Source organism: Acomys minous (assembly GCF_964271855.1).
Source record: "Acomys minous genome assembly, chromosome: 4".
NCBI classification, from domain to species: domain Eukaryota; kingdom Metazoa; phylum Chordata; class Mammalia; order Rodentia; family Muridae; genus Acomys; species Acomys minous.
This window is the reverse complement of record NC_140486.1, coordinates 66,777,227-67,065,584: the sequence shown is the minus strand read 5'-3', so window position 1 is coordinate 67,065,584 and position 288,358 is coordinate 66,777,227. Positions and strand designations below refer to the sequence as shown.

Here is a 288,358-nt window from a genome sequence, read left to right as displayed (position 1 = left end):
GACTTAGAATATGAGTGTGCTGAGCTTCAGGCTCCTGCTGCCCTTCAACATTCACCTGTTCATGGTGCACGTTGCAGAAACAGAGTCTCATTCATTGAAGTTAGGGTGTGTTCACAGAGGTTCTAGGATGAAGGGTGGAAACACGGGGGTAGAGCAGGGTGGCATTGCTGGCTTAACTTTGCTGCTGTATGGTCTTTCACAGCTGCATCCACCCTGTTTCTTGGCATGTAAGGTCTCCTTGTGATTTCTGAGGAAGAATCCACCGTTTTTTTTTTTATCACTGGCTGTTGGGAAAATAATAGAACATTACTTTCTGCGGGGTGCAAAGTCAAGGTTAAGAGCCCATGGGTCTGGACACTGTAAAATGTCCCCTCCAGATGATGATGAGGTGTCAGCTGTTCACAAGCTTTCCATTTCTAAAGATTGCATGAGGGCTGCAGTCAGTTCCAGCAAAAGCTGTATATCAGGGACATCGAATTGACCCTGGACTGAGACTATGTCTCCCTCAGCCCTAGCTGGTCTTCATGCTGCTTTAAATTTTTCTCTTTCACGTTGCTGACAGATGGAGTGTTCCTCATGCTTTTGGATGGCAGGGCAGATGGGTGGAAGAATCCAGAAAACCAAAGCTTGAACTATACTATCCAGGCTTCTCTAAAGTAACAGGCAAGGACCAGCTGTGTTGTTCCCTGGGGATGACTAGACTTGTCTGTAATGATGATGCACCTGTCTGTGTGCATGCTCCCTGAGAACCTACGGGGCATGGGAACAGCTCAAGTGGAGGCACAGCATTAAAGGCAGAGTATTAGGCAATACTAAGTTTTGCTGCCTGAATCATAACTAGTTCAAAGTAAAAGGTTTTAAACCATAAGATACTAAAGTACAATACTGAAATTTCTGCTAATATTCAGGTGTTACCTTTCTCTATTTATTTAAAGGAAAAAACTGTCTCTGCAATACAATGGGTAAAGAAATTTGTGATGGTTTTGTTTTTGGAGGATGTGTAAAGATGTTACCAAGTCTTCCATAAAAGAGAGACTATTGAACAATGACTAAAAGCATTCATTGTTTGCTGCTTGCTCTAATTTTCATTCACTACTGGTTTAGGATTATAGGGAGCAATTGTGTTTGTAATTAAAGTGGTATCCATAAAAAGGCTGGTGTAGAGAACAAAGCATGCTTGAATATGGCCAATATCTGCTTATTTGAAAATTACTATTTAGAAAGTTATTGTCTCTAGTATTTTCCCAAAATATTTAATGTCAAAAATTGAATTAAAACAGTCTTCATGGAGCACAAGCTATGAGCACTATAGTAATCAAGATATATTGACTTTATATTAAAATTTAAAATATAGCAAAAGAAACTGAATTAAAACACATCTTAGTATTGTATGTCCTATGATAGCAATATAAATGTGTGAATATGTCTGTATTTTATACAAGCATTTACAAACACACACATATATGCATCTATATTTAGATGCCTGAAGAATATATTCATAGATATGTGAATCCTCTAATGTTCCTACATGATCTACCCTAAAAAAAGAAAACAAACCATTTGGTGTGCAAGCCACACCCTCTGAGTTCTAGAAGACGCCCATTTCATCTTAGGTTGTTCAAACATTTCCATTATCTTTATGAAAGGAGAACTAACCTACACATAGTTTCTAAAGACAGCTAGTTTTCCTTACCTTCCTTTATGACCATTGGTTTTATTTCCTTAGCTATGTATTTCCTAAACAATAGAGCCCCATGTGAGTCACGTTGACCATTTGAGCTTCTACATGGATCCAAATCCTGACATCTACTTGGAATCTGTAAATATTTGTAAAGTAGACTGACCTAACGATTTGTTTTCCATAAGACCTTGTAAGCAGAATCCACTCCTGCTCTTCAAAGCTCTCACAGAATTTTCTTTCCGCTAAATCATTACTAGGTTATTATCATTCTTTTCTTCTTTCAATCATAGAACTATGAAAAATAACGTCAAATTCTCTTTCTAGTCTTCCTTCTTTCACTAGCTCCTTGCACAGTGCTCAACAGATCCTGATGTCACATATCAACTTAACTGACTATATATACACTAACTTAGTTAGCTATATGTAGTACTATGGAAAGAAAATATTTTATTAACTTTTCTTAATTAACATTTTTTCATTGCTTTCAGGGGTTCAGACGCTGTATTCAATATACTGGTAATGTCAAGGGCTAAGGATTTTTCAGAAATAATCTAGTAAAAAATCAATAGTAATGATCAAATATCTAAGCAAACTAACAAAATGAAACTATATAGTAAATGGCCAAAGAAAACATGCAGCAGAGAGATTTTTTTCACAGATGACACCCATCAAGATCTTATTTTCTACAACTTGCTACCATATGATTCCCGGTGGTCCTCTCTTCAATCCAGCACCTTGTCCTTGTGTGCCGGCCCTGCTACCAGAGCAGCTAAAGGCTGGAGCACAGCATGGGCTTCATGAGTGTCTGCCCACTAGCAAGGATGGCAGGCTGATGTCTCCCTGCTATGGAAATCTGTCCCCGACCCCCTGAAATCAGATCAGCTGTGATTACCCGAGTCAAACCCTACAAACCCTACAAGGCGAGGCTCACTGACATTCCTTGTGGAAGGAGGCGTGGCTCGGGAAGTAAGTGCACGCATGAAGGGTTCACTGGGCCGTACATAGTGAGAACCCAAAGAGGGCAGAGCCCTCCCCTTATCAAAGGATGCATAAGCAGCCAAAAAGTACTGAGGTAGGGATATTGAGGACAGGCATAGCTGTCTCTAAGTCTGCCACACTCTCAGATGCAGCCTTCACCCACACTTCTGTAAGTAACCCTAACTAAACCCATTTGTTCATCAAGTTAGACTTGAGTGAGACAATTTCTTTAGTCGGTTTTTGCTATCTTATCTGGGGTAAACATTCATTGAGTTTGCATTTCGTTGGTTGGAATGTGAATTTTTACAGCCATATGGAAATAAGCGTGCAGATTCCATAAAAGTGTTACAACTAGAACCATCATTTGGCCTAGCAAGTCCACTGCTGGATGTAGGCAAGGAACAGAAGCTGGCGCACTGCACACAGACCCCTACAGAGACATCTGCACTGTCAGAGCAGCAGCCAAAACAAATAACCTGCTGTTTGTTAATGAGCAGTAAAAGAAATTATTAGTGCCTGAAACATGCACACATACTTCAAAAAAGGGTGGTCTTGGTGTTTGAAATTTATGAAACTCTGGGTGAATGTGTAGGAAATTCTCAGTGAAGCAAACCAGATTCATAAACATTTTGTGTGATCTCCTTTGCGTGTTAAGAAAGAAAGACCAGTCCTAAACACACATACAGGAATAATACTGGAGTGGCCAACTAGGTTTTACAAAAATCAGGACTATGAGAGGGATTCAGGGGGAAAAAAGAGTTGGGGGGGCTGGTAGTAGTGATGTAAATGCAGTGCATAAAATTATTTTAAAATATTTTAAAAAGTTGAATACAGAAGATAAAAATAGACAGCAGTTATGAGGGGTGGGGTATGGAGAGGAAATAGTGACTAGTAAATTAAAGGGCACAAAGTTGCAGATTATAGGGTGAAGAAATAGAGAGCCAGTATACAAGACAAAGACTATAGTTAGGTTTTATTATGTTCCAGAAATTACTATAAAAAATTTAAGACTTCTACACACACACACACACACACACACACACACATACACACACTGGCACACAATGGTAGCACAATGGATGTTTGCATTTGTAGGTGCATAACTAATCATTTCACAAACATTTCAAAACACGCACATACATGTACATATGTATGCATACATACATACACACATATATACATACATATACACATGCGTATATATAGAGAGAGAGGGGGGAGGAAGAGGGAGAGAGAGAGGTAAAGATAAATGTAGAAGTCTGTAAATCAATGAGTTTTGGCTAAGACTTTTAAAGTGTGTGTGTGTGTGTGTGTGTGTGTGTTGTGAGTGGAGTGGAATGTATAACATGTGAGTACAGGTGTTTTCACCTGGAAGTGCATATGTGGAATCTAAAGCTAAAGATTAGATGTTCCTCTACAGCTCTCTACATTTTTGAGACAGGGGTCTCTCAGTGATCCTGGATCTCATCACTTCAACTAGGGGGGCTGACTAGTAAATCCAAGTCATCTACTTTATCTCTGCCTGCCAGTGTTGGTGTCACAAATGTGTACCACCGCACCCAGTCTTTTTGTGTTTGTTGTTGGTCCAAACTCAGGTCATCAAATCCTCATAGTAAACACTTGACCACTGGGCCACTTCTCAAGTCCCTGAATTGTCACTGTTTTCTCTTTGAGATTTAAATGATAATTACAAACTATCTGTTACAAATTATACTTAGCTGGGTTTTCATCTAGTATCTAAATGATAGGTAATACTAGAAATTTTGCTGATGGGTGTGTGCTCGGGGATGCATGTATCCTTCCAAGTTCTAAACTGGCTTTTTTCTTTTAAATTACCTTAAAACTGTTATTTATTTCTGTGTTTATTTAGTATGTTTTTACACTCATTCATACCATAGCTCATGGGTGGTGGTCAAAGGATAACTTGTGGGAGTCAATTATTTCCCTCTGTTCTGTGAGCCTTGGAGATCAGAATTCGGTCATCAGACTTGGAGACAAGCAACTCTATTCCTGAGCCGTCTTGGTGATCCCTAGCCTTGGCTCTTTATTCCAGTGATTCCAGCCCTTTTATTTTATTTTATTTTTTTAACATTTACCCAGAATCAGGTTTCAAACTTTAATTTAAAAAAACACCAAACATAGAGAAGCAGTTATCAATATACTGAACAATTAAAAATAGCTTTTTTCTTTTGGCCTTAAACTCCTAGCTTTTACAAATATTAATTCAGAGTCACTCATCTCCTCCAAGAAGCCTCCATCTCCTTCAACTCAAGGTGACCAGCAGTGCTCCAGTGAAGGGCCCAAAATCAGGGAAGAAAAAGATCTGCAATGTAAACACACAACCAAAAGTGACAGAAGAGTGTAAAGAAACAATTCCACAACTGGTACCAATAGGAGAAACTCTAGATAAAGAAGATGTCCAGCTCCTTTTAAAGGAACCAAACAGTTGCAAAGAATCGCCAGAGTCCCCTTTTGGAACTGATGATGGGGATGGAAAGATGGATGTGACTAGTTGTTTGTTTCTGCGTGTGATTTTTCTACTTGTCTCACAGTATAGCAGAGACTTGGGTGCCCAACTTAAATTCTTTTTCTTACTAACTCTCAAGCTATCTGACACAGTAGCCAAAATTATGATTCTGTTACAGTGTTCTTTAGATGTTCCTTCTTTCTTCTTTGGGAGCATCCACGCTGGACTAGAGGCCTGACAATTGTCACATTGTCCTCTTCAGTTCCGTACTTGGGGCCTCTGTGTTGAACACACAGTGATTAAGGGGATGAGGAAGCATGCATATTCACCTATTTCTTGATGTAGAGGGTGTCATTCCATGTTTTCCATATCATGCTTGAGGAGCAGTGCAGTAGCCCGGAAAGGCTGTTACGATTTCATTAGGCATTCATCATTGTCCACACTGGAAGGGCTACACAAAGCAGACATCCGAAACACAACTTGATGCCCACACCATCCTGGCAGCACTCATGGAGTCACATGCACTTTGTCATGCAAAGGGCATTAAACTGACCACAGCAGTGGAACTTACAACACCCAGAATATCACTAGAGTTAGTCTCTCTCAAATTCACCTTTGTGTCCAGAGTACATAAAATAAATTATACAGCTGGAGGTATTTTTTTCTGCGAAAACTAGGAGGAGAAAAGTTGAAAAAAGGATTTTAGCCTCTTCCCATGGCCCCAGCTACTGGAGAAGCTTTGTGGTTATCCCTCAAGTTAGGTTGTAACACACACTGTGTGTTGCGGAAGAGTGGAAAGCGTAGGCGAAGATCAGCTCAGCTCAGCTTACGTCACGGTTCTGTTCTGATTCTGGGAAGAAAGGGTTTGGGCCACAAATGATAGTAAACAGTAGGATAATGTGTGAGTCCTAGGCTTGAATCTATATCATATCCTATTTTAGTTAGAAGTCAATTAACATATCACGGGAGGTTCCTGGAGTTTTAGGAATCATGTGGGAAAAAATTCACCTAGGTAACTATTAAAACACAGGAACCTCACAACCTTTATCCCCACTACATACCAGTTCTCTTTGCTCTTACATGTGTGATTTTTAAATGGGGGTAGGGAGACAAAGATTTCATTCTTTCTGTGAGGCCACTCTGTGATATCATGGTCACCTCGATAGTTGAACTGCATTTTATGCTGCAAAACTTGGGTCTGAAGTGCAGATAAGTCTTTTTCTCTATCAAAACATTAAATAAAGTTTGCAAATAAGAATGGAAATCCTTTGGCTCTAGACTATAGAAACAAAAATCAGGACATGGGATAGAGGGAGTGTTTGTGTCCTAGAATTGGTGTTTGTTGGCCATGACAAAATCCATGCCCTGGTCTGGAGGTAGATACGCCTTCAAACAGAGAGGTAGTTCTTGTTTCTCACGGATTCCAATCTTCTCTGAAATGCCATCAAAGAAAACTGACACCAGAAACACTCCCATCTACAAAGCTCTTCATTACAGCATCACTTGCCACATAATAATGAAGGATGTTTTGAAAGATATGTTGCTAGTCAGTTTCCACGTTATGTAAGCATTATAATATAGATTTATACAAACCTCAGTAGAACAGGTCGAGTGCCTGGTGTGGTGCCGTGATGGTCAGGTATCCCACTGAAGGTGAGATGGTGAGGCTGCGGGAGGGTCCTGGTGCATTGTATCAAGGAAAGAGAGGAAACACACGAGAAGGAAATGATTTAAAATACAGTATAGTATTGATGCGAACCCAAAACTGTTTGAACTGTCTTATGTAGTATGAAGATTGAACAACACACTACGGAATAATAAAGGATCATTGAAGAGATAAGGAGATCTTAATGTTCTAAACCTATATAAAGATGAAAACACCACATACCTGTATCAAACACTTAAAATTATCTTCAATAAAAACTTAGAAGAAAAGTTCCCAAACCTAGACAAGGAACATGACTATCCATGTGTAAGAGGCCTGGGAAGCCCCAAATAGACAGGACCAGAAAACACATTCTGCCCAGGACATAATGATCTGCAATGCGCTTTATAGGGATTATGAAAAGACACACAGAGAGGGAAGGAGAGAGAGGGGGGGAGGAGATAAAGGGAAGGAGAGAGAGAGAGAGAGAGATGGAGGGAGAGAGGGAGGGAGGGAGGGAGGGAGGGAGGGAGGGAGGGAGGGAGGGAGGGAGAACGCCTGCCCCAGTTTGAACCTCAAAGAAGCCTTGCACACTATATTTAGAAAAAGACATGCCCTTGATACCTAATGAACCAGAACCCCTTGTTTTACCTGGCATTCCTATTCTAAAGACTGGTGACATTTTTGAAATTTTATACAATAAAATTAATTTATTTTTGTTATATTTGTGGTTATGGGAAAATAATATCACGTCTGTCTATTTCCTGGAGTCTGACCTTTCTAGCATTCTGATATCTGCAGGCTAGACACTTAGCACAGAAAACACTTATTTGTTTGTTTGTTTGATTGTTTTGTAACTAAGGGAAGCTTGAGGTTTAGATTTTTGTGCACATCTTTCTAATTGTTGAAAACAGACATGTAATTTATAAGAAAAGCAAGGTTGCATTGTCTCACAGTTAAGGATATGGTCTCTGATTCACTTGATGTTTTCATAAAGCCTCTATGTTTCAGGCACTGAGTCTCTCACAGTTGAATAAAAGTTAGAGAAACAAAGAAAACAGAAAATGTTAGTTAGTCCTATGTTCATGCCCCGTCCACATGAATGATATATTTTATACACCATGTAATGCAACATTTTTCTTTGTTTTGTGAAATAAATTTGCTTTCTGGGTTTGTTTAGAAAAACTTGTCATTGATTTTCTCTTTGGCCTTTGCTGACCTCATCAACTTCTGCCTACTGCCCGTTGTGGGACTCATTTAGCAAGCCAGCCTCTCCTAATTAGTGCTGCCTCTCACGGGTCTCAGTCACAGTGAAGCTTACAAGAATCTGGACTCCTCTCCATCACCAGAGATCACTGACTACAACAGATAATTTCCTAAGACTTGATCATCACAGGCTAGATGGATGACTCTAACAGTTACAGAGCAGGTAATGAGGCAGCCAGAGAGATAATGGGCATGTGTGTAGGAACAGGCTCATCAGCAAGTCCATGATAAAAACAAATCTAGAGTCCATGGTTACGAGACAGAAACAGAACTGTACAAATAACCCACTAATTCTTTCCCAGGAAGCAAAAACTGGAGTTAGTAACGTCTGTAACAAAGACTCATTTTCTCAGTTTATGATATGTGCATAGAGAGGCATCATTCTGTGAATACTAAATACTATTTGATTGTTTGGAACCTCCTTGATTAATGATAGGACAAAAATACCTAACAATTGATTTTCTTGGAGTTCAAAGACCACACACACACACACACACACACACACACACACACACACACACACACACACAATTCACACAATAATAAATAATAGATTAAATGTAACGGAAACTCACAATCTTTCAACTTTGCTAGTGTCTTTGACATTGCACCATTTGGTGAACAAATTAAACCAGGACTATAAAATATAATCACCTTGAAAAACCAGAGCAGGACCCTAGAGTAGAATCAAAGTGGAGAACTCAAAGTGTGAGCTAGAACTAGAAACTCGCCATGTGTTGTAGCTTCTCGGCCTGCAGATGAGGTAAATACACTGGCCCAAGATTTCCTGACATAATGGTCCAGATTCATGGGCCTGAACTCCTGGGCTCTCCCCAGGCTGAGGTACCACTAACCTCACAGACTGTGAGTGGTCTGCTACTGCACACAGGGTCCTGACCTGATTGTCTGCATACCATCTCGTTATTCACCCATGCCTCTGTCTCCCAATAATTCTAAAGCAGTTCCAGTTTCTCAGTAAATTGAAATACAAAACACAGGTGCAGACTGCAATTTATATGCCAGACATTGTTCTTTATATCTAATATTCCCATCAACAAAACAAGCTAGAAATTATTAAGGGCACAGGAAAGATGCAGAAACTTAGTCTCCAAGGAATCTAGGTGATTTGCCTTGAAGTAACACAGTTAGAAATCACACTCTCGTGAGGTTGGTCTGTGCAATTGTCTTTGCACTGTAACCAGAGCTATGTTTTGTGTTCTCATTGGTGTGTTGATAATGGCCATAATTTTGTGTGGCTTCAATTTCATCCTAGGATATTTACGCACATGATATGTTTTAGCAATGCTCCCCCTGAGCTCTCTGACTACAAAACCCTATGGGAGCAATCTAGGGATTCTATCAGAAATCCACTTGCTCTTTGAGAAAGCAATAGAGTTAGACACTGTGGTGAAAGGCCAATATTTTGGCCTTGCAATTGCAGGTCCAGAGACATTTCTAGAAGCTTTAGCCTTAAGTCCTCATTGGAAAGGGACATGAGACAACTCTGAGTAGGGGATGCAAAAGAAAAACAAGTTGCTCCCAATCTGAGAACATAATTTTCAACCTGTCTGCATCAACGAGTCCTTGAGGGTGCTTCTAGCTCTTTTACTCAGAGTAGAAACTTGTGTGTTAAAAAAGTGTACACCGATGTCGGCCAGTACTCTAACCATTGCACTTCTTTACTTCTCTGTTAAAAGAAGAGAGCTGTTGGGAATGGTGGCACACACCTGTAATCGCAGCACTTGGGAAGGCAGAGGTAAGTGTTTCTCTGTGAGGTCGAGGCCAGCCTAGTGTACAAAGAGAGTCCACGACAGCTGAGGCTACACAGAGAAACCCTGTCTCAAAAAAAAAAAAAAAAAACAGGAAAAAAACAGAAGAAAAACAAAAATAAGAGAAGGATGAGAAAGGAAGGAAGGAAGAAAAGGAAGAGGAGGAGGGGAAGAGGAGGAGAAGAAGAAGAAGGGGGAGAAGGAGAAGAAAGCCTTTCTTTCCATATTCCTGGTGAATTGGGGTTACTCTGCACGAAGCCTCAGGCTAGCAGTCTATGGATCAGCTATATAAAGAATACTCTCCTGGGAGGAGTTATTGGCTGACTTCCTGGGTCTCTCTCTGCCCTTTCTTTTGTGTCTGATTTGGGTAAGTCAATTTCTGTGGAATCGTCACTGCACATCCTCCCTGCATAGATTGGGTTCAGGGTTTTCTGCGCTCCATAGGAAACTGCCTGGTGTTTCTCACACACCAGTCGGTGCTCAACCCTGCAGTGGATTGTTTTCATTCCTAAAGCAATATGCTATTCCTTCACACCGCCTCTTGTCTTTCATTAATAAAATTGTAGCTAATTATCAGCTGTGGGAACATGGAGCCTCCCTAATGGCAGAAGAGGTTAAAGCCATAAGAGGAAGGAGGCATTTTGTGTGCAGAGCACCAGTGGACGACAAAAGTCTATTGGAAAATCACGTTCTTTCCAAGCAATGCGCCCTTATAATAGATCCCCATCCTTGGAGATTAAAAAGCTCCAGGGCTGTACAAATAACAATAATCAGATCAGAAACTGTTAAAAGCATAAGGCAGATAAACCCAATGAGAAACCTTTGGAGGGAGGCAGATAAGCTGTGTGGCTAAGTTAAAATGTCAGGGAAGCTATTTCACTCTGGAGGCGATGGACTTTTTATTTTTATTTTTTTTATTTTTCTCTTGGAGGGATGCAAAAACAGTGGCTAGAAAGAGAAAATATGTGTGTGCATTTTAAACAGGATGACCAGTCTCATCGCAGGGCCATCTGTCTGAGATGTCTGGAATTCCTTGGCATGTAATGCCACACCATCAAAAGACAGTTTATCTTTCTTTATATTAGCCCCCCAAATATGTATGTCAGGTAGAAAAATCAAATGTTAAACACAAGAATGCATTTAAAATGAGGGGGAAACAAAGATTGGAATGCACTTGATTTTAAAGTTGGGCTCCCAGACACCAACAGATAAAACACTGATTGATTACACATTACTTTTTCCAGGTCAAAGAGGATAAGATATCTCTGCTTGGGATGCTGCCTGTCACAGAGCCCCGCCCTGGCTCATGGTCTGTACTGACTTCACCTCCTGAGAGTCTTTGCAGCTTAGGAAAAATATGAAATGAATCCCTGATGTAGATAAATGTTGTTTTTCTACCTTGACACCAGCACTTGCTTTTAATAATTCTCAGAGTCCCCGAGTCATTTTTTAAACAGCTTTACTGAGGTGTAATTTACATATGAGACTCACCCAATTCAATTGGACAATTTGAAGATAATAGAATCCTACAACCATCACCATATTTCCTTCCATCCTTGACTCTCCGCAGTTCGAATATACATGTGTCTCCATGTGTTTTATTTGGTATTAATCCTGCGTGATGTCCTCTGGCGTGCCCGTAATTGTGGTTGCCAGTCTGCCGTTAATTTTGGAAATTTCTCTTCCGTTATTATTCTATATATTTCCTTCCTCTGACACACCAGTTGTTTGCATATTAACAGCACTCCTTCTGCCATTGATCCGTAGTTTTGAGCTTCCTGCTCTGGTCTTTTTCTTCACTTGTAAAATTGGTGAGTTTCCACTGAAACCAGAGTTCACAGGTACTCTCCTTGGCTTGAACTGTTGAGCCCATTAAAAATATACTCCATTCTGTCACTTTTTAAAATTCTTCCTCTTCCTCTTCTCTTTTCCCTCTTCCCTTCCCGTCCCTCCGCTGCCCTCCTCTCCTCCTTTACCTCACTTCCTCCTCCTTTCTTTCTCTCTGTTTTCTTCCTCCTGTCTGTCTGTTTGTCCGTCTGTCAATCTGTCTTTAGAGACAGTGCTTACGGGTCCTCGAGATCCCTGCATTGCTAAGGATGAGCTTGAGTTTCTGATCCTCCTGCCTCCACCTCCCCGAGGCTAGGATTGCAGGAATGCTACACTGGGGACCAAAACCAGGGTTTCACAAATGCAAGGCAAACAGCTTTCCTATTGAGCTACACACCCAGCCCTGCTTTTAACACCTGAAATGCCTTTTTAGCTTTTCTCCTAGGCATTTAGGTCTAACATTATCACATTTTTATTTCCATGATTTTCTTCTTTTCCCATTAAAGACTGCAATATGTTCATCACAGCTGTCTTAAATTCCTTAGTGGTTCTAGGAGCTATGTCCCAGACAATGGGATTCTGGATTCTGATTACTGCCTCTGGTCTTCATTTTCCGTCTGTGGCATGCTTTGTGATTTGTCTGTTAAAAGTAGCTCAGTCTGTACTGCATTAGCAGGAATTTAGGTGAGTAGCTGGGACTGTGAGGGTTCATGGGAGTCTGGCTAAGGTGCTGGGCCTGCTTAATACTTACTGTTCTTGTACATGCCAGAGACTTTGCATTCTCTTGGAGCCTTCATTTTTGTCACACTTCCTGACTTTGGGTGTCCCTGAAGTACTTCTCCTTAGAAGAGTATGTCCAGCTGCTCTGCCATCTATCACCCACTGCTACTAGGCCAGAGCCCTGCTACGAGGACAAGGTGTGAGAAAGAGGGGTGTTCTGAGATCTTGTGATTACATGTCAGGTTTTTAGCAGGTCTGTGTCTTGGGGCTGTGCCCTCGCCAGGAGCTTCTTCAGTAGGGAACTTGGCTTTTCCACCCTCTTCTTCCTTCTTTAGCCAATTCATCCCCAACATAATTTTTAAAGCCCTAATCTCTGTTGCCTCTGTATTTTGTGCTGAGAAATGACAAAAATGCCAGAGGGAGCTAAAAGATGAGTGTGAGTGACCTTAACTCAACTGAGATAAGACCGTTCTCTTCTGGGGCATACTGGTCCTGTGCCATGTGTACACCAGTGTATGTTTCATTTCTCTGGGGAACACCAGATAATTCAGCTCAAGCAGCTCCTCAGAATTATGACATCAGTGTCTTTTAGCTGGAGTTTTTGAATTATTTACATGTAACATAATTATATGGGTGTTTGATTTTGGTTTACCATTTATTATCTTTTCTTTTATAACCTATTCCTGATTTTTTTCTGCGGGTTCACTTTTTCCTGACTTATTTGTTGTTGTTTTTTGAAATTTCATATTATTATTCTTTAACTAGCTTGTAGGTTTAAATATACCCCTCCATAATTTTTTGTGGTTGTCTCAATATTATACAAGACACACTTTCACACTCTATTTAGAATCAATATGTTTAACTTAAAAAGGCAGGTTTCTTTACTCTCTTTTCTTTATGTTATAAATATCATAGCTAATGCTTTATATGATCATGCATTTATTTGTATATATTTTGAGATTATCGAGGCAAATTTTTATTTTTACTTTTAATTTGAAGTTTATGAATATCATTGTGTTTTTGAAAATCTACTTTACATTTGTCTTAACTAATATAAGAAAACATAAAATTCTACATCTTAATGATATATTGTATACTTTGAGTTGTGTTTAAATTGAAGAAAGTGACTATCTAACAACTATAATTTTTGTTTTGGGTGGCAAAAGCATTAAAATTCTTTTCCTCCAACATTTTGAAATGTGCACTACATAGCTGAAGTCCATGGTCATCCTGCTGTGCAATAGCATTCTGGAACCTTCTAACCCTGTTTACCATTTAGTGATCCTAAGCATGGATCAGTGATGCTCTTAATCCTATTTCCCTACATTCTGGAAACTTCCATTCTACTCCCAATTTCAATGAGATCAGCTACATGCCTCAGAAAAAAAAAGTCAACCACTCGTTGTTCATTTTGATTTCAAACACTGAATAAAATTGGAAGAACCTAAGAAAGAAGCCCGTTGAGTCTACACAGCTCCTCATTATATGTAAAGTTCTTTGTTCCTGATGTTCCACTTTCTGCATGAAAAATTCTTTCAGACAGGCAAAATAGTAATTATCTTAATTTTTCTTTGTCTAAAAATGTCTTTATTTAGCAACAATTTCCAAGAGATATTTGGACTGGAAAAAATTCTAAAATGAACATTCTACTTTCTTCAGAACTTACAAATCTCTGTGGAGTCTTCTCTTGGTTATGCTGGTTATGCAGACCTGGTGAAAAAGGGTTAGAGATCCCATTTGTTGTTCCCAGTATCATGGATGCATTTCTCAATGGGTAACCTCTTGGGGTTTGATTGTTTTGTTCTCTTGGGGTTTACTCAGCATTTTCAATCTGTGTTTATGCCATTAGCCAAGTTCCAGAAAAGGACTAATATTGCTTCAAACACTTTCTTCTGGCTAGACATCCATTCTTTCTTTGTTTTGTACTTCTGATAACAAATCCACTAGACTTCTTGTTAGTCCTTAAATGCCCCCTCCCCCTTTTCTCTACTTGGCAATTAGATAATTTCTATTCCTCTGTCCTCAAGATGGCTGAGTCCTTTATCACTTTTATTTTTTAAAATTTGGTAATTCTTTATTTTTCACTTCAGAAATTGAATTGTTTTTATTTTGAAATTTTCTATTGGGCCTTTTTTCAATTTTTAAAAACTTTTTCTATGACCTTTGTTTTAAGGATATTAGTCCTTGGAGTGGCTTTAAGTGGCTGCCTTAAAATCTTGCCAAATGCTGGCAACCCTCGTACTAACTCATAATTTGTAGTCAGGTGATGGTCTTTTCTCATAAAAGTAAGAATTTTATAATTCTTCATATTTTGGGCTGTATCTTGGACAATCGCAATATGATGTTATAAGATGCAGGCCTAGTTTAAGTCCCACAGAGAGTACTGAATTTTGTTTTAATTGGCACCCAACCTCACTGGGTTCTGTCTTCAGGTTGCAACCTACTCTTCGGCTCTGTTTGCTTTTCCAGACCTTGGCAGCCTTACTCAGACCCATCCACCACAGTGTCACTTTAGGTCCCAGTTGGCAGGCTTCTTTGGTCTTCTCTACATTATCCTTAAAGTCATGAGGTGCCATTAGCTCAAAATTGAGGCATTTGAATATGGAAACATGTCCAGGTATTCATAAGTAGACTTTCTTTCTCTGGCTTCCAATCCAAAGCACTGTATCGATACTATGTGACCCTCTGTAGTTTGGGGCATGCCCTAGCCAGAAACCTGAAATTCCATTATTTCACGGTTGCAGTGGGAAGCCAAACATGGAGAAGAAAGCCACAGAGTTTGGACCTTTCGAGCCCGCAGCTGCAGCTGCGGCTCATTCAGCAAGGGCCTTCTGATCTCCACTTTACTGGTGGTTTTCACTGCTGCCTTTGGAGGATTATTAGGGTCTGAGGACTGGCGCAAAAGGGGAGCAAACCTGACAGGATTTCAGCCACTTTGTCAGCCTTAGTCCACTTTCTGCTCCTTAGATCAGAACTAGAAAGGCTTTTGCTCCAGTGCCTCTGAAGCTCAGCTAACTTCCTAGTTCAGGCTCCGAGAGCAGAGAGAGTAAAGGCAGTAAAGAAAACCACTACAAAGATTCAATTCTACGTAACTAGAATAAAACTTATACATGTCAAGAAACACGGCCTGTATCATGCATATACACTAAAATCAGCACTACCCGTGGAAATCCAGAAGGCAATGCTTTCAGAAAGAAGTATTTTTAAATAACATTGTAGTAGAGTATATATTAAACTGTAAGACCTCATTCTGGTGATAAGCGTCAAAAGCTACAATAGCAAGAAATCTAGAGTTTTGGGTTTTTTGTTTTGTTTTGTTTTGTTTGTTTGTTTAAATATAGGCAAGCGTCACCATAATGTCAGGCACAAGAACTTGCTTTTTGCCAAATGTGTTGATTCCACCTGTGGCCGGAAGCCCCTTCTTGGGACCTTCATCGCTAGTTTCTTCAGTGCCTCTCTTCATCTCTGCTTGGAATTGTCCCATCCACCCCCTTGGCCTGCCTCTAAGGGCGCATCAGAAAAACATGTGCCCCTTTAAAGACCATGTCAAGGTCGGCCGTGGTGGCGCACGCCTTTAATCCCAGCACTTGGGAGGCAGAGGCAGATGGATTCCTGTGAGTTCGAGGCCAGCCTGGCCTACAAAGTGAGTCTAGGACAGCCAAGGCTACACAGAGAAACCCTGTCTCAAAAAAAAAAGAAAAAAAAGAAAAAAAGACCATGTCAAATATTTGGAAAAATTACACACATGATCATAAATCAATTATGGTTTAATTCCAAAGCACAAACAATCTGCAATTCACTAACTAATAAGGTAGCGTCGTCTGTCTATCACCTATTTAGAGCTCTGACCTCAATGAACAAAATAACATAATGAAATACTTTTCAAACTGCCGTAAATATAATGGTTACAAAATTCTATGTAGCTAAACAATGATAAGCATGTTTTTTAAAATTGGAGCTATTAGCTACAATGAATCCTTTGGAAAAGAAATTGGCAGAGCCTAGTGAAATTGAAATAAACTATATCAATGATCCCAATGGGCCCACTTATACACAGATATTCTACAGTAAATATTGTATCTGTGCAAAGAAGATACAGTCAAGATGGTTTGCAGCAGTGGAAGAAATTGTTTTTTAAATAAAAAAAGCAGACTCAGGAATCCAAATATCCATCAACAGTGGGAGATGTGATGAATAATACATGTTATAATGTGGTAATACATAAGAGTCACACATAAGTCAATTTTGTTTATGCAAAACAAAACAAATTATAAAAGGTAGTATAGCGTAGATAAGGTCATGTAGACAAATAAGCCAGTGGAAGCAGCCATAGGACATAAGTTCTAGAAGAAGCAATATTCCACCAGACACTGAAAATACATTTCCAAGGCTCTGCGAATAAATTAGTGCAGTCCTCATGCATGCCTACGCAGCAGACTAGTCCAACAAAACACAAAACCACAGGAAAGACTCACGTACATGCAAACTATATCCATACGTTAAATATTTGATAGAGATGGCATCTCAAACCACTAAGATGAAGATTGACTTCATAATAAAAATAGTACTGAGATAAATACTGTCACAACAAAATACAACAGCAGCAGGACTCAATGAGCAGAGCACTTGCTGCACAAGCATGCGAACCTGAATTCAAATTCCCGGAACCTAAATGGAAGCCACATGTTACAGCACACATCTGTCACCCAGTGATCCTAGGGTGAAGTGGAGTGCAGAGACAGAAATTGAGAAATATCTCCATCCAAGTAGCCTGGCATATGCACCAAATAACAGACCTTATCTCCAAAATTCAAGGTTGGCAAGAACATTTCCATATTTTCATTATCATGCACATCCACAAAAATATGTTTAAAAACAAAGAAATTGATTTGTATTTCATACTGCACTCTCAGATAAGTTCATATAATTTAGGAAACTCCATGTAAAATAAATCAAGTAAATCATGGGTTAGTTTATAATTCAGTATAGATATATAACTATTCAAAATCCATAAGAGGTAAAAGGGAAAGTAAGTAAGTTTGTACACACGCAAATGAAAATGTTGCCTCAGCTGACAATCTGAGGCAAACAATGCTTCTCTCTGTTGTTCCCTCTGGTGGTGCTGATAACCCAGAGCCTCATACCCAGTCACAGTGATCGAGATTTCCCCAGCCAGGGCAGATGGAGTGAAATTGTCTCAATGCATCCTATAAACAAAATGCTAAATATTGATAGTTAAATAGCTTAAAGTTGGAGAACAAAGCGTCTAAGTTCTATTAGGACTTTGAAAAGGCAAGCACGATACATGCACAGAAGAATATTAAAAGGTCCTGAAGCAAGTGGAAAATGTTCCTATCCAATGATAATGAACTCATGGATTACATGGATTATAGTGACTTGGGGACTTTATTTACCACACAGACCCTAATTCTAAGTCTCATTGCACATTCTGTTCATTGGCTGTGGTAAGCAAGCACTGCCATACATTACTGCTGAAAACACATATGGCCACAGGTCTTCTGAAGTATTTAGCAAATTATATATCCACTTGTTTCTGACCCATCAATGACCTGGAAAGCTACGCAGAAGATGCATTTCCAGCCACACAACACATATGCACAAGATTATTAACTGCGCTATTTCAAACAACCTAATTGTATCAAAAGAAGAATAAATAATTATTAACAGAGAGGATACACAGAATTGATAAGCCGTGATTTTCAGGATATATGTCTGATAAAAACAGTCTAAGTATGAAAGAGTTCCTATAGCTTACTGTCACTAGTATTTAAGAGAAGACACTATTAAAAAAAAATGTTTGTTTTCTCATTCTTATAAAAGGAAACCACCTGAGGGAAATGAACTTGAAAGTTGTTATTAAATTTATTTATTTACTTACTTATTTAGGTGTGTATGTGTGTGTGGTGTGGTGTGTTATATGTGTCTGCTTCAATATATATGGGGGCTGGTATATATCACAATATATATGTGATACTGCACATGCGTGGAGGTCAGAAGACACCTGCTGAGAGCTGGTTTGTTCCATGCAAGTACTGGGGCTCAAAGTCACGTCCTTGGGCTTGGTGGCTAGCACCTTTTACCATGGTGCCATCTTGCAAGCTCAAGAAGGTGATTTTTGAGCTTGTTTGGAGGTTCTAGCAGGGAAGCACAGCTGCTCTTGACTGAAGACCAGTCCTCCTCTATGCCAGGAAGGTTGTGCTCTCCGACCCAACACGCAGCTTCGGGAGGGACGCACATAGGGAGATGAGGGAGGAAGGGGACACCTGCCTAGCCAGTCAGATCAGCCGAATCAACCCTGGCAACCAATGGGGTGACATCTGGGGTGGCAGATGTCGCAGCCAGATAGCCCTCACATCCAAGAAGGTAATTCTTTAAGTCCTGTTTTGGGTAGCTTTGCCTCTGAGAGGCACACATGTTTCTTGTGCTTCAAAAATAAGCAATGGAAATCATACAACATGTAGGAAACTTGAACGGCATAGGACAAAAGTTCAAGTAGACAGACACATGCTTACACACACACACACAGATACATACATGTATGTATGCATATGTATATACACATACATGCTTACATATCCCTACTCTGAAGTTGTCAAGGAAGAAGAAAACCTATTTGAAAAAAACTATAGACTGTATTCTATCAGCCTAAAACTAAACAGAACTCTACACAAATATTTCTCTCTTGCTAACATTTTCAAACAGAGGTGGAGGCTAGCAATGTGTAAATTGCTTTCTATGCAGATGAGAGCTGAACAAGTAGGCAAACATACTTTAAGTAAACAAGAGCCAGGGCACTAATTTATTAGAGAATTGAACTATGAATAAGGATGGAGACCAACCAAAATTAATCCTGTGATATTCAATTAAATAGATGTGTTGGTATGGATGTGTATGCATATGTTTTTCCTAGGTTTTTGAAGAGTAGCCAGGAAGAACATCAGTCAAAGCAGTGAAAATAAACCATATCTGGATTTAAGCTTCTAAATATAATTTATTTTTGATTAATTAATTAATTTATTTTTTTCACTTCACACCCCGGTGACAACCCCATCCCTCCTTACCTCCGAGTCCCACCTCTCTCCCTCTCCCCGTCCCCTCCCCCACTCCTCAGAAGACGGGAACACACCCCCTCAGTGACCCACCCCAGCTGATCAAGTTGCACAAAGACTGAGCATGTCCTCTTCCCCTGTGCCGTGGAAAGGCAGCCCCACCAGAGGGAAGTAATCGAAAAGCTGGCAACGAAGTCCATCCCAGAGAGAAGCTACATTCCCCTCAGTCGAGGACCCACATGAAATCTGAGCTACCAATCGACCACATCTGTGCAGAGGGCCTGGGCCCAGTCCATGCAAGGTCCTTGGTTGGTGCTTCAGTTTCAGCAAGCCCCTCTGGTCCCTGGTCAGCTGGTTGTTGACCAATAGAGTCTTCTTGTGGAGCTCCTGTCACTTCAAGGTTCTTTTCTCCTTCCCCTCCCCCCACACCCCCCCATCCCCGCTTTTCCACTAGTCTCCCTATACTTTGCCCAGTGTTTGGCTGTGAGTCTCAGCATCAGTTTCAAACAACTGCTGGGTGGGGCATCTCAGAGGAAAACTGCTAAGCTCCTGTCTGCCAGCATAGCAGAGTATTGTTAACAGTGGCAGGGATTGGCTCTCTCCCATGGTGTGGGTCTTGGGTTGGGCCAGGCATTGGTTGGTCATTCCCTCCATCTCTGCTCTATCTGCCCTCTCTTTATCCCTTATTTCAAAAGTTTGTGTTCCACAAAATTCGAAACTCTAAAAGAAATGGATGATTTTCTTGATAGATTTCACTTATCAAATTTAAATCAAGATCAGGCTAACAGTTTAAATATCATTTTTAAATAACATGGAATCGTAGCTCCTTGAAAAAAAATAAAACACTAATTGTTTCCAGGAATTGGTAGTATCAAGTAAGAGAAGAATCTTGACTAGTTTTCAGTGCTCAAATGTAAAGAATTGCCTAGAGTATCCTGGGAACGTATTACAGAACACAGAAGGCATCCCCATGAAAGCTGTAAGAACAACGTGCTGAAACAAGATGAGCACTAGATTGGAATACATTCTGGGCAATAAATATTTAGACTTTGTACTCAGAGCATTTCTCATATACAGAAGATGTGGAAAGGACTCCTGAGTATTGTTCAAAAAGATCACCACCAAAGCCCCAAGGAACCATCACAGACAGTAAGGTCAATGGAGATACAGAGCTAATGCTTATAATACACTCATGTCTCTATAGGAGGGGGGGGGGGAAAGTACTAGCAAAAACAGTGGTAAAATCTGAAATGTTTTATACTTCAGCTACTGAATGTTTCCAGGGTTAGCTTCCTGGCTTTGATAATTGAATTATGTACGATGTTGGCTTTTGCAGACGTTGGGTTAAGAATACACCGTAGAGAAGCACTCTGAAGTCATTCTATGAGTCTAAAATCATTTCTTAATAAAAATGGTTGAATAAAGGATACCAGTCAGGTCACAGCATTTTCGGTTACACTATTTAAAAAAAAAAAAATCCTGAGAGAATGGTAAGTAGAAAGGTCTTGTAGAGGTGACATTTGAGAGTGACAGAAGGAGAAATGGACTAGGGAGGGAGGGACTCTGGGGTTGTGTAAAGGTAACTTCAATGTTTTTAAAATGAGAGTGAAAACATGAACGTTCATTGTAATGTGATTGCTTTGAACTTTAATATAAGGATATGCTTGAATCCTGCAATACATTAATAAATACCAATGCATGAGATTCTAGCAAGCACGGAGAAGAATTATGTGAGGCAGACACACATCGGCAGCAATCTGAGTGCATGCCACTGAAGGAGAATACGCACAAAGGCTTTGGATGTTACTACAAGAAGCACTGGGTTGGCTCTTCCGTCTGCAGCTCTCTCATGTGAACGGGCTTATCTTTGAAGATAGAATAATATTGCCAATAGTGCAGCCTTGTCATGGGTGAGGAGCCAATGGAGAAAGAAGAGTAAGAGGAGTGTTTGCCTGAGAATACAGTCAGAAGAAGAAGAAATGGAAGAGAGTCCTTACTGGCACAAGCCAGGAGGGGAAGCAAAGACAGAAAATCCTGCACTGACTATCAAGACATGCAATCAAGATAAAATTAAATCAAGCCAATATTGATCAAGTTAAATTTGGCAAGGGTGAGTTGGATTGTCAGTCAAAGTATTTTGTTGTCTAATAGAAAAGAATTACAGAAAAGACAAAAACTAGACCTCTAAGTCAGCAGAATGGTAATAAATGAGAAAGCATATTTTGTCTCACATAATTGCTTGCATTAACTATTAATTTGCAATTTTGATTCTTATGATTGATGATACTAAGTCTCAGACTCCTTCCCAGGTGTCTAATACTATCATGAATAATGATTTACTCTCAAGGAGCTAGTATTTTGTTTAAATAGGATGAACATGGCTTTAGTTTCACAGAACTCCATTTGTAAATCATACCACAGAACGCCCATGAGTGTGTCAATGTCATGTGGGCTCTGGCATTCCCTAGAGAATGACTATCTGTGATTTCCTGTGCCTGAGTTGACACTTTCATCACTGATAGGGAGTTCATAGGGCAACTATATCCCAACTGATGTGGGAAAATATGGTTAATCCTACAGGGACATGCATTTGAATCTTTTAAATAAGATTTTTCCCTCCCTTAGTGACAGACTTTTAAGAAGTAAACTTCTGTATGAAAAGATTTACATTAAAATAGTGACAAAAAGACACAATTATGCCCCAACTTGCTTGATACTGCCTTCATTGGTCACTGTTCCAAGGTGTTGGCCATAAACTAAACAGTGTCCCTGATAAAGCAGTTGTCCTCTGTGGTGTCTAGCAAATCCTGCATGGAGTGGTGCAGACCACATCCAAGCACCCACTTGCAGAGCTACCTTTCCCACTGAAATTGACCCTTGATGGAAAAGTATGTTGATATTTCATTTCTGGAATTGCTCCTGCTGCTGTCCACCCATTCAGGAACATAATTCTCAGGAGAGAATCTTAGTCCGTTCACAGTGGATTTGATTTCTGAACAGACAGTACTGCAAAGTGCAGTCGAATGAACAAAGTGCGTGACAAGTGCTTAATACAGTTCTGGGCTTCAATATGCCATTATTTCAAATGACCGTGGTGGCTCCACAGACCTTTTCCAGTGGATTTGACTCAACTGGCACCTTTGTTTAAAACAAGCATTTAAGCTTCCAAGGGACTCACTTTGAAGGATGGTATTCATTTGTTGTTCTTGCAGGAATGGCATTTAAGCAACAACACCTTCACTCCTTACAACAGGCTTTAAGTAAGTTTGGCACACTCTGCTCTCTGACTAGTCAGGGCACTTTCCAAGTAGTCAGCCCTGCCACAGGGGGCACTCTGCTGGGCCACTCTCTTTTGCCCTAGATCAATGCCAACTTTTCTCCATAGTGTGCTTCATCTCCATCCTGCCCTCTGCAGCTTAGCGTGGCACGCCTGAGACACCATGTCCTGAGGTAGTGCATAGCTCTGACTGACTGTGCCTCCTCTAATGTTCTGCCTCTGCCCACTATGGTCCCAAGACCACAGATATGGCCAGTTTATCTCCTCTAGCTGCACACATTGCTTCTCCACGGCCCTTTAGCCATTAGAGCAAGGATAGGGCACAAATTGGAATCCCAGCCTAACTTCTTAATAGCCCATTGATCTACTTCCCAGAAGTGTGATGAGCACTGAATGAATGTGTGCACATAAAACATGGAGCTGGATGGTTGTCTCAGAACAGTCCCTCGGTGAACTCTACCGCCCTCCCCAATTCTGCATTTAGGCCATGCTCAGCAAACACAACCTCTCTCTGCCTTTCTTGCACAGCTGCTCACTGTCTGTACTTCTAGGCTTCTCGTTTCATATTTTCACCTGGTCTGGGTGAGGAGATGCGCAGGAGAATGCTGCCACCGTGCAGGATTTCCACTTCAATCTGGAACAGGCTTTCTGTCCATTGTGGGGATTTCCCCCCAGGCCTTTTGTTCCCTATTGCCTGGCTTACTTTCCTTTCCTTTTGTGTTGCTTTTGCTTCTATAGGGGGGATAGAGTTGCCCTATTTACAAGAGTCGCTGTCACCATGGCAACTTGGTATTTTGATACAGGCACGAAACAATTCTCAGAGAGAAATAGGTCCTTTATTTTCAACTGTGGCATGTAGATGTATGGGAATCAAACACTTGTCTGACATTATATAGCTGGTTCAAATGTCAAAGCAAAGACACAAGTTTTGTTGATATTTTAAATAAGTATTGAGCAGCCCCAGAACGCCATCAACATTCTCACAATTAATTTCTGCTTCCAAGATGCTCATGCCTGAAGGCAACGTGGCGTACACTTCAGTGAACTTGTTCTGTGAATGAAAAAATGGGTGCTCATGGTCGGACAAAGAATTGTTGTATTCACTCACACTGCTAAAAGCACTGTGAACAATGCCATTTAGACTTTCCATGAATTCTTGAGAGTTTCTTGAGAGGGAACAAGACGGAAAATTGGGAAATGGTCCTGTTAATGATCAGAGGAATGTGTTTAGTGTACCCATGCTCTCTTATTCACTTTGAATGTAGCAAAGAGCCAGTTGGTTTAGAATACTGGATGCCTATTGTGTGCCACATTCCTTACTATGAGCTGCCAAGACAGATAAGTGGGCCTTCACTTCCATTTGTGGTGCTTTCATTTGGCACAGAAGAAAATAATTACAATACAATTTGATATACCTCCTTTGACTCTAATGAGGTGCACAAAGTTCCAGATGCTGTGATCCTTTCCTATGGTTCCTAGTGGCGTGGTGACCCCACTAAACATTAAAATTATTTTGTTGCTACTTCATGACTGTAATTTTTCTATGGTTCTGAATCATGATGTTTCTGATAATCAGGATCTCTGATATGCAACCCCTGTGAAAGGGTTGTTGGACTTTACAGTGGTGTGGCGCCTCACAGGTTGAGAACTGCTGCCCTAAAGAACAGCTGCAGTAAAGAACACTGAGAGGAAAGGTGAGCAGATGATATGTGGGGATGAGGAGGCCACTTCTTTAGGCCCTGCTGAGACCACTGTGCATTTCTTCAGAACAAGAACTTCCGTGCCCTCTGTTAAGCAAGGGTGAGCCCATGTTGGTTTTGGATGCCAGCCTGTCTACTGCTGGGACTGTACGTCCTATGCAGTGCACCTGTCCCTCCCGATAGAGATGCCTGTTTTCTAATGCTCTCTGGTCTTGTTATTTCATCCTTCTACTTGGAGCCTCAGTTCCTGTTCATCTGCACACAAGAGTCCATTCAACAAATGCGTACATCATTCTTTTTATTTTAAATATTTATTTATTTATTTATTTATTTATTTATTAAGAACACAGTGTTCTGCCTGCATGTGAGCCAGCAGGCCAGAAGAGGGCACAAGATCTCATTATAGATAGTTGTGAGCCACCATGTGGTTGCTGGGAATTGAACTCAGGACCTTTGGAAGAGCAGCCAGTGCTCTTAAACTCTGAGCCATCTCTCCGGCCGGTGTCCGTCATTCTTGATGCTTCCTTGGGGTAGCCTTTGGTGAAGGCCAGAATGTCAGCTTCGTGCACCTCTTGTCAGGCTCCTGCATTACTGGCTTCATTGTCACTTTTCTTTCCTGGCTCATTCAGTCACTTCTTTCACTGGGAAGCAATGGGTATTATTTGATTTTGTAGTCCCAAGACTTCACTTGACGCCTACTAAACAGACGTCTTGGTGAACGAGAGAGGATATGGTGTATTCCACCTGCTCAAGAATGAAAAGACCGACCTTGCCTCCGAATGCCCTCATGGAGTTATTAGGGAGGGTTGTCTTGAAAGTTGCACTAGATAGGAGATAAAGAATCCGATTTACTCAATTTGAGGGATGTTTTTGAACTTTTACATATTTTCAAGCTTGCAGAAAGTTGTAAGATTTTAGGAGACAGCATAAAGTTAGTGCTGAACCAGACTTTTAATTCATATTTTGCTACAAGTGCTTACCATGGTCTTTCTCTACCATACACAGTCATTCCTCTGTGTGATGGAGGATTGGTTCAGGGACTGTCATGGATACTATAATAATTAACGCTAACTCCCATGTTAGCCGAGTCTAGACTTACCTGGAAGGCCATGTTGGTTTGCCTGTGGGATATTATGTTGATTGTGTTCATTGGGCTTAGTTATATAGTTCAGTCACAAACACCAAGAACCCACAGACAGAGGGCAGCCAGCACATGTGAACATGTGGAACGAACACATACACGAGTCTCTTTCTGAACCACGTGTAAATGGAAACATCACGCCCTTTCAGTTTTACTGTAATTACAGCATAATAGTAAAATAAACATAATACTGATACAAATTGACATAAAATCAGCAATGATGTTCAAATTTCATCATTTGTAGCAGTGATGCTATTTACAGTTATTTTTCTTCTGGCTAGGATCCAATCAGGCATCAGTGGGTATGTGTATACTTACCATGTCTCGTTAGTGTGTTTTATTCTGGCACCATTCCCCAGCCTGTGTTTGCCCTTGTTCATCCTGATGAACAGAGAGCAGGAATGCCCTTTTGAGTGAGCCCGATGCCTCTTCATAATTCTATACTGGTTGTAGTTGGGTACTGTTGGCTAGGAATCTTACAGAAATGAGGGTACATCTCCTATATCAAGAGAGATATGTGAGATGTACATTTGAGATGCACATGAGTTCAGTTGGTTGCCATGTTGGGGATGCTCACTTCGCTTGCTTTGTTAAGGTGATCTTTGCAGGGTTTTCCACTAAAGGCCCCAATTTCCCCTTTGTGACTAATAAGCCTGTAAACACACCTAAATATTCATTTTTACAATTAAAGAATTAGGTAAATATAGGTTAAAAGATAGATAGCTATAGCTAGGTCGGCAACAGATTTTAGACAGGGTATGCTGAAAAGATGAACTATTTGAAAGTATTGTTTACCAAAATTAATACATGATGAAACAAAAATGAAATCTAAACATGCTAGATTTATTCAGAAAATCAAATTCATAGTAAAAAACTTCTTCATAGACAACAGCACATACAAACATGTGTAATATGAATGTGCACATATGGTTTCTTGGTCTTGGCTGATGCTAAGAACAGAGTTTTAACTTTATCAATTGCCCATATATATTATTAATTTCTTTTTTATAATTTAATTAATTTATTCAGATTACAATTCCATTGTTATCCCATGACTTGTATCCTCCTGTTCTTCCCTCCCTCCCGCTTTCACCCTATTCCCCTCCCCTAGGTCTAAGACCGAGGGGGACCTCCTCCCCCACTGTATGGTCATAGGCTATCAAGTCTCATCTTGGCAGCCTGCTTATTCTTTCTCTGAGTGCCACCAGGCCTCCTCATCAAGGGGAAGTGGTCAAATATGGAACACCAGAGTTCAAGTCCAAGTCTCAGCCATTAAAGGCTAGGCTCACAACCCAAAATATTATTAATTTCTAAAGTTGAACCTGTGCTTGATTTATTCAATTTATTTTACCTTATAATGTCTTTTAAATTATATTATATGATATATTATTTTATAATACATAGTATAATTTTTAATATATTAACTCTTTGGAAACTTCATACAATATATCTTGATCACATTTGCCCCACCCCCATCCCACCCATATCTACCCTAATCTTCTGACGTAACAAACTTCTTGTTCTCCCTGTGCCCTACCCTGTGTATTCTGATATGTACTGTTCCACATACTCAGGATTTGTGTCTGCCCTGGTAGGTTTGACTGACCAGAGGTCACACCCTAGAGAAAGCTGACTCTACCTCTCTCAGTAGCTCCCAAATGCCAATAGCTCCTTAGCTACTAGTTCACCTCCACACCCCAGAGTGAGTTTTTGTCTGGTTTGGATCTGCTCAGGTCTTGGACATGCTGCTCCAATTGATATGAATGCATACATGCCCTGCTGTGTCTGGAGAGTATTGCTTCTTATTCCGTGTGTGTTGATAGCAGTGGGCCTTAGCCTTAATCACAGTCCATTGCAAAAAGAAGTTCCTCTGACGAGAATTGAAATTCAAGTTATCTTTACTTGGGTGCAAAACTTAAATAATAGATTTCCAGTCATTTTTCTGACTTGGAAACATTTAAATCTATACACAATCTTTGTTTTAATTTATATATTCACTTTATATCTCAATCATAAACCCTTCCCTATACATATTCTTATAAACTGTTTTATAGGATTCTCCCAGATTTTGATATTTCAAATGTGATGTATGATTTCTTTGTCTTGTGATTTCTTTGACCAAGGGGCTTCTTAGAAATTAGATGTTTTCTAACCATTTGGAATTTTAAAATATTTTATCATTGTTTAGTTCACTATAATTTGATTATAATGGGAAATAGTAATCAAGAATATTTTTATGTCTTAAAATTTGCTAAGATTTGTTCTATGATGTATCATATGCTTTGCCTGGCTAAATATTCCTTGCAAATTTACAAGGAATATATACTTGAAAATTTTGATGTTCTATAAATGTCATTTCATCTGTGCTTTTCAAGTGTTAAGCAATTCTTCTACATAGCTATTGATGTTTCCTTAACTTGTCCTGCCCATGACAAAAAATGATGCCCAAATCAACTTTGCTGCCTAGTATTTATCTCTTTATTTTCATTAATGCTCGATTCATATGGTGAAGTTTATATTCTCTTGGTGAGTTAATTAATCATCACAGTGAAATTCTCCTTTTTTTTCTGGTAAACTTGCTTGCTTTGAATGTGATTATTCATTTGTTTATGCGTTTATTATTTTTGAGATATAGCCTTGGCTGGCCTAAAACTAACTATGCCGTTCAAGCTCACCATGAACTCAGACAAGTAATGCTGTCTTTGCCTCCCATGTGTTGGGGTAAAGGTGTAGGCATAAGGTGATTGTATCTGTGAAACTCTGATTTCTGTCTCAATGTTGCTTTGTAAACACTGCTCCCCAGTTGTCCCGTGATGTGCCAAGAAAGGAACTTACAACCAGTTGATGAGCAGGAGAGAGAACAGGGCTGGACTTCCTGCCAGCCACGGGAGGAGGAGCTAGAGAAGAATCAGTCAGGGTATTCAGCCAGGGCTAGAGGTCCAAGGAAAACCAGAAGGAGCTGGAGTGGAGGAAAGCTATAAAGTCTAAGTATCACTGGGATGTTTGCTGGGAGTAAGACAAAATAACATAGAGGGTTAAGAATAGACAGACATAAACTGCTCAAGATTGTGTTGTGAAGATGAATTTTAAATAAATATAAAGAGTCTCAATTATTTATGTGATAGCTGGGTTAAGAAATAAGCTAAGAGAAACAAACAACTGGTTTATAAAAATAACTTTAAAGGCCAGGCGTGGCAGCTCACACCTTTATTTTTTTTCTTTTTTTTTAATTAATTTATTCTTGTTACATCTCAATGGTTATCCCATCCCTTGTATCCTCCCATTCTTCCCTCCCTCCCATTTTCCCCTTATTCCCCTCCCCTATGACTGTTCCTGAGGGGGATTACCTCCCCCTGTACATGCTCATAGGGTATCAAATCTCTTCTTGGTAACCTGCTGTCCTTCCTCTGAGTGCCACCAGGTCTCCTTATGTTCAAAGTGCTCTATTCAGCTACATGAATGTTAATATTGACATGGCTTTGTTTGTCCACTATTATGAAATATGTCTATTGTTCATGTATTTTAATTTTACTAATCTCTCTCTGGTATCCCTTTCAAGACAGTCATATAATTTTCAGTTTGTAAGTTTAGTTTTTCTTTGGTACTTTTAGTGGGAACTGCTAGGATTGGAGTATGAATCTTTAACTTATCACAGTATACATTGAGTCAACCTTCAATTAATTCAAAACATAAATCATTTCAACAATACAGCTTTGCACACCAACCTTGTCTTTTGTCCTAATGCATATAGTTTGCATATAGTATGAGCCCTGTTAGTTTGTTTTAATTTTTAATTAATTATTTGAGTTAGACTACAGTCATGGGTTTGATTTTAGCATTTTTATGTGTTTAATTATCTAATAGACATGTAGTAGTTTCAATAATGATATTTTTCAGACTTACTTTTATTTATTTGGATATGTGTTTGTGTGAGTGTTTCTGCTTGTGTGCAGGTGCCTATGGGGGTCATAAAGGGAATCTGACCTCTTGGATTAGGAGCTTCAGGTGCCTATGAGCCACCCAGTGCTGTCATGTGATAAGGAGTCAGACTCTGGTCCTTCGGAAAATCAGCAAGGGTAAACCACTGAGCTGTATCTCCAGCTCTAAATTGGTTTTTGAAGACACAAATGAAGAAAAAAATACAATTTGTGTCTTATTTTAGCTAAATGATTCATTCCTAGTTGCTCTTGGGTTTGAGTTGCCCTCCATTGCCCTCAGCCCGAAGACCTCCCTTGAGGCTACTCTCGTGGTAAAGGGTATTTCCATTTTTATTAATCTTAAATGGAAGCTTCCATTTTTGGAGAATATTTTAGCTAGACATTGAATTCTGGGTTGCTACTAAGGAGGAGAGAGGGAGCATTAACTTTAGCAGTCTGGCCACTGATTAGATGCCCAAGGTCCAGGAAATAGTCCCTCACTCATGTTCATGCAAGCAACCTCTACTCTGAATAATGCTGAAAAATCTGTGATTATCACTATTGTCTTAGGTTCCTCAGCTGAGAAAACCAAGATTAGGCTAAAGGTATTTTCTGATCTGTGATTTTTGTGCATGAACTTACCTATAGGGTAACTTCCCCTTTGTAATTAGTTTGGATAATTTTCTTCCAGTGACTCTTTGATTAGTCAATACCCAGTGTTTGCATCTTATATAACAATATCTACTGATGATCTACCCACATTTTCTGTTTTTCTCTTTGCTTAAAGAATGACCAACCCTAAAATCATATACATACACACAAACAAGAGAATGGACGTACCAGGTTTTATATTTAAATATTTGTGCGTACACATACAGATTTTTTTCAAATTTGCTTTCTCTTAGACAATAAGGCCTTGTTTTAAGGCAAGGTTTCCCTGTGTAGCCTTGTCTGTCCCGGACTCATTTTGTATACCAGGCTGGCCTCAAAGCCACAGAGATTCACCTGCCTCTTCCTCCCTGAGTTGAGTCCTGGGATTACAGGCATGAACCACTGTGCCCAGCTTATAACAATAATAATTAAAATAAGAAAGCTGTCAATTTGAGAGTGGGGAGACATGGCCGGCATGGAGGAAAGACCCCTAGGAGTAAGTCAGGAGGGAGACTAGTGAAGCTAACAGGTGTTAAAATTCTATTTTAATTTAAAATGTATAAAATTTAAAATAGTTCTTAAAAAGCAAAATCTAAAGGAATGTTTTCTGATAGAGGCCAATATCACTTTCTTTCCACTATTGTCGTAATCTTACATTCAGTTCTTTGAACCTTTATGTCCACCTGTCACTAATCCAAATTTGATTCAAGGAAATAATCTTCTGACATGTTGATGCCAGAAAATCTTTCATAGCTACAAATCACAACCTGCCTTATGTTGGCCACCCCCATGCTGAATTTTCTGTGATGGTGTTTGATGCAATTTGGTGTCCAAGAGAACTGACTGAACACCATCAATCTCAGGTCTTCTAGACTTCGGGGTCTTAAGACCTCACAAGGGAGGATGCTAGCTCCTTTTTTTTTCTGGCTTACATGTCAGGAGGTGGAAACACTGAAGTTAAATTTTTAAAAAAGATATGACTTCTTCCCGGCTTTACAGGACGTTCATGCAAAAGTAGTAAGCCTCATAAATTCACAAACATTTCACTAATGGCATCCTCTTGTTCTAGTGTCATGAGTAATAATTTATCTTAAGGGGGGGTCACTGCTTTGTCTGAATCATATTAAAATTAAAGAAGTTCAGTTATCTTTAAACAATTCATGCTCTTCAATTTATAAATGCTTCCGATCACTCAGCATCACCTTTCTATAAGAGACCTGAATGAGCCAACACCATGGACCGTACCGGGAGTCAGTTGTTGACTCTGAGAAAGCACGATGCCCCCAGCTCTCTCAAAGGAACATGGTCAACTTGCCTATTACTAACATTTTCATTTATGTGCGTCTTACTCACCCTGTAATGATATCAGTCCCTTTGCATTTTTTTTTTACAAAAAGCAAAACAAAACAAAACAAAAAACAAACAGTGAAAAGCAAAGACTTTGAAGCTTAAGAACTGATTGTAAAGGGTCAACATTTAGCTACAGAATAGCATATTGCATTTCTTGAAATCTTTTTGCTAAGATGCATTTGATTCCTTTGTGTTCACTTACCACATCTCCTCGAGTTACTTTGTTTGGCAGACATTATCAATCAGCCTCATGTCTTCATATCAGAAATCAAAATACCACTTGCATGTTCAATATTCTTTGAAAATTTCTCATAGAAAATAAAATTAAAACGGTCTACCAAATCCTGTAGGTAGAAGAGAGTAAAATCTCTGCAAAATAATTGTTTTTGCTGCTTTGAATGTAATTTTTGATTCAAAATTTGATGCAGAAAAGTTTTGGGAAACAACTAGATAAGTGAGAATTCATGTGATCTTGTTTAAGGAGGTAATGATGAAAATGCAAATGTAGAATTGCCTCTAGCCTCTCTTGGCTAACAGAATAAATCTTAGCTAAATCATTTATCCTCACTTATACATATTCATACTCTTACTGTAGCTGGAAAACTCAGCGATAAAAGGGAAGGCCTTTGGAGATAGCTGGGATGTTATTGGTAAACAGAGTCAAACTCATATTATCTGGCAAGAGGCCGTGTCTGAATCTCCTCTTATGCCTGTTTGTCTCCACATGGTGCCTCTGTCTCAGGCTAGACATTGTTCTTCTTCAAATGAACCAGAATTGAACTCATATTTCATTTTAATCTCTTTATGCTAAGAATTTAATGCCACCTGCCCTACAAGGAGAATGGTGTGTCTCTGTTTGGGCAAATTTGTTAACATGCTGTCTGGCTTTTTCCCTTTCAAATGTCATATCTACTATTTGGTCTTATTGTCCAAGAGAAAACAAGTATGTGAAAAAAAATGCTACCACATTTTAATGATAATTAATTAATGTTATACACATAACTAAAATATTTCAATGAAATTTCTTTTTCCTTTGGTAAGAAAGCATTTGTTTTGTTTTGGTTTTCAAATGTTTTTAGGGCTGTGAGATGGCTCAGCAGGTGACAATGCTTGCCATCCAACCTGATGACCTGAGTTCAATCTTGCGGGCACACATGGTTGCTGGTGAAAGCCAGCTTCCTCCCTTGACTTCTGCATGTTCAGTCACATGACCTAAAATTAAGGTTTAGAAATACATGTATACGTAAATATTTATTTCTAAACCTTTATTACATATTATATATTATATTATATATGTTATATGATACATAATATAGAATATATTTATATCATATTCATTTTATTATATATGATATAGTATGTGACATAACATATTACACATTATATGTATATTATACATTATATGTATTTCATATATAGGAATAGAATTATATCACTTTCTCCCTTAATTTTATTCCTCCAGCCCTTCCAGGTAACCTTTCCTTGAATCCCTCCAACATCTTCCACCTTCACCTTTTTCTCTGATTATATTTACTATATACATATGTATGTATACAAACCAATATATGTGCATAGTACCCGCTGAGCCCATTTTTTGTCGTTTGTGTGTATGTGGTTTCAGGACTGAGCAGTGTTTACAAGCAAAAAGGGTTTCATCCCTGGCAGAGGCTGACTCTCCTTCTACCAGTCGGTGGTTGCCTGTGGCTCTGGGCTGGGAGGGAGACCTGTCTCCCACTCCCCCGTTCTCATGTCTGTTGATATTGGCATTGTTCCAGTCTTGTTTATTCTTCAGTCTTCTCTATCTCAAGGAGAGACTGTTTCACAGCAGACTTCATGGTACTCTGGCTCTTACAATATTTCTACCACTTTTCTGTGGATGTTTTCTGAGCCATAGATATAGGAGCTGTGATGCTGATGGGGCTAGTGAGGCTATACATATCAGGGGGAAAAAAAAAGATCTACCATAGCCACTTTGCCAAACCAGCATAACACATTCCAAATCTTATCCTTATACCCACAGATCAGTGTAGCTAAGTCCACCATTGAAGAAGATCACAACTGGACAAAAGGCAGAGCTCTGCAGATCCTGGAAAGCCCAGCCCCATCACAGCATCTGTAAGAAATCTTTAAGCTACACTCTGGAATGGTGAAAAAAATTAGCCTCTCTCTTTGAAATTACCTGGTTCTCAGTTCTAGTCCTTAGGACTGCCTTTGTGTTAAATAAAATTAAATCTTACCTGAATTATTTTATGTGTCAAATGTAGTGTTCATGCCCTGGGATGCCTTTTGTAACCCACGAGAAGTGATTAGCTGGCACTGGAGGTTTTGTGGAAGAGGCTCTGGCTGCTTCCTTCTACCATCCTGCTATCAGCTCTTGTTTCTGTGTCTCAGTTATTAATGAACTGGCCTCTGGCCGCTGAACAGTTCTCTGGGTTCTTTCCCTAAGTGGCTGTTTAATAATTCTATATTTCCTTCACTGAGAATTGAGTGTGGTGACTCTCCAGTCTGCAGTAACTGGTTTCAGGGACAAACTAAGATGAGCCAGGTAGCTTTCTGCTTGAGGATTGAACCTGAGCATATAATATAGCTGCCCTTGTTATAAAATGTGTAATGTGAGTCACCCCAGTCGGAACCCGGGCCTTCTGCATGCTTGGCAAGAGCCCTACCATGTAAATTGTGCATGTACATGGTGAAAGAAGACCCTGAAGGTTCACAGACAGCTTCATTTAACTCTCAAATTACTCACAGGAAGCATCAACTTGCAAAGAGATGTACAAGTGAAAGATGGACAAAGTCGAGCCGTTCCAGGAACCTATTGTGAGTCTTTGTCAATGACCAATCAAGAATCATTAGACACACCTAGGGAAAATTAGAATTGGCTCTTGTAGGTAAGGAGGCCTGGGGGATCCCTTCTTTTTACTGTAGAGATGCAAGCAAGTTTTGCCCATTTGAAATATTTGGCAACAAACCTCTCACTACATTTGCTTCTCTTCATATTTTAGAAATAAATAATACCATACTGTAACATTACTGAAAATATGAGTGCATAGATTCATATGTCACTATAATTCTAGAATATTAATTGCTGACCCTGGCTCTTTTCTCTGATGTAATGTGGCTCATACTCATTAGGTCAAAAGGCAGCGATGATATATGCATTGCTGAGATCATGATGCCAATGAAGGCAAGGTCATAAGAAAGCTCTGTGTGGTCCAGAGAAAAAAATGAGAAACCAGAATATCTAAACTTCATCCTTCCTTATTAGTGCATACCAGCAGACATGAGGAAATGTGCCAATTATCATGGTATATAGATATATAGTGTAAATTATATCACCTGAAAATATGCATATTTAAATTTATAACATACACAAGTACTATTTATAAATATTCGATTAAGGTATTTTATGTAAAAATTATAAATGTATAGATAAAAATCAAATTTATTAAATTTAAAGAATATCTTGACTTGCAAGAAAATTCAGGGTTGGCAATGTTGACGTATTCCTATAATTCTATCACTGAGAGGCTGAGCTCCGAGGAGCATGAGTTTGGGGTCGGCTGGGCTACATGATGAGCTTTGTAGTTACTGTCTACACAGTGAGAGCTTGTAGTGAAAATTAACAAGTGATTCAAATAAAATAGGGGAGGAGAGAGCAGCCAGGAAGTCCACGAGCTTCATTTTGACAGAGGTAGAGGCACTCTACTCTCGCCATTTCCTTTAGGAAATGAGCAGCTATGCGACAAACTGTCTCTGAAATAAGTCCCAGCATATGTCGTTCCTGGGCGTCTGGTAGCTTTTCTCCATTGTTGATGTTTCTTACAATAAGATAGCTGCTGTGGGAGGCTGTGGAACAGTTAGCTGATGGGACATTCCTAGAGGAAAGGCTCAGTGAGGGGGAAGTCTCTCTGAGTCTCTCGGGGGTTAGGACCCTGCTTCCAGGCTGCATTTTCATTCACCCTCCCCCGCCTCTTCTATCTTGTCACAGAGATATAAGGCATAGCTGTCATATGTCCCTGCCACCATTAACTCTATTATACCTTCTCCACCAGAGAGGACTGTACCCTTAATTAAGCCTTGCCTTCAGTTGTCTCTTCTTGTCATTGAGGAGACAACGAGAAAAAGGTGACTGACACAAGGCTCAGTACAGGATCTTTTACTCTGAGAGGTTAAATCATCTTTTAGCTGGTGGGACATAGTATGTCATGCTTACCATGGTAGCTACTCAAGAAGCTGGGGAGGAGGGGTTGCTTGAGACGAGGAAACATGGTGAGATCTTTTCCTGAAGCAACAAAATAAATAATTAATAGCTCACTACTCTATCTATTCTACACACCAGAAGTCACCAAGTTTTATACTAATGGACAAGTCAATTAATGCTTCAGGCAAAACAAACTTCAAGGGCTAGAGGTTTGAGCACAATAGCATGATAGCTCAAGATGGATTTTCTGGAAGATTGGAAACTATTCTTAACGAAGGTTAGTCCACTTTCTGATGCTGAGCAGATATCCCAAAGAGAACAGGGGCCTCTCCGTTTCAGAGTCTCCAGTTCACAATCCACCCATCCGTTTGACTTGGGCCTGTGAGAACACTTCAAGGCAGGGGTGCATGGAGGAGAACACCCACACATCTCATAGTCAGAAACTGAAGCCACCTCTCCCTGCTTGTACCGAGAGTTCCTCCTTAGCTGGGGTGGGTCCCATTATCCCTGGCAAGGGCACAAGCCCAGTCACCTGAAGACTTCCCACTAGATTCTAAATCTTAAAGTGTCTACTTCCTCCTATAGTGCAAACTTGGATCAAGGTTTTTAGTGTGGCATGAGGCTTTGTTAACCCAGTGAAAATGAGCTACAACTTCTGAGCTTGATGTAATGGCATAGCAGCAGGTGAGAGTAATTTGGGGTTGATTCGCTTGATATTCTTAACCTTTGGGGATCCACAGAACATAATGGAAATATTCCTGAAATAATGTAAACTAGAGAAAGAAATGGTATAAGTGAATAAACACTATAATTCTCATACAGCTATGAAAATCTAAGACAGTGGGCTGCCTATGAATAAGGGAATTAAACACCATACAACAAAGAGTGGACCATTGATACTCAGGATACACACACACACACACACACACACACACACACACACAGTGGGATTGATGCTCATGTCACATGTGTTTCTCTTCCCAGTTCTATCTACTTCCATTTATGTCTGGTCTGTGCTGCCACCTGCATAGATGTCTATCAGGCAAGCCTGTGGGTTTTCAGTTAACTCCACATTGCCTCCTGACACAATTCTGAGAGCAGGCTGAGTGCCATTTGTGCTTTGATGTGCAGGTTTCCTTTCAAGCCAGTGAAGGTCTGTTCCATTACTGCAACTAGGGAAAAAAAAAGAGAGAGAGAGATTTCTTTTTCTACAGGAATCAGAGTGGCCTATTGTCACTTTGATACTGTTGGAGTTTTCTTTCAGGGAACTTTCTGATTTTAGCACCATATTCTTTTCCTGACCAAAGATTAGCTATTTTTGAAGCCAGTACTTTTCTTAAAAAGGCACACTACAAGTCTAGCACATTAAATGAAATACAATCACATTAAGTGTTGAGCCATCCTACTAACATCAGAACACATAGTCGGTTTTCTTCAGCAAGTCACACCCTGCAGTTTATGTAAACCTCACATTTAATTGGTGCACGCCTCTGGAATTGAACTGGAATCTTCTTTTTTAAAATTTTATTTTATTATAATTTATACACATTACATCCTGGTGGTAATCCCCTTGCTCTTATCTTCCTGTTCCCAGCCTCCCTCCCTCCTCTGCCCTACCTTAGACCTCTGAAAGGAGGGGTCCTCATCCTGCACAGAATGACCACAGCCTATCAGGTCTCATCTGGATAGTCTGCATCCTCTTCCTCTGTGTGCCCTCAAGGCCTCTCCGAGAAGGGGCAGTGATCAAATCGCAGGCACCAGAGTTCATGTCAGAGGCAGTCCCCAGCTTCCCTCCCCCTTCCCCACGTGGAGAGCGAGCTGTCCGTTGGCTGCATTTGAGCATGGGGTCTAGGGTGTCTGCTTGCATGCCCTTGGTTGGTGCATCAGTTTGTGCAGAGCCCCCTGGGTCCACAATTTCTTTGTGAGCTTCATTCTAGTCCTGGAAACTCCTCATTACTGACTTGATGGCTGCCCTCCAACTGCCGCTCACTCCTGATTACAATATTGGTACAGGCTGTAGGATTTCATTGTTCTCGAACTTGCAATAAAGATTCCAACACTCTTCTGGTTTTCTTTTGTTTCTGTGTGGATTCCCCCCTCCCCCTTTCTCTCTCTCATTGTCTGTCCCTCTCTTTTCCAACACACACACACACACACACACACATACACACACACACACACACACACACACACACACACACCACACATCAGGAAGAGACTAACCATTGTTGCATGATGTAATACACACATCTACTAATTCCAGAAGCCGAGGAAGACCAAAGTTCGGATACTGCCGAAGTCCGAGTTGCTGAACCAATGAGTTTTATTGGGGCTACTGACAGGAATGAGCCTAAATGACCCAGAGACAGATGCATCTCAAAGTCTACTCCCAGAATGGCTGACAGCTCACAAAAGCTAGGAACCTGAAGCACACTGCACAACCAGCCTAGAGCAGCTCAATAGGTGGGGGAGTGTCCTATCCAAGTGCCTCAGTTGGTCTAAACCTCTTCCAGGCAACTTGGTTACTGTCTGCTTCTTTCAGGCAGATGGTCTGAATCAGTCTTCCTTGCTTGCATCTTGCTTCCTCCACAGCATGACTTGCTTACTTTTAGAGAGAAAGGGCCAGGGAACTGGTCAGTTGTGGTGACTTCCTGAGGCTATTTTGAGATATTTACCACCTTCCTGTTTAATGAGCTTCTCTGAGGAGTGGAATGTTTCAATCCCCTAGGAAGTTGTTACAGAACAGCCACCTGTTTAATATGGCTGTGTGCTAAGTTTTCAGTCTAGTCTCTTGACTCTCTGCTACTCTGAAATATGCATATAGACTTTGGCTCTATTACTTAACTCTGTAGCAACCACCAGTCTTTCAACTGCCAACAGGAGAACCTGGCAAATCTGGGGGCTAACTGATCTCTGTCAACTATCCCTAACCCTCATTTGGGAATAATCTTCCTGGTTCTATTTATCCTAATTTACTCATGGATTCACATATTCAAAATATATCTGGGAACCTTCCCAATATCTCTTTTAACCCCAGGACCTAACTCAGGAGCCCACGATTGCATCATCTTATCTGTCATCCTTCATAGGACTCCTTACACCTGCTTTCTTCTCAAATTATTGCCACCCACTCTTTCTGGACAACTTGGCCATTGGCACATTTGTAGGGGATACCTGATTGATTTCCTAGGCAACATTTCACAAGAAATAATCAGTATGACAAACACTGGAAAATTCAATGAGAAACATTGAAACAGTACGATTTTCTCAGTGTCTTGACCATCTGAATATTTCAGTTAAGCACTCTAGATGCCTAAGAGTTAAGTGACTGTTGAAGAAAATTAGTCTGATATCTTTATTTCATTCTAGATTCTTCCTCCACCCTCTGTAACAAAATGCAGGGTTTGGTCCTTTCATGAGCTGGAGTGACCCTCACTCCTTGCTGCTCTGCCCTAGAGTCCTGGCTAATAGCTTTACCTTTCCTACAGTGTGTCTAGGTCAGTGGGCAAGGGCACGTAGTGCTCTTGCAGAGGACTGGAGTTCCCAACACCCACATGGCAACTTACGATTACAATCACCCATGACTAGTCCTAGGAGATCCAATGTGCTTTTCTGAACTCCATAGGCTCCTGCATTCAAATGTGCACATAGACATACACATATAAATCTAATTAAGAATAATAAAAATAAATCTTAATGTGCTTGGAAATCACATTTTGGCTGTTTTTTTTTTTTAACAATCTTTTTCTGTCCCTTAAATTTGGAAAAAGTTCCCTTTTGCAGTCCTATAATCATATGAAGTATTTCTATGAGAAGAAGGAAGATCGAAAAGAACCCACATATTCTTGTCATAAAAGCGTCAGTGGAGCTGGGACCATTTATGTCAGGGCACTTATTACTTCATGGAGTAACTGGTCATGTGGCTCATCTCCATTCTGGGCCAGAAAGTCCTTGAAGACAGACCACAAATCTTATTTATCTCCATGGTGTCAAGTTTGGCATGGCTCTTGGCACAGAAGAGAGGGTCAATCAGTGTCTATTGTCAGCAACTACCTGTCTTTCCAGGGTGATAAAAAGAAAAAAAAAAGAAAAGAATTTCTTTTATTCACAAAAATTACCTCTTAAAGAGTAAAAGATTTTCCCCCTTAATTCACATTTAAAGCACTAAAACTCAAAAATCCTTTTTAAGAAGGCTTACTGAACCCTGAACTAAATGCATGTGAATGACTCTATTATTCTGTAGTAGTAGTATAAACACACCAATAGTGTTTGGCAGATAATAGATCATTCAGGGAAACCTAGATATTTTCAATTCTGTACTTTTAGTTTTATTTCTTTTTGACTATTATAAACTAAATTGAAGTTAAATTTTTACTTTGTCAGCTTGTATATAATGAACAACTGCTGTGATAATCACCAGCAAAGTTTAGGAAGTCAAAATTAATATTTATATATAATATTTGTATGTATTATACTTTACAAGGGTATTTTCTGTGCTTTTAAAAAACACCTTACAATGTCTTTTAAGCTAGTCATGAAGCAGGCACTTTATCAGGCCACCTTGAAGATGACACTGTTTTGTTGCCTACATGTGGTCACTTCATTACCAACAAAGGGCTCCTGGCTCCAAGAAGCATGGCGTTCCAATCCACCATTCTCCCTTTAAATAAGCAGAATATATTTTTCATTAATCTGCTCTGGTTTCCTTCTGCTGCTGTGATAAAATACTCTATCCAAGACAACAATACAGTAAGAGAGAGTGTACTGTACTTGACACTCCAGGTTGAAGAAAGATGTGTCACTATCACTGTGACGAAATACCATGACCAAAATCAACTTGTAGAAGAAAGTTTATTTGGGCTCTTGGTTTCAGAGAAAGAGTCCGTAAGGCGGAGAAGCATGGCAGCCAAGTGTCAGGCGTGGCAGCAGGAGCGTGGTGCTGATAGATCACATGTGAACAGCACCAAGAAGCAGATGACATGCGCCCCATGCGGGGAGGGGCTACAAGCTTTTCAAAGCCCACCTCCGGCAATGTCCTTCCTCCAGCAAGGCCACACCTCCCCCAGATTCCATAGGATTCCCACAAAGCTACCACCTGGGGACCACGTGCTCAAGTATGTGAGCCCATAGGACCGTTTCTCATTCTAAACACTACAGAGGGTAAGGTCGAGACTCAAGGCAGGAAGCTGGAGGCAGGAACCACAAGGGAACCCTGATTGCTGCCTTGCAATTGGGGTCATGCTAATTGTATCATTTTATACAACCCAGGGGCACGCATCTGGGTAGAGTGCTTCTCGCCTGGGCTAGCCTCTCCTTCATCAATTAGAAGTCACTGAGATTCTACAAATAGTACATGCAAAATAAAAGTTTGTTACTGTGATTATGACATCCAGCTGGGTTCTCTGTCTTCTTTTAGTCTCTCTTTAATAGAATCTCTATATGACGTCCAAGCTGCCTTCAAGCCTGTGGTCCTTCTGCCTCAGCCTCACAGATGCTAAGATTATAGGCATGGACCACCATACTTCATGTTATTTTTGATATATTGTTTAAGCATCTTAGTCATCACTGATCTGCATCTCCAATAGCATGAAGGTAATATGAATATACAAAGCCATCTCAATTAACTTGCTATGAGAATTCTTCTCTCTCCATATGACATGGCCTATTAGTACACCATGCAGTGAGAGGATTGGAAAGGAGCTAAAGAGGCAGAAATTAAAATGTAAGCTTCTTGACATGAACTGAAATAGAGATCATTACTTCGGTAAATGAAGGGGAAAATTTTTTTTTTCTGTTTACACTTTATTTATTTTTTTTGCATTTTTGTTTTTTTATTTTTTTCCTTTATTAATTTATTCTTGTTACATCTCAATGGTTATCCCATCCCTTGTATCCTCCCATTCTTCCTTCCCTCCCATTTTCCCCTTATTCCCCTCCCCTATGACTGTTCCTGAGGGGGATTACCTCCCCCTGTATATGTTCATTCTATTGGGACTCTAGATGAGAGAAGCATGGGAGAATGGCAAAGTAGAAGGATCCAGAGGGTCCTAGAAACCTACAAGTAGAACATTATGATAGGCAGATTTGGGCCCAGGGGTCCTGCTCAAACTAAGGCACCAGCCAAGGACAATACAGGCAGTAAACCTTAAACCCCTACCCAGATCTAGACAATGGACAGAACACTCTCCACAGTAGAGTGGAGAGTGGGATATTACTTTCTCACATACTTTGGTGCCTCACCTTTGACCATGTCCCCTGGAGGGGGAGACCTGGTGGCACTCAGAAGAAGGACAGCAGGTTACCAATTTTTTTTTTTTTTTTTTTTTTTTTTTTTTTTTTGCTCCAGGATGAATTTTTGTATCTCCACTCAGGAAATCAGACTGCAAGTGGTGACCCGAAGCTTGCCTTTCATTTTGGAGACATCACTAAATATTTAATCTTCTTTAAACACCTAGATGTATCTTTTGCACAAGTCAGATGAGTTTCCCTTCTCAAGTCTTGGGTTTCCCACTTCCTTTATTGCTTAGACTTCTTCACTTCCCAGTGATTCTGTATGCGAAAGCCCAGTGAAGAGTTTTCCTGTTATCTTCCTTGCAGCCAGTAGAGCCAGCACACAGTGGTCCCATGCCTGAACTTACTGGGGACAGTGCTAAGAATCATAACAATAACTGCCACTGTGACCACCTTCCTGATAGTCTCCAGAAATGTCTTACTCCTGTGTCTTTCTGTAACCTCACCACAGCCTTTATAATAATTCCATACCTGATTTCTACAAAGTACCCACAACATATGAAATGATAAAAAAAAGAAAAAAAGAATCTGTGCCCTTCCCAGACTCCTTCATGTTATCTTTCTAATGGAAATGGGCAGGTGGGTTATTAGTAACACCACAAAATGTTAGCATTGAGTGTTCCATGTCCCCCACTGTGACATATTTCTCATGCTACTCAAGTATGTTTCTTCTCTCATGTATATCACACTCCTTTCTTCAAAATCTCAAACATTGCCCTACGATGCCATCTTTTTCTGCAATGACCAAGTCCCAAAGTTTCTGAAAAAACAACAACAAAAGCAAAAACCCACTTCCTCTTCTAAAGAGAAATTTTTAATGGTTTGAGATTATGATACTGCTCCTCATGATAAAATGGCTAAGTTACTAAGATGAAACACAAACTAAGATGCATTCATGATGTCGTGACTCTCAGAACCTTCTAGAAAACTGAAAAAAAAAATTACTTTTCTAGTTTTGAGACTATTGGTGGAAGATAGCCTTCAGTTGCCAGTGTTTTCAGGCTTTCCTCCAAATGTTAAAAACAATCCTAGAAACTGTATATGTCCAGTGGTGGGTGACAATGAAGCTGTCAGGCCTGGCCACTCTTGACTTCCTTTTGCTGTAACTGTATCTTTATAGCCACCTGACATGTCAATTTGGGAGCATTTGATGACATTCAATGACAAGACTTCCTCTAGTTCTGGCCAACCCAGCTCCTTTCTGCTTTGATATACTTTCTGCAGACTGGTCCACCACCTGTTTTCTTTGGAACTCACCTTGGCTGGGCTCTTAATTAATATCCTTCTAGATGGTGACAAGATAAACCAGACAAGAACCTCTCAACACGTTTAGGACAATTCCAAATACTTCTCTTGAAGAATTATGCATTGCAGGTTGCCTTGCTCAGAAAGTGCACTTAGCATGGAAGTCAGGTGTCAGCACCTTTAACATAGCTGCAGAAGTGCTAATGCACAGTAAGACTGACCCAGTGGTTGAGCAACTTGGGTGTTCGTCGCATGTCTTTCTACCTTTGCGCTACCTCTATCTTTGCCAGCTCTTTGGAGTTGTTTCTGTATTGGTCCCTTCATTGCTCATGTCAGGAGGCAAGGTTTTCCATTTTGAGTCTATTAGCTGAGTTTAGATTTCCTGGGAGTGGTCACTACTCACCCGTCTTTGAGGCAGCTGTGATGGAGGATAAGTTAAATGGGAATGCGGCAAGGAGATAGAAGAATCAAGTTAACAAGCACAGAGAGCAAAGCATGGTATCCTACAAAGGATAAAAAGATCAGCTGGCCAAGCTGTTGAATCGTTCTCACTCTTGATTGTTAAGTCACTATTACAACAAATCATTCACGCTTATCTCATTGATTACTATTATTGTGTATGGAGGGTGTGGGTAGCATGCACATGCCTCAACACACATGTGGAGGTCAGAACACAACCTTGGAAGTGGGCTTCCTCCTTCTACCACTGGTGCTCAGATCAGCAGAGCTGTACAGTGGACACCTTCACCCCTGGGCCAGGTTGACACAGTTAAAATAAACTATGTGAGGAAATAAAGTGAACATGTAAAGACAAATGGACAAAAGAAAACTTGTGTCCCTGTCCTATCTTAGGTTGTGTCAATTCTATACTCAGAGATAGAGAAATAGGAGCTTTCAAAACAAGAGCACACCTAGTTGAGCTTTCAATCTCTAGCGCACCATTTTATTGAAACACCTACCAAATTTCTCTGAATTATTACTGCTCAGACCCTCCCATTTATATAACACTTCTGAGTTTGTAAAATATCTTTATAGCAGTTATTTCATCTCATTGTCTTTACTTGTGGTGGATGATTTAATAAAGTGGGTGGTACTGGTGTTACATTCTTATTAAAAATATGGTCATGATTAACAAAGGCACAATTTGATATATTTGTTCTATGGTCAGTATATCAAGTTTTTAAAGTTTAATGCTGTATGATGACCTAATTTTCAAAAGAGTCTTATATACACAGCCAAAGGGTTTAAGAGTAATGGAGCTATTAAAAATGGAAATATTAGAAAGTGGATACAGAATCAGGTGAGCCCTGTTAAAATGGATGATTCTCTGAACATAGTGGAGTTATTAAATCTGAATTTTGAACATCCAAGTACATATGGAAAATCTTCAAAGTAATAAAATTTGATTTCTTTAGGATCTATCATTTCCAGGCAATTTAATCAATTTTTAGCATTTTTATGTTTCCAGGTTTCCTGAATATACTTGGACTTTCTTCCAGAACTGGCAATTAAGGAAGTGAAGATGATAAGTATGGGAGCTTTCTGGCCACCAGTGCCTGGTAGCATGCATAGCTTTACTCTAATTAGCTTCACTATGAGGGCCAAATTCTTTAGAGAACATTAATGCTGTTCTTAATAATATCAATGTGTTTGAAACGGAATGTAGACAACTAAGTTTTTTTCTTGCAATGTTTGTTTTTAAAGATTTATTTCTCTGTGTGTGAACATATATATACATTAGTTTGAACCTGTGTGTGTGTGTGTGTGTGTGTGTGTGTGTGTGTGTGTGTATGTGTGTGTAGTTATGTGTGCATGAGAACAATTGCCCTGGATGCCAGAAGAGGGCACTAGATCTGGAGCTGCAGTTATAAAAGGTCATGACTCTACATTCAAGGGTGCTGGGAACCAAACACAGCTCTCCCCCAAGCATTCTTAACTTCTGAGCCATCTCTCCAGTCTCTGGACTCTTTCTTTAATGTATTTTTAAAGTTCATTTATTTAAAATTTTTATTATCTTAGAAGAGTTAGGTTTCATTCTAACTTCTTTTCAAACACATGGCATTTTTCTCTCTCTCCTTTCTTCCCTGTCTTTTCCATCTTCCCTTCCTCTCTTATGTGATCCTGTCCCCCCACCCACAACCATTCCCTGTAGCCTCCTTTCTACTTTCAAGTCACACATGACCTTTGGCCCATTGCCTTTTCAACATTTTGTCACATTTGTGGTAGCCTATGTGTAAGTAACACTGTCTACCCACTCTCACAATTCCTTATTGAAATACACACAGTCAAAAAAGATGAGATCTACATATGAGGGAAAATATACATTTGTCTTCACAAGACTGACTTTGTTCTTTTCATACTTTCTTAATGCATCCAGTTGACAGAAAATAAGTGGAAGATGGTGCATGAGCTTTAGTTGCTAACTGCCTAGAATGCTGGTGGCCTGATGGTGCAGGCCTGTAATCCTGGCTGCTGTGAAGGCTGAGGTGATAGCATTCCAATTTCAAGGCCTTTTGTGGTGGATAGAAAGAGATCTGAAGTTAATTTAAGGTCAGCAGAGACAACTTAATGAGACTCTATCTAACAAAATAAATAGATAACTAGTAAATAAGAATAAATAAAAAAATAGTTAAATAAGAAAAGGTTAAATGGTGTGTGAATGGATGGGGATGAATCTCAGTGGTAACTTGATGGAATGCCCAAGGCCTTAGTTTAATCCCCATCACCATATATAAAGAAGAAGTAGGATGAAGAGAAGAAGAAGAAGAAGAAGAGGAGGAGGAGGAGGAGGAGGAGGAGGAGGAGGAGCAGAGAAGGGCGAAAGGGAGAAAGAAAAGAATAAGAAAAATGAGCTGGGTCTCTGTGAATTCGAGGCCAGCCTGGTCTACAGAGGTTATAGGACAGCCAGAGAAACAGTCTTCACTGCTTCCCTTCTAATTCCATTTTCTCTTTCTTTCTTCCTCTTTTCTTTCCTCCCTTCCATTTTATTATTTGAGAGTCTTTCTCACAGTGTAGCCCAGATTGGGTTCAAAGTCAGTACTTTTGCCTTAGACTTCCGAGAGCTAAGTCTCACTGTATGGCTCTTACTGGCCTGGAACTCAGAGATCCCTTTGCCTCTGCCTCCCGAGTGCTGGGATTAAAGGCCGCTCACTGAATTCCTGTTTCTCCAAGGAGGGTTTGTTGACTCATGTGTTTGTTGAGATTGTATCAGAAATCTATTGTCTGGCATTCTATATTTGCATTTTAGCAAACTTATCTCCTGTCAGTAAAAAAATGGAACAGCTCAGGACACAGTATGAATCTCTTAGGGCTTCCAGTTTTCCTTCCAGTGTTTCTGTAAAATATGAAAATGACACTTTGGCCCCAATAGGGAAGAAACATCAGCAAATTCCACAGGAAGCATCAGGGAGGCAGAGAGGATGAAGGCCCGGCACCTATAAATGCCTTTTAGTTTTGCAGCATTAAGGTCAGTTCACATGTTGATGGCCTGGTGACACCTGGGCAAGGTGAGGCCACAATCTAAACACAAGACTGGAAGGTCCCTGATTTTCAAGACTGTCAAGGCTTGGGCTGTTGCCCATCTGCTGTGATACTGCACGCTGGAAAAAAAATGTCATTTAAATAGTTTTGCTTGGCTACAAAGATGGAAAATAAAATTGCCAGAACTTTGATTTTGTTGTTGGTTTCTGTTGTTGATACAGGGTTTTACTATGTAGCCCTGGAACTCGTTATGTAGACTGCAGTGACTATACTTTCGGCAGTTCTCCTCCATTTCTGCTTTTCCACATCCCACCTTCAGTTCTTCCATCTGAAGAGATGTGCCCAGTTTAATCAGACTAGAGTCAATATGCCTTTGGTTAAAACAAAGCAACAACAGTGGACTGAACACTCAGAGAAAGGAAACAGGTGTACTTACAATGATACCAAACAAAATGAAATTCAAAGTTAAAAACCCTGAATGTCACCCAGAAAGGCACCTTCCACGGGTAAAAATGATAAAGCTATGGTTTTAAGTATATTTCCCTCCACCCTGGAAATATACAGATCTAAAGCAGTTTGTGAGCCACTAACAAAACCTTAGGAGCCAATAAACCAAAGTCAAGTTAAATATTAGTCATTGTGAAACAAAGTAGTAGGCTGAGACAAGTTATATACATATATTCAAATGAGAACATCTCCATACTGTTTAATAATAATTTAAAAAAAGACAACCGTCTAACACAATCTATTGTTGATGGAGTTGTTTTTGAGACAGGGTCTCACTTGGTACTCCATATTGGCTGGGATCACATCCTGTAACCAGGGTAGCAACAAACTCACAGCAATCTTCCTGTTGTAGCCTCCCAAGATTTGGGATTACAGGCATAAGTAACCATGACTAGCCTAATAAAATAAACTTTGGACTACTAGGTTGAAGAGATCCTGAGGAGAGAAATGACAAAACAAAACAAAACAAAACCAAGCAAATGAAAACATAGACCTTAAGGAATGAGAAAAACTGTTAAAAGATAATACACAGTGCAATTTTCTGTCAGTTTTTTAAAAGATAGGCAAAACAGGTATGTTCAGAAAAAATGAAAATTGTTAAAATTGGTCAAAAAGAATTTTGAGAATTATTGAGAAATCTCATTATTAAGAAAACCTGATTCAACAAGGGTCAATTTATAGATTAGCAAAATTCTTAATGAACAGATAAAAATGATTTATATAAAACATTATGGGGCACAGGAGAAAAAAGTGTTCCAAATTATTTATTTTAGGCTAGCATGATTCTGTGACTAAAACTTAGCAAGAATTATGAGAATCAGAGAGCTAGAGAAAAGTGTATATTAAGGTTCTCAAGTAAAATAACAGCAAACACATTAGCCTACTAAAGGAAGGACATTATGACAGGCTGAGTTCATGCCAGAAAAAGTTAGACTCAATACTAGGACATCTAAGAGTAATAACATAAATCACCAAGTTAATGCATTAATAATCACCTGTGTAACATGGAGATAGTTTATAAAATTCAACATGTACATTTGGAATCTGTTACTATCTATAATTTGTTTTATATAACATGAAATATAATGTCCCAACTACAGACAAGAACAATAAAAGAATTCTTATTATCATAACAATAAAGGGGAAAGCCCAATTATTAGTCTTGGAAATGAGAAAAAAAAAACCCTGCCATTATTCTCAGTTAGGACTACTGAAAATGTTTAGACACTAGTGGAAAGGTAAACTGAGGCATAAATATGAGAGATCAAAGTCAATCAGCCTGAAAGAGACCAGTTAGAGAATCATCACACACAAAGTCTTTCCTAGGGATGATGAAAAGCACCAATGCAACACAAAAGAAAGATGTCTAGTATAGTTCTATGGTATGAAAATATGTAGAATTGGATGGGAAATAAGTAACATTATTAATTTTCTACAATTCAGTAAAACATGAAATATAATATTTTATAGTACTTGAAAAAATACTTATGAAACTCTTGCACAGGAAAAATGCATGAAAAAAATAGAGAAAAGATTTATTGACAAGAACAGCATGAGAAAGGCTTATCAGAATGACAAGTTAGCATCATCCAGCATGGTGCAGAAAAATCAGGGAACTAATGAGACAGAATAAAATACCAAGAATACACACACACACACAGACACACACACAGACACACACACAGACACACAGACACACACACACACACACACACACACGAGAAATGTATAGCATAAAGGTTTCGTTTCCATGCTACATGACTGGGTCAAGGTTGAAATTTTTAACAAATGATGTCTGAAATTCAGACTTTACATTTAGGCATTTTATTCAAAAGCTGACTTTTGATATCTTGGTTCTAGATGAATAAAAATGATAAATGTCACTAAAAGAAAACTCTCAGAAACCTACCTTTGAAATATAGAAACCCTAAAAAGTTATGAAAATTTTCTGTCCTATAAAAACACTGTAGTGAATTCAAAAGATTAGCAAAACAGTGGGAAACGAGTGTTTGAAGGACTCTTTCTCAGTAATTGGGAGAAAAAAGGCAAGAAAGTCCATAGTGGAATGAAAACAGACTTGAAGGAGCACGGATGGCTTGTATATGCAGAGAAAGAATAGATACCCCCCTTTGTTCGGCTTCAGGGATGCCAAACTTTTGAATTTTTTTTATGTTATTATCATTACTCTGTACGTGCATGTGTGTGAGCATCTGTCTGTGCATGCATGTGTGTGTGCATGCATGCTGTGTGTGTAGAGGTCAGAGGTTGATTTTGTGCAGTAAGTTCTCTCCTTCCCTGGAGGCGTTCTAGTGATTTGACTCAAGGTGCCTTGGCAGCAAAGGCAGTTTCCTGCTGAGCTACCTCACTACGTCTCATGGCTGAAGTTCAGTGTGCATAGCCTCCAGCTTGCTGCAAGTAAGGGGTAGTGGAATCCTGTGACCAATGATGATGGTTTAAATTAGTGATGTCTTCTCTAGGCATTCCATTGGTCTTGTAGAAATGTACAGCATGCATTCTTCTATCTCAGAATGTGACCTTTGTCATGGGAACTCCCCCTCCATTTCTAGACTTGTTGCTCATACTGCAGCCAGACTCAAGTTCTCAAGACGGACCAGGGTAAGAGTGCTTATGGATGGGGTCCGAATACAATACTCACAAACAGAATTCATTGTGTTACACATGTACAGAACATTTGCAGAACATTTGAAACTACGATCAGGACTTGATTCTGTGGCTAATTTCCACTGAAAAGACAATATAATAAGGCCATGCTTAGATCATCTTGATTCTGTTGCTGGCTTCCAGAAAGCTGCTTCTTTTAGCTATAAGGCTCACTGAAGGAACACTAAGCATTTTTAATTTTAGCCACGCTTAATTAACTTCCCTCTGGTTTAACTCCATCTTCAAGCTTCTAATTTGGAAAAATTCTCCCACATGTAGCGGCTTGCGCAAGAGTGTTTACTGTGGAATCATGTTTAATCATGAAAATAAGGAAACAAATTAAGAAATGATTCAATAAAAAAAACTATTAAGTCCATAATATGGAATTCTATGTAGCAGTTAAAAAGGATGTAGTGGAAACACATATTTAGTAATATGGAAAAATGCCCAAAATACAGCTTTATAGAAACAGGAAAATCACAGAAAAACATACTACGTAACCCCATTTTCATGAATATAAGTTAAAGTAAAGTATATATGAAAACATGAATTATAACTAGTTGAACAGAAAATCCATTTATAGCAAAATGAATGAGACCACCTATTCTCTATTGGCTTTCTGAAATTTGTTATAAAGGAACAATAGTTGTGAATAGTATCTGTAAAGAAGGTTTTGAAAACTAACTTATCATGTATATATAAGGATGTTTTTTGCTTGATTGATTTCTTTTCTTGAGACATGGTCTTGCTATAGCCTTGGCTGGCTTGGAACTTGCTATTTAGAGCAGGGCGGCCTCTAACTTGTGGTGACCCTCTGGTCTTCGCCTCCAAATGCTGAAATTGCTGATGTGTGTCACTATACCCATTCAAAGGTAGATAGAAACCTTACATGCTTGAATTTGAAAGTCAGTTCAACTTTCACTTAAATGTACACACAGCATGGGGGCATGACCTATGAATCCATTTTAAGAAAAGCTGTTCCAATTTATTTGTTTTCATCACAGACCTTCCCATAATCCCTAGCATCTAAAGATCAGAACAGTAACAAAAAAGAACTGCCCACTGAGTAAGTCATTAGAAAAGTAAATTCCACTGTGCGTTATTCACTATAATCTTTATATTTAGGAAAAATCGAGGAATTATTTAGAGGTGTGCTGTGTGTTTTCTAACGTCTACAGTGTAAGAATATATGGTGTGATAACTATGAACACAGACAGAAAAATAGGGAGAGTTCCCTCAAATTCTCATAGAGTTCAATTATGAACCACAGTAAAGAGACATGAACAGTTTTATAAAACTTAACATGACCCTCTGTTCGTCATTGTATTACATACTACACCCATCAATAAAACCAAGGTCAAATTGTAGTAGGGGGCCACTGTGAGCATCGTCCCCTAGAAACAGAGAATGGTGGCGCCGCCCCTGAGCTATGGGAGAACCAGCTGGTGTCCACTGCTGTTCCTAAGGCCATGCCTACCACCCACTTCAGCATAAGCCCAGGCTTGGGTGACACCAAGAGGTGTGCCAGCAATTTCACGGTGTTCAGTGAAGTTCATGAGGTCATTATTTATACCTTTGCCACTAGGTTCCTTTTCAAGTCAATTGGTGTCCTTCTTCCATGCCAATGGTAAGGTCTCAAGCGACAGTCCTCCGGGATACACAGTGGCTGGGACAGTCATTCAGGGCTCCCGGTCGCTGTGCTAGGCACTTCAGGACAAACACGGAACTTTACCTTTCTGCTCCCAGCGATCGCCCAGCTTTCTGCAACACCAGGAGCTGCTCCAGAGGAGCAAAGAAAAAGTTCAAACCAGTCACTAGATCCAAAATTAGCATTTTATTCAGAACGCGGGGTCAGAGGTGTATTGTTTGTATTCTGGTACACAACACAGACGCAAAGCTGTTTCAGAAGTCTCTCCAGTTTAAAAGCTTTTTTTTTCTTTTTTCTCTTTTTATTTATTTTTTTGTTCGTTTGTTTTGTTTTTTAAAAACACACACTTGCTAGCGCTGCCAGTACCAGGCCACCCCTTTTACTTTTCTTTCCTTTTTTTTGTGTGTGTAATTTTTTGGTACAAATTATGTAAAACATTTGTGCTAAGAACTTTTATCCCTCCCCAAAACAAAATAAAACAAAAAAGAAAATAAAAAATAAAAAATAAAAAAAATTAAAAAATTAAAAATTGAGTATTCTAACTACAGCTCAACAGTTGAATCAAATGTCACTTTGTTTTGTAAATACTTTATCCATAACGAAAGATATTAACATGCAAAAAACCTGAATTCAAAGTCCAAATAATACATACACATGTTCTGAGTTCTCTGCACTCCTCCACAGTCTATGCTGATAAAACATTATGTACACACACCGTTTTTACATCGAGGTGGAAAAAATACAGAAAATAAAAAAGTGTACATGGATTAAGACCAAAATGTGTCTAACATTCTAGTTTATGAAAAAATTCAATTTTGCTACAAATTGGTGATATGAAAACTCCCTTTATCTGCAACCAGCTGCGTAAGTTTTAAGATTTTAGTGAAAAAAAAAATCTAAAGTCTAAAACTAGAAGTAATGTACATTTTCCTATCTCATGGTCTCTTCCCCCCCCACCCCAAGGTAACAAAATCACTCCATGAGTTAATTTTTTTTAAATCTGTTTGTTTCATTCTGTATCTTAACAAAAGCAAATGCATTGTAACAAAAGTGTGTTGAAGCATATCACGTTTAACTTTCCGCTCCCGACACAAAATATTTTGTCTTTTCCTTATCGTTTCAGAAATCAGTACCATTAAAGCCTTAAACAGAAAACTAATTCCAATCTGAAAAAGGTACAAAAAGGCACATAAAATCCCAGTGCTTCTGTACTGTAAAATTCAAGTGTAGCCGAGCTCGGTGTTTTCCAGACAGTGTTGAATCACTGATATTCCCTGGGAGCCCAAACTGGTTCGCAGCCTACGCCAAAGCCTCCAGCAAGCACGATGCTAGTGGACTAGAGAGTTAAAGCCTAGCTTCTGTATGCTTTTTGGGAATATCAGGTGAAACTGTTCATACTTGTCCAAAAGCCAAGTCCGTCCTGCCGTTCAGTCGTCGCCGCCACCGTACATGTCAGCCAGCTTTTTGAAGCGGGGTCCCCAGTCATTCAGGTAATCATAGTCCTGGTCCCCGCCGCTGCTGGAGGAGTTGAGGGAGCTCAAGGAGCCAGCTGTGGAGCCGCTGCCCTCATAGTCGAAGACTAAGAGGGAGTCATAGGGCGGGGCTGTGGGGTCGTTGTCAGCGGCTTTAAGGCCCTAGGTGGGGAGAGACGGGGAATGAATTACCAGAGGGTTCACTATGAAAGCACAAGGTAACCCTGAGACCCCTAGGGGTCACAACTTGCTCCTAGGTGAACCCTGGCAACATCACAGAAATTTCAGCACAGAGGAAAATAAAAGGGGGAGAGGGACAATTGGTCATGACATAGATGGAGTGGCAGTGGTGACTGATGGGGAATATGTCTGACAGATGGGAAGAAACGGTCAGTTGTTTGCAGCTGATTAAGAGAGGCATGCTATATAGAGACCAATGGCTAGGTTAAGGGAAAATATTCATGGAAATGAAAGTTAAATTTTAACATGGAAACTACTATGAAAACAAAAATTCACTCAGTGAACAGGCACAATTCCTTGACAGAACACATAATAAGTCCATGGGATAAGTGCAGTTTTTAAAAAGTAATTTAACTAACTTAGTTTACTAGTAGAGTAGGGAATATGAAACGAACACAAAGGTCCTTGTGATGCATGGACCCTGGTAGGGATTTGGCAACTAAGAAGTTAAATAGAAACTACATGCAGCAAAGAGGGCATATGTATCAGAACCAAGTGGTCCCTGGTCCTCTATCCATTTACAGTGTAGTTTAGCAGGCATGATTATACCAGAAAGCAAATGACAAATATCAGAACTATGAAATCTAGGCAAAGAAGAGGAAAGTGAAAACAACAACAACAACAACAAAAACCTGAGATGACCATGTAGACCTGGAATTCATGGGGGAAGTTACATTGTCCTACACTGTCCCAATTTGGAAGGCTATCAAAGGATGAGTGGCCCAGTGTGATATTAGACAGTTACATTAAGTCACTTACCTTATTATTGGAACATAGAATGTAGAGTTAATTGATATAGTGCGAGCAGTTAATATTCGAAAAGATACGGTAATTTTTAGGTATGCTGTTTACAGCACAGTGGATCCAAATGGAGAAAAATCACATCACAGAAAGTAAACCAGCCGGGTGTGGTGGCGCACGCCTTTAATTAATCCCAGGACTCAGGAGGCAGAGGGAGGCAGATTGCTGTGAGTTCGAGGCCAGCCTGGTCTACGAAGCAAGTCTAGGACAGCCAAGGTTACACAGAGAAACCTTGCCAAAAAAAAAGAGTAAACCAGTGGTTCATGTTGTAAACACACACACACACACACACACACACACACACACACACACACACACGTCATGAAGGTAGAAGTGAATGTGTATAGAACAAACAAATTGAAAAAGTTGGGTGGGTAAGGGGGCACGGAAGTAATACGTGTCGTGCATAATATATACTTGTATACAACGTCTTATATAAACACTACCATGTATAATGATTGTATATAATGAAAAAATTAACTATATTTGTTGATTAAAAAGTAGGGTGACGTGTAGCTTTCACAGGCCACAGAAAAGCCGCGACTTATGGAAATCTGGTGCCCCATATTTGGCCATGTCCCCTTGATAAGGAGGCCTGATGGCACTCGGAGGAAAGATAGCAGGCTACCAAAAAGAAACCTGATATCCTAGCATCATATTCAAGAGGAGGAGGTCCCCATCAGCCACAGCCATAGGGAAGGGGAATGGGGTAAAAGCGGGAGGGAGGGAGGAATGGGAGGATGCACGGATGGGATAGCAATTGAGATGTAGTATGAATGATTTTATTTTTCAATTAAAAAAGCGTGAAAAAAAAAAAGAAAAGAAAAGCAGTGACTTGTAAATGGTATAAATAATGAATACTGGGAAAGAGGAATTTTATTGCTCTAAGATGACATATATGTCTTAAGAAAAATAAAGAATACAAGAATAAGGAGGCAATTAGCATCTACATTCTAAACTCTTGGAAACAGGTGCTTTTAAATATGTAATTGAAGCATCTACAGTCAAGTGTTAAATATGCCCCACAAAACATTCAAAATACAGCCTTAGGTCCTTTGGGAATTTGCTCAATTCCATTCTAGTGCTCTACACTATGGAAACAACAGTTCTCAACTAATTACTAGCTTCTTATAGCTTTGGATCAGCAGAGGCTGATGGGGCTTTGGTGGTGGTCTCCTTTGATCAAAGATGTGCAGATGTGTCATAGATTGTTTTCCTTGAGAGATCAATGTTTCCAATTCATATGGGTTTTTAAAGCAACTATTATCTTTAATATGTGTAATGGTTAGAGTTCTTTGTCATCTTGTCAGACCCTAGAACTGGAAGAAGATATGCCAAGGTAGGAAGACATGCCCGCTGTGGGCAGCACTATCCCCTAACAGGGATCCTGGGTTGTATAACTAGAGAGAGGGAAGTGGGTAGCATGCACTTGCCCCTCTCTCTGCTGACTGTGAATGTGGGGGACCTGCTACTTAAAGCTTGCGCTCCCTTGTCTTCTTCCTGCCCTGATGAGCTATACACTTAAACTCTGAGCCTGAATAAGCCCTTTCTTCCTTGAATTGCTCCTCTCTCTCACGGTATGTTGCACAGCAGCCAAAAGAGAAACTCAGACATTATGACTTTTTTTTTTTTTAATGAGCATGTTCTTCTAAGTTCACAGGTGATGAATAAGGAAGAGTCATGAAAGATAAGATCAGAGCCAGTGTGCTGTAGTGTTTCTGAGGTCTGATCTGAGTCAGCATCTCAACATTCACTAGTGTTTAATTATGTGTGACTAACAAGGTTATCTGAAGACCAAAAGAGACACGGGGTGCAAGCGTTTACTGGTGTTGACCACAGAAAAAACTCAAAGAGCACCAGTTAATATTTTAATGGTTTTAAAGAAAAAGAAAAACTGCACTGACATTTGAAATAAAAGTCAAGACACGTTATTTTAAGAAACAACACAGCAGCGCTAGACTCCCATCAAAACCCAGAGCCTACCAAGCCGCCCACAGCCAAGCAACCCTAACCATGTATAATTAAGCACAACTTTCAATCATATCATGCTATACTATTTCCACCCCAGAAAGGGCTGTTAAATAAAAATTTTAAAAAGACTTCAGCAAACCGCTTCAATATGTAAAACAAAAATAATTCTGGACAAGACATTCCTTATCTTATTTTTAGAACAAGCTACACTGGCATTAGAACCACAACCTACACTCTCTCCTTTTTGTGGCAGATTAGGTTGCTGTCCTCAGTGACTCCCAAGGGAGCACACACCCACGACGCCACAAGGGCCTCTCTAGAGTACCAGTTTGCTTGCCCCACCCTGCTGTGGGGCTCGGCTGTGGCAAATGCAGTGTGAGGAGGAGGAAGAGCGGTTCTGCAGTGCTGCTGGCGCCCAGTCGGCTAGGGGCGCGCTCTGCCACACACGCAGGCTTCACTTTCACTTGGACCTTGCAATGAAAACCACGTGTACATGCGGCATGAGCCACTGCTGGATTTGGAATTTCAGCAACATGTGCAGCCATTGCTGTTGTAGCCCAGCCGGAGGTATTAGCTACTATAGCCCAGCTGTTGAAAAGCCAAAGAATTCACCCTTATTCATTTAGCTTATTCATTGCAAGGCACACTGAATGGATCTCTGGGATTCTAATGCACTGGAGACTTGGGTATGAACAAACTAGATTTACTGCCTGTCCTCTAGGGGTTTATAGTCAGAAGTATCCCGGCACACACACACACACACACCCTTTCCTGTAAAATACTGCAACTGCCAACACAGTTACTAAATGATCCCTTTAGCTTAGCACCATCTTGCTCTGGTCTATATATGAAATAGACCCCAGAAGAAAAATCAAAAAGCTTCACGGAAATTCCTAGCATGAAGGACTTCCAGAAAACAAGCACTAAGATTTTATTAAGAAGAGATGGGTTGGGGATGTTTCACAGTTGGTAGATTTTGCCCAGCATGTAAGAAGCCCTGTGTTTGTTTCCCCAGTACTGCCTTAACTAGGTATGGTGGTGCCTACCTATAATCATAGCACCTCATAGGCAGAGGAGGTAGGATGGGATGTTTTAGGTTATTCGAATGGCTGCACAGTCAGTTTAAGGGCTTCAAGTCCAGTCTGTGATATACAAAACCCTATCTTAAAACTGTAGGAAGGCAGGGCTTCAAGTACATCTGGGTCCAGGGCTTGAAAAGTGATGGCATACGTTTCTGTGGCCAAGTGATGCGTTCTGCAGCAGCATGGTCCTCGCTGGTGTTCTAAGATTCTTCAGCCAGTGCCTAAAACATTTAACTCAGCAACTCCTTACGATCACTGTCGTGCTGGAGGTAATGGGTCTCCACACCCAGGGCTGGGAATCTTAAAAACAGTGTTTTCTTCTTGAGAAATATACATTTCAGCTCCTGAGTTGGTCTTCTGACCACCAGAGCAGTTTTGCATCTATACTGTTTGCTTTTAAAAAGGAGTTAAAAGCCAGGCGAGGTGGTACACGCCTGTAATCCCAGGATTCAGGGAGGCAGAGGAAGGTGGATCTCCAGGAGTTGGAGGCCAGCCTGGACTATAAATCCAATCCAGGGCAGCCAGGGCTACACAGAGCAACACTGCCTCAAAAAACCATAAACGAACAAACAAACAAACAAACAGGAGTTAAAACCATAACGTGATCAGTGCGAGACTACTGTGCAGTGTAAGGCATGGTGTGTTTATACTTATGAAAGGATGAAACCACTGATCTGGAAGAATTCTTGGTAAGCTATCTTTCCAGGCAGGGGCCAGGCACTCTCAGCCCCTTCCACATGCAGAGCATTGGTTTGTACTTCTGAATGACCTGCTCACTAAGAAGGTCACGGTCAAGTTCTGAGACACTGGTGACTACAGCCATGTGGTCTTCCTGCTCCTCCCTTAGGGACTCCTTTCTTCTTGGCTATGGATACTCTGTCACTCGGTGTATAAAGTACTGTTACTAAATTTACAAAGTAACCACTCGTTTTTTTCTAAGTTTGACTCAATTTAAAAATGCCTGCTCCGTTCCTTGGTTCACCTTCCAGGGAACAGAAGATCTTGAACCCTAGAGAAATTTATCTGGGTGCCGTGAGGAATTTTCTGCAGTCTCGGGTCCTTGGCAGAGTGCAAGCCGCGGCTACTTCTTGCTGAGCTTGTCTTTATATAGGCTTCGGACCCCGTGCTTTTGGGGTGGAGACTGACTTTGAAGGCAACTATAAAGACACTCTGCAGAGAGGAACACAAGAGGGACGGAGGGAGAAAACGAGCCACTGATCTCCTGACATCTATCTTCTGTAGTCTTTGTGCCACGGATCCTCACGTCCTGCCCGCAGCAGAGCAAAAGGGGCACCTTGCTGTTCGTCTCATCTCAGCACTCCAGCTCCTCGCCTTGGATGACTGCTGGTCTCTCACGAATATGCTATCACTCCCTGCAGGAAGAACTGGCAACGCACTTTTTAAGGCCTGTATACATAAGGGAGGTTCACCGGGGTTATGAAAAATGGCTTTCAATAGGTGCGCGGCCACCTGCTGAAAACAACAGCAATTGCCTTTGTTTAAGAAAATTAAACTTGTGACAACATTGTTCTGGAAATTCATGTTTCCTCATTCTGGTATTAACAAAAGAAGAAGGTTGAGAAAAATAAATACTGTGAGTTTGAAGCTGATATACTATATATATATATATATATATATATATATATATATATATATATATGATTATATGATAGATACATAGATAGATAGGATTTCTTTTTCAGTAGATTCTACTACCAAAATTTTCTGGGTGAGAATCATTTTTAAAAATGACTATATCTATACTATCTGGAGCAATAAACATAAGACATTAGAGCCAATTGTTATCTTAAAAAATTAATTAACCATTTCACCAATTACTTGTCTTGAAGATGGGCATTTTCAGGGTACTGGATTCCCAACTTTCAATATAACAACTTAATGGTGAAAGATTTAATGACAGGTGTAAGGTGGAATCTCAGAGTTTTGAAAGATACACATGGTATATACTCATTTATAAGTTTATATTAGCCCAACATAGACATCCTCTGAGAGATTCTACACAGCTGGGGATCAGGGCAGATATTGAGACTTGCAGCTGGCCTCTGGGTGAAGAACTTCAAGTTGTATGAAAGAGTTGGAGAATGGAAGGATAAGGGCTGTTAAAAGAAGCTCCATGAGGAGACTATCAAGGATGGAAGATCTGGACCAAGAGGGTCCTGCAAACTGATGCACCAACCAAGGACAATGCAAGCAGAGGACCTAGTTCCCCCTGTTCATGTGTAGTCAATGGACAGCTCATTCCCCACATGGGGAAGGGGGAAAGCAAGGGACTGCCTCTGACAAGATCTCTGAGTCCCACATGTTGATTACTGCCCCTTAGAGGAAATGCAATGTGGGCATACAGAGTAAGGGGATGCAGACTGTCCAGATGAGACCTGATGGGCTGTAGTCAGATAGTGGGGGAGGAGGACCCCACTGCTTAGAGGTCTAGGAGAGGAATCAGAAAAGGTATGGAGGTTGGGTATGAGAAGATAAGAGTGATGGGATTACAATCCGGATGTAATGTGAATAAATTATAGTAAAATAAATTATTAAAAAAGAAAAAAAAAGAAAATTAAACTTAAAATGTATTAAAAGTTGAAGTAAACAACAGAAAAGAGAAGCACAGATAGAATTCAGATGGTGTTTTCCCAAAGGCTGACTGATGCCTGGTTCTCGGTGACCGTGGACTGTGCACCTGGCTGTTTCTTCTGTCTCAACCCGATCACCTACAACTGAACTAAGCACCGGGTTCGCAGATCCGAAAGCCGTGTTTTGGGCATACCTGCTAGATGCATATCCATTTCCTTCTAACTGGAACGGGGTTGCAAGGCTCCCCTGCATATTTTTATATGATTAATATACCCTATCTATCCATTTAGCCAATCATCATTTACCCCCGGATCCACCCACTCATCCACCCGTCCATCCATCCGTCCATCCATCCGTCCACTCATTCACGCATCAGCACGCTGAAAACGCCGACTCTGCTGCTTGAGGCTTTCTTCTCCAGCCATGGATGTCACATGCCTGTGACAGCTTCAGGCCACCTTGCTCGCTCGCCTCAGAACGGGAGGTCCTTACCGGCTGACGGGGTTTACCATTCGCAGTCTGACTTTCAGGATAGTGTATCTGAGTTCTGGTTTCTCTTTTACAGGGTAACTTGCCCCTAATGCTCTGGACGTAGGTTTTGTTGTTTTTTTTCCCCATCTGTCATGATACCTACTCTGTTTAGAGTTTCTAAGGTTAAAATACAGTTGGAGCCTGGTGTGACGGTGCACGCCTTTAATCCCAACACTCGGGAAGCGGAGGCAGGTGGACCTCTATGAGTTTGAGGCCACCTTGGTCTGCATAGCTCCAGTACAGCCAGGACTACATTAGAAAGACCCTGTCTCAAAAAGCAATCAATGAAACAAAACTAACTAACTAACTAACTAACTGCCATTGGTGGACATAGTAGTATACCATTTTACATTATATACAGAAGCTAACATGCTAACCTCTTTATGGTGAATTTTATTTCTTTACAATGTGATTACTTCAAAAAAAAGTATTTAATTATTTTATTTCTAAAGGACTACTGAAAATTTTTCATTCCTAAAAATTTTAATTTGTCTAGAATAATCATTACTGCATGTCTAAATTTAAGAGACACTGTTGTATGACATGTACTGTGCCAAGTATTTCACATGTGGCATTATTTGTTGTTGTTTTGGTTTTCGAGGCAGGGTTTCTCCGTGTAGCCCTGGCTGTCCTGCAACTCACTCTACACCAGGCTGGCCTCGAACTCAGACCTGCCTGCCTCTGCCTCCTGAGTGCTAGGACTAAATGCTTGCAACATCAGTGCTCAGCTATACATGCCATTTTATTACATTTTCATTACCGTCTTAAAAGAAGTTTCTATCTTATCCCATGCTTATAAGTAAGACAACTGGGAACCAGGAGACTAAGTTCAAGGACCTTGGCCTTGTACAAAGCTCCAATGCTGTGAGGTGAGCTGGAGCCCCTCAGCCCTCTAGGAGCCAAATGAGACTGAGTTTGAAAGTGGACAGCCCATGGATAATTAATAAGAGAAAGAGGTGGTTTAAGCTTTAGTATTACAACGAATTATTTTACAAGACCCTTCCAGACGCTTTAAGCTGCATCAATCAGAAGTCAGTCTTTTCACAGAGGGCACAAGTGGTTTGAATTCCTCTAAGATAAGGCACGTGAGGTTCGTGCAGTTATTGGAGGCATGTTAATATCTACTGAGGAGCTGAGATTCAATGAATTTATTTCAATTTCTCACCCTCTGAAGGTCATGTCTGAAAATGCAAACAGAATGAAATTCTAGCTGAAATCTGAAAACAGGTGCCTTTCTCTACCTGCTTGCCTAGAAATAAGTTCACTTGCGAGACTCAAGGCAACATGCATTCATTATTTAAATAAACAAGCTAGAAAACGTCCTCAGGAGCTTCTCCATTCCTTATACCCATAAAAGCACTCCAATTATAATCACCGCTCTATTATTCTTCCATTGGAACATTTGGTCCTCTGCTAAATCAAATAAGACCTAGAGATAAATAAATGTGTATGCATTTCCAATGTTTTCACCAAGTGTGCTGCGGTTCTTTCCAGGTGCCTTCAAATGTTTCAAAATACACGCATTTACTTTTGTTTGCCATATTGAACAAGTCTTAATGGTTGCCTGGGATGGAAGACTCTCCTTGGGCTTCTGAGAATTTTGAAACTTCCAGGGAGACTTATTCTCCCTTCTTCTGCCCACAGAACCAACCATCATATCCCACGTACTTTCTCTTTATTGGTTTTTGAGGTACCTTAGCCTGCTTGGAGTTTCCTCCTGCCTCTGGTCATAGGAACATTTTGCTGTTATTGTTTTGGCCTTTTGAGACAAGGTGTCTGTCCTATAGCCAAGGTTGACTCAGAAATCACTATGTAGCCAAGGATGACATCAAACTGATTCTCCTGTCACTGCTGAGAGCTGGGACTATTGGTGTGTGCCACCACAGACAGTTTAAGTGATGCTTGAGAGCTAACGAAGTCTCTGTGAAAGTGACAGTCAGAATCCCTTTCTGGTCCTCAAAGGGACATGTCTGGGTTCCTCTCTGCTTCCTTTCCTCCTTTTTTCTCTACTTGAGATAATATGCATTGTGACGGATTTCATGCTGTTTTGAAAATAACTACAAGTGAAACCCTTCCATCCATTTATTCATTCATTTACAAAAGTATCTTGCACTACTCCATCCACCCACCCCAAGAATAGATTTCCTGGGCTGCAGAAGACCTCAGAGCAAAGCTGAATGGAACTTTGTTTTTTTTTTTAAACGAAGGCAGTAAGCCCCAGTCTTAACCATTTAGACTTGTTCAATACCTTTCAGTAACTTGGCATAAAAATAAACACATGTATTTGGAAACACTTGAAGGCACCTGGAAAGAACTCCAGCACACTTGGTGAAAACATTACACATACACACACACACACACACACATACACACACTTTATTCATCTCCAGGTAATCTTTAGAAAGAAAAAGGAAATTTGAGACTAGAAGAACAGAATCCAATTTCAAGCCAAGGGTAAAAAATCTAGTCAAAGCCACTTTCAATGCTCTGCAATACGCAGGCTTAAGAGTGAGTGGAAAGGAAGCTGCAGCACCAAGTACCACTCTGGCTTTGAGGGGCCTTTGTGCGGGCCAAGCATAACTTCAATAGTGGACAGGGTTTCCCCCCATGGAGGATGGATGGAGGGGTGTCCCCACCAACATACTGACAGTATTTTAAGTGAAAACACACTCAACACAGCTAAAGCACTGAGTGTCACAGTTCAGCCACAAAGAGCAAGAACTGGCCCTTGCTTTAGAGAACTCACACATTCAGGTGAGCGACAAGCATATTGACAGTTGCCCCCACAAATGCAAGAGAGAATATCGGCAGTACCGCTCTCTGATGGCAGAGAGGACATTTACAGTCACACCCCAGGCAGCTGTGGAGGACTGTGTCAGAAGTAGCATCATTTGGTCTTTCCAGACATACCAAGGACAGTTCCATAGAGAAGATGTTTGTACTAGATCCTTATGGCTAGGGAAGCCTTGCAGATGGTCAAGACGTATGAGCTTTTCCTGCTCAAAAGGGCCGTGCTTTGAGGGGAAGGAGGAAAACGGCAGGAAACAGGTTGTGATTAGCATTATAACTGTACTCAGTGTTTGATTTTCATTTCCAAGAGAAAAAAATATCAGGGCTGGGACTGACTCCCACAGTGAACCGAACCCCACCGGGCCATGCAGAGACACCTACCATTTGAACTCTACTCATCAAAACTCTTGGCTGAAAGAAAATCCAGGTCTCACACCTGTAGTTCTAAAACTCAACATATCTTAAAGCCCAACAATCAAGGGGATAATTCAACAACATTTTCTCAGAATAAGACACAACAAATCAGATACCAAACTCTTACATATGTACTCTTACGTAAAGAGAAAAAGATTAACACCTTGTTTAAGTTCCTGTAACTGGCTGGGCATGGTGGCAAACACCTGTAATCCTAGCACTTGGGAGGGAGGCAGAGGCAGGCGGATCTCTGGGAGTCTGAGGCCAGGCTGGTCTATAAAGTGCGTCCAGGGCAGCCAAGGCTACACAGAAGAACTCTGTCTCAAAAAAAAAAAAAAAAAAAAAAAAAGGTCTTGCAGCTGTTTCTAAGCAGGTTTGTGTGCAAGAAGAAAAGGGCAAGTCGAGTCCTAGATTATAGAAAAAGGGACATACTGGCATTCACTTCTTTTTTAAGCTCTCATACAGTCTTAATTTATATCTGCTACAGACTTACCCATTACCTACTGACCAGAGGTAAGCATGTTTGGAAAGCAGCCTCTCTTCATTTAGGAACAGGCAGCCATGGTAAGAAATATGCCAACTCTGGTTTAAAACTCTGTTAAACAAGCTGTTCTTACTTCACTTTATTAATTGTACGCGGGGGGGGGGGGGGGGCATGTGCACGTGTGTGGGTGTGTCCAAGCCACTGTGTGCATGCGGAGGTGGAGAGGACAACTTGGGACAACTGACCGGTCTCTCCTTCTCCCATGCGCATTCCCAGGATCAAACGCAGATGACCAGACTGGGTGGCAAGTGTCTTTACCCACTGAGCTATCTTGCCAACCCGATTTCAAAACTTACTATATATGAACTTTTTACAGTAGGTTGGTGGCATTTATATATTGCCTAGCGATGTCAATAAAGCCTTCGATATAAGAGGCTTACCAATGTATGACCAAGGCTACATGAGTGATATACAGAGTCCAATGTTGATCTTGGAGTGCCCAGCATTTGAGCAGAGAATTCCTGCTATATATTCAGTCAGTATCAATAGCTACTGCTGTCCTGTATGAACAGTAAGTCCTAGAGAGATTTTGAGTAAAAGCCTGGCCAGGGTCTAGACAGAACAAGCATTAAGTCCTTTTTCTGTCAAAACTTTAGCACCAGCTGTAGTAGGACTCACAGCATCGATGAAATAAGAGAACGTCAGAGAATTTGATGGTGGTGAAATTGTGTCTGCTGCATCCAACGGAGGATTAGCCTTTTAGACCTCCTCCACAAGGCTAGTGTTCACGTCACGTGACATTTAGCTTTGCCCCTCTTCCAGCTAATATCCTTTGATGGGGTTGATGTGTATGCAGTGAATTCTCAACAGCCGTGGGTTCAAAGGCGCAGCGTAGACAAGAGGTAACAAGAACTCTGTTAGGCCGGGCGGTGGTGGCGCACGCCTTTAATCCTAGCACTCGGGAGGCAGAGGCAGGCGGATCACTGTGAGTTCGAGGCCAGCCTGGTCTACAAAGTGAGTCCAGGACAGCCAGGGATACACAAAGAAACCCTGTCTCAAAAAAAAAAAAAAAAACCAAAAAAAAAAAAAAAAAAAAAAAAAAAGAACTCTGTTAGATTGTTGGTACTAATAAACGCAGTTAGACTGCAGGGCGACATTTGTTACTTGCAGTCTATAGGAAAAGGATCCTTTTTGGAGCGAATGGCTACTGCTCGTATGATGAATGCATGCAGGATGCTGAGTGATAGCTCACTTTCAGGGTAATCAACACAAGTCAGGGTGCTGGGAACACAGCTCAGGCTATAATGTGCCTCCTCTGCAAGCGGGAAGACCTGAGTTTGATGCTCTACATCTGGGTGAAACAAAGCCAGCCAGCATGGCACATGCTTGTAATCCCCGCACTGGGGAGGTAGAGACAGGCTGATGGTCCTTAAAGCTGGATGACCAGCCAGTCTAGTCTACCTGGTGAGTTGCAGGTTCAGTGAGAAACCCTGTCTCAAAACAAAAATCAACTTAGTTCCTAAGGATGCCAGGTTGCTCTCTAGTCTCCAAACACAAATCATACAGGTTTACACATACATGTAGACTTGTATGTATGTGTGTGTATATATATATATATTTCATTCTCTATCACTGATGCCATATCTGTTTTCATATAAAGATACACTAAAAATGATGTCATTTTAGTGGATTGTATTCAACAGCTCTGTCCCAAATGTGTAGCTCACAGAGACTTAACCTTGTAGAGCATACGCTAAAATGCCCTACAAGAAAGTAAACCATTCTCTTCAATGGGGCAGCCACTGGTTACTTGCCAATGCTCCCATAAATAACCCTTCACTCACACTCATGGAACTAACCCCAGTTAAACACTTTGGGTCACCACAAAGAAAAAAGACACGAAAGTAGAACGGGGGGGGGGGGGGGGGCATTGATAATTGGGAAGAGAAAGGTAACCAGCAAGAACAGCAAAAGCTGGAATGGGGGTGAAAGGAAAATCCAATTTACATAAAATAACACAGTGACACTCCTTGTGTATAGTTAGCACGAGCTAATGAAATAAAATTTTTATAAAAGAAAGTCAGTCCCCACCTCGTTAATGAAGTCCCCGATATCCCCAGGATGTGGGGCTGCAGATCGGACTGGGTACTGTGGCTCAGCGTGAATGGGCCGCTCGTCTAGACGTCTGATTCCCACGGGCTTGACGGCGTCAGGCTCAACAGTATCCGGCTGCTGGAGCTGGCTCAAGTCGTAGTCCTGCAAGGGAGGGAATCAGAGATCCATGGGAGCTGAGCGCGAAGACGGAAGATTACAACCTTTGTTTTTAAACGCATCCCCAGGATGCATAGAAATGAGTGCGATTTAACATAATGGAAAAGTTGCCACCACGAGTTCTTCGTGTTGTGATTAAATATTGCTTTCACACAGCTCTCTCTTCTGTGTTTTCCATATCTGCAGTCTGTGCTCCATCTGTTTTAAAGCACTCCTCATCAGCTCCCAATGGGAAACGGCGGTGTGACGAGGTCTCACTACAAGATGGTTAAGAATCCAACTGCAGCATGACCCGCATCACCAAAGCAAAGCAACCACATCCATGTCTCCACCATCGAAAAGAGGGGGTGGGGTGTTAGCCCTGCACTCTAAGGAAGGCACTGGTGTGTCAAGGTTGAAACCCAACCTTCTATCCCTCCCTTTTTCCTTCTAGGGTCTTGATTTTCTTATCCACAAATTATGATCCGTGGGCCAGTCTTACTTGTGCCCTAGTGTTCCTTAAGAATAGCCTTCATATTTTCAAAGGGTTACCTAAAATATCAAACAAGAATAAGCATCAGGGACTCACTGTGGTCCACAGAACACAAAATATTTTGCCATCTTCCCTTTGGAAAAACACTTTGACCTAGGCATGCTTGGCCTGGATGGGTCTGGATTCCTTTCCATGTAACCCTGTAGAATGATCTGGAAAAACAGCTTGTGCATTTGCAGAGAGGCAGGATGGAGCTGTAAAAAGGATCCTCTAGGAGTAGGTTGGGATCTCTCAACTATTTTCAATTAATGCACCAGCCACCGAAAGAGAGTGCACAAGGAAACCAACTGTACACTGATTCCAGTTTGGAAAGAATTTGGTGCATTTCAAACCTTTACATCAGCAGTTCTCAATCTGTGGGGTCATGACCCCTTCAAGGGTCACAAATCAGATATCCTGTGTCTCAGATATTTTATATAATGAGTACAACCATAGCACAATTACAGTTATGAAGTAGAAACGAATTTATTTCATGGATAGGAGTCACCGCAACACAAGGGAAGGCATTAAAGGGTCACAGAATTAGGGAAGTTGAGAATCACTGCCCTGTATTCTGATGCTATAAAAAAAATGCCCCGAGTTCAACCAAAATGCTTAACCAGTCAACACGGACATTCCGAGAAAACACTAACTTCCTAGAGTTCATCTTGGTTCAGCCTGCTTTGCTCTATTTAGACTCAGCTTAAATCCTTTCTAAGTATCTTCACAGTGGGTCTCATTTATTCAGAACTCAAACAGTTACTACGTCTGGCAGTGTGCTAGGTGTTGTACATATGTCTGCTCATTTAATCTTTTTTTTTTTTAACACATTTTATCATCCTGCTTAAGATAGAAAGATGCAGAGTTCCAATTAACCCAAGTCACCCACCCGTGATCCTGGAGCCATTAAGATACAACACAGACTTGGACTTCATATGTGTTAGACCCCGGAAGCCTTTCACAGCCTACCACAAGTAAGTCAAGCCGGAGCTACAAGAATAGCTTTCAAGAGAGATGAGTGGTATACGTGGTCTGGACAAAGAAAGCAGAGCTGAGGGACAACTCAAGTATCCAGGGACACAAAGGAAATTTCAGGAAAACCTCACAGCCACAGTGGTGCCAGCCACTCTGCCAGTCTCTTCCTGAGGAATTTCTCCTGTCACTAACTCCTAACCAGCCTGACGAAGAATGCTTCACCGCTGTCTTTCTGGATGATGGTTGACAGCATGCTCAATTCACAGTAGTTCAGAACGGGAATTAAAATTATGGTTGCCTGTCTTTGATGTGCCCGACTTTAAGTGTAACACTAGGTTGGCAGAGAGGTTCTTGTCACAACAGTGCTCCCTCCGAGCAGTCCCTTACCTTCAGTTTGGTACAGCTGGGTGGGTAAAGGCCCCTGGGTGGTGGATGGAAAAGTCACCTTGACCAGGAAGGGATGTGCCATGTGGTGTATGATAAAGGGCAAGCCGGAGACGGGCAGGAACTTTGAATGTCACTAACGTATAAAAGGCCCAGGTGGACGACTGGCTTGAAGTGTGAACCACATGTAGGCAAGAGAGACATCGCTGTGGAAGAGGCGGGAGCACACACAGAGGCCTGGGAAGGGGCGTTTCAAGTCACCCATAGAGAGTCGGGGTGAAAGAGCAGCTTTACTAACGTTCCAGTTTCAAACGTAGAGAATGTATGAGCTCAGAGTGTCTCAGAGGTCTGAGGTGACATAACTTGAGATGGTCTTTAAAACAGTGTAAGAGAGACTTATTTTGAAATTTGAAATGCTTTCATCGGAAGCAGTGAGGTTTTCCAGGCAGTGTTAATTTAATCACACAATTAGTGAGTACAGGAGAGACTGGTGAAGCAAGGCTTAGTGTGTCTTCTAACAAAGCTTGTCCTAGAAAAGGGAAACTAAGTAGTTAGTACACTGACAGTTTAAAAAAAATGCTTCTATCTTCAGAGTGAGATTGCTTTATTAGGAAGGCTAATTACAGAAAACCAGGGTCATGTTATATTGAAAGACTATCTTTTATCAGATGAAACACTCCTGGATACCCTTGGATGGACCTTGGGATACTTTAATGCAACAGTAGTAAGGACATAGAGGCTGTGGTGACTTGAATGAGATCGTCCCCAGAGATGTGAACGTTTGGTCATTGTGAGTAGTGCTACTAACAAGCATTAGCAAGTGTGACCATGTGGGAGGATGTGTGTCACTGGGGGGTGAGGCTTTGGGGCTTCAAATGCTCAAGCCAGGCCCAGCCTCTCTGTTGCTCTTTCTGCTGCCTGCAGATAGGGATGGAGAACTCTTACCTCCTTCGCCAGCACCACGTGCCCTGCCATGCTGATAATAGACTAACCCTCTAAAACTGTGAGGCAACCCAGTTAAAAGCTTTCTTTAGTAAGAATTGCTGTGGTTGTGGTGTCTCTTCGCAGCAATAAACACTGACACAGCTAGAGGGGTCTCTTTTCTATACCAAATGAAATAAGCCTGACGATTTGACTCATGACAGTCAACCCTTGGACAGACTCCTCTACCCTAACTCCTTGGCAATGTCCACTGTATCTCCAGGATGCAACATTTTTAACCAGCTATCACCATTTAAGAAATATTCAGATTTGCCAGGCAGTGGTGGTGCCCACCTTTAATTCTAGCAATTGGGAAGCAGAGGCAGGCAGATCTCTGAGTTCAATAACAGTGTTGTCTACAGAGCAAGTTCCGGACAGTCAGGCTACACAGAGAAACCTTGTCTAAACACACACACACACACACACACACACACACACACACACACACACACACACACACACACACTGTATTCAGATAATTCACCAAACATTTAGACACATTTCTGATCAGAAAACTGAAAGCTCTATAAATGGGGGAATGCTCCCATCCTTACCGGGTGACACAGTGCAGGTGACAGCAGCTACTCTGTCAGCAGCATTGTCTCCTGGCCAGCATCACTTACCAGAGCATAGACACATATTCACACAGAGGCGTAGGATCTGCAGGTGTTTTTCTTTTCATAGCTCTGTGCTTGAAAACATTTGCTGTGCAAGCATGAACACCTGAGTTCATAAATCCACCCCCCATACAAACATCCAAATGTGGCCGCATGAAACTGTCACCTAAACTCTGGGGCGCAGGCACACACATGCACACACACTTCTGGACAAGCTTACAGAAAATGTTTGTTGGAAGCAAGTGTGGACTGTAATTGCAGGGATGATATTCATGCCAGCTATCAAAAGAACAGCTGATTCAAGAGACGTGACTTGGATCCCACTGCAGTCCTTGGCAGTAATTCACAGTGGAGAAGGAGAGAAAGGACCTTAGTCCCATCACTGAGAACACTGCCAGGGTGATTTATCTCCCCGGGATGATGGGAACGTGGCAAGTTCCTCAGTTATAATGGGATCAAAACAAATCAGAAAGCCATTGATTTACAGCAAGCTAGAAGCTGGGCTAAGGGGGCGACTTATGAGTGTCTTTGTGATGGCTTTCTTTGCTATATGGCAAGTGCACACTTTAAGCATGTGGTGCCAGGGAGCACGTGGCAGGGTCTTGGGGTCAAGGGCCAGGCTTTGCTATTGATGTCCTTCTGGGTTACATGGCAAAAGTCCTGCCTGCCTGAAGGCTCAATTTTAGACATTTTGATCAAAGTTCACTCTAAACGGATACTCTAAATTATATATCTTTACACTCCCATCATTGTAACTTTACTTAAATACAAAAATTACAACATGTAAGATATGAATTAAAATGAGAATTACAGAGACCCAAAATTCTCTGGAGGTCTTTTGGGTTTGTGGCCTTACACACAGTGAGTGTAAACAACAGGGATCTCCCCTTAGATACTGGCACTGTGGAGACTGAGTGGCTCTGACACTTGTCTTATGAGTGTCAACTTTTACAATGTGAACTTCTCAAAGAAATCTGCTTTTCAAATGAAAGTCAAGCAAAATCATATTTCAGCTCATCTTTGGGATCTGTGTTCGTTGGCAAGAATCCTTAAAAGTAGGCGTGGAGAGAAAGCTTTTATACTGTTTATGCAATATTAGCACTTGCATTAAAGAACTAACCAATTTTTTTTTCTTTCTTAAGATTTAAAATGCTTTAAGGCTGATTTAATTTTGAGAGAGCTAGTGGGAGGTTAATAGCAGCCAAGGCTCTGGTTCTGGTTTTGTTGTTAAAATTCCACCAACTTACAATGATTTATAGTTGATTCATATAATAACAGCACAAATCTACCTTAAGGCATCTGATTATGATAATAAAATAAAATGAAATAATAAAATAAAATGAAGCACAACATTGGAATAAATGAAATTCTAGGCTCCCAGGCAAATATTTTAGGGAAGTAAATCCCAAGAAAATGGAATTCCAGTCTCTCTTGGGGAGTGATGGAAACATTGTTTCGCATATTCCACAGAGACTGGGTAGCATCAAGTGACTGCCAAATGCTGTTTTCAGCTCTGAGAAGATGAAAGAAGGAAGTTACCCTCTGTCCCATGGTCTGAGAAAAATCATATTAGGTATGACCCCATTTGGCATCTCAGATAACCAAATAGAAACTTTTGAGTGGTGGTATTGCTTGCATTTCACTGGTGTCTGAAGCTCAGCAAGGTCCATGTTTGACCAAGGTCGCAGGCCAATGCTCTGAGGCAAGGGAAACACCCAGTAGCTAAGGTTTTACATGCAAGCACGAGGACCCAAGGTCCAGACCCCAGCATTTGCATGAAACGTTGGGCATAGCGATGCTGCCAGTAGTCCCAGTGCTGGGACAGGACGATGCCTAAGACTTGCTGGCCAATTGGTCCAGCTGAATTAGTCAACTCTTGATTCGTGGAGAGTCCTCATCTCAAAATCCATGGAGAATGATCTAGGAAGACACATGATGTTGATCGCTGGCCTCCACATGCATACGTACATGTGTGATATTTACATTACGATTCATAAAAGTAATAAAATTCCAGTTATAAAGTAGAGCATTAGGAAGGTTGAGAAGCACTGCTCTAAGTCCATTAAATGATCAGGCCATTTGATCAGTGAAGAATTTTGTCCTCTCATAGGTGAGGTCTGTGACTAGTGAAAAAAAAATGTCTTTTTATTGAAGCAAAAAAGTGGCTTCAGGATGTCAAGATGGCCATACAGACACATTTTCCTTTAGGACTAAGTGACTATGAGAAATAAAGCAAACGTTAAAGTGAATATTTCAGATTCCCCAAAATGAAAAGAAGCAGTCCATAGCATGGGTGAAGAAATCCTCAGATCAATGTGGGACGGGAAGGGAGAATGAATAAACGTACTCTCTATGACTGCCCCACAACTCCAGGTAGTAATCAAAACTGTGACATGGTGTTAACACATCGCCATGCAACTGCTGAGTGGTCAAGTACCTCTGACATTTTTATGTATATTACATCACAGCTGATTTTTCCCAGCAAAACAGGATGGTAACCATCTACAGGGGAAAAACAGGGTGACTATCTATGTAGAGTCCGTTGGTTATATAGTCTCCCCACATGAAAGGTTTGCTAAGAGCTTTTCTGAGTTGATTTGTAAACCTACTAGAGATCAAGTAAGTTGGCATATTTAAAAAGCAGTCTGTTTGTCCATGTTCACCCCAATCTCATTGGGTATCCAGTCTGCCATTTATCACAGGGGGGAGGAGCTAAGGCTCCAGTTTAAGGGAACACATGCACCATTCTGTCTTCCTTGGCTTGCTATGCACACTATCCTAGCAGCTGCTTTTCAGGTTTTGTGTTTCCAGAATTATGAAGCAGCTGACAACTCTTTCTTTAGAGCGCCAATCATGGTTTTGTTACAGAAACGGCCTTTGGTAAAATTTTATCACAGATTATCTCCAATAATGAAATTTGGCATTTGGGGTAGGGTGGGGAGAGTTAAGCAAATGTACAACTTATTTAACTGGCCTCAATAAATACTTTTTCTTGAATCTCAGACATAGTTATTGACTTCATAGAGCAGGTATGTATGTATGTATGTATGTATGTATGTATGTATGTATGTATGTATGTAAGTAAGTATGCATGCACATATGCATGCATGCATGCATGTATCCATGAGATTGGGTCTGAGGCAGCCCCACACTGGTCTTAAGATAATTTGTATCTGGCACTGGCCTTGAACTCAGGATCTTTCTTATTCCACCTCTCAAATGCCAGCATGACAAACTTGCTACTTGGCCGTAATCTATCTTGTAGTCAAGTGTCTTCTGTAAAAGTATTTCTGAACATTGGAAAATGAACTTTTCTAAAAATGCCTAGAATTTCTCATTCTTCCTATGCACTTTTGTCATAAGCCTACATACATAAATCACTTCTTCCCCTCTAAGCCTTGTCTTGAGAGGTAAGTGTTGCCACTAAAACTGTCTTCATTTTCATATTTCACCCCAGCCCAGCCTATACGTTCTTATATATATATAAAAAAAATGTCACCACTCTTGGACGTTTGCGAAACATAAAGATAGTTAAAGAAAGAGCAGTGGCATCTGGCTAAGGACATGGAGAGAGAGAGAGAGAGAGAGAGAGAGAGAGAGAGAGAGAGAGAGAGAGAGAGAGAGGAAACCCCTCCTTTTTTTCTCTCTACTATCTTAGGATATGTTAAGGAAAACTGTTCTAGCCTGAAGAGGAATTTACACATAAAGGCATTTCAACAAAAGAAGCCTAGGACCTAACTTTATAGCATTGTGCTCTGAAATTGCATGTTTTTGTTTAGATGTGGGCTCCACTGCTGCCTTAATATGTGACTAGAGTAGATGACAAGCATGTAATTCCCGGACAGAACTTCAGACTCAGAATTCAAACTCTGTAGAAAGAGAAAAAAGGAAAAATAAAGAAAAAGAAGGAAGAAAGAAAGAGAAAGAAAGAAGGAAATTGGCCACAAACCTACGGTAAGTTTTGTTAGTCACTGAAATAGACATAAAGGGCCAGGCAGTAAGGATTTCAGGATGGCTGGGCACACAGCCTCCTACACACTTCCACTCATTGCTGTTGTAGTGGGTCCAAGAGGAAAATGGGGGTGGAGTGGAGAGGACTTGGCTCTTGGGTATGTTCCAAAAAGTCTTTATGCTGGGGTCAGAGGGCAGGGGAAGAGGCCTCTCCTTTTCTGAGGACTAAGGAAACTGGGGGACAAAGGAGGGAAGGTAGGACAGGGAGATGAGGGAGGGGCCTACATTCGGGATGTAAAGTGAATGAATTAAAGATAAATAAAAAAATTAAAAGTCTTTATATATTAGAACAGGTAGGGTGGAGCTGGATGTCGGCCAGGCTCTGGTCTAGAGCAGTGTAGCATCCTACAGTGTTTGTCCTTCCTCCTCTTTCACGTTCCCCTTTCTTCCCTTCTTTCTTTTCAGAACAGTGCTGGCATGTACCTGGCATTGGATTTCTTATTATTTTCTATTTCTGAGATACCGATACACTTCCTTTGCTTTAAATCTACAACAGCACATTTTTTGATGAGCCAGAAAAAGCCAATAGTAACACTAATTACATAAAATGTGTTCATTCTCATAAAATGACAGCAACAGAAAGGGAAGAAACACACACGATTTGCATGTACATTAAAGATAGTCAGTGAGCAGGAGTAGAGGGATGGGCACTAACCAGTCTGTCTCCTGCACCTGCCCTGGCCCGGCAATGTGTCCCTGGCCATCAGTGTGTTCAGAACAGCATGACAAAAGGGACTAACAACATGCTGACATCATCTCTGATGAAACTCCCCTCCTGTGAATTCAGGTTTGCTCTTAAAATAACTAACATGTGCTAGCATTTGCAGGTGGGTATGCACGGATGGATGACTTGGAGCCTCATTAAGACAGTGAACTTTGCCAGCAATAAAGATGTAGCAAGTGGTCTTCACAGCCATGGCCAGATCCTGCCATCTGGTAGTTTGCTTATGAAGCAGAAAGGTTTTATAAAATAATGGTTTCAAGGGATCAAATACAGTGTAGTTAAACAATGCTCTAGCTCAGTCAGATGGTCAGGCCTGGTTGCCCGTAGAGACCCCCTGGCACAAGTAGATAAAAGGTCTGGATGGGCTTCAAGGGGTTTTCATGTGTCTGTGCCCCATTCCTCTATCTAGGCAACATGCCTGGAGTTTAGTTCTTACCCAAATTGTATATTCAGACCGTGCGTTTTTAGTAATTTAGCTAGTTAGACTGAGTCTCTGGTTTTTAATTTTGGATAGGTACTTAATTTTGCGAGTCACACTTAACCATTTAATTGGCTTTTACCCTTGGCCTGCTCTAAAGACTTAACTACCAGTAGCTAAGTTATGGCTAAGTCGTTAGCCCTGCTGAGCACACACAGGTACACTCAAGAAAACATTATTGTGTTTGATACACAGCACAAAGAAGCAGAGCACAAACTCACACATCTCCCAGGCCCAAGCCTGAAACTGGAGTCAACTGCACTGTGGACTTCAAGGCGGGCGAGAATGCACATAGGCTGACAGAGAACAGGAATGTGGCAAGGACTGGCTTTCCCAAAACCAAACATCACAACTTCTCACGATGGAAGGAAAGTTGTTGGGTGTGCTCAACGTGTCTTCTTGATACAGTTTCAAACTCGGTTAGTGACAGAGTGCCAATGTCCTAGACAATAAAGTTTTTCCAGAGCCCAGGCTCACTGACAGGGCTCAGGGCACAGGCACAGAAGCTCTGAGTTGATGAAGACCGGAAAGATGGCAGGGCAGAAAGACATGCGCTGGCTGTCGCCCCCTCCTATACTTCAAAATGTGGTGGGAGCAGAAACTAAGCTATGGCCTAAGTCATTTCACTTGCTGTTGTGACAATTATCTAACAAGAGCCACATAAAGAAATGTTTACACTGGCTCAAGGTTTGAGGCCATCACAGGGTTGGGGGGCTAAGGGGGTACGGGTAGGGGGCAGGCACATGTGACAGTTGGTCACGCTGCGTCCACAGTCAGGAAGCAGGAAGCAAAGCATGCTGACAGCCAGCTTGCTTTCTTCTTTTCACCCAGCTTGAGACCCCGGCTCATGGAAACTCAGCCTTCCCTCCTCAATTAACCACCTCACAGATCTCATGGATACACCAGAAATCGGTTTCCATGGTAACGCTAAAAAAAAAGTCAAGTTAAAAATCAGGATTAGCATCATCACAGGATTAGCCATTAAAGCGTCTCTTCCTAGTCAGATCCCAGGTGATGGTCATGAACGTTGCTGAATGAACTTTTGCTATTGTGGAGATGCTGGGAATCGACTCCAGTGCTGATGCAGTGGGCCCAGTAATTACTGCTGGACCATTTAGGTTCTTGAGACTCCTTGTTTGTACCCTGAAGTTATACATGATTCTTAACAAGGTTAGGGCATGTTTAGAGAATTTTGGTCTGACAGAGAGGACCAACACTTTCCTCCATAAGGAAAGCTGGCCTCCAGGATTACGGTGCACCTTGTGTATATTGCTCATCTCATCCTCATGACACGTTGAACCCACTTTGTCTCACCTGTGTCCAGGGATGCACATCCCCACACCATGTCTGGTAGGCCAGATGTACGCAAACGCTAGTGGGTGCTGTCAAAACTGCCCATACAGAACACCTCAAAGATTTCCCCCACACAAATACCTAACCTGCTTTGGGGAGAGGCCAGCTGATTTCACTAAATCCGTCGATTCTTCTTCCCAAGCATGTGGCCCAAAGAATCCTTCCAGGGGCTTGGGAGCATAAGCGATGAGTTGCCACTTATAGGCCTATACCTTAAATCTCATACAATTTCAATATGGATGCCACTGGGAGTGCACATAAGTGTGGGTAGGCTGGCCCTAGAAGGCACATGTAGAAGCTGGCAGTATGGTGAGCACACTAGGTCCCCTTAGAGTGAAAGGAACTCTCCTAATCCTCTTCACATGCTCGAAGCCCCGGCACTCAGTGATTGCTAAGGAAGCACGGAACACATCTTAACTAGGCTTCTGTCTGTGGCGTCATCATGTCTATGACAGAAGCTAATTTATTTTCAGTAATAAATCTGGTGAAATGTATTTGTGGACTCTCTGTCTTGCAGAATCTGAAGTATAGAAAGCTGTTTTTTCTTCATGCAAAGCCTGGTAATTAACATATAATGTAATCATGGTCTTCAGACATAACCATCCACCCTTACGGGGTGATGACATAAACCGATAAAGCCAGTCCACACCAGAGAGAACTAGAACACACTTATCTTGCTTAGAGAAAAGCATCTAGTTTCCAATGTGCGTTCCTGGTAGGAAGTGGACATTTCTAAATTATCTCATTTTCCCAGAAGGTCAGGGAACAAGAACTTCATGTGATTCTCTCCTCCCATGTTTTTGAATTCTTCCAAATCAGTTAAACATAGCCAGGAGCACAGGGCATAAACTGATGCTTTACTTGGTAAAGAATCTACCTTTCAGGTGTGCCCCTCAAACCATCAGAGTTGGTTGGTAGATGCTTTCCGAGAACAATCTGACTATGCGTTGCCATAAATGGGACATCTATACCACCACACACCCACACATGCACGCATACACATCTATACAATCACACACACACACACACACACACACACACACACACACACACACACACACACACACACACCACTAAAGGGGAGGTGAAAAGATTGTTAGGAGCCAGATGTCAAAAAGAACCGAAGCAAACCTGAGTCTTCTAGACATGATAAGGCCATGGCAATTGTTAACTCAGAGTCACTTTGGTCAAGATCAACCCAGGCAACCTGTGAGTGTGGAATCGGAAGAGACTCACAATCCTCCACCCCCAACTAAGGAGCTATGGACACTCAAGGGTGTCTGAGGGAGGGATGAATCACTTTTTTGTTCAAAGATGCTCATAGATTGACCATGCTCCACAGAGTGGTCTTTCACCCAAACGTATGTGGGGAGCAAAAACTGCAACTTGTTGGGTTATTAACAAACAAACGAACAAACAATCAAACACACACACACACAGACACAACTGCATGGAGGTCATAAAGTTGGGAGGGATAGGGAGGAAGAGGGGCAGATCTGGGAGGAGTTAGGTGAAGAATGGGGAAGAAATACGATCAAAATACATTGAAAGAAATTATCAAAAGTTAATAAAATTATCACATTAAAACAAACAAAGACCCATTCTACAGATGCCACTGAAACAAACAACACTTAGCTAGCTTCCACATTGTCTCTAAAATCTAGGCATTTCCATAGAGTCCTCTACCATGGAAAGTGCAGACTCAATGTTTGCTAATCTTCAGCAACACTGCTGCTTAGCATGAGAGATACAGAGGAACAGAGCAGCAGGTGAGAGTATCGGGCAGACCCGGGATACAGAGGGCAGTGACAGCCAAGAACCCAGTTCCTAAGAGACCAACGTGACCTCCTCAGTTCTCACCAGTGTCCTGTCACACCATCACACCCTGCCCTGCCCCGTGCTAGCCAAATCTGCCCTGCTCACTGGGGCTACCCCTCAGGGTCTTGCTTTGGTTTTGATAACCAGCAGTCATCAGTGACCTCCACCATCAGCGGTATCATGCCTTCTTACAGAGGAAGAACACCCGCAGCAGCCCTGGCCATGAGTGAGGGTGACAACTTTTTTAAAATTAAGAGCAGAGGACATTTGCCTTGTTCTATAGTCCAAGGAAAAAATGGGACATTCCACAGAGGAATGAATGCCTCTACATGTTGCAGGGTAATACAAGGTATGTAAACATTTCATCTTCCTTGTCCTCAAATGGACATTTAGTCCTGCTTTGCCACTTTCCAACAGTGAATGTCTGCTCTGCCTTACTGTTCGGAGTGAGAGTCTCGCGAGATCATAGTAGCAAGTCACTCAGCTCATGTCTAACGCCCATCATAACATCAGCATAGACACTACATGGACGCACAGGTGGCAGCTTTCACTAAGGGGAAAACCAAAGCAGCTTGATAACAGTGATTTATTTGGCTAAGAGTGTTTTGAAGGAGCACCACGGATGCTGTAAACAGAAACCACACTCAAGAAACGTTGGCTTTATCGGAAGAATTATCATAAAAAGGTCCAAGCTTTAAAGAACAGCAAGCTTCAGTTTCCTACCCTGGGGCTCAAAGGGGAAGGTCCCAGGGAAAGTGAAGAACGCCCCGCAATGTACATTCTCCACGATTTTATTAGAGATGCTGAGACCAAAGACCTAGACACACAGAGATCATTGAAAGGGATACAGGATCTGCAACCAGCTTTGGGGGCCAAAAGGGCACTGAAGGACATTTACTAATGAGGGTAATTAAACATGCCCTGATAACCGGCAAAGCCTGGTGGTGATAGCTGAGACTCAGATAAAGAAGGAGCCTCACCCTAGGAAAAAAAAGACCAGACAGTAAACTAAAAGGCTCTATCCACCAGCCAACAGCAGAAGGAGATAACAGGCTTGTCAAAATGCAGGGAAGGCCTCTCCCAAATGCAGTCTCAAATATGACCCGCTCTGGCCTTGACCATGAGCATCCACACAGGGCCAGAGTATCTACAAGCTCCCATCAATGTCTACTATTTCTCAGATAAGGGGAGAAAAAAAAGGGCACAGAATCCTCCTTTTTCTGCTTTCTTTTCTTAGGCCTCTCTTATTTGTTAAGGAAATCAGCAACCCTGGCAGAGAAATTCAGCAGATAGAGATGCTAATCTGGGGAGATAAGCTCTGCCCTTGTGAAGGGCTACTTTGCTTTGATTTCCTCCTAATCAGCTAGCTGCCAGGAAGAGGGCTGCTTTGTTTTAGCAGGAGGGGCTAGCGAGAGCCTGACACTCAGGCCACAGGCTATTTGAGAGGCACCTACTCTGTAGAAGAAGCCAGCCTGTTTTGGCTTCCACTCACTAGCTGAATGGACCTCTCTGATACCTCAGGGTGGACAGGTCGAATGTGGTCATTCCTGCCGAAGTAGCTGCACCAGGAAAGGGGCCTGTGAGACTGCCTGTCTGAGACATCAAGCATAACAGACCGACCAGTGCCTAAGTGTCACAGGCTGCATGCACTTATGAAGGCTGGATCCCCACTCACTCCTCCCACAGCATGCATGCTCCTTACAGCACCACTTACTGTGTTATTAAGAAAACAAAGAAACAGAAAACAAAACCCCCAAAGCAGCAGCAACAACAACAACCAACCAAGCAAGCAAGCAAGCAACCATACAAACAAAACAACTAACACCTGACCTGTGCAGACATCTCAAGGCCCCAGGTCCATTTCTGAGGTCCATTTTTATTAAGATCTATCTTCAAGGGACTAATAAAAGTTGCTCCACTGCCAATTCTATACCTTAAAGAAAAGACTATTTAACACGACCATGGGAGAGTTATAGAAAGGAGAAAATGCTTTATTTCGACAAAGTCAGGCTTCTCAGGAACTGAGCATGGCTTTCAGATTTAAAGTAAGAGCATCTGGTTGGGAAAGGAAGGATTTGCATTAAATACCTGGTGATAGGAAGGTCAATATCTACTTCTTCTTAAAGACAGAGACAAAGATTAAAAGAAAGCAATTAAAATATTTTGAAGGCAAGCTAGCAAGATGGCTCAGTGGGCAAAGCTGCCTACAAGCAAACCTGATGGCCTGGATTGGATAACAGTCCCACACAGTTGCAGAGAGAACTACCTTCTGCATGTTGCCCAAGACATCCACGGGACATGTAGGTCATGGCATGTGCATGATTCCACTGCCCCTAATAAGACAGCAGCTGTGGTGTTTATTTTATCACATAGCAAGGCATTAGAAAGCCAAGAGTAATTTAATCGTCACGGAAATGGAACAAAAGCAAATAGAATAAGTAACGTAACCACAGCACTACCCATGCACAATGAACCACGATTGTCTTTAATTTAAGTTAACAGGATGACAAACCAATGTCCTGATCCACATCTTATACCCAAGAGAAGACCAAGCCCAGACAGATCATTACTATGACTGACAAAAAAGTACCTCTCACGATTAAAGTCATGCAAGTTGTGTTTGTAGGTGTAGGGTTCATTATCGTGGCAGAGAAGGTTTTCTAAATAGAACACTAAAGCCTAACCACAGCGGGAGCCATGACAGACTCATGACTGTTAAAACTAAACTTCTGCTCATCATAAAACATCCTAGGAGACTCTAAAGAGCAGTCTACAGAATGAGATGAATGTATTTGTCTAACAAAAACTTCATGTCTATTGCGTGTAACAGTTCCTTCTATGAGCTCAATAAGGAAAAGACAATGCTACAGAAAAAAGAAAGCTGTGACTGAGGGGGACTTCCTCCCCCTTTATATACTCATAGGGTATCAAGTCTCTTCTTGGTAGCCTGCTATCCTATGTAATATGAATAAATTAATTAAAAAAAATAAAAATAAATTCTAAAACAAACAAAAGAGAAAAAGAGATGAATCAGAGAAAGATTTGACAGAATTGGATATGCCCAACTCTTAAGAGAGAACAGCACGGAGGGAGAGACGGACAGTTATATAGAGACAGACTTTAGCGAGAGAACAAGCTCGACACACAGGTGAAGAGAAAATGAGGCAGAGGATGAGAAGGCGCCAGAAGATTTTTAGCAGATTGCTAGAGTTAGTTTGAAGCCAAGCAGAGTATTCAGTCAGAAGCTGAGAGAAACCAGTTTGGATCAGTCAGACTGAAGAGGCATATGAGCCAGAACAGCTGAGTTGAAGCAGCCAGCCAGAGTTTAAAAACAAACAAAAACAAGTTAGCTTATTCAGCAGTAAGATTTGGAGGCTGAAAACATTCTAGAGACATTGATTCAATTGTATGGAGGCTAGAAGCTTCCAGGACTAGGCCTAGGTTAGCATTGAGGGCATTAAGTCTCAGAAATGACAATTACTTCAGGCAAATAAAAAGACACTTTTACAAAAGTCAAGTCGAATCAAATCTTCATGAAAAAAGATACAACTGGCTGGTAAGGCAGCAGGGGTATCCCAACTCAGCCACAAGGAGACCCATTGCACTAGAGAGGCTGAGGTTTAAGAGTTAATGAGATGGAACATGCTGGACCAGTGGCATCTACACTGCGGGGATGTATAAACTGTACAGCCACATCAAGAAAAGAAATGGACCATGTTCAGGCCACAAACATGCACAGAAAAGACACATACTCAACACATGCATAAAAATGTTCACTAACAGTTTCCTCATAATACTCAAATGGAGGCTAGGTATGGCGGTGCATACCTTTAATCACAGCACTCAGAACTGTGAGTTTGAGGCCAGCCTGTCTACACAGAGAATTCTAGCTCAGCCAGCACTACATAGTGAGACACTGTGTTAAAGCACAAGCAAGCAAACAAGCAAAACCCTTATAAACATTTAAATTTTCAAGGGCAGCACAGTGAAAAAATAGCATGTAGATGGTTTTTATTTTTATTTTTAAATAACTGAACACTACCCATCAAAGGCAATATGCACCCCTTCTGCACTACATGGGTGGAACTTACAGGTCTAACAGTGAGTAGCAGATGAGGGACCCGGTGAGAATCTAATGTATGTTGTTTGCTTACATTAGACGTAAAATTAAGTGTTGTTAATCGATCATATTAGAAATAATAAAAAAAAAATTGCTGAATTTTTTTCATGGGTGGTGGCTTGGTGGAGGCAGAAACTGGGTTTCTGGAATGGTGCAAGCATCTTTATGGATGGGGTTAGGTACACTCTTAAATCTGTAGGGAGCCTCCCCTTCTCCACAGGACACACAAAATTTTGAAACTAGTATTCAGATCCTAATGTCAAGAATAAGTCACAGCTTTAGAAAGCATATGCTGAGAACAAAGAGAAGCCTGGCTCCGTGAGAGCAGGACCAGGCAAGTCTTTAGGAAAGACCACCTACTGCTGCTTTGATCCCCCACTCTCCAAGTAAGGAAATGATAAAAAGAAATAGCATGTGGACAAGTCACCTGACCTTGGAGGGAGATAGCAGTGGCCATGAGAGGATTTGCAGGCTGAGGGGCCTTGTTCCTGCAAACTCTTTCCCACGGGCCTCTGCTTAGGATACAGAAGGGTTCATCGAACAGGGCACGCAGTATTGTTGAGCTGGGAGCAAAGAAGAAATGTTCGATTTAACAACTGCTGAAGCTTGGGTGGGGAAGTTGAACCAGAGACAAGATGCCTGTTATAGTGCTCCTGAAAGGCAGAGGTAGCAACCCTGGAGATGCAGAAGACTGAGTAATTAAAAAAAAATTAGAGTGTGAAACACAGGGCCCTCAGTCTAATATTCCTATATCAAGTACTTTACTTTGTTATTAAGTTAAAATGCTAATAATAGGACCAGCACTGGGGAATGGCAACCGAAGGAGCAGAGTCATCTAAAGACTTCTGACAGACTCAAATACCAGCAAAGGACTAGGAAGCTTGCGAGACACCATAGTTTAGACATGTAGAAAACAAGGAAATTAAGCACAGAGCACAGAAAGTTTCAGAAAAGTTCTCAGGATGGTGAGGAAGTGGATAGAAAGCAATAGACCCACAGCCATAGCTTGTCAGAGCCACAGAAGTCCAGAGGTCATAGAAGGAAGAAACTAAAGATTTACAGTGATATTTTAAAGTCTTTATAGAATGGTTTATGAACCCCCAAAGGCACATATCAGCATCAAGTTAAATGTTTTATTTAGGTTTTATTTAGATTTTTTTTCAGGTGTCAACCCATGGAGAATGACAATTCTCCTTGGGGACAACTGCTTGCCTAATGACGCCAGCAGTAAGTTGGACCTTGATGGGGGAACTGGAGCTTAAGTGTTGTAGATGTGCAGAGGCTGGGGCATTCCTGTTGTGCATCCTTCACTCCCTCCCTCCCAGCAGGCAAGCTTTACTATTGGATCTGAAGCATCAACCTAAACAGATGAAGCCAGCAAAAGAAACAGATCTTTCTTAAATGGACTACGAGAGACCCTGAAGCAACTTTTTGAAAAGAGTTTATATAAGAGGGGTGGGGCATGCAGGGTAGGGGGAGATTCCGTCAGCTGACTCTGAGTTTCTGGTTTACATGCTACAAGGCTGAGGACTGGATCTTGTCCCTGGACCACCAGTTTTATACAACCACTTTCAGTTACTAGCATTATTATTTGACTGAAGCTTTGCTGTAGCGGTTTTAGGTTTCCACTTCTAAAACGACAAGCAGGGGCTGGAGAGATGGCTCGGTTGGTAAGAGCCCTTGCTTTGTAAGCATGAGTATCCAGGTTCAAATCTCTGGCATGCAACATAAAAGGGCAAGCATATAATGGCAGCATTGGGGGTGAGAGTGAGGGGCAGAGGAGGGTAAATCCTGGAAGCACAGTGGCCGGGCAGCCCATCTGAAGCGAGGCTTCTGCTCCAGTGTGAGACCCTGTCTCAAAGCAGTGTGGCAGAGGACAATAGAGGAGGACACCTCACTGGCCTCATTCATGTGTGCATAAGGGCATGCACACTTGCACACTCACACGCATCACACACATACACACACAAACACACACACACACTGATAAGCCATGACATGGAAAGCTCAATAACGAAAGTAGGCTTATGAGAGGAGGATGTGAGCAGTAAGTAAAAAGGTAGATTAATTAAGAGTTAAGTCACATGTGAATTTTAAAACCCAAAATACATTCATATAAGCGAGAAACCCTGGGGTATATTTACAGAGCCTCTTTAATTAGTCAGTATTCAAAACAGCTTTACACAGTTGAGTCAAGTTTTCAAGACAGTTTAAGCGTGCCTCTCTCCCGGAACGAGAGCTCAGACCTGGTACAGCAAGAGCAGAGCCTGCAGTCACAGGCTCACAGCAGGTCACAGTCACAGTCACACAACTTTGCAAATGTGAAAGAGGGAAGTCAAGGATGGAGACCAGGTGTGAATGTGCTCTGCTAAGCAGGACTGAGGCAACAGCTCCTAACAGATGCCGGGAAGTGGCAGACACAGATGACCCGAGGTCCTCCGAAGCAAGCCTCCCCTTATACAGATGAGCCCACTGCCAAACACACCAATGGCAGAAAACTACTTCTTGATGATCCAAAACCCAAGGAAGCCAGGCTCATTTCAGACCACGCTCTATGACGTGGGTTCCAGAAGCAGACACGGTGCAACTGCATTATCACATGCATTCGTGAAATACCTGGGGGTGACTTCTCAAGAATACTGCTTTACACTCCTGATCATGTCATGATGAAGTATATGTAGGCTGTGACACCAGAGAGATGCGGAGTCAAATCCTACATCTGTGACCTACCTGGTACACAACTATCTAGAAACCCAAATGATGCTCATGTTGCAGTCATCAAAAGTGGAGACGTTCTCTGTAGAATCGCAGGTTTCAAAGATGTGAGGGAGATAGTTAAGGCATGCACATGAGCTAATGCCATATGGAACTCTCTAGAAGGCTGATTCTTAGTAAAGCATGTACCATGTTTCTCATGTACCATTCACTCATTCTCACCCTTGGTGTGCTACATACATGCTTTGTATGTACATGGCATACAGAGGCAAACATTATTTAATAGCAAGAAGGGAATTTTGCCTCTCAGAGGCAAATATTTGCTGGCTCTGCCCCCATTTATGTCACCAGAGATTTAAATCATGCCTGGAATATAGAACTAGCCTGGGAAGTATTTGCAAAATAAGCAGACTTACTGCTTTTTATACTAATTATGTATACCTAGAGCCCAATATAGAAATTAATTTTACTTGTATTTTAAATGTCCAGCGGGACAAAAAAAAAAAACCTCACAAAGTAAACAGTAAATATTTAAGTGGAGTTCCTAAGTTGTGTGCTTCCTGAAACACTGATGTTCATATAAACTAAATTCAATTACAACTTGTATTTTGGAAACAATCAAGAAATGTGTGACTTTATGGGAGGAATACACTAAGAGATTGATAACTGAAGAAAATGTGATGGTTTTCTTACCACATAAATCTTTTTAAAATATTTTATTAATTTATTCATATTACATCTCAATTGTTATCCTATCCCTTGTATCCTCCCATTCCTCCCTCCCGCCCATTTTCCCCTTGCGACTCTGCTTACCTGGTCCTCTTCTCCTCCACCTTCTTCGTCATATTTCAATATATTATCTCTTACATCATCTTCCGGGTCAATTAAAAGCTGCTTAGCCTGGCGCTCTTTATCCCGGCGTTTCATCCATACCACAAACATGAGAACAAGTACTGCACGGGAGAAGAGTAAAGATGAACACTGCTGTTCACTCTGAAATCCAGATTTATAGAACCTTAATCTTCCTCACTAACGATTTAAGCCCATGGATATGTAGTTCACGTGTGTATCGGTTGCGGGCCTTACCCTGGCCACACACAGCAGTGCTTAGCCAGAGCACAGAGTGAAGACCTGGTCTCCAGTCTCCAGTGTACCATGGCATGCTGGGTAAACCTCTTTGTCCTGTGAGGCACGATCTACAGAAGTGACTATATGGTTTCTAACTTCATCTTGGCTTGTTAGAGGATCGATACCCTAACAGAATGCTTCATAAACTCCAAAGACACAAACAGCAGTGAGTTGAAGTGAGATACTGGTCAGTCATCATTACCCTCCCAAATTCTCAGAGAGGCACCTCTCGTGGGGAACAGGTGCTTGCATAGATGGCTAGAGCTAGAGCTGGGTGGGTAATTGGATGCTGGGTTGTCTTTGACTCCCAGAGGCTGGTGCTTCTCCATCATGCTCTTCCCTACCTCACTGCAGCCATGAAGGCGTGGGGGATTACTTTGAGCACTGAAATAATATTAGGCTTTCATCCTTCGCACTCAATGCCAGGTCTGCAACCATAAATTCTCCCAGGTTGATGTTAGAATCAGTGCCAATTCATTTTCCTTCAAAATGCCAGTGTCACGTTGTCACACCTGAATCTATCATCCCTAAGTCTGTCTTGATAAGGGTGGCGTATATGGCGCGTATTGGTTGAAAATGAAATGCATCCCTGAGCACACATCTAGGAATAAATTCTGTCTAAAATCTGAGGGTATCAGTTTACATCCTGAAACAAAAAGATTTAATGACTCCTATTTGAGCACATTTTTATTATTGGCCATAAAAGTAAATATCCTCCTTTAAAAGCCAGAAACATGATCTCATTTGCCGTTGTTCAGGGCTAAATCTAGCAAGTGGATTATTAGTATAGCATGCAGGTTTCAAATTATAGCCAAAGCAGTCTCCACACAGGAAGTAAAAAAAAAAAATGCTCCGGCTTCTATAGTAATTGCTTAGAATAAAGGGACAGAATTCTAAATTACCAGAACACTTGTAAATGGAGAAAACATAAAAGAAATGGCCAACATTTTCAAGAAAGTGATTGGCGCATAGCATGATCACACAGTAAACTGGGTCCTGCTGCTATTCCACAATAAAACACTGGGCCCAGGCAATTCATTCTTTTAACCCGCATGCTTAGAAGTGGTTCCCTAAGTACTTTTGGGTGGTTAATTTCTTGCATTCCACTGAACCAAAGATTGCAAAGCACCTTAAAAAAGAAGAAATTCCTTAATCTGCACTTATGCTAAAGACAGACGATTTACTGAGCTGTGTAATCATTTCTATTATCAAATGTGCTGTGTATGGAGCACACGCTCTTAATATTTTGTGCAGTGCTTCAGAAACAAATATCTTGATCCTTGCATGACTGGAGCAGGCTGCTAACTGCACAGTCTATGCAGGGAAGCGAAGGAAAGCAATACACCTATTTTCCTAAATCATCAGCTTTGTGCCATAAATTCTCAAGTCACAAGGTAAGTGCTCACAGACTTAGGACTGTTTAACACTTTTCTGTGGAAAGGGCTTCCTGTGGCTCCCAACAATCAGCACACAAAATAGTAGAGAGGGCATGGGGACACAAGCAGGGGCTGGCGGCAAACGGGTTAGCGCACTAGATGATGCTCAGTGTCCTTTTTATGCCAGAGGGACTCTGGGTGCCCCCAATATGGTACGATGGATAGGATGGTGCTCAGCCATCCAAGAGACTTGCTAGTCATTTTGAGATGGTCCCTGGCTCAGCATCCTAGAAGGAGAAGGAACCACACCCTCCAAGACCAAGTACTACTCACTCAGCAGGATGATGATGCAGAGCAGAATGGCGATGATGGCGCCCGTGCCGAGCCCTGCACCCACGATCCGGTCCACATCTGTGCAGTCTCCGTTGGAGTCACACTGGCAAACTTTCACTCTCAGGATGGAAATATTGGACTTGGGGGGATTCCCTGAATCTGTGATAATGATTGGAACTTCATAGATGCCAGCCTCCAAAAATTTTATCTTTAAGTTGAGTTGAGCAAAATCACCTACAGAGAAAAAAAAGGGAAAGAGAAAAAAAAGTTTGACAGTCAATATCTAATAAGATTTAAGGGAAAAAAAAAGTATACTACTTTCCAGAATGTGTTTCCTACATAAGTGTAACCCATTAAACAAATCACAATTATGTTGTTTGTAAACAGTTGTTTTGGGTTTCAAGGGGTTTAAATATTTCACTTAGACCTTAAGTAACATTTAAGATATATTTAATGAGAAGATTATGACATATGTGAAATTAATTTCCCTTACCAGGGTTCAAAACTACTCCATTCCACATCCATCCAAATAATTAACCTGTTCTTACCATTAAGCCGGGTGATAGTCCAGTTTCTTTTAATAGTCACTGGAGATAAAGGAAGATCAAAGGCAAATGGCCCAGCATTTGGATCGATGTCATAATCAAGTGCTGTGATGTTAATTGAATTGGGTTCTGGAGTTTCACAAGTCTCGGCCTCTTGAGGTAACACCTGAGGGGCGTTGTCATTGATATCAAGTAAATAGATTTGCAGTGTCCCCGTTCCACTCATAGGAGGAATTCCTAAAAGGAGAGAAGAGTCACAGTTGAGGGCCACAGTTTCTCTTGTGCCTCTCACTATACCACATGGGGAAGTGCTTGCTGCCCATGGCAGCTGAATGGACAGTTTTTGGAGCAAGCTCACATCTTTTTATATTTTTAAATTTTTTATTATTTATTTAATTAATTTATTCAGATTACATATCAGCTGTCATCCCGTCCCTAATATCCTCCCATTCCTCCCTCCTTCCCTCTTTCACCCTATTCCCCTGCCCTATGTCTGTGACTGAGAGGGACATCCTCCCCCACTATATGGTCATAGGCTATGAAGTCTTGTCTTGGTAGGCTGTTTACTCTTTCTCTGAGTGCCACCAGGCCTCCCTACCAAGGGGAAGTGGTCAAATATGGGGCACCAGAGTTCACGTCCGAGTCAGTCCCCGCTCTCCACTCAACTGTGGAGAATGTCTTGTCCATTGGCTAGATCTGAGAAGGGGTTCCATGTTTACTTGGTTGGTGCAGTAGTTTGAGCAGAACTCCTGGGCTCACTTCTTACTTCTCTCCTAGGATGGCCTGCCACACTGGAGCCATCCTGTGGGAGCTGAGCAGGACCTCATGCCCTCCTTGCACAAGCTGCCCAGCCAGCCGTGCTCATGAATACCCCACTCCTCTAGGCATGGCAAATATCAGAGGAGCCCAGGGCTCATGAGCTTATGGACTCTAGCTCCTGGAGGGAGAACCAGGCCAGGTACACATATTGGGGAGAGTTCTGAATGCTCAAATCCACCTGCAACCACTGCCATTGTTTATAGGCAAGCAATAGAAAACCATAGGCATTGTCTTGGGAACACATATCCTGGAGGAGAAAAGCGGGTTTCATTGATCAGCCAATTGCACACACAAAAAAGGTGGGGCTACTCGTTGTATACTAATTTACAATATTCCTATGAAGGAGGTTTAATGAGGTGAGGGCTTAAATAGGCAAAGTGCAGAAGTCTCTGCAAACTACTCATCATCATGGGCTTTTTTGCATGCTGTAGCGTATACAAAACAGTATACAACTGTTCTGACTGACCTCAAATCTGTTCTTATCAACCCTGAAAATGTTCTCTCTCCCAGCTCATGAAACCCTTTAGTCTGGACTTCAAAACAAAACAAAACTTTGGAGCCTTAAAAGAATAAAGATGGGATATGTCCCATGAAAGTCTTCACTTACCAGGAAAGTGGAACAGAGGGGAGGACTTCCTATTGGGACTCTAGGTGAGAGAAGCATGGGAGAATGGGGAAATAGAAGGATCCAGAGGGTCCTAGAAACCTACAAGAAGAACATTATGATGGGTGGATCTGGGCCCCGGGGTCCTGTTCAAACTATGGCACCAGCCAAGGACAATACATGCAGTAAACTTCAAACACCTACCCAGATCTAGCCAATGGACAGGACATTCTCCACAGTTGAGTGGAGAGTGGGGACTGACTTTCACACGAACTCTGGTGCCCCATATTTGACCACGTCCGTCCCCTGGATGCAGAGGCCTGGTGGCACTCAGAGGAAGGATAGCAGGCTACCAAGAAGACACTTGATACCCTATGAGCATATAGAGGGGGAGGAGGTCCCCCTCAGTCACAGTCATAGGGGAGGGGAGTAAGGGGAAAATGGGAAGGAGGGAGGAATTGGAGGATACAAGGGATGGGATAACAATTGAGATCTAATATGAATAAATTAATAAAATATACTTTTAAAAAAGAATAAAGATCTGCTTTCCATATAATTTAGCATTGCAGAAAATCTCAGTTCCTACAGCAGTCCAAGAGGCTCTGCTTTCTTTTAACACAGAAGGACAATCCAGCACATGTATTTCGTTACATACCGTTGTCAGAAGCGAGGAAGGTGGCATTATATATGTTGTTTTTCACATTTGGTGACTCTCTGTCCAAAACAGCAATAGTAGTGATCTGTCCATTCACGGGATCTATTTTCAGCCAATTGGCAGGATCGGATAATTTTGTGTATCTAGAAAATAAAAGTGCTGCGACTTAAATATTTTCTGATAAGAAATGGAACAAAGCATGTGTAAGTTTAACAGGTATAGCTACAAAAAGCCAAAACTTTCATTAATTCGCATGGCTGTAGACGATGGCCAGAAAGAGAACTTTAACCTGGCAAGGTCTTTGTGTGGCAGTGATTTTGGGAGGCATGCAAAGGCCGTATTCCATCAAATGCATAGGAAAGTCTGCAAACGTCTAGCAGTCAGACGAAGTGCACAGGCTAGGCTCACTGTGGACAGCTGACATACGTGCTTACAATACGGCTCAAGCATGCGTTCTAAATCAGAAGCCCTGTTATACAGAATCTGGGGGGGGAGGGTAGAGGATCAGAAGCTAAATTTCACACATAAACCACTCCTAAAAAAATGCTTCACCACCATCATGGTAGAGTTGAAGCCTCACCAGAGAGATTCCACAAAATCCTATTCCTGCCAGGGTCCCCCAAATGGGGCCAGGCCCCTGATTTGTATCCTTCAAAGAGCCTCACAGACTTTCACCTGGGCTGATGTTTTTAAACTCAGGTAACTAACACTTAGATTGGAGACTCTATGGTTTGTTTTGGGAGGTAAAAAACTATGGGATTTTAACGCACCTATTAATTGGCCATTTACCCATCCCGATTTCCATGTATGGAGGACTGAGGGATCAGAGCAGTTGTCTGTTAGCGGCTGGTCTGAACGCACTTAAATTAATTGTGAATTAATTTGTAAATTATCTTCAGCTACTACAGAGAACAGTCGGATAGGGTACGCCCTGCCAGTCACCGACTCCAACCTCAGGCTGGGTTAGCTTTGCTGAGGCTGGAAGTCCTTGCAGATAGATCTTCTGGGTTTGTTGCACAGGTACGGAGTGAACACCATTAGCCGTCTAGTTCTGGTCTATCATGAGTTCTCATTTTCCCTCACATGTGGAGAAGAGAGAGCTTACAATTTCCTGAAGGTTCTCCGTCACCTCACTGTGCTGCTCTTTGAACTGTTTGATCTAAACGCACAGGTTAAGTAACTGATATTTATAATGGAAAAGACAAAGAGGGAGGAAGTTTTTTCTTCTACTAATATATAAATAGACCCAGTCTTAGTAATTTTTAAGCTAACAAAGTCATGGATATCCAATACACCAAAGAACTTTAAAATTTGGAAAACATGCATGTTTCCATTTGATTTGTCTATGGGTGCTAAGGATGGAAGAGGCCTATTTTTTGTAGAACAATATATATATATTTTTTTTTAATTTCAGAAACGATGGAATATTTTCTATAAGACATGGCAATGTTAGAGTTCAATCATCAGTTTTCTTTAGGAAGGCAGCCCCAGGCAGGCCACTTACAATCCAGTAGATGATGCTACTACACCCACGCACATATGGATAGAGCCAACTGGTCTCAGTGGTAATAAAACAGAATATATGAAGTTGGGAGGAAAATGTAACAGGAGAACCTAGGAGGAGGCAGGAGGGAGGGAAATGGGGGGGGGAGGAAGTGTTATATTCAAATATATGTATGAAGTTCCTAAAGAGTAGATAAACATTGTATTCAAAATTAAGAAAGAAATTCACATTATATTCGAATAACTTCTTTTGGTTGTATTGGGCATTTCTTACTTCTTCACTTCTGCACAGGGCACAGAACAGAATCTACTTCTGACTGCACAGCGGTGTTCCGTACCTGATACTCTGCTGCATATATCGATCAGGGTCCTGAGCAGTGAGCGTGGTCAGCATGGTTCCTGCGTGGAGGCCTTCTTCTTGGCGAATGATCTTAGGATTTGGGGCAAAATAAGGGTTCTCGTTGACATCAATGACTGTCACAGACACAGTCGCTGTAGACTGAGGAGGGTGCTGGATCCCCTTGGCTAATGGCACTTGGTTTTCTGCAGCGACAGTGAGGACAAACATCCTATTCGTTTCAAAGTCAATTGGCTGGAAAAGAAAAAAAGAAAGAAAACCATATATTTTTTTTTCATTCTGCCATTAAGACCATTTGCATTCTGCCATTCATCTGTCTGTGAGTCCCATTTCCAAAACATTAACTTTTACCCTTCAATGTAGCATAAAGTTCTTCCCTAAGTTTCTGGAAAGCATGCAGGACTGTCTCCCTGACACGCACCCCGGCAGAGATTTATGCTTCTCCAAATTTGCATGTTATTGTTGCATGGGCCCATTTATTTAGATATCTGTAGAAACTTGATTTTTGTTTAAAGTCAGCACTGAGAAACCAAAACTACTAAATAATGTGAGGTCAGGTGAGGACATAATGATTTATAATCTCAAACTTTGGGCAAAGTCCACCTTTCATGTAGGAAAACTTTTACCAGTCAGCAATGAATTGACAACCAAACCCATAAATTATATATAAAATATAAACTATACATAAAAACTACATATAAAAATATAACTATATATAAAATATATAATTAAAGATACTGTATAGTTGAAAAATACTGTATACTTTTTTTTTAATGAGGAGAAAATCTTATCCAATTTATAAAAGCTTCTTTCTGGGCTAGTAAGGTGGGTCAGCAGGCAGAGGTGCTCGCTAGCACGTGTGACTGACCTGAGTTTGATACCACGGAGCCATGATAGAAACAGAGCTGATCCTTACAAGTTGTCCTGACATCCACACATATGTTTTGGCACTCACATCCCCCTCCCCAAACACCCAAAAATTATTCAATGTAAATAAAAAGCATTTTTCATAAATTAGAATTCACACCATTGAGTGAAGTGCGCCTACACATGGTCCTCTCAAAATGAGCGTTGTACACGTAGATTTATACTTTTTTCTCCTTACTGAGCAAACTGAAAACCAGGCTGTCTCCCCCATAGTAATTCTGAATATTTTGCAGGTTTTAAAAAACTCCCACATGAGAGCACTCTAGATGATTAACACAATGCACAAATAACTCTCTATGTGCATATTAACTGCTGGAGTCTCGCTGAATTTTGCTGTGGGAATTTCACTCTGACTTTTCCCTCGGTCACTTAGTAATGGAAAGACAGCCTGTTTGGTATAACAGGAAGGTCAGAGGGTAGTCCCGTGGCACAGGTAGTCTAAGGATGACCGAGAACTGAAGCTCACTTGAAAGCTACGTGACGAGCACATGAAGCCAGCAGAATCCTACCCCAGACATTTCCCAACCATCAAATTCACGGCAGTATTCTCTCCTAGAACCTTCAATTCTGCATGCCCACTTCAAGTGCTTTAAACAAGAAGGAAGGAAGCCAGAAGGCTGAAAACGCCCAGTGCAGGAAATGCCCCTCATGTTAGTGATTTCTGCGCAGCTTGAATCCTTTCATGTGTACAGATCTCGTTTGTCCCACACAAATGTGCAAATACTTGGAGGCTGTGTTCAAGCCCACTTTCCACCAAGGCTGAACAAGTGGTGATGGGCGCACAGCTTTCAAGGGCCAAGCGCCACATGTCCAGAACATTTCCAACCCCTGTCTCTTTCCCCTCTGACGGACACAGATTCCTGGCAAATGGCACTTTCTCAGTAGGCTGACACCTGGGTTCCTGTAATCAAGTGTCTATGTGGAAGGAACATTGACCGGAAAAGCTTTTACATCACAGCTGTGTTCGCTACTGTTGGAGAGCTTGCTCTTTGTGCCTGCTACTGCTTGTGTTTCTTTCTTTTGACAATTAAATGTCAGAAAACTAGTTTTATTTGTTTGTTTCTGAGATTTCTCTGTGTAGGCCTGGCTGTCCTGGAACTCCCTCTGTAGGCCGGGCTGGCCTGGAACTCAGAGAACTGTCTCTGCCTCCTGAGTTCTGGGATTAAAGGTGTGAGCCACCATGCCAAGCTAGACTAGAAAACTAGCTTCTTAAAGTCACAAAAGTATGAGCCGGGTGTGGTGGCACACACCTTTAATCCCAGCACTCAGGAGGCAGAGGCAGGCAGATCTTTGTGAGTTCGAGGCCAGCCTGGTCTGCAAAGGAAGTCCAGGACAGCCAAGGCAACACAGAGAAACCCTCCGTGGTTCACTTTCAAAAAAAAAAAAGTCACAAAATTTTAAAACAGTCATATAAGTTCAAAATATTTATAAAATGTAGGCTCGCCTGCTTACTTGTTTCATTTTACTTCTGTGATTTTTCTTTTGTCTTTTGATTAATTTACCATCTGCCCAAACTCCATGAGTTTAACAGCTATTGCTCCTCTCCTTCTCTTTCCTACACCCTCACTCTCTGCCCAAAGTCCATGAAAACAATAAGCATTGCATCCCTCCTCAACCCTCTCTTATGCATCCCACTGCCATGATGGGGATTGAACTGAGAAACTGGTGTATGCTAGGCAAGCAGTCCAACTATCAACCAATGGTCAACGCCCCAGGCTCTGAAAGGCAACTGATATATCAGCTATATTCACTTAACTCTGCTGAGGACCCCGTGTCTTCAGAATGGTAAATCTGCCCAAATTGATTTTAATTATGGTGGTAATGGGAGAGAATTTATATTGTCCTCAATTTCAACATAAATTAAACAGTGACACACGATCCACTAAGTTGTCAGGAATTCCAGACTTGGAGGAGTTTAAAATAAAAAGGTCGAAGGTTCTACATAAAAGCAATTGGAGAGGGCACAGGCTGGTGCCTGCTGAGTAGATGGCTGAGGTCTGTGGTCCCAAGGACACTTACTTTTACCACAGTGACTAGCCCGTCGTTGCTGTTGGGGTCTGTCTGGATGGCAAACCTCCCTGTAGGGTCTCCACCGCTGATTCTGTACACTGCGTTCCAGGCTGGCGTGTGAGGCTGATCTTTGTCAGTGACAGTCAGGTTGGCTACAATGACATCAATCCTGTTCTCAGGGACCTCGCCGTAGAACTGCAAGAAAGACAAACGTGAGTCCCAGGTGAGATGTGGCCCTCTGAAGGACAAGCTACCTGATGACCACACGGTCCTGATTTTACTACCCCATTAAATGTTTATGATCTACACTAACCAAGGAGAAAGGTAATGCTGGTAAGCACCTAGTTTACTGTGTATTTTGGACGATAAGACACACCTGACCATAAGAGGCACCCAGGTTTTAGAGCAGTAAAACAAGAAAAACAGTAAAAACAGCAACCAGACCATAAGACGCACCATAACCCCCCCTCCACTTTTGGGGGGAAAAATGTGTTTTATGGTCTGAAAAATACGGTATGTCTGACACACACACAAAATAGCTGGACCATTTTCAGCCACACGGTATTATGCTATGGTTCCATTAGTATTAAAATTAGCATACATTTGTGAGTATCAGTGTGATTAATGTGGGGTCCAGAGAAAAGACTTCTATGTAGGAAATAATTTGACTTGGGATCTAGGTAATTACACGCTGGAAAAGTAGCACAAATCAGGCATGGATTTCAAGCATCTGAAACACTGGGAGAATTCTACTACTAGTACTCCAAGATATTTGCTGCAGGCAGAGTATTTCAGCTTCTTAACAATAACTGGGAATGCTGAGGAAGTAAAGCAGTCAGACGTCTGCTTTAAAGCCCACGATACAGAAACATCCGAGTCGGTGGACATTCCGCCATCGAGGCAAGCAAGTCCCATTCCTATTTAACACCCTTACTATGCATAGCAGAACTTCTTCCAAATGGACCACGATGCTGAGGTTCTTTGAGTGACAGGTTGTACTCACCGTCATGGCAGTAAACTCTGGAGGGTTGTCATTGACATCTGTCACTGTGATGACGGCTGTGGCTGTATTCGAAAGGCCATAAGTGGGATTGCCTTCCATGTCTGTGGCTTGGATTATTAAGGTATACTGTTGCACTTTCTAAAAAGACACAGAAGTAACAAGTAAAATGACACCAATTCCTCAAGAAGATGTAACAGTTGTTCTGCAAAGGCCTCTTTATTACCCATGGAGAGCACAGCCCGCTTCACTCTGATTAACAGGACTTGCATGCATTTACTTTGACTCAGGAGGCAGGTGTTCACTTTGAGTCTCAGGAAGGAATGCACTGAACTCATTGCAGATGTGTGAACTTCATGGCTGAGCTGAAGCCTCCATTGGATTTCAACTTTCCCCTTTTGCTACAAGATTGCTAGTAAGAATTGAAGCCTCTTGGTATTTCACATACTCATTTCCAAGCAGGTTAGGGCAGTAAAGACAGCGAAGAAGAAAGAAAGGAGGAAGCATATACAATTTACAAATTCACAAATGATGTCTGCCTTCTCTTAATGTTTTATATATATACTTATATATATATTGTATTATTATATATATTCTTTTTGTTATAATTAGTTGATAACAACACTTCCCCATTACTCATTAGTACTAACTGTCCAAAAATTATGTAAGAGCTACATATAGTCTTAAAAAACAACATAAAAATTTGGGGCTGGAGATATGGCTTAGAGGTTATGAGCACTTGTTGCCGTTACAGAGGCCTGCGGTTCTGTGCCCATAGGTTGGTCCACAAACATCTCTAACTCAGTTCAAGGGGTTTGGATGTCCTCTTCTGACTTCTGTGGGCACCAGGCATGTATTCAGTACACATACTATCATATGATCAAAACATTCATATACATAAAATAAATAAATCTAAAAATATTTAAAATACAAATTTAGTTAAAAGGTATACATTCAAATTGTTAGTCCTGGGATACAACAGGTGTTGAATTGAGTAGGAGAACAATGCATTAACACTGAGAGATAATACACGCTACACCACCAATTACAGGTACAGACATGGACAAGTTTACATGCAGGTGATTCTTCCCAGGCAAGCACACGTTACTTGAAAAAGTACAGATTGGCTATTTTAACAAGGAGCCAAATGATGCTGTAATGCATGATTAGCAAAAGTCGAGATTATCCTAGAAATCCATACTGCCAGCTGACAGCATTTTATTTTTGGAAAACCTAACCAAAAGCACCACCTGAAGTCACTTGGAACCTCCGGGAAAACTGGCACAGAACAAAGAGGATCATATTCCTAAATGCTAAGCCATTCTCAACAACAAAACTCTTTTCTTCACACCAAACAAAACAAGTGTCACTGCAAAGTGCAGTCCCCTGGTTCTAAATATAGCCGACATTATAAACGGCCATTCTTAAGGGAGCCCTGCAGCTTGGAAGAAAGGCACAAATTGTGGCTTTTGATGCAGTCATTAGAGGGAAAGGCAAGGACCATAGAGAAATGCAACAGAATGCCAACCTCACACATGAGAGTTTAAACACTGCCCACTTAATTGAATGCCAATCTCTAGTAGATATTTACTTTAGCTCCCTTATTTCCTCCTAAAAGAGAATATACCATACTTTTTAGTTAGAAAAAAAAAAACCCTGCAAATATATAGTGCAGAATGAAACATTTCTAGATTTTTGTAACCCAGAACATTTCACTACAATCCAGGATGAGCTGTATGTTTCTTCAGTGGCTTTTCTTCTCAAAATTACCCCTTTGGGGAGAATCTCCCAGGGTCTGACCCCTTCTTAGACTACAGATAACTGATGGCAGCTAGAGAGAGAGAACAGCTCTCTCCCAGGATTGAGGCCCTTAATTAGTTACCCAATCCAAGGTCATCAAGCCTGAAATCATATACACACAAGTTAACAGAAACAGACTTAGAAAGATGTATGTATGTATGTATGTATGTATGTATGTATGTATGTGTGTGTGTACATGTTACAATAACAATTAAAGAAAGAGGTAATTGATTTGAGGCATGAGGTGGGGAGGAGCAAGAGTTTGGAGGGAAAGGAAGGTAGAAATTATATAATTATATTTTAAGCAAAAGACAAAACTTGGTATTTGCTCATTCAGTTTTATCCTTTCATGGTTACTGAGAAAACTCAGGGGGCATTCATTAGCTTCCCAGCTGAAAACTATGGCAATGAAAATGTACTGTGACTGAGGCTGAGGAAAAGCTCAGTACTGGCTGCATTTTCAGAGGACCTGGGTTCAAATCCCCATTCCCACATGGTAGCTCCCAACTGTCTGTAACTCTAGTCCCCGGGTATCTGGCAACCTCTTCTAGTCTCTGAAAGTACCAGGCTTGCATGTGGTATGTAAATATACATGTAGGCAAAGCACTCATGCACAGAAAATGAGGTGACATTTTAAAAACGTATGATGACTTATAAAATGCCATTTGGCTAGTTATTACAGTTCTATTAACAATGAAAATTCAAGTTGTCTTTGTAATGTTATAAAACATATGGACATAAGTGTTTCCTAATGTCTATAAAAATATTTAAAATTATACAAACAAAGTATATACAATTTTATATTGCGCTGAGATGTTGGGAACAATTGCTAAGCCTTGAGGGTTCCTATTGTTTCAAGTTAGTATTGAAATCTTTAAGCTTTACAAGCACATTTAGTTGGAGTTAGTGGGGTACTCCAGGCATCTCAGGCCTATGTTGCTTGAGACAGGAGTGTCGTTATTAGTTCCAGACTAATCAGGGCTTTAAAATGACTTCAAGGCCACAGAGTGAGGGCTACAGAGTGAGGCCCTGTCTCAACAACTATAAAAAGTCAAAACTCTAAAACAACAAAAAAAAGGCACTATTATTTCTTAAACACAATGTCTATTAAAATTAAAAGTACCCACTTGATAAATAGCAGACTCCATGCTCAAATACCATGGTGGAAAATGATCTTGTGTTGAAAGGGAGATGTGTTAGCTTATGATTTCAGCAACTGCATGGAGAGAGCCTTGCTGACTTAGTCATGCTTGTATGATGCTGATGGGTGACATTTCAAATTTCTGGGAGTATGGCTTCCCACGCTCGCCATGCTACACTGCGTGCAGGAATCCAGTGCAGCTCCAAACCTTTCCTCATTTCCGGTTGCAGGTGATTAAGTTCTTTTCTACCCCACTTCTCACTAACGTGTGCATTTTAGCAAAGCTACCTATGACCACGTATTATGCCAACACTTTCTGTATTTACGTCCGATGCCAATCATGGCCTATTCCATGGAGATGCCAGTTCCTCGGCCTACCCAGCAGTTCTCCACCAGGGTGACTGTGCCCAGTGAAAAGATCTCCCATGTGACATTTGCATACTGGCTGGACAGACCCTACATCAAGAACTGGTTCAAAGTGTTGGTTATTCATGGTTGGGTAACCTTGGTCTTGAACGTAAGCCTCTCTTTTTTTCTGGACCCAACAGCTGAATGGCTTGAAAGTCAACTCTTGATGGGCTTCTGGAATTCCTTGACGTAGAACTGTTTTGGGTCTTCAGAAAGTGCCCTACAACATATTCTATCACTGTCTCCAACTTTCATGTATATTTACATATGCACTGCTGAAAAGCATACGCACACACTGGACCAGTGTCTAAAATGATTTGTTTTCACAAGGATTTGCATGTGGTTGTATGAGTGAGGGGCATTGTTATGCCAACGTGGGAAACAGAATTCTGGAGGGCTTAGGCCAAGGAGGCATTGAAGCCAAAGCCTTAAAAAGGGTCTGAAATGCCAAAATAAAAGGCTTTGCCTTCATTCCAGGGGGTGTGATAAGCAATTTTACCACTGAGGAGACTTAGCATGTTTGCAGATTATGAAGCAGACTGTAGAGAAGTGAGAGCTGAAGTCCATAGCAAATGGAAGACCACACATCAGGACCAACAAGAAGCCCAGGACACAAGTGTAAGAGGAATTTGGAAACAGCAAGCATTGGTCTTTCTCTTCCAGGAAGACATAATGCTGTGGAATAAAAATAATGGACAACGCTCAAGCAGCAAAAAGGACCGCCAGTTATGCCAACGGAAAAGAGATGGCTGCAAGATTTATTGGGTACTATGTTCACTGGAGGCGCCATGCACTGTGCTACAGGACCTTCCAATGCTTTCATGATATCCATATTACAGATGTGAAGGTGGCAGGGTCATGGGTTAAGAAGACCCAACAGCTCATATTGAGCGGAACCCCAAAATCCAACCTGGTAGAGAAGTTGTGAGAAGTGCTGTGTTTTTTTTTTTTAACATGAAATGCCTCCTATGGAATCATGTGTTTGAACAATTGGTCCTTAGCTGGGTTGGGAAGGTTGTGGGACATTTAAGATGTAGAGCCTTGCTGGAAGGAGTAGGTCACGGGAGGTGGGACTCAAGGCTTTATAGCCTGGATGCATTTCCTGTTTCGGTCTCTGCTTCGTCCTGGCTGTGGAAGGCTGCATCAGCAGTCTCCTGCCTGGGCCACCATGCTTTCTTCACCATGGTGGGCTATGGCAGGCCCTTGAACTATGAGCCAAAACAAACCCACCTTTCCTCTCTCCCTCCCTCTCTCCTTCCCTCTCTCTCTTCACTTCTTTCAGGTATTTTGCCATAGAAGTGAGAAAAGTAACTGCTACTGATAATCCAGAAAGGGCAGAGGTTTGAAATGAAGAGAAAAGACCAGAGAAGGTTAAAACGTCAGGAATAGCCACCAGCAGGTAATGTAGCAAGGTGTTAGGAGTGCATTTTTTAAAAAGTCAAAAATGATGATGGGTGAGGTGCAATGGCTTTAGGTTTCAAGACCTTAAAGAAGAGACATTTTTAAAACTACAGATTAAAGAAAAATTAAAAGGTAACTCTGGTAAGCGTCTCCATGGTTCAAGGCTCTGTCACTGAAAGGTGTCACACATCCTGAGAGAAAGATAGTGAAAATTACTTTCTACAAAAAGGAAACTGTGAATCTTAATAGAAATAAAGGAATTCGAGCCTGCATAAAAAGTCAAAGTAATTTATGCCTGGCCTCAGGCGGAATTACCATAAACCATCCAAGATAGATGTATTTTTTTTTCTTGGTGAAATGACTTTCAGAAAATGGAAGGCTCTCCATAATTTCCTCTGGTAACTCATTGTTGATTTTTAATAATTCCACTGTCAAGAAGTGATTCCTCATATCATATCTAACCCATGATCCCAAAGCGTCCCATCCATTTCTGCGTTACTGTTATCAAGGGTGGTGGATGGCTCATCTGTGAACTGCAGGGTATATACTTAGCTACAATTACACTGCACTTCAAGCTTTTATTCTGTGGGCTAAATATAGCCTCTCTGATTTTTAAACATGGCTGGTCTGCATAAGGAAAGCTGTCTTTAATTCTTTATGCTTCTTTCTTGCCATGAAAGAGACAGGCTAAATATGAGAGGAATCCCAGGGAGGAACTGAGTGAACCTCCCACTTCCGTATCTCACAAGAGCTGTGTGAGTGGAAGAAGAAATATTACAGTTGTAACCTGTACTAAATATTCCTCTTATGTTCAATCTCACCCTTGAGAGAGAATATTGAAAAACACTCCATAATCTCATACGCATAGTATTCATATTGAGTTTATGGGTAAGTACGACTAAGTGCTTCATATTACAGAGGAAGAGGTAGAAAGACTTGGACTGTGAAGGACCCGTCTTTTTCTATTTTTCTTTTGCGAGTCTGTATGGTGTATACATGTGTGCCTGTGCGGGTGCACATCCCTGTCTAGATCAGAGGAGGAGGATGTCAAATGTCCTGCTCTACTGCTCTCTATCTTACTCTCTCTCTTTTTTAAATGTAAGATCCAATCTTTTATTTTTTTTATTAATTTATTCATTTTACATCTCAATGGTTGTCCCATTCCTTGTATCCTCCCATTCCTCCCTCCCTCCCATTTTCCCCTTACTCCCCTCTCCTATGACTGTGACTGAGTGGGACCTCCTCCCCCTGTATATGCTCATAGGGAATCAAGTCTCTTCTTGGTAGCCTGCTATCCTTCCTCTGAGTGCCACCAGGTCCCCCCTATCTTACTCTCTTGAAATAGGGTCTCCCTCACAGAACCTGGAGCTAGGCTGGCAACCAGCAAGGCCCAGCAATTTTCTGGTTTCTGTCCCCAAACTGTGCTGAGTTTATAGGCACCTTGCAATGACCCGCTTCTTATGGAGACTTGGAGATTTGAACTCAGCTCCTCATGCTAGCCCAGTGACGACATTTACCCACTGGACCATTTCTCCAGCCTCTCTGAGCTTTGAAAGTAGTGCAAAAACTAAATTCCTATTTGGTTTCTGAACATTTTTGGATGCAAAACATTTTTAGAGAAGGAACTAGTAGTAGTAGAAGTCAATGGCTAAATGTTGCCATTTAGGCTCTAAGTAGACTTCTCAGACATAAGTGAACTCATCCTGACTGGTTCTGGATTACAGTGTTTCCAGAACAACTTTGTATATTTAACTAATTCTAATAGCAGTGTTGTCTTTAATTCAACCCACGTGCACATTACTGCACCAGAGACAGCATCAAAAGCCAACTTCTCAAGTCCTTGTCAATAATTTACATCATGGTGGATATGATGCTTCAGTTTGACGTACTCTGAGGTTCCGTTATAGCAAACGCTGGCTCAGCCTGAAAACTGCAAACTACAATCTCTAGGTGTTGGCCCTTTTGAGAATTCACTCAAGCAATGATTACGGTTGGTCAATGACCTTGAGATGCTCTAAGACAACTGCCAGTACAGACTAGAAAGAGGTTGTCCAGTAGAAGGGAGCCAGTAGAAGGCATGAGGAGGCTTGAGAACGGGAAAGGTCAATGCGTAGAAAAACAGGCTCAGAAGGTCCTTCCAGGTGAGACCTCATGAGCAAAAGCTGCCAGGTGCAGGACTACACATTCACCTGGTTCGTCACCAAAGCGCCACGTTCTCTCACACTGAGCGGCTATGTGCTGGTGCTTAATGCCATCAATGATGTAGTTTCAACGAGATATCACTCCAGAAGTGGGATTCTCTACATCACCAGCTTTAAGCACTCAATAGGAGAATTAACACAATACCAGTGGTCAGACTTGGAAAGTGAATTCAGGAGCAAGTTCTAATAAAGACGATAATTTCTTTGCAGGGCACCAATCACACAATTTGCAGAAGTCGCAAAGACCCAGTTACATATGCGTTATGTGTAGTCTTTTAAAAACGAGTTTATATACGTACTTGACCATGATGTCTAGCTTAGTTCTCCACAAACCCCACTGGCTATGAGGAAAAATAGAACTCTTAAGAACTTTAAAACTCAGAAACCTGAGAGCATTGGTTTAACGAAGTCAAGTATCACTGAAGCTAGCATTAACTTATGCCACACACACACACCATTTACAACACTAAGCTGCCTGAAAACTCCCACCACTGACTAGAATGGAAATTAGCTTGAATGAGAGTTTAAATCCATCAGTGGTTGCCCTGAAGACTATGCACACTTTCAAGACTGCTTACCTCTCGATCCAGGCCAGCTGCCACAGTGATGATATCCCCAGTCTCATTGTTGATTGTAAACATGTTGGGTGAGGGGGTGCTGGGAGCCTGGGACAGGATCCTGTACCTCAGCATCCCATTCAGGGCATTTGGGTCATCTGCATCAATAGCGGTGACTGTCATCACATACGTCCCTAGGGAGCGAACAGAGAAAGCAGACTGTCATCCGAAGTCTCTGGGCCCCTAAAATCAGGCATCTTCACTATGTTGGCATGTCTCATTTTCTCTATAAAAACATTGGAAGTGTCTCACACAAAATACTTTTAGAATCATCAGACATGGCAGTGTAGAGGCTAGTCAGTAAAATGTTTGCCATGTAAGCCCTAAGGGCCTGAGTTCAATGCCCAGAACTATGATTTTTTTTAAAAGCCAGTTACACAAGGTGTATGATTGTAATCCCAGTTCTGTGGGGATGGACAATGGTAGGTTCGTCAGGCTCACTGCCAAGCCAGGCCAGCCTAGCCTAACTGGTGCCAATTAAAGACCCTGACCAGGAACTTAATATGGGCTGTTCTTGAAGAGTAATTTCCACTAGCCTTCGCATGCATGTGCATGTCCCCAAGCCCACACATGTCATCATCATCAACATAATCTAAAAGTAAAAAGAAAATCACAAAATACACATATTTATAGACTGAACTCTTCCCACACTTAGAAAACAAATCTATTCCATGATACCCAAAGGGCACACAGCCAATTGTAATTTACATAAAATGCAAACCACAAGAAATACAAATGCCACTGCAAGGAGGTTTTATGACCACACAGTTCTCCTCTGGTTCCACAGTAGCATTTTGTGGGGCTTGCTGAGAGTGGTTCTCCCCCCGTCAGTTTTTGACAGTGATCTGTGTGAAGGGCAGGACCCATTCTACTGCCTCAGGTCAGCAGGAAGCACACTAGGCAGAACTGCTCCGTTACACTGGGTAGAAACTTGGCAATGTGTATCATCACTTCCTCAAAGCCGGGAAGAGCACTGTCCTTCGCCTGGGGGCTTTCACCCACTGAGTATCGTAAAATCTAAATGAGGAAAGCAGTAAGTCCAAGCAGACACTAAGAACTGCAGTTGTTATTTAGACTAGTCTGTTTGGTGAGATCTACCAAGAACTGGTTCAGAAAATGTTCTGTCTCTGTCTTCTACAATTTGCAGAGCCAGGGTTTACTTTAGAAATGTTGCCCTTCACCACAGAATTGGCCATGGCTTAGTCGTACTATTCAATTGTCTTTTCAGAACTTGCCCCTTTCAACGAGGCATTTCGTCTGATCAAGTAGCATCTCTACATCTTACTTGTTTTAGAAACATTATTTGACAGATGATAGCTCATTAGCTTTTCCTTTCTCGCCCCTGCAGGGCAGGAACTCTCCCGTGACCACTGTGGCCAGTACCAGGGCGGAGCAGAGCACGCCACTCCCGCTAAGCTGATGCTGCAGCGTGGGCCAAAGGTTCAAACACAACTTCTGCTTTCAGAACAGGGAGCTAACATGCGGCTGGCACTGTCTGAGACCAGAGGCCTCACATACTCAAGCCCTGCCCACGAGGGTGCTTCCACAGAACCGGAGTGTACCCCGGGGACAGCTTTCTTTACAGTGGTCACTCAGTGCCTTTCATTCAGGGGAGGCTTAACTGGAAACTCATGGTCAGATGTACAGCAATTACAGCCTGATGGCTTATTTCTAGCAAGGCTTGTGAAGCAGTGTATTGTACGAAGTTGGAAATTACCAAACAGATAGGAAAATGATACTTAACAACACAATGTCTGTAGTTAACATGCCCGAAGTTCATTTATATTGTAGAATATTTGCATGGGGTCTAAACTATCTGTCTGTCTGTCTGTCTGTCTGTCTATCTATCTATCTATCTATCTATCTATCTATCTATCTATCGTGTGTATGTGTGTGGGGTGTGTGTGTGTGTGTGTGTGTGTGTGTGTGTGTGGTGTGTGTATGTGGTGTGTGTGTGCATGTGTGACACAGTATGCATGTGGAGATCAGAGGACAACTTGGAGTCAGTTCTCTCTTTCTACCAAGTGAGTCCCAAGGATTGAACTCAGGTCCTCAGGATTGGTAGCAAGTGTCTGAAACTGCTGAGCCCTCTCTCCAGCCCACAGAAGATCCATTTCAGTAAGAATCTACTTCATAGGCATTCATTTTACTGTATCTTAAAATGTGTAAGACTGGAGGGCAGCTTGTCTGAAAATGTGTCTGAAGGAGGCGCAGAGGAGAGAGTCCACTCCATGGTTCCCTTCCCCCTCTTAGCTGTTCCTCACGCTCAGCTCTATTCTCTGAGGATCCAGAGAACACTGCAGCCTGGAGTTTAAGGTGGACTTGGTTCCTCCCACACATTAGCTGATACATGAGAGAGCTATAGACATTGGTGGAAGGGGCCAGGTACTATCAAGTGCACTTTTGAATACTGGTATTGTATAAAACAGACTAACTAAATCTCTTATTTTAAAATTTTAATTTATTATAATTTACTCAAATTACATCCCAATTGTAAATACCAAATATGCCTAGAAAAGATGGCCAAAAATTTACTTTTTCATCTCTTTTCTGACTGAGCTGGTTTGCTAGGTTTTCAGATTAAATAGGCCTCTCTGGCCTGGCTATTCTGTGAGACTGAAGTCCTCAGTGTTTTCAGTACAAGAATCTGAAACGTCAGTCAAATGCCACTTCACAATGGCAAGAGGCTTTCTGCAAGTGCTGCCTCAAGGTCTGGCCACTTTCCTCATGTAGCTGAAAGAAGGCCTCGGAGGACACGTTGACGGGGCACTCTGAAAGTAAATACCTAGTGTGTCACAGCAGCCAGCAGCGCTGCCATGCTTGTGGCACCACTGCCTGGTAACAGGAACACCAGGTAGCTTTAAGGCTTCCTCTTGGACTTCCCCACTGCTCCACCTCCTATGAGGAAATCTGTACTCTGTACCCTGAAAGCCTCTCTCAGCAGCTCTCCAAAGCAAGGGGAGGCTACTATAGATTCCGTAGGCTCTTTCAAACAAGGCAAAAATCATGTGGGATGTAAGGAGATTTTGTTGTTTTCCCTTTTCAACAAATCCTTCCCTAAGTTGCTTCAGTTTGCTGCTGAAGCATCATGAATGACAGGTACATTAAAAGGCGACAGGGTTCTTCCTTTTCTTACTGCTATGACAGAATCAGTTATAAACATTTCTTTTCTTCTTTTCTTTTTGAGGTAGGATGTCTGGTAGCCCAGATTGGTCTTGAACTTAATATGTAGTTGAGGATAACCCTCAATTTCTGGTCCAATAGCATGGATTGTAGGCGTGGGTCACCATGCCCAGGGCTACTTCTTATGTAGTGTTAGAGACCAAACCCAGGACCTTGTGTTTCCTAGGCAAGCATTCTTCCAACCTGGCGACTTTAAGAGCTCGCATGCCACGTGTCTTTAAGTCATGACGATATTATTGCTCTAACTTACCAGGCTTTGATCCCTCCGGAACAGACCCATTCCAAACCTGGTGTAGAAACTCAGGTCTGTTATCATTCATGTCAATCACATTGATGACGATGTCAATGGGGTTCTCCACTTGATTGCCGTTGATGTCCACTGCATGTGCCCTCAACTGTAAGAGCAACCAGAAGACAGAGGGACTTAAAGGTCTGCCTGGGAGAAGAGTGAACATGGAGCCACACTTCCACGCTTGCGGGAGCATACCGAAGACACACATGTAAAAGCTGCTATGGCTCCCCACCTAAGATGGAGCTAGCCCAACTCTGAGACAAGGGGAGATGCAGAAGTGGAAGGCCATCCACTCTGTGGGCGAGGCCTAGCACTTAGCGCACAGGCCTTAACTAACTTGACCGCACACAGAGCACCAGTGGACCAAGACACAGTGCTTTGTGATTGTCACCTTGCTGTTTGTGGACAGAGCCCAGGTCTAACGCCAGCTGTGTCCAGATCAAAAATATCCTTTTGTTAAATACAGATACTCTAATTAGAGCAGTTTCTATTGTTTTTCATTTGTTTGTTTGTTGTTTGACTTTTCTATCTAAGAGTAGTGCCAGTAAATAAACAGGAAGAGATTCGGAAATGTTCTGGGAAATTAAGTGTACATAGGGAATTCACACATACATTGTTAAGTTCAAAGATACCCAGAGACATGAAGAATGTGTGCATGTTTCAGACATTCCACACTGTAGCCCTAGGGGTTGGCATCATGGTGATCTTTGAGAAATTGTATGTTGTTGCTTTTTTCCCCCACAAACAACTACAATCACTGAGTTAGTCTGGCCTGAATATCTTCCTAATGTTTTCCCCTAGCAAACAGCCATTGTATGCTTTTCAAAGGCTCTGCAATATTCCACTGCTCTGTTTCTTTTTAACTGAAATTCTTTCATAGCTTCCCTGTAATCTCTGATGTTGTTGGTTACTTAAGGGTATATTCTTATCCAGTTAAAGAACCACCAACATATCCTTTCGATTTCTAGGTTATTAAACAGATAACACAATGTAAATTTTATTACTGCTTTTCAATCTTTTTAGAGCTATTTTCCTCCTGATTTATTTAACACAATATACTCCATTAACAGACTCTTAATACTGAAATTTAATTACAGTTATGTAAAATAATGAATCTTAATGACTCTAAATACTTACAATTCTGTAATTAATTCTATTTTGCTGGTGCTGCTTTGAATGCATATGTAGCAAACATTTAAAGAACAATTCACTTCAGTCTATAGAGAAGGCAAAAAAAAAACAAAACAAAAAAACAAAAAAACAAAAACAAAAAACAAAAAACCAACCAAACAAACAAAAACCCACTGGTGTGTTTGTCCTTGTGTTTAGGATCATCAATAGAAACTGTTGCAGAGTACTGTGATACCTCTGTCCGGTTTCCCAATTCACACTATGTCATTTTTGTCAGAGACTTGGAGTTTCACTTTCATTTTTTATGTTAGAACAATATAAAAAAAAAACTCGAATCAGCTGTTCCTTTATGAGTTTCAAAACTGTGTTTGTAAATAATCAAGGTTACAAGTGGGTTCTGAGTACAGAACTCAAAACATATTCAGCTCTTCACACGATTGTCTGTTTAGCCCTAGGGGAATCTATTGTAGTTGTAAGACAATGGGGTTTTAAAGGTTTGCGCAGGTGCAGGAACTTAAAAGTGTCTGCTAAGCAAAGCAAGAATCCAGCAAGAAGTCCTGCATGGGGGAAGGTTTAGTGACAGGAGAAGCTGCTGCAATACACAGTGTTGGGTGTCACGGGCTGGCAGGTCTTCCCTCCCTTTATTACAGTCAGTCCGTGGAGGTTAAGCATCTTAAATATAAAAGGCAAATACGATAGATGAAACCTGAGAAGAGGAGCCTCGATCAATATCCCTGAAAAGCTCAAATTTGCACCATACCTATTCTTAAATGAACTGTACAATGCACAAGTGAAAGTAGCTGATGTCTATGAACAAACAATAAAGCTATAAAAGAGAGGAAACACTGAAAGGCTAGGCAAAGGTATCCCCAATGGAAAAAAATTCTTCGTAACAGAAAGGGGAAGAAAATGAGGCAATCTAAAATGAATAAAATACAAATGAGCTTGCTGTAAGTATAACACCTCACCCTCCTAAAAATGCTGGGGCTGGGATATGTACATCCTGCTGCTCTGGACCTTTCCATAGAGACCTGTTCTTCACGGTTCTCTTAGCTATGTCTCTGAAGGCAAGAATTGACACGTCAAAGGTGATGACGCCTTAGGCGTTATCCTTTCTTCCTGGAAAGTTTGGCGTTGGTTTTTTTTTTTTAAATAGCATGCACCACTTCTATAAACATGTGCCTAGTAAAGGAAGCCGAAAGTCTACAGATATGTTTCTGTTGTTAAACCTCAGTGGTAGAGCCATCAGAGAGACAGGAGGCAATGGGAAACAACACACATGCACATTCCAAGGAGAGGGAAACCAGACTCAACAGAGAGCTGGAAGCTTACGTGGAACCGGGCTATCAGCTCTCGATCCAGAGGCTTTGTGACTGACAGCTGCCCTGAGATGGGGTTGATAATGAAGATGCCCGTCGGAGGCTGGTCCGCCCCTGGCCCAGTGACACTGTACCTCAGGGACAGGTTTTTATCTCTATCAGACCTGATCTGGGGACCAAGAAAACAACCACATAAGCAGAAAACATGAGCACATTTGTTTAGGGGGTACACCACACTTCCAACCCTGGCTTCACCCTCCCACAGCATCACCCACCTCTCCCAGGCCATCCCTTCCTCTTCTTCTTCTTCTTTCTCATTCCCTTCCTTCCTTCCTCCTCCTTCTCCTCTTCCGTGTGTATGTGCGTGCGCATGCGCGTGTGCTATAATGTGTGTCATGTCTCTCTGTGCATGCACGCATGCATGCATGTACTGACTTCTGAAATTGTTCTCCACCACATCTTTTGAGACAGGGTCTCTCAGTGCGGCTGGACTTTACTGAGTCATGTGGATGACTTAGCCCAGCAATCCCCAGGGGCTATTGCTTGAGTCCTAAGGACTGACGGTACGGATGGGAATCTGAACTCAGGTTCTCACTGTGTGGGGAACACTGTATGACTGAGCCATCTCCGAAGCCTGTTCTTTGATTCTTGATGATGGAGTTAAGAAGAGACATTACCTATCCCCAGAAAGACTTTTCATCTAAAGAATGCTAGCTGAGAGTCATGCAAAATGTCAAAACATAGCAGTGTCCAGTTAGATAAAATTGCCAGTGTAAAATACTTACAATACAGTAACAAATGGCTAAATTAATTTAAAAAAAAAAAGCACATAGTGTCTTCACACATCAGAAGTAGCAAGAAATGATAATTATCTAGCCACAGCTTGAAATAACCTTGCACGGGACTCTGTTGTTGGGGACAGGCCTGCACGTTAGATTTCTTTGTTTCCATTATACTGACTCAGTGCTAACAACGCGCCCTACGTCGTTCTCAGGTGGTAATGAAAGCTACAATTCTCTTTTCTAACAAAGCATCACAGAGAAGTTCTTTGGGTGCATTTTTATACTCCAAACAAAAGCACAACATGTCAGAGCGGAGCAGGTTACGGAGATGGAAAATGGAGGAAAGGCAGAGACAGAGGCAGGGCAGATCGGGCAGTAAATACAGATCTTTATGTACTAGGTGGGTGAAATTAATCCGTCCATTTGATCTAGAGAGTATTCTTAAGTTAGGGCAAAATTCTGCTTTTCAGTTGCATTTCATGAATGCCGATGAAAAAGCACTTCTACTTGGAGTTATGTGCACTGTTAAATTAAATTACAATGCGCATCAGGATAGAACATACAACACAAATAAGTGGCTTATTTAAAAAGCTCACAACTCTTTATGTATGTGTAGGAGCACTACAATAATCATAGAAACATTTGCATTTTAATAAATGAGAATATGATGAGCCCATATTATTGTACTTTTAAATAAATAATACCCGGTTGGTTCTGCTTATTTGTTTCCCCCTGTCAGATGGAATGCGGTGTAAGGAGCTGAGACTTTTCTCAGATTTGAAAGACACCAGTTTTGCACGACCCCAGGGAGGGCAGAGGTCAACACGGAGAGTCCTGGTTAAGACTAGGTTTCCATAGTGAGAGCTGATGGGGGAGGGATGAATGAGATGGCTCATGAGTTCACAAAAGCCCTAGCGTTCAGTGACTAGGACCTAGGAGAGCTGGGTCTATAAATAATCCAAGAGATAAGATAGGGAAGCGAAAGGGAAGGGGGCTCCTTACTACGCAGGAGGAATTCCACTCCCACACAGATTCAACTGTACCGATACACGGCATAAACTCTTTGTTAAATGCACGCGCGCGCGCGCGCGCACACACACACACACACACACCAAGAACTACAAAACTTAGGCAAAACAATTTCTAATGTCACCTTGCCATGAGAATAATTAAGACAACAACTCCTTACCCTGACGAGCTCCTGAGGAAAGGGCCCTCGGGAGTTTTCTGGCAAGTTGATTGGCGGGATGACCCAGTCTCTCTTCTGCCTCTGTAGGGACCCACTGTGCTTGGCGAGTTGTCTGGGGAATACTATCTCTTCAATTTCATGTGGTTCCTTTGCATTAAAATACAAGAAGACATTCCTGAGGACTAGGAAGAGCAGCCTCTACGATCGCACCGTTATTAATGTATACCTACATATGTAGGAGCCAACATGTATTATGAACAAAAATAATAACTCAGAAGGCCCTTTCCTTGTCCCTTAGTTCAATAACAGAAAACTGCCATGAAGCATTTGGATTGCGCTACTCAGTGAAAATTGAATTAGAAACAATTTATTATACAGGCCAGTTGAGTAAACTACTTGCCGTTTCTATAAACCATCCTAGAGAGTGGTTAATATTAAACAAAGTTTAATAGCACCCTTTTATATATTTCTCATTAGTTTTGACCACAGTTCAGGTAATGTGCCTACTGTACATTAAATTCAGATCTTGATGTGTTGAGATATAATTTGAATTCCAAGAGAAGTTTAATACATACCGCTAAAGAATGTCTCAAATATTTATGACCCTATTAAATCCCACAGAATTAATGCTGTAATTATTCTAAACCTATGTCAGCTGTGATGGATGCAGTAAATGACCCACTTTGCACACTAGGCATTAATCTCTGCTATGTGTCAACATTTTCTTCTGTTTCTCTCGATGTCTGTGGACATTTTAGCCATTAGGCCTTGCTGTCTCTGTGCAAACATCCAGGACAGTTTGCTGGAACACGGAGAACCAACAACAACAGACACATCTTTTCACCCCATTAGGTACCAGCCTCCCACTTTATATATCACTCGAGTGGCTTGAATTCATTCAGTACCTAATGGCTTAATGCATTGTATTTTACATGATTTGAAATGTCAATAATACTATACAAGGAAAGCAAAAAAAAAATTTTTTTTAGTATATTCATTCATATTTGAATATGTGTATGCACGTGACATTTACAATTAAATATTAGGATGGCCTATGTTTTTATCTAATTATAGTATATAAAATAGAACGGCCAGAGTTCAGGCTCATGGCCTTCAAAGTATAGGGGTGTGTCCCTGAATCTGAGTTTGAACAAATTCAAAGAACCTGGCATTTATAAACAACATAGGATTTGTGAAATCATTAAAGTATCTAGCTAAAAATTCTTATGTAGAAGGCTGGGTTGAGGTGGCTCATGCCTTTAAATCACTCAATGGAGGCAGAAGCGGGAGAATCTCTGTGAGTTTGAGGCCAGCCTCATATACAAATAAAATCTAGGACAGACAAGGCTACACAGAGAAACCTTGTCTCAAACACCAAGCCAAGCCAAGCCAAACCAAACTAACAGAACCCCCAAATCAAAACAAACAAAAAAATTGTTACGTATTTTCACAGAATAAGCACTCAATAAACCCTTGCCAAGCCCAACAGGTCCTGGGGGGGAACACTTCATTTATTTCACCCTGGATCCCAACAGAGGGAGCGCATCACTCCTCAAAATTAGTGGCAGGGTGCAAAATATTTCATGCTACCCAATTTGCTCATGAAGAAATAGGACAGACCTCAACCCTCCTTGCCAGAGCCACTTTCCTGTCCCCACTGTAGATCTGTACCTCCCACCTAATAAATTTGACTGATGACATCTTCCAAAGATGTGTTTATTTTGTGGTTACACTTAACAGCTTGTAAAACATCACAGCAATGTAACGCAAACTACTTCTAATTTGAATTAAATTATAAATCTCAAAATGTAAACAAACCACTCCAAGGCACTTTCTGGTGGCTTGAAACATACTTAGCCTATTATGTCAGAGACACAACTAAGTACGACGGCCAAAGAGACTGAAGTTGACGAAAGCTGAAATACTGGCCGTCCGTTTATATGGTAAGAATTAAACCCATATTTAGGTAGGAGCATAAATCTAGTTGTTTAAGCGTAAGCTCCGAAGCCGGGTCCCGGGACCGTACCTTCACAGGCTCCTCAGGCAGGGTTGGCTCCAGGCTCAGGTTTACGGCTACCTGCCACTTTTCCTGGGTCTCTTCATCTTGGGCATAGATCAGGAACTTTGCCTGCTCTGCAGAAAGAGGGAAGCTTCTCACAGCATACACCGTGCCGTCCTCATCCACCTTGAAATCTGCTGGCTCGCTGCTTTCATACTGAACTTTCCTTTTTCTATTGCAGTTGCTGAATTTCACTGCGAAAGAGAACAAGTGCCTGGTTACTCCGAGGCGGACCCGGCTAATGCCATAACTCGTACTGAGTTTCGGGAAACGATAAAATGGAGCAGCCTGAAAACACGGAGGCCCTTTTCACATGTGTGTGCTCATGAGTTCTTGTGCATGTGTGTGTGTGACTTGCCCAGGGGCGTATAGATGTGAAGACCTGAGTTCGAGCTCCGGTGCCATTCTTCAGGAGCAGGCCATCTTGGTTTTTGAGATATCCTCTCTCATTTGCCAATTTAGCTAGGCTGGCAGGCCAGTAAGCCCTAGGGATCCGGCTGCCTCTGCCTACTTGGGCCTAACATGAGAAACATACATTATCATTGCCTATATTTTTTACATGGGTGCCTCATGTTTACACGGTAAGCGCTGCCCCTGCCACTAGCTGAGCCATCTTCAAGGCAGTAGGACATTTATCTTCAGACTGCAGCCTATGGTCAGTTCTCTCTAACTCCAGGATATACACATGTGAAGATTATACCAACCTCAGCCAACAGCGGGGTGAATATATTCCAAGAGAAAAATAGTTACATTTACACTGGAGTCCTGGATAGGTAAAGGCTTTTCCCCCTTTGTCTTTTGTAAACATGAGAGGGCAACTATGGACAGAACATGCACATTTTGCTAAGTATTTCATAATCTAGAGATGAAATATGCAGGAAGGTACGCTTAGGCTTTGTGCAAAGCATATACCAGGACACTTACATGTCAGAGACTTGAGCATCCTTGGACTGGAGTGTGCTGAGCCTGAATCGCCCTTAGATTAGAAGCCATGACTGCATCAAGACATAGGTCTGCGAATGCCCTGCATCTCCTTGTCTAAGCATCTCCTCACTTTCGCCATCTCTTAGGTACCGGCCATCATGTGCTCCTGATTTCAACCTGGACCCCTTGTGCAGGTGGTACTTCCTGTCCCCTACTAAGCTCGCGTCTTCCCTCATTCCCAGCTGCGGCCGGTATCTGTCATGTACCAATGGGAGTTCTTCCACCAGACTCACAGCTGAGCCTTGCACTCCACTGGAGAGGCATTCAAGCCTGGGTGTATCAGTTGTTTGTCACCCGGCACCCTTCTTACCACGGAACCTCAGTGTTTTACTCTGGGACAAACACTCAAAGGAAGGAAATTCTGGGTGTCTTCATGAACACCCACAATGTGTCCTAGAATCCTGGGAACTCACAATTAGTGAAAGGAGAAGAGCATCATTTCTGGTCGTCGGGGTGCTTGTGTGCTTTTGTGTTCTTAATTTGAATTCTCACCAAATGAGATAACATGTATCTCAAATAAATTTAAATGAAAACTAAATCAGTGCCTAAGGAGGAGGATCTAAATGATTTCAATGTGTTATTCATGCCAGTCATAATTGTGTTGACTTCAAAAGGGGGGAGATAAGCATTTCATAAATTCAGTGCCAATCAACCTGTGTCTCAGCAGATGACGAAAGTTAGATTCTGCATTTACAAAGAGAACCAGGCAAGCTCAAGAGAGCCTCTGAGGGAGATCATTTCTTTTGCGGTCCACCTTCCATCTTTCCGAAGAAATATTCCATAGCAATGGCAAGTGAAGTTTCACATATTAAACAGTTTTCATTTCCCAGACAACTGATGCCACAGTCTGGTCGTGATTATATGAGACACAGCTGGCAAGTGATAAATGTGTTTGTCCACAGTTCAAAGGGCAATCACAGGCGGCTTTCATGTTTCCCAAGGATACAAGGACAAACTATTTTATTATCCATATTTGGTTTTTAGAGGCAGGGTCTCCTAGAGCTCAGGCCACCTGCAACTGAATTCTGTGGCTGGCAATGGCCCTGCCTCTGGAGGGCTGGAATTCCCAATTTAAGAAGTCCTCTGTCTCACACAACAACTGAAAACGGTTCTCTCAGTTCTGTTCACACCAATGCACTGAGACAAGGACAGACTATAGCCGTGTCCCACACTCACTCATTTCCTTTACTAAAAGTAATAACATAGTTTAACTACTGAATATATAGTTTTCCACATAATGCCATATTTGTCATGCTTAAAATTTCAGTCATTAAAAGTAAAAAGGAAGTTGTATCTGCAACTAAATTATGTTACAATATAACATTGGTCTTTAGGGTATAAATATCCCCAAATAGACTTAGTTACTACAATCTTCCATTTGACTCAAATTATTTTCTAAAGAACAATGGGATTTACTTCTCCCTGCCCCTACTCTCTTCTCTTCTTTTTTATGTTGGAAAGTTAAAGACAAAAGAAATGCTAAAATTGCTTTTGGAACCTTGCTGAGAAATCAAAATGACGGAATTATACCATCATTTATTAACAGAAGTGAGTAACTTATTTTGATATCATAAAAAGTAATTCATGATTCCTCAGCTCTCTCAGATATATCTAGTCTCCTCTGCATTTTCTGCTACATTTCAGCACTGCAGCATGCATCTTCCCTCTCTATTCACATCTGGATTGTTGCAGCTGTGCCCTGTGTAGTCTTCCCCCAGCTGCAGGTGACTCAGCACCGGTACGGCTTTATCCCTTCATGTGTGACCTGCGACACAAGTCATACACGCACCATGCCAATTTATAATGCTCTCCTAACTTTTAAAAATGTTTGTTTTTAGTTTTTAAATTGTATGCGTGTGTCTATGTGTATGTCTGCTCTGAATTTTAATGCACATTTTATAGAAAAGTTGAGCTGACACTGTGTCCATTATAACCAGCATTCTAATAAATATTCCTTATTTTTTAATGGTGACCTGTGACTATGCCTTCTCTCCTTAAGATGACAAAAAATATTTAGTGGTTTTGATTTTCTGTGGCAACTAATAAGTGATGAGAATAATATAAGTAAGTGCTCATAGATATCTACCAACCCTGTAAAACAATTAAAGAGGGTGGACTGGAAGTAAAGAGAATTTCTAAAGTATGCAAAGCTTACTATACCAAAGCCCCACAACAAAAGCCAAAGACCAATGCACAATCCCAGAGCCTTCAAAGAAGCTATAGTAAGTATTCGTATTTAAGTTGCTGGCAGTAGTAATTTGAATTCATTATTTGTTTACTAAGAAGCATTGCAAAGTGGAGTTAAAATGAAGTTTTAGCTCAAGGCCTTGCTATGCAAACAAGAGGACCTAAGTTTGGATCTTGGGCACTAACATGAAACGTTGGGTGCAGAGGTTCACACCTGCCGTCCTAGTACAGAGAGGTAGAAAGAGGAGACTCCCTGGAGCGCGCTGGCCGGCAGCCAACCCAACTGCAACTGTGAGGTGCAGCATCAGTGGGGGAAGCCTGTCTCAAAGGCATGAGGTGGTAAATGACTCCCAAGGAGGGAGCAATTTAGTATCAACCTCTGGCCTCCAAATGCACATGTACAAAACCCAAATCACAGGAAGACGGACAGTTAGCCTTGACAGTGAACTTGTGCCATGAGATTCAGTATCTCTGCTCTGCAGATGCAGAAAGGAGATCCATCCGTGCTGTTGTGTCCCTGACTCTGGTCATTTCCCAACAGGTTCTAAAAGAAGCCAACTAGTTGAGCCACGGAAACCTGAAGTTTCAATAAACAGTACAATTAGATGAAAATCCCAGCAAAAGCTGGTGAAGAAATAAATGCCAAATTTGGAGTTCTGAGAGTTTCACGGCAAGCAGTGTTTTTTTTTTTAAAGTTAATTCTGTTCTTTTTTTTTTTTTTATTCTCCTCTCTTACAATACATTCTTATGACAAGCTCGCCTCCTTTTAGTCCTCTCAGTACCACATACCACCGCCCTCTCCCCCGGATCCACTGAGAAAGGACTGTAGGAGCCAGAGAGGTCGAGGGCACCAAGAGACCTTGGCCCACAGAATCAACTAAGCAGGGGCTAATAGAGATTAATAAGTAATTCTTAACTCTGCATAGTGGCCCAGGTTCTGCAGGTTTGCTGATCTACTTCTTTGCACTGGAGACTAAACCCAGGGTCTCAGGCACAGCTAAGCACATGATGGAACATGGAGCTGCATCTGCAGCCTCACTCAGACGTAACAGGATGTGTCTATGTGGGGGTGAGGGGATGACTCGCTGCATGTCATGCGAGCATGAGAACCGGTGCAAGATGCCCGACTAGGGCTCCTAACTCCTGTGCTTAAAGGATGGAGACAGGCGGATCCCTGACTCATTGGCTAGCCAGCCAGTCTAGCTGCACTGTCAATATTCAGATCAGTGAACAAAAACAGTAATTGTGGAGAGAGATGACAGAGAGCGAGAGAGAGAGAGAGAGAGAGGAAAGAAGAAGAAGAAGAAGAGGGGGAGGAGGAGGAGGAGGAGGAGGAGGAGGAGGAAGAAGAAGAAGAAGAAGAAGAAGAAGAAGAAGAAGAAGAAGAAGAAGAAGAAGAAGAAGAAGAAAGGGGAGAGGGGAGACAGGAGAGAAGAAAAGAGGAGAGGAGAGGAGAGCAGAGGAGAGGTGAGAGAGACCTGACACTGAATTCTTGTATACTTACGCATACGGGATTGCCAAGTTCGTACACACAAATACATGAAGACAACCATACCAACAAGTCTATATACCACATACGCAATGTTTTATATACAATTTGTTTAAAACATACATTGTACCATATAACTTTGTGCATTCAAGCGGCACAAAAGTTAACAATTTAATGAACAAGGATTTCAATGAAAAAGGCCCTCTCCAATAAAGGTCAGCTCAGCACCATGCTCAGCAGTGTTAGCCATCTTGTGCTATTTGAAGTCACACAAATTAAAATGCCTCCTTATTTCTAGGAGAACCGTGTGAGTTTCATTTGTTGCCACCCAGTTGATGTTCACTGCCTGTTGTCATTTTTGCCTTCCTTGGGCCTGGATGCAGCTAAGGGGATTTTCTCCTGCTTGACAAAGTGCTAGGACCAAGATGTGAAATTTGCACAAGGTGGCTATATTTGTACAGATACTGTATCATTAATGGTAGAAAGTGGCAGGCTTGGTGGTGCACACCTCTAATCTCAGCACTCAGGAGGCAGAGGCAGGCAATCTCTGAGCTCTGTGAGTTAAGACGCCAGTCTGATCACAGTAATTTTCCAGTAAGTCAGAGGTACATAGAGACTCCTTGCTCACTATGGTATTTATAATTATAAATAATAAACTATATTTACTTATAGTTGTGTTTCTCAAAAATAGAGGAAATAAAAGCAAAAATAGAACCAGCAAAAATCATTTCAAAGAAGTAAATAGCCTAGAGATAGGTTTAATTGTTAAAATTAGAATGAAAGTTTACCTTTGAGTATGAAGAAGTGGATATATCCATGTGTAATTGCTGGATACATATACCATAACTGTATCTGTAGCACAACACACATACACATACCCTTCTGGAGATATCTTGTTCTTGTTGTAAAAGATTTTTCTTAGGAAAAGTAGGTAGATAAAATAATGAACAAGAATTTTTACTTCTGTTTTCAAAACACGAAGGAATTTTACCATATTTCATCATGCAAATTTCAGAAAATGTGATGCAAAATTTATCTTAATCTTTAGGAGTGAAATATTCTCGTGTCTTTGGGGTGGATGAAAAAGTGTTTTTGTCAGAACCTACAGAAGATCAGAATTTATACTGGACATTATTGTAATCTATGTACTTCAATTAATACAAATTTGCCATTGTTTGTTTACCAATGGTAAAGAAACTGTCCCATGGATGTAGGACCTTGCTGGGGATAACGTGGGGAAGGCTGAATACATATGTACATCTGTAAGTCCAGCTTTTTCTGTTAGCATGACACTGGTGTAAAGAGCTGGTTTTACTTTTAAAAGCTTTATTTTTCTTATTTTAGCTACATGCATGGATTTCTGTGGGGGAGAGTAGTTATATTCACTCCAGTGGAAGCGCCCATGGAGGTCAGAGGCATCAGTTGTGTAGTCATATGTGGTCAGTTGTTAGCCATGCACTGTACATGCTGGGAATTGAATAAGGTCTTTGGCAAGAGCAGGAAGGCCTCTTCACTGCTGGGCCATCTTGTCAGTATCTCAGTTAATTTGGTTTTTTTTGTTCTTTGTTTGTTTGGTTTTTGTTTTGTTTTGTTTTTTAACAAAAGCTTTCTTATAGATGATGGCCTAACATTCCACACTATAAGATATGTGCCAGGCAAGGACAGTGGTGAAAGTCATCAGAACCTTCCCAGCATTCCAGTGAAGTGTCAGTCAGTCTGGCATCACTAAGAGCTGGGTAATTTACATAACTCCGACTTGCTCTTTGATGAAAGTCATAACATTTTATCAGACAAATGGAATAAAATTAAAATTCTATTATTTTATAATCAAAGGATTTGATTTGAAAACTTTTTCTGACAGCTCCACTACCCATATATTAAAATATTAATTTTACTTAAGTGTTCAGACAAAACTAGAAACAGGGTTTGAATCACAAGAGGAAAGTAAATGCGTTTATTTAGGCAAATGAAAGTACAAAGTAAGCTGGGTGTGGTGGCACATGCCTATAATCCCAGCACTTTGAGGAGGCAGAGGCAGATGGATTGCTGTGAGTTTGAAGCCAGCCTGGTCTACAAAGTAAGTCCAGGATAGTCAAAGTTACACAGAGAAAACTGTCTCCTAAAACCAAAAGGAAACGAAATGAAACCAAACCAAACCAAACTAAACCAAACCAAAACAACAACAACAAAAACCAACCCACCAAAAAAGTACAAAGTACAAGTTTTGCACCAAGGATTAATTAAACTTAAAATAAATCTGCACCCTTTCAGATGTGTGTGGCTTACACCCACCATAACACTAAGCAAGGAAATGTAATTAGACCACTGTACAGCTTTCGTACATAACATGTGGTTACTGCATTCTAGCCCATATAAAACTTTGCTAGCATGATTAATATAAAATTAAGCACTGGGGAAATAATTATTTTAAAGTATTTTTTCTCTTCAGGCAATACCGCCTGTTAATGTTAACCATAAAGCCATAACACCCATATAAAGTATTAACAGGAAAACACAGATCACACATATTAAACGTATTAGCAGTTAATCGTCCTACATAAATCCAAATGTACATGTGCTAATAATCACATGTGATTTACAGGTTTTTGTTCAGGAAAAACATCACATCATATTTATAAGCAATTATAAGAAAATATCCTCAAATATTTTCATGCTTAAATGTGCTTTTTAAATTTTTGTTAGTTTCTTCTAGTTTAATTGCCATTTTTGAAGGCCTATTAAGAAAACAAGACCCTTATTTTCAGTGGAGGCAGCAATATTTAATCAGACAAATGCGATAACATTGAAATTCTATTATTTTTATGAATAATTAAAAGATTTGACTTGAAAACTTTTCCTGACAGCTCCATCAGCCAATATCTTGAACTGTTAAGTTCACTGAAGTGCTCACACAAAACCAGGAATGTACCGAACCTCCCCTGCACAGGCTGAGCGCACTATCTATCAATGAACTATGGATCGGTGAATGGAGACAAGAGAAGGAGGGAAAGTGGGCGGAGCAGCCGTGTCTGCATCTTGCAGTGTTTGAATACATAACCTCCAAAGCAGGCAGAATGCTTCCCAAGAGGCAGGTTTTGTCAGAAATCTAAAGTGTGCTTCAGCTTGCTCTTGCCACCCTAGGACATCCCAAAGAGTTAACTTGAGAAATGCTTTGTTTTTTTCCTAACAGAACAGTAGCCTTTGTGGGATTTATCACTTTTCTGCATGGATGCCTGCATGTGAGATACCGTAGACATGCGAGGAATAATTACGGATCGTTTGCTGGAAATGCTCATTGTATTTTATTTAAACGCAAAACTATGTAAAGAAAAATAAAAGATGGAACGCAGGAAATACATTAAGTAATACTCAGTAAACATGTATCTTACAACAGAAATGCTTTTTTAACGTCAAGTGATACTTGAAGTCTGTGTGCATGAGGTTCCCCTTTCGCAACACGTTTTATGACTGAAACATCTAGTCATTCATTGCCAACTTGAAAACCTCATCTATAAAAGCTGGTATTGGCAAAGAACAGTGCATTTTATTTTTTTTCTCCAAATGCGAGGAAGCCTGTCACAGGCCACGAGGGATGGGTTTATTCAATTTCACGATGCCTCTTCTGCCTCACTCTGGCAGACACAATGCCAGTGTTCCTCATGGTTCAAAGGCTTTTCCCTGAGGATTTCACAAGGCCCGCCGAGAGACTACTTCAAGCGCTCACAGCCATCCTTCTAGTGGGTTTAATAATTTCTCCCCGGGATTTAAAATGTAACCAGCTAAGCATCACAAGTCAACTCGATCCTTTTCTGAAAGCTGGATTTTTGCTTCAAAATTATGTACTCTCTGTGTAATTTTTTTTTTACAGGCCTTAGCAGTTTTCAATTAAGTTTACTCAGGTTCTCCAAATGGCAAGCAACTTAGTTACATTTTCAAGTGAACAGCTCTCCTTCAGCAAATCTCCAGCGAATAGCAGCCAAACACACGATTGGGGTGGGCGGGGAGTCTCTCCTAGGCTAACTTGTGCTCTTTGATGTGTATCAGTTACAGGGCATCCCAAATCCTCATCTTTGCACAAAGTGCAGCCATTTAGTTTCCTATTTTCCTATAAATGCACGTGAGATTAAAATTAATGAGCAAACTTTTACACACAGAAATTTTAACGGGACTAGTGGTTAATCTTAAAATATAATAGGAAGGAAGGAATAAAACTAAGTGAATAGAGGGGAAAGTGTGAGGGATCAGTAATTGAAAGGAACCAAATTAATGAATCCAAAAGCTCCAACAACCATGAGGCAGTGACGTTCACACACATCTCGCTTTAGAACTGAAGAGGCAAAATAAATCAAGTTGGAATATTAACAGAAATACCTTGATTCTAAAGTGGTGATCAGGTTAACTTGGAGGATTTGGTGGGGGAAACTCCTATACCAGCAAGTGTTGCAGTGGGAGGGTCGGAGATGTTGTATGAAAGACGTGCCCTGCAATTGGTCCACACAGGTCTTCCTTAAAGCACAGTGGAGTAGGCTGGGATAGAGGGACCAGTGAGTGGAGTGCCTGCCCTGCAAACACAATGACCTGAATTTGAATCCTTAAAACCCATGTAGAGGTCAGAGGTTGTAGCAAGAGCCTATAGCCCCAGTGCTAGGGAGAGAGCAGCCAAATGCTAGAGCTTCTAGTCAGTCGTGAATGCCAGCATCAGGGAGAGAAGCTAGCTTTAAAAAGTAGGGACCTCTGTCCTCCACATGCACATCTACATACATGTACATATGTACCCATGTGCATGGACACAAAGGGCAGAAAATAGTAAAAGTAAAACTTTTCAACTGCAAGAAGGTTTAGGAGGCAGCCACAAAGGAGCATCCATATATACGTTTGGTCCTATTGTCATAAAATGGTTAATGTTTCCAGAATGTCTAAGGGCAGCCGAGAACCAATTTGAGATCATTATTCTATTGCCTCACCGGTGTCTTATTCACTGGGGATGAGATTCTAATGAGTAAAGCCATTAAACTTCATTTATCAAGTAATACTGTTGCACGGTAAACAGCTTTATCAAAAAAGCTGGGAACCTGGCTTGAGTGAGACTTAAAATTGTAGAGAAGCAGGCACATGCTGATAACCCATCCAAGGGTCCAAGGGTTCGGACACGCTGTGTTTGAGTCACGCTTACATTCAACAATGTCAGTCCACGCTCTAATCTGTCCTGGCCATGGGAGGCCAGGAAGGAAAGCCAAGGCTCTGGCTTGCTGAAAGCAAGATCAGCGAAGTTATCTTTGTCGTCTGCTGCTTGCTTACCCCTCTCTCATCCACTAGGGGGAAGGTGGGGGGATTTGGATGAAAAGGCAACTGTGGACTGAACCGACTAAGGAACTGTGGTACCATCTTTGGACAATGTCAGTGAGTGCTATTAAGGAGAGTGTTCTAAGAGCCATACAGGGATGGCAGAGGTGACAGGACAAGCATTAGTGTTTCCTGTAGGATAGCCACAGCCGGAGATACAGTCCTTCCTTACCACCTAGAGGTCATCCTGGGGCTAGTACGTAAGACAAACTCTTGCCACCAGGCCTGGCCATCGGAGTTGAAGAAGTCCAAGAGCCTTTGTGGGAAGGAAGAAACTGGCCTCTGACCTCCACATGCATAACACACACACACACACACACACACACACACACACACACACACACACACACACAAGCATGCATGCACACAATAAACATCATAAACATTTAAGTTAAATGTTTAAAAATGACCATGCTCCAGGTACCTGAGAGTTGCTCTCTCAGCACATGGCATGAGCCCGGTGGGAGGAAAGAAGTGCTATTCAGTAGAGATATAATAGAAGCCATTTCTGTTGCCTGCCTACAATAACAGGCATGCTATAAACACACAATAAGAGCCTGGAAATACTGTTCAAGCGACCGAGAACATGATGCTCTCACCGAGGACCCTAGTCTGGCTTTAAGAACCTGCCTTGGGCTGCTCAGGACTACTGTTTACATCCAGCTCAAGGAGACAAAATGCCCCACCCCTCACCTCGAGCCTTTTCAAGCACTGCACTCATGTACACAGAGCCAGGCAGATATACACAATTAACCGTAAAACAATCAGGGCAGCTTCCAGTGCCCACGGATGGCATTCCAGGCAGGGTGTGGTGACATGTTTCTCCACACGCATGCAACAATGCTCAACGATTCCCATGGCATCCCACCCTTTGTAAACATCCAGAACGGTAACATATGTCTCTCTTGCGCTGGAATGACACATATCTCTTTCCAGTAGGGTCACTTAGAAGATGCTGCCCTCTTCCCCCACAGGTAAGACAGCATCACACCAGGGATGAGGAAAACCAGCCTCCATCCTGTGAGGAGTGGCCCGAGTCAGACCACACACAATCAACTGTGCAGGGATGGGGAATCTGTGTGGTTGAGGGAGCTCAGGAAACCTATACGACCAATGTTGTAACTCATGCTAGCCCACCATGTCACAAGAATGAAATAAGCCAGAGTCAAGGCTATGGTAAGTAGAACTCAAAGAATTAAAATATTTAACAATTTCTGAACATCTTGATATCTCTTTACCAAAAGATGTCTTAAGATGTTACAAAACGCGTTTTGTTTTGTTTTTTAAATATCTTCAGTGTTCTTTTCTCAGCTAAGGCAAGTCACGTGCTATTAAATTCTGTCTATACAGGAGTCATCAAGTGTAAAAGAAGAGAATGAAGGGCCCATTCTGTTCTGGAGAAGGAAACTGGACAAAAACGGCAGCATGGATGCTACGTAAGTAATTATGAGATGGAAATATGAAGCGTAGGTTTCTGGCAGCTGAGTGATGCTCTGCATCCACTTTTGTGTGTTAAACAACTGGCTGTGCACCACGATTACAGCCCTCTGCTTTCTGCGCATCTGAGTGACTCAAAAGATGCTGAGCACACCTCTGGGCTTCACCGATGCTCCTTCTCCATGATCCTTCATGCCATGAAATTGGCAGAACCAAGCAATACATGTGTAAGCTTTTCTTTCCGTGTTCAATTAGGTTCCCCCAGTGTCTTCTCTGTCCTTCCTCCCATCCATGTCATGTGCCCCCTAAGAAATTACATTAACATAGCACTTCCTCTAATGAATCCACATTCAGAGAGTATGATTCGTAGCCTCTGAAACTTGAAACAATTCAGCTAACTCCATATTTTAGGCTACTTAATTTGACAAAGCATTATAATTTTTAAAATAGGTTTTTTAATCAAAATTTAAAGAAACAAACAGAAGAATGTCCAGCATAGACTTTACTGTCTTCAAGTGCACCACAGGAAGAAAACACCCGGACTAGACTAAACCTAAGCCTCAATCAGTTTTAACAATGTGGCCTCAACATGTGACACGGCAACAGTTAAGAATAAATGTGTGCTCTGAGTGCAGCACTCACAGCTACAAGGAACAAAAAATTATTACATCTTTCATGAACCGTGGAGAAAAGGAAGAGACACAAAGAACAAACTGCTCATTAACAAACGTCACAAAAGGACATCCTATTAGCCAACAGCAGAAACCACAGAAAAAAAATCATTGCATCCCAGAGAGTGAAGTTAGAAAATAAACGTTTATTCCTTTAGTTGCTCGAAAGGGAAAAAGGTACGATCACATACGAAGAACTGCCAATCCTACAATAGAGATCTTGACAAATTGTTATGACATAAAACATCTATTTTTGAAGCCAAATTCCTAATTTCCACTGGTAATCTCCCCAAAAATGCACAGGGCTCCCTATGTGCTAGAAGGACCTTGGTAAGTTGGATTTTTCATAGATTTTGCTTTGTTGTTACACTTTAAGTTGCCTTCCTTTCTGAGCATTATCAAAATTATATATATATATATAAAGTATTTAGTAAATAAATTCTACAACGAATGCAGAAATAATACTTTTTACTTCATTTAGGCCATGAGATTACTCTAAAGAGTTAGATAGAACTCCAAAACCATTAACAGAGCTTAAGTAGTGCAAGGAATATACAAGCTTAAATGAAACTTCAAAAGCTGAATATAAATTTATCAATGCATTAATAATAAATATTAGTTAAGAAACATCAAACAACCTAGAGAGTCCAGCCTCATAGTACATTTTTATGATTGTCTCTTTTCCTCCTTTCGGGTTTCTAAAGAATTCTAGCCAGTTTCAGTCATTCCAATGTAACACAGACACAAAAAGTAAGGGCTTGTCATCCAGAGTACGCAGTAAGAATTGGAATAAAATGTTTACCCTATTACTATCATCATAATAAAAGCTTATTTCAACCTATATGATTTAATATACACACACAAATGTTTAAGATGAGCCATGCTCTTTTTAATGCCACGTTAATTATATTTAGAAACTATAAATTATAAACTATTTACTAAATTGTAATATGCTATCTTATAACAATATTTATGTCATTGCAAGGGGGGGGAGAGAGAGAGAGAGAGAGAGAGACAGAGAGACAGAGAGAGAGAGAGAGAGAGAGAGAAGAGAGAAGAGAGAAGAGAGAAGAGAGAAGAGAGAAGAGAGAAGAAAGCACAGAAGAATCGGCATGCCTTCAACTAATTTTTTTCTATTTCAAAAGTCGGGTGCTTCTACCGGCAATGGTAAGTCTTTGCCTCATTGCTGGGGTGACACTTTTCATTTTGAGATGTAACTGTACCATTCCCATTGTGTACATCAGTGTGAATGGGATTACATGTCAAACTTTATAGCAGTGGTTCTCAATCTTCGTAATGCTGGGACCCTTTAATAAATTCCACATATTGTGGTGACCCCATGAAATTATTATTATGGGGCAACCATAAAATTATTTCATTGCTATTCATAACTGTGATTTTGCTACTGTTATGCATCGTAATGTAAACACCTGATGTAGAGGATACATGGCGTGTGACCCCTCCCCCCAGAAGGGCTGCGACCCCCAGGTTGAGACCCACTGCCCAATCGCATTATGGTCATCTCTGTATCCTACCACTCTGCACCGTATGGTGACCCTGGATGTCTTAGGGGTTCTTTGCTGCTAGAGTAGTCCCCTCCCCACCTGCATGCTGCTATGGCAGTGAACCCAGCTTTAGGTGTATGAGTCTCCGGTTCAAGCATCCTTAAGTTGTACGGGGATAAGGATATACCATATTTAATACATCCTACCTAAGCTCCCACACATGTATTCTGGGAGTTTCACTGCATTAACTAAGATAATGCCAAGGCACACAGGTAATCTGCTTCCAGTGTAGCATTTCCTAATCAGTATGTATTAGCTACAATAGATCAAGTTAGCGAGAATAATGTCCTTATCCTGTCCCAATGATTAGATATAATAAGACAATTCATTTGAATTGTATTCTCTTGCCTGAAAGCTTCTGCAATGTTAACGTTATATAGAACAACACACTAAAGTCTTTATAAAGTTTCTAAGTTTATTGTGGTGTGTGTATTTCTGTGTGCATGCAAGCATGTGACACCACAATTAGGAAGACAATAGACAGAAGGTAGCTCGCTCTCTCTCTCTCCACTGTGCAGAGCAGGAAGTTTTACTCAGATTGTTAGATCTGAACACCAAGAATTTTTACCTGCTAAGCCACCTCTTGGATTCCAAATATTTTTTCCAACCTAACACTCAATTATTAACTTCTAGAAGCATGGAATAAAGGAAGTGACAGTAAGTAATGGACCAGTATGACCCATCACCTGGACAGTTCTGTTCCCATAGGCCTAGCAAAGGGACATGTGAGGTGGCAGGAGGCAGAATAGAGAAGCTAACATGACACTGGAATACAAAGTATGGGGCAGAGGCTGAGCTTGGGTTGATGCAAAGGTGGAATGGATGATGAGAAGAAATCTCCCAGCACAATGAGTCCCAAGTCCCCCATCACAGAAAGACCCGAGCCTGGAGGACAGCCCCCAAATCGCAGAGCATCTCAACTGTCGAGGTACACCTGAATCCTGGGTACTCTGGTGATCTGTCCATCTCTGCCTGGGCCTTGGGACTTATCCAAAGACCTTCCTGCTATACACCCTCCGTCTAGATGATTTTCAGCATCCCTCAGGTTTGAAAAGCCATGTTTCTAAGTAACTAGATGAATCTTGAATATTTCTGGCCAGATTTTAGCCCTTATGTAAATATCTGGACTACTACACAGTCAACTGCCTCCTTGACAAGAGGATATACTAGGCAACTGAAATCAAACAAAGGCAAAAATCAAGTGTTGGTCCACCCTAACTTCCTTTACCAAGTGGGTTTGCTTTCTTTCCTATGAGCTCCCCTTTCACAATATATCCCCAGTATGGCCACTTCTTATCATGGTTGGCTACCATCTTACTATCTTTCATTATCTGGGATAAGTCCCAGTCCAAGCCCCAAACACCTGTAATTGCCTTTTAAACCTGTGAGCTGGATTGTGTTCAAATGATTCGCACTTTCCCTACATTAAAATCCTTAGCAAAGCCTATGGCCTGCCACTTCATCCTTCCTCCCTCTTCTAGCTCCCCGGGTCTCTCACCAGCCAGAAAGTCTTCAAGGATTTGTTTCCAAGCCAAGCTGGTTCCTGCCTGTGGAACTGCACGCATGTTAGAAACACACATACTAATAAGAGTTGAGAGGGAAAAAAAGAGAAGGCTAGAAAACCGGGGAAACCAATTAGTTGTGTGAGTAAGAAAGGCCCTTGGCTCATCTCATCTTCCATAGCTGCGTGGTTGAAAGGGGCTTTCCCCTGCCTCCACCTACTTCCTTTCTTTTCTTTAGTGACACGGCTATTTACCAGATGGTTAGAGTTGAGTTTCCAGATGAACCAGAGGATAAACACAAAGACTTCTTAGCTAGGTTGAGTAGAAAGGAGTGATGACTGTTGCATTTATCCACGATGCTACAGTTGACTCGGGCTCTGACCATGTCACACTCCTTCTCGGGCTACACTGGTTTCTGGGCACACTGCGGTAGCTTACCCCTCATGGTACCTTACAGAGCCAACAACAATGGTCTGGTGATGGCAAATGCCAAGCTGCTTTCAATTAGCACAGGCGGTTCATTTGTCACCCTGCCTTCATGGAACATGTATGAGACACAACTTAAGGAAACAGAAGGCAAAAGTAGCTATCGCCCTTACTGTTGCAGATTAAACACTGGTTTTGAATGCAGTACATTAACTGGTACATGCGACATCATTTAGCTCTTTGTGCAAAAGTGAAGCATTTGACCAATGAAGTCATCAACTACCATGCCCATTAGTATCGCCTCTGAGTCAGGAGTTGAGAGTTAGAATGTTTCTGATATAGCGTCTCATCTGGGCATGACCTATAATGTTCATATTCTTTCAGGTATATGTATGCTTATATATTCATACAATTTTCCTACTTTTTTGCATAGGTAACTGTGAAAAAAAGTGTACTTAGTATTTAAAGCAACATGTCTCCAAGATTCAGGGACATCCTGGGAAGCACCTGCTACACCTAGGTAAACTTGGTGAACTTCCCAGTTAGTGACAAATAACCAAATAAATATGTATCTGCCAAGTCTTCGGGAGTTTCAATTTAGGGCTCGAAGATCTTTAATAACTAAGTAAAGTTTAACAAAAGTGTTTGCAAATATTTGAAGAGAGACCACTGGAGATGGAAAGGTATATTGGGTGGCTTTGGATGTGGTCCCAGAACAGGACAAGACAAGGGGCCACTTCAACAAGATGGGCATGACACCATGCTCCTTTCAGCAAGATGGGCATGACACCAAGGCAGGGCCAGTCCATTCAGAATGCTGGAGACAGAGCGCAGTGCTGGATCCTCACCCTTGCTCTTCAGTCAGTGCTTTTGTGAGGGACTGGAACTGGGCAAGTTTATCCCCGTTGGGGAAATTTGCTTAGAATGGTGTGTTTAAAGACGCATTCCCTTTATGGTGATGGGGTTTCATGGACCGAAGTCTCTTACTTAGAAAAGCTACCTCCAGGTAGGCTGAAATCCATTAGTCGAAAAGGAAAAGTGTCAACAAAGGTGAAAACGATAGCTCTGCTTATGAATGTGTGTGTGTGCATGTACATGTGTGTGGGTGCGCGAGGGTGCGCGTGTGTGTGTGTGTGTGTGCGCGCGCGCGCTTACACACGGGACCACTTGTGAGCATGCAGCATATTCCTCTCACAAGAGGATTGAAAGATGATGCTCAATGCTGCTGTAGTTGATGGCTTAGCTTTGTGCCCTTCTGGTGTCCTGTAGGGTCCAACTATAAATACGAGGAACACCATTAGTGGTACCTTTTAAGCCCAGAAATTATTTTAAAATACACAATATAATATGCAAGATGTGATTATGAAGACATGAGATTGATTTCATGAGTCACAGAGAAAACTAAGATTCATTATATAACAATCATGCCTTGTATAAATTACAGTCCAGCCAACTGGGACACTAAATATGCACTTTAATTTGGATTACGGTACAAAAGTAACTTCACTATCTAATGAGATGAATTATTAATCAATGCTAAAAGATACTTTTAAAAAGCCCTGCTTGAATAAAGGCCAACTCTAATCTCATGTATTTTACAAGTAAAATCTCCAATAAGCTATTATCATTTTGTTCTCAGTTACACCACACCCTCCGCTTACTTTTTGTAAGTTAGAAGCTTTATCAAGGTTGGTGGCTCAGGCATGCATCCCAGCTGTTTCAAAGACTGAGGTGCAAGGCTTGGGAGTTCGAGGTCACCCAAGGGTACAGAGTGAGTTCAAAGCCAGCCTGGGCAACTTAGTGAGGCAGTGTCTCCAAAGGGAAAAGGTGCAGAAAGAGCTAGGGTCATAACTTGGCAGTGCTCATGTATATCCAGGAAGCCCTGGATTCACACCCTGATACCAAAGAAGAAACAGAAGGAACAATGTTCACCAGTAAGGAGATTTTTGCCCTTTTATTCCTGTTGGGTGGGAACAATTTAAAAAGTAGTATGCTTTAAGAAAGCAAGTGTAGGCTGCAAGATCTTCAGCAGGTAAGGGTGCTTACCACCAAGCCAGACTTGATCGGCGTAACTCACACACACACACACACACACACACACACACACACACACACACACACACGATGATGATGATGATGATGGTGGTGGTGATGAATAGAGAGTAACTCCCGCCTTTGGATAGTCACTGCTTTACACGTAACCAGAAGGCATCTCGGTTGGTCAAGATTCTGCTGAGTCCATGCACAACACTAAACGTCTGGAAGTCTCTGTTTCGACAAGTTCCTAACCCAACTGCTCCACCGAAAGTTGAGCTCAAAGTTTGCTTGCTTTATTGCAGTTGATCAGGCCCTATGAAGAACACAGTGGCTTCTCTGGGACAAAAGCAATAAGGCTGAAGAGAGAGCTCGTTTAGCAGTGGGCTGGCTATGCATGCTTTGAGCACTAGCACGCAGGTAAAAAGCTGGGCCCTGTTTCCAGTGTCCACCACAGTGGCAGTGCTAGTGGGATGGGGAGGCAGGAGGATTGCCCGGCCCTCAGGGGCTAGCCAGCCTACCTTTTTTTGGTGAGTCTCATGTCCCAATGACAGAGGCTGTCTCAAAAGGCAAGGTAGATGGCTCCTGGGGCATGATTATTACCTCCACACAAATGCCGACATTAGAGCATGTGTAGGCTCCCCACCTCACCTCCCCCCTCCCCCCACAGGAGCACACCACCTCACATGTAAACACTCTCTCACAAGCATTTAAGAACACTTAGAGGAGAAAAATTATTGTAAATGGGTGCTTCTTGATTTTAAAAGACATTAAATCCCCAAAGCTAAATCCAAATATAACATTCCAAGAAATTATAGACAAAAGGGCAACAGAAGCTAGAGATAAAAATGGCAGTTGTTCAGCTCTGGGTCTTCCTGTAAGTGCACGTGCTAATGAGCTGTAAGGTACAGTGTAGTGCTTTCTTTTGCTAAAACTAATATGCCATCATGGAAGCAAAAGAAACTCCAATTCTGCTTGAAACTCAAATGCTCCTAGAATAGATCTGACCAGTCACCTTTTGAGTGTGAGGTTCATTTCAGTCACTTCAACACTGGGGAATCACAATGAGTTTACATCCCTGAAGATCAAATGATGCCACACCTTCTTCCCATTCTGAATTGTGTCTCTCACATGTTTTAGAAGCAGGGGATGTTATAAGGAAAAATGAAAAAATTTAAAATATGCTTCTTTTAAAGGACACCTCAGGTGTTCTTAGTAAGGAATACAACGCATGTGGGAAGTGTAGACATGCCTGGAGAGACTTCAGGACACAGCTCATAGTGTCTGGAAAGTTCAGGAACAATAAACTAAAGACCATGGAAGTTTTCAAAGGCACGGTTTTCAAAGTTGGGGCACACCATTTAGCCAGACACTATGTCAGGTCTGAGCCTCAACTGAGGAGACTGTAATGTCATTGTTACACAGTATTTACTTCTAAGAGATTCTAATAGCTCCATGAACTGTCTTATGCTCAAAGGCTAAAGCAGAACTTCTGTGAGATTGAAGATATCCCGGGTTACACAGGGAAAAGCTTATCCCAGCACATTAAAACAAGGAAAGAAGGGAGGGAGGGAACAATGGGGGGGGGCAGAAAGGGAGGGAGGTAAACAGGAGCAAGGGAGGGAGGGAGGGAGGAATGATGGGAGGCAGAGAGGGAGGAAAAAAGAAAATAAAAGAAAATATGAGATTCTAATCCTATGTGAACTCTAGGTATAAACTCAGTATTTGCTATATTGGAACTGTTATTTCTATGTTAAGTTTTCTTATCATAATGACTGACTCTACCAATTATCTGTGTGTGTGTGTGTGTGTGTGTGTGTGTGTGTGTGTGTGTGTGTGTATGGTATGTATGTATGTATGTATGTATGTATGTATGTATCTATCTATCTATCTATCTATCTATCTATCTATTACCTATCTACCTACTTACCTACCAAGCATATATTCATCTATCTGCACATATTCTATTAAAAACTATGGCTTTGAATAAGTAGTATTCTTTTTCTCAGGTTCAAAGTCAGTTGCTCTAATCTTCCCTTTTACATGCACAGTTCCTTCCTGGGTTATAGATTAGACACAGCAGCAAGCAACTGGTTTTTCTAAGCAATTTCAAGCCCCTTGATATTTGGTAATTTTTTTTTACAAAATTAATGAGTTTAACCTTCATTTCAGACTTTCAAGTTTCCTTTATGCTGTCACAGGCCCCTCGTTTAAAGATCATTCACTCATACTCAAGGGCTTTTATGTTTGACTTAAAAACTCACAGTAGTTTTAAAAGGGAGAGAAGGATCTAACATTTTCTTATTCTCATACACATTTTCAGGGCAGACAAATATAGGTTAATTCCACTCAGAATAAATTAGAGTTATAAAATTAAAGACCTCCGAACTCGAATTTAGAGAGATGCCGACCACCTCTCCTTTTTATGAATTTTCTTTTCCTATGTGTATGAGAGCAGACATCCTTCTTGTTTTCATGGCTGACAGAGCAACAGGAAGGTGACGCAGTTGAAACATCCTGGTCTTCCATGTGAATTTCTTCAGTAAATTGCACAAATCAGAGTGAAGATCCACTTCATGGCAATTAAAGGATATTAGTCCTAGCAACTTAAAAGCTAAAATTGACATTTTGCAACACAAAAGTATCACCCCCTAAGTATAAAAATTTCCACAAAAATAGTTTTAGTCTCTGCAATGTTAATAGGACTGCAGGCTGCAGGAAAGTATCTTTCACAGAGAAAGCAGCAAATCTAATTAGCTTGTCACAAGGTATCACCAGATGGGTTGAAAAGGAGGTTGTATCTTGATTCGAAGTACAAATGGGTGACTTAGTCTAAACCTACAGCTTTGTAGAATGCAAAAGAGAAATCCAGTCCCTGGACATTCCTTCCCTAATCCCACCTACACCAGCCACAGACTTCAGAAGGAACCTCCAAAGGGTTTTTACTGTGTGTGTGGTTGTACTGTAGCTTGATTTTAGAGCAGCAGAGATTGCTTGGTCCACTGGATTTCATGTTTAAAATATGAACCATACTTTGTACTTAAGCCTTCTCATTTTATGCTACTTTATTTTCTAAGTTACCCAAATCATTCCATTAACAGGAAGGAGCAAGACACTAAAAAAAAAAAAAAAAAAGTACTTGAAAAGAAAACAGAACACTGCATGATTCTTTAACGTCTCTGTGAGGATCTACTTTGCTCCTTAATGAAAACATGCCATCGAATTTCCATTTCTCATACTTCCTCCAGCTCGGAGAACAAAGTCACAATAGGTATGCCACAATGAAAACAGGGATAAAGTTCTTTGGAGCCTACGGAAATGCCTGTGCAGCTCTTTCTAATTGGAATACTGACCATCAGCAAATCAGAGATTTGGTGGCTCAAACAGCCCATATTACATCTGACTCACTGGTCCCTTTCAAAGTCTTGCCCCCAACTTTGGGCCCATTACAAAACCTTCCTGAGCCCAGCCGGTTCTTTTGTCTATCCAAAAAAACAAAACACAACCAAAGAATAATCTTCTAGGGGGAGAAATAACATTTGCATCAGGACAGATCTCTGCTTTCTGTTTGTTTTAGGTGAGTATTCTTTATAATTTTCTCCACAAGGGACAGTCATTCGTTGTTTATTTAGCAATCTCAGCAAAATATCTGCAGTTATCCTAGCTTTCTCTAAGGATATAAACTGAGTGAAAGTCAATAAAAAAAATAAACACAGTGTGCTTTGGGCATCCATCAGTACTGGAAGTGCTTATAAAATAACTGTAGAGCCCTTTGTTTCACCCCCTAAATCACGTATGAATTCAAGAGTAACAGCAAAAGAAAGGATCTGAGTTTGTATACTAAACCACAGAAGTTCATATCCAATGATGTGCACCAAGCATTAAGGAAGATGCAAAGTATGCAGAAAACTGACTGTGCTAATGGATAGAGGCAACATTCTTTTAAACAAAGGTTTAGAGTGTGTGTGTGTGTGTGTCTGTGTGTGTGTGTGTGTGTGTGTGTGTGTGTGTGTGTGTGTCTTCAGATGACAATGGATCCCTAGAAGCTAAAAATCATAGACAGTTGTGGGACGCTTCATCTGGGTGCTGAGAGCTAAATTCCAGTGCTCTGGAAGAGCAGCAAGTGTTATCTTTCTCCTTCCAAACAATTACAGATGTGAAACAAAGTGAAACTCAGAGAGGTTTTATTTGGTTGCCAGGCTAAAGGTAGAACATTTTATTGAATTTCTTGTTTTTGATCGTTCCCTTTTCTCAGTCTGCTTTCTAGTTCATGCCATATACTGAACTGCTTTGTATATTGCAAGAACACTGTGGGTAGCTGTGTGCAAGCTTAAAGAAATATGTTGGGGCAATGCTGAACCTTACAGTGTGAGGTTCTGAAGGCAAGTTCCTTTTTAGACCAGACATACCAGAGCATAAGAAAAGGAGCAACAGTGTGTCCAAGAAAACGCAAAGCCAGCCATTGCTTACAGTGCAGAATTCACATTAGCCACACAACGTAAGATACATCCACCAACTGGGAAGTTTGCAGAAACATGGGAGGTGTGCCCGGAGCAAAGGAAAGCAGTGTTTTAGGACAAGTGACAGCTTAGACACGTAGACTGGACTTATGAATGAAAAGCCAAGACTCGCAGAGCACTAAGAAGGTTACTGTTTGAAGATGAATGAAGGATCTGAGGCAGAGTGACGGGAACAAGAGCCCCTAAAGAAGAAATCCATACAAAGGCCTGGGACAGCAAGACTCTGTGGGAATTACTAAGTAATTGGGTAACTGACGGGCCGGGCCGATGTGAGGAGAGTGAGGAGTCTGAAAGGATTCCAGGTGAGGGGCGGAACGAGAGACAATGGTTAGGTACAACTTGAAGGATGGGGCCAGTTTCATGAGGAATTGCCTTCCGGAAGGGTTGATTCAATTAAACTCTATGTGGCATGTGTATTCTCTGGGCCTGATAGAAGCTAGGGACAGAGGACTCATGAATTCCCACACAGGCCTGCAGGAGCTTCTGCAACCCAAATGGAGGAACGGACAGAAATTATCCCTGCAGTTGTAATCCAAGAAATAAGGTAACAATCTCTTGGGGGAGGAAATTGTGTTTAATCTAAGATTTTCCTGCAGAGATTATCTTGTTATCTGTCTGATTGCCAGAAAACAACTGATAGTCACCCCATATGCAAGTTTCTCTTCAAAGTACATTAAAAATGCACAGATGTCAGCTTTCATATTGACTTACACCTTTATTGAATTTGTTTTCTTCTTGAGTGCTTAGTTTCTCTCCTCTTTATTCTAACACTATACTCCCTTTTCCTTTGTGAATACTGCTGTTGATAAAACTTCCTGCAACCAACACTGGAGCTCCTACTGAATGCAAAATATGTTTCAGCCTTCATAACTCCTGTGGGTGCTTGGCAACTTCTTATGAAAGCATAAGCACCTTGGACATAGTTAACAATAACTGTGCAATCCCCTTATCTCTGGGGTTGAACACGAGTGATTTAGATTCTGGTTCCTTGCTCTTTACCAGATTGGGTCTCACATACGGACCAGCACATACTCCTTAGCTCTTTCCTTTCCACAGCCAGGCAGAGCCATTTTCCAGTAAGCCCACATCTTTGTGAGAATCCACATGAGGTAGAACTGGGGTGTATGACTCATGGAAGGTTGGATATGTGGGGTTACAGTGCTGTGGCACATGGGCTCTTTGCCTAGCTGCACTCTTGGCAGCAGCCTACAGGTGGCCGGATGGACACAGCAATGGTTTCACATGACCATTCCTCATCCTTGCAATTTCAGTCAGAAAAGGCAGCAACTCTTATTTCTACTTTATAAAGAAATTAATTATGGCTTGGGGAGATAAAGTAATTTTCCCCAGGTCCCACAACAGCCAAACACACTAAACAATTGTCATGAGGCACAAAATGAACTTATGATCGTTATTCTGTTTTTTTTTCCTTCTCACAATTAGTTACCAGCTTGTTGTAATTACCAATTTCTTGCCCTTCCCCCCCCAAATCAGGATCTTCTAGTCAGCACCATGGGCTTTATTGTCAATTCTATCTCATAGCTAACTCATAAGAATTGTTCTGCATTTTTATCTGTTGTAGGGTATTATGGTCTGAGCATGAAGTGTGCCTCTGTTTCAAAGTCTGCTGTATTAACAGGTTGGCTGCCAGTTAGTGACACTGTTTATGAGATACTGTACCTTTGGGAGGGTCTACTCGGATGCAGCGCTCCACTCTGAGAGAAGCCCTGCTATTGTGCTCCCTGTGTTCTGCTCACTGTGTGATGTAGACGGCTTCTGCCTCTTGTTCTTCCCACTGTCCTGATGTGTTACCTCAGACCCACAAATGGTGAGCCAAGGGGCCAAGCTGCGGCGGAACCGAACTCTCTGAAGCTGTCTGTCAATTGAGACAAATCTGTCTTTCTTCAAGCTGATACTGTCAGGAATTTTGCGATGGTGATCCAAGAATAACCATCAGGTCGGGTTAGGTAATTGCACATGAGGACAGCACTGACTGATTGTGCAGCAAATCCTGGGCTTTCCACAGGAGAGTATAAATACAAAGGGCAAATGAGGCTCACTAGACCGTCATGGGTCATAACAAGGAAGCCACTGGACACTAATGGTCAGAGTAGTCTCAACCACACGCTGACCAGAACCAAACCCTGACAACAAATGACTAGCAATGCCAAAACTACAGGCAAATGGCTTCCTGGCTAACCGAACACAAATACAATTTCAAGCAGTTGTTATGATAATGTTATCTTAAACACAAATACAATTTCAAGCAGTTGTTCTTATAATATCATCTTATTATGGTGCTAGTCAAAAACAAATCCTTTTTTAAAAAATAAATCTAGAACCCAACATACTATGGAAACTGACAGAATAACTGTCCAAAGGGTTTTGGGTTAAGCATTCAGCAACTGTGACTCAGGCTCTTGTCCCGACCACTTTTGTTGCTTTACACTGCACTCTGTAGTAAAGGCAGCCATTGCAGTTTTCCTTCCTAGTCAAGAGAGGAACAGTACCTGTATCTTGCGCGATGTAGCACTTTCACAGTTGAACTGCCTAAGCAGAGGGGGAGTTAGGATTGGATTCTTGCCCTGGCAATATGCCAAAACCCAGAACTCACTGGAGACAGGCCCACCGCACCAGAAAAACAATTAACTCACTTCCAGACAGCGGATGTTCCACTATGAACAGACAATATTAATTTTCTCAGGTCACTCTCCTGACAAAAATAATGGTCTTTCAATATGTATTCAACACAAAGCCCCTCAGCGTTACCTTCTGTTAACAAAAATGTTGAGAAAGCCATCTTCACTAGTAACAGTGGCAACTGCCTGAAAAGTATCAGATGCAAAGAGAAGCAAAAGTAACAAAGTGAAAGTCCAACCAACAGATTCCAGCCAAAGTGCCCCCCCCTATTAGGTATCGGTTTAGTCCCTGCAGCAGGTAATAAACATAGAAGATAATGATGGATAGCTCCCGGTTTAGCCCCCTAGAGAGTCTCAATGTACCTTCAAGGATTTGAGTTCCTTATTCTCACAAGAAAGAGCACTGGTCCCTGGCTCAGTGATTAAGTCAGCTACAATCTGTACTCCTCCATCTAAGCCTAGAACAACAACTAAGGCAGATGCTGATAGAGATAAGATGCATTTATGTCATGGGGAGATGACTGTCTGGCCTAAGGTCACCCAGCAGCAAAATTGATATGTGCATATCGTTGTGTGATTTCCAAAAATATAGGTTGCCTTTTAGTTGCAGGGAGAGAAATACACATGTGCGAGTAAAGACACAAGACATGAGCTGTGTACAAGTAAGGAAAGCATTGCCTAGGGCTGGAGAGATGGCTAGGTGGGTAAACTGCGTGCCATACAGGCAAGGGTCCCTGGCACCCATATAAGCCAGGGTGTGGTCATGCACATCTGGAAATTTAGACACTGGGGAAAGGAACAGCAGAAAGGCAGATCGCTAGAGCTCCTCAGCCAGCCAGTGACCTCTGAGTTCAGAGAAAGACCCTGCCACAAAGATAAGGTAGAGAGCAATTGAGAAAGACCATTAACTTACAGCCCTGACCTCCACAGCATCGGCACACACACATACGTATCTCCTACATATGCATACACATACACTATATACACCAAATGTTTTCCTTAGAATAGCACTAGATTACACATTTATGAAATAATGAGATTTTAGTTGATATAATCTTTAAACAATCTCTCCTAATTGACAAGCGTATAAAATTAATCTTCCAAAGTAAAAATCTGTCTAATTAAAAATAAAGCATCCATGTGCCGGGCGTGGTGGCGCACGCCTTTAATCCCAGCACTCGGGAGGCAGAGGCAGGTGGATCTCTGTGAGTTCGAGGCCAGCCTGGTCTACAAAGTGAGTCAAGGACAGCCAAGGCTACACAGAGAAACCCTGTCTCAAAAAACCAAAATAAATAAATAAATAAATAAATAAATAAAAATAAAGCATCCATAGGCACCTGGGCTACATAAACATATTTGACTTTTCTAAAAAATAAATAAATAAATAAAATAGAAGTCACTTAGTTCCTCATTGGAATCACACATCAAGTTTGAAATAAGATAAGGAAAATGAACTTCCCCTGAATACATTTATACGTTAATCAGGGAGTGAGACCAGACTCAAGCCCCAGCAGGCAGTGTGAAGGGAAGAATCCTGAGTAAGCATCTGTGTGCTTTCAATGGATGAGTGTCCATGACAACAGGAGAAAAATGCCACAACAGTGTGAGCAACACTGTTAGCAGACTCAAAGAGATTAGGGGAAGAATTAGGCTAGCTGTCAATCTACCCCTTCTCTTTTCTTCTTACAGAATCATCACGGGTGGAAAGGAGAGCCATCAAAGGATGCACGAACCTGCCCTGATGTGGGGTGTTGGCCCTGCGGCTGAGCTGATGGAGGACTTGTCTCTAAGTGCTACCAGATGGGACCATCTGACCCTGAATCTATCTTCCATAACTTGAGAAGTAGTTTCTCAAGTTCCCAACAGCAGTTATAAGTACATGAGCGCATGGATAAAGGTACACGTTTATTTTCTAAAAATGAACAGGTAGAAGGGTGCCAGTCCAGTGGCATGTTTCCAATTACCTGGAGAATTTTACTTTGATATCACTTAAATATAATTTCCTTATATAAGAAATAAATTAACACCAGTGAATAGTTTTCTCTCTAAATAGCTGTTCTAACTGCTATTCTGTCATGTGTAGTTACAATGGAGTAAGTGATGAAATCTAGGAGGGCAGTCAGCACTGTAAAAACAGCAAATAGTGTAGCTGTAATTGGAATCTTTGAAATATCAAACTGCTAATAAGCACTTTCCATTAAGTGGATGTATTTTTGCATTTTATTAAATTTCAATTTTAAAGTTCTTTTGACACTATGCATAGAGATACAAAGCTATACCATAGTGCGCTTAGAACAATTTATTGTTTTCTGTTTATTCATAGATAAGCTTTTCTGTTATTATAATACTCAGTAACAGTGTAGGAATTACTGGACTAATGCTCCATTATTTTACTTTAGAAGCATTCTAGGCTGGAGGTTCCTTGGTAATTCCATGACTAACCTGCCTCACATGACATTTAAGATGCTGTTTGGTGTCCACATCCACTCACTCTCAGTGGATACTATTGCAACTGGTCCATCTGTATGGGTTGCCTTTTGCGCTGAGAATACTTGCAGATCTTAAGTGATGATACATTTTGTTTCATTTTTTTTTCATGCTGAAAATAAGGACAGGATATATTACACTAACATGTCACACAGAAATCATTGATCCATTCCACAATTACTCATGGAAAACTAAATATTTACCTGGCATTATGGACCACAAGGATAGAGCACCACACAACAACAACAACAAGAAACACGCACATTAAATGCTAAAAAAAAATGTAGGGCAGCATTTGGTAGTGACAAAGTAAGTTATCAAGAATCACAGATTTAAAGGCACAGTGTCAATTTTCTTCTTTTTTTGAAGTCCATGACACGAAGGGATTTTACCACATGTCACTAAAGAAAACCTGAAACTATCTGGTTGAGATAAGAAACTTGGCTTGAAGGTGGCTGGTTGCTATCTGCCAAGTGACAGGAAGGCTCCCTTGCTGAAGGCGACACATATCTCATCAAATGCTGAGAAGTTGAACTGCTCCCTAGGCAGAGGCTCAGCCTAGAGCTCTGGTTCTGGAGGGAACTCAATGTGCTGTCACAGGAGAAAGGTAATCAGGAATCCATGTACAAGCCTACAACAGTGACCTGTCTACATGGTACAGTGGTGTAATAAAGGCACAAATGTTGGAGGAGCAGCCGGCCACCCTCTGATTCGATTGAAGCCCTATTCCATGAGGCAGCCCCAATGCCTAGTACTACTAGGGTGGCCAAAAGACTGCACAGGCCACAGGCCTAGGGGAAAACAAGATACTATTGTTTCTGTTAAAGGAATATAGCACAGCTGGGCTATTTAGTGAAACCTGCCTCAAAAGAACAAAACTTGAAAAAAAATTTTTTTAATTAATTTGTTCATATTACATCTTGATTGTTAGCCTTTCCCCTGTTTTTAAAAAAAAATTTTAAGAGTGGTAATGGAGGAGACAGTGAACATGCTTGGATTCAAATGTCAGATGTGAACACTATTAGATGTAGACGCTTACACACATGCTTGAGCATCTTTGCACCGTCCCAGCTAGCAAGCTGCCTTCACTTTAAAGTGTAGCTTATTTGGATCATGGCAAAAGCAAGCTTGCTGCCAGGAGTTGGATTCCCAGGACCGACATGGTAGAAGGAGAGATCCACCTCCCTCAGGCTGTCCTCTGACCTCCAGCTCTCACTTTGGCACGCACACACCCAGTCCCACGCACACACCAACGGAGGAATACAACACGTGGACGTAAAATAATAGAGGAAGTACAGCAATACCTTGCTCCTAAGATCATGGCTAAGATTCCTGAAAGACTTTATGCACAGGACTAGAGAGGGGCTCAGCCGGTAACGGCACGGCTTCTCTTTCAGAGCACCCAAGCTCAAGTCCCATACCTACAGAGGGGACTCACCACCACCCTGAACTTCAGCTCCAGGTATCTCCCACCATCTTTGTCTTCTGGTGTCCGTCCATGGGCACTGTATTTACATACACATGCCACCCAGAGACACATACAGTACATACAGGCATAATCTTAAAAAACTGTAATATAAAAAGGTTTCCCTGAGTATCTCAAATCTACAAAGCCACAACATGACACATTTTTGAGCACTAGCATGATACCACGAGGTGGGAAACACTATATGTGGCCACGTGGAATAGGTTGTTGTCAAAATATAGGTGGCAGTAAAAAAAATAATGAAGTTAACAAAAAAGTAAACTCCAGGCCATGCTATAAAGTACATAAGAAACAAAAGTGAGTTTTGTGTCTATGCTTGGGCCTCATGTTGGGGAATACTTTATTATAAGAAAATATCCTAAAGTATGAAAAAAATATCTGAAACACCCGTGGGTCAGTCTCTCTCTCTCTCTCTCTCTCTCTCTCTCTCTCTCTCTCTCTCTCTCTCTGTGTGTGTGTGTGTGTGTGTGTACAGACATACAAAAACAATCTCATAATATGATATATCTATAGATAAATATAGATAGACAGGCAGACAGACAGACAGATCACATATAATATGTAACAGTACAGCCTGGCACAGAGAATGTTTTTGATGAAGGAGAGTCGTGATCATTTAATTATGATGAAATCAGAACTCTGTTCCAGAAGTCTAGGTGCCTCCATTCCTTCCTCATGTAGATGGACCTCTGGTTCCAAACCGAAACAGGGCAGTCAGCATGCAGTTGTCTCTCCTTTACCTCGAAGAGCAAACTACGCTGTGCTCCAGCCACTCTGCAATCGTGCTAACCTGAGAGTCCCTCCTGTCCATCTCCTCTCTGGGTCTGGATGACCTTGTTGTCATCTCTTGGCTGGATTCCCTCCACTTCTCCCTCACCCCTCACCAGTCTCCTGACACACTTTAGCGTCGTCACAGTCCCTGGTTTCACCCTCTCAACAACCGTGGCATCAGCCTCTGCTAGGGCTCCAGAGCTGATCAAGTGTGACTCCAAGAATAGCACTCTATTGATCAGAGAGTGAAATCTGTTCTGCTGACTGCTACAGATGCCCTCCAGAGAGCCGCGGCCTTGGCCTAGGTGAGTTCTCCCATCATGCCTTGTTAGCAAGCTCCATGCCAATCTTAGACCATTGTTATCACATCTGACTGCCTTGGGTTCCTGTGGTCCTACTCATGGTGAGCTACCTGAGTCACACCTGAGTCACACCTAGACACTGCTGCAAGTGGCTACTCATCCTTCAGACGTCACCTCCTTTATGAAGCTGGGGCAGATACAATTCTCCTCTCTATCTGTGCTCCCACCGGATGCCTTTGATACTTCCACCATAGCATAGTAAGCTGCATTTCATGTGCTTGCTTACTGCTCTTCTCCAATTCAAGGGCAGTGTTGTGTTGTGTTTCTTCACAGGCTTTGGGACTTAGCAAGGGCACAACGCATGATTGCCCTTACTGTATACTGAGCCAGACTGGAAGACGGGCATAATGTTTGGATGCTGGAAGGCACAGGAGCACCTCACAGTGGAGGCTGCTGGAAGTCACTTCCCAACTGAGGATTCCAGCACAATTAACTGTTCAAGGTCTTTCTCCTTCCCAGTTGAAGGCCAGAAATTCTCTAAGAATCTCACCCTGTGCAACTCCAGAGGCTCCAGGTTTTCACATTATCAGATTGTGAGTCCATCGGAGGCACCTCAGCAGCCACCGTGCAGTCTCACTTACTGAGAGAGAAGTGGGGTGGGGTGGGGGGACTTTATTGCTTTCAGTAACTGTTTGAAAGGTAACGTAAGAGACACCTGAATGCTGTGGAGTGAAGCTAAGATGCTTAATTTTGGTTCTTCTGTAAGGAACGCCATATCTGCACCCAGGGATGCCTTACTGTCTCCTGTGGTTAAAAATCTATGTTAAAAATGTCTTTCAATAATCCATGGCACTTCTTTGGGAAGTGCACTCTTCACTCTCACACGCACACACTCACACATGTACATACTCACATATCCTTACACTCTCAGAAATGTTTTGTTTTCTTGAGTACTTTTCTCTTCTTAAGAGAGTGCCAATGCTGCTTCATCTTGACTGGGCCTGAATTGCTTTTCTTCATTGAAGCTACTAATCCTACGTTTGCCAGAGCCAAGGTACCTAAAACACACTCCTGGGGGTGCCAAGTGTGACAATGTGGAGCTGTGACTAGGTGCCGTCACTGCTAAGAGGTACATGTAGGTAGGTAACGAAGAGAATTCCACAATTAGAAGCAAAGATGAAAGGATGCTCTACAGTGCCTTGTATATGACAGCACATACAATCATACCAAGCATAAGAACACCATCTTTACGATTTCTACTTATCAAGCGAACAGCACAGTTCTATGGTATGTCTTATTGTGGGTAGGCAAACTTCTACTGGCAGCAACACAGTGTTCCCAGGTGAGCCAAGTCAGGCCTTCCTTTTTATACAGTGCCTGTTGCCTCTTCAGTGACAATCACAGAGGTGGTGTAAATAAGAGCCTGTGCTAATGACACATCTTGCACACTCTCTGGACACATATTAAGTAACAAGTCTACAGACTCTATCCCTGCCCTGGGGAAAGGAGCTGCAGCCTCATGAAGACTCAGTTCCGTCAGCGAGAGAACTAAAGCAGAGAAGGGGCACTCAGAAACTCACAGATGGGTCCCTGGATTCTGCGCTCTCTGTCTGTCTGTCTGTCTGTCTGTCTGTTTGTCTGTCTGTCTGTCTCTCTCTCTCTCTCTCTCAAAGGTGGCAGACATCCCAGCTACCTTCACTCAGTAAAAACTCTTAACTTCGCATTGGAAGTTTCACCGCTGTTGAACTCGAGGGTTGGCTAGCAGTGACAGGCGCCAAGACTGACTGCACACGCACACGTTACCTTTGTGGAACCCGGTGGAGAACAGACTATGAATTTCAAGAATCAAGTAATTCCGGAAGGCGCTGGAAGCCAAACAATTGCATTTTCCATGATTCCCATGGGCTACTTTTATACCTCACATCATCTTTGGCCTTGTGCTCTGCCAGGCTCCAGGCAGTTCATAAACAAATTACCATCACTTCCACAGGAAGTGAATTCTTAGCTGTGGGAGAAGCTACTACATTACCAAAGAGGGCAAAGAGATTTAAATACCTTCCAGCTTGCTAGAAGCCAAAAAAGAAATGAGATAGTGATAAAAGTCAGATATCTATCATAGAAAGCCTTGGCTCTCTATATTCATGTCTGAGCAAGACTACTTATCAAAACCTCTTCATTTTCTATCTCAAGATGCTTGAAGACCAGAGGGTAATAGTGGCCTACAAAGATTTTATATTACCTTATCTAAAATATGGCCGTGTTTAAAATTCTACCACCTTAAAATAAAGGAAACAATTTGTCTTCTAAAGATATCCTAGAGTTTATTTAACTCACCAGATATCAGAAAACGGAAAGCATTATTTTTAAGCTCATTCTTTTTTTTTTTAAATCGCTGAATGTATGGTTTCATGTTCATGTATGTGCGCGCGGGTTTGCACGCTTCAGAACACACGTGGAGGGCAGAGGGCAACCTCAGCTGTTTGGCCTTGACTTCCACCTGGTTGAGAAGGGTCTCCTGCGTGTCTGCTGGCTGTGTCACCATATGCCACACTAGCTGCCAATGGCTTCCATGCACTGTACAGCACCTTACCTATGGCGACATCTCCTTTGCCCTTGGTTGGATCTTATAAGAATTAAGGCTGACGTAAATGGAACACTTTCCTGTGGAGAATAGAGCCTTTCAAAGTTTGATTGTGGCACATAAAAAAAAAAAGACTTTATTTGGGGCTTTGTAGTAGAAATAACTAAAATAATAAGTAAATGGGACGGAAACCAACGTAAACTTTTCCAGGACACCTTTTTTGTCAACTACCTGCTTTTCACTGATAAATATGGCAGAGCTTTTTAAGGGCCTTTTCTGGTAGCTGGTAACTCGAGCTCAGTTACTAAAGTGCTTGCTTGCTTCTCCAGCATAAAGACTTGGATTTGGATCATAAAGAACCCACATGAAATACCAGGCATGGTGGTGTGCACTGACAGGCCGGTGCTGGGGACAGAGAGAAAGTGGGTGCTTTGGGGCTCACCAGCTGGCCAGCCCAGCCTGCTCGGCAAGCCCAAGCCAATGACAGATGTTTCTCACAAAGCATCATTCTTGCCACCTGAGGAGAGGCACCAAAGGTTGTCTTCTGGCCTACCACGCACGCATGCAAGCACGCACACGCACGCAAGACGCACGCACGCACGCACACACACGCACGGAGAGCCTCCGCAACTATACCCCACAGTGGTTTTTATACAGAATCACAGCATGTGATGTGTACTGTGGGTCAGTCAAATACTGCCAAAGCACAGAAAGCAGGTATGTGGATAGCAGCGTTCACGTCTGTTGGCATTTTTTTTCAGGACCTCAGTGTTATTCACGGTGTTACTTCCCAGCCTACATGAAGGTGTTTCCGCTTAAGAAATTGGAAGCATCCTAACTGTGAGATGAGCGTGAATGGGAGGGAAGACTGCTGAGCCCTTAACTACATGCAGCCGCCTCTCTACTGTGCGACAGGCAAACTCTGCCAGCAAAAACAAGCAACTAAATTTCTGTGGAAACAAAAACGGCGGAGTGTGAAATAGCAGCCTGCCATCAGACATTGGGAGTTTGATTTCATCAATGGCAGCTGAAACAGCCCTCGCCTCCCACTTCACTGTGGGGAAGGATGAAATATGAAGCAGATGATGCCATCTGCAATGAAGTAGGAGCGCAAAATTTATTGGTGGGCTTGCTACCCTCCAGCACGAAACCCAGAGCACCCCGGATGCCTGTGTGGGAACCTTCCTGATGGTCCTGGCCAGTGCACACGCAGGGAGATACACCGTGAGGTTTTAGAAAAGGATTCTGCAGTGTGATGCCATGCTGGGAAACTTTTCAACCTGAAGGTTTCTGGCTGATTTGTTTGGCTTTCGTAAGGAAGTAAGAGGGGGATTTCAGAAAAATGAAAGTACAAAGCCGCCTGCAAGGTATCTTGGTGCAAAAGGTGAAGGTGAAGGTAGAGTGTGCCTGACCAAACAGCTGTCACAGGGTACCAACTCAACTACTTTTAGTTCACCTATTGGGGATGCTACACACAGCCTGCAACTCTACCTCCTGTGAGAGGAAAAGGTCTCGCACAGAGATGGGATCAAGAGCACACATATACACTGTGACAGTACTGAGGAGAAACCAAGATCTGCTGGAGCACACTGATAAGACAGAGAGAAAACACCATGAGCTGACTGGATCCTTAATGGCTCCAGAGAAGCACTCATGAGCTCAGAAGCTTTTGTGGGAACCCACAGAATTAGGGGGATATGATTGAGTAAAAGCCGCAATGTGTGTCACCATGGAGCTTGGCTTTCTGGAAGATGTGCTCACCAGAACGGCAAGTGCTTTCCTGGCCCACTGCGTGAAGAAGGAGGAAGTCCTGAGAAGTGGGTCTACATAGCAGAGTGGACCAGCTCGGGGCGGATGAGCAGCACCCCACCCCTGCATGCGTGAGCAAGGGCAGCGACCGCTGCTCACAGTCTGTGGGTGGTTCGATAGGCAGCATTACCATGGTAACCGCTGAGATAACAACAATAGTATTAATAATGTGATTCCTTTATCTTCATACCTCATGCCTATGTATCAAATAAATAGTGCAGAGTAAAACCAAAATAGGCGTTTGAGTATTGACAGCATATATTTTTTTATCTTTTAAATATCCTTCACTACCACCGGATCTTTTTATTTCATCCTGTTGTACCTTTCTACAGCCATACCATGCATTGCTTCCATCCATCAAGTATTCTCTGGTGCACGGAACCTCTCCCCGTTCACTTGCCTCTTTTTTTACATATATATATATATATATATATATATATATATATATATATATATATATATATATATATATTGGGGGGGGTTTCGAGACAGGGTTTCTCTGTGTAGCCTTGGCTGTCCTGGACCCGCTTTATAGACCAGGCTAGCCTCGAACTCACAGCGATCCACCTGCCTCTGCCTCCCGAGTGCTGGGATTATAGGCGTGCGATATTTTTTATTAATTTATTCATATTACATCTCAATTGTTATCCCATCCCTTGTATCCTCCCATTCCTCCCTCCCTCCCATTTTCCCCTTACTCCCCTCCCCTATGACTGTGACTGAAGGGGACCTCTTCCCCCATATATGCTCATAGGATATCAAATCTCTTTTTGGTAGCCTGCTATCCTTCCTCTGAGTGCCACCAGTCCTCCCCATCCAGGGGACGTGGTCAAATATGGGGCACCAGTCTCCACTGCAGTTTTCATACTGTAAGCCAGGCCCCTTTCCAGATGCAGGAATCCAGAGACCACGGCTCATCTATGCCCCCAGCGAGTGCTAAGGGAGCAGTCTCGGGTTTCAGAAAGGGGCGTCCTTAATACTTCCCATATTTCAGGACTTTTTTTTTCTATTTAAAAATGTTTAAAGAGGGAACAAGCAGGCTCCACAGAGGCAGTATCATGTCTATTTCCCCTTTGTTGCTCTGCAGGGACTCATCCAACACTGAAATAGCTCCCATTCCCAGCCCCAGATGGTCCACTTGACAAGGAGAGGCCTCTGGGGAAGCCTGAACGCGCTCTCCTCACAGAGGAGAAGTACCATCTAGAAAATTCCTAGGACAGCCGTAAGTTTTAGCTCAAGAGGTTCTTTTCCTGGCATCCCCTTAAAGATTATTGCTTTCCATGCATGACCACCAACCACACTGATTCTGTCCTGGTAAGGACAACATGGGAAAAAACGTCCCCTTATTCCCAATGCATCCCCACTAAAGAACGGACAGACTTAATTTTCTCAAGGAATTCCCTAGGCCAGCTCTAATCCATATGCACATTATAAACACAGGTAGCTCCGAGGTCAGGCAGCCTATGGAAGGCACTGACTGATACAGTTACTCACTCCAAACACCCCATTAAATGGTCATTAATGTTTCTGCAGCTCACACAGCTGTCATCCGAGGCATTTCCCAGTATTTTACGGTAGCTAAGGTAGTAGAGTTCTCTTTTTTTTTTTCTGAAATATGAAACAGAGCTTAAAATACACTAGGAAAAAAAATCAAGACTTTGCGATGTGGCAAGATCAGAAACTAGACATAATGATTAGGAGTAACAATGACCTTGGGAAAATAACCAAGGCACTCACGAAGAACTGCTGCATAATTAATAAGATGAAATTATCACTGCAGTCAGTACTACGAGACATGCAACATCGACAACAAAATGCCTGCTCACCCTGAGAAATACAGCACGCAGAAAAAAAGGCTTGCCTAAAACTGACAGGAACCATGTAACTCATTAAAAGTAAGCTGTTAAGACCTGACCAATTGAAATAAGAGTGAAATAACTGAATCATTCACACAAGTAGACTATACTAAAATAAATAAACCAAGTACCCTCTTGCCAAGTACAGCGCTGCCCTGTCGTCAATATAAGACCTACTTATGAATGAATTTCCCAGCATCTCTCCTATTGATGGAGGCCAGAGATATTTCCACAAATACTCCTATGCAATACTAATAATTTTGTCTCCGCACTAATGTTACTAACAGTGATGAGAAAGTATGTAGGAAGAGGCGCCTAACAACAGCCAGGCCTGCACAACTACCAGGATTATTACCATTTAGGTTTTTACTACTACCCTTTGCTTCAGTTGCTCAAGAATTCTTAAATATACATTCTATTTATTTCCTTATCTACCTATTGTTTATATATATATAGATAGATAGATATGTGTGTGTGTGTGTGTGTGTGTGTGTGTGTGTGTGTGTGTGTATTCGCGCACGACCACACGTGTGTAGAGACGGACTTCCGGGGTCCTCTCCTTTCACTATGTCGGTTCTGGGGGCTGACTTCCGGTTTTCAGGTTTAGAGGCAAGTGCCTTTACCTGCTGAGCCGTGGCCCTCCTCCATACTTGGGTTTGTTTGTTTGTTTGTTTGTTTGTTTGTTTTCTAAGGCCAAACCACCTTCCCATTGGTGTGTGTCTCTAACCATAGGGACACTTTCTGAGAGGCACTGCCGTTAGAGACAAACATAGTTACTGAGGATGACATGGCACCACAAGATAACTGGTCTGTGAAAGCAAAGTAAGTTTCTTTCATCATAATATATTAACAAAGAAAATTATTTGTGTATCCCAGCTCGGCAATACTTTTCCAAAACAAAGAGTAAAGAAATAAAAAATAATTAGAAGAGTTATAATTTTCATTTTTGTTTTATTGCACATGGGAGTGTGTTACTGAATGAATGTTTGGGAGCAGCGCTTTATCAAATTTATAATTAAGAAGATGAAGGAAAAATCATTACTTGAATTTTAGTTTATAAACTCCAGTAGGCTCAAATGAGAACTATATTTGAAGTTTTCCATCTGCTTAGTTATTTAAAAAGCCTGCAGATTTGTGCAGAAGACCCTCCTATCTTGTTAGACTGAAAGCATGGGTGGCTTTTTTGGTCTAAGTGGCTGCCTCTCTCAGGGCTTTCCACCTATTTGGAAAGGTAGAGAGAGAGCTCTCAAAGGCTGCAGAAGTGCTTCAAGGTCAATCGAAGACTCCAGCTTAGTACGGCAAATTCATCAAAACTATCAATATTTGGGAAAAGATGAAAAGCATGCTGTGGGGGTGGGGAGTCAGGAACTGCCAAAGAGCAGAAAATGAAAACGTCTGTCCTGACAGAGTGGACTCCAGTGGATTGTGGGTACAAGCTCAGCACCAGCAAAGAACTTCCTTGAACATCCATTGACTTCCCTTCAGTGATTAAAAAGGTAAAGAAATCTGTCCTTCTTGACACACAAATTATATTCAATGTATTACGGGGTGAACAGTGACCCCGAAAATTTATGTATTGAAGTCCTAGCTCAGAGTACTTCAGATTGGAATGGTTATGAGGAGCCAACGTGCACTGAAGCCCTTAATGCAGAGAGGAACTGTGGACACAGACATGCATGGTCACAGAAGGAAGAGCATGTGACGGCATGGCTGACTGCAGACCACAGGAGGAGCCCTCACAGGACACTAACCTATCTGATTTCCAACCTCTAGCACTTGGATACATTTCTGTAATGCAAGCACCCAGCCTGAGATATGGCTGAAACAACCCAAGACCTCCAGGGAAGAAGAGATGCTTCTGAAGTTTGGCCAATTCTAATAAACTCAATACTGACTTCACTTATAACCAGGCAAGTGAGCACAGCCAGAATAATTTTAAGTATCAAGTATGTTTAAAGTGATGACTATTACCCTGAAAAAGTAACTATAATTCATTTAAACAAATATCCATCTGGTGGTTTCTGTACCATTCTCACAAGCACACACATACACACTCACACACGTGTGTGTATATGTGTGTGTGTGTGTGTGTGTGCACATATATGTGATTGTTCCATATATTTTATCTTTGTGTATGTATGCTCTAAGTCTTAAATTATAACAAACTATATTCAAATGCTTGATTAGATTGCAGAGAAGTTGGTTGATCTGCCTCTGTCATGATTTGTTTTAATCTTAAAAGTGTCCCCAAAAGGCAAAAGTGTTAAATGCTTGGGGCCATGGCAAACTTTTGGGAGGCAGTGTAGAAATTTTTTTACTTCTATTTTATTTATTAGAGATGAGGTTTCACTCTGGCCCTCAATGGCCTGGGACTCATTGAGATCCTCTTACCTCTGCCTCCCAACTTCGGGGACTCGGGGTAAGTGGCACCATAACCAGACACAGGCATGGAAGATTCCAATGTCAAGGCCTAGCTGGAGGGCCTGCTGGGGTAACATGCAAAGGTTTCTAGAGTCCTTTCTCTCTTCCTCTAGTTTGCCTTCTGACCACGAAATGAACAGTCATTCTCTGCAGTCTGCTCCCACCATGTCACGATGTCCGGTGGCCAATGACCATGAGAGCACACAAACCTCCCTGGCTGTGAGCTAGACATGTCACCGTCCCAGGCCTCTGGTGTTCTGGTGGACGACCACTGAGCTCTTCCTGTAGCCTGGGAATTTTCCATCACCTTCTTACTATCTTTGTTGTTGGAGGAATTCGATCAGTTGTCCTGCAGCATTTGTTCACATGTCAGCGTTGCTGGTTGTAATACTCTAATGGCATCCAAGCCGATTGATGTGCTATGCACAGAGAAACCTAAACACCTGTTCATGTTTTCATTTCTGAAAGGCATATCTTAATTGTGTGTGTGTGTGTGTGTGTGTGTGTGTGTGTGTGTGTGTGCGCGCGCGCGCGTGTAGGGTATGCGTGTGTGAGTGCAGGTACCTGTGGAGGCAGAAGAGGGTGACGGGTGTCCTGAAGCTGAACCCAGAACTGGTTGTTAGCTCCCTGGTGAGGCCTGTACGTGCTCCTAACTGCCAGCCATCTCTCCATCTCCATGCTCTTTGCCTACCAGGGATGGGCATCACAGTGATGCTGTTTAGTTTCCTAACATGGGCTTAGCAAACTGATCTTCTTTTTTAGTCATTTGGCTCACAGACTAGATCCACTACTGCAGGAGATATGAAACAACGTTGATGTCTCTAATTCCTCTACTTTTTTTTTTAAACCTATCTTTACCTATCCATTACCCAGAAATATTGTCACTATGGAAAAGAAATGAAACAAGCACTTAATAATTTTCCTTTTTAAATAATTCTCCAACCAGTGACCTTTTATTCTTCATGGCCATTACTGACCATGCGAAGTTGCTGACCCTGTGCAGCTGGCCTGGCTTTCCAACACCTGAGTAGGCTAGTGATTGCTGACCTCCCCTTTTTCCAGCAGAAAAAGATGACCTCATCTAAGTCTGACCTTATTCATAACACCAGCCATTTCTTGGAGCCCTGGCACAATCTGGGAACCTCCGAACAGACTGTGATTGTACACATTCTATATGTGGGCATTGCTGTCAGCCATTTTCCTAAAGAATAAACCTATGTAATCAGTATTTTTTAAATAAATTAATCTTGACGTCTTGTATTCACATTAAGAATTTTAATCAATTTACTCCAGCACACCGATCTGACCAAACCATTCATCTGATTTATACAACAGAATGTACAGTTTGCACTGCACTTAAAGAGTTCCCAGCCGCACCCCACTCCCAGTTTCCATTATCTTGGCTTCCTGTTTGCAGTTAAAAGATGTGATCATCCACTCCTATAGTGGCTGACATACTGTCTTGCCATTATGGATTCTAAACGCTAGAATTGTAAGCCAAAATCAAGTTTTTCTCTCATTGCCTTGAACATGTCATTTTATCATAGCAACAGGAACCAAAACTCCACCCCTTGATAAAGCTGTAGCAGTTTATTAATTGTATATTCCTCGCTGAGCCGTTTTCCTTTATTTGCTTTACCATAGCACAGCAGTGCAAAGCTATCCCCCGTCTGACAGGTGCATTGTATAACTCCTTAGATGATGTAGGACTCTTCGTTCAACAAGATCTTAGGGCAATCACATAGTTTCTCTCGTCATCACACTTTACTTACGACCACAAAGAATAGCCTTGCATCTTCACAATAATCTTGTAGCATACTTAACACTTTCCCATCCATTCGTATCTTCTCACTAAAATTAAGAAGTGGCTAGAACTATTTCATTGGAAAAGGATGTAATATTTAATAATATTCAGCTATTTGCCCTTAAATGAGAAACTTTTCAACTTTTATAGCTGAAAATATAGTACTTTATTAATTAAACATTTTAATCTAACACATTCAACTTGAGTCAACAATTAGATCAATTTTTGCCTATTTCCATTGCTTTTATAGCAAACTACAGAAGAAAACTTATTCCCAGGCCTTTATTATTTTTTTATGGCAGCCCATCATATTATAAGTTACACAATCCATATTGTGCAACTGTGCTTATGATGAAATATTAACTACATTCATGTGAAGTAGGAAGTACAGGCGTGAAAATTTTCCAATTCTGTTTGGGTTTTTTGTTTTGTTTTGTTTAGTTTTTTTTTTGTTTTTTTGAGACAGGGTTTCTTTGTGTAGACCTGTCCTGGACTCACTTTGTAGACCAGGCTGGCCTTGAACTCACAGACATCCAACTGCTTCTGCCTCCCGAGTGCTGGGATTACAGGCTTGATTCACCACACCCAAAAACTTTCCAATTATTAATGACACAACATTAAGAGGAAAAACCAAAACACACCACAAGTTGGGAAAGTCACATTTCACAAAAGCTTAATGGCTCCCTAATTTTTTAGAAAGTATATTACAAACTTATAAAAAATTATCACAGCTTTCAAAGGAGAGAATACTCTCACGTCATTCCAATGTTGATTTATAATTTTTGAAGAATGCATATAGCCTTGTAAAATTCCATTTATTTCATTTAAACTTTTTGAAAGGCAAATCAACATGTCTGAAGTTACTATATGGGACCAACAATGTTTGTAGTGCTTTTTGGACATCCTGACTATCAATCACTTTATGGAGTATATCCTTAGAACTAAAATGCTTTCATTCAATACTTGTTGTATTAAAGGAGACAGTGAGGAGCGAGCTCAGCCGCCAAGAACCTAGGAAGTTGCTGACTAGTGGCAGGAGGCCAGCAGTTGGAGGAGAGAATCCTCCTTCAGGACTCCTCTGAGAAGATGTGGCACGCGCTCTTCTCTGGAGTGAAGACGAATGGGAGACTGGTGATGTATTTATGCTGTCTGTGCCCACCACCTCATCAGCTCTCTCTCATCCGCCACAAAGAGCACCTAAAAGGGTGTTAACAGGTCCTATGTGAAGCTTTTCAATGTCAGCAGGAGCCCTACAGCTTCAGGGAGTCCTAGGTTTAGATCTGGAAATGAATAGCAGCCGCGGGTGTCTGCAGAGAGGATCCCCCTTGGCTGGGACATATCCTGAAGGAGACAACTGAATGTGTCAAACTTCACATGTGCATTAGCATGTTGATGCTACGCAGCCCTGGGAGCTGTGCACAAAAGCACCTTCAGTCGCACCTCACTAAGCAGCAATCGGCTTTCATACTTTCCTCCTTAACCACCTGCCTCGTACAGATTTCAAGATCCACTGCCAGCGCAGAACATTGGGCGTAACTGGGTCCAGTTTACTCTGCCAATGAGATGGGCTGAGGCACGGGAAGAGGTAATATAGTATTTACCACTTCCTTGAAAGGCGTTAATAACACAAACATGTTAAAACATATCCTGTCTCTCATTTATTTCCCCAGACACATAGGATGGGAAACATCTGGAAATCTCCTGAAACTATGAATTCTTCAAAGGAGACTGAAGAGGTTCCTTCTAAGATCTCCAAAGGGAGCCCTGTCTGTGAATACAGCTTTTGGGTAGACAGGATCTCTGCCAATTAGGCTAGGTTTCTTGTCATTTTCCTTGTCCAGGATCGGAAAGTTTCCTTCTTTTCAAAAGGTCACCAGTCAGAGAGCATGTAGTGTGAAGTGTGATGACAAAGGAAATGAGATGAGAAAATGAGGAAGGAAGGGTGGAAGGAAAAAGTTGAGAAAGAAGGAAAATAAAGTTAGGGAAATGGTAGTCCTGATACACAGGCTTGCAATCCCAGCTCCTCCAGGCAGAGGGTAGAGGGCAGAGGGCAGAGGGCAGAGGGCAGAGGGCAGAGGGCAGAGGGCAGAGGGCAGAGGGCAGAGGCAGAGGCAGGAGTTTTACAAGTTCAAGGCCCACCTGGGCTACAGGATAAGTTCAACAGTAGACAGTGAGACAAATGAAGAAACACAAAGAGGGGCTAAGGATAAGCATGAGATCAGGCGCCCTGGGGTGGTGGGTACTGACTTAGAGGGAGGGAGGGAGGAAAGAGAGGAGGGAGGCAGGGTGAGTTTTAGGATGGTTTAAGAAAAGCTTGGGGGAAAACAAAAAGTATTCAGAAATCTAACGCACATTTCAAAAAACATACAAAATATAACATACACTAGGCATTCTCTCAAAATGAGCAGGCATCACAGCTACTAAGGAGTTGGGATATTTAAGTCCCTTTGTTTTAGGTACCATTTCTTTACCAACAATAATTCCAGGTGACAGCCTGGGTGCTCCTCCCTCTTCATCCCCCCCCCCCACCCCCGCCTGCCCTGAGAACTCACTCTTCTGGCCTGAAAGTGCGGGGGCCCTAATGTGAACTCCCAGCTTCCTGATGAGGCTGCCTGTCTCCTATCTCACCTTGGCCTATTCTCTGACAGAACTAAGAGTTTTCAGCTAACTTCCAGTGTGCACGTGCCTTGATAAGATTTCTCACATCTAAGCAGGTCTCAAAGACGGGTGTCCTGCTCAGAAGACTCTCTATTCCCTGTGCCCTACCACCCAGCTTGCTGCTCACTTTTGCACTCCTGTGTCCCAGTTATAAAGAACAACTCTTAGGCGCTGTGCCAGAGGTTCAGTCACCAAGGCGCTTGCTTTATCTCCTGTTGACACTTCATTGTTTAGCGAGCTGACGAAATCTAAGGCAAGGTCCCAACTCTGTCAGGCTTCAGGCTTCACAACTGCTAACGCCCAACTATCAAGGAGCAGGTGTAGGCGGAGTAACAAGGATGCATGCTCAAAACAGAATTTAAAGAAGAAAAAAAAAAAAGGACCTGAACCATCTCATGGGGGATGTAATAAAAAACAACAACAAAAACAACAACAAAAAACCCCACAACTTTTCAAAAGAACCACTCTTTTGAACTATACGTGATGTGTGCATATCTCGACAGCTCTCCTAATACGGAATATGCCATTCTACATTTTCTAGACACTATCTCAAAGACCAAGAATTCAGGCTGCATGGATGTGCCAGTCATGGTCAACCTCCAAGGACATCCAGGGTCACCAGACCTAGAGTGGGCTTCTTGTCTGTCCACTTGCACTGACGTTCTCGGAAAGACCACATCCCCTGCTCCTCACTGTGTAACCCCCAACGTTAAATTCTAAGAAGGGCAAGACGTGGATGGCTTGAAAGCCCAGATGCTAACAGTTGCCAGGTGAGTAGTGAGCTGACTCACAGGCATAAGCCACTCATCAGCTTTCACTGTTTAAAAGCGAATCCGACTGGAGCGCTGAGGAGCGGGAGTAGGTAGGCCATTACTATCGCCTGCAATAAGCATAGCTTTGGTGAAGACGGCATCCTGGGCTCTCTGGTATGGCAGCCTTCTTTCTGTTCCGATGGCATCTCCAGCACGCTTTGTCTTAGGACTGCATGTCAGCTTACACACCGTGATCTTCCATGGCTACCATTTGGAGAGCACTGGCTTTTAAAAAGTTGTGCATCTTTAAAAATAGGTACAGAATAGCGTAAGTTTATTTTAATGTGAAGCTTTAAAGTAACTGGCACTTCTTTGCCCATTTCTCAGCTGCACTGACCTCTGCTCCTCCCCTCCCATCAGCTACTTCTTCTGCTAGTTTTCCTTCTACTTTCATGTCATGATTTTATGAACGTGTGTGTAAATGTACACACATGTATGCATATGCTCCACAGAGCCATGTTTCTCATTGTAAGACTGACTAATTGGCTTAATATAATTGTATATAGTTCCACATAGAAAAAGCTGGTCTCAAAATTTTTTAACCATTTTTTTTTAAAAATAAACTATAACTCAGCTGGGCTGAGCGGAAGTATGTAGTCCCCATAAACAAAGGACAAAGAAAAGGCAGGCACAGTAATGTACTCAATATACAATGATATTAACTGCAGCAAAGCCCGACACACAGGCATTTATAAAGAAAAAAACTGACTTAATCTTATTAAGCTACTACAAGCTAGTTTCTAATCAGAACGGTTCAGTTGTTTTTTTTTTTTAAAGCTGACAACCGTCAGTGCAATAGTTGTATCTAACAAAGGCTTTCCTGTTCATGCATCAAGAATTTGCGAATAATTCTCGATAGGAATGCATGGAATTGTATTGACAGTCCCCTCCTCCAAATAGACCCCTTTTCACTTTTCAAAGGCAAAACCTCCCCTTTTCTTGCTGCCTGTCAAACAGACAAGCATGTAATTAAATCCCTTTTCCTAATTCTCTTCTGAGTTTAGATGCCACCGAGCACTTCGCTGTTTGAATAGTGATTTCTATTCTAGTCAAGCTGAATCCAAATTACAGGAGGGTAAAGTTTTACCAGTGAATTGGGAAAAAAATTATGAAATATGTTTTGTCGTAAGAATTTTAAATCCACAGTCTGAGCGCTGCGTTTAGCACGCCCCTGTGGCATTTAAGTAACTATCTCTTCCTGCAACGTGGACTGGGGAGGCAGGCAAATTTTACGCAACATGCACACCCAGCTCAATTTTAAGAAAACTCAAAAATAAAAGCCTTAAAACAAGCACATGATAAAACGTAGTTGTCTTCTTGGGTCATCCTCTCATAAAGAGTAAGCCTATGAAAATATCACTTTGTAGAGGGAAAAGGAATTGTAGGAATGCCCTACCCAACAAACCACAGGGATTTGTCTACTCCCAAAGGACACTGATAGCCAGCCCATCATAAAAGCCCTCATGGACTGAAAGCAGAGTCTTCACACCCTTGATCAGTATAGAACACACACACACACACACACACACACACACACACACACACACACACACACACACTTTGTTAGCCTTCTAGTACCATTGCATGATGTTAATAGTTTTTACTGAGACATAATTCACATATCATAAAAGTCACATACCATAAAAGCCATATATTTCTGCTCCTGCACACAATTTGAGAATCTCTCCTTTACCCAAAGAGAATTTCATACCTGCTTGCACTCCCCCTGCCTCCTATGCTCTTCCATCTTGACTCCTCTCCCTCTTAGCCAACTAGCCCTAGGTGAAGCATCAATTTCTAATACAGTTTTAAAGCCAGAAACTGAAGTAATCTTATACATCCTCATAAACAGCCAGTCTGTCATTTTGTAAAGGAGAAAACTGAGGGCCACCAAACACTGAATGGAAAACTCAGGGCAAGGAATCCCTAAACACGTTTCTAGTGGTCTACCTGTTACACACTCAGGACAGTTCATACAAGTGAGCAAAGTCTAAAATCCTAACAAGTGAAAAAAAAAAGTTCCCAAGGTACAATCCTAGAAAGAAATGTTTGTAGATTATTTGGAAGAAATGTATGACAGTCTTAAAGTGGCCTTATCTGAGAAGCATAAAAGACTAATACAGCACTTCATAGCTCACTTTGCAACATAAAACGGGCACAAATGAATGAGTGACAGGCATTGCTACAGGCATAAACTCAAGTGTGCTAATGACATATGGGTACAGACATTGAAAAAGAAAATGTATTCCTAAAAAATGGGTGACAGAGCTAGGTGTGTAAGTGCATATCACTACGGTTGGTGGTTTATTTTCAAACTGTCATCACACCAAATGCCTTCCTTGATGGACCAGCTCAACCTTTTAAGAAGAATAATCTAAGCCCAAGATGGGTACCACTGCACATGCTGAAACCACATAAACTGTTATCTGACACAGATTCAGCAGTACAAAGAGGGCATTTCTTTATTAATGATGATTATTTTGCATCAATGTATAATGTTTACACACTGTTGTGACAGTTCACATTTGGAATAAAAAAGTTGTGCCTGCACAAAAATGCATAAAATAAACTAGGACTCTAAGAGTCTTTACAAAATACATTTCCAATACTGTAGATTATGCCAAATGAAATAAATGATACAGTAAACTGTAATAGGAAAAGGTGATATTTTTAAGTAGTTGAAAAGAAGAAAAATATTAAAAGGGAAATTTGACATATGACAAATATGTTACCGGATGGACTGTGGGCAGCTGTGCATAAGTGACTATGAAGAGGCGGGCAGCATTAAGAATAATAAACTATTTTGAAATTCTTATATTGTGATAAATAGGGTTTTTTAAAAAAAATAAGTAGGCTTTTCTGGGTTAGCATTTTTTTGTTTGTATTACTTTTGAATTCCTTCTGCCTTGATATATATCCACATGAAAACTCCTTATCAGATTCCTGACTTGTGTGCTCAGTGTCTGTGTGGTTCTGGGTCTAGAAACTGTTCTGCACACACACACCTAGAGCACAGGTGTAGGTGGGGCAGTGTGGACTAAGCTGGGGCACTGCTGTGGGTTCTATCCTCCTGGACATACTCCACGGACTTCTTCAGGCAACTGAGAGTAGTTCCTTAAGGCACCTGAACTTCCACCAGCAATAGAAGGGATGTCAAAGCAGACAAATGACACAGGCTTAAATTCAAGTTTTTGGTTTTTTTTTTTTTCTAGAATTTGTCTGTCTTTTTTATATGGCTCTTTCCCACCTCCCCCACCTCCTTAGGATTGCTCATTTTCAGTGTTGGACTTTCAACACCCATGGATTTAGTCTTTGGGGCGTACACGTTTTTCGAGTTTAGATGTTCGGAATATCAGTAAGATTTAAGGGAGTTTCTACTTATTTTTAATATGGTATTGGCGGCTGAGATAGTAGTAATGAATTTCATTTATAATAAAACAGCATCCTGTTGAATGGATGTACCACACTTTAAATATCCATTCATTATTTGACAACGATTTGGATGATTTCCAATTAATCATTAGGGGGAAAAAAACCAATTTCTTACCTATTTTGACATTCTTCAATATCCAAAAATACTTAAAACTCTATCAAGTTCTACAAAACACTCTGCCGCCAAGGTGAAATAATTCATTTCCTGCTTCATGATTGTGGTCAAAAGTTCTCAATACCCCTGGAAGTCCAATTTCAACATGCATGAGTAACATCTGTCATCTTATGTGCATTCAAGTTTTCTGCTTTACAAAATGGCCGATTGACTATTCATGATGAGATATAAGACTTGAGTTTGTTGTCCTAAAAATGTAGGAATTGATGCTCAAAATTAAGGGGTGGGGGGGGGGAAGAATGATCTGAAAAAGCTGAGTAAAACCACAGATGTAGCACAGTAACATTAAAGTTATCCCACTTCAATAACAAAGGACCTGATTCCTCTGCCCCACTCTGATCTCTGCCAAAATATTCCACCCGGAAATAGATGACAGAGGATCCAAGAGATGATTTTATACAGGTCATCCTTCTGGGGGAAACTGTGACTCTCAGCTCTACCACACAGGCTCTCAGACTTAGAAAGCTCAGGGTCAAAGGGAACATAAAAACCAGAGCTGCATGCCTCACATCTAGCATTAATGGTTAATTATAGACACCAAGGCTATTCCAGACAGCCTGGTGTTTGGCCATATGCAGTCCTGAAGCTCAGTGACGACTCAGTCAGCAAACACAGACACATGGGCACAGATAGATAGATACGCATGCATACACCTGTATGTGTGTACACACACACACACACACACACACACACACACACACACACACACACACACGTCAAAACAACTTTGAACATACAGATAAAACACACAGATAAAGGTTCCTACACAGTCCACAGCCTAACAACAGGTTAACACAAATCAAGTCTCCTTGCATAGTAGGTATGCATCCACTCCGGCTTAAGGGTGGACTTGCTCGCACATGACCAAAACAGCTTCACTGAGGCTTGTGGTGTGACCCTGACACCATGGTCCATACGGGAGGAGAATGAAAACAGCTTTTCTCCATCAGCACCACCTTCAGACAGAGGGCGGGGCACAAGGACTGCCCTCAAGTAGAGAGCTGGAGACGCAGCAACTAACTCGTCTTGGGGAACTAGCATCTGTGCTAGTTCATTAACTGGTGATTAATTTGACACAACCTGATCGGCAGCTAAGGTATTTCATCTCAGGTCAACCGAGTAACTATGAAAACCTTATATTATGCACAGGAAGAACAAGCCATTTCCCACCATATAATCGACCATATTTATTCTTTTTCTTTCATTATTCGTAGAGAATAGGAAGGCACACCCTGGAGTTCTGCCTTAAGTCATGCTCAGTGTCCTGAGACTGGATTAACCACATTTCTATTAGCATATAAAGCAGAACCATCGCCATAACTAACTCCTGCCAACTACTTTAAGTATAGAGCCCTGATACTGTGTCTATTAGGGGAGACACACTAATTTCAAACTTCCATACTGTTTCATCCATTCTTTCAAATGACAGTATTTTCAGTTTTCGAAGGCTGACTGCACTTTGCCTTGCCTTTTCTTTGCAAAATGTCTCCCAGGCACACCCCTCCACCCCCCCACCCCCGGAAAATCCTAGCATTATTCTTTAAGTGGAAACATTGTTTGCTTGTTTGTTTTAACAGTATTATCATCACAACTCAAACCAGATTTCCTTTTCCCAAATGAAGTGCTCTCCTTGCTTTGATTCTTTTAAAACTATATATATATTTTTTAATTTTTTTAAAATTTTTTTAAATTTTCAAGTTCAAGTATCCTGAAGTAACAGACTTGGTTAAAACCAACTCTCTGCACATTGCTTCCTGGGGCAGCTTATCTTTGACCCTTCCGCTCTGGACTCCTGAAAAATTGAAGACAACACCTCCTACATCATTCACAGGTTTCCTAGAGATGGCTTCCTGTTCTTTCAGGCTAATACACTTGTATGATGACCACACACAACAATTACCTGCTCCACCTAGATGTCAGGAAGACATCAGATATATCACCTGTGGCAGATGTAGCCACAATAAATGACTGAGCAGGATTATCTAAGGCAGGCACTCCTGCGTGTCTGCCTAACTCCCAAGCTACCTTGAACCACTGTCAAGGGTACCATCTGTCTGAGAACTCTAGACACAATATGACATGGGACATTCTCTAATAGTGTGGAAGTCTGTTTTTCCATGCGTGCCATGTTAGGGTCTATCAGATGTCCAGCAGACAGAGATTCACCCAAAGAGTAAGAAACCAGGCAACAAAGCAGACAGTAAACCCACCTTTGTAGAATCACAGCAACTGGGATATGGTTTCCTAATATACCTGAAGTCTGTTGAAACTGGGCAGGCCAAGCCAGCTTACATTAAACTAACCGCTATTTCACCCTCTCTACACAAAACCCCTCACTACCAATAGGGACTGTGTCTTCTTTTCAGCCATTGCTCCACTTCTTTTCCAGACCAACTACTACCATTGCAATTTATCCATTGTTTCTTTGAGCTATCTCCTCTGTGCCACTTTACAGCCTTATGGAATAGGTTTAATATCTTTATTTTAACTGCTAGGGCTCAGAGAAGCCAATGGAATTTGCTAAGGTGTCAAGGCAGGATTTGCACACCATCACTGGTTGCAAGCCAGGAGCTCACCCTATGATAACACATTGTCACACGTTGCATAGAACTAAAGTCAACCAGCACAGAACGGGAGTTAGAGGGAGAAGAGAGAGCCCAGCCAGAGCACCTGAGAAGAGAGCACACAGCCTGGTCACCATCCTATAGGCTGGCCTCCCTATCTGATCACATACCCTGTGTGGTCAGTCTACTCTAGTATCCAGTTGTGGGTGGAAACCGCTGGAGAAGTTGGGTACTGGGAAACCAAGTGGCCTAGTCCAAGCCCTCAGAGCTCATGGCCCCACTGGAAACGGCAAATGACAAGAAGAAACCGCTGAGATGTAGCTCAGGGAGCAGAATGTTTGCCTAGCGTTTGTGAATCCCTGGGCATCTTCCTCTGCTCTGCATAAGTGGATTCGGTGAGACACACATGACACCTGTAATCCCCGTACCTGGAGGTAGAGCCAGGAGGATGAGAGGTTGAAGATGCCTCAACTGCAATGCAAGGCAGAAGCCACGTGGGCCATATGAGACGTCATCTCAAATCACAGGGAAAAACAAGCATGCTTGTGTGGGGAGGTCAGATAGGAGAACGCAGCAACACATAGGAGGAAGCCCACATAGGTCGCCTCGCCACAGATTCCAACCCGAGCAACCCCAGCAGCTAGTGGATTCAGATTAGATTATGCAGCCGATTTCTTGATTCATCATTATTCAGGAGACATTCTGTTTTTCTTTTTTCTTTTTTCTTTTTTTCTTTTTTTGCCTTCACATTAGCCCACTCATTTTTAAAGCCCCAAGCGTTAATTTGATTTCCCGCCAATAATTTGGAGATAATGATTTGTGTTTCGGTTCTGCTTGCATGCATCTTCCTCCGATAATTTGCGGAGAAAATGACGGGTACTGGCCCTGTTTTCCCCACAGTGGCCTTGGGGAGTCTGTGCATGCTGGGGGCAGGGAGAGCCTTAGCTTTCCTGACAGATTTAGGGAACAGGAGGACAGGAGTCTGGAACTGAACAAATCTGTGGAACTCATTCTCTCTCAGGGTTTCTGCCAAATTGTGTTTCTCCTCCCCCTTGCGCCCCCTTACCCCTGCCTTTCCTCTAAGTTAAGTGGAAAGAACGAGAATATGTAAGTGCTTGTTCCTAAAGAGACAGGGAAAAAAAGTGCTGCTAAGCAAAACTGCAGGTGCACACACATCCTAAGGTCACTCCCTGTTCCTTGGAGATGGAGCAGGAAGTCAAGAAGGAAATCTGCGAGGGAGTGAAAGGAGGAAAGAACCCAGAAGGCAGGTGGGAGGGGCAATCTTTTCCTGTCGCCATCCTTATAGCTGAGGACAGGCAGCAGACACCCTCCTTCCTGGGGCTGCATGACCCTGCTCTCCCTTACCATGTCTTGTTTTCCCATTAGCCAAAAAAGCAAGAAAAGAACTAGACCACTTTTATTGTGAGTAATGAAAAAAAAAAAAAAAACACTGGCATTCTGACAAGCGGATATGCATTCTTAATGGGCAGCCTAGGTGATTTTGTTTTTCAAGCCGCTGAAGACAAACCTTGTCACTTAAAATATTGCAGACTAGCCCGTGCCCACTGTCCCGATTCCTTGAAATTTCTTGAGCAAAACTTTCTGGGTTTTTTGTTTTTTTTGTTTTGTTTTTGTTTTTTTGCTGTTTAGGTTTTGTTTTCTCTTCTCTCTAACCTACTGTAAGCTTCTTTTTACACTAGGGGATTACACGGTTAATTCTGAAGATGGTAAGAACGTGATCCTCAACCATCTTTGCAACTCCCTTCACCCCAACTCGAATTCTTTCTTGGGTACAGATGTGTTCAGGGCAGTCTGGTTGAGTCTGGTCCATTTCACACAAGGAGCTGCTCCTCTTCCAGTGTAACCAACACCTGTGCCAGCCTCACAGAAGCTCCATCCCTTAGGCTGTCCAGGTGTTAAGGAGGGCTGTAGCTTCTGCTTTACCCTGGTGGCTCTTATGGCTTTGTGCTCTTTAAAACTCATCTCCACGGAACCCTTGACTCCTCTTCTACATCTCCTGGGTTTATTTTCTTCAGTGCTTCATTGTCTCAGAGTTCAATCAGATCAGAGACTCCATCCTTTTTCTTGACTACTGTTTTACAGTAGAACTGATCAAGCAAACAATAATGAGTCCAAATAACAAAACAGCCTAGAGCATCACATCCGAATTATAGAGGCTAACAACGAAATAATGACAATATTTTTACGAAGGAGAAACAGAGATTGCCCATGCTTCATGATCTATTTACAAGTAATATCTATACTTCCAAGGAAAACAACTAATGAAATTATCTTAAAGAGTTGTCTATATGCAAGAAAATAATTTCTGCTTCATGACATGTAATATCTAAAGACAAGTGATGTCATGTATCCAAAATAATACCTATCAATGTCTATCCAAAAGCACATGCACCATAGTTGGGGTCACAGAGGCTATCAGGGATCTTGTTTGTATGCAGAGATTGGACATTATTATCCAAAATTCCAAACTCTGGTATGATCTAAAATCCAAAACTCTTTGAGTACTGGTGCTAATAGATGCTTAGTGAACTTTGTTATTTTGGAACATTGTAGATAAGAATCTTCAAATTAGGGCTTGAAGCCAGGAGCATGTAATCACTGGGAAAACCCTAAACTCTGAAACACTTCTGTTGCCATGCACTTTGGATACACCTATAGGATACACACACATACACAGACAAACCCTTACAGCAGCCCTTGCTGATGTTCTGGTTCTCTGAATAAACTGTCAATAATGTCACATAAATTATTTAGATGGTGACATAGAGTAATTTTTCTTAAAGTCATCATTTTAGGGCTGTCTATGTGCCAAGGGCACTGTAAGAATATCAACGAGCTTCATTATGCCTCTAATTTGGATTACATTTCCTCCAGATCTCTAGTGTAAACATGTCTTCCCCCAAATAGCCCTATTAGTAAATGAAATATTTACTACATCAATAAAATTGCCACAGAATTTGCTGACCAAAAATGTTTTAATGGAGAAATGCTCATTTCGCAGGCATTCACTCCAGAGCCTTTGTCAAGGTTCACAGAGTAAGACACCCTTTTTTCAAATGACATGCTTTAAGGTCTCTATTTATAAAAGCTTTCAATGTAAATACAAGATCTCTTATTAGAGTGTTTTTCCTTGAAAAGTAGAAATCAAGATGTAAGAAAATAAAGGTACTAATTTAAATTCCACTTTTAAAACCATTCCTTACATTGAATTTTCTACACTTTTTTTTTTTAACGTATGGGACGAGATTGTGACAGCAAGGGTGACCTTGATCTTTCTCACATTTTTAAAGGTAAAATTTTCAAATTGTAAAAAGAATTCTTGTACACAAGAAGCATCGTGTCTGTTACACTTTGTACACAGAAGGTCATGAAAGCTAATTGGGGTACTTGGAGGCTATCACAGGCTCTGGAGTAAGAGGACCGATGATCAAAATCAGCTTGATTTTCTATCAGCCAGGTGTCCTGGGGAGCCATTCATTTAATATGTCCAAGGCTCAGTGTCCTTATCTGCACAGGAGGGCTAAGGAACAGACTGCTTAGCTCCTGGAGTTGCTGCTAGATTCAATGAGATAACACAAAGTGAGCCTCTACCCTGTGGCCAGCCATTCGTTATGTGCTGCTTTCCACTGGGTCAACCTTCTTAGTGTGCAGGTCTGTACACAGGATGAAGGAAAGAATGCGCAACATTACTTTTTGGGGTTTATTCACAGGATGATTAGGGTACAAAGTAAAGGCACATATGAGAATGTTCTAACACTAGCTTAGTTTACAGCTAGTCTCAGTAAATTATTCATAGCATTACATTAATTCCCTAGTTCTAGATATACTGTTCCCTTTGTTTTGTTGTTTTATGTGTAATTAATATTATTTTGCTTTTACAATTATATAAGGCAAACATTATAACAGAGGTCTTACTAGTTATATTTCGCATGCTTTATATACTTGCATTGCTATAATTTAAATCCTAAGTGGAAGAAAAAAAAGGCCCTTGCATGCTTCAACTCTAAGAAACATTACTTTTAGGAAATGTGCTGATGAACTGATCGGAACTCTTTTATGACACTATACCCAAATAATACCCCCAGTCTATGGCTTATGAGAAAACTAGAGGACAAGATACAAAGGACCGTCTGCCACAGTGCTCCATCACCAGCCTCGCGCTCAGCTATCACCACCGACAGGAGAAGAAACAGATATGCAGGTGCCATAATCTGCAGTAAATAAAAAAGTGGCAACAAAAATTTAACTTTATCTTTCTGGCTTGTCTAAGCGTAAAGAGCTGGTAAGAACTGTGAGAACACCCTATCTATCATCTTCGGAGTAAGCAGTGAATGGATTACATGAGAAATTTTTACTTTCCAGAAACAAAAATGCTGAAACTTCACAGAGAAAGATGTTATATCAGAAACTAAAGCAAAACTTACAGAAACTCTTTAATAGTTGAAATCACCATTAAGAGAACAGCCCAACATTCTTAGTTACATCAGACCAGTCATGGGTGAAAACCCTGGAAAAGTCATTTGTTTTAAACTCTAGAATGTTCAGATATAACATTAATAGAGAGAGATACAATAGATCTGATATGGAGAGATTTGTTTGGGGAAAAGAGAAGTGGAGAGGAGTTTGGGTCTGAGTGGGCTGTTGGGGTAGAGATAGAGAAAGAGACAGTGAGAGAGCAAGAGAGAAAAAAGGGGGGGGTGGGGGCACCCTAAGAGAGACAAGCAGACAAAGTTAGGGAGAGACAAGGTGGCAGGCTGGGGCCGCTTTATAGTCACACACACACACAGTGGCAGGTGATGACGATGACGTTATAGGTTGCTAAGGAACCTAGAGGTAGCCACTTATATGGCAATACAGACACCCTCCAAAACTGAACAGAAAAATTTATACTGATCCAAATGAAAGAGACTGAGATGTACCAATAACATCTAATTTCCTCCTTAAAGTGGCAATGTCGCAAAAATTCTGGACACCAAAACAAGCCTGTGGCTACTACTGCGCGAATCGCAGTGTCTGGTCAAATTCAAGACTGATTAGCCTCTGCTCAGGGCTCAGCAAGGTAGAGCACTGGCTACAGCACAGCGGTTGTGAACCTTCCTAATGCTGTGACCCTCTAATGTATCTCCGAGTGTTGTCGTGTCCCCCTACCCATAAAATTGTTTAATTGCTACTTCAGTCCTATAAGTTTGCTACTGTCACAAATTGTACTGTAACTATCTGGATGTGTGGGATGTCTGCTATGGGGACCCTAAAGCGGCTGTGACCCACAGGTTGAGAACCAATGTTATAGCAGGGGCTCAGCATCCTTCAGTGCGGTTTCTGATTCTGTGCAACATCCTCTCCCCCAGAATTCCTTTTGCTCTTCCAAGTCATTCTTTAAGGCCATTCTGGAGTTATGAAAAAGGGAATGGAGTCCTTGGAATCTCCGTGGTGTGAACTAAAGAGGAGGATCTAAATAAACTTCTGAACGGGGTGGGTAGAGTGCTTAGGGAAAGGAGTACAAGTAGAGACATAGTGACTAACTGGGACTCTCAGGAGCTGAAAGGAAAGATGCTGTCTAGCCTCTGAACCAAGTGCCAACCTCAGTAGCACAGCAAGGAATCCCCCTTATCCCACCTGCTTGGCTGTCTCCTCCCCTGCGCTCTCCATACCCAGCCTACCCTAAACTTCTCCATCCAGCACACGGCTCCTTCAAGCATTCTTGCATTGGAACACTGACACATTCAACTCTTGTACCTGAAAAGCCTCTTTCTAGCTGAGAAAGACTTACTTTACAGGGCAAGACCCTGGGAAAATGTGTGCACAGATGGGAAACCTCTGCACCCTTCCCACAAAGCAGTTTAATCCGGGGCTGGTCTGTATCCAAGCCACGCCCCTCCCCGCCCCCCAATGCGCAGGAAGGGCACTTCTTTCACAGTGAGTGAACCACTGCATCCCCAATAACCAACGGAGGGCTTTTAATCTGGGTGTTAAGGACCTCAGCCATCCCTAATCGGGACACCCTGCCTGGAACTGTGATTACAGGCTTACCTTCTGGAATTCAGTTTGGCAAGCTTTCAGAAAGTTTTGTAATTTATCTCTGCATTTAGCAAATTAGCAAGTGCTCAGCAAGTAATTCCCAAGGAAAACAGTAAAAGAGTCTAATATTCAACTCTCTGAATTGTCTCTATTCCTTCCTGTGCTTATCATGGTTTTTCCCAATGCAGCTCTCTATTTTCATCAATAGGTAAGCTGATCAGGATTTCTTACCCTCCTCCAGCTTACCCAAACCCTTTCTGTCTGGTCATTTGTTCCTCCGCCTCCCTTTAATCTCTTCACGTGTCCTTTAAAAATGGGAACTTCTGCAAACAGGTGGTATGTATCCACAAAATACGCTTACATAATAATACGCTTACGCCTTTTTTGATGTCACCTTGGGTCCTATCTGTCTTCAGTTACAACACATATACAAATGTATGTGAGTGTCTCCAAGTTTTTCTGTAGCTGTTTGTTTTTCCTTGATGAATAAAAAATATTCAGTTTTTAAAGAGATTACAGCTACTTTAGCTATAATCTCTTTAATTTTTTTATTATGAGATAAATTTTATTTTAAATAAAACAGAAAAAGTAAAGAAAAGGCATTCTGTGATCAAGAGTCAAAGATGAGGCTCTCCCACACAATGCAACTATCTAACTGGAAGCAGGAAGGCACAGCCGTGAGAAGGAGCAGGCACACATGTGAGATGATTCTGAAACCAAAGAATTGCACTGTCCCTGTCCCGGATTGTCCCATGATGAGAAAAGGACTTTACTCTAGTACTTTGTGTTAGTCCGCCTCCTGTTGCCATGACAAACCCTGGAGGGGACAACTTAACAGGAGAAAAGTTTCAGTGTGGCTCGTGGGTTCCGGGTTTCAGTCTTTGCTGTACGCCTGTATGTTCCAGATGAGGAAGAGCGTCATGAAGGACAGGGCTCAGTTGACCAGAGCTGCTCACCTCAGAATGGTTGGGAGGCAGAGAGGAGAGAAAGGAGCGGGCCAGGGGCATGGTACACTTGAGAGGCAGTCTCTAGTGACCTACTTTCTCCAACTGGTGCCCACCTCTAAAGAGTCTACCAACTCCCAAAATACTACGACCATCTGGAAATTAAATGAGTGAAATGGGGCTGTGGGTGACACTTTCTGTTCAACCCTAACACATACATAGTGGGTAGCCTTTTATGAAACTGAATTCTTTTTTAACTGAAATAAAGAACATGTCATGAGGCAGCAAAATTGAATTTTAGAGAAAAGAAACAAGAGGCCAGAAAAGCACCATCTTATATTTAACACATATATTACAATTCCCAAGAATGACTTTAGTGGAATATGATCTGGGGACCCATGGAGCTTTTAGTGGTTTCTCAAGAAGACAGAAGACAAGATGCAGAGTAAAGCTCGTCCCAACAATCCATTTACCTGAAGACGCTGGAAAGACAGGACCCTGGGGAGACAGTACAATCTCAAACACTGACACCTAGACAAACAAAACAAAACCTAGAAATGCCTGCGTTATGTCACTAAATAAAACCTCAGGGCTTCACAGTTGACAACCCTAAAAACCAAGAGAAACAACAGCAAGTGAAATTAAAATTCCATAAGAGCTAGAGTAAATGACATTTTTATTTCTTCCTGTCATTTGCCATGAACATGCCTTACCATATAAATTCTGAAGGTGGCAACTCCAATTTAATAGCTGTCCCTGGCCATTTTCTCCCATGTGCAGTCAGTGGTAAAGTGTTCACACTCTTGTACATAGCCCTTTACCAACACTCAATGGGGTGAGCATTAACAAAATATCTTATAAGTATGAAAATATTATAATGAAGCCGATTATGATTGTAAAACTGGTAAGTTAGTAAAATGTAAACAAATAATTAAGTCTCAAAAATTAATGAAGCACAAGGCAAAAGAAACTTACAAAGAATGGAACACTTTTGATTTTTAAAAGAACGCAGGCAGAAAAAGTGTCATATAGTCTTCTCACAGTTTAAGCTTAACCTCATTTCCGGCTGACAGATTATTTCATCGTGCTCACGTTAAAGTCTAACCAATGGCCGAGGGGACCTAAGCTTCCCACAGGAGCCCGGGAACCTGCAGTTTGCTTCACTCAGTCAGCCAATATTAGCAAGCATCTAGAATATTGCAAACGTGTCTGAACGTGGTCCAAGAATGGAGTTGTGTGAGAAGAATTCTGAGTGCTTAAGAGAGGACTCCAAGAAACCATGAGTCTTATGACCTCAGTTTCTTCAAAGCCACGGAATTGATATTGGGCAAGCTCTCATGCCCGTCAGGTGTTGTGGATAAGAATGAGTTTACTTTAGATTATTTCTTACAACTGGCTAGTGTTACTTGTCTCTTTGCCTCTATGTAAAAACACATTTTTTTCCCTATGTGGCTTGTCTTTGTCATTGTACTCCTGGGACTCCTTTTAACCCTCAATTTACACAAACTCTCTGATGCTCTGAATAGAGCTGGCTATTACAAGAGACGTTAGTCCGCGTCATTACTCGGCTCTTCTCTCCCAGGGTCCACCACTTGTGGAGCAATAAACGCAAAGCCAGTAGCATGATTAAAATATTTGTTAATACTCAAAAGGGCCCAGGGCTAGAGACATGGCTCAGCAGTCAAGATTGAGACTGCGGGGCGGGGGCGGGGGGGGTGGCGGGGGGGCTCGTGCAAGCTAGGTTCCCAGGAGCCATGTCATAAGGAATGTAACTTCAGGTCCAAAGAACCCAGCATCCTCTTCTGTCCTCTGAGGCAACTACACTCATATGCATATACAGCCACACAAACAAACATGCATACGCATAATTTAAAAACTGTCGTGACTCACTTAAGAAGGGGACATGCCTCATCTTTAAACAGATATCTTGGAAAGCATAGTTAGGCACGTGCCTGAGCCTTTTTCTCAAGCTTATTGCCTCTGCTGAGAAAATTTCACACACACACACACACACACACACACACACACACACACACACACACACAAGTTGTTCATACTACCCATGCACAGAGGGCCTAGCACTGTCCTTGTGCACCACAGAGATCAGTTACACAGCCCAAGGTGGTAAACAAACTGGGCATGGTGACCCCTGTGAATACCAGGCCAGATTGGTGAAAATAGTGAGTTCCAGGCCAGCCAGGGCTGTACAGTGAGACCCTGTCTGAAAAAAAAAAAACAACAGAAGCAACAATAAAAAGTTAGTATGCAAGCATCAAGATTGGGTGAGCTCTCCTTTCCTGACTTTCCTACACAGTTGAGTAATTAGGTCTTAGTTATTGGCTTATGGCAGTAATTCTCCTTAGTGCAATTTCATATCATGGGGATGTGCAACAGGCTCCATCTTATACATTCAAAATATTTGTCAAGGTAACTTTTCATCGACTCATTTATTGTTGAAGGCTTGCAAAATGCTTTTTAAAGCCATTCTTGTAATTTTTTAAATGTCTTTGTGTGTCTTTGTGTGTGTGTGTGTGTGTGTGTGTGTGTGTGTGTGTGTGTGTGTGTGTGTGTGTGTACATATATGGAGTCCCAAAGATGATGGGTGTCTGTCTTCTCGGTTGGTCTCCACTCTATCTACCAAGACACAGCCTCATGATGAACCAGGATCTTGATAACTTGGCTAGTCCTGCTAGCCAGCTTGCTTCAGGGATCTTAATTGCTGCCTTCTGCTTGCTGGGCTCACAAGTGGCCATCACATAGTTCTACATGAGTAATGGCGGCCCAAACTCAGGTTCTCATAGCTATAGGGCAAGACGCACTAAGCCAACCCACCAACCCCAGGAGTTTTGAGAAAATCTGGGTATCAATAATAGCTTTCAAAAAGATGCTTTGTAATGACAAGGAATCCTTTATAAACAGGTTATTTTGATTTTTTAAAAGCTATTATAAGTCCGAGTTTGTAGATCATCGTACAGTAGATTCCATCCATTACGTGAACCAAGCACTGTATTAGCTGCATTGTATCTCTGATAATGTATGTGAATGTTTCAAGAAGAAAATCTCCTGGCCCCACAGAGCTCTTAAGACTGCTGAGCATAGACTACAGCACATTCATAACATTTATTATTTGCTATGCTACCAAGATTTTCATTGGATGACAATGGTCATGTATATAACTTTGCATGAAGGATGAAATAAGACTAAATAATGCTTGCCAAAGGTGAAATATCTTCCAGTGGGACTTTAACTAAAATATACACCACAAAGGCTTGGTGGGAAAGGAAACCAAACCAAACCAAACAACAACCAAACCACACTTGCTTTTGAAGTATGAGGACATGAGTTCAAATCCCCAAGAGTCGTGTAAAAAAATACATAAAACCACAAGCTGGCAGTGGCTGTTTGCTCCCGGAATCCCTGTATGGAAGGAGGGGGCAGGGACTGAAGAGGTTGCTGGCCAGTGACTTAAGTCACAAGGGCAAGCTGTCAGCTCAGCAAATGACCTTGCTCAAAGCACTAAAATGGAGAGCGATAGAGGAAAATGTCCTGTCCTAGGCTCTACATTCATGCTTAAGTGTGTATACGCGCGTGCGCACACACACACACACACACACACCCCACCCCCACATAGCACAAGCAGATAAGGAAACTAGAGCTTGTCCTCTCCCTCCTTCTCTTCAGCACACTCGTTTTTCACATCCAGCTCATCAGGGCTGACGACAGTCACAGCCACCTTCTGCCATTAATACACAGGCAATCTGGACATTCTTTACTGCGTGTGAGGCTCAAAATCAAGGAGGGGTTTCTAGGCTGGCCCTAAGCCCTAAGATGGCAATACAGAAATAGTGACCCTGCTGTTTCTTCACTGGAGACATCTTTTAAAAGTATGGTGTGGACTGAAAGAGTGTGTTAAGTTCTTAAGTATCTTTGTCACGCCAAGGATTTTAATAAGCACCTCCACTGAAAATTAACTTGGATTTTTTGGCACAAATTACTCAGAGATTCACAGGACCATTCTCATCATCTCATTAATCCTTTTTTACCATAGCTGCTAAGATGGTGCATTCTGCATGCCGCTTTATGACCACACAGCTGTTGCTTAAATGGTTGTTGTTTTAATTGTTCTCAAAAATCTCAGTTTCTTGAGTATATTGGAAAACATCTTTTTAATCTTTTTTTTTTCCTTTTCTTTTTTAAAATCTATGGTACTAGAATTGCTTGTAGCTCAGGGGTACAGTGCATGTTTAGCTTAGGCAAAGCCCAATCCTGCCCAATCCCCAGTACTAAACAAAGGATTATTTAAGCTACAGAGAGAGAGAGAGAGAGAGAGAGAGAGAGAGAGAGAGAGAGAGAGAGAGGCGCGCAGTAAAGTATTATTAATATCCATAGCTAAGAGCTCACCTCACATCTCACGGGGAGTATTTCAGAAATAGTGTAAGTCTGGGCCTCACCAACTAAAAGGGTCCCCCCCCCACTCCAGTTTATGACCACAGGGTTAGGATTAGTTGAGCCACACACTAAACTAATCTAATGGCATCTAAAAATAGCCTCGTGCAGTCTAGAAGCAAGAAAGGAATTCATGCCGATATAGCAGAAAAGAATGCTGATATTAAATTTTCTGCCTGTGGACTTCCTAGGGGAGAAGACCCGGTGAAACCCGTGTGCTGCTGTTGATCCGTTTGCAGAGCTGGCCCGTCAATTAGCTACTGGAGACCTGGAGAGTATAATTAAGTAACTAAAGATAACGCCCCCCAAGAAACTCATTTCCAGCATCTGGGCCAAGGTGGCTGCAGTACGATGCCTGAACTTCAGGTTTTATTGTCCCAGCCTACCCCATGCTGGAGGTACTAATGAAAAGACAAATAAAGTCACTGGGAAAATGAAAGACCAGGAAGAAAAGAAGCCCTTTGATGCAGTGGAGTGTGGTGAGATAAGGGGAAGGATCACAGCGGGGGTAATAACAGGAAAAAAGATGGAGCCCGCTCCGCCGGACAGGAGACAGCAAGAAAGACTAAGGCTACCCTAGACACAGCCTGCAAATGCACTGTTTAGTAAGCACTAGAAAGGGGCTTCAGAGTCACTTGACACCTTGGGAAACTCAGAATTTGAAAGACATTTTCCCATAGTCACAATGCTGAACAAGGGACAAGCACTTCCTCACTGGTGGGCTACGACAAGTCCCCAGCCTTTGCTGGTTTGATTTGAATATGGTGTGTCACTACAGAAAGAATGATAAATATTAAAGTTGTTTGCAAATAGCACACACTGTAGTCAAATGAACTGAACCAGGTTTTGTATGGACAAAGGCAGCGTGCCTGAAGTCAGGATTGGTGGCAGCCCTGCGTCCCATGCTGGGATTCCTGGCTCTGAGCAGCCCCTCACCCGTCACTCACATGGCTCCATGGGACTGATGGCACAGAATGCTGTTTGGGTCCAAGAGTTCCGCCTCGGCCTTGCTGAGCTCAGCAGAGAGCAGTTTTGCTGAGGAGAGAGCGCCATGCTCAGCTTCTCTCACACTCTGAAGCCTGTCCAGGTCACCAGCGAGCAAGTGAACCATGATGACTTTTGTCTGACAAACTTGAATAATCAAATAACAACAAAACCGGCCTCAGCATTAGTAGCTAGCGCCCAGGAATCCTATGTAGTTCATTCTCTGTGTATCTATGAGCATCTGGAGTTGTGCAAACATCATGCACAGTCAGTACCTACCATTGTTATGTTGTCTGCGATGTAGCATAAGATACGGGAGCAAACACACTAAGAATGGCCGAGTCTGTAGAGATCAACAGGGTCTAACGCAATGAGCCGGTGATGCTCCAGGGGCGGCATACAATGCTTTTGGTTCATTTGCTATTTTGTTTCTTCGAGAAGTCTCGGGATTGCAAGATAACAGAAATGGTCAGAACTTGCAACATTTCAAGACTTGCACTTTTGGTCAGCATCTCCAGCCAAGCATCTGAGAAGTAGACATGGAATCTGTCTCTTGTCATACTTTCTCCAGGTGCCATGGAGGAGAAATCCAGTGCTTAACAGTATTTCATTGCGTGTTAGAGAAAGAAGCAATACCACCATGAGAACTAAGAATGAACTAAGCACGCACGCACGCACGCACTGGAGGGTGAAGGTTGAATAGCCCATCCTATTCATCTATTCACTGATCCGCTCTTATTAGTACACTGGCCAGCTCAAGTACTGTTTTCGTTCTTCCCTGTTCCTTTAACCAGGTTCACGCAGATGAACTCCCAAGCTAAGACGAGCACCGCACAGTCTGACCTGCGACTTCCCCCCCAGAGCCTCCATTTCTAGTGGCATAACCAGAACCCAGGGTGTCGGTTGGCCTTACCACTTTCGCTGGACTCCTCGGTGGGACTACTCTGACCCCGGCCCAACGCACAATTGACTTCATTTCTTATTATCCTGGGAAGACAAAAGGCTCCCAGCCAAGTCAAGATTCACTCCCTAGCATTTCTGTTTGTCCTTGTTGCTGATTGACTTTCTCAGATTTGTGGACATCTCAGTTAAACTTCTGATCAAAACCATCAACTTTCTCCTTCATCTCATGTTATATTATTCAATCACACACAGTTGGTAGCGAACACACCTTACACTCGTGCGCCCCTGCATTCAATAACTAGTGTCATATTAACTGGGCATGGTGGTGCTCTATTGAAATCTCAGTACTCTTGGGGCATAGATACAGGAGGACCAGAAGTGAAAGGTCATCCTCAGCTACCTAGAGAGTCTGAGGCTAGCCTAGGATCCAAAAATAACATCAATCCAGTCAGCTGGCTGTAGTGGTTCACGCCTTTAACCCCAGCCCTCTGGGAGGCAGAAGCAGGCGGACTGCTATGAGTTTGTGGCCAGCCAGGTCTACAACGTGAGTACTGCACAGCAAAAGCTACACAGAAAAACCCTGTCTGGAAAAACAGAACAAAACAAAAAGTCAAACAAACAAACAAACAAACAAACAAAAGCAATATCTATCCTTTTCCTACCACAGAAGTCATAGGATTCTTTGAATTCTGGGAGCACCAGGCACTCTCTAAGAGTTTATAAGTCCTCAGGTGATAAGTGAGTGAACTGATTAATTACCAGTTACACAGTAACTATAGCATCTCTTGAAACAAACCTTGGATCCTATCAAGATGTGGTATGATGTTTAATGTGTTAGGGTGTAAGTAACATACTCCCAGGACACTCGGCTTCTTACAATAAATAAATAAAAACATCACCTCTAAGGACTCAATGACCACTGGCTTTTTAAAGAACCAATAACACGTTATGATCAGAGCATAGGACCTGTGAGAGCACATTGATATCTGATTATACAAAGGAGAACTCGATTTTTAGCCAGCAGAAAGGTGTCACACATTTCCTCTGGAAGAACTTAATTTGCATTTGATACCAGTAGGAAAATGTGTTTCTATAATTCCAGAGGCCACAGTAATGGAGTTAACTCGTTCTTGCCCTTGAGAGGCAGCATCTCAGTTCCAGAGACACTTGTATACCCTCCCATCCCCAGTGCTGGACTTCTACAAGACCCTTAGGCTAAAGCACTTCCACCATATCTACTTAGTTCCCTAGATGTCAAACTTTCCTGGTTTCCTTTAATTACAAATGCTTCATTGATTTTATGAAAAAAAGTCCACTTGTCCATCCTTCTGTTGGATCAGAGAGAGCCTTGCAGCTCTCACTGAGGAAGACCGCACAGACAACAAAATAAACAGTGCGGTTGAGTGAGAATGAGATGACTCCCTGGGATAGCTTCACATCCTGTCAAAATCGGGTCCCTCTGACATCTGGGAGACACTGACTACAGCTCGAAATACCGTACAAAGGCTAGACAACTCCAAATGTACGGTTTTGCCTTTTGCTCACGGCCAGGCCAGGCCAGACCAGACCAGGGAGGCCTCCCTCCTTGAATGGCTTCTTGTGTTCGCTCGCTCCCTTTCCCAGCCTATGCTCTCATCTCATTAGAATTTCTGGACCCTCTGGTCTCACAGAGTTCCCTTCACCTTCTTTTGTATCGGACAAAAGACGGTAATTTACTTCTAATTAACGGAACTGAGTCATAATGAGTTCTTTTCTCTTAGACAGCATTTGAGTGTCCAAAATAACCAGCAAGATTGGGCTTTTGAGTCTAACTCCAGCCTAAGGTTTCGGAACACAATGCTTCCATTCAGGCCCCCTGCTTTGCATACAGTCAGAGGGCTGGAGGTTACCCACATTGTGAAATTCTTTAGCCAGTTATGCTGAGGGGTGACTCAAAAGGAAAGCAGGCAGTTTAATATTTTCAGCTAAAGACGATTTCTAGAAGGCTCACGCTCATCATTGCGTCTTTCCTATGTCCAAACCATAGGCTTGGAGTGTTGATGAGATCAGTTTCTTTGGAAAAGACAGAAGAGACAGAAAAGGAAGATGAGTTTGGCTCCAACCGAGAGCTGTACACCTCATACATGAGGAAAACAGTACAGAAGAGAGCCTACTTCCCCCATCACAGGCGCATAGAGACTAGCAGAACAAAGACCAAGGCACATATTTACAGTTACTGGGGGACGACTGTGGGGGCTCTCTCACATGCCACGGTGTTTTAAAATGACCTCTAAACATGTCACATGCCAACACAAACAGACCACCGTGTCTGGGCTCCCTGGCACTGCGCCCTCCTGCAAAAACTAGTGAGCCACATGGGGTTTCCTGATGGGATGGTTTTCACCCAAGCTTTTCATTACATGGTGTAGAAGGAAGAAGAAAAACCTTCCTCTTTACATGTCAAATGCCCCTGAAAGCCAAATGTATTCCTTTGATAGAGAACTACTATTGATGATGATGATGATGATGATGATGATGATGATGATGAAGAAGAAGAAGAAGAAGAATATAGGGAAAAATCGTAGTATGACCATGCAACGAACATGTTTTACTAAATGGCACACTAACTCCAATCTAATTTCTATAGACTCAGTCACTCAAACAAAAAACAATACAAAACAAAACAAAAGAAAAAGACAAGGCTGAGTACACTTCTACCATGGAAGGCCTGGGACAGGAAAATTGTATCCATGCTTTGCAGTGTAAGCACATATGGCTGGGCACAGTCGGGGCTTCAGCTTGTGTAGTAGTCTGTGTTTTGAACTTCCTTCAGGAGCATAGAATATAAAACGGAAGAAAGCAAGTTACTCCCCAGATGCACTTGATTTATCAATGGAAAGATGACCCTGCACTAACCAGGCTGCTTGACGGACATATTGAACCAGACAGTAAGCCAGAGAAAATTAAATATTACCTTGGTTAATTAAGACTAAATAGATGAGAAGCAACTCATTTATTACATTAAATTGACGAAAATAGGTTCAAGTAACAGCTGATTACCTCATGTTTCACATCAGAGCGGAGGGTACCTTCTTTTTTGGTGGCGTGGGGAGGAGGACTATATTATTATGTATAATTAACCAACTGCACTGTGAGTCAGTTAACTAAAGGTATTATGAGCACTCTCAAGCAACTGTTTTGGCTTCTAATGTAAGAAAGAAAATAGACGCAAAGTCCCCAAACATGCAAATTCACTAATTCAAACACAACTGTTTACATTCAAGATGAAATGGAAGTCATGTGGACTTGACCATGATACTTCTGATAGCTTTTCAAATTTGGAGCATGGAGAATGCTTAGCTCCTGGTCCTCACAGTACTACTGCCTTCGGGCCTCGTGTCCCCGAGGCCAGGGAGATCCTCAGCAGGATGAGGAAAGGTAAGTCTGTTGGAGTCGGGCCTAGGGAACTGTGTATCTTCCGAAGAGGTTGCTAGGGAGTGAGGCTGGGTAGCTTCTGCAGCTCCTGCGGGGTGTGAAAAGGCTTCGCCAGGGGTGGGCCACTTTCTGTGACAGCCACATTCAGAGCATGTCAAGTGTTTCTAACTGGGGCCAGTCGGTACACAGCAGAAGATAGCGGTGAGGGGAAACAGCGCAAGTGCCAAGTGAGGGGAAACAGAACCTGTCAAGTGAAAACTACACTGCAATTCAAACAGAAGTCAAAGGTCTTAAAAGATGAATATCCAGGTTAATACTCAAGTATAATTACAAAATAACCTCAGTAAAAGAACAACAAAAATAAATTACATCTGTACTGGAGAGAGCTAGTTTTGTTCATTTGTTCTTCCTCATAACTAAATATTAATAGAAAAGAGCCTGGCATAGGAGTACAGATGAGTGATCGCAACACCCAAAGGCAAGAAGATTGCTGCAAGTTCTAGAATATCCTGGGATGAATATTAAGTACTAGGCCAATCACGGCTACAGAAGACGACCCTGTCTCAATTCCACCGGGCCCTCACGAATAAGAAAAAAGGCAAAGATCATACGAGAAGTGAAGCAGTCCCCTTCCACAGCACCTCAAATCACCCATGCTCAAGGGGGGGAGGGTCATCATAAAGGTCACCCCCCATTGCTCTGCCCATAAGGCAGGTTAGGGCACACCATAAGTTGATATCTTTAGGGAAAAAAACTTTAGGATGCCTACATAAAGGAGTCAGCGACAAAAAGAAGGTCTTTGCAGATAACAACCCTGGAGGGCACAAGTGATATTGCCACCACTTTAAAAAGATAATCGGGTACACACATTGGATCAATATAAATGTGTAATTTACATCCTCCAAGGCTCAGAGACATAGCACAGGAGAGAGCAGAAGGAATGTTAAGAGCTAGAGGAAGCAGAAGAGAGAAGTGAGATAGTGTGTCACCCCGGAGAGCCTCTGCATCTGTTTCCGAATTCTGGGCACAGCTACTCAGCCCAGTCCAAGTGCAGCTTGACCCACTCAGAAGCAGAAGCCGCCCTTCACTGGCAAAGTACGCACGCTGCTAACTCTACAGATATGCAGAATTCAAGGGCCGTGGAGACACGGTTTCTCCCACCTGGACTTCATAGAATATTTTAGGCACCCTGGGAGCCTACATGAGGGTGTGGCACAGGAGCAGGGCCACTCTGGAGAACTTCCACTAAGAAGGTGCCTCCACCAGAGCTGTCAGGATGGGGGCGGGGAGGCTCCTGAGAACGCCGAACCATATCACCCTCACACACACCACTTGGAAGAGCTGTAGACACATGACTTGAACAGACGAGAATCTAAGTGCGTGGTTTCCATCAGTCAGGGCAGGAAGGGCCTGGCCAATCAGTGTACCTTTCAGAGAAGAGAGCAGAGCTATATAGGGAAAAGAAAGGACTAGGGTAAGAACAGACCCCTTTAAGGACACTGTGTTCTCAGTGACGTTCCCCTGTACAACAAGCCTCCTCCACCTACCAACAGTGTGTTCAATCCACCAGAGACCTGGGTCTGTCCTCTTAGTTACTTTTCTGGAAGCATCCTTGCAGACATTAGGAAGGCTGTCCCTTACTAAGGTGGGCATCTCTCAACTCAAACAAGTGGACAATCAGGATTAAGTACCACAATTTGTAATTCTCTTCAAATCTAATCATCTTTTTGCAAACATAGGGTTATCGCCCAATTATTGATTACCTACTTGGTCATATCTAACTTGTTCTTTCGGAGCTTCTGAACAAAAAATAAGATTAGCCAGATTCATGATTACTGCCCTTAGCATTTCTTCTTCCAAGGCATACATTGTGCATTTATTGTAGGCACTTAATACCTTTAACAATTACATGAGTAGGTCCAGGAGCAGAGGCAGGGTAAGACTGGTCCAGATCCCATCAGCTGCCAGCTAACCCTCAGCAGTTGTCCCAAGCTGTACTTTTATAAAATGCTTTGATTATGTCCTCATAGCCAAACTTTGAGGTTAACAATATATAAGAAATTAAAGAGTAGTAAGCACACTTCAAAAAACTGTTGAGTGCCTAGGTTAGTAGGCCCTTGCAGATGAACAAGTCAGGCTGAATACAACGAGCCCACTGAATACATGCACAGACTGCTCACTTCATGAACAAAACAAAACTGTGCAGAATTATAAAAGTTAGCCACATTTTATTACGTATACATTTATCGAGATCTGTGAACTACGACAGTACATACAGAAATATTTTCTTTGAATTTAGTATGCTTTTGGCATTACATCAAACTCAATAACAACTACATTAGTTGAAAGGACAGTATGACACACGGAGCCAGCGAGAAGCAGGAGGATCTGTGAGTTGAACAGTGATTCTGAGACCTCTTAAAGAAACAACAACAAAAAGCCATTCAATCCCATCATGTCATCCTTGAAGTATATCCAAAGGCTAAAGAATATGGCTGAGTCATAGTCTCTAAGTTCTCAACCTGACTAGCGCCTCAATCCTGCCATATAGCAAGCACAAGATTATTTCTTTTGCTATGCCATAACTGTAATTTCTCTACTGTTAGTAATGTAATTATCTGTGTTTCCTGATAGTCTCAGGCAAACCATATGAAAAGGTTGGCTGACCCCTCCAAAGGGGTCATGATCCACACATTGAGAGTCATGGGACCACAAGGCAGCAGAGTTGGCACCGAGGTGCTGCCCACACACACCTGTATCAGTGCTGCCCACCAACTTCCTCCCGTAGAACATGACTCCTCGCTGAGAGTCATAAGGATATCCACATTCTTCTCCCAGCATGCCTCATGCTGCCGTCCATGCACAGTCCCTTCCACTCCCATTGTAGATAAGAACCCAGTAGAAGCTAAGACACAATTTCTGAACAAGAGACACATTTTTCTACTAGTGTACAGTACCGCACGGCATCTATTGTGGCCTAAAAAGGATCTAGACGCCACCATAATTCACCAAAAATATAACATGTATCTTTCTGGGTTAGGAGTGGAATAAACGCTCTTTTGCTTCCCTCTCAGTCTGATGACAGTGGGGGCATCACAAGAGGACTGACAAGATAGTTACAACCCAACATCTAGTATATTCGCCCTCTGGGCAGTTTATGCTGAGTTTACATTTAATTGCATCAGGTAAAGTTCAGATATTTTCTAGGACACACCTGGCAAAGTGGGTGGAAAAATCTAGATATGCTGTGATACAGAGCCAACAGCAGTATACTTCAGAGCCCTGGTTTCTACACCCACATGACCAACCACAGCTGGTGTTTTGCTTTCTGTTTTGCTTTGTCTTTCTAGTAGACATTGACATTGGGAATAGTAATCCAAACGGAGAACAGTGGTTTTCCTACACTGTCTATGCTGTCTCCACTCTCCCCCATCTGGTCCTTAAAAGGTAGCTCCCTCCTGGCCCCTCTCCCCATCACCAGCTCTGTGACTTGATTCCGCTTAGTTCAGCTCCTACCAGACTTGGTCTTTTGTTCTATCTGGAAAACATTTCTCATTTTTTTTCATATGACTTTTTTTTTATACAACAGCAAAAACAAAGGCTTTCATGCCTTTCACTTGTCATTTATAATAAAGACAATTTTTGAAAGGATGACTTGGTTGGGCCTAGTGGTCAGTAGAAGCCATATTTCAACATATAGGTTTCCTGAGGCTTCATAGGGAGGGAAAAAATGGAAAGACAACCTACTGATCTAGAAAAACATCGAAATGGCAATGGTTTCATGATACCTTTCTAGGGTGCATATTGCAAATGATGTTCAGGAAAAAAATCTGTGATTTAATATTAAATTTTAAAAAATAATATCTACAAAATGTCTGTGTCCAAAGAATGGATAGACACATATTTAATTTAGTCATTCAGTGACTCGAACAAGTTCCTGTTCCTCACCCCAACGTCTGGCCAGCATGCAAGCTTACTCATGTTGCCATAACAAAGGTCCTCGGGCCTGAGGAGCTTAGCAACATAAATGGATTATCTCACATTTCTGGATGCCAGAAGTCTGAGGTGGGGATGTCCAAGAGCAGCCTTGGTGGCCTCTTTTGATGCCTCTCTCCTCAGTTTGAAGATGGTCATCCTATAGCTGCCTCTTCCTATGGCTTTACTTTAAAGGACTCTGCCTCCCATCTCTTCTTCCATGGAGGCTCCAGTCACTGGCTTAGGGTCCAACCTGCCATTGTCCCTTGAACCCAGTGAAGACTCTGTTTCCAAACACAGTCACTTCTGTGTTTCTGTGAGTTTGTGCTTCAGCAATCCTCATGCCCTCACTGAGGAACAGCTGTGGGTCAAATTTCCATAGACTAATACTTAACTGGAGCCTTGTTTTTTCCATCTTTGAGGCCATGGAAGAAAGACCATGGTAGGTCACAGAAAACACTGGCCTGGACACTAAGTTAACCAGCCTCTGGCAGCACTGGTCTAACCTGAGCTATTTTTACCAAGAGTGATTGTTTTTCACCAAAAACTCTGAAGTTCTTTCTTACAAAATGAAACAGGGCAGAGAAACGGTATGCCCCACAAACCTTAGTTGTTGCCCCAGAGAACGTATCAAACTGCATTCAATAGAATGGTTAACATTCCCTCAGCAAACTTTTCTCCACAAATTAGAAAGTAGAAATATTGATTACAAAAGAAACAGAAAAAAAACCCATAAATACTTGAAAAGTATCCAATATTTAAAAGACTCACTAAAAGCTTAAAGGGTGAAAAAAATCTAAATACATAAGATTATTCTGTAAAACACAAAATCTCAGGAGAAATCTCACCAATGAAGGAAATCCATGATTGAGGGGTTGAATCAGTTGTATCTTCAGGGCTACCTCTATATTTTAGTCACCTTTCACAGAAAGAAGTGAACGGAATAACAGAACTCTCTGCCTCCGTCCTTTACTTCCAACATGGACAGGCAAGGCTCACCAAGAAGAAATTATTTTCTTACCGAACAGATGGAATGACCCAATATTCAAATCCAAGTCATTGATGGTAATGGTAATTCCCAAAACACAAGGAATGAATTGGGACATTTTTTTATGCTCTTTGAGGAGTCACAGGGGAGGGCAACACTGAAGGATTCTTTTTTAAAAAGGGATCATGACCCCAAATTATTATTGTTCTGCAACTTACGACCACCTAATGGTTATTCACAGAGTCTAAGCAATGCTTTGTGTGTTTATGTCCAGCTGTATATTTGAAAACTTGTCCAACTGAGTATTTGAAAATACAAGTAATGATGCCATGCACCTTGTCTGCGTGTGAGTGTGTGTTTATACGCACACACATCCAGAATGTTGGCATTTCAGGGAGTTGGGAAATGGCCCTATAAATTACTGTGAAATCAAAATTTCTAACTCAATTCTTTTTCCTTTTAAGTCAAAGACAGAAGACGCTAAGTGATCTCTGGCCTCCCAGCCCTGTTTTAACAAAAAGCATTCTCATCTAATAAAAAGCTGAGTGAAAAAATCCTTCCCCATGATTTTCAAATTTAGTGCGCTTGGGATATAGAGTTTCACAGGTTCCTTTCTCCCATCCTGATTCCATGCAGCTGGCTACAGTGTCAGCTATGTCTGGGTGACTATGCTAGGAACGTCCTTATCTTCTCCAGTCTAAGCAAAGCAAAAAGAAATCTAAACACTTGAACTGGTCCAAAGAACAATAATACAAATAACCTGAATGCAAGGTTCAGATGCAACTTGGAAAATTTCTGTTTCTGCTTGCTTGCCAGCTTCACCTATGGCTTCCTCTGTTCGTGGCACCAAGCTCTTTTCCTTACTGTATTCATAATGATTGACAAAAATGCAAACTTATTACAAAGGTGTGCATGCTGATTTCACAAAGAGAGCCATGGCAAATCCCAAAATTAGACTTTACTATTGCTTTAAAAAAAAAAAAGAAAAGAAAAGAAAAGGTGGGAATGGAAATCTAAAAAGTCTCACATCACTTGGTCCTTGAGGCATTGTTGAAGTTGCACAAAAAGAAGGAGAGGCAGGACACACTTAGCTAGCAGTGGAGTCAACTGGAGATGGCCCACATCTGTAGGGGTCCAAATGGTTGCTGGATCTGATTAAAGATTCTTAGACTGAAAGGTGACCTAATGCACAGAATATTCTCCATCTTTATTAGAAAGCACACCCCGTGTGATACTGAAACGCTAAACAGTCCTCACTCAGGTGGAGGCAAGCTCTAACTCCTATAGAGCTTACTTCCCTTAACTGTAAAAGGGAAAGTGTGGTGGGCTGGTGAGACAGCTCAGGCCTTAAGAGAACGTCTCCTCTATAGGAATCAAGCTCAGTTCCCAGCACCCATGTTAGGCAGCTCTAAACAAACTAACTCCTGCTCTGGGTGATCCGATGCTCAATCTGGCATCTCTGGACACCAGCACGCATGTTCTCATGAATAGTGTAATATATATATTACATATATATATGTATGTAAAATAAATAAGTAAATACATACCTAACTTATGGGAAGGGTCTGAATAAGTTGCTTGCTATGGTTTCTGCCTGTGCAAAATAAGACATTTGCATGACTTAACATTTAAAGTGAGTGAGGGCAGGGAATCAGAGCTGGCCAGGTTTGGGAAAATAAACTTTAAAGAGTTTGTAATATGTTAGGACATATTTTCCAGTGACTTCTGATCACTTCTGCCTTGGCAGAGGGTCTCAGCACATATTCTGTGGAGTGATGCTTAAAGTCCAGGCTGAACTCTGAAATCAGATTTCACACTCTGTCAATTACCTAGGGACTCGAGGCTCTCCTCCCTGAGCAGACCCCCGACACCAGGGCCTTTCCTCTTTAGACTACTCCCTGCCAATGAGACCACAGGCAAGGCAAACATTTGTTAAATGTGCTGAATGAGTGGACAACGAAGGCCACAATACACCTCTGCACATTAAGCAGAAACAAAGGCTCTGGCTCTGAGGAGGAGTTTCGAAGAGGAACGTATGTGTGCATACAAGGGAACTGATGGCAAGGCACTGTGACAGAGTTCCACGGTGGACAGCGTGTGTGGGATTGGGTACTGTCAACACCAAGACCGATGGAGGAATCGGCGTGGGAATAAGGCTGTTACTATGAGAGACACTGGCTGTGTTCCAGAGTCACAAAATAAACGATGTGGGAATTATATAGTTTATGTTAGGCCCACTCTTTTATAGGTCATTGTGAAGATAGGTCATACATGAAATGTGTGGTGCCAAGTGAGAGCCCAGTAACCTGAACTGAATTCCCACCACACCACTGGACGTATAAAGGCACATACGACAGACTTTAAATTTTACTTGCATAAAAATGTTTAAACTGGAGTGACTCCATAAAGAGTAGAGCAACCTAAACTCAGGAAAGAGATGCCTAAGGGCAAGCATTTTGGTAAAAATGCACAGAACAATTTTATAATATAAAAATTCCTGTAATAAATAGTAGTAGAAAAATGTTCTTTGTTAATAGACAAAAACTTTAAAAATGTTAAGGTGCAATTTTATGTCTTTTTAGGAAGTAGGACTTAATAACCATAATACGTATAACATACAATGATGTTGGAATACTGCTAATTAGGAAAATGGAAAGAAATATCCAAATATGCAACAAGACCTATGAAGTAGTTTCATCTAATTTTGCTCTTGAGGAATGTTCTCCCCAAACTAAGCAGAAATAATAAAAAAAGAACCATCCCACAAGAGATAAAAAAAAAATGGTATGGTCACTAATTCATTTGCTATTGATAATTAAAAAGCAGAGAGGCTGGGGAAAAGGTATCCTACTTGCTGGACAAACACGGATCTGAGTTCAAATCTCCAGCTTGAAAGTGGAAGCTGAGTGTGAGGGTACATTCTGTAACCCAGTAGGGCCAGGACATGGGGGGTTGGGGAGCCAAGGAGGATGCCAGGGCTCACTGCACCACAAGCTAAGACATTAGTGAGCTCCAAGGTCAGTGGGAGCCCCTGTCTCAATAAACAAGGTCGAAAGCTGTAAAGGAAGACACCCAACATTACACACGTAAACTGACACACAAATACACACCTCACCAAGCCGACAATTTAGAACAAACACAAATGATCAAATTAGGGAAGAATGACTAATCAGAATGTATCAGCATGATCAAACACTACAAACCATATGTTTGATGACCGCAAAGGCGCTGCAAAGCCAACCAAATCACGGTTATGAGAATATGTAAAAGCTCTGAACTATACACACACACACACACACACACCATAAATAAGAATTAAACGGCAAAGATAAACATTTACTTGTAGGGGCACGTTTAAAATAATGACATGCTAGGCACGCTCCCTCCTTGAGAAAAAGCTCATGAGGAATTACAAATCTGCCAACGCAGTAGATGTATGCAAATCTGCAAGCATTAGATAACTTTCCCAGTGATGGTTTTCAAGCAGTCTTTTAGTATCTAATGCAGGCCATAGTGCTAAGCCACATCATTCTCAGTGGCACTTCTGTTGTATTCTGCTTAGAGTGCCTCTGAGACATTAGTCAGGAGACCCCCACATCAGTGGGCGCAGGTGTGCCTGGTATGACTCGTTGCATGGGAAGGACACCAGGTCTCCACTTCTGCTGCTGTGCCTGTAAAGATTCACGCTTATTTTTATTTCTCGAGTTTAGTCATCTTAAACAGAACTTTATGGAGACCATAAGCAATCATGGATAGCTGACACACTCCAAAGCGAATAAGGCTACATAGTTTTGTCTCTCTTGTGAGGGGTAAAGCAGGGAGTGACACAGACAAGGACAGACATGCATTGGTCGCCTGATCATGCAATTACACAGTGAAAGCAGCCCGAAACCTTATTTCTCAAAAAGGGAACTGGGCAAACATCCCCAGCCACGTCTTCTGGAGCACCCACATCTCACCTACAATTCTCTCCACATTTAAACAACTTCAACACATTATCACAGATGATAAAGCTGCATTATTTGATAATTTACTTATTCTTAATAGAAAATTCAGAAAATTTACAAACAGTAAAAGCTTGGACTTGCAAACCAAAGAAACTTCACTGGCAAGAAGTGCGTCCCAAGGAAATAAATAATCCCGAATGTGATAAAAAATGAAGCCACAGGATGCTTTATTTCAGAACAGCCTATGATGGGGAAGAGCTGTGGAGAAGGATTTGTAGAGGATCTATAAAAGACTTTTATTAGATAAACTAATAGCACATCTGTAGGCTGTATTGCTACTCGAGACATTAAAATGAGATTAAAGCTTTAATGACACAGGAAAATATTCAAAATGTACCATTAAGGAAAGAATGTAAAAATGCACTGTGAAACTTAGCTTTGGAAGGAGATAAAAACGTATAGTGTTTTGGAGATCCTGACTCACCATGATCTCACAGTACAAGGACTCAACTTACAAACACTCTAGGGTAAAGGTCCTGTGAAGAACCCCTGGCCACTATTTTTGTTGTCAATTTTTAATAAGGGCTTCACATGCATTTCCATTTAGAGCAGAGCGTAATGTCTATTGTTGACTCATACCATCGAGCACAGGACACCAGCTTTACAAGCCCTGAAGACACACAATTCGCCTATGACACATCTTTTCTCTATAAAGTACATTACTATCTTCCTGTACTTGGGGACAATAGTACTACATCTGAGGGCTATTTGAAAGAATAAAGTTAAAACAAAACATCTCCAACAAATGGGCTAAAATGTAGCTCTTCATGCATATCAGCAAATAATTACTGTTTGCAAATCAAGAAATAAAGCAAGATAAGAAAATGTCGCCTTTTGGACAGCTGGGAAAGTGTGTCACGCAATTCAACTGAGTTCTGACTTTGCCCATAATTAACCAGCGTGTACAAACAAAATGCTATGAGTGTTTTTCTAGGTTACACATCTTACAGAATAAGTGCAGCCACAGATTCAGAATCCACAGACAGGAAAAGTTCACAATGGATCCTCATAAGCCAAAGAAAGACCTGCATGGACATGATTCGTCTCGGAACACTAAGCATTATAAATACAGGCCTGTCAACAAGCTTATGTACTGATCTTTTTGCTCATCTTATGTTTGGAAGTAAATCTATTGAGACTATTTTTTTAAGCATACGATTATAGTTTTCTACAGAAAGCATCTGATAACTTCTCAATTACAGAAAGAAAATTGTTACATAGAAAATCTTTAAAAATACAGTCAGTGAGATGGCCAGCTGGCAAAATGCTTGCTATGTATGACTGACAATCTCAATTTTATCTGCAGAACTTATAAAGGGCTATAATAATAGTAATAATAAAATAACAATAATAATAGTAATAATAATAAGTATAGAGTATTCTATTCTTTAGGAGTATCTTACAATGTTTTTATGTTATTTGAATTAACTTTATCTACCAAATATTGATAGTATCTGTTTTTTCAGGAGCCAAGATGGACACAGTTCAAGAATTTATGATGAAGATAGAGAAAGAAAAATATTCAAATTATATAATTCATAATTCATTTTCAAAACATACAGGATATACTTGTTTTAAAATATAGTCAGCTTCAAGCATACAGTTTTTACTCATTATAGTATATCATTGAAGACTTTCATATCTATCGAAATCTAGAAAGCTATTCTCTCCATAGTAAAAATAAAGATAATGGGCAAGAAACCAATGGAAAGTAAGTTTAATAAAGGTAAAGCCAACCAAAGCAGAATTATTAGTGAAAAGATAAATATTAATTGTGAAATAAAATAAGCATAAAATTTAATGTTAAGTATATTTCAATATGAAATCAAGTGATAATAACAAGGAAATGGAATGTAAAAATGTATAGTTTCAGAAAAATGTTTACATCTCTTTTGAATATCTTTGAGCATATTCAAAATTAGGTACAACCTTTAGCATGGTCCACATGTATGAAAGTATCAAATGACGCCATATGTTAAACTAGCATCTGCGAAATTGTTGGTTTTTAAATAGCTAAGTCAGAAATATTTCTAGAAAGACAACATGGAAACTCCTGCTTCTTTAACTTTTGTGGTAAACACAGATTCATTTATTCATCTCTTTCTGCCCATCTATTCATCCATTCCTTCATCCATTCCTGCATCCCTCCCTGCATATCTATCCATCCTTCCCTCCATTTATCCCCTTCCTGACCATTTGGATATTTACGCCGCACTGATGATTATAAAGCTTTGCTCTGGGTACCAGATGTAGTACATAATGTGTCAACTTAAGTAGGCCATGCTTTGTACATATATTAGTAAAAAGTAAAAGATTTATATGATCTGAAGACTGACTAGAATTGTCCAGGTATTAAGACAAACATTATTCTGATTGTGACTAGAAGGACACCATTTATGCTTAAGACAGCGAGGCTGAGGGGAACAGAACACCTTCCCTGACGTGGGTGAACGTCCTTTATTCAGCTAAAGTATTTATGAATGATACACAGGCTGGTCCTCTCCCCAGGAAGAGAGAACACTTTCTGCCTTTGAACTGAACCATTGGCTTTCTCTTGCCTTCAGACTTGAGCTTATCACCTTGGGGTTTGAACCTGAAAGCCCTAAGACCTGAGTTGTACACATCTGAACCTGCCACGCCCAGGTTGCTGACTCATCCTGCAGTTCTTGACACCTGTCAGATTCTGTGAGCTTCCTCCCTTCAAAATATTTCTTCCTTTGTAGACAGACAGACTAGTATAGAGGCACATTCATAAATCAATAATTTTGTTTTTCTGGAGATACTGACCTCATTGCCATACTAGATTATTAGCACAAACAAGAAGAAGCTGGAGGGTCCTGAACGCCTCACACCTGATATGTGCAATCACACCTCATATGTGCAATCACACCTGCAATCTTGAATCCAGCCTGCTGAATTTTTCAAACAAAAGATGACACATGAATTTATTACTCCAAAAGTTTTGAGAAACTTCAAATAAAACTTTAAATTCTCTGGGGATAGTGAGATGGCTCAGTGGGTAAGGGCATTCAAACCCGATGACCTGAGTTCAATGCCCAGATGCCATGGGGAAGGAGAAAATGCCTTCCAAAAGTTGTCCTTGTACACCATCAGTCTTGCACACACCACAGACACGCACGAGTGCACGCGCGCGCACACACGCACACACACACAGAAAGTAATAAAGGGAAATTAAATTATAGTTATTAGAATCCTCACAGAGCCTGCTGTATGGCTGAGACCTAGAACACAGCACTGTGGACTGTAATATGTACAGTCCACATGTGCACTAGCCCATTTTTTTGATGCTCTAACAAAACACAGGAGGAAAGATGTTTTTACTGTTAAGAAGAGGTTATTTCTCACATAGCTTTAGAGGCTGGAAGTTCAAGCAAGGGCAGCTGCATCTTACCAGCCTCTAGGAAGTGTCTCATTTGGCAGATCACGTGTCAGGCAAAAAGGGCCAAGCACATGGGTGGCATCGCTTTATAGAAATCTGCTCCTAGAAGAGCCAGGTCATTCTGTGAGAGCAGCAGGAATCTGTTCCAGAGCCATGGCCAGGGATTACTTAACCTCCCCCACACACACCAGGCTCCACCTCATAAACAGCCCCTCACACTCGCAGAGTGCCACATCGAGGACCATGTCTATGTCACATGTATACTTGGAGGATGCACACAAGCCATACCCAAGCAACAGTTCCAACTTGGCGACTGAACCCCAAAACCATTGTGTCCCACTGAGTAAAATGGTCGGAACGCAATTGAGACATACCTCATGAACCAGGATTAACAAGAATCCACCCAAACATCCCTTCTCCTACTGAAGTTTTGCAAAACAAACATCACTGTCATCTCATTGGGAAAATTCATAGTTGCTCTCATACTTTCTAGAACGTTCCAGTAGAGAATGGCCCATCAAGTATAGGGTCATAAAATTTGGGCATAGAATTCAACCTCTAACACAGCTAGTGTGAGTCTCGAAAATTAATGCTAATTGTTTAAAGTACTGTGTAGATGCTTTGAATTTAAAATGCTTTAAATTGGTTTCTTCCTAGTTAACATGTTATATATCCAATCCACTGTGCAAGATTATTCGAATGCTTCCATGTTACAAACCTTTTCAGCGGAGTGTGCAAGGTCTTTGGCTCATTATCTAGTAAAGGCTGGCCTTGAACTTCTGATCCCCCAGAGTACAGGGATGAGCACTCAAACCAGGCTCCCCACTTTTGAACTACACATAGAAGTCTATCTTCTTTTCAGCGCCAAACGACCCCTGTAGCTATTTCTGTGACTCTCCTGACTGAACACAGCTCAATTTCCTTGTGCCATAATGAAGTTAGTGGTAAATTTCCCTGTCTTTCAAAGCCATCTGCACCTGTATGCATTTCTTTAACAGCACCCTATTTTCTCTAAAAGCCACCTGGGGACTTGACTGTAACCACACCTGTGATTTATAAGCAAACACGCCCTAACACACTTGGGAATTTAATCTCACCAAGTTTATTTAATACCCATTCGCAATTTATTCTGGGCAAAATGCTGTTTGCCTGAAATAACAGTTCTTAGGGATCCTGAGATTTTTAAAAGGGACGACTTGATTGAAACGCAAAAATAAACATTACCGCATAGTCCAGTACACTAAAGTGTATAGCTTGGCGCACACAGTGAGTTACAAAAGTGTCCTGGCCAAGTAAGGGGTTCTCATTTAGATGATAATTTACAGACTTAAACATAGGAAAGGGGAAAACACTCCATCTTCCAAGGTTGCTGTTCAGTCAGGACACTCATCAAGGCGCAAACCACCTCCATGCACCTGTTCCTTTTCTTCCGTCCCCTCCACCTCAGGCCTTCTTCCATTTGTCATTGATCATGAGGGAGCTAAGCGTGCTCCTCCCAGACACAGCAGCTCTCCATAAGAAAATGGCCTCTATTCTTTGGGTGGGAATCAGGTCTACTGTGAAGCAGGGCTGTGCCTGGCTGTGTCTCACAAGCGGACAGAGCAGAGACACATGGCTGCCCCTCTCTCTCTCTCTCTCTCTCTCTCTCTCTCTCTCTCTCTCTCTCTCTCTCTCTCTCTCTCTCTCTCCCTCTCTCTCTCTCTCTCCTCCCATGAACCATGGTGTCAGAGGTTAATTTCAGTAGGAAAAAGAAATCTTTATAATTGGTCTTAAATGAAAAAAATGAAACACCGAATGTTCGGAACTGACTGATGGACAAATGTCTAAAGAATTAAGAAATGAAAATGTAAAACACACTTGCGGTATCCTCATCTGTCTTGGCAGAATTATTTCTTAGTATGTTTTCTTTAACTGGAGCACTGGTTGTACAGGCACAGCCCTGCAGCTAGGCCTGTGTGAATGGGGCATACGGGAGCTCAGATCCGGACTCCACTATGAGTTCCCAACTGAGTAACAACAGTCAACACCATAAGACTGCAGTACAGGTTATTTATTTTGTGATGAATATGCAAGATATTCTTTTGCCGTTTAAAGCCATGTGCTTTGTTACTTGTTGAAAATTAAATATAGAAACCCCTAACACACTTCTTGGAGGGTGCAGAGTTCCTGCCACCAACAGATCCCACTTCTCTGGCTTATTTGTGAGCTAAGCATGTGTGGGGAGGCCGACTAACATTACTCATCAGAACAAAAAGGCAATGGAAATTTAAAAGCCTACAAAATATAAAAGATAGGTTATGGGCCAGGCAGACAGCCCATGGGCAAAAGCCTTTAGGGCACAAGCCTGGCAACCCAAGTTTGAGGTACAAAACCTATTAGAAGGCATTAGGAGAACTCCACAAAGCTGTCCTGACCTCTACACAGGCAAGCAGCCTATCCCCAGACTTTATTCTTCCACACACAATAATATAGTTTCTAAGACTACAATTAGGTCATAGTGCAGTGAGCAGTGCGGCATCCCTGGGAGTCTTGAACACTGCAATTACAACTGGTTTTCATATTTTAATGAGTTTAGAGTATGCACTGAAAATAAGGTAAGATACTTTTTATATGCACATACACACACATCAGAGCTGATAATACTCATCAAAGCATATAATCTCCTGATGAAAGCCCTGTGTTTACATTTGCTACTTAATAGAAGTTACTCATAGTAGGCAGGCGCCCAGATGAAAGCCAGGGGAGAAATAAAATGAAATCAGATTCTTACGGCTAAACAATCGATTCTTATTTATCTTACATTTCTATGTGCAAAACAAAGCCAGCAGAGTATTAAAATGCTGCTTAGAAAACTGAGGCTCAATCATGTGAAAACAGAGTCCCACTGAGATCACTAATGACCCAGGAGAAGGTACATGCACTCCTGGAAAACCCTACTGCTGTGGCCAGTGGCACTGCCTCTTGTATGCCTTCCTCATACTGACTGGCCCTATCTTGTTTCCTGTTTGCCTCTCCAAGAACAGTCAGTTTAAACCCAGTTGGTAACACTTTTGATTTTGGTTCCCTCAATACTACAAATGACAGGCGTCCAAAGACACTGTTGGTTTCTACCGAGTATGACAATCGTAGAAATAACGACCATCTTTACTCATGAAAAGTCACTGAAGCCTTTGCTGTAAAAATTAAATCAAAATAAGTTGAGGTTAGAGTTAAAATGTGCAGGTGTTTGCCCTCTATTAGGAACTGTAATTACATGAAAATTGAGGTGTATTCTGCATTCTTGAAATGAAGGGCTATAAACATACAATATTTAATTTTCATTTTTCTTTAAAATGTTTCAACATAAAACGGGGCTTGCGAGATGGGTCCCTGAGGAAAGGCATTTGGCGGCAAGCCTGATGACTTGCCTTCAATCCCCCAAACCCACCAGGTAGAAGAAGAGAACGAAGTCCTGAAAGATGTGTTCTGACTCCCACATGTGTGATGTGGTTTATTATCATGTACACGCACACATTCACACACACACACACACACACACACACATACACACACTCAATAAATATAGCAGTACAATTCCATTATGAAATGTGAACTAAATCATGTAAATTTATCATTTTACACCGGTTTCTGAGTCGTGTTCTTTATCTATCAGAGGTGTTACTACAAAGCATCAGTCCTAAAGTTGAGGCATGAGAATAAGAAAAATTATTCCTCTGCAAAATATAATATCTTCAGCCCTATCATTCATTCACAAACAGAATCAAACATGCTGGGATAGGAAAAAAAAAGATAAAAGCATTTGATTATTGAGACACAGGTATGAAGAAGTAGGCATGCGACTGTGACGTTGTATGTGTGAGTGCGGGTGTGTATCTTACCTTTAATAACTACATGCAAATGTTCCCCCTATTTGGCTTCACAGTACGGTTTCTTAAAATCACGGTATCCACTGCGCCACACTACCCAAGGTAGAACCACCTGTGGGGATATTACCTGCCCAGTGACAGTCCCTCCTGAACTTAGCTTCTGTCTTAGGATTGTGTCATTTGATCTTTCTGGAACTCATTTCCTTCACTTCCTGCCAACTGAGAAGTCTGTGGCTGCAAAGCTCTAAAGTTCCACCTGTTCTAATAACCCATGAGTCTGAGAGAAAGTTCATAAATATTCCATAATCCCCCTTTTACCAAAATGTTATTTCCAAATATAGATAACCTTTCATGACACAAAGCAAATGTTATGACAAGGTACCTTTCAATTAATGCAAATTGTAAAGTTACTATTTAAAACAATTCAAAAATAGAGCAGACTCTAACAAGATGTTGTGATTTCAGGAATTTCAGAACACAACATAGGGATGGCATGCCAATCAAAATAAGTCTGAATGAAGCAAATTACTAAAATAGAATGTGAGCAAGTTCTGGAAATTTTCCAAGTTCTTGCTGTCATTTCAAAATAATCTTACAGTGAGAAATACAATCGCAATTAAAAAGAATACACTATCTTTATATAGATTTAATTTTTTTTTTCTCCAGTGTTCAAAGACAAGCTCAGTGTGGCCGAACACAGCTTTTCACTCACTTGGAAAACTTTTTCCTCTCTCTTCTAAAGCCCAGGTCATGTCCTGTATCATAGTACTCGAAACTGGAATTTTCAATTCCAAAAAATGCTCACCAATGTCCACGAATGGTCCTTAATTAAAAAGCAACTGCATTCATTGAGTTTCACTATAAATGTGCTGTTCCAATATGTGGTACAAAGACACTTAAAAACAAGGCCTGGAGATAATGTGTGTTTCTGATAAAGCCTTAGCATGGACTCAGGCAGCCCAGCAGAAGCCTCACTCCACTGAGGTCTGGTTAACTGAGGAGCAGTAACTGACAGGAGATGAGCAGAGATGAAACAGAGTGCCTTCCTTTCCGGAATACCCTCCCCCACATGATCCATAGCTCCTCTGCCCTGCGACTGTGAATTTGAGCTTCTTGGGAAATTTTAATTTCCTGCCAGCAGTCAGTCTCCATTAGCAAATGAGGGACCGGAAAGTGCTACGTCTATGGACATCAACCGGCCAGGAGTTTTTCTTCTCCTCCCAAATGAACAGTTTGAGCTTGCTTTTTTTAATGAGAGAATAAAACAATTGCCAGATTACATCAATGGCTGTTACGAAATCCTAGATGTGATTAAACTACCTCACGCAGCACGTAACTGCATAACATGAGGAAGCTCACAAGTGCCTTTTTTTTTTTTTTTTGCTTCTGAGATCAAGATCATCTGTCTCATTTAACAGACCTTTGTTTTCTGCTTAAGAACCATGCTGAAATCTGTTATCACATAATGACAGATAAATGCCAACATTTAAAAAAAAATCAAGTCTTTAAAATAATCTATAAGCTTGGTTTCTTAACTCTAATTTTCTTATCTATATCACAAACAACACAACATTCGTACAAGTGATTTGGTTATATAGATGTTTAGTTACTATTACCTGGGCTGTAGGGCTGGAGAGATGGCTCAGTGGTTAAGAGAACTGGCTGCTCCTCCAAGGGACCTGGGTTTGATTGCTGCACCAATACAGCAACTCATACTGCCTTTTAACTCCACTTCTAGGAGATCCAATACCCTCTTCTAGTCTCCTCAGGCACCAGGTGTACACACACACACACACACACACACACACACACACACACACACACACACACGTGTATATAGATATGTGTATATATGGTGTACACATATATGATGTACATATACATATATGGTATACAGTACATATGAAAAGCAAAACATATACATGAGGGAAAATATTCACATGTATAAAATAAAACATCATGACTTGTGAAGCAATCAAAAATGAAAAATGTACAGAGTCTCAACTCTGTCTGGCATTGGTTAAACATGGAGCACAAGGGGCATTGTGCATCACCAACTCCATAGCAGATACTTGGTGAGATGACGAACTTGAAAGGAGTAAACCTAAAATTCCCTGTGAGATAGACAGTTCAAAATTCACAAGAGGCTGATGTGTTTAATTGCAGTACATTGTACAATAGCATTTAAGACAACAAATCAAAGTTCACTATTTCCTGGACTTAAGGCATTACCTTTTTTTTTTTTTACATAAATTATGAATTAAAAAACAGGATTGGATTGGTAGCACATTACACAGTGAGTAGATTCTTGCCCCAATACAACAGTATAGGGCAGGAGAGGGTCTGCATATTAAAATGGAAACTGTCCAACACTGTGATACAAGACTCAAAAGGAACCCTTACCTAAAGAACATAACTTAACAGTGACACCAGTCTAAACTAAAAAGATCAATGATGAAAGCACAAGAGCTGAGCTTGCTAGGTGTGGCATATGCATGTTTAATAGTGGCAAATATTCCTGTGAGTCTTGCTTTTCCAAATAAAACTTGTTTCCTTGATGCTTCAAATATATACACAGATATATGTTTTAGAGTTCTCTCTGCTATATACAAAGATGCTGTTGATCTTTGGGAAGGATGTAAGCTTCTAGTGAGTCAGATGTCAAAAGAAGTGCATTCCCCTTTAAGGAAGAAGAAAGCAGAAGGCTTGACGCATCTTAATTAGGCAACAAGGTGGAACAGGAATCAGGTGAAGCTAGTGAAGAGGACTAATTATCACCTTCTAGCCCCCACAAATATCTGTGTTAGAGCAAAAAAAAAAAAAGATTGAAATAATTAAAAAAGTAAGAAAGACAGACAAGCACCCTCCACCTCCAGGGATTAGAAATAAATAAATAATAGTTCAAGCCTCCCTCTACCATCTTTCCAACAGCTATTGACAACATTTATCTTCAAAGGACTTTCTTGTTTACAATGTAAACCTTTCCCTCTGTTACAAATTAAACCCAATTATCTGGCCAAACAGCTTCCATAATAAAACCTGGTAGACAAGAGGAAGCAGTTACCTTTCTGTCCCCACCCCCTCCCCAACCTCCCATTTGATAGCCTGCAGTCTTCAAGAAGTAAAAACCACTCTTCTTCATCCCATTAACACACAGATGTTGAGAGGGCAAGAAGACCCCTGCAAAGATAAATGGCCTCACTTTCTTTGGATAGGGCTTTAGAGACAACTTCCAAAGATCTGAAAAAGTGCAGAAAACTCTGGGCTGCTTATTTGATCCATAAATTTAAAACCTATGACAAGAGGCATAAAATTCTACAGCAGCGAAGCATCATTAACTCTTTAGGGTCAGTGGATTCTACAGTTGTTCGCAGATTTTATCATTGCTGTAGGACAGACTACAAACCCTCAAGAGAAACAGATCCATCTCTTAACATAGCACCTAGGTCAAACGGAATTCTCCTTAGCAGACCAGGACTCAGCATTATCCCTCTGATGCTCAAACACAGCACCCATGCAGTGAGGGGTCAAACACAGCACCCATGCAGCAAAGGGGGTCAAACACAGCTCCTATGCGTGAGGGTCAAACACAGCACCCATACAGTGAGGGAGGGGTCAAACACAGCACCCATGCAGCAAGGGGGGTCAAACACAGCACCCATACAGTGAGGGGTCAAACACAGCACCTATGCGTGAGGGTCAAACACAGCACCCATACAGTGAGGGTCAAACACAGCACCTATGCAGTGAGGGTCAAACACAGCACCTATGCAGTGAGCGTCAAACACAGCACTTATGCAGTAAGGGGTCAAACACAGCAACCATCCAATAAGGGGTCATACACAGCACCCACGCAGCGAGGCGGTCAAACACAGCAACCATGCAGCAAGGGGGTGAAACATAGCATCCATGCAGCGAGGGGGGGTCAAACACAGCACCCATGCAGTGAGGGGTCAAACAGCACCCTACCAATTAGGTATCACAGTCAGTACCCACTCAATGAGGAACTTCAGAACGCAAAGATTAAGTTTCAACATATATGTATGTGCTCCATATATACACATTTCAATGACAGGTGCACAAATTCTATGAGACCAGTTAAAATAGGAAGATGTCTTAGAGGATTTTAGCTAGACACTTTCTACTGATGTGAAACTTGCTTTACAAAAAGCGGGGGGGGGGGGGGGAGAACAGCTTTTAAAAGAGGTTCTTGTATTAGAACATAGTCACATTTCCCAAAACTTCTTAACATGGCCTAGAACAGGAGTAATGTCTAAACAAATAAAAACATTTTCTCTTCTAGCCTTCTATGCTTTAGAAATCTATTTACCTTGCCAGTCAACAAGGGCAGAAGAGTGAAAGCACCTCTAGCTGTATCTCAACGGGTATGGTGATTATTTAACATTTAATACCATGTTGAGAACAGCACTTTCTGCAGCACTGAAAGAAGTGTGATTAATCTCATTAGGACAGCGTGTGAGGCACAGCCACCATGCTACGGGAGAAGGTCCATAAGCTAAGAACAAAACTACCATAGTTACAAAGTCCTCTGCTAGGTGCTAGTAAGGAACAAACTAGAAAACTCATTCTTTAGGTAGCCTATGCAAATTAAGAGCACAATACTTAGTGCTGCCTTATCAAAGAAGTGCATTTTTGGTAATCTAGTCTATACTCCTAAATAGCATTATATTTTCTTTAAAAAAAAAAAAATCAACAACAACCAAAAACCTTAGAACAGTGATGGCAGAGAGTATCTTACTAATTATAAAACAACAACAACAGGGACAAAAATGAATGTGGTCCAGTTTTAGGTGGTGGATCCCAACCTAACATATTTATTATGGGTCTTGACATATTGATAATTGACAGATAATGGTTTCCTCCTGAAGCACGGATTTGAAGGTGATGACTCATAGAACATAATGAAAACTGAACACTTAAAGGTTTACTCTTTGATCACACTTTCTGCATTTCACCCTTCTTCAGCTCTCCCACATATGTGTAAATATACTCCTGTGCGCGCTCTCTCCTCCCTCCCTCCCTCCCTCCCTCCCTCCCTCCCTCCCTCTACCGATCTCTATCTCTATATCTCTATTTCTCTCTCCCCCTCTAACACCTGGGTCCCAAGGATGGAGCTCAGGTCCTCAGGCCTGGTGCCTTTACCTGCTGAGCTATTTTCTGGTCCTACATTTCCTTTTACCTATGAGAACAGTAAGTATAAACAGCCAATAGGAGGAGCCTGATATGGAAAAGAAAGACACCCCAGACACTTGGGACTGTGATTATCAAGAAGTGGGGCATCATTCTTACTGCAAGTGTCAGTATCAACCAAATATGCTTCAAGGTGATTTCACAAATAACTGGTGTCAAAAATCTCTTTGATGCTTCTCCCTTGTACTTAAGAACATGAAAGGCTAAAAATACATAGCTTTCATGGCCAGATAATCTGAAGATCAAGAAGAAAGCTTTTCATGCAGCTTATGAAATTATGTATCCTTATTAAAACGAAAGGAACATCAATATACACAGGGGTTGTTACTTCCTGTGCCCTATGACCAAACTGTATTTTTTTAAAAAGCATATTGATCAGTCTATGCTAGTCCCTTCGTTTTTGGAATGAATGACCAAGAAGTTATATAGCCTACTTGTGGGAAAAATCACTCATGACAGGAGGAATTGTCACGGCAAGAGCATATATGCACAGTGCCATATGCTGCCTTTTATGAGATAGGAGGAAGTAAGTAGCCTGACACACTAAGAACCTAAGTATTCTCTTTCTGAATTAGGAACTTGGTGTTATCTGTGTTAACACAGGAAATGGAAACCTTTCAGTGGTCCAGTGACGCAGGAGAGGCTCTGCTGATGTCTCTGCTATTAGGCACTGTCCTAAGCTCAATTCTGCTCTGTTTTATTTACAGCAAGAGACTGACACGACAGAGCCGTGTCTCCCTACCTGGGATATTCTGACAGCCACGTTCTTTCCCTGCATAAATTACTTCTTGAGCATGAACCTGAACCCAGTGCGAGATTCAGAGTGAGAGGCCTGTGCAGCCATCTCAGGGGAGATGCGGATCGGAATGAAATGTAGGGAACGGAGGGGTAAGACAACAGAAGCCAGAAGAGGAGACAGCTGACCACAGCCAAAGGCTCGAAGCCAAGAAGGTCACAGGGTACATTTACATTCCAAAAGCCTTGGCCTTTGTCCCTGCAGGCTAAAATAACCAATTTGTACCCAAAGTTCGTGGGGCCATTCACCATCACACAGAGTTGGGACATGCATCATGAATGTGGACTCAGTTCTGGCGTGCAAAGAAAGCAGCTGTAAAAGGCAGCAAGCACCAAAACAAGATGTAACATGAATGCAAAAGTGGCATTGCTGTCCCCCACCACCAGAACTGCTAGGACAGTGGGGTCCAATCCCACGCAATCCAGATGCAGACAGACAGACAAGGAGGCAGGTGTTGTCCAATAGCATCCACCTGGCTGGAGGGAAGATGGCTCCAGAGCACAGGGCAGTTCAGGGTACCCCAGGGTGCTATTGTCTACATCACAGGACATTCTCAAATCACATTCCCTCTGTGGTGGACCTCACAGACCCAGCATGAGTGAGGGTAAGTCAAGCTGAAGGAGGTTAATTACCAAGAGAAACGAAAGCAGATGAAAAAGAAAGCACAGGCCCGTCCAGAAACTGGAGCATATAAAGTCCCAGAAAGTGGCCCTCCCCGCCTTGTGCCACCAGGGGACAAAGGTTCATACCAACTCCCAAGGCTGCCTGCAGAGGCTCCCTGGCCTACTTACACAGAGGGTAAGGACAGAGCAGGACTTTCATTATCAAATCCAGAGCCTTGGCAACTGGGACCCAGCCTCACCTCTCTCCTGGGGCCCTCCTGCTGGCCTCCATGGAGACAACACAGAGCCTGCGGTCAGTGGCATACAAGGGTAAGTCCTCTCACTCCAAGGCCCCCCCCCCAATCAAGTAGCAGAACTTCACCAGGATTTTAAACAGTACTTAACATAACCTAGAAAGTTTTTTAAATTGAAAACACACGTATTTGAAGTAATAATAATACCTACGTTTATATTTAAAAGGAACACGTTCTATGCTGTGTTTTGCATGATCAGAAAAGAATATGAGATATCAAGCAAGGCCGATCATCTCATGAATGCAGTAACAGGGTCGGAGAGGCAGGTGATGTCTGCCTTTCTGAAATTAAAAACAGAATAGACAGCTCAGGGTCTTGAACAAAACCCAGGAAGATGCAGCACTTTTTCTAAGTGATTCATTCTCTTCTTGTTCCTCAGAATTAACATTCAACAACTCTGCTCCAAACTGAACAGGGTAAGAACAGTGGACACACGTGCAAGAACAGCTAACACATTCACTTTCTTTCAGATGTGCACACTTTACATTCTCATAGACCACACTTTTCACAGCTTCGAAACGAGAAGGGCCATTTGACCTTAGCCTTTAAGGGCAACAGACAATGAGCCTAACAGACGATTAGCTGTGAAAGGCTAGATATGGTGAGCTATCAGCCCACTGGAGTATTTGGAAAGTTTAGCCATCAGCAGGCAGGGAATGAATCATGCCCATGTCACCAGCATTTATCTAATCTGGCTCCAGCTCTGGCTTGCTTCATGTTTCAGCTCCGCGGTCACAGACAATTCCACTGAACCAAAATAAAACCTTCTGACTTTCCACATTCACCCATCCCAGAATGGTTCAGTGGATGTCTCAGCCTGAGGAATTCCACACAGTCATTTTAATAGGCAGAAAGGGATCCCAGGCGGTTCCAGCAGAGAGGAGACCAAATGGCTGGTCAAGAGGCCACAACCAAATTCCTTTGAAGGAGGCAACGAGGTGATGAATTCAGCAGAAGGCTGTGAAATGTAAGAGAAATTTCACATAAGAGTTCAAACTCTAAAAGTTAAAAAATTAAACAAAAAGAAAAATTTAAAATTACCTTGAAGTGACATACTAGCAATCTTTACTCTCATAAAGTATATAGACTTTTACATATAGCTCAAAATTGGCAAATTTTATTATAAAAGAAAGCAAGCAAAACAAACAAAAACTTCCTGAGGATAGCTGCCCACAAAGATTTACACACCCAAGCCCATGGATCAAAGCTTGAACTCAAAGGCCCCTCACTCCACAGGCTGGGAAGACATAGGCCCTGGATCTTTGAAGAGCATAGACTAATTTTCCCACAGAAGAAAAACCAACCAGAGACAAACAGAGAGAGACTCAAAGAGATCAAACTTGTGAACTGAAAATAATTATATTTTTTAAAAGGCATAGAAATGGTTTTTGCTAAACCTTAAGAATTCAAGAGAGTAAGAAACAAAACAAAACAAAACACCCTCAAAGACTTGACATGACTATACTCTGTTGCTTGAGGTTAGGCGAAATCCATTGGGCATGAAGGAAATAAGGTCTAGGTTGAAGTTTTAGGTAGAGTTTCATAACTGATGAAACCAAAGCATTTCTACGCTAGGGAAACATACAGAATCCTCAGAAAAACGTTATACTCACGATCTTCCAATCTTACAAAATTATACAGAATCGCCCTTCAGAAAGGGACACAGACAATGCAAAATGGCTATTGGATGTTCTCACAAAGTTCTGCTGCCCCACTCTCTTTTGTTTTCACTGTGTAGCCTTGGCTGTCCTGGACTTGCTTTGTAGACCAGGTGGGCCTTGCAGCGATCCACCTGACTGCCTCCCTGAGCTCTGGGACTATAGGTGTGTACCACCGCACCCAGCTGCTCTGCTGCTCTCATAAAGTTTTAATGACAACTCAATGTATATAATGCTAGCCTATAAAGAAGACTGAGGGAATTTTACATAAACATAATAAAGAAATACCCTTTACATCTAAAATTTAATGGAGAATAATTTAAGGAAAAAAATCCAACAGAAACAGTAATTTAGAAAGAAATCAACATCATAGTTTTAGCATTAGCACCTTACAAGTGAGATATTAGGTGAGCCAGAAAAAAAAGTGGTAACGTCCTATGTTCCCTTTTATTTCAACCTCATGTGCAAAGAAGAATAAGTTAGTTGTCAACCAGGCTTCATATCATCGGGAAAGAAACAAATATCAAGTATGAAAAAAATGTGTGATTAAACATATATTACATATGGGGCACTTAGGCCGTTATTTGACTCTATGCCTAAGCTGACCTAAGATTCAATGAACAATAAAACAGGCTTCAGTGTTTAAACAGTAAGCCATGAGGCTGCCACAGACAGCCTACCTATCGAGAGATTGCTCTGAGCCAGAATCACATAGATCTGGTGTCAGTAAATACTAAGGTTACCATGTCATGAGAGATTTTAGTTGTCATGCCTACAGATTTTGAAGATGTTGCTATGTTACTAATATACATATTAAAACCCTTGGCTCAACTTCCCCACCATCATCACCAAAAACATAATAACAGGAATAAGGGTTGGAGATATGGCTCAGCAATTAAGAGTTCACAGGCTGCTCTTCAGCTTAGGTTTAATTCCAGCAAATGTCTGACTTCAGTCCTTGGGGATCTGATGCCTTATTTTGAACTCTGTATGCACTAGGCACTCAATGTGATGGTGTGCACACAGGTATGCAGGTAAAAACACCCATATACACAGAATTTTTTTTTAAAAAAGAGAATGATGTGTCACAATACATCATAATTATGGAAGTAAAATAAAACAAAAAGTATCACTCTTCATCTAAACGGTAGGTTGCCCACAGAATGGAAAACCTGTATCAGAAAACTACTAAAAACAATAGTATAGTTTATCTCCTTTCTTTCAAAATGTGTGGGCACTGAGTAATGTGGATCGATCCTTTACCTGTTTACCAAAGGAGCAAAACAAATTATTAAGAATAACAAGGAGTTAGAGGTGAGATTCACCGACCTCCACAGGAGTAAGAAAATATCTTGGTGTACTGAAAATCAGAGTAAGAAACCTGTGGAAGGTCTGGAACAGTATAAACGTGGCTCAGTAACAGAATCTATGCTGCGCATGAATAAGATTCTTCGATCCATTTCTAATGAGAGACAGAGACAGACAGACAGACAGAGACAGAGGAGAGAGAGAGAGAGAGAGAGAGAGAGAGAGAGAGAGAGAGAGAGAGAGAGAGAGAGAGAAGGAGGAGGAGGAGGAGGAGGAGGAGGAGGAGGAGGAAGAGGAGGAGGAGGAGGAGAAACAACAGAGGGAAACAAGCACTAAACTAATAAGGCTGCTTCATTTGGGTCCAGGGAACCACAGCGCCCTTCTGTGAAGACCAAGCCTCACTAAGAACCTGTCTCCTGCCTCATGTCTCCTATCATTGCTGAGGAATGCTATGAAACCGATTACTGACAAAGACTTTCCCACAGGGAGCCACAGCAATGGCTTCCAAAAGAAACGCGGGTGGAGACATGAGTCACGTCCTTTTAATCTTTGCCATGCTCTCGAGGCCCACCGAACAGAGATGCAGGAATGTCCCCGGCACAAAGCAACAAGCTCTTCAGGGGCTTATAATTTCAACACCCACCAGTGACTTGGAAGAAGAAATCCATCTGGGCGACCCAGAACGGGTCTTCAGACACAGGCGAGGTAGCTGTTCTCTTCTGGCTGATGACGAAACCTTCGCGGATCCCTGGCATCTCTCTCAAAGAAATACCAGCCCTCTGTCAGCCCAGAACTGAGGCTAACCAGAAACGCCTGCAGCCTGTGTGGCACCCACACTAGCACCACCACAGACGATTAATCATAGGCCTGTTTTCAGATGTGTCCGGAGCATTCTTAAGCCCATGATCTGATGTTAAAATGACTATGCCCACTTACACAGACATGCTTATGTAAATTCGAATTTTTCTGTTTCTTTAGGGCCAGAACAAGTGAGACACCTGCACTGTACTCCACCTTGCTTTATCTGCTCTCCATCTGTCAACACGCATCCACCAAACAAGTCGAGTCAATAAATCTCATAAATTTTTAATAATGCGTTTTATTAGGTCAGTCTAAGTTTGTATGATTATACCACCTATTGCACTGGTTTTACACAGAGATCAAAAGTGTTTCTGTGTTTAATGCAGGGCTCTCAACCAGGGACGACTCTGCCCTCCAGGAAACACTGGGCAGGCCCTGGTGTTATCTGTGGCTGTCACAAGTATTATCATCTGAGGGACATAGGTCAGGGATGTGTTTAAATATTCTACCATGCAAGGGACAGTACCACGAGGTAAATAATTACCTGGGTCAAAGTGTCAGTTGTGTCAAAGTTGAGAATCTTTGGGCAAATGATGGCTTCATCAGGCACATGTGTGCTTGTATGAATGTGTATGTGCATTTCTGCACACGTGTGTGTGTGTGTGTGTGTGTGTGTGTATAAAAATTTACCTGTTTTAAGATACTTTTTGCAGTTTTTAAAATTTTTAAATTCTTGTGGCTTGAAATTGGTTGTGAGGCTAAAAAGGGTAGTTTATTAGGGAGAGGGCAGCCACAGGTGATAGTTTAATCAAGAAGTTTTTGGAAGAGATAACTGAAGGCCAGGCATCTATAACAGAAAAAAAGTATTTGAATCCTTTTTGAACTTTGCTAAAACTCATGGTTCATCTTCTCAGTCTGTGTTAATTCAAAGGACTTTGTTGAACTACACTTGGTTGAGCTATGTGGAATTTAACTTTGCACAAGACAAAGTTTTCCCTCAATGAAACATCTCAATAGGGCCCACTGTTTATCAGTGAGATTTTTAAGTGCAGAAAGAACAGCTAGCTATGTGTCTGGTTTTTGAAACAAATCCCAAAAGGTAAGAGTAAACCAGAGGACACCAAAGGTCATTGACATTCAAGGTTTTTACATGACCCCAATCAATACCTGTCATTTCCTGGCTTGTCTTTGATCCTGAGCACGGAATCAGTGTTTGAACACTCAGTGTCACCTCTAAGTAAGGACTCCTTTGTGAGCAGAACCAAGTCTACTAACGGTATGAGTTAACGCCTAACTGTTGTAAGGCCAAAGCTGCTTATTTGCTGTAATAAGTGCTTGTCTCAGGATGAACAGTAAACAGTTGCTATTTCATCATTTCAAACCTAGATTACTCAAACGTCATAGGCAGGCTAGGGTTCGTTAGGGAGCCTCATCTCCCACAAATGTGTCTGCAACCTTGTTTTGCCCTCTCCCTCCCTAACAAATCACAAGGCATTTGAAATAAATCTTTGAACTGTTGAAGGCTAAGAAGTGGTTTGCTTACCGTACTCGATTTTTATGCTGATATTTATTTTTTAAAGATTTATTTATACAGTGTTTTGCTTGCATGTACACCTACACACCAGAAGAGGACACCAGATCTCATTGTAGATGGTTGTGAGCCATCATGTGGTTGCTGGGAATTGAACTCAGGACCTTTGGAAGAGCAGGCAGTGTTCTTAACCTCTGAGCCATCTCTCCAGCCCCTATGCTGATATTTAATGTGCCCTTTAACTGAAAATCGATAGCAACTACCAAGAAAGGATGCAATGAATGATATGTGGGACAAGATCCTTTTGTCTACTTCCAAGCACCAAAATCTTTTAAACAATAGTAATTAAAACTGGAATTAAAGGAGTCAAATGACCAGCCTCAACTGAATAAACTGATCCAAATGGACAGACCTGGAATCCAAAGGGAAAAGAAATCACATGGATGGGGCACATGTCCTACACAGGCAGCAGGACACTGCTATCCCTTTGAGGTTGGCCACGTGAACCTGTACCCCTCATAGACACTCCTCAGTCAGGGAGGCTGCTCCCCCACAGCTCTGCTTGTGAGCTTCTTCTGAGATTCTATGTAGGTGTCCCTAGTACCTGAAAGAGAAAGGCTTCAGTATGTAATTTCAGGTTACAAGACAAACACAGCTAGGTTATGAAATGTATTCACTGAGTTTTAACTACCAGGGAAAGTATGCAGCCTTCAGGTAACACGAATTACACAGATATGTATACAAATCTTCCCATGGAGAATATGGGTTTAAGAACTGCCGATCTTTTTCGTTTGATCTTCTGTAGCTTTTAAGATGAAAGTAGCCAGAAAAAAAAATGACCACAGCAGACCTGAAAGGAATCTTGTCAGCCACATAGTGCAAACTCTGCACTTTACGGTGAGGAAAGGGGCACCCAGAGACCCTGCACACCATGCATACACTGACGTCAGAAGATGAGCCCAACTGAAAACCCAAGTATGGAGCTAAGGTCATAGCTCAGGCTCTAGCATGTCTGCCTAGAATAGTGGCCTGCATTTGTTCCCCAGTGCTACATAAAGGAGTAGTGGTGGTGCACATCTGTCATCCCAGAACTCTACGGTGGGCGTGGGAGGCTCAGAAGGTCAAGGTCATATTTGGTGACGGATAATTTTGGGGACAGCCTTTGCTACATGAGACTTTGTCTCAAAAGCAAAAACCAAAACAACAAACAAATGAAACACAAGCTTCCTAACTCTGGACTGTTACTTTTATTAGTGTACTAGGTAACCTGTTCTCTAAATATTCAGTCATGAGATGAATAAAAGGGAGATTCTGTTTATCAACATATAGGCGCCTCATCGAATTTTATTTATTTAGAAGGAATAGAAGTGAAACAGTAATATGGCAGCTCTACCTGTAATTAAATATTGTCCGCCCTCCTTTAAGCTTAAGACAGCACCATACTTTAGCATCTTTCTCTATTCACTGTTTTCCCCAAAGATCTAAGACTATCTACATTATAAGATAGCATCTTTCAGAAGAAGACTATATGATAATTAATTTCCACATACATCTATTCAAGGATAAACAGGAGATTTAAAGCCAAAGATTGACAATAAGAAATGGAGGGACAGATAAGCAAAAGGAAAAATTGAATTAAGACCAAATGCTGATTTTTGCCACAAATACACCCTATTTATAACTATGCAAAGTGCTCAAGCTATTGTGTATGACACTTAGTGGCATCAATATTGACCTTCATTGCTCTGATGTGATAGGGTCATAATCAAAGAAAATAACTCATCCTGAAAAAAAAAAATACTGTTTAAAGATCTTAAGATATCAACACACTTTAAAGTCAAGCTGAGAGAGCCAGGAGCTCCTGGTTAGTGTTCTTCTATCATGCACCCACTTACACATAAGATTTCAGTAGTTTGTGTGAGGTTTTGTTTGTTTGTTTTAGCAGGGAGAGAGGGAGGAGGGGGAGGGGGAGGGATAGAGAGAGGGAGAGGGAAAGCAGGGGTGCTGAGTGACCCCACAGGTATCCACTTACTTGCGGAAAAACTGTAGACATACCAGATTTTTGTTGTGTTTGGGATTTTAAAAATAAAAACCAAACAATACACTGAAGGAAGGCTGAGTCAGCACACCTTAATGATTATAGATGTACTCCATTAGTTTTCTATAAAAACCAGTCTTTTATTCCTTTAGATTGCTCATTCTACAAAGACCAGATGTTATACTCTGATTCAGTGGGAAAGCCACTTTGAAATGCTTAAGGAAGGAGAAAATATATATAACCACCAACTATTTTATGTTATGCTAAAAATCCTTATAAATCTTGAAAAGGATGTAAATGAAGTTATTATCTACTCTATTAGAAAATTAAAAACCAGAAGGAAATGCAGAGAACATTAAAAAAAAACTTAAATTTCTCCCCAAATATTCTACAAAATAGCCATCCGGACCAAAGCTATTATGTTCATTATGTTCAGGTAATGTGAACCAAATCCGATTTTGCCTGCAGGAGGAAGAGTGGCCCGAGCAATACTTCCTGTGAGGCTGCCCTAGGAGCCTTGATGAGTATGTGTCTCCTTTATGCTCTGCCCTGCGCTGAGCCTGAGAGGGTGAAAATCAATGAGTGGCTAAAATATCTGAGGACTTGGCTGAGATCAACGCTCAACCCCGCTATGTCACAAATGAATCTCCAACAAAAACTACGTGACACCTACTGTAGAGATCCCTTGGACAGTAAGTTCTAGAATTAAATTGAGAGTAGCAGGTTTTCAAAATAAAGATATCTTGGGAATGCTTTGTAAAGCATAGTGTCTTCATATTGAGTCATATACTAAGCGGACATTGCATAGGTGACCAATATAATGTGGGCAATGAGCCGTTTGCTCTCCATCTGCACCAGCTGTACTGCAGCCTGACCAGCAACCGTAATCCACTATTTATTTCCCACTCATTCCATAGCCGCAGACGGAAGGCGCATTTCCCGGCCTCTCTCAGGTTGCTGATTCTTGGATGAAACCTCTGGCCAATGGGGTGCAAGTGTAAGCTAGTACCTCCCGAGCACTGGCTTTGAGAAGAATGGGCAGCTTCTGCTTGTCTACTGCTCAACTAACGGCCCTGACTGTTGGCCACTTTGGACTGTGCAAATGATTCTGATATTCTAGGAAGGCGAACCAATGAGGAAGGCATGGCGGTGGGATAACATCATGGAGGAAGCCCATCCGAAGTCCGTAATGATAATGGCTTCGTGGTGACAGTGAGAACATTGGTTTCTTTCTTGTTTATACTACTATTTTTCTTAATTCCTGTTTTATACACCTAAATCTGTATCTTACTTAATTCACAAGCAAACTGAACAATACTTGTTTTTTAAAAACTATCCCAAAATACTTTGGCCAAATTGGATGACAAATTCAAGTGCCTTGATTGGAAGTACACATTCATATAATTTTGTGTGTTCTCTACATACATCACATATGTAGTGTGTATATAGGTCTTGGTGATTTAAAAATGGTGGTCTATATAGACAGGCCAAAGATTTCTTAAATTTCCTTTCCCCTCTAAATCATTCTGGAAAGGACATTTGAAAATATGATTATTTGAAACCCTACACAAAGAAGTTATAAGGTATTCAACATTTGGAAATGTGTATATCAAAACAAAAAGAAATAAAATGTTTAGTAATATGTAAGTTATGGATATAAGATATATTTATCTATATATAGATGATAGATATGTATTATCTATGTAAAAACTCTTACTATTGCTCAGGGAAATAAAAAATAAATGCCCATCTATTGTATAAACTGATAATTTACCCAATATTACATGTGTAGACAACTTGTGTATATTTAGAAGAAACAACATGACCACAATAAAGAAGACATACAAGCCATAATACTGAAGAGACAGATATAAAAAAGACATATTTATGTCTAAGTCAGGCAGAAAATATATAACACCCCAGTGTTCTCTTTATCCAGTAATAAACTGTCCACCTAAGAGTGAAAATATAGTATTAAAGAAATAGGAATCTCTCTCTCTCTTTCTCTCTCCCCTTCCCCCTCTCCCTCCCCCTCTCCCTCCCTCCCTCCTTCCTTCACTCACTCCCTTCCTCCCTCTCTCTCTCAGGAACAGCTACATCCAAACTATCAGGAGCATGCTGGCTTGGTCTCGCAATTTGTAAACTAACCTTGGTAAGGGTTTCGCCTTTCTGTTGACAGAGCCCCTGGGTAGCAGGAGTCATATTTTCTTTATGGAACCTGACTTTACTCACAGGAACTGTTGGTAGCTTATAGCTTTAATGCCTTTTCCAGGTCAAGGACAGCCAGAAAAAAAAAAAATCCATGAGAACCACAGGGAAACACTAATGTTTATCTGTGCAGTTTCATATAATTACGCAACACTTAAAATATGTTTTACTCTAACCAGCTTTCAATCAACTAAGACAACCACAAGAAACCCTCAGCCTTCCCGTTACCCAGGGGTGAAGGGTCAACGGAGAGCACCTAAATAAACCACAATGTCAAACGTATCATTACAAATGGCATGTGAAAACATGCGAATGTTTTCATAAAGAAGCACAGATCTTCGTCTTACCCACTCTCGCTAAACTACCCTTGCAGAGCCTCAAAACCCTCCCACCCACGACTGCTCAGCTTGTCATTACGCCTCATTTTTCTTGGCTTCCTCCCAACTTCCCAAGTCCTTGGCAACTGCTTAATGCTTGACATCTTCTTTGTACCCAATCCATGACTATTGACTTCTCCACTGGCTCCCTTCAGCCCCGCTCGGGTCCTCACACGCCCATCCTCAGCATGTTTCTCTAGTCCCCATATCTGCATCCACAGAAGCATCTTCAGTGCATTCAATGCCCAAACTCCTTCCCCGATTCTATAGCCAAGCTTGAACTATATGATGGCCCTTCCCTATTTGGCTCACTAAGAGATGATAATATTTATTCTCGTTCACCCAACAAAAATCTGAGTATTTACAGAGTACCAGGGAGGTGGTCACCAGGAAGATCAAGTCACTGTGGGCTCATAAAATTAAACTATACTCATAGTAAATGTGCTTTCAAACAAAAGAAGTAAAGGTGGAAAAAAGGCCGAACATGTGAGTCAAAGCAAGCTACTGTGTGTAAACACTGAGGCACACATGTGAATAAAAGTAGTTTTCCTCTCCTTGAGAGTTCTGTCTGATACGCAGACGGTCTAGCATACTGGGAGGTCCTCAGAGTGAGTACAGTTTGTGTGGTGAAGAGGCAGAAGACTTTTCAGAGAAAGTAGCTGTTGAGCAAAGCCCTCAGCTATAAATCAGATGAAGTCCACTGGGATTTTCTTCCTGGTGCTTCCTGGGTATAGGGTACCAGAAAGAGACAGGAGCCTGGGACCATCAAGGAGTTAACTACAAATGATGAGCAATGGGTTGCCATGCTGGGTGTAACCAGGAAGTGTGCAGACAAGGCATGGGGTGGTCAAGAAAGTGCTGTGCTTCCCAGCATGCCCAGTTCCACAGAATGGAGTTGAAGGAAGTTCCATACAGCTCAGCCCTTACCTCTGTCCTTGTCACTCACTCTTTCTCGCCCCACCACGTCATTGGCTGTCTTTACGGATGACATTTGAACAACCTCTTTTTATTTGATTGGCACACTCAGCGTAAGTTAGCTAGGTGTTAATTATTATTTTTTGAGATTTTTTTCATAGACTCCATTTTGAACCTACCCACCCAGCTCCTCCCCCGAGAGCTTCCATGTCCACCATTCCACACCCCTTTCCCTAGTGTCCACCAGCTTCTGGGACGTGGTTCACCAAATAGGAGCCACACCTTTAAATCAACTCTCTCCCCCAGGGCTATGCATCACTTGTGCATAGCTCCTCCGGTAGCGGAGGGGGCTGAGTCTTCTCCACGTTCCATTCTAGAATGGTGACTGTTGATCTTCTGTAGACAAGCACAGCTCGTTCGAGTTCACGGGTGCCCTGGTCCTGTCACGTAGTATTTACTTCTTATTTATTTATTTTTATGAACTACTGGATCCTATGGCAGAAGAGCTATGTAATCTGAAAAGTTCCTTTCAAATACAGAATTCCACTAGCTTGCAGTGCCATAAGACACATTCAGTGAGAAACAGTCCGTACTGCCATCTCCAATTAAAAGACACAAGTAAACACTTAGACAAATATCTTATGAGGCAATTTCTCTAATTTGTTTTAAAAAAACAATGTTTTTTAGCAGGCTAGATGCATCTCATTCATAATGGCCATGAGTGTAAATATTTAATTCATATAAATATAAACATCTTCTCTCAACACTTAGTGAAACAAAATAGAGAAACTAAAATTCTTCCTGGGGCTTCTTATGGACTATTCAATAGTTTCACATGTAAACCAAATAATTTTTAACAACAAGAATGACTATTAAGGTATATTTTTTCAGGAAAAAATGTGAGACTTTTTTAGGGAAAAATGAAAATTTGTAACTCAATGCATTACATTAAAGGGACTAGCAAGGTGACATCTTTTTGTTTTGTTGGTTGGTTTGGTTTTTTGAGACAAGGTTTCTCTGTGTAGCCTTGGCTGTTCTGGAGCTCCCTCTGTATCAAGCTGGCCTCAAAGGTATAGAGACCCACCTGCCTCTGCCTCCCAAGTGCTGGGATTAAAAGCATGTGCCACCACTGCCTGGTGGTGACATCTTATTTTAATATTTTTTATATGAAGGATCAGTCTCTGAGGCTTTACTTAGCCTATCTGGATGCAAGACTTAGGAATTTTACGTCCCAAATATTCTCTTACTACTCAAATTCCTAAGTATTTTAAAGTACAATTAATACTATTTGAAAGTTACTTGAGAGAAAATCCTGATCAAAACATAGGAACTAGAAGCAAAGTAGAAAGCACTGTAATTTGTTTTATTCATTCTGCATACGAATGTACATACATTAACATTAGAGTTGACAGATGAACACATAGACACCACAGCCATCATTGACTTTTCCCTAAGTGTGCTGCTAACCTGCGGGAGCTTACGAAACACCAGTTAGTACCATTTACCTCATAGAACTAATGCATGGATATTATCTGCCGCAGTTTTTCCTAACACTCCTATTTTCTTTCTTGAGTTATATTTCTGTTTGCTACTCTTAAATATAGAGGATTTGTCTTCGGATGTCCGTGGGTGGGAATTTTGTTGAGCTTGTTTGGAGGGGGTTCAAAAGTGTTGCTCTGTCTTAGGAAACCAGCAGGAAAAAGTAAAAGAAAACATCCACAGACATAATTTGATTTTGTTTTAGAACAGAAAACAGACACCTTCCTACCCTAACGGTGACGCTCAAGAGGGACTGGAGCACAGACTTCATTATACCTTATCCATCTCACTAAATAAAAGGTTTTGCATGTATCGATCAGCTGAGAGTCAGCCCCAACTGCCTGCGAGACCAGGCAGTTTGTGTGCAGCTCAAACCAGCGAGGAAGGACAGAAAGGGCCTGTTCTTGGGCAGCGGCAGATGCAGTGCGCAGTACATTAACACCATTAAAATAATAGACAGCATTCAGTCACAGTGCAGGAGGGAAGCAAGCCCAGGGTAGACTCTCAGCTCTCCCACTAAAAAAAAATGTTACAATCACAAGTCCAAGGTAAAGGGACTTCACAAAGAAGAATAGTTTCTGTGCAGATTTCAAAACAAAATGACAATTTTATCTCCTTGAAGTTGCTCGTTGAACCCCCAAATGTATCTGTAGAGACATTTAAAAACATTCCTTGCAGCAGATTCTTCCCACACTCCCGTCACTGATGCTGGCAGGAGGGGTAAACAGGAGATTAACTTGAAGGTTCATTTTCTACATCTGCTCACTTTCATTTCCATTGGACGACATGATTTTCCTCAGTCAAACTTCTCATTCAACAGAAACGTGATGCTGCTGCTGTGGATACACACACACACACACACACACACACACACACACACACACACACACACACACCTGCCAAAACTTGCAGGGGCTTTCATCTACCACAAAACAAGAGCCACACCCATTACCCGAGTTCTCAGAATGCAGGCCAACCATGTTTGACAAATTTTGTTAGCGTTCATTTTACACTATCAAAGAGTTCTTAATCTAAAATGAACTGGAAAGTCTACACGTCTCTCTAACCATCACTACGGAAACATTGCCCAAAAGCCATCCATCTTGTCTTCCACACTCCAGGGTTAAGCACTCTGGTCTACCACTGCTCTGCCTTTACAGTATCTGGGTATTTAAAGGAGACAGCAATTATTTCATATTAAATCACCACTTTAATCTTCCTAAAATTTCTGAATTCTATTCAGTCTGAAAAATAAATAAACGAGGGATTTGTTTCCGATCCAGAGGAGGAAATCTGGGACCCAGGGATTGTCCTCAAATTTTACTGTGATCGACAAACTGGCTGGTGCACCAAAGACCTGAAGAATACAGCATCTTAAGCAAGCAGTGGTATGTTTCAGTTTCAGAAGTCCAAGGGTATGATCCTCCCTCACTGGGGTCAGTTCATCTGCCTAGTGCCAGTGTGATTTAAAATCTACCTTGAGCAAACCTATGGGGTCAGGGGAGATGGTTCAGTGCATAAGGACTTGGGGACCACAACATCTGTAAACAAGCCCAGGGTTGGGGGACAAGGAGGTTCTCTTGTAATCCCAGCACTCACGTGCAGAGAGACAACAATGTTCTCCAGGGCGAGCTGGCTAGCTAAGTCTCCAGTCGGCTGGAGAGCAAAAGACCAAGAGGCCCTGTTTCAACTAGCAAAGGAGAGAGCAATCTGAGAAGAACCAATGCCTGGCCACCATACCCCCATGCACACCTACACAAACCTAAGTGTGCCCACATGTGTGCACATATACACAGGTATAACACCCATACATTTGCACACACACAAGGGAAACACTTATAAAATTTTCTAGGATTTCAATTCTAATTGTCTTACACCTACTTTATCAGAACAACATATTCATATGCTAAGGACTTTTCAGCTAGTGGGGGCAGGTGAGGGAAGATTTCACTTCCCAATTCATCTCGCAACCTATGAGGTCTGGGAGAACTCTTTGAGTGTCTCCCCTGAAGGTCATAGAGCCAGAAGCCCAGTATGTCAGTGATTCAGTTAGCCTGTATTGACAGTGACCAGAATAAACAGACAGTGCTATTCCATACTCTTACATTGAGTGTAAGAAGTAATGTCTGCCCACTGTGATGGCAGAGAAGATGATGAAAGAAGGAAAGGAGAAAGACCCCAAAAGCTGTCTCTAAAAATCCACTTTCTTCTTAAAACAGGGGTCACAATTAAAGGAAAACATATTAGGAGGACTAGAGACAAACAAAATATGAAATTTCACTGTACAAGAATTGGTTCTTTGTCTTCCATATATTCATTTAAACATATAAGTATGCAAGAACTCTGTAAAAATTTGGAAATGTTACAAGTTCAGCAGTTACAGAAGGAAGTCATCATAAGAAAATATTTATCTAGCATTTAGTATGGGCTCTGGAAGCTTTATGCATGTTAACTGAAGCACCCACCTGAACAGGAATGTAAGAACCAGTGGGAAGGGTTAGCTCCCACTTACTGTTGCTGACCCACTGCTCACAGCCCCTGTCTTACAGAGCAATGTACACTGTGCTAAGTTTACCTTTAACAAATGAGCTGCAGTCCAGAAAATATGCAACCTTTATATTTCACTTTCCACATTTTTTGTACAGAAAATAGTACAAAAGTGCAAGGATAATATTTACAGGGAAAGAAAAAGAGGAAAGTCAATCATGAAGGACATTTTTTCTCATATTTTGATCTGCTTAGTCTACAGGACAGTGATTCACATTTAAGTAAAAACAGGTAAATTTTAATAAAAAAAAGAGTGTGTGTTAAAAAGCACATATATGCTTTAAAACCTTTCAGATATATTTATTCTGAAGACTGTTGTCCCCCTAAGAAAACGGTGTATATGAACTGACATTTAAGTAGAGTAAAGGGGAGTGTTACTATATCTAAAAAAGACGACTTGCTAAAACCATAACATATTATATCTTTGTTTAAGGGAGATGGCACAAAACCTTGTAAAACATGGAAACTTCGTTTACTAGCTACGTGTTTGTACAATCTTGGGTTTTCCTGATCTGCTTAGTGAATCCATTTACCATCTACTTGATATTATAGCCTAGCTATATTCATATATATTGGGAGTTCCCTGCTGTCATAGGTAAGTGGATTCATGTTAGGATCCTAACTTGGTATGTGTGTAGGTATGCAGCTCACTTACACGGTGAACAGTCCTCTAATCTCTTACCAACAACTTTTTCAAACTTCCTAACTTTGGGTAGGTGACTCCCATTTTCTTATGTCTTAAACATGGAAAATAAATGAGTATTACACATCATTTATTACAAACATTTGTTGAGAGAGTCGTGCTTGGCACAGAAGACAGAGACGAAACCTGGGCCAAATTAGAAAGACTTCTAGAATAATGGGGAGAAAGGTGACTTCTTAACACTGACAGAAGAAGATAGCAAGTGAGCTCCAGAGAGGCAGATGGACCTAACAGGTCTCCTGAAGTGTGTCTGGGTCCTTCCAGGCAACGTGGTCCCACTGGACCACGTCAATGAGGATCCCATGTGAAGGAGTTGACATTAGCCACGATGACAAAACAGAGGACCTGCACAGGCTGCTCCTACAGTGACACTCAAAGAGTGTGGGGTCTGGCCCAGGGTGCCTCACCTCCACTGTGGGTTAGTTAAACAAGAAAAAGATGTCGTATCTATTTTCTGTGAAGAATTTAAGCAGCAGGAATAGGGATAGCTTGAGGAACTATTTTTTTTTAAGATAAACACTATAGCAGTAATAAAATCATCTTTGTAGAAAAGAGGAAAAATAAGTCATGTCATCATACTCCCTAAAACTCAAAAAAAGCAAACAAACAAACAAACAAAAAAAAAAAACCAAGCAAATAAACAAGCAAAACCTCTGAGATCCACAGAAACACGCTCTGGAGCACCTGAGGAACTTCCAACTCCCAAAGGTACAGCTGTGGTTTTTGTTTAGTGGAACCCACCTGTGAGTGCCTTAACATTTGATAAGCTTTCCCTTAATAATAGCGAACTCCAAATGTACAAGAGACCCACTACTGACAGCCAACTCCAGTTCTGGTAGCCATAGTGACAGGATGCTTTGGCTTTAGCTGAGATTTAGGAAGTAGCCACCATCCTGATGCCCTGAGGCAAAGGGAAAAGACTTTCTTCTTCATGGTAAGCAACGGTCAATCCACTTACCTTCTCAGAGCCACCCTGAAGAATTGGTTTAACAGCACTAAAATAACAAAGATGACTCTCTAGCTACAAAACAGCAAAGCTGGTGGTGGTGACTTGAGCCATGCGTGGGTGGGGCAGGCAGCAAATAAATATGAATATCAGCTAGATTTGGAAACAGCAGATTCGCTATGGTGGGAAGCAGGGATGTCTTCACACATGCTGAAGTCCTTTAAGATGACTTCAGTACAATGGAATTCCAAAACCTTTTTTTTTTTCTTTTTAATGAAAGAACAGAAATGTGAGCCATCTCTCTTTCCATGGGCCACAGACAACTCAGGTCCCCAAACTGCATGATTAGCCTGTCCTGAAGCCATTTACACACAGACATCAAGTGACTGATTAGCTGACGGGAGCCAAGGACAATGCTTCACAAATTCTTTGCCGAACTAAGCTATCAAATACTACCTTACAGTCATTAAAGAACGCTGAGGTGCAAAGATGTGAGGTAACAGATAAAAGATAAAGGAATAATACATGACAGACGGGCTGCCATCTGGGAGTAGCACCAAAAGAATCCACAAAGTGACCACCGGACAAGGTCAGCACACCACCACGACACTTTAAAGTCACTGACGGCAGCTCATCTGAGATAGCCTTAAAACTTTTAAATGGATTTTATGCTGTTCCATAAAAGTCCTATCCTGACAGTTTTATATGTTCTTAAATTGTGACATTCTTTCTGATCATCTTTAAACTTTTAACCACTAACTTGATGCTGTAGATGTACAGTTATTCGTTTGCTTTTCCTACAAGTTAAATGTGGCAGGAAAGCAAATACAGACTACCCCAGGGTATGTCATTTAGGGTCTGAGAAGCTTCTAATGGGTCTTGTAATCTTATCACTTACATAAACTCTTAATACGCATCAAGAACAGTGAAGGTAACATAATGTGTCAAATATGTACCTAACGTCCCCAGTGTTTATTTCTCATGGTATGTACTGCATGCCTAACCTCCAAAGAAGCTTGGCTGCCTGGCCACAACAATTGAAAGTTTTCCTCTAACCCCAGGAATTACAAAGCTCAGTGAAGGTCATATTGACACTCAGCTGAAGGATCAGCCCCACAAGCAGCAGAAAACACATCGTGATGAGCTCAGCCGTAGCTTCAGCAAGAACAGGGCTTACTCCGCTCTGCCTCAGGTACAGCCCAGAAGCCAATTTGAATTTCTGTTTTGCTTAGATTCAAAAATCAATTTGGAAAATGATTTCAGATGCAAACAGTGCCTGACTCCACCCCTAACATCTAATGACAACAGACCTTTATATATCGTTTATGTGTATCCTTGTATCCTGGTCTACTCAAAAAGAGCCAGGAACCTTTTCTTAGTTTCTGTCCTTGTAATGTGTACCCAGGCCTTAGAATGGCCTCTGTGCCATTTCCGGTTAATAGCTGCCCAGATGAATATCATTATTTGCATTCCAAAATAATATTGAGACAAAGCTGATATTCTGCTATGGCTGAATTACTTTTCTCTACAACATTTAAATACCATCAGCTTAACATTCTTAGATCATAGCTGTAAGAATTTCAAGGTCAGAAAAAAAAAAGCAACCATGGTATGTAAAGATCTATCTACAGCTTAAAGAAATATATTTTAATTGGGACAACTGTCCAAAACCATTTTAAGGAAGTCTGGCTTGGCACACAGTTAGTACACAGAACAAGACTAACATTAAAATTGAGTTTTACTTAAGGAGAGTCTAGCTTTAGTTATGTTCTAGTCCATGAGTTACAAAATAGAAACCAATATGATAAAAACCTGAGTGCTATGCATCCTAGCATTAGAATTGAGTCATTGGAGGGGGTCCAGAGCTACTCAAAAAGTTGTGCTAAACGACAAAGCAGATTTGCTAAAAGAATGAGACATAGAGCTCTGCCACTTCAAAGGAAGACTTCGTTCTTTTATAAAATAGATGGTCACAGTGTGTACACTTCTCAGGTAACTAGGAGGCAGACAGGGGCCAATCCACAAAAACCACCCCAATCTCCAGCCGGAAATTATGCTACTTCCTCAGGGGTGTAGAAAACTACAATTATGCCAAGACTTCAAGAGCAGGGTGAGTCTGATGGGGCAGCTTCCCTGCCTTTAACATGGTCAAAGGGAAGCATCCGAAGCCATAAGCATGAAACGTCTGGAGGATCCTGAGCCACAGGCATTAAATGTGTAAAGATCTCAGGCCACAAGCAATCCCATGTTCTGATGAGCAAGCTACTTTTGAAAGATTGAGTTAATTAAAAATTTATAATCAGACACACAGCCGTGCACACTCCTCCACCCACCTGGATCTTGATTTTTAGAAAGAACTCTTCATGCCATTTCCCCAGCTGGCCAGACATGTAAAGAATACTCTGAGAAAGCTGATGCTATTTAAAACCCAAATATGCCTTATAATTTTGTTGACCAAATAGCCTACATCTAAAAGCTCCTACATTAAAGTCTTTAACAGCAGCAAGTTTCTTAGGCCTATTTAAAAACTAAAACAAAGGTGATCCAATACATTGACCAAAATGGTATCTTCTGCCAGGAGAAAGGAGGTTTTTCATGGGTTTTCTGTCAGCCTTTCAGTCTCTGGCACCAAAGGACTTCCCAGTGACCTGTGAGAACCTAGGCCCCAGGAGTGTGGTTCCTCTTCAACTCTTTAAGAGAAGGCCCACCTCTCTTCCATCTGAGCAGGCCAGGGTCCCTTGATAGCATGTTTTACATGGCACTTCCCTCACTGCCATGTTGGGTTCATATTAAGATGGGACCCCAAAAAAGCCTCGGATCTGTATCCTTTATACTCAATCTTGTATTTTACAACAAAACCAAATTGTTTTGGAAGGCACTTGAGGGGGAAATCCATTTACAAAGGGCATGGCAGGAAAGAGACTGTTCCCAAGGCCATTTTATGGCCTGAGAAAGTATCTACAGCTCCATTAAAAAATCTCTTTTTACCCCAATACCTTCTACCTGAGTATAAACTAGCATCATGTTTCCGTCTTTCATCTTTCTAAATTTTTAAGTTCTTCATCCTAAAAAATAATCAACACCAGTGTGTGGAATAGCTAATACTCTTTGATAAGATTTTCTGCTTCACAATGAGGCCCCATTTATATGCATACTTGTTTATTTCCTCCACACAACAATGCCAAGAAGCCAGGTTTTGTTTTTTGTTTTTTGTTTTTTGTTTTTTTTGGTCCTTTGATAGGTAGTGGATGTATTGGACAAGAGTGGCACAGTTGCTACCTTGGAGAGCTGACCGTGAGCAGAACTACAGAACTACACAAAACTTCTGCCTCCTGCCCACAGCAACACTCCGTATTCCTGCTGCCACCCTTTCCTCCCAACTGCACCGCATGCGCCGGCCTCTAATTCCCCCGAAGGCTCAAAGCCCGTGCTCACAACCTCACTGAGACCTTCTGTGGGACCGAGTATCTATTCGGATGCAACTCGCTGCATGCAACAGAAAACTCATCTCACGCTGCCTTACACAATCGATGGAGCTTATCAGCTAACAGGACGAGAGGCCCAGGGGCAGGACAAGCTCCTGGATCATATTAATTCAGCAGCTCAGTAATTTCACTTAGGGACAGATTTCTTTCCACTCTACTAGGACGTGTATGGCTGACGGGGGACTCTTGAGATTCTTCCTTGTCCCCAAGCAAAGAAGGAGAGAAAGACGAAGGGAAAAGGAGGCCATGACGCCTCATCTCTGGAAGCAGAGGTGGACTTGGCTTCTCCAGAAGCCGAGCCAAGCACATGGCATAGCCTCTCAAAGACTTGCTGGAGGAATAGCTTTCTGGAGAGATGACCACAGTGTCCACATGCATTATCTTCTGTCCTCTCTGGACACTTTCACACATGACATACACATAAACTTCAAAAGTAATAATAAGAAATACACACTCTGAACTCATGGGTACACACCATATCCTCAGAAATTCCTTTCCCTCAGAGGCAGCTTCTATGATCGTCTCTGAAACATTCATCTTATCTCATTGGATCCCTCACTTATGCAAGGAGTCTTCAGACACACCCTGTGGAGGCCGCACTGTACATCAGTAAGACTATAGGCGTATGGGCACCAGAGGCCTGGGTTCAAATCCTGACACCTTGATTTCTGAATGGCAGAATTGTAAATAAATAAAGTTTACTGTATCTGAATGCCCTTATCTACATTAGCATTTTTGCATTGGCATATTAAAGATTAAATGTTAGCCATGGGAATTTGGACCATGTGAACCACTGATGAGTAAGATGTTATCATTATCCATCTATGGAATCCCTTGCTTGAAAGCCATGCACTTTTGTGTTGCTTTCTATTGCTCTCACAGACTATATAACTTCAGTATTTTGTGGCAAACAAGTGATTTTTGTCTGTATCTATGGCCAGTTGTCTGCTGCCACCAGGGGTGAACCGCACAGCAAAGCGTTGCTCCATGAGGGCCACTTACGTCTTCCTTTATGCTCCACAGAAATGTACTTATGATTCTTAGGTTTAAAAAAAAAAAAAGGCTGGTGATGAGAGCTACTTGGACCTTTCCATGATCTTTTCCTTAAGAAAATGTAGAACTGTAAAAATACAAGAAAGTTAAAGCCCTCAGGATTTGGAAAGGTGGAACAGGAGCACTGACAGCCCCTGTACACACACACAAGCTTGAGTAGACCTGCAACACTGACAGCCCCTCAGCGCTCCCCCCCAAGCTTGAGAGCATCAGCAGGACAGTAAGTAAGTCTCTGTAGTGACCAGGAAAAAGCATGATAAAGTGACTTTGCACCTTGCCCAGCAACGTGGATTCAAAAACCTAAAAGTGTATCCTGGGTGCAAGTCACAAGCAAAGCCAAGGTCCCCAAAATGTTGTATCAGAAGCAAGTCTCTGGGGAAACTCTGACGTCAGAACACAGTCCAGCTCGCACTTGGCTGCACTTTGGCTCGCAGACTCTAGACTCAGCATCGTACGGAGACACCAACACCCGCGTCCTGATCTGCCTGACACTTGCCGCGCTCAGGAACTAAAACACGAGACATGAAGTTGCTCAGGAAGAGTGAGGCACTTTGAGGCCGACACACTCTTAGAGCGACTGCTCTGATGGTGAGGGCAAGGTGTTCCTCCCAACCTTTACACAGGACTGCTGACTTGGCCACATGCGACCACAGAAGCCACCTACCAACTATTAAAGGAAAGAAGCACCGCCTTCTAAGTTGTTTCCTTAAATGGTTACTTGGAAAACACTGCTATAATACTGTCCAGGGTGAGAGCAGTATTTAAGATGTTTACATTTAAAACTAGTAAAACAGAGAGAATAGGATAGTGCAACAGGCTGAGACATCATGGTATCTATCAATTAATAAGTAATTAAGAACACCATGCTGGGCTTTTTCAGTTGAGTAGCAATTACCTCATGAAGGACCACTTCCCTACAATATAAATGTAATAAGATGCTTCAAGGAATGTATCCGTTGCAATAAATGAATGCGAAATCAACAAAAGATGCCAGGGCAGATCGAAGGGACTGAAGTGATGGAGTGATTACATATATGCATAATTTGAAAATCTGGAGGATTTAATTTTACAAAAGAATTAAGATGAAAAAGATTTGATTCTTCTCTGATATTTCATTAAGGCACCCTACCTTTTTTTTTTTTTTTTTTTTTTTTGCCTTTTTGCCTTTTTGCCTTTTTAGAGCTCATAGAAAAGCATTGAATGTCAATGGCCATCACAAACTATTAGTGCTTTCCTTGTTTCCACAATGCATTGGTCACGGCTGGGCAATAACATTTTCCAGGCAGTTTCTTCATACAAAGAAATTAGTTGAATGAATCCAGCTAGGACAAATATCTCCTAGGCCCTGAGAGTTCCCCTCATCTCCATTTCTTTCCTAATACACAATTATTAACGTCAAATGTGGGAAGACTTCCTTTTGAGGCCACTTTTGGAACCCAAAACTAAGTTGATAATCAATGGGTCCCGCTGAGTAGGATCTAAAAACATAATGTGACAGGGTGATAACTAAAGCCAAGCACAGAGGGGAAAAGAGAACCTTAGAGCTGATGGTCCGCTCGATGTCAGAGACGGAACGGTGAGCTAGGTGCTGCCCGCCTGCCAAGGACGCCCTTGCAGGTAAGCAAAGCAGCCAACATAGACAGTGATTCAGCACCAAGAGTTAACTGAGATCAGGGATAGAGTGCTGGCTCAGTGGGATTGGCTCAAAAAGCCTTTGCCCTTCCCGAGGACACAAGTTAGTTCCTGAAGACTTACAAGTACAAGTAACTCCCGCTCTAGGTAATCCCACACACTCTCCCAGGCCTCTGTGGGCACCCACACTTGTCTCATACATCCATTCAGACACTAACGCGCAAATAAAAGGAAAAGCTTCTTTTTTAAAAGACGAACTGTGAAATAAAACTTATGGCCATTTCCATTGGTTTCTTCCTTTTATTGTAATTGTCACAAGGCAAGTGAAAAAAGTCTTTTTTTTTTTTTTAACTTAGCGTTTTCATCAGAACTGCCTACGCTTTTTATTTCAAGTGTTCAGATGCTTAACATAAACAAAACTTATTAAGAGTGCATATAAGATTCATTTAACCCAAACGTTTAGAGAATCCATTTGCCCAAAGAAGAAGAGTAGCTTCTACAGGCACAGCAAGGAGAGGATAGCCTACAACATCCACCATTTCCCACTTCCCATTACACTTATGAACTACCATGCTCTAACGCCGGAACAAGGAACACTCCTAATTGGACAGCATCTGCTTTTCTGTTGCTGAAACGCAGACGAAGGCCAACTGTGTTAGTGTTGGCGCTGCACCTTCATCAGCACCACCCTTAGCATGGACCTGAAGACACGATAACTGGTCCTCGCACCTCATGTCTGTCACGGAGCCATGGCAACTGGCCCTTCATACGCTTAGGCAGTAACTCAAATACTCTAAAATTTGAACATCAATGGTACTTGAGTTTAAAAAGCTAAAATAATGGAACTGAGGTAGACTTACTGCCTGTGTTCTTTAATACAGACATTAGAAAGAAAAACTGAAGTACAGAAGATGAGCAGGTGGACAAGCAAAGTCATGGAGAAATCAATGGAAAGATAACACAACCAAACTGTGATGAGTGGGTTAGCTAAAGGGGTGGTCCTTACTCTAACAGAAACCATCCACACAGCGGGGTTAGGGGCATGCAGGGGCTATAAACACAAGTCTTTCCACTGCACACTCAATTCAACATAGAGAACGGACACTGCATTGATGGTAAGCCCATCTGGGAATGCATCGTTTTAGGGCTCCCCTGCCCCCCCCCACACACACACACACAAATAACAAATGTCTGCATCCACAAAGCAACCATACGCTCTAAAGAAGGAAACATTACAGAGGATGCTATGAATGACACATTTTGCTTCTAATTCCATGTCATATGTACGTACACTATTGTATGCATCTACATAAAATCTAAAAGCCACATTTCCTTTGATAATATGATTCTTTTAAGAAAAAAAAAAGCAGGTCATTTTCTGTGTGTAAAAAAGAATTTTCCGACAGGGGGCTGAAGCGATGGGAACCAAGATACCCTGACTGCTCTGCCTGCCTTCATGTTTCTGCTGTAGGCACACACTCCCTCCATTGCCGGACACTAAGAAATTTTATTTTATGGAACCATGGGACAAGAACTGATGTACGGTTTTAGCAAGTGTCAGGAAGTCGCTTTAAGCTGAAACCCATCCGCCTCTTCTTGATCATTTCATAATTTGGAGACGGAGGGGGAAGATGAAGAGGGAACAGGAAAGGGTTAATTTCATCAATTTGACTAATGTCACCAAAAACCATTTATTTTATTTTATTTATTTTATTTTATCTACTCAAATGGTCTCTTATAAAATAAATACTGTCATCTTTTCCCAGGAATGAGTTTCTCGCATGTCATGGGGTCTCTAGATATTATTTAAAAAGACTCAATTTACAAGGCCAGCACTTGCACGAAATATGGATTTTACCAGTCAAGATGGAAAGCTGCTTGCTTGAGAGTCACTGAAGGGCTTGAGTTAATTTCAATTTTAGCCAGAACCAAAATAATGCCGCCATAAGTAATGTCAGCCCTACCTGGGCCCTACCTGGGGCTTCCCAGAAGAGCCAAACCGCCAAACGCATATCAGAGGCAAGAGGGCATGCCTAGGCCACGGGCTTCCGGGCACAAGGATTAAGTTCAGTCGCAGGTAAACCTCAGGTTCCTCTCTTTTAAAGAAGAGAGTGACCTAAAGTAATGAAACATCACTGAAGAAACTGTGTGATGTTCAGCCAGGGACCTGGGAGGAGAATGAAGGAGTGCAGGCAATCATGCCCAAGGACGCTGAGAATCTGGAATTCAAGTCCCTCCAACAAGGGCCAGGCGTGGTGGCCCAGCACTCTGGAGGCAGAGGCAGGTGGATCACTGTGAGTTCGAGGCCAGCCTGGTCTACAAAGTGAGTCCAGGACAGCCAAGGCTCCACAGAGAAACCCTGTCTCGAAAAAGAAAAAAAAAAAAAAAGTCCCTCCAACAAGGAGTTCAATTTTCTGTCGATCATGATCCTCTGGTTTCTTGAAAAAGGCCTACTGTGTGTCAAATGTTCAAGAACACTTTTCAGAATGGAAATGATTTTTAAAAAAAGCAATGACACCACACTAATAAAATCTGGTGTCAATGGAACATAGGGTAAAAGTATCAGAAACATGGTTCTGTTAAACTGCTTGAGAAATCGCGTTCTTAACCGAATGCTCCAAAGATGGAGCAGACGGACGGATGGGAATGATCTCCCCCTCCCCCACTTAAGACAGGAGAGTCGGGGTAGTATTCTTTCAGAACCATCTGTTAAGGATGCCATTTCTGGAGAGGAACCCTTCTGCTGGGATAAGCCTGAAGGCTGGAATATGGACTTGTCACCGTTTGAGGAGCCAGGAGGCCTGGGGGTGGGGGTGGGGGTCCAAATGCAGGTGTGTAAAACACATGCAGTGTTGGTGGGCAGTAAGGTGTCTGAGCTCCTCCTCATCTCATTTCTCAAGTCAGCTCTATGTTGTCTGAGCAACTGAGTACTGTCTACTGTACTCTGACCTTTCCCTTCCCATTGGACTCCTTTCTCATCATAACAACATTTAAGTATCTATTTTAAAATGATCCCCCAGGGCTGGAGAGCTGGCTCAGAGGTTAAGTGCACTGACTGCTCTTCCAAAGGTCCTGAGTTCAATTCCCAGAAACCACATGGTGATTCACAACAATCTATAATGTGATCTGATGCTCTCTTCTGGCCTGCAGATGTACATGCAGAGCACAGTATACATAATAATAAAAAATATGTATTTTTTAAAAATCCTACATATGTAGCCATGTCTTCCTCTACCTTCCATATAATTCCCTCTCTTCCCATTGAAAACTGAACGTTTATAGAACATCCCTGCTCCACCTGACTATAAAGCATACAGACAAGTCAAGATTCCCAGCATTATCTCCGAGTTCTCATCAAAAATACCAGGAACGCTTCGTTGTAGAGTCCCATGGAGGCTCATCAGTTCTCCTGTGAACAGACATTTGTATATGAACACATCTTGTCAGCCCTGTATTCAAAAGCAAACAAAAAATGGCACACAGAAAGAAATAGACAAAAAAGAGCATTTGTTGAATATTAAAGGGTTTTAAGCCACAGGACCCTTAGACGAACAAGGGCAAGTCTTCCTGACCTTTGATTCTTCATTGAATCCTCAGCTAAAGCACGAAATGTAAGAGGAACAGAAGAAAAGACCAAAAAAAAAGGTAAGCTGACCTACATCAAAACTATAAACGTAATCATCCAGGGTGGTACATACCTATAATCAGAGGCCCAAGCATCACCAGTTCCAGGCCAGGTTAGCTTTCATGAAAAGAACAAGTGTGGCTGTACCTTTATAGCAAGACCCTGTGAGAGCTGGAGATGATGTAACTCAGTGGTAACACACTACTTCTCATACACACACACACACACACACACACACACACACACACACACACACACACGGTTGCTATTTCTAACAAAGGGTACGTTCCAAAAAGCAAGAAGACCACCACTGTAGTCGCTATGTCTGTGCCCCTCCCCCACCTCAAAGTTCACACGCTGAAATCCTCCCAGCCAGTATGGTAGTGTCCAGAGGCAGGCTTTGCGGGTGTGATGAGGTCACAAGGGCTCTGCCAGTATGATGTTGATCAGTGCTTTCATAAAAAGGCCCTGTGATAATGATTCCTGGTTATCAACTTGACTACATCTGGAATTAACTAAACCCAAAAGGCTAGGTGCACAGGTGAGGGATTTCTTTTTTTTCTTAATTAAATCACTTGAAATACAAAGACCCAGTTCTAACCCATATCTTTGAAGGGGGAAGAGCTACTTTTTAATGCACAATGCCGTGGGCTGGCAGCCTTTATAAAGGACATGGAAGAAGGAAGCTCTCCTTGCCTGCTTGCTGTAGCTCTTGATAGCAAGCGCACTCCTTCCCTGGCATTAGAACCTACTTCTCTGGGATTCCAGCATCTACTGAAGACCAACTGAGACACTCAGCATTTTGGACAGTCATTGTTAGATCAGCTGGACACAGCCTGCAAGTCATTCTAATAAATCTCCACCCCTTCTCTGTGTGTGTGTGTGTGTGTGTGTGTGTGTGTATTTGTATGTGTTTGTATGTATGTGAGTGTCTGTATGTGAGCGTGGATGTATGTATGAGTATGTAAGTGTATGTGAGAGAGTGTGTGTGCATGTGTATCTGTGAATGTGTGTATGTGCATATATGTGAGTGTGTATGTATGTGTGCATATGTAAGTTGTGTGTGAGTGTGTGTATGTGAGTGTGTATATGTATGTGTGTATGTGTATGTATGTGTGTATGTGTATGTATGTGTGTATGTGTATGTAAGTGTATATGTGTATGTAAGTGTGCGTTTCGTTCTATATGTTGTGTTCTTCTAGAGAACCCTGACTAATACAGCCATAGAGAGTGCCCTGACTGCCTCTGCCACGGGCACCACATGGTGCAAAGAAGTCCTCTTAAGAGAAAGGAAACCATCACCAGAAAGCACATCTGCGCAAACTCTGAACCTGGATGTCGCAACCTTTGGAGGGACAAGAAATAGATGCCTAAAATCACATAGCTAGTAAAGCCTGGTTTTCTAAGATGTCTCCCTTTCTCTGTCTCTGTCTCTCTCATAGTTCTTTCTCAGATATATGACTAAAAGAATAAAGACAAGTAGCTAAATTTCTAAAAATGACCCAAGGACTCAAATTGGTATTTGCCCAAAATTGCATACAAATGAAACATTCAAAAAAGATATCTAACATCATTAGTCTTCAGGAAAATGCAAATCAAAACTCTAATGAGGTGCAGCCTAATACCCAACAGGGTGGTCACAATAAAAATGCGTGTGAAATAACAAGGTATATCCACACACAGAAGTGAGTGTGTGGAGCTATAAGAAGTCTTGTGAATTCCCGGGGGAATACTGCTATTGTGGAAAGCATCTCATAGGTCTGCAATGACGTAAACACGGGAACAGTACACAAACCTTTTCATTTCATTCTCCAGTAGACATTTGAAAAAAAATTAAATAAAAAAAAAACCAGGTTCTCAAATAGAATGTGTTATCTATGCACGCTCACATCAGCAGTATTCCCCGTGGCCCATCAGTGAAAAGGCTGCAAACGTCTATCAACAGGTGAATCATGAATAGAATCGATGACACATTTTTTGGGGTGTGGGGGGGGGCGTATGCCGTATGTGTCCCTGTCGGTGTGGATGCGTCCACAGGCCGCACACCTCTTACCTATAAGAAGGGATGAGCTTCTGCTCACACAACAAGAGCTCCCAAGAATTCCCTGAGTTTTACGCTGTGTGAAATAAGCAAGCAGCAGTCCGTTTCTGTGCTGGAACGTAGATGAAAGGAGGGACAATGCTCTTTGGATAGAACCTCTTACTTCGATGTGGTAGAAATGTCTGGAAGTGGAAAGAGCTGCTGTTTGTACCACTCCGCGAAGAGACGGAGCAGTATCACACCAGCCACTTGAAAATGGTTGAGTTCATGTTATATGACTTTTGTGTCACCTGTTTCTTGTAGAAGTCTAAAGCCAAGGCCTGTGCCCACCCTCCATGTCTGCATCACCCTCTTGCACTAGCCTCCCTCTTGGCCTGTCCTCCTGTGCTTTCTCAGTGTCCCAGCCAGTACGATCCTGTTTTGAAGTCAGACCATGTCCTCTCGCTGCTGAAAGCCCTCCAAGCTGCACCTTAGTCAAAGCCACAGGCCTTATAATTGGTCTAAAAGCCTCACAGAGAGTGGCCCATTCCTACACTGACCTCAGTTCACCTCAGCCTCTTCCTGTCTCCACTCTGGTCAGCCAGGCACTCGTCCTCGGGGCCCTATCGTGTACTGTTTGTTCACTTTTGTGAATATTCTTCCCTCAAGGGCGGTTGGACCAATACAGTATCAATTTTTAACCTAGTTTCCTGATGCCCTGACCACCCTGCTTTGCACGGCCAAAGAACAAATTCTCCATTTCCTGTACCTGCTGCATCTGTGTCATGGCACTTATTTCTGCCATAGTCCCTGGAAGATGCTGACCACAAGGACACACACACACACACACACACACACACACACACACACACACACACACACACACACAAAGGTTTTCTTTGAGCTTATGAAGATAGATCTATAAAATATTCAGGAACCTGCTTCTTAGTGTTTGCACATGCCAGGCAAACCATACCTGATCTGGATCTCTTTAACATATGTCTCCTGGTTGAAGAAAAAAAAAAAAGAAGGAAGTGTTCACCTGGACAGAACATGTGTCTTCAGGGCCTAAAATACATCCAAGGGGTTAGAAAAACTTGCAAATGGGAAATGATGTCTAAATGACTGTTAAAAAAAAAGCCTAAGGTCCTCAGTTCTTTTATTCATTATATAGTTAATTGTTTGCTTTAAAGAAAAGAAACTTAGCAGGGCCTGTGAGCTAGAGCTTGGCAGGTCAAGACACTAGAAATGAGAGCCTCAGGATCTGGAGACGGGGCAATGAGGCAGAGGTTGGTGGCTAGCTGCTGATCTGGAAGACACAGAGTAACAGAGGCCAGACAGGCTCTGCCTCATCAGGGAGGAAAGGAGAGCCAAACTCCAGCAAGTTGTCCTCTGACCTCCAAGCACAGTCCATGGTGGAAGTCAACCCCCCCCACACACACACACAAACATGGTGCCAGGGAGTGGGGTGCAAACACACAAAACAGAAAGTAAAAAAATGAATAGTTTTAAATTTTTTAAAAGGTCCTTCACTAAAAAAAAAAAAAAAAAAAAAAAAAAACACTGCTCATGAGAAGATTTTGAAATGATCAGTGAAGAACACACATAGCCGCTTATCAACAGGACAGAGAACAAGCCCTGTGTTGTGTGCCATTTCCCACAATTCAGCAGAAGCCAGTGAACTGCAAAGGCCTGCTTGGCATTATCAACAAGAACTTTATAAACCTACAGTTCAAACATTTTTAAACATTTTACATATTAAATAAGAACAAAATTTACCAAAATAACAACAACAGAGTATCGTGAACAAATATCTTTAAAATTTGGCGAAGCATTTCACACAAAAGCACTCATATCATTAAAAAAAAATAACAGTGCAGCAAGTTGCAGGTAGAGGGAGGATGGCTGTGTCAGTAAAAGCGCTTGCCACATAAGTACGAGTTCAATCCCCACACCATTTGTTAAAAGCTGGACCACGAGCAAACAATCGTGATAACAGCAGGTACAGAGGGAGATCCCTAGGATGCGCTAGCCAGCCAGTCAGCTCAGGCGGGGAGCCTCAGTTCACTAAGCCACAGTGAGCTAGGTGGAGAGCAACTGAGGCAAATACCTAGGGATGGCCTCTGCCTCTCCACTCTCAGACACATGCACTCCCACATACATGCCCCTACCCCTGCGCAAGAACATGCAAGAACACACCCACAGGCATGCATGCACACACACACACATACACACGCACGCACGCACGCGCACGCGCACACACACACACACACACACACACACACACACACACACACGCACACACGCACTCAGTCACATGCACACACCCCAACCACAGTGTCTCAGGCCCATAGTCCTACCAAACTAATAAAAACTATTTCAGTCCCATGGTCTACAGCTACCACCCTTCAGCGCCATGTCAATGCAGAACAGGCTCAATCAGCAAGCAAACTAAGCTAAACTAAATCCTATCAAGTTGGACATACTCATCACGGGCTGCCCAGAGCTTGTGCAACAGAATGGATTGCTGAGAATATTCGGGGTAATTGCCAGTTGCTATTTATGTGAAGCAGCTCTGCAGGAGCTGACTTGGTGAAACAGCATGCACACAACCAATGCAAAACACACAGAACAGCCCTCTTGCCAACCACACTGGAAATCCTAGGAAAACCTCTACAGTGTCAGGCTGGTTGCTGCGTCAGATACTGTGGACTATTCTGTTTTCAACTGATGTACTTCCACAGTTTTTTTCCCCCTAGGTTAGTGGAGTTTAAATTAAAGATTATCTTCCAAAGCCTATATTTTTCTTCTGGTAAGTAGACATATATAAATGATTGAGTGAAAATAAATAAAAGTCTTAGATAAATATTGAAACACACATAAATATTGAAATACACACATATATGTATGTATGTATATTTTGAAAACATGTTGTTTATGTGACGGTCCCAAATCTACCCAGCAAATGTAAATCACTGTGACAGGAGAGGACACCTGGATACAGGGACTAGTTCCCTTGGTCTCCCTCACCTCCATGGTGGACTTTTTTTTTTTTTCTTTTTTTTTCTTTTTTTTAATTATCAGCATCATCAGAACTAGGTTAGGAAGAAAAAAAACCCTGAGTTCTAATTCAGGTCTGCAGCTAGCCGTCCAAGGAGCTATGTAATCATGGGCAAGCCTATAATCTCTCAGAGCTCTAATTTGCTTGTCTGGAAAATGAGAGAGTTGGTAATAAGTGCTTTGAAACTGAAATGGGAAAATGTAAGGTAAAAATGACTGCCTAAACATGATAGATCTGATCCTAATTCACGAAGGCAAACATATATCTCCTAGGATTAGAAACTGCTTTGCTCCAGAAAGGAAAGAACAAATCTAGAAAACATTACAAAATTACATGAAGATGAGGATTTTAAAATGAGGTAACATACTTTTTCTCTTTGGGGGCTGGGAAAGCCATTTTATCGTACAAAGGGCATTTCTATAAGGCTGGAGACAGCTCAGTGGGCAAAGCGCTGCAGTGAGGACCTGCCTGAGTTTGGATGCCCAGAAAAGAGAGATAGTAGGAGCATCTGTAATCCCTGAGCAGGGAGACTGGGAGGGGAGGCAGAATCCGGGCATCTGGAGCTCAGCTAGGCTGACTTACACAGCAGGGGCAGGAGAAGCGCAGTGAGCAAGCAAGATCGAAGATAAGGAATGAACCATGAAGGTATCCTCTGGCCCCCACACACAGCACATCTAGTGCACGCACGCACGCACACACGCACGCACACTCATGCACTCACTCTTGCATGCGCACACACCCACACAGCACACAAACTTAAAAAAGAACATTAATATCCACCCATCAAACTCCACTATTCCTTTGACCTAGAAACTTTCCTCTGAACAAACTGCAGTAGCCACTGTCCCAACTACCTCTAGAACCTCCATAGCAGCGCTATCCATCAGAGACCAACACTGCAAACAACCTGAAGGTTCAGAAATAGACACACAGCCAAGAACAGTCTGGTTTAGCTAACAAACCAGAACTGAGGCCTATACAAGATGGCCAGATAGGCACTTTAAAAAGCAATGGCCGGTCTTCAGGAGTCACACAATACGACACAAGAGGCAACAGCTGAGCAGAAGGCACAACACTGTCTTTATGGTTTTATGAAAATGGAGACCGATGAATACTGCAGGAGATAACAGAGGGCCTGACTGATTCTTGAGATTTGTTGTCTCGTGAAATGAAAGGGAAGTTAGGGATGGGCTGTTCTCAGCACTGACTGTCCCTGCTATATGGTGTCACGCTTCCCTGTGGCTTTCCCAATGTCATTTCCCCTCTGGACCCAGAGCTTAGTATGCTCTCAAGCACCTACAACTCAACTGTTAAAAACTGACCAGCAGCCCAGTTGGTCCTCAACACCAAACTTTTCAATTCTATCACAAGGCTTTGTATGCACGTAGACCCTGTATTACCCTAGCATGCCGTGGGTGAGCCACTGTCTTCTTTTAAAACGTCATCAATGTGAAACCAAAAATTAAAAAAACAAGCAAGAATGATGTTTTACTTTTATCAACGCTTGAAAATCCAGAATGAAAAATGACTGGCTAGGAATGGAAAGCTGATACTAACATCAAAAGACGCACATATGCTACAGGATTGAAAAAGGAATGTTTTGCAACAAAGCGGAGATGACAAAAGGAAAAACATGGTGAATGTCAACAATGCCAACTCTACCATTGACCTTCACAGTGTAGGACACCCCAAGCAGTCAGTGGCTTGGAAAAGTGTGAGGACTTTGTTTCCTTAAACCCTAAGGCCACTAGCAGACAGCAGTGCCAGTCAGCCTCACGGGCTTGGCAGTATAGTGTGTAAATGGATGTAATTATGGCACTCAGCTTCCGTGAGTGGCACAGCTTTGGATTATCAGCCTACTAAGGCCTCCAAAACCATATAAGAGAGGAGCTTGCAAGCCTTTAAATCTGGTCTCTGATAGGAACTTTTAACTGGTGACTCGTAGCAGGACAAGACTAAGCTCCTCAGAATGAGGGCTGGCTTTTCCTCCTTTTGCACGGCCATGTATTCTCACTAGCGGCCACTTTTAAACAGTGTGTCCTGAGCTGTCAGACGGCCAATGTGTCCTTTATGTCTTCTAAGAAGGATACAGCTTAGTTCCCTGGTTAGGAACGGTATAGCCCGAGGAAGACAGCACAGTCTCATATATTTTTGTCTCAACATAGATGGCTGGAGCACAAAATCCAAAAATATTTTGAATCTTTTATAATTGCAATGTCAACAGAAATCACAAGCGTCGAGGTTATATTAAAACGATATGAGCAAAGAGCTAAGTCTTATTTCTTGCCTTATCGGCATTATCAAATAACTAGGAAATGAGCTATCACTTTTTAAACTATTCAAAATGCCCAACAAATTAATCCTAAGCCAATGGTTTCTGGTGACAGACTATGTGTTTATTAGTAATAATCAAATTAAAGGCCCTTTTAAAAAGACATTACTCACTAAAAGGGAAGTCACGAAAACACAATGAAAAGTTGTAACCTATTTCCCTAAAATGTCCTTTTGCACAGCGGAATTATTTCTTAGAATCATGTCAGTGTAGTTTGCACACTTGTGGAGTACTTTTCCACAACACCGCTTCCAGGATAATACTTAGTAATTTGCAGATTCAAAGAACATAGAAAGTCTGCAGGACTTCAAGATTCTCTTTGAGATAATGTTGACACACTGCGATTTGAATTAAATCACCATCAGGCCAATTGATAAGACTGAGGAGAGTCAGCACTGAGACAGACCAACTCTGACATGCACTCATTAAAAGAGCATGTAGTGAGGCAGGGGCACGAGGGTGCTTTGGGGAAAATTAAAAAATCAACCTCAGAAAGACCACATAGGTGGGAGGAAATCATAATTTAAATAGAAATTAAAATAAAATTTAAGTTGCACTGAAGAACTTCCCTAGCTAAGAGCCCATTTACATTTCAAAGTCCTCTGCCTCCAGGATGCCTAGGTATCGGAGCACTAAGGTTTGTCGGTGCTATGGAGACACTTCAATTAAGGCTATGTGGTAGAGCTCTGTGCAAACTAATTAGCTGAGGTTAACAGATTTTCTAAACACAGCTCTCTGAGACAGCCTTAGAGATGTGCAAGATTTGCTGGCAAGTAAAGTTTAAATGTGACTTGCTTTCATATTTCAGTAGCGTTTCCTGTGATGATAAATGTGCTCCTGACAACACTGCAATGCCATGGACCAAACTTATATTTGTTTCCCACCGGATAAAAGAGAGGGGCTTTAGAGTTTCGGGGCGGGGGGGGGGGGGGTTTAGTTCTGATTTTGACCTCACCTTGTTGGCAAGAGTTCTTATACAGTCACCATAGTGAACTTGATCAAATTTGCATGAAAAACACATCTGTATTTCAGATACACATATGATGCATGGAGACAGGCTTTCTAGTATTTTCTATAAACCATATTATAGTAAGAGCACAGATTTCACGATCCCATCTGAGACTCGCCTTGTTGAATGATTTCACTGTATTGTAGCCAAACAATAGAACTGAGCATGTTTTAACCCAAGTTAATATTTGTAAGATCCTTTTTCTAAATTCAAAGAAATAATTTTTTGATTTGGAATCAGATTTCTGGTGAGTGTCGTTCTTCAGACTACAGAAAATGTGTGCATGAACACCAGAAAAAAGCAGTTGATGAAGTTTCTTGTATAAGTTGAACAAGGAAGGAATGTGAAAATTCCACAAGGCCAGGAGCCGTCCACAATGCATATAGAAAATACATGAACCTCTCTGCGGTCCTCAATAAAGTCCCTGTGGTCTGTCTCATCTCGGGGACTGTGAAAACCTCACACTGCCTGTGCCACAGAGATGACTCAGAGACACTGTGAGACGCGGAGGCTCACTGGACAGACAAGTGTGTCTTTTAAGATCCTACCATTGAGAAGAGGCTGTCCTTCGTGCACATCCTTTGGTAAGACTGCACTGTAAACATCTTCAGGAAATCCAGTCTTGCATAATGCAATTTCACCAGAAGCCGCCACAGACGCCTGCAACACAAGAGAAAAATGTCGCGATGACTGCTGCCTCCTTCAACTAAGAAACAGTCCACTTGGCATCCAGCCCCCCTCCTTTTTTTTTTTTTAACTATCTTAGACAAATAACCTCTGTTTCTGAAGGGTTACAATTAGAATGTAAAGGGCAAAGGGTTAATCTTCTTGATAATTGGAGTTGAAGGAACAAATCCTACTTGTCTAGTCCTGTAAAATCCACATAATACGCATTCCAGGTTTCTCTAAGGAGTGACCATTTCCATTAAAATGAGCATTGTGAATGAAGAAGACCAAGTGGGAGTGGAGCTAGGAGTCAGCCAAATAGTCCCTGGGGCCCAGACATCACCCATAGTAACTAGGAGGCTCCTGGGGAAAAGAGTAACATTCAAGCAAGCATATAGACAGCTTTATACTTCCATCTTATTCTTCGTGAAGTTTGCTTCCACATGTTTTGTTGATGGAAAACGAAATTTTGATAAACTTACTACAAGATAAATAATAGCTGCTAAGTCAAACCAAAGAGTATCAAGTATATAGACTTTAACTCAAAGGATAAGGTTATATTAAAAGTATAAAAAAAAATCAATTTAGATTCCTTTTTATACTTTATGTAGTCAACTCAGAGACGGTTGCGGCACACTTTCAGATGAATCTGTGAGGACATTCACAGAAAGGATCAACTAGGTGGGAAGACTCACGATGCTGAGTGCGGGCTGGACCATTCCATGCGCAATAGTCCCTCAAAGAGTGAAAGGGGACAGAAGGGACAGACAGCAAACACAGCTTTTCCCTCCTGTTTGCTTCCTTTCTGCTGTGAACCTCAGCTTCAGCCACAGATGACACCCACATGGGACTCTGTCCAGATGCAGGAGGACCAGTGGCCATGGACAGACCCATAGGAAACCCAGAGCCTAAATCACATTGCATCCACCCAGTGGCTTTTCTCGGGTATTTTTATCATATAGACAAAAAGCAAGCCAATTCAGGACCTATCAAATCCATGACAGGCTTCAAGTCAGTTATATGTGAGAAGCAACTATATAAAGTCAGGGATACAGAGGAGCTAAGCTCTTTACCTAAGAGTGAGCGTACAACCTGGGGTACAATTTGGCAAAGTCTGTGGAAAATAACTATGACTTACCCCCCACACTGTGGTACATTCCCTAAAAAGCTCTCATCTGGGTGGCCTAGAAGATAAAAACGCTCACTGAAATATGGCTGTTTCAGGTTCTATAGAGCACCTACATGTCCACCAACAGGAAACTGTACCAATCCATTATCCCCACACTCAATAAGAGAAATATCCAGCAACATTAAAACCGCAGTCTCCATGCAGGCAACTTGCCAAGAGGACAACAACACAATGAGCAAAAAGAGTTAGGACCTTAAAGTTCTATACTCAGTGGGGAAAGAGAAACTTAGTTATATGGTCAAGCTCAGGGTGAGCGTTATTTTGCTCAAGTAAAAGATAAAAAAAGATAGTTGTGTGGCATTCCAGATTAAAACTGAAGGCTAAGCACATGGCAGGATGCGTCGCTCTTAAAAATAAACAAATAAATGATGTGACTGGTGATGCCATTAAAACAGAATTTAATCACAAAGATAGTCAATGCTATGCACACACACAAATAGAAAAGAGTTTTTAAACGGACAGGGCAGTGATAGCAGCCATGCTGGAGAAGGGAGGGCTGTGACGTGCAACTAAAAAGATTTTTCTACAGATGGCTTCAAATTCATCCGGAGTAACTAATTTCTTCTGAAAGGCAGGTGAAGCAGCAAAGTAAGACGTGAAGACTGGTACAGGTATGTGGGTCCACACTGAACTGTTCCCAGTACGTCGACATGTTTTGAAATTCACAGTGGAAGATCCCTAATTCTGAGCCAAGTGAGGAGAGGCCTTGCATACCAGTGGAGCTGGAGACATAGGAAGGTGTTACGGTACTAGACTCCTGTAGCTCCTCCTTACATGCACTCTGACACAGGAAGACACTTAGGAAAAGGAAAGTTTAGCTTTTAGCTCATCAAAACAAAGGAAGAGAACAGTCTGACAAATTAAGAGGATAGATATACCACAACCCCGTGTCCCACTGCCATGTTATGGATTGGCCTCTTTGCCCCTACCACAAATTTAAAGCCATGGGGAGCCAAGAGATGTGGGTCAGTGCAGAGCTGGGAGGGCGGCCAGGGAAAAGCAAACTGTGAAAGACTCACAGGTAAGAGCAGTTCCCATTTCAGGCTGGATACTGAGAGAGGGTATGGGCGAGGGCGAGGGTATTAGTGTGTGTCCTGCATGGAGAATGTCTGCATGATCAGTGAAGTCCGAAGACATTGGACAAATGGCTGCTGGCTTTGCTTCCAGTCTAAGAATCGTGTGTGCAGCTACGCAGAACATCTGGCACCAATAATACCCTGAGCCAAACTTACAGGAACGAGATCCCAAGGCTACTTCAAGGCTGTTAGAAATAAGGTGGCTGTTACCCTCTGATAGGTTAGACTCTCACTATGTTTCCTTGGCCCTAGTCTTCACATGCACCTTCTTCTGCAATGTAAGGGTACCTGCCTGCCCGGCCATGGGAATGACAAAACAACAGGCCGAAAGTGCGTGCCTCACAAGCCCTTCCTGCTCAAAATAAACACTCACGGGAGCCCCGTAGTACCTTGAGGTTTTTATGTCCACTTCAAACAACTACTTAATTATTCTTCCCTAAGACAAAAATGGATCCACAGAAGGCAAGCTGTGACTAATCCATGTTAAATTTTCTGTTATTACACCTACTTCAATTTAGACATGGTGATACCTGACTGGGATCTCAGCACTTGGGAGGTAGAGGCAAGAGGATCAGGAGTCAAAGGTCACCTTTAACTACATAGCTTTGAGGCCAGCCTAGGCTATATAAGTCCCTGTTTCATGTGTGTGTGTGTGTGTGTGTGTGTGTGTGTGTGTGTGTGTGTGTTGCAGTAAGGTGTGGTGTTTTTCTTCCCCCCCCTCCCCTACCCCCCCCCAGATAGCTTCCTGGAAATAATGACTCATGAAACTCAAAATACTGTTTACAAATACCTAGGTCATATAGCTAGGTTCCTGTCTGATTTAAAATAACCCATATACTAATCTATATTTTTCCCATGGCTGGTTACCTGGGCTCAGGTGTCATACTTCTGTCCTCTTCACAGCTTGCTGGCTGAATCTCACATGCCTGGCTGTATCCCAGAATCCCTTCTGCTAGCTGAGTATCCCACTTCCTATTTCCTACCTCAGATATAGGCCATAGGATGTTTAACTGACAGATTTTGCATCCCTACAATATACAAGAGGTGGTAGAGAGGTCCTCTAGAGTCTAAATGCAACACGTGTGTGTGTGTGTGTGTGTGTGTGTGTGTGTGTGTGTATCTATGTGTGATATCATTGCCCCTTTCAAACTAACAAAATCTATATGTTAAAAAAACAGGTAGCACTCAAGTAAGTATAATCTCTACTGGAGAGATCTTGTCATTACTTTATTTCAAGTACTGGGTAGTAAATTCCCTGTTTAACTACATTTTCCGAGCTCAGACTGGGCCGGTACAAGGTCTGAGACTTGCGGGGACTAACATATTGCCAGGCAGGGACTACCGAGGCAAGGTGAGTCTATTCCTGAAGCCTCCTGCATTCAAAGGAGCAGCTTTTGGGTGTGGAAGTGTCTACAGTAACTCATACTAGAGTTTGGAATGGTCTGCATTAGTGTTGCTTGACAAGGAGCGCTTTTGTCCCACTGAACAGTCAACAGTGTCTCATATGTTAGGATTTCACAGTTTGAAGGGGGATGCTGGCTTCTAGAAACAGAGAAACCAGCAATATTGCCAAGCAGCGTCACTCACAAGGCAAGATTCATAGTGACGTATTTATCCCAGATACCAAACAGCCAGAGTTCTATGTTACATGGCAACCCATGAGAAAAGGGTATCTGTTTGCCTACCCTCCACAAGGCCATGCGTGCAGCCCATAATCTCAGCTATCCCATTAACAGCTTGTTGGGACACCTTCCTCATCCCATACCTAGATGACCACTCTACCAGGTCCAGAATCAAACTCTGAAAATCAGAGGCAGAGAAAGGAACGCTGCCTCAATCACGCGATGCACGCCTGAAAGGAGCTGTGGAAGGCACACGTTCTTGGACGGGAATGCTTCACGGGCGAGCAAGCTATTTTTCTATATAGGTCAAACAGCAAGCATTTTAGGTTTGCTGTCCTGTGGCAAGCCCCAACTCAGAAGCAGCCAGACATTTGGCAAATGAGTGAACAACACTACAGTGATCCCAAGGAAACCTCTTTGTGGACACTAAACCTTGATTTTCAGCATAAGCCCATGGAAGGACATGGGAGTCAGTTTTGACCATGCAAATCCACAGAGCTGTCTGTCACAGAACCTTGGGACACTGTTAAGCTTTCGATGCCAGTGGTTTCTCACTTGAGTCTCCTTATGACTCCACAGTGGGAAGAATACCAGCATTTTACAGATGAATAAATGGCTTCTCACAGGAAGTGAAATACCCAAGACCACACTTCTGCACAGAGAAAGAGGCAGAGTTCTAACTCTGCTGCTTTTCCAAGTAAAAAAAAAAACAAAAAACAAAAAAAAAACAATTACCATCCTTTGCAAAAGCTTCTTCTGAGTGTTCATTTGCCACTGGAAACAGAATGAGGCTCCAGCTTAGAAGCTCAAAGCTTCAAGTGGGGAGTGGACTTGTGCTGGGCCCCAGGGATATGATTTGAAGGCTCACGGAGAAGGGGTCCTGAGTTATCCCAAAACGAGGCTGGTCGTAGCAACGCAGAGGGGCCTGGCAGGGAGCTGTGGCGGGAGCTCACTGAGCTAAAATGAGACAGCAAGAAACAGCACATGCCTGGGGAATGTCAATGAGCTCCCTGTGGTGCAGCCCAAGAAGCAAGGCAGGAAGTCAAAAGTTGAACCTGGAGAGCAACACATGGTCAAATCAAAGATGCCTGGGAGCCTGGGGTTATCCCTATTGGCTGGCAGCCTGGAGTTATCCTACTGGCTGGGGCAAGGGAGATGTTTTCAGGATCAGGAATGCACCAGCAAACTGTATTTGATAGAGAATGCTCCAAATTGCTTCATGGGAAAGGGGGTGGGGGTGGGGGGGCGGGCAGGTGAGGAGTGACAGCTGGGAGACCCCTTAGCACAGAGACTTAAATCTAGGCTGGCAATGAAGAACGGGCAACTTTGATCAACGCACAGCCCATTAGTGAGAACAGGGGCTGGCCTAGGGAACAGGGAGAGTTAACTTTCTTCCTGTTTCCAGCTGAGTGACTCTGAACACTGGTGCCACAAACTGGAAAAGATAAGCACAAAATCATGAGGCCAGAGAGCGAGGGCTAAAGAAGCAGAAAGAATGGATGATAAATCTGCCCATGGAAGTTGAAGTGGACTGCATAGCTCAAGTGACATTTAGGACTTGACTTTAAAAACGATTGCAAATTTTCCAGGAGGAAGAAAAAATAAAAATAAAAAAGAACATCCCAGGCAAAAGATTGAGAAGAACAAAGTCCCTAGCAATTTGGGCTGAGTTTGTCAGCCACCATACCAACACTGGTAAGTCATGGCTTTTTTTTTCCTAGTAGGTTTCCTTTGAGGTTGATTTGGGGCCACCAGGAGTGGTCTGTTTTAAATTTAGGCCTCCAAAATTTGATATCAAGGAATTATCATTCCAGCTGGCTTTTACACACTCGTGGGTTTATATATCAAGAAAGTACTGGGAGACTCTCCAATGCATTCATAACGACGCTACTTAGATGCTAGAGACAGACCACAACCAGATGCCCAGATACAGCTCTTCCTTGATGACTCTGGTTCGTCAGCCACAGTCTTGAGAAGGACACACGTTTCAATGTTGAATGCTGAACATTTGAAGCACGGGACTTCAATATCCCAGCCTTCCTGACTTTGAATCCCCTATTGCCGCAGCCCGTGAGACCTCCAAAACATCATGGTTTCCTGCGTGACAAATGAGAGTACTAAAGATAGCAGGCACTCTCGGGGCAGGTGTGAGGATTAGCTATCAGTCAGAGTGGCATTAGCACTACTAAGACGCCATGCCTCTGACTCATGGTTTATCTGTACACAGCCCAGTAGTTCCCAAGCTGGTTCAGCTTGGCACACCATCTGGCGCCTTTGTTTAAATACAGATTCTTGTAACCCAAGACTCGATACCACAGAATCTCAAAGAATGTGAGTAGGTATTTAACAAGTGGCTGTTCCCAGAATCATCTCTCAACTCGGGAGCTTTTGATTCTGGTCTTCAAGATTAACAAGTTAGCAGCAAGAAAATTGAATAGAGTGGTTGGTTTTTTGTTTTTCTTTTTTTTTGTTTTATGTTCTTACACATACTGCTTTTAAAATTGTGTGTGGGCATGTGCACAGGCACATGCGTGCACTATGTGAATGCTTCTGAAAGTGACAGAAAGATGATGAATGGCTTGTCCTATCACTTTACTTATTTCTTTGAAACGTGGTCTCTCAATGAACCTGGGGCTAAGCAGGCAACCAGCAAGTCCCATTCATCATCCCGCCTCTGGCCCCAAATGGGTATAGGATCATAGACACAAATGCAACCATACCAGGCTTTTCACATGGGTGCTGGGAATTGAACTCACAATTTTGAAGCAAGAGTGTTTACGCACTGAACTACCACTCAGCTCAGCACCTGTTCTATTCATAGCACTGCCCTACTGCCGTGAAGAGACACCAACTCTCGTAAAGACTTAACTGGGGGCTTATTATCATTTCAGAGAATTAGTTCATAATTATCGTGGTGGGGAGTATGGTGGTAGACTTGGTATTGGAGAAATGAAGTTGAGAGCAACATCCTGATCCACGGGCAGAGACAGAGAGATCGCCACAGGGCCTGGCACTGGCTTTTGAAACTTCAAAGCCCAGTGAAACAGTTTCTCTAACAAGGCCACATCCTCAAATCCTTATATTCCTTTCAAATGGTCCACTCCCTGCTGACCAAATACTCAAATATAGGAGCTTAGGGGACCATTCTCATTCAAACCAACACAACTCTTACTTCTGTTCTTTGGAACATAATTGTAAAAAGCATTCTTTCTGGTTTTGAGACTATGTCCCACTATATAGCCACAGCTGGCCTCAAACTCACTATGTAGACAAGGCTGACCTTGAACTCAAAGACACCTGCCTGCCTAAAGGCGTACACCACCAGGCTTGACCTGATAAACTTTCCACAGGAACAGAATAGAGTAACACTTTCCCCCTTAGTGTAGAAACATACCACATACCACATAAGGACTGCAACAGCAAATAAAGCATTAATAACCATTCCTGGGCAATGGCCATAGATGCTGTTGCTACCCATTCAAGAATAGGCTAAGTTTAATAGAACTCTGTTGCCTCACCTGATTCTCCTCATATGTCCTCTGAGGGGGGCGGAAATACCAGTATCTCTACTCTTTGGTTTGAAAATGACACCTTCTTGGTTCTGTTGTTTTGCTATTAATAGAGACATCACCTCATCCCCCGCCCTGTAATCACTCTCTTCCGCACCACTGCTCAAAAAATGACGAGCTGTTGGCCAGTCCTCTCAGACTACCAGGGCAAAACTCACACTAGTCAGAGCATCTGAACTCATTTACTGCCGCTCTGCACTCTTACACAATCAGCTCACCTATCTTGAGTTTCAATTTCCTCTTACAAGTTTTCACTCTACTCTTCCTGGGCTGGAGATCGACCTCCTCGTCTATAACGGCAGAAGTGGAACAGGAGTTGAGGACTTCGGCTTGCCTGTCACCATTAGTCACTCTTCTGATTCTGAGTTCTCGGCACAGTGGGTTTTTTGACCTTGTTAAAATTTTCCGCTGTCTCTATACCACGAGCTTTAAGACTTGAGTGTATTTCTTTAAGTCTTTCTCTTGTAATTGTTTTAACTCTCCTCTTGGTCACTGGATCTGCTCTCTTATTTTCTCCAAGTCACTCTTGAATCTACGCTTTCAAATATTTGGTGCAGAGACACGGTGGACTGAGTCTCTAACCATCTCATCTTTCCTTATTCTTAATCACTTATTTAAATCACACACACACACACAGTCTCTCACTCATACACACACTCAAATCAATATACATACATATATTTACAACATTTATGTATTTCCTAAAAGATTCACATGTGGAAGTGAGCCCATACCTTGAAGAATCATTACATTTTCTAACTAAGCAGATGACTAGCCTGTGTTATCAGAAGGCCTTGATCTACTGGATGTTTCTCCCCATTTTTTTCTTTCTATCCATCAGATTTCTGTGATTATAATCTATTCAGAAGACTACGGAGGTTACCACATACACATGAGTTGACACTTCCTTAAAACACACATCTTCTACTCTCTATGGAGTGAACAAAAGCCATGTGTGCATAGTATTAAGAACAAAGAACTTAAAACAAAACAAATGAAGGGCTCTAGCAAATCTACAAAGGCACAAATGTAGCCCCTACCCTCCTATTGCCCAATACTGTTCAGCTATAACGGCTCATCTATGATTCAGCTTCCTCCTTTGCAGTAGTAATAGTAATAATGAGGGTGACAGTTAAACTTTTGGCCTTTATAAGCTGGTACTAAAAAGCAAGAAAAAGCTCAAAGATAATTGTGTATTCAGTATAAAGCCAAGGTTAACTGTTACGCTGTTACTATTTTCCTTGTGTGCTGTGAACACTTGGTCTCTTTGTTTATAAAATACATTCTATAAAACATGAAATGTGTTCTATAAAGTATGTCTATGGCTTGAGACATTTTCTTTCCTTTTATTGAAAATAAGTTTTCTCATACAATATATACTGATTATAATTTCCCTATGTCTACTCCTCCCATTTTCTCCTCACTTCCCTTCCTTTCCCAAACCGCTCCAGTTCTGTCTCATTAGAAAAGAGTAGGCTCCTAAGAGATAATAACCCAGCATGACGAAATAGAATATAGCAAGATGAAGCAAAAACTACAATTTCAAGGTTGGACATGGCAACCCAGCATGTGGAAAAGAGTCCCCAGAACCAGAGACCCACTTGTTCTCACAGTCAGGAGTCCCATAGAAATACTAACTTAATAGCTATATATATAGTGAGAGGATCTGATGTAGACCCACGGAGCCCTGTGCTTGCTGACTCAGTCTCTGTGAGCTCATATATACCCTGCTCTGTTGATTCAGAGAGCCTTGCTCTACTGGTATCTTCCATCCTATTCGGCTCTTACAATCTTTCTGCCTCCTCTTCCATGGATTCCGACCTCTGAGGAGAGGAATATGATGGAGACCCCCTATTTAAATCCTCTCTCCCCATAATGTTGGGCTGTGGGCCTCTGCATCTGTTCCCATCTGCTGACAGAGGAAGCTTCTTCTGCTGATGACTGGATAGAGCACACTATCATTAGAGATCATTTCACTGATTTTTTTTTTTTTACCAGAAGAAGTCTTTGGTTTTGTCCTAGGACTCTGGGATAACTAGTTTCTGGTTCTTGATTTCCTAAGCAGTGTCTGGTGCGGCTTCTTTCTCATGGAGTGGGACTTCAGGCAAATTGGACATTGGTTGATTACGGCCACAATTTCTCTCCTAGCATGATTTTGCAGGTAGAACAGACAGATTGTAGGTCAAAGGTTTTGTGGCTGGGTTGGTGTTGATGTTTCCCTTATGATAGCCTGCAGAGTACCTTCCTACACCAAAGAGACTTCAACATAGGGGTGAAGGCCCCATATGGGCACCAGCTCAGCTTCTCCATGCTCAGTGTCATCAGCAATGGAGCCCACTGGCAGTTTGCAGAGAGTAGTCCAATGACAGCCTGAGCTGTATGGGTATTTTGATGGGACGTCCTTGACCAACAACTCAACTGAACGCAACCCAGTGGAGACACTCAAAGTCTTGCCCAGCTACAAGAGATGGTCAATTGAGACTTCAGGACATATTTTAAAAGCAAATAGTACGGAGTCTAGTGTAGGTTCAGTAGGGATAGTGTTGGCTTAATCTACACAATGCTGTGGGTTCCACTCCCCAGCAACAAAACAAAACAAAACAACAGACTGTAAAGAAATCAAGAGTACCAAAATCAAGAATTTGATGTACAAAGAAGGAAGACAGAAACAGAGTGGTATTTCTCTTCTATATGTGGAGGGAGTACAGTGAGAGGAATATGACCATGGTAATATTTTCATTATGCAGCTTCTAAATTATGCAAGCAAATACGAGCAATTGATGAAGACGGTGACAAGGTGGTTAGATAGGTGCATAAGAGAATGATGGTACTGTTGAAAAAGCAAATTTTAGATGACTGAATTTTTGTCATTTGCTAATCCAATTTATCACAATACAAATGCATTTCATTTGCCAAATTCCTTGTTTCATTTGGATTTCATCCATGGTACTGGGAGCTTTGATAAGAAGATTATTCGAGAGGAAGGGTAACTGCTGCTCTTCTGCTCTTTATACTCCCTTTGTCAGCAATGACACTGATACCACACTGGATTTCATATCCATAGAACCATGTTTAAAATGTGCAGCTGAACCCCGAACAACAGCAATGCTTGTTTTGTGGTGTACTATTGTTGAGGAAGCACCCAGTACTTACTTTACACAGGCTCCAAGTGTGTCTCTCTCTGTGTGTGTGTGTGTGTGTGTGTGTGTGTGTGTGTGTGTGTCCGTCCATGTATGTATGGATGCAACTGAAGCATTTGTGTATATAAGGTCATGCACGCACATGTAGGCCAAGTGCTGTTCCTTGCTTTTTAAAAGTCCTTTCTGTGGGCTCTAGACTTGCATATTAGGTGAGGTGAGCTGGCTGGCAGGCAGGCGCAGGGAGCCTCCTGTCTCTACCTCTCAGCATGGGAATACAAGCATGCACCACCACAACGAGGGTTCTAGTGGGCTGCAGGGATCAAACTTGGGTCCTCATGCTTGCACAAGTACCTTACAGGTTGAGTTATCTCCTTGAAAATCTTAACATATGATTCTTTTTTTTTCTCTCTCTCTCTCTCCTCTCATGATGTTCTTGATCAACTTGGACCCATGCCTTCCTCTGCTCATCTTACGACTTCCTACATTGCTGTAGTTGTATTATTAAGATGTGCAGCTGCTTTTATTCTTCTGGTGTCTTTCTTTTTATCACAAAAGGATAAGATAGAATCAAATAGCAATTTTATTGGCGCAAGAAGCTGCAAACCCTACAAAAAAATGAACTATGAACGAGAAGTCAGCATTTCCTCGTAACAGCTTAACTGAGAGAAGTCCACTGTACAGAAATGTGCTTTGGCTCATCCCAGGAGATGAGCTTATCATAGCTTGGGGCAAGACACAGACAGTCACATCAGGAATTGTTCATGTGGATCTGTGCAACCCCAGACCTATCTGTGCAAACCCGGATCCATCCATATGGACAACAGCTCTACGGGCTGCCGGGCTGAGGCTAAACATTAAGTGTAGGGCAGGGTTAACAGAATGGGTAACAACAATGCACCTATAGATTTAGCTGGCTTCTGTAGACGTTTAATACAATCATCAGATGATGGCACAGGCTGCTATGCAATTAAACTGCCATTAAGAGTTTCAGAAGTGCCTAAGGCAATTCCAGAAGAGATGGTCAATCCTGGCTTAGATTGATTCTGCCCTATCAACTCATTACACTCGCCAGAGACAGCAACATGCTTATATATAATATTTAAAATGTCAAACAGTAGACTGCTTGGCATTAGACTGAATTTATAATCAACTTGGGAATTCATTCAACTGAATACACTGAATATCAATGAGGGCTCATACCCACTCCCGTTTAGCATGGGCCAGGAAGCGGGCTAATATGTCTTACAAGCTGGAAACCTTAACCAAGGTAGGTATCGGGGTAGTAGATATCGGTAGTAGTTGGTATTTTTCAGGCAAAAAGACTAAGAGAAAGCTTCCTCTGTAGCTTATCTAGTTAGCTTGCAGATGCAAATCCCCTATGGTTTGGGGATCACTTTTCATCATTTTCAACCCCCCAACGTATCCACTAGGTAGTCGTGACATATTCTGAAACACAAAACCCAACAGGCTGGAGGTTTGAAACAGTCCAGCAGTTAGAAGCATTTCCTGCCCTTCCAGAAGACCCAGGTTTGATATCTAGAACACAAATGGCAATTAATAACCACCTGTAACTCCACTTCCAGGGGATCACATGCCGTCTCATCACCCCCACAGGCACCACGCAGGCATATGGTGTACATGTATACATTCAGGCAAAACACACATAGACATAAAATCGGGCATGTGATATACACATACACATAAAATAAATCTTAAAAAAAAAATACTTAAATCTCTTATCAACTGAGACCGAGAAACAAGCCTTGTATAATTAACATTTTCTAAAATACGAGGCTCGCTTATGACATGTGATTTAATATAGGACATGATAATAAAGCATATGATCTTCCTGTATAATACGTGAGATAACAGAGGGCATGTAATAATAAGATGCAATGCTCACATAGGATATATGATATAAGATAAACAATAATAAAATTGCTTCCACGCTTCTGATTACTGTGAAAGAATGAAGAGAAAAAAGAAGACTGTCCTAAACCAAAGCCCTACTTACTTCCAAACATTTCTCGTGGGGGGGGGGGGGGCCCACATAAAAATTATCAGTATAGTCCTGCCATGCCTTCTGTGATTTCCACGGGTGATACTCCGCGAGGGACATGACAGTCTCTAGTCATTGTTGCACTTTCTACCCTCCAGAGTCCTTCCGCTAATGCAAAATGCAAAGTGCGTTCTTGCTTGGTCAAGAAGCAGTGTCCTGCCCAGAGTTCTAACCTATCAGGCTAGAAAGGCGTGACCGCAAGGGTCTGCATGTGGGAAATGTGGCCGAGCTAACCGTCTCAGTTCCAGATTTAACTCAATAGCCAAGTGCGAGCTTCCACTCACGGGGGGGGGGGGGGGGGGGGGGGTCAGAAAGGAGTGGAATCTGGTGCTTAGGTTTCAAAGAGAAGGCTAGGAGGCTTGCTGTTTTCCTGGAAACTCTAAGAACCCTATCACCCCAGCTCCATCAGTGCCACAAAGCAGTTGAACCTGAGTGATTATATCAAAGCGTGGTCCTGGAAAAGACATGGAGGACTCTCTGAGATCCAACCTTTCCAAGGACCTGCAGAAGCCAAAGTACTTTCATTAAGTCACAACTCCACTTGTCACTTCCACTCTCAGTTTCTCAGAAGAATCAGGTGGGGTTTTCAGCGGCTGCATGACGCCATAAATGCAGGCACGTACAAACAGGCATTTCATCACTGCGCCAGGCATTACAGTGATGAAAAGCACGCAGGGACACACTGTTACTCTCCCCACTAATTTTTTTTTTCTTTTTCCTTTCTAATTTGGAAACTGAAAGCATCTTTTCATACGTATTGTTACTTACGTTACATAGACAATAAATATCTTTAATAAATTAATAAACAGCATACCGATTTTCTCGGGTTAATTTCTCAAAAGTGAACACTGGTATACGTTACCCACATTATAAAAGCTCACTGGAGTACACGGTGATCTTTAAGTACCCGAAACTAAACGCTCTGTGTGCGGATGCTCCAGGGACAGGGACTGGAGGGATGAGCTGACATTGCCTGAAGGCGGCATATGCAGGAGCAGTCTGAGCAGCTGGTGCCCAACCTGTCTCCCATCCCTCCCACCTGGGAGTCACTAGGCAAGCATCTCATTTTCCACGCAGATCACAGATGCCCTGCAGGATGTAGGGGAGGAGCCTGTGGGGTTGGGGGATTGCGTCTAGCAAGGAGGACAAGGCCAGGGGGTCAGGGTCAGGGTCACGCCCTTTGACTCTGCACTCTTGGGACTTCTGCTGCTGTTTTCCAGTCTTGCCCACTGACTCTTCAGCCTTACATTTCTTTCACTTGGTTCAGAATCCAGCAGAGTAGAGGTCCTGTTTATTGAGCAACTTCAAAGACTTTAGCATTTGGTGAACTGCACTGGGATGCGGACCAAAAAAAAAAGTCAAATGTTAGAGGATAAAATACCCAGGAGGGCCTTGGCCTTCTAGCCAAAGTAAAAGGTTCATTTTTCAAGTCCTGCATGCGTTTAAACTAGGTGGTATGCAGGTTTGATTAGGCAGTGGCTGGTTTCTGTAGTTGGGCAAGTGGCTTCCAACATGAAGAAGCTTTATTTCCTAAACCACACTGATCTTGATATGTGACCACAACTTAGTCCATCAAAGTGGCTGTGAGAGGCCTACAGTAAAAGCAGTGGACCTCAGGAGATGGCACCAGGCCACCCAGGGACTCAGAAAGAGACCAGGATGCACAGTGACCTCAGCCAGTGCCATGCACTAGAGGCAAGTGCTGTTACAGTTTGGCTCTGGCAATGATCTGAGGGAGTGTGGGATTCCCAGAGGTCCCCATGAGCAAGCAGAAGCCACAGAGGGACCCAAAATGAGATTATTTCAATATCTTCGGCCTGAAGTACAAGCAAGCAGTACAATATTTGCTATTTTTAAACGACAGTGACCTCAAGAGTCCTCACAAGATCTCACCTTAAATTATTCATGACAGCCCAATGGAAGTTGGCTAAGAATTGGCAGCCTTTGCCTCAAATCTCGCCCTGCCCCTCCCACCGCACCCCACCCCCACCCCCGAGCATGCAGGGGCACAAAGGGCATATCCTGGATTCTAAAGGCTTGATCAAAAGCTCAAGGGTTAGCCCCAACCATGCAATCAGGATGGCCTTTACAAACGACGACGACGGGGAAATCTACCCTTGCAGATGGCCTGTTTAGTTGGGGGACGGGGCCCTATGTGGCAGGATGTTGGCTCTGTTGTTTAGCAATTAAACCTTTATTGTACAACCCAACTAGCTTACACAAAAGCAAAAAAAGATTAAAGGGAAACAAGAGTGAATCTTCTGGTATCTGTTCTACGGGACAGGTCCCTTAGGTGTCTCTGGCCTGCGAGCTAGTCCGGCCTGTTCGCTGATCCGCTTCCAGATCCACATCCATGTGCCCTCAAGCCCAGTCTGAACCTGTTGCTTTCTCTGTCTTCTCCACCTTCCTGTCTGCCCCGTGTTAGGGACAGTCTCCCTCTCCCATTGAGGGTCAATTAGAAACACAATAGTCCAGGTGGAGTCCCCAGGTCCACTTTTTGAATTCCAGGATGGCTCCACCCAGTCTATATCAAGGTTAATCTCAGGGAGTATCCTTGGTGTGTCCAAGGGCCAAGACTGCTTTCACCTGTGACAAAGCTTACAGTCCTTCCCACAGCAGGAGGCAGAGAGCACCAGATCCCTGGGCAGCTTGTTCACCTCCAGGAACCCAAAGGGAATGGACATTTTTTGGAGAATGGACGTTTGGCTGTACTGGCTATGAAGTGAGACTCCACTAGGAGAGGTGTCTGTTGGGAGGGTAAGTTTAGCAACTAGGCCACCCTAGGTTGGGCAGGGGTCATCCATGCATACTGGGTTTTCCTTCTGAACATCTGACATTCAACCAACATCACCTGAGGTTCTGAACTGTCCAGTGGCCCCTCTCATTTAGAGTGTTCTATGCCATGGAGTCTGCATTTCCACCTATGAGCTATTGAAAAGTTCAAGGGATAGGAAATACATACCAGAGGCTCAGGGAGTCTCACATCCATAAAGAAACTCTACACGGAACTTTCCTCTCAACCACCCCACACATCATGAATTTCCTGTGGTGGCCTTTGAAATACAAAGACCAGCTCTAGGGAACAGTTCTGTCTGGCATAACTCTTCTAAGATCGGGGCCTTGTTTGCTTTCTACCACTATAGGCTGCAAAGATGATTGCATTTATCATCTCACATGCCCCACTTGGGACTCGAAAAAGTGAAACTATAGACCTGTGGAGACCTAATGGAGCTGAGGGAGAGAGCCTTGTGACTGATGCCTACTTCCCTCAGGGGCTCGCCAAACAGCTGCCAGAACACACAGGCTGGATGGTTGAGAACATAGGCTCATCTGTCAGTGCATACTGAAACCATTTGCATAGAGCCTGCATTCCCAACTGCATGGAGCAGAGTTTTACCAGCATTAACATTTGTGGGCCCTCTGTGCAGATCCATCAGCTGGGTACACAAATTCCAACCTCCAGTCCCTTCGTCAGCCCTTTTCTGGGAGGAGCATTATCCTGTTGGACTCATAGGGCGAATAACCCAGAGTGTAGACCAGCTTCATGCTACACTGTCAAAGACAGAAGGGGACGAATAACTAATTTGGAACATTTAAGCCACCTTCCCTAACCTAGTATTTATCAGTAATAAAAGTTCTATCGTGTTTTGTTTCATCAACTGTTGATTCTTTTGTCTTATTTGGCTTTAGAAGGATGAGCAGTATGAGGGCCAGGGAACGACACCAGAGTTACCTACAAACTTGAAATCTTGCTAAATGCTCAAAGATCAAGAATAAACATGGGGGGTGGGGTGGGGCTAAGGTTGTAACACAGTGCACTAGAGTCCAACCCCAGTACTGTAAAGTAGGAGTGCGTAGAATTACCCCAAAAGGTGTCACTACACCACCATCTAGGTCACAGCCACATGCCCTCTGGGTGGTATATATTGAGGACATGGAAGGAGGCAGTCAGGAGAGAGCAGTTTCTTGGGTGGATCAAGTACTAGGAACAGAAAGCTGAACTGTGCCCCCACCCTAGGTCACTGCCTGAGTTCAGACTGAGACCAAGCTAGTAAGATGTCGGGGGAGGGGGGACCTGAACAATTTACAGAAAGAACAGCCCGCCCCTCTATTACTAATATGTAAGATATCACCGAGTTCAACTTGGCTAGTGACAAATACCTACTTCACAAGTCCCTATGTCCGCCTCAGTCTTTTAGCTCCTTGAAAACAAAAAAAATTTAAGTCCTCATTCTAAAGTTCAAATCTCCCTCCGGTGGTAAGTCTCCAAAGTCCACGCGAGACTTACTATGATCCCACTGTGTCTACCTTCTTGCCTATGTCCTTGGAACTCCGGAAGTGGTTACCCAGGAGCCACAGCTCTGTTTAAGCCCCACCCACCACCTCAGAGCAGTGAGCCCTCAGGTGCACCTGGTAAGCCTGGCTCTGTTTTTAGCGTATAAGATGGGTAAGAATAATAATATCCACTGGTTTCGGGGAATTGATGCAGGGACTGCGTGCAATAATACAGGCAAAGGGCTTCACCCAACACACAGAGGAAGGACTCTGCACATATTATGGTTAATCACATGACTCCGCTTTCAAAAAACGTCCTAGGCACATTTTCTTATAAGCCCGAGGTGACAAGCAACAAGGCCAAATGACAGGGACATTTTAAACTACATCCTTCATTGCAGAACAGTCTGAAACTCAACCGCACCTAGGAACACTCAAATTTAAACTAAAAGGAGTTACTAATACCCAAACTATGAGACTTCAAAATGTTAAAGTTGGACGAACGGGTGACACGTGTGCATATTGCCGGGTGGCCCCGTCTGGAGGCTCTTGTGTTACCTGGGAAAATAAGAACGTTTGCCGCTTGCAACCCATCAATTCTCCTCCAAGATGCCTATCTCAGTGCAGAGCACCGGCCTATCACCAAGAGCTTCCTAGGCATACAGAGTCTCAGGGTCTACGTAGGACTTCTTGAATTAGAAGCTTGGGTTCGTTTTTAGCAAGCTTTCCAATGATTCTTACGTAAGCTTGAGTCAGGAAAACACAGCCCTGGAGCAGCTTTTGCATTCATGGCCACATGGCGTGGATAAGAGTGTTGTTGGTAGAGGTAAAAAACTCAGAAGCTACATAGTCTGGCCTATCAACCACAAACCACGCAAGTAAACCGCACCATATTCATAGCATGTAATGATCTAACATTAGTGAAAATGAACAAATTATAGCTACAAAACTCAACTGAAAGAATCTTGCTGGCATAATAAGCAGAAAACCAACTCTCAGAAAAATACAGTAATGTACATGTGCATAGTACATTTAAATAGATACTGGATGACGTGCATAAATATATAGAATGAATGAAGGAAAGCAAGGAATAAATATTAGAAAAAATGAAGGTGGGTTTCATATTTGGGAGAAAGGAAGGGAATGGATCCAGAATTCTGAGGAATACTGAAGCTATTCTTCCTTAGCCCGGCTAGTGGCTATTATGAAATATTTACATACTTTATTTTTAAAACTAGGGCTGGCAAAATGGCTCAGCAGAAAAGGGCACTTTCTATCAAGTTGAAGAGGCTTCAGTTTGATCAGCTGAACCCAAATGGTGGCAAGAGAAGCTGCTCTCCCATGCTGTCCTCTGACTTCTCACGTGCACACTGTGGGAGCTGGCACACCCACACCCCTACCCACCCCCACAAGTAAGTTAAAAAGTAAGCTGTATATGTCAGCTTTATATATTCCTCTTCACCACACCATAATTGATAACAAAAAAAATCCTTTCGAAAAAGATCATCTTCAAATGAGTTCTTAAAAATGGTGTGTCAATGTACTTTAATTTTTTGTTTTGTTTTGTTTTCTTGAATTCCACAGACATCCAACTTAAGAATGCAAAGCCCAACCTCTGACTGCTTGCATATGATTCAAGCCGCTTTGTGTGGCAAAGGAAGCACTTATCCGTTATACAGTAGTATCCTGATATACAGTAGGTGGATGTTTTTGAGAATTCAATGAATTAATATAGTGAATGCATTTGCTTAGAGTAGTGCCTGAGTGGGACATAGTAGTTATTGGAAAAGAATAAGCTACAATTAGGACATGATAACACTTAAGTTTAAAGCAAGATATCTGTCAATAAATCATGAGCAGAAAACAAAAACAATGAATCTCACTCTTTGCAGGGAGTATGCTGACATCAACCTACATTACAATATGACATTCAACAGTCTCCCCTTAAAGGTTCTTAAGTTAGAAGTATTCAACCGATGAGTATATCTTTTGCCAGCCTAGTCTCAATACATATGTGCACATGCATATACACGCATCCACTAAAGGACATTAAAAATATTAAGTCACAGAAAGAATAGACAGCCTAAGGGCCCACAGTGGCTCCTGTCTGATCACTAATGGTACCCAAGTCAATCTCTGATACAATCAGAGGCACACTCATTCCTTCTTCTATTTGTAATGATGGTGGAAGTCTATCAGACTATAAAGATGAGGGCTAGAGAGATGGGTCTGCGGTTAAGAGCATTAACTGCTCTTCCAGAAGATTTGGGCTCCATTCCCAGCACCCACACACTAACCAGCTGTAACAGTATATATAGAACAAACTAAATGTTCAGACTTACTCAGATAAGTACCCTTGCTCTTGCCTAGTTTTGTTTTGCACAATACAACAATAACGACTAGGCTACAAAATCTTCAGTCAGGGATCTAAAACTGTACTCCAGTACACGAAGGCACTTTCTTATACACATACATGTTCTTCGTAGTAGCCTTATGATGAATAGGAGTTATTACCCCCTCTTTACAGACAGACAGACTGACAAACAGAGACCCCTGTCAACTACCACATTCACACTATAGGCAAGGGGTCGGAGCCAGGATGCCCATGCAGATTGACCAGCAGCTCCACAGTGACAATTCTTTTGCTTACCTAATTGCTTGTTATTCTTGAAAGTTTTACACATGTCTTTAGATCTGTGAGTTTAACCTGGAATACCTACAGAAGCCAGGAAGCCACAAAGGGGCCATGGATAGGAAGAAGGGTTTCATGAGAGAGAAGATATTAAAGTAACAGTGGCAGGAACATAGTGGGGGCAGTGGGGGAGGGAACGGCAAGGAAGGGCAGGGAAGGGAGTGAAGAGGGAAAGGAACAGTAAGAATATGAAAACTTATACCCTTATTTGAAAATATGAAAAGAAAAGAGCTTAGATATAAGTACCTTACACTGAAGGGAGAATGCACTCCCCAGAAGACAGTTTATTATGTAATTATTTATTTGCTTATTTAATAATTATTTATTATTTAATAATTTAGCAACCTAAGTACCAGGCAAGTGAAGTTCTTTTTAACTGGCCTTTGCTGTCTGCCTGAATGTATGGTAAGGTTCTTTTTCTTTTTTTTGTTTTTAAATATTTTATTTTTTACATATACGTATGGTTAATTTAATCCTACTGCTGACAACACCACACACTGTGGTGGCAGAACATGGAGAAATCATCCTAGAACTGACCCAAAGCTCTGTCTTTGCTGGCTAGCTTTCATAGTACTGCAAGGCCCTGTGCAGGCTGCTGGAGGAAGAAGAAACGTCATCAGCAGCCTTATCCAGCTGTGAACCCTTCCAGTTAAAACGATGACCAGCCTGGCATGCCCAACCGCTCACACAGTAGTCGTGGGGACAACCAGCAGCTTTCTGGCTGTATTTAAGGCTTGATTTGTAGAAGAGAACTTTTGCCCAGTACTGTAAACCTGGCCAGGAACGCAGGCTAGGCGGACTTCCCTCAGAGAGAACCGATTACTACTCCTTTGCTAAATGGACATGATGTCAAACTTCTTCCTAAATTCTGATCCTTACCCCACAGTTCAGTTCAGTGCTAAGCCTCCTCAGAGAAAGTTCTTTTTGCCATGGATGGCATTTAGTGCAGACTCAAAACTGATCCAATGTCAGAAAACAAGCGAATTTGGGGTGCTAGACCTTACAGGTGGCATCTGTATCACAACACCCCCAAGGCTTAGGAGACACTGCAGGAGGGGCAGGGGTGAGGGGAGTATTTAAGAGCCAGAGGTCGATCTGAGCATGTGTCTTCTGGATAGAATACTGCCTATATACTCACTTACTCTCTGTAACTAGACTTGCGTTTTTCGCCATTTCTTCACAGAATTGGGCAGGGCTCCTGAGGCCCCACCACTCCTTGATGGGCTAATGACAGAGGTCCCTGGGGGAAGAGGTGTCACTCTCTTTGGTGATGTGGCCACAGATAAATTGCTCCTGCTGCAGTTGCTTATGAGGATGCGCATTCTTAAGCACTCCACCAGCATGCCACTCAAGGCTGCTCACTCAGTGGAACTCAGTAACGATAAAGACAGCGCAAAAACCCATAGAAAGGTTACACCTAACTAAGAAGCATTGCAATCCAGAAACTTCTACAAATGAAGACAAATGTGTTACCATGTACATGTATGCTTTATGAACTATTGTGTGTATTTGTGTGTGTATATACACATATATCATACATACTACGAGACATACTACTTCGCGTTGCATAAGCTCTAGTGCGGTATGATACTGACAAAGTTGCCAGTGCATATTTTGGCACACCAACCAAAGGGATATGCGTTTATAGGTGTATGTATTTTAATTATGAAGTACCAACATTTAGGAAGCCAAGGAATTGAAATCTTGGAAATATTCATTATGAATGCAAATAAATCACTAAAGACAAACTCACTATTTTCCAAAACGCTGTTCTGTCCCACCCTAAAATGTTATGAGCAGTCTGTTGAGTGATCCATTGTACTTACACCTAAATATGCCACTGTCTCCTGTTACAATACAGATGCATCAAGAAGGCTTCTAAACAAAACTTCCTAAACCCAATCACGGCTTCGTGGCCAGGGGACGAATACCACATCAATGTGTAAACAATGTAAATGGTCATGCCATCTCTCCACACTGAGCTCATGCTTACCTCCCAGCGAAGACCGAACTATGAACAGAACTTGATGAACAAATTCTGTCTGTGAATAATTTTTATGTTATCTATATAACATATAGAGACTACAAAAAGTTAAATACTAAGTATATCAATACACCAAGGGGACATTCGAGTCAGGGTTTGTTTGTGTAGCTCTGGCTATCCTGGAACTCACAGAGATCTGCCTGCCTCTGCCTCCCAAATTCTGGGATTAAAGGCACCAACCAGCTGCACACAATCTTATTAATACACTAAAATAAATTGCAGGACAGGAAAGCTCACTCAGTCAGTAAACTGTTTGCTGAGTAAGCACAGAGGCCTAAGTTCGATACGAAGAAAGCTGGGCATATGAAGTGCACTTGTAATCCAGTGCAAAAAGGTGAGGAGCCTCTGGGACTCAGTGGCCAGCCTGTGGGCCAAAAACAAAGATACACAGTGCCCAAGTCGTGACACCCAAGGTGGTTCTGTGGCCAGTACACACAGGCACACCTGCACACACAGCTACACTCACACAGTCAAATTCAAATCTGCACCCATAAGAGCAACAATAAGAGCTTCCCTGACTAAAACCAAACCAAAATAAAGAAACAAAGCTTTGTGTAGTCAGTCACTTAATGGAACGTGAGGTCTAAGGGAGTGGAGACTTCAGACTGCTAAACTAGATACCAGACAACCATCATGGACTGAGAAAAAGGCTGAGGTGTTGGGTAAAGAGGGAGGGAGGGAGGGAGGGAGAGAGGAACAGATTATGAGCAAGCGCTATAGTTCTCACGGTCAACTCAACTCTTTAAAAACAGCTACAGAGACACAAGGGGGTAAAGTCCACCCCACCCCCAGTACACCCTGGACAGTTGAAAATGAATAGTGGAGGGCACAACAAAGCACTCAATGTAAGCCTTTTCAAATAAAAAACGGACACGGACACTGGGCAGAGGGCCTAGTTGAAAGTGGGTCACTGGTAAGCTCAGAGAAAATATTAAGAAGCATCCCTAAAAAGATTAGGATCTGTTTCTACAGGAAATTTTATACTCAGAAAGATTGCTCTTCGGCTCTATATTCCTTTTTGGGAAGAGGGAGAAGAGAGATGATCAGTCACAGTCTTCCAGTGCTGAAACCATGCCCGATGACCATGACGACACAGACACAGAGAGCCAAACCCGGAAGGAAGGTCCACACAAGGTGTTCAGTGGGCAGACACCACAAAGGTTCAAATAGCCGTCAGCTGCAGTCAAACCATCTATCTGTTTTCCATGATCCATTTTTATCATCCTTAACCTATTTCTATAGCTATTTCTGTGAGTCTTTCATATTGCTGTGACTATTACAAAAGTAAATAACAAAAATACACGGATGGCTTGGACTGGGGCATGGACACCGTGAGCACGAGAGAACAGACATGCAGGGAACCCAAGTGCACCACCTAAAAAGATAGGCGAAGTAAGAGGCAGTTGCTGTCACTCATCTAGCAAATAGCTGCCACTTGGGGGACTGTTAGGTTTGGAGGGGCTCCAACTAGAGCACTAGGCATTACCATCCAGGAAGACACAGAACAGTGGTTCTCAACCTGTGGGACGAGCCCCCCGACAGACTGGCATAATGCATACCCTGCCTATCCATTGTCCCGTTTACAGCTCATAACAGTAGCAGAATTACAGCTGTGGAACAGCAACACAATAAATTTATGGCTGGGGGTCACCACGACACCGAGGAACTGTATTAAAGGGCTGCAGCATTAGGAAGGCTGAGGACCACTTAGTTGAATGCACATGTATACAAACAAATGACCCACATGCACTTCATGCTTCCCTACCTGAAATAACTAAATGTCTGTGAGCATGGGTGAGTGTGTGTGTGTGTGTGTGTGTGTGTGTGTGTGTGTGTGTGTGTAGGGAAGCAATCTGAATCTCAAATTACCTACAGTATAAGGAAGCAAGCTATCAAAAGGTAATCTTGAACGCTTTGGCTTCAAGTACCCTCCCCTAGAGCAGCGATACAAGGACTACTGTAGGCCAGTATTTTGCATGAAATACTTATTTATTTCTTGGCTCAGAAAATAACCCAAAATGAACATAATTTTTTTGTGTCGACCAGTGAAGCCAATACAAGGCAAAAACAACAACCACCAACCAAAACCAGCCAAACATAGAAAAACAATTAAAGTGGTCCTAATGTAATCTCTTAAAGACTTGTGCTGTGCTCGCTTCGGCAGCACATATACTAAAATTAGAAAGATAAAGAGAAGATTATCATGGCCCCTGCCCAAGGATGACACACAAATTTGTGAAGCAGTCCATATTTTTGTATATATGTGTAATAATATAAATGTATATGTTAAAAACAAAAATATTTTTTAAAAAAAGATTTATGTTAAGTGGGACCGGATAACTTCATTTTTGTACTTAATAAAATTAACGGCCTTTTACTCATTTATCTCAAGTCTCCTTTAATAGCTTCCCACCAACAAATAGAAATTTTGTATAAGATTACAATCAGGTTTATTCATTTACTCACAAGGGGTCATGTTAAAGGTATAATATTTATAGATGCTGTCAGTAGAAACAACATATTCCTCACAAAATGTTCATAGGAACTTGTTTGAGTTGTACTGTTGAGATTTGTGATATATATTTCTAAATAACTTCATTTGTGTAGTGATTAAAAATATTCAAATATGGAAAGTGAGCCACTAGAAATGAAAACATTCTCAAAATTTAGGTGACGGTATATCTTGGATTTATGGTCACAATGAAGAAATGTGGGAGAAAACTACTTTCAAAGAAATGTATATTTATAGGCTTTTCAGAAGTGAATTAAGTTCCAAGGTTGGCTCAAAAACATGTTTTGTGTATTTGCTAACATCTTATTTGTTGAACAGCAACAATCTGAAATACTTTTTATAACTGATGAGACACTTGGCTAAGATTTCCTCTTACTACAGGAAACTATATATAAAAAGAATGAAAATCTTAATTAAGCATCACATTTTGGCTTCAGATGCCAAAGAAGAGCAAAATATTTGAGGCTAAGATTAAATAGAGGGTGTAGTAGGGGGAGATGGCTCAGTCAATAAAGCACTTGCCACTCACCTGTGAAGATCTGTAATGCATTTCCCCAGAACCCCAAGAAGAGCTCCTGTTGTGGTCCTATAATCTCAGTGCTGTAGCGGAAGCCAGGGTGACCTTGGGGCTTGCAGGTCAGCAGAGTACAGAAATTAGCAAGTTCTAGAACTAATGACAGTCCCTATCCCAAAGTGGAACAAGACAGCTGATACGGTCCGCCGTTGTTTGCCACACACACGCACAAGTGGTTGTGTGCATAGGGTCTCTGCCTCTGCCCCCTCTCTCTTGCACACAAGCATGCACACAAATTAATTACAGGGGAAAAAAATCAATCCCATACACTAGAACTAAACTATTCTCTAGTACTATATAAAAAGGGGCCCAGCCGGAGTCAAGTTCAGCTGTCAACTATAGATATGATTTTAACTTGGGTTCTGAAAACTACTCAACTTGTCTTGAGTTTACCTATAAAAGGAGGATATATCACCTCCTGAAGGAATTATGTAAATATATCAGACAATTGCCCTAGCCTCTGAAATAAAAATATTTAACTTTTAAGATTTTTTTTAATTCGCTGTTAGATATTATGTAAAAGTTTTTAAATGACTTTGTAAAGTGGCTGCAAGCATCCAAGTGTCCCTGGTTTTCTATGGTATATGAGCCCCTGTGGCATATTATAATGACTTAGTGTCCTTTCTAAAGTCTGTGAAACCCCGGAAGCTCTAAGTGTGGGAGAAACTATACGGAAATCACAATGGCTCCCTTCACAATCAGAAAAGGTAAAATGTACAAAGCTCAGTGCAACAGAAGAACACTGCAGAAAATTAAAATGTAGTTTAACGATGACAAAAAAATCATCGGTTGACAATTCTAGTTCCAAAATGTGTGGAATAGTAAATACTTCAATTTATTTTTCTCTTAGAAACAATTTCTTAATTCATCAAAACACCAAAGAATTTATCAGGAAAGGCTATGGGAATAAGGGGAATATCAGGATGAAGACCATGTTGGGATGCACAGTTTAAATTACAATAGTCTAATATTTCACATCAGACCACGTTAAAATTATAATTACAGTATACAGAAGCAGGTAGGTGCACTAAGTGACCTTTTTTCCCTTTCATTCTATTCCTCCAGCCCTCCCCCCTAGTACACAGAGGCATATTTTGTTGAGAGGAGACATATGGGGCTGGCAAGATGTCTCAGCAGTTCATAGCCCATGCTGCTCTACCAGGGACCTTGGCTGGACTCCCAGCTCCCACAGGGCAGCTCACAACTGTCATTAACTCCAGGTCTAGGGGATCTGATGCCCTCTTCTGGCCTCATTAAACACCAGCCACACATACTTTGCATAGACACACACATAGGCGAAACACCCACATACCTACAGTTAAAAAGAGACAAAATACCTTAAGGACAGAGCACTGGGAGTCTGAGGCATTCTGTTCTAGCAGTTCATGTTTACAGTAGTGCTTCCTTTTAAGTAGCTCAAGATGTTTTTTTTAAAAACCACATAACCAACTTTCCCAAGTGGACTTGGGAAAAGCCAAGGTGAAACACTTACTGCACAGAGGCAGTCAGATTCCCAGACTTACAACTCACCTTTGACTACACCTCCAGCAAGGGAACAGACGAATACTTCCATAGTCAAGCAGTCTAGAGAATGTAAGAACTGCCACAATGCATATTTGACCACATCCCCTGGAGGAGGAGACCTGGTGGCACTCAGAGGAAGGACAGCAGGCTACCAAGAAGAGACTTGATACCCTATGAGCATATACAGGGGGAGGAGGCCCCCTCAGTCACAGTCATAGGGAAGGGGAATAAGGAGAAAATGGGAGGGAGGGAAGAATGGGAGGATACAAGGGATGGGATAACCATTGAGATGTAATAAGAAAAAATTAGAGCTGGACGTGGTAGCGCACGCCTTTAATCCCAGCACTCACTTGGGAGGCAGAGACAGGCAGATTGCTGTGAGTTCGAGGCCAGCCTGGTCTACAAAGTGAGTCCAGGACAGCCAAGGCTAACACAGAGAGACCCTGTCTCAAAAAAAAAAAACAAAACAAAATATATATATATATATAATAAAATTTAAAAATAAATAAAGTATTAAACAACAACAACAAAAAAGAACTACCACAATGGTTCCTGCCAGCGTAACTTCTTAGGCACAGGTAACTTGGCATGATGTGGCCTTCCTAGCACGAGGTCAACATGGATCTTTAAGTGCAATTTAGCCTTGTATCAGTTCCTCTCTATTGCTCTAATAAAGCACTGAACGTAGGAACCTGGGGAGGAAAGGGTTTCTTCTCACAAGAGAAATCAGGGCAGGATCTCAATGCAGGAACTTGGAAGCAGGGACTGGAGAAAGGCTCCTTATTGGCTTGCTCTTCCAAGTTCACTCAGTTTTCTTTCCTAAAGTGGCCCAATGCCACCTGCCCAGGGATAACGCTACAGAGTGCACTGGATTCTCCCATGTCAATCCTTAATCAAGAAACGACCTCCACACACCCCTAGACATGACATCAGGCCAATCAGATAGAGGGCAGTTGCACGACTGAGGTGCTATGTTGCCAGGCGACTCAATTGTGACAAATTAACAAAGACTAACCAGCACAGCTCTCCATCATCCTGCTCAGCCATCCTTCGGACCCCACGATACATTGTTTTTATACGGTTGGAATTCTCTACCATTAGCTTAGATCAGCTTCAATTTACTGATTCTCTGCTTAGTTTGCTGTCCTTCTATTCCATCTTATTGGCCACTTGATCCTCAGGAGACTGCAACCCCACTGATTACTCTAACGGCATCTTCTATATTCCAAGTCTTTGGACTACTCGAACAGTTCCAAATATGTAAAACTAAACTGTTTTGTTCCACACAGTAGGAATTCTCAAGTCTGTCTCTATATAACACCACAAATTATTAAGCCATTGCTTACTGAGGAATATTGATAGACTACGTTATGTTCCAACCATTTCTAATACACAATGATTCAATAACTATCTTCAAGCATTATATACAAAATATGTATGTTATGAATACAGGAATAACCTACAGAAAAATAACTGGGGGGGGGGGAGGTTATTACTGGTTATAACCAGTCAAAAGGCTGCATTTTTAATGCCAGAGTTATCACTCAAAAGCAAATGGGGATATAAGTAATCTAAGTAACATGAGTTGTATTTTTTCTTTAAATCTACTATTTTTTTTTGTTACAGTAGGATAGTCAGTATAAGATATTATAGATTAAGCCGGGCATGGTGGCGCACACCTTTAATCCCAGCACTCGGGAGGCAGAGGCAGGTGGATCCCTGTGAGTTTGAAGCCAGCCTGGTCTACAAAGCGAGTCCAGGACAGCCAAGGCTACACAGAGAAACTCTGTCTCGAAAAACCAAAAAAAAAAAAAAAGATATTACAGATTAAAAGCCAAGATTACAGAATGTGAATGCCTGCTAAGCTACCACAGAAGGTAAGCCACTGTTGGTAGTAAGCCCTGAAAACTTACATCTGCCCCTCTGAGGAGGGAAAGTTCTTTACATTTTAGGTAGAAAACTAAGGTTATTCAAATAAAACTTTACAAACGAGGCATGATTGAAGTACTTTTAAAGCAATCCCAAGAATTATAGGACTGGAAAAGTTCGTGGCAACCAATTATTCCAACAAAGACCAGGAGAGTAGTTCTGAGATTAAAAGTCCTTAGCAACCAATGAGCCCAACAAGAACCAGGATGATAGTGTTGAGGTAAATGACATCACAAGAGCTTACAGAGAATAAACTACATCTAGAGTCACTTGGATCCTCAGGCTTCCTGATCTCACACAAGCTCTTACCTGTGATACTACAGAAGGGTAGTTCATGTGCACACAGCACTACTATTCTAAGGAGGCTATGTCGGTCCCTATACAAAGTAATGAACCCACTACTCACTGTCAGTTGGTGTCACATTGTACTGAATGCAGAAGGAAATACCTTTCTAGGTATTAGATATCTACATATGTTATACATGTGTGCGTACATATGTATACATGTTATATATCAGTATTTCTGTACATGTGTATATGCACGCACACACAACCCAAGGACTTAAAATGTTGTACATGCCTTTGGAAGCTCATATGAGAAAGTATACTTAATAGCAAAGAATAAGGAACTAGGGGAGGGGGCGGCCTGAAGAGATGGCGCAATGGTTAAGAACACTGGCTGCACATCCATGAGTCTCAGGTTTAATTCTCAGTACCCATAAGGCAGCTCACATCTGTCTGTAGCTCCAGTTCCAGGGAATCCAACACCCTCACACAGACACACATGCAGGCAAAACACCAATGGAAATAAATAAATAAATAAATAAATAAATAAATAAATGTGTGTATATATACATATACATATGTGTATATATCCCAACAGATTAAAAGAACTTCTCAAGCTTTAGAAAATATATAGAAATTGAGCAGGACTTGTGTCTAATCTAAATTGTTCCTTTAAAAACTCTGTAACAATATAACTCATCATTTTTAAAAATCGTATCTTTCAAAACATTTCATTTAGCTTCCAAATTCAACTTTTCTGCCTACTTTAAAGCCATAACTTTTATATGACAGGATATAAATTTTATCAGAATAATAATCTATGCATATTTTTTCCTCAGTAAGACCAATGTTAGTTAAAATGCACAATATCACCTAGTTAAACGTAATGTTCTGCTTTTGTTCAAATTAACTCATAATTTTCCAAACACTTAAAAATAAAGTTCTGGTGGGAAAACAGAGATACAAGGTACAGATAAGGTACAGATAATAATTTGGTATAAAATTATGTTTCAACTCATATTTCTTTGCCCAAGTTTGAAAGTACTTAGGTTCTAGATGTTCTGATGGCAGATATAAAATACTATTCAAACAAATCCAAATTCCAAATCTATCATATTTTTAAATGGTTGATAAAATCCCCTGCCAACTCTGAGCAATTCTTAAACTTGATTACTTTTTGTATTTGAGCCAAAAGAACAAATTTGAATAATGTTAACTTGGGCAAAATTGTGAAGTGTATACATAAACACTCCTCTTCTTAAATAACATCTCTGATTTTCCTTAAAATCACTCTTCTGACTTGAGAAGCTCCTCCTGGAAGACAGGATGGGATCTGCTTCAGTCGAGATCAGGAAAAAGCAGCAGCAGCATTTTGAAACAAGATTAAATGTTGCTCTGATTCTCAACATTTCCCGATTAATAACCCCAAATCTTAATGAGGCACAACAGACTTATGGCTTGCAATTTTTTAAATGAAAAATATCAAGGACAGTTGAGTACAATATACTGTCACCAAATTAATCCATTCCAGGAAGGTTCAGGAGCATTTCCTTCTGAACTTCCGGAAGGGCAGCGCAGACTTTCACAAAAGTGTGGGAGTCATGGGCTGTACCCTCCATGAACAATCTGAGCTTGAAACTGAGGCCTGGATGTGTGCTATGTGTCTTTTTCAAACAATAGCCGTAAACATTTTAGGAGAGAGAAATGGTCACTCTTCATGTCCCATCCAGTACATTCTGAATGGATCACCTCCTGGTAAGAGCCTGATTCGCCCAAGCAAAAGGCAAAACAAGACACAGCTATGATCAATGAGCAAAGTCAAACGTGAATACCAAACAAACAGTCTTACTTTCACAAGAACTTAGCCTACAAGGGCACATAAAAATCAAACACTGCAAAGAAATCCTTTTTTTACATGAAGCCATCACTGAATCCTAGACTTCCCACTTCCTGAAACAAAGCTTAGTTCTTATGTGTTCTAAGTGCTGAATACTAACATTTGCAAAATGAGTGCCCAATGGATGGGTGAGAAATAGCCATACTCTATGCATTTCTTTCAAAAATCTTCATCCAGGGTTGAAACCACCTGGGACCGAACAAAGATTCTAGATTTCCTTTCCCCAACACTAAAGTATTGGCCTTGATTCTATGTAATGCAATCACGTGTATTTAAATTAGAACAACAGGCTGTGCAATTAAATTGTGAGCTAGAAAAACAAAACAGGTTTCTAATCTATTAATTACTGGGTTGGTAATAACAGTAAAATTGATTTCCCCCTAACAACAAGTCTATGAAATGGTTTGGAAGCTCCTTGCGTATTTTGCAAAGGATGCTAATCATAACTTTAAGGCATAATGGATTGCCCCTCAGCCACTAAAGTTTCATGTTCAAATTCTGTTTCATTTTATGTGGAAGACAATGCTGACACCTTCAACTGTAGTGACGGAGAGAAGAAGAAAATCTTGGAAGGTGACTATCTTGTTATGTAAAATTAATCAGACTTACATAAAGCTAGATAGAAGCATAACTAAATAAAACCCGGGCATGCAAAGCAAGGGACATGGACTGCTCTGTTAGGAATCAAAGGTCTAGAGAGCTCTCAACAGCTCTCTCATTGCTATGTAACTGGTCTGAAAAGATAAGGTGGCTCTGTGTTTACACTAATCGCCTGTCCGGTCTCTTTTCTAAAACCTTTGCTGCTTAGTTTGCATGGGAAAGGGGGGGAAAAGGCACCTAGAGACTTTCAATAGCAGATGACTGCAGAGGGGCCACGTTCACCTTGCAGATAGATCTTTATTGCTCTGGAGTGCAAAGCAGACCTTTAGCTCAAAGTCACTGCTCATCTCGGTTGTACCATCCACATGGCGCAGTTAACCCTAAAACCCAGGAGGCAGAACTGCAATGTCTGCTCCTAATGACCTCTCAACGTCCCCCCATTGTGACTGCCCTCGTGAACTGGAAGGCTGTTGCGGTACTCCTCGGTGAAGTTATTGCATCCCTCTCCACCACCAGGATGGTCTCTCAAAGTCGGCATCAGCACAAAGACAATGAGAAAGAGCATGCATGGAAAATGTTAAGCTAATGGCTAATGCTTACAAATGGCATTTCAACGCCCAACGAAAAAGGGATATCCAAAATTTAACCAGACTTCAACACGGATGGGTAAAAGGAAAGATTCTCCATGCATTAGCGACCAACACATGCCCCAATGTCACTGGCCAATATTTGACTAGAGATTAAATTTATATTAATAAAAAGTTATCAACAAAATAATCATCTGTAGCTGGTGTCGAAGCAAATCCACTCAATGATGTATAAAAATCCTGCTTTGAAAAGTGAGACCTTTTGATTTATGATGTCTCCTTTGTTAGAGAAAGAGAGAGAGAGAGAGAGAGAGAGAGAGAGAGAGAGAATATACAATATACACAAGGTTTCTTAAGTTTGTCTAGTCTTCTTCCCCTTAACTTCAAAGGCTGGAAGCAGAACTCTTTTCCTTCTGCTCCTATGGTCCAACCTCTTTCAAAAAAAAAAACACTTAAAAAAGAAACAATAAATGAAGTGACAGGAGGGGAAGGAATGAGGAGTGTGCGCTGTGAGAAGAAAGGGCGGTTTTATAACAGGAGGCACTTTTGTTAGCAAGTGAATGGCAGGTCTCCTCCAAGTTAGAAAGAATTCCATCCACTCTCCAAAACTGCAGAGGCCAAAAATGTCTAGTCTAATAGTTCTGAAACCCCAGAGTCAGGAAAGCCTTGGGGGAGGGTGGAGAGCTGGTGAGTGGGGGAAGGGGAAGAGCAAGACCAGCAGGAGAAGAAAGAACAAAAGGAGAAATCCAAGAAAGGGGAAGGGAATCTGAGGCCCCAGGAGGCCTAGGAGTGGGTTGCTGGGGAGAGCGCGACCCTGGAACAGCTAGGAAAGCAGGGCTGGGCAGGGCCACACGCTGCAGCGCGGCGCACCATGGACAGGGCTCGATACGGGCGCGGTCCAAACCCCTCTCCAGGGCGGCTAGAGAAAGAGTGAGAAACCGTGCGCTGGCCCCGTCCCGCCTCGGTAACCTCAACACTGTCCAGCCCTGCGGCCAGGGTGCCCAGGCCCTGACCCGGGAGAGGAGCAAATATCACCATCTGCGTCCATCTCCCTCTCCGACTACCCGCGGGGTAGCACTTCCGAGCCTCGCCGGCACTTGGGGCTACCACCCAGCTGGCCACCCGCTCCTATGGATGGGAGTGTGTAGGAAACTCTGGGGCGGGCTTCTCTGCCGCGCAGCGAGGGCAGACACACCCCTCTCCCGCAGCCTCCATGGGACCCTACTGCAAATGGGGACAGACTTGGGATCCCCGCCTAGACCCCGCCCAGAGCAAGGGTCGCATCCAAGGCTGTGTGGCATGGCCAGTGAGACCCGGACTGGGGTAGGGACATCCTTAGCTGCGACGCCCGGGGAAAGTTGGGACAGCGGCCCGAGTCGCGGAATGGCGAGAGAATTCGGGACCTGCCTAGAGCAGGTGCTTCCAGCGGGGGCCAAGCCTCAAAGTACATTCATGAAAGGGCTTGCTGGCACTCTCCGAAGAGTGGGAAAAGTGAGGGTAGCTCCTGGCAACTGTGTCCCCAGGACTCACGCAGGGTAGAGGCAGAGCTATTAAGAATATATATGTGTACATATATATATATATATATATATATATATATATATATATGTATATGTATATGTATATGTCTAAGTAATGGGGACTTCTCGCCCGGTCTAGTACTAAGGATGCGGAGGCTACAAGCATGCTGAAGCGCCTACCGGCAGACACTCATTGTGCCAGGGGACCAGACTAGCTTTCCAAGTGGGACTGACATAGACTATTTCCAGGGCAAGAGAATCCAAAGGCCAGAAGGCAACTCTGAGCTGGGATAAAGACAATAGGACACAAGGCGCCCCTGCGCACCAGGAGGCGCGCGGGTGCCGGAGCGGGGTGGGGTGGAGGCAAGTCCTGTAACTAAGACACCAGAGTGAGAATTCCTAGTGCAAACTCGCTATCCCTCCCTAAAGAAATAAACAAAACAAAACAAAACAAACAGAAAATATCGGATCAAAGTACAATGCGAGGCAACGAGAAGCACAGAAAACTACAAAACCTAGGTAGGAGTTATCCTCCCTCATCCTTCTGCTGCCTGGGGACATCCCTCGAGCTCGCTTTGGCCCAAAGGCGAAGCCAAGGAGACCCTGTGACCGAGGCTCGCCTAAGAAGGCGCGGTAGAGCAGCTGGCAGGGAGGCTGGCCCGGGAGTCCGGCCGGAGCTCCTTGCCTGTGCAGTTTCTTGGCCGCGCGGTGTGGCACCTCCCTTCCCGGGTGCTCAGCCCGGCCCCGCAGCGGCGCGGGGAACAAAGGGACCCGGAGCCTCACGCCCCACCCCGCCTGCAGCCCGACCCACCCGGGACCTCCGCGTACCTGAAACAGGGCCGCCAGAAGCGGCAGCAGGGTCCGCGGCGCTCCCGCTATCCGGCACATGGAGGCGGAGAGGGGCCGAGCGAGGAGCCGGAGGCGGCGGCGGCGGCGGCAGCAGCAGCAGCAGCGGCAGCGGCAGCACCAACAGCAGCGCGGAGACGGCTCCGGGCAGTGGCCACCCCTTCCCTTCCCCTCCCCTCCCCACCCCCTTCTCCGCTCCTCTGCGCTCCCCGCCAATGAGAGCGAGCTGGTAACAAATAGCGGGCCTCGGAGTCCGCCGGACTCGCACCAGGAGTAATAAAACAGACGGGAGATCAAGGAGCTGGGGAGGGGGCGGGGAGAAGGGCGGGCGTGCGTGCGCGCCGAGAAGTGAGTGTGTGTGTGTGCGTGTGTGTGTGTGTCTGTGTGTGCACGCGTGTGCGTGTGTGCGGGCCGCAGCGCAGGCGGCTGGGCTCCGGCCGGGAGTGCGGAGGCAGCCCTAGAGATGCGGCGGATGGAGGCTAAGGAGGTGGAAGCCCGGCGGGTGGCGCTCTCAGGAGCTCCCCCACCCCTGCTTTTCCTTTCTCTTGGCGTCCTCTCCGGGGCCAAGCGGTGCGACAAAGCTTCCGGGGGGGTAAAGCGCCTCGGGGGAAGGGCGCTCGCGGCCGTGCGCGTTGCGCCCACAAAGGGCGACGGTCCCTCTGGCCAGGCCTCCGCGGCGCCTCCTTCCCGGTTCCCTGGCCACTTGGAAGACTGCTCTCCGGCTGCGGCCGCGTGCGTGTGTGTTGGGGGGGGGGGGGCGGGTACGAAAGGAGGGGTGGGTGCTGCGCGGCGCTGGTGCTATCGCCGTGGCCGTGCCCCTAGCCGTCCGCGCGCATCGGCACCGGCTTGCCTAGTCCTCACCACGCGCGCGCACCCCGAAGGGTCTCCGTTGGTGCGACCCGGGCGATCTGCAGCCCCTCTCCCGCCTGGCCGCACGCACCGCCCGGGCCTCCCGTTCTCCCTCCCGCCGCCGCCGCCGCCCTCGCCCCCGCCTCCCTCCTCCCGAGCCTCCCGCCCGCGTCGCGGCCAATGGGAGGCCACCGAGCTGCGGCGGTAGCGGGCCGGATCCGCGGCAGCCGCCCGCCCCCGCCCTGCCCAGCGCACGGTTTTCCTTCTGCTGCAGCCCGCGGGGGTCGCCGGAGGGGTGGCTGTGGCACGCCGAGCGCCGCCCAGCAAGCAGGTGGAGGGCTGCGGGAAATAAAAGTACTTGCGCAGGAACTTGCTTAGTGGCGGCCCTACGTTAGGTCCGCGGTGGGGAATCTGTGGCGACTGAAAATCGGAGGGAGGAAGGGAAGGATGTCTCCTTGGTAGCCTAAAGCATGCATTTCTGTTTTGTCATTCTTTCGAGATAGGTTATTTTTCCAAGCACTGCCAGACATAGCAAAGTAGCGATTTAAGCGGAGCCCCATCCTAGCTATTGTTGTCTGAGCATCCTGCCGGCAGGGGAGCTCAGGCCAGGCTCCTGTTTGGTGTTCGCACCTTTCTAGCCTCCGTCATTGCAGATGTACTGGAATGACTCAAGTTTTTGTGTTCTCGTTTTGTTTTCTTTGCCGCCTCCTCCCCCTCCCCTCCGATGGGAATTTGAAAGAATGTGCGATTTTATTTGAAATCTCTGGTTTTGTATTTTTACCGGCTTGTGATGTTAGTCACATTTCTAGGCAAACATTTACAGAGACTTTGATACTCCCTCCTGCAGCACTCCGCAGCAATTAAAAATAAGATAAACCAAGAGAAGCATAGTGAAAATAAGATCAGAAAGATAAAATGACTGCTGCAAACTCACACCAGATTAAGGATTTTTGTTTCCTCTTAGACAGGAACTTGAAAGTGTGAAACTTTTCAAGTTTGGGTCACAAGCATTTTGTGGAATGGTAGAGGGTTGGAAGCTCTTGGTTTTTTTTCTTTTTTTCCCCAAAGTAATAATACAGCTTTTTTTTTTTTTTTTTTTTTTTTTTTTTGTCTTTCCAGAATGTTGGATTGTTGGCATGTTGGCTTTATGGAGTTATTGGGGCAGGGGCGGGGTGTGCTTGTTTTGTTTTCTTTAGAGGTAAATAAAACAATCTGTTTTATATAAGCATCTCAACACATTTGCGGTCTATTAACTTACTTGCAGTCAATGAACATATTCTGCATTTACTGCACTCTCGGCTTTGGGCAACTGAAATATTAACATTTGAATTCGAGTTTCAAGACTGATCATTTAAGAATTTGACAGTGAACCTGAAAAAAAATCAAATGCTAATTTCTTTGACATAACCAATGCAGCTTTTAATAATGTACGATTGCTAGCTAGGCTTTTAAAATTTTAATATTAATTGGAAGGCTTATTCAATTTTAATTAAAACATAGTATTGCAAGCCACTTTTTATGACAGTGAAATTTTTGATAGTTTTCTCAAAAAATAAGAAAGGTTATGTTAATTAAATTTCAAAGATGAGATGAAGTGCTTGGCCTAATATAGTAATCAGGGCATCTTGTTCTTTTCCTTTTCTTCTTCTAAATGTTTTTGCCACAGGACTGCCAATGGCAGTAGAGTTATCTCCACAGTAGCATGTTTATAAATTATATTTTCAGAGAGTCTCTCACAACAGCAGACATCAGTCTGGGGAAATAGCTCCCATGTCCACACCTAATGATGAATCTGGACCCGAGCCATGGCCTCTTCTTTGCACCCTCGCTCAGCAGTAGCTCTTGGTGTTTCTTGCCGTTCTTATTAAAGGTACAACAGACTTTAACATGAATCATATTTCTTGTTAGTGTCATGTGGGTAAAGCTTTAAACACCAGAGCCCCCATAAATTAAGCTATTATAAGACTTCCAAATCTGCTTTTGAGTAGCTGCCATGCAAGTCTCCTTCTCTGGGTTTTGTTTACTGTCTTTTTTTTTTTTTTTTAATCACTTGAGGAAGCAGGTATCTAATTTGCATGCTTGTTACTATTCAGTAGTTGTGACTTGGGATGGATGCATGCCTAACTTTAATTTGATCACCTGATCAGCTAAACCATTTTAATTGGCCTCTGATTGCAAGAAGGAATAGCCTGGTCTAATACCACATTGTTGAAGATTTTGTGCATCCTTATGATGCTAATAAAGTCATTCTAGTATTGGCTGTTAAATACACACAGCTCTCCCTCCATAATGCTGTGCTCAGTATGATCCAAGGGGTGCATTTCTTCTTATGAACCAGTGGTGGCCCATTCTCAGACAGCCAGTTCCTGCCCGTAATATTGCCTTTTCTAAAGCTGACTTCCACTCCATCGGTTTATTGCGCTTCAAGGATGCACGAGGCTTGACAGTTGCCCGGAGAAACAATCAGGCAGTTTTAGTTTTTGCTGAGATAGAAGAAGATTGTGAAAATTATATAAATGAAGAGTGAGTTTGTACACCAAACCCATCTAACCGTTAGCTTCTAACTAATGGTCTATAGCTTATTGATCAGAAGGGGATGTCAAGGATGTATGTGTGCTTAGCATCGTTGGGAGACCGCATCAGCGATGGCACGTAGCTCTCACATATAGCCAGGCTTCAGAGGATGCAGATATCCGCTTGATTCATTCGTGAGCAACGGTTTCAAAGCACAATCACAACAAATCTTGCTTTGTGCTTGCTCAGACAGGAGGCAGGAGATGTACAGATGCATCATGTTTTTGTAAAAGGTTCTCACTTGGAAAACAAATGTCACCCAGTGGTAGTCTAGTCTGTAGCTTCCTGTCTTCCTCACATCCTCTGCAGACATGCCTTTAGGGCAGGGCTCATTGTAGACCAACAACAGAGGTCCCCCCAACTGCTGAATGGCATCTTTTCCTCTCCTCCTCCCCAGGCTCTAAGGAAAGCTAGGTTAACCCTTCGCCCTCAGCAAGTACCCTCAGACGATACTTGTTCCTGCTGTTAGCCTCAGGCTGCGATGAAGCTAACCTTCCCTGCTTAGTATCCCTTTCAGGGAACTGCTGAAATTTTAACCCTGGCTCATGCAGACCTTTATTTTGCAGATCAGTGTAGGAGACTACCTCATGCAGGTGAGGGATTGAGAATGGCGGCCATGCTCCTATGACCACGGTTAACCTCTCCTCTCCCTTGCTCCAGGAAGGTCCTTTAGAAACTTCCACCACATGGAACAATTATGTTGTTGTTCAGAATGTGCCTGAAGTTCAGGATAGAACTCTGCATCTCAGCCCCCGCTCCTGTCTCATCTCCCTGGCACAATCACCTTGCCTTACTTAGTGTGGTCCTGGCATTTGAAGATGTATCTTTTTGGCACAGCCTGGCTGCCAAGCACAGGGGAGTGGCTCAGAGGATTGGTTCTGATACCACAGCAGAAACATGGCTTTAAAAAATTCAAGCACTCACATTAAAGTATATTTCGTACCCATTTTCAGTATTTGAAAATGAAGTAATTTGAAGTATGTTTGGTCAAGTGAGTTAGGAAATTTTGATGCACAGTTCAGCAGAGCAGAGTAACTTACAAGCCACCCCTGGGTTACAGTGAACCTCACCAAAAAGAAAATTAAAAAGGAATCTCATTCTGGAAAGTAGAAGGTATAAAACCTAGAGGGGACTTTAAATGCAAGTAGACCTAAATTTGAGTATGTTTTCTCACAGCCCAAAGGCTCTTACCCCCCCCCCTTATTTCTAATATGAGAAGAATTCCAGTATTGCTTAAGAAATATCTGAAGACAGATGGTCAAAGTTGGGCGTCAGTACTTAATATATGTATATTCAATATGGCGGCTTCCAAAGAAGATCCTGAGGGTAGTTACTCAGTGATCTCACGGATGCTCCTCCCATGTCCCCAGCTCCATCTTCAGTGCCTTTCTCTCCTGTGTTTCTTTTTAAGATTTAAACAGGAAACTAAAACTGGAGAGGTGGCTCAGTTGGTAAAGCACGCACTTCAGAATCATAGGGACTAGAGTAAAATCTCCGGATTTCACATAAGCTGCTAGGAACCTGCAATCCCAGCTGCGGGGAGTTGGGAGACAGACCCAGAACTGTGCTAGCTAAATTGTTTGGCTAAACTGCCTCTGTCTTCTTGAGTTCATCTGTGGCAGCTGCAGAAGAGGTCACCACAGCTGGGATGACTGACTGTTGTTACCCACTGAAGAAGGAACAGTGAGAGGCAGAGGACCCCCCACCCATGTGTCCAGCTCCACGCCCTAGCCACATATGCAGCAAGATCCTAAGTGCACGTGATCCCAGAGAAGGTGGGGTCCATTTACATGGCCATCTGTGTGGCCATGTGAGCATCCATGCGGGACTCCTCATCTGTGCAGGGGTGGGGACTTTCCAGTGTGGATGGCTTAAGGCAGTCAACCATAACCCCATACCCATCCTGCTGCCAGTGAGCCTGATAGATTTGCTGGTTCTCCAGGGTGAATGTTGTCATTGGTACCTTAGGAGGAAGTGTAGACGTTGTTTCTGTCTCTCTCTAGGGAGGAAGTTTTAGCAACACCCGGTCTCAGACAAAAAGTGGAAAGTACGAGGTTATCCTCTGACATCTGCAGGCACTTGTGTACCCCAACTCATGGCTGCACCCCCATACAGTGATTTTATTTAATTTGCCCAAGCCTTACTGCACAGCAAAAATCTCTAATATAAGAAGCAGTGCTGAATCTATCTATAGATAAACTAATGCTGGTCTATCTAATCTGTAGACCAAGAGAAAATTGAAACTTTGGTGCCTATATAAACATGTAAAAACACACCTTGGGCCATATAAAAGTATACTTTTGAAATGACATATTCACCATCTATGTGTTTCTCGATTTATGTGTTGAAATTTTAATTAATTTAAAATTATTGCATGAATTGATAAGTAACAGGGCCAATACTAACGTTTTCTGCTTAGACAGTTTCTTCTGTGAGCCTGAACTTTATTTAATTAATTTATTTATTTATGTATTTATTTATTTGTTTATCCAGAACTGTGTCTTGCTTATGTACTCTCAAGAGCAAATTGCAAACATAATTTGTAGATTCATTTAAAGATGAGCTACTTAACATTTATATAACTCCTGATTGTTTCATTGTTCTTCTTGCTAGAGGTAGTTTATTGTATATATGTGTAATAATATAAATGTACATGTAAAAAATAAAAAAATTTAAAAATAAATAAGAAGTACAAAGCAGCTAGGAAAAAAAGAAGATGGGCTACTTTTAAGAAAATGGTATTCCCATGATTCCCCTAAACCCTACTACCTCTGTACCACAAGCATGGATATTTATTTATGGCGTCACACCAGCACTCCGATTACTTAACAGCCAGAAGGCCCATTTTTCATGATAAATGGAACTGGAGGAAATAAAAGAAATCACTTTAAACTCTTCGGTAGGGGTTAGTTGTGCCAAACTTTTGCCCTTGTGTCCTTTTAAAGACAAAGATCTGCCTTCGGGAGAGTTCTGAAATACAACTGTCATTGTGTGGAGGACAGTAAAACATATTTAGTGTCTGGGCATTCAGTGTGCACTTTCTTCCTGCGAAGATTGACGCTGTTAGTTAAAGTATTGGTGTGGACTCTGGAGGACAGCATTGTCTTCCCAAAGCTATGGCTAGATGAATAATCTCAAGCACTTCAGCTCATTTCTTCTCTGCATTTTCTTATCTACCCAGCAGAAACAATGCTGCCTTCCCTCAGGGAACGCTGAGAGCAGTAAGAAAATGTCAGTGAAACCCAGTTAGTTCTTTAAAGGGAAGGGCTAGATAAGGCTGTGGTGTTCTTTAAGGCTGTGGATTTAAGTTTAAGAGGAGGAGTTCTCTCACATCTAATTTTAAGTCAGACTTTAATGATGGGGTATCATTAAGCCAAGGAGTGCGTGTTAATTCATTCTCTTATCCACGAATGTTCAAAATAACACATTTGCCTCTTCAACTGTAAAAGCAGCATTCACAGAAAGTTGAGAAAATCCATCATTAATTGTACTGTAATAATCCATATATTATATTTCTTCTTCTTTATATCGCAGTACAACCTAGGTAGGACTAGTCTGGGGTTTCTTTTTAAATGGTAGCTGTGGAAGGGAAAAGGCTGGTCAAGTGGTCCAGTAGGTAAAGTGTTTGCTATGTAAGCAAGGAGACCTGAGTTTGGACCAACAGTTCCCTGGTAAAAGCCAGGCATGGTAACTCACACCAGCACGGGGGAACAGAAACTGGCTGATCTTGGCAGGAGGGTGGATTGCTGGCCAGCCATTCTAACCCAAATCAGAAAGCTTCAGGTTAAATGAGAGACCATGTCTCAAAAAAAAAAAAAAAAAAAAGTAGATGGGGATTGTGCAAAACAGACCAAAAGTATAAGAGACCAAAAGTATGAAGGGAGAACAGATGTGTGGGGCAGAGGGAGAATAAGAGAACCAGAAAATATACTTTGTGAGGAAAAAAAATGTCCTAATGGTGTTTAACATGCTGTATGCTGGTTTAGAAGGATAAAAGATAAAGTGGAAAAGTAATTGATGAAGATGCCCCTCTGTCCCCCGTGTGCATTTACATGGTCTAGCACTGTCTCTGTCTCTTTCCAGCTCTGGCTGGCTCTCTGTGGCTCTGGCTCTCTCTCAACAATGTGCCCTTAATCACAGTATGTAGAATGCATGCCATGTGAGCCACTCTTTATATTGCAGTTCAGGTGTCGAGTTGTTTTTTTGTTTTGTTTTGTTTTGTTTTCATAGAGAAACATCCTCTTTCTGGGGGTTTCTGTTATTGTCTCTTTTTCTTTCTTTCTTTTTTTTTCTACAAACATGTTTGCAAGTAATGGGGATATTCTCATTTTTAAACGTGTTTTGACAGCCTATAATAAGCATGCTTGCATTGAAAGTTAATTTAGCCGGGCGTGGTGGGTGTACGCCTTTAATCCTAGCACTTTGGAGGCAGAGGCAGTTGGATCCCTGTGAGTTCGAGGACAGCCTGGTCTACAACTCGAGCCCAGGACAGCCAAGGTTAACACAGAGAGACCCTGTCTCAAAAAACAAAACAAAACAAACAAAAAACAAAACAAACAAAAAAGAAAGTTAATTCATTAGAGCTAGATGAAATCTTTTTAGAGCATCTTGGGAGCAGGCAAGGACTCAGCTTGTAGAAGGGGCTTGGGGCGGGGCGCAATTAAGTCATTCATGGCATTTATCAGTGAAATGATGGAGAGAGACAGAGTCCAGGGCACATGGGCACAACTTCTCAACAAGGACAAAAGTCCTTGAGGATGCTCTTCAAAACAGAAGGGGCTCATGACGCTCATGGCCAAGCCTCAGGATGCTGGGAAACTCCTTATCTTAGTCACTGCTCAGATAATATTTGCCCAGTTTTCAGAATGAGTCATAAAGTAAAATGGGACGTGGAATTTGGACAGAAGCGTGGGGCAGCCTTTCAGGAGTGATAAATGGTTCACAGGACAGGGCTACTGATACGCAATCCGGGGTATTTCGGTCTGTCCTTTCCCAGAATGTGCACAGCGCTTGATACAAACAGAAAGGAAGTTTCTCACCAGATGCCTGCTGCTCAGCGTGCAGTATGTTACTCTTCTCATCCAAAATATGACTTAAGGAAGCTGTAGCTGCCTACTCAAGCTCCCAGCAGTCTAACACTGATCTTTCATAAATGTATCTTATCCTGTAGCTGTTCTGTCATTCAAACGTGGGCACAATTATAAGCAAACATAAGTTGGCTGTTGGCTCTTTCTCTTAACAATTAAACTTTATTATACAACCCAGCTAGCTTACACAAGAGGGAAAAAAGGTTAAAGGGAAAAAAGAGTGAACCTTCCGGTATCCGTTCCATGCAATGGGTCCCTAGGTGTCTCTGGTCTGCTTGCTGGTCAGGCCTGTTTCTTGATCCTTTTCCCCCACGCGCTCAAGCCAGGTCTAAACCTGCTGCTCCTCTCTGTCCTCTCCGCCTGCCTGTCTGTCACGTGCAAGGGGTGGTCTCCCTCTCCCAGTGAGGGTCAATTAGAAACACAATAGTCCAGGTGGAGTCCCCAGGCCCGCTTCCTAAATTCCAGGCCCAGGATGGCTCCACCCAGTCTATCTCAAGGTTAATCTCAGGGAGTATCCATGGTGTGTCCAAGGGCAAAGCCCGCCAAGACTGCTTTCACCTGTGACAAAGCTTATAATCCTTCCCACAGTTGGCTTCTTAATATTTCTCATTCTCTTTTGGGTTCCCTTTCTTCTGTATAGAAATTTCTAGGTTATTGATGCTTAATTTTATTATCTTTCATCCCCATCTCTTGCCTTCTCTTTCAAAACTTCTTTTCTGCCCATTCTTTCCACTCAGTCTTCCAAGCTTGCTACTCTAGATATACGAATGGTCTTCAGTTCCAAGAATCTTTCATGCCTCATTCATGATTTCCTTTATAGAAATTGCTTGTGTATTATTAATGTGGGAGCTTCTTGGGTCTTTATACTATCGAAAGAGTTTTGTTTTTCTGCTGCTTGCTTTACCTTCGTGCCCTCGATGATGCTTCCCTCACACTGCTTGTATAGCATTGCTTGTTGAGAGGTGGCTCATTAGTTTAGAGCACTGGTGATCTCCAGAGGACCCATGCACAATTCCCAGCACCCACATAGCACCTCTCACCTATCTGCACCCTCAGTTCCACAGCATCTGATGCCCTCTTCCAACCTATGTGGGTACCAGACATGCACACACAGGCAAATGCTCATAGAGTAAAAATAAGCTAATCTTTAAAATTAAAGACCTTTTTGGTGAGGAGCAGACAGGATTCCACTTTCTACCCCAGATTTCGGTGAGCCACCATCTGCCTTGCTTTATTGGGATTATGAGGCCAGAGCCTACAACTCGTGCTTTCTCAAGTGTCCTTGGCATCTCATGGGCACACTGAACTCTGCTAAATGGCTTGGCGTTCCTTACCTCTGTCAAGGTGAATTATCCCGTTACCAAAGAAAGGGGCTGCCTGTTGAAAGTTCTGGGGGCCAGAGGACCACGGAAAGTTTTCCCTGCGTGAAGGTTATCTCATACCCCTGTCCACAGAAGAGACACTCTGCAGCCTTACCAGAGGCCCTTGCTGGAGTCAGGATCTTATGGTCTTTTAACACAGGAGTCTCACTGGACCCCCACCCACCCCCACACACCTGGGAAAGCTAATGAAAGGCAACGCCATTTTTCATGATATAAAACAAAGAGCGTCATCACCAAAGATTCTCTTTTCCAAAAAAATCAGTGTTTTAGTCTCTACACTGTCATCTTTTGAAAAAGAATTCTAAGTGCCTTTCCTTAACATAATATAATAGCTGTGAAACCACTTTTTAGAATTTTAGAGATGTTGAAGCAATCCAAGGAGGCACATTCACCTTAATGTGTTCCACTTGACTTTGTTCTAACTTAATCAGTCCTGAATAAAGTACATGTGTGTATACCATGAAGGGATGTATGTTTCCAGAAAACAGTAAGAAGTGAAAACTTAGAATATTAGCATTCTAAACCTATAAAACCCAGACTACAAGGGAAAAATACTTCATGACTAAAGTATTGGGTGTGATGCTCTTCTGGTTTCTGTGGCTATGTTATACTGTTGTTTGTTTGTATGCCCCAGGAATCACTTATTGGGGGAGCTATTATGTGTCTTATTCAGGGGATCCAAGTTCCATTTGCTGCAGAGGAGACCGTGACAGGCCAAAAGAGGAATCCATCTGTGAAATCAGTTCATTGCGATTGCTTACAGGAGGACCAACCATGAGGGAGAGCTAACTTGTAAAAGCCAGGGTGATTTGGGAAACTGCATCTCACAAAAGGCCCCAGGTGACCTGTGAGATGACTCCCTAAAGCAGCAGCATCGGAATTGCCTGTGTAACTTGCAGGTAGCTCTTCCCTGAAGAGACACCTGGTTCCAAAGCGTCGTTGACCGTTTATAGGAGAGCAAGTCTTCTGCGATCATGAGAGCAGTAAGTATGTCTCCTCCGCGGGGACTGCGTCAGTTGAGAGGAAACTACGGCACAAGGAGAGTTTGTGTGAATATGTGTGGACCAGGACGTGTTTTCGCTCTGCCTTGTCCTAAATATCCTTTATCCCTGCTAACACTCTTGATATTAAAAAATCACAAATAATTAATGGTTCTTCATTTTGAATTTACTTTAACCCTTCTGTTATTCATTCAAAGCCTTGTGAAGTTGAGTTTTGCCAGCTTCTTATCCCCACAGCATCACTTTGCCTAGTAAATAAGATTTTACTCACATGATGGTTCTGAGCTTGGAGTTAAGATGTCAGGACCCTAGTATTCATATCCATTTTATAGACACATACAAATTAGCCAACACATCTCTAGATATTTGATGCCAGTCAGTTTTAAGACATGTCTCAGGGACATCCTATTTTGCCCTACAGTGACAATCTGGCTACTTACAAGTTGCTTATAGGTGAGAAAAAGCAACTTTAACTTCTACAAAAAAGTGTTTTCCTCCTTTTCTGTTTTTATTTTGTTTTTCTAGACAGCGTTTCTCTGTGTAGCTCTGGTTGTCCTGGAACTTGCTCGATAAACAAGGCTGGCCTCTGACTCACATAGGTCAGACTGCCACTGCCTCCCAAGTGATTTTTTGGAGGGGATTGATTTTGTTGTTGTTTTGTTTGTTTGTTTGTTTGTTTTCAATTTTATAGCCACACTGAAATACTTAGAGGAGATTGAGAGCCAACTGTGAGTCAAGTCTCATACTTTTGGTTTTATTCTGCTTAGTCAGCGAGCAGGTGGGCCTCGGGCCTAGGCAGCTCTTGGTACTGTGAAGAAGGAGAAAGCATGGTCTGGCTTGGAAAACAAGGGCAGGGGTTCGTGATGGCTTCAGTGGGACTTAGAGACTCGATGCGACTCACAGTGGTGACAAAACCTGAGCTCTGACAATTGCTGCCTGGAAGAAAAAGCATCCTCAGACTCAGGTAGACACCTTTCCCATTGGCCAGCCAAACCTAAGACCCAAGCCTCTGGCTAAAATCTTAAAGGTAGTGCCAGGTGGAACAGGCTGTGTTTGTTTCCCAGTCAGTCCACTCACAGGAGCATTGCAAATCTGGAGGAACTCTCTTAGCCCTGTGAGGTTTGTTGCTTATATGCCCTCAGCCCCCTAAAGCATCTGCTGTAGTCATTGCACTAGAACTGAGTATCAACACGAAAAAAGTAATATATTTTCTGTTTTACACCTCTGCAAGGTGAACATTTAAAAAAAAAGTCAGACTTTAGTAATCTTCATTGTAAAGCGAAAACTTGGTCACCCTAAAAGTTTAAATAGCCCATAGCATAGTTGTTATTTTCCCACATTTTTGATTCTTCTCCGTGGTGCTAACGACTGAGGTTCTGCACATGCTAGACCACTACTCTACCATTTGGTCAGATGTCCAGACTTTGTTCAACCTTCTGTATTGCCATAAGGCCTTACTGGGTCTGGTCTAGAACTCCCACCATAAAATATGCTGGTTTTGAAGTTATAAACCTCCTATTTCCATCCCTGAGCCTCAGACCGGTACTGCCCAGGGCCTGCCAAATTCCAAATCTTGCTTTCAGAAATTCGAACATGAAAATGGCATGTTACATCTATTTTCTATATTTGGTCTCTTACTTTCATTTCAAAATACCAGCATTTGGCACCGGTCTGTAACCAGTACATATTTTCCTGCCTCTTTTAGCCAGAGCTAAGAGAATATTCACGCTCTGTGATGGAAACAACTAAAGAAAATTTCTACTTATGCTGAGTCATATTACAGTATCTTAAAAAACAAGCCAGAAAAATGTAAGAAGGGAGTGCCAGGGCGGAAGGAACAAGAGATACTGATAGCCTTTCTGACAAAGCTTCGCTTTTACCCTCAGCATCAGCTGCCTGTGGGGAGGGTGGAGAGCTGCTCTTTGAAGCCGCCATTAGGAGGTGCTCATAGTTTGGGACTAATTCTTCAAACTTACCACAGCTCCTTTGTGCTCTGCTTTTTATGTCTTGTAAAGGTTTATTTTTAATTTTAGAAATTTCATTTCACTGGAGTTTACCACTTGTAAAAATTGAGAAGCTGACAGCTCTGGAAACCAAAGCTATCCAATTAGTCCAAAAAATACCCAAATGTTTCTGTAGCTTCTATCATCACAGAATGCCAAAAGGCCCTCCGGAAAACAGACCAGGTTAAGGAAAATACATGAAGGGGTAGCGTCTTCGATATTGTCAACCAAAGAGCGAGTTGATACTAATGGGTGTGAAGCAGGGGTCTTCAGAAAGTGTCCCCAGGGCTGCACCTAGTCACATTAGATAGAAGGGCTCATTATGCCTTGAAGATGCCTACGGGACACAGTCACCTTTCTCCAGGCAGGTTCTCAGGTGTGTGTTCCACACACATTCAGACTGGTAAATCTTTGTTCCATTCCCAACGTATTTCGTTTGCTGTAACAAGACCCATACTAGAAAGTGATGTGAATGCCTAGGGAAGAAAACAACTACAGGACACTAGAACCTAGCCTTGGTGGGTTTCCATTGGCTCCTAACACCAAGTTTTGGGGGGCAAGTAAAGGATTTTAGGTTGCTTGTTTATATAAGGAATTAGGGGTAACAGATTTCATATGAATTCTACAATCATAAAATACTGTATGTTAATTAGCTGACCTAATGGTCCTTTCAGTAACATTGTATCTACTGTCAAGTTCAAAATGACAAGACTGATATAGACAAAAAAAAAGGTTTTATTTCATACGCAAAGAAATATTTGCATATTTGTACAACTGAAAAAAATAAGAAGATAATATATTTTATTTTTAAAATGTGACTGCTTAGGGTACATTCTAAGCAAAACAAACAGGCAAACAAACAAACCAAAAACACGAACATTTATCTTATTTTGGCTTCTTTTGTACCCAGCTCACAGTAAGTCTAGGCCTGGACAAATGAGGCCTTGAACTCGAACTGAGTAGTATAGAGGGTGACACCTACTGGTGACCTAGGAAATCACACCCTAGATCCATAAGGCACTGATACTCTTTGCTAATATAACATAAAAAGCTTTTTAAATTTATGCCAGCAGGTTAACATTAAATCTCATGGAAAAAGTTGTTTTGGAGCATTCTCATCATTTCAGAAAAGCTAACGTGTGTTATTTTAAGCACATTCCTGTAAGTGGCTTAAATTAAGGGAGGTTTCACTGTTGCTGGGCCACAATTACTTGCAGATTACTTAGATGAAAAGATGAGAAAGTGAAAATTAAGTCAATTATATGACACCAGCATTAATTAGTAGCACAGTGTGCAAAGAATGTTCACTGAAGAATCTTAATCTTACTTAGCAATGTGGAGTGCTGCTATGTCTTGCAGTCTATTTTAGGACATCTTTTTTTGTCCATTGATAAGGGTATATTGTGTTTGCTATTTATTTGTTATAGTTTTGCAATGCACTTGTTCGATGCAAAAGCGTATATTATTGCCCAGAGTTCTCTGTGGTTCTCACGCATTTCTTCCCCTCCCCCAAAGGTTAATATTATTTTGTTAAGACACCTTAAATCACATTGGGATTTTGTTTTGATCACTATTAAAGAAAAAGAAACCTTAGGTTTGGTTGGTGATTTCAGTAATTATGATCTGAATTTTATTCAATGTATTTTTCAAAAATTATGATATGCCTTTCTTAATTGACTTAATTTTATGAATTATATAATACTCTTTTCTCCTGGATTTGTAAGATAACAGCTAGCTGATGCTTTCTTATATAATGTTCAACTCTCTATATAAGAATTGTCTTCTATTAAAATGTATATTATCTTGAAGATAGTGGGAAATTTTTCTTTAGCAGATCACCTTGATGAAATTTTCTACTTGGCATATGCTTAAAACCATTACTATATTTGTCTGTAATTTAAAATTTTATTAAACATTTCTTTTAGTACCTTAAAAATAGGTAGATGAGCTGGGCGTGGTGGCACACGCCTTTAATCCCAGCACTCGGGAGGCAGAGGCAGGTGGATCGCTGTGAGTTCAAGGCCAGCCTGGTCTACAAAGTGAGTCTAGGACAGCCAAGGCTACACAGAGAAACCCTGTCTCAAAACACCAAAAAAAAAAAAAGGTAGATGATAGGTGGAGAGTAGATATATAAATAAAAAAGTTGGGTTTTTGTTTGTTTTTTAAATATTTTTTCATTTTTTACATATACATTTAAGTTATTATATATATATACACAATAGATTACCTATAGCAATAAGAACCATGACACAATCAGGAATTATGTGAATGTTACATTCTTAGTATTTTGGCTATTTGTATTTAACAGCCTTGAAGAAGACATCTTTCCTATCTTGGTGCATCTAAATTTCTGAATGTAAATCAATCTCCATCACATATTGTCATTATCAACTTAGAACACCTATCTAGACCTAAAAACATCTTAACCCATAAACAATTAAGCTTGATTGTAAAACTAAGCTACCTGGTCTTCAACTCCCTCAGAGACTTAAAAAGGAACAAACTTGATTATCTGAGTATGCCAGGAGTGCAGGTTCGTAGCTTTCCAAATGAAAAGATGGTAGAAACACTTTTCTACCTGAATAGTCACCCAAAACTCTATTATATTGGAGCATC

The 288,358-nt window shown here is 42.0% G+C and overlaps 1 protein-coding gene across 1 annotated transcript; it reads right to left on the bottom strand.

Moving 5' to 3' along the window:
- Nucleotides 1-51,659: 51,659 nt before the first annotated feature.
- Nucleotides 51,660-273,799, bottom strand: CDH2 (cadherin 2). Its single transcript, XM_084779631.1, has 16 exons — nucleotides 272,829-273,799; nucleotides 238,789-238,900; nucleotides 113,576-113,802; nucleotides 111,550-111,696; nucleotides 109,592-109,747; nucleotides 107,087-107,231; nucleotides 103,615-103,787; nucleotides 96,089-96,226; nucleotides 95,095-95,280; nucleotides 92,129-92,382; nucleotides 90,288-90,430; nucleotides 88,213-88,446; nucleotides 87,665-87,898; nucleotides 85,641-85,780; nucleotides 65,961-66,125; nucleotides 51,660-53,126 (listed from the first exon to the last, which is right to left on the bottom strand). Exons 1-16 carry the CDS (start codon nucleotides 272,886-272,888, stop codon nucleotides 52,920-52,922), a joined length of 2,721 nt encoding a protein of 906 aa, XP_084635757.1. The 5' UTR covers nucleotides 272,889-273,799; the 3' UTR covers nucleotides 51,660-52,919.
- Nucleotides 273,800-288,358: the final 14,559 nt, after the last annotated feature.

Excerpts from the sequence above, each read along its gene's own strand:
- CDH2 (XM_084779631.1), bottom strand. The coding sequence starts at position 272,888 with ATGTGCCGGATAGCGGGAGCGCCGCGGACCCTGCTGCCGCTTCTGGCG. Across the intron at positions 111,697-113,575 it reads TGCCTGAGGAGCCTGTGAAG|GAACCACATGAAATTGAAGA; the intron begins GTACGGTCCCGG and ends TTTAATGCAAAG. Across the intron at positions 92,383-95,094 it reads GGCTAGTCACTGTGGTAAAA|CCAATTGACTTTGAAACGAA; the intron begins GTAAGTGTCCTT and ends TTTCTTTTCCAG.